The sequence below is a fragment of the Camellia sinensis genome, unplaced genomic scaffold (assembly GCF_055761805.1).
Source record: "Camellia sinensis isolate YWXY unplaced genomic scaffold, ASM5576180v1 Unanchor3, whole genome shotgun sequence".
Taxonomy (NCBI): domain Eukaryota; kingdom Viridiplantae; phylum Streptophyta; class Magnoliopsida; order Ericales; family Theaceae; genus Camellia; species Camellia sinensis.
Window position 1 is genome coordinate 20,373,798 of NW_028129178.1, and position 288,358 is coordinate 20,662,155.

Sequence of the window (288,358 nt, forward strand, 5' to 3'; positions counted from 1 at the left end):
TTAGAGAGCTTCTCTCACTACATTTCACCTTCTCTCTAAGGTTTGATCTAATTTGAGTGATCTTCTACCTTAGTTCCTTTGCAGAAAGTGTAGAGCTTGGCTTGGGCTACCTATCAATCCGAAAATCTTGGAATTTGGAGCACTTTCGATTTTCTTCACCTTCTCCTTTGGGTTCCGAATTTGAGGTAGGGATAACTACTCATATTTATGGTCTTTGACATAAACTTGTGTTCATTTTGATGTAATGTTGTAGTTGGGAAAGTTTGGGAGTTAGGGTTTCAAACCTTAAAATATAAAAAGAGGGTTTTTTGTTCCATTGAACTACATATGTGTATTTGAGCCTTAAAATGGAGTTATTGAGGTCTATTGATGATATTTGGATTTTTGGGTCAATATTGAGAGAAATGGGGGAAAATGCCATATTTGAGTTTTTTTGGGCCATTAGTGTAATTAATGACTTTCATTGTGAAATAGTGGAATTGGGAAGTTATGAGAAAGAATGGTGGAGTTGGATTGATTAATCACTCACTTTTGAAATATTGATAATTTATCTATTGATGCATTTATTATCTGTTTAGAAATAATTGCTTTGGACTATCGGTGGAGGATAGTCGTGATTGTTGTAGACACTGCATGATGATTAGGTGAATTAAAACTAATCTATTGAATATGTCATTGAATATGACGGTTGGAATAATACACCGAATCTGTGTATTGATTGATCGTGTATATGATAATTGTTTATATACATTGTTTTGTGTGGGAGGAGATAGGGGATGTACTCCACGATTTGGGAGGAGATAGGGGATGGACTCCTAAATTGGATATTATTTGGAAGGAGATAGAGGATGGACTCCATTGATACAGCAAATCTGTGAATCTATTGTGAAGTATGGAAGTGTCTTAATATGATATTGATACAACAAATATGTGTATCTATTATGAAGTAAGAAAGTGTTTGTTATGAATTTTAATTCATTTGAGTTGTTGATATTGGTAAGGTTTTTAACATGAGCCACAGTCTCATGGGAATTGTTTGGCCAGGTTATAAGCCTTGTTTATAAATCGAAATTTGTTAAGTAAAATGAACATGGACATATTTGTCATGGGATTGGATGGTGTTGTAAGTTGGTTGACCAGTGTTAAATTTATCGAATGCCCATGTTTTAGTCATTGTTCATATTATGTTTAGCATATCTCTACTGGGCGTTGGCTCACCCTATTTGGGACATCATTTTCAGGTACAGGTGACATGCCACCTCCAAGGACGTAGCTTGGGAGGCTTAGTAGCTGAGAGACCTTTCGATTACTTTTTGTATTACATGTATACCAAGCCAAGGGCTTATTTTGTGTAGAGTTAGTACTCTCCTTTTTGTAACCAAGTGTTGACTTGAAAAGTTGTAAGCCCGTAGGGCATTTATTTTTGTTGTCAACATGCAATACATTCTGTAAGAATACTCTGATTTATAAAATGTGATATCTCTTTCTTGTATCATGGATGTCTGTTTTTGGGTTTATTTTGAGGGCGTTACAGAGCTTGGTGTGGGTTACATTTTGATCCGAAAATCTTTGGGTTTGGAGCACCTTCGAATTTCTTCATCTTCTCCATTGAGGTCCGAAATTTGAGGTAGGGATTACTACTCATATTTATGGTCTTTGACATAAACTTGTAGTCATTTTGGTTAAATGTTGAAATTGGAAAATTTTGGGTGTTAGGGTTTCAAATGTCTAAAGAGGGGTTTTGTTCTTTTAACCCATAAATGTGTATCTTGGGTCTTAAAATGAGGTTATTGATTTTTATTGATGATATTTGGACCTTTGGGTCAATGTTGAGAAAATGGGGGAGAAAAGCCCTAATTTATGTTATGAATTAATTTGTATAATTAATTTGGGAAAGTTATGAAAACATGAAATTGAGTTGGAAATAATGAAATTGGGTAGTTATGAGATTAAATGGTAGAGTTGGATTAATTAATCACTCACCTTTGACATTGTAGATGATTTATCTGTGTTATAATTTATGATCTGTTTAGAAATAATTGTTTTGGGCTATCGGTGGAGGATAGTCTTAACTGTTGTAGACACTGCATGATGATTAGGTGAATTAAAACTAATCATATGAGTATGTCATTGAATATGACGGATGGAATAACACATTGAATATGTGCTTTGCTTGATCATTGTATATGATCAGTGTTTAAATGTATGTGGCGTGAGAGAAGATAGGGGATGTACCCCACGGTTTGGGAGGAGATAGGAGATGGACTCCAGTGATAATTAAGTTGGCCGGAGTGTCCAGGGTGAAAGTCCCGAAATCCTGATTGCGTTTGCATAACGTAGATGAATTGAAGTATTGCTAATATGAGTTGTAGGCTCACTTGAAATTGAATTGAAGTATTGCTAATATGAGTTGTAGGCTGACTTGAAATTGTATTGAAGTATTGTTAATATGAGTTGTAGGCTCGCTTGAAATTGAATTGAAGTATTGTTAATATGAGTTGTAGGCTCATTATGAACTGTCTAGCTGAATAGGGAACCATATCTATGAATTGGTTTGGATAATAAAATGGAAAGAGATGTATGTTTGTTTATAGAGTTAAACATTTATCAAATGCCAATGTTTTAGTTATAGCTCATATTATGTTTAGCATATCTCTACTGGGCGTTGGCTCACCCTATATGGGACATCATTTTCAGGTTCAGGTGTTATGCCACCTCCAAGGACGTAGCTCGGACGGTCTTGGGAGTTGAAGACTCTTTTGTTATTTTGTTATTTTTGGTGATACATGTAAATTCAAGCCAAGGGCTTATTTATGTAGAGAGTTAGAACTCTTTTTTTGTTGTAACCAAGTGTTAACTTGGAAAGTTGTAAGCCTACAGGGCATTTACTTTTGTTGTCAACATGTATTACTTTTGTAAGAATACTCTGATGTATGGAAATATGTTTAATTCGCTTGTTTAAGAATATCATGAATGTTGGGTTTATATGTATTATTTTGAGGGCGTTACAGGCCACGTGTTGGATCAAAATCCCGCCTCAGCTGCCGAAAATGGATAGCAGAAACCAAGAAATTTTGAGTATTTTTTGGATTGTGGTGCTTGTTGAGAAAAAAGAACTTTCTGATCCATTGTAATTCTTGGGAAAAAAGACAGAGATGTAGAGATTGTTACAAAACTTTAGAGAGGGAGTGGCTTTTATCGTGAAAGGTAGGTTCATTTTTTCCATATTCTTGGCGTTTACCCTGAAAGGTAGGTTTATTTTTTTCATATAAAGTTGGGGTATCAATGTGAAAAGTTTAGACATTTCCATTTCAATTTCATTTTACAGTCGTAACAACTCGAAAATTTAAGTTATCCCTTAAATTTTATACTAATATTATGGTTGTATGTGATGACATATTATTAAATAAATAATAATAAATACAGAATCTCATTTTGCATTGGATTATAAAATATAGTATTAATTAGGGATTATTATTTGGAGCCAAATTAATAGAAATATGGAATTATAATATTAGTTGGGCCAAATTAAAATTAAAGATAGTAAATAAATAAATGTAAAAGTATGAGTAAATAAATAATAATATTGATAATAATAATAATAATAATAATAATAATAATAATAATAATAATAATAATAATGGGTGTGGTAGTAAAATAAATAATGAATTTTCTATTGGTATACGATAGAGTATAATTTAATTAGGGATTAATTTATTTATATAGTTATATTAGAAATCTGGGCCAAAGTTTTATTGTCTTAAATATTTATTAAAGATAAGTATAAATCCGTATAAATTATGATCAAATCTGTGGGAGGATTTGCGCTGGCCACGTGTTGGGTCGAAATCCTTCCTCAGCTACCTAAAATGGATTGAAGAAATCGAGAAAATTTTGAAGATTTTTTGGATTGTGGTGGTTGTTGAGAAAAAAGAACTTTATGATCCATTGTAATTCTTGGGAAAAAAGATAGAGATGTAAATATTGTTACACAATTTTAGAGAGGGAGTGGCTTTTATCGTGAAAGGTAGGTTCATTTTTTTCCATATTCATGGCGTTTACCCTAAATCGTAGGTTCATTTTTTCCATATAAAGTTGGAGTATCTGTAACGCCCTCAAAATAAACCCATAAATTATACATTCAAGACATCCATAAACTTAATAGAATAATGCATAATTCTATTTATCAGAGTATTCATTACAAAAGTATTACATGTTGACATCAAAAGTAAATGCCCTACGGGCTTACAACTTTCCAAGCCAACACTTGGTTACAAAAAGAAAGTACTAACTCAAAACACAAAATAAGCCCTTGGCTTGATTTACATTTAATACACAAAATAATCACAAAAAAAGAAGCCTTCAGCTTCTACAACCTCCCAAGCTACATCCTTGGAGGCGGCATATCACCTGTACCGGAAAATGATGTCCCATATAGGGTGAGCCAACGCCCAGTAGAGATATGTTAAACATAATATGAGCAATAACTAAAACATTAGCATTTGATAAATGTTTAACTCATACAAACCAACATACAACACAAACCAATTCCATGACAGATATGTCCATATTTCATCCCACTTTCCTTTACTTATTAAATTTTCAATTTATGAACATGGCTCAGAACCTAGCCAAACAATTTAATGAGACTACGACTCATATCAAAACACTTCCTTTTCAAATGAGTTAACAACTCATATCAACAATGCTTTAATTTCAAATGAGATAACACCTTATAATAAAAATACTTCCATACTTCACAAATGATACACAGATTTGCTGTATCAATGGAGTCCATCCCCTATCTCCTCCCAAACCGTGGAGTACATCCTCTATCTCCTCCCACACAATACAATGTATATAAGCAATTATCATATACATGATCAATCAATACACACATTTGATGTATTATTCCAACCGCCATATTCAATGACATATTCAATTGATTAGTTTTAATTCACCTAATCATCATGCAATGTCTACAACAATCAAGACTATCCTCTACCGATAGCCCAAAGCAACTATTTCTAATAGATAATAAATGCATCAACAGGTGAATTAACAACATTTTCAAAAGTGAGCGATTAATAAATCCAACTCCACCATTTGACCTCATCTTAAGCCAATTTCATCATTTCCATCCTAATTTCATATTTCACAATGAAAGTCATTAATTACACTAATGACCCAATAAAACCCAAATATGGCATTTTTCCCATTTTTTCCAATATTGACCCAATGGTCCAAATATTTTTGATAAACATTCATAACCTCAGTTTAAGACCCATATACACATGTATAGTTCAAAAGGAACAAAACCCCTCTTTTCAATATTTCAAATCTCAAACCCTAACTTCCCAAATCAAACCATTTATACAAAATGCCCAACATCTATGTTAAAGATCATAAGAATGAGTAGTTATCCCTACCTCAAATGGAGAGACAAAATAGAGAAGTTCAAGAAAGCTCGAAGTGCTCCAAACCAAGAGATTTTCAGATCAAAGTGAAGCCCACACCAAGCACAACCTTTTTTACAAAGGGACTAGGCTAGAAACACACTAGAACTAGATCAAACCTTAGAGAGAAGTCGAGATCTAGAGTGAGAAGCTCTCAAGTTTGTGTTTTGAAAAGTTAGAGAGAGAGAGAGAGGAAGCCGAAAAAGTGATCAAAACACTGCTGTTCGGACTGATATAAAAATAGATCCGCTCGAGCGTGGAACTCCCTGCTCGAGCGTTAGACACAGACTCATGCTCGAGCGTCAAAAGCGCCGCTCGAGCGCCGGATGCACACTTCCAGAAGTTTTGCAGTCGATGGTCTCCCCTCGAGCGTGAAAGTGGACGCTCGAGCGTCAAATGACCTGCAGAACAAAATACTCGGAGATGAATAATCACGCCCGAGCGTCAAAATGCCTGCTCGAGCAGAGAAGCAACAACAAAGGGCCCGCTCGAGCGTGAAGGCCAAAATCTGGGCATCAACTTTTGGTTTCTAAACACAACCAACCTGTTCCCAACCTGCCCAACACAACCCAAGACTTAAATATAAAGAGTAAAGGATAGAAATGAAAATAAGACAACGACCAACATCCACGAAACCGAGTCCGGAATACAATAAAGGAAGAAGGGAAAACCGGGATCGCTAAAGTATCAATGTGTAAAGTTTTGACATTTCCATTTCAACTTCATTTCTTTCACTAGTAACTCTCCATAGAAAAGCAAGCAATTCATAGAACCTAATCTTTAGAGTTGTAACAACCCGAAAATTTAAGTCGTCCCTTGAATTTTATACTAGTACTGTGGTTGTATGTGATGACATATTATTAAATAAATAATAATAAATACAGAATCAAATTTGGCATTGGATTATCAAATATGGGATCAATTAGGGATTATTATTTGGGGCCCATTTAATAGAAATATGGAATTATAATACTAGTTGGGTCAAATTAAAGTTAAAAATAGTAAATAAATAAATATAAAAGTATGAGTAAACAAATAATAACATTGATAACAACAACAACAATAATAACAACAACCACAATAATAATAATAATAATAATAATAATAATAATAATAATAATAATGGGTGTGGTAGAAAAATAAATAATTAATTTTCTATTGGTATACGATACAGTGTAATTTAATTAGGGATTAATTTGTTTATATAGTTATATTAGAAAACTAGGCCAAATTTTAATTATCTTAAATATTTATTAAAGATAAGTATAAATCCATATAAATTATGATCAAATCGGTGGGAGGATTCGCGCTGGCCACGTGTTGGATTCAAATCCTGCCTCAGCTGCCGAAAATGGATTGAAGAAACCTAGAAAATTTTGAGGATTTTTTGGATTGTGGTCGTTGTTGAGAAAAAAGAACTTTCTGATCCATTGTCATTCTTGGGAAAAAAGACAGAGATGTAGAGATTGTTACAAAACTTTAGAGAGGGAGTGGCTTTTATCGTGAAAGGTAGGTTCATTTTTTCCATATTCTTGGCGTTTACCCTGAAAGGTAGGTTCATTTTTTCCATATAAAGTTGGGGTATCATGTGGAAAATTTTGACATTTCCATTTCAATTTCATTTCCTTCACTAGTAACTCTCCATAGAAAAGCAAGCAATTCATAAAGCCTAATCTTTACAGTTGTAACAACCCGAAAATTTAAGTTGTCCCTTAAATTTTATACTAGTATTATGGCTGTATGTGATTATATATTATTAAATAAAAAATAATAAATACAGAATCTAATTTTGCATTGGATTATCAAATATAACATTAATTAGGGATTATTATTTGCGGCCAAATTAATAGAAATATGGAATTATAAGATTAGTTTGGCCAAATTAAAGTTAAAGATAGTAAATAAATAAATATGAAAGTATGAGTAAATAAATAATAATAATAATAATAATAATAATAATAATAATAATAATAATAATAATAATAATAATAATAATAGTAATAGTATTAATAGTAGTAATAATAACAATAATGAGTGTGGTAGTAAAATAAATAATTAATTTTCTGTTGGTATACAATAGAGTGTAATTTAGATAAGGATTAATTTATTTATATAGTTATATTAGAAAATTAGGCCAAAGTGTAATTATCTTAAATTTTTATTAAAGATAAGTATAAATCCATATAAATTATGGTCAAATCTGTGGGAGGATTTGCCTGGCCACGTGTTGGATCGAAATCCTGCCTTAGCTACCGAAAATGGATCGAAGAAACCGAGAAAATTTTGAGGATTTTTTGGATTGTGGTGGTTATTGAGAAAAAAGAACTTTCTAATCCATTGTAATTCTTGGAAAAAAAGATAGAGATGTAGAGATTGTTACACAACTTTAGACAGGGAGTGGCTTTTATCGTGAAAGGTAGGTACATTTTTTTCATATTATAGCGATCTCGGGTTTACCCTTGTTGTACAATGATCCGGACATGTGTCCGTGGATGATAGTAGTTGATTATTACCTGGTGTACATCCTTTCTTACTTTGTATTTGAGTTATAGGATGTGTTGGGTAGATTTGTTACAGGTCGGTTGAGATTAGAAACCAAAACTAGCTGCCCAGATTTTGACCTGTCCGCTCGAGCGGGGGTTTTGGCGCTCGAGCGGGAGTTTCACCCATCCAGTGTTTCCTGTGCAGTGTTCGACGCTCGAGCGTGGGATTGGACGCTCGAGCGGGATTGTGTGAGTGCCGCTCGAGCGAGGAGTTGGAAGCTCGAGCGGGAGACCTGTCTGCAAAAGTTCTGGGAGTGTGTATCCCCCGCTCGAGCGGGATTGTTGACGCTTGAGCGGGAGTCTGTGAGTGACGCTCGAGCGGGGAGTTTGACACTCGAGCGGGGCGACTTTTATATAAATCCGAGATCCGACTTTTGGATCACTTTTTCAAGATCTTTTCTCTCTCTTACTTTTCCAAAAAGTCATTTTCAGAGCTTCTCACTCTAAAACCGGCCCTTCTCTCTTAGATTTGATCTAGTAGGAGTTGTTTGCTCACTTTTGGTCTTTACGAAAGTTATGTTGATCGTCGAGGGCTACATTTTAATCTGAAATTTCAGAATTTGAAGCATTTTGGTTTTGGTCTTCATCTCCATTGGAGCTCCAACTTTGAGGTAGGGATATCCTACTCCTTTCTATGAGCTTTGTCTTTAAATTTTAGTAATTTGAGATGTTGGGGTTGGTTTGGTAATTTGGTGGAAATTTGGGGCTTTTGTGTAAATTTACAAAGGTTGGGGTTTTAGCTAAATAAAGCCTAGATGCATGTTTGGCATGGAAAAAGTGAAATTAATGATAGAGCATTAATGAAAATGGAACCTAAGGGTTGTAATGTTAATTATGGAAAATGCCCTAATTACATTGATTGATTAATTTGTATAATTGATTGTTGGAAATGAGGAATTGAATTGAGAATGTGGAAATTGGAAAGGGAAGGGGTTAACGGGTGTAGTTGGATTATGTATCGCTCACCTAGTTGAAATGTTGATTATATATCCATTGTTGCATTTATTTTCTATATAGAAATAACTACTTTGGGCTATCGGTGGAGGATAGTCTTGATTGTTGTAGACAATGCATGATGATTAGGCAAACAGAAACTAATCACTGGAATGAGTCATTGAGTATGATGATTGAAAGAACACGTTAAATTTATGTGTTGTGTGATGATGTGTATAATTATTGTTTATATGCATTGTATGTGTTGGAGGAGATAGGGATGTACTCCACGGTTTAGGGGAAGATAGGGGATGGACCTCTAAACCGGATGTTGTTGGGAGGAGATAGGGGATGGACTCCGTAGATAGAGCTCATATGCTTATCTAGTGATGTATTGACAGAGCTCATATGCTTGTCATTGGAAGTATGATAGTGCTCATATGCATATCTGTGGAAGTGATGATATAGCTTGTATGCTTATCTGTTGTTGTGTGATATAGCTAGTATGCTTATCTATTATGAAATGGGAAGTGTTTGATATGAGTTACTGTCTCATATGAGTTGTTAGCCAGGTTCTGAGCCATGGTTGTAAATTGAGAATTGAAAGGAGTTGGAGAATGGACTGTAACATAGACTTGTATGTCATGAAACTGTAAAGTGTGATAAGAGAAAGTATCACTGTTGACCATCTATCAACTGCTAATCTTTTAGGCATTGTTCATATTTGGTTTAGTATATTTCTACTGGGCTGTGGCTCACCCTATATGGGAATATCATTTTCAGGTACAGGTAGCATGCCACCTCCAAGGACGTAGCTTGGGAGGCTAGAGGCAAGCGGACTTTTGTTGTTTTATTTCTTGATGTATTACATGTATATTCAAGCCAAGGGCTTAATGTGTAAATGAGTTAGCACTCTTTTGTTGTAACCAAGTGTTAACTTGGAAAGCTGTAAGCCCGTAGGGCATTTGCTTTTGTTGATTAACATGTAATACTTTTGTAAAGAACTACTCTAATGTTTATCTTTATTACCAATGTATGTCTATATTGATGGGTTTAATGTATTATTTTGTGGGCGTTACAACTTGGTATCAGAGCGTACCGGGTTCGAATACTTTGGGTACGTGGGAAGTGATTAGGATCACAATGGGTTTGTCTCGCTTGATAGAGACTTAGATGTAGTGTTATATGCTACATGCTTAATTGATAACATGCTTATGTGACTATGTGGGTATGGGATTTAGTTTCTAGGATGTTAATTGGATCCTTGGGTTTTTATGAGTCTTGTTGGAAAGGCACTTGATCAATGCTGTTTCTAACCGGAACTCTAGTAACGCCTCGGGACTATCATTATCCGGAGATGAAATTCGTAAGTGCTTATATGTTTATATGCTTACGTGGAGTGACTTACAGTTGTCCATGCATTAGGACGTGAGTGTTTAGTTTTGGCACATTTGTGAATGTGCTAACGTTCTGTATTACCTTTATTAGGATGTCAGGGCGAGGAAGAGGTGCTAGGCGTGGTAGGCCTGCGAGGCAGGAAGCACCTTTACTGGATGATATTCCGGCAGTGCAGGAGGGTGTTGGTCAGGCCAACGTGGCCGAGCCAGCGGGCCAGCAGGCTATGAGTGCCTTGGCACGAGAGATAGTAGGGGCTTTAGGTATTCTCAGGGCTAGGAATCAGGCAGCTGAGGCAGGGCCTTCTTTCTTGAAGAGGGAGTTTTTCCGGTCTATCCCGGACGAGTTTGTTGGGGATCCAAAGGAACCACTGAAGGCTGACGAGTGGTTAGTACAGATGAGTAAGACGGTCGAGATTCTTGGCATCGAGGACGGAGCTTTGAAAGTGACCTTGGCATCCTTCCAGCTGAAGGGAGATGCGGGTCAATGGTGGAAGTACGAGAAGGCTCGTGTTGGTGGAATATGGGAGGCGTTTGTGAATGCTTTCCAGGAGAGGTTCTTGTCTGCAGTTGCTAGGGAGAAGCTGAGGGATCAGTTTAGCCCGCTTAATCAGCAGGGTATGTCTGTGGCCAAGTTTGAGGCCACTTTCACTAGTTTGTCCAGGTTTGCACCTGAGTTGGTGGCGTCCGAAGAACGCCGTTGCTATGAGTTTGAGCGGAAGTTGAGGTGGGGCCTCAAGTTGAGAGTTGGTGGGTCTTACATCCGAGAGTATAGACATTTAGTGGATGCTGCAGCTCATATGGAGCTTATGATGCAGGAGGAAGACGAGGAAAAAAATAGAGGCTCCAAGCGGGGCCAGGAGGGTCAGGGTGATGGCAGGAGACAGAGGGGTTATAACCCTCAGCAGTCTCAGAGTGGGGTTGCTAGATCGACCTTTCCGGTGCCAAGTGCAGGCTCGGGGAGGGGTAATCAGGGAGGTTTGACTTGCTACACCTGTGGCCAACTGGGCCACAAGTCTTCGGTTTGCCCGCAGAAGGGCAGAGGTCAGAGAGCTGCTTCTTCTTCAGCTAGATCACAGAGTCAGGGTTTGGGAAGAGGGCAGCCCTTATCTTGCTATCAGTGTGGTCAGCCTGGGCACCTGAAGAGGTATTGCCCATAGTTGGGTGCCACATCGGGAGCGTCTGGTTCTAGGCAGACGCAGGGATTTCAGCCAGCTCAGTCTGTACAGGCCTCGAGGGCCAATCTGGGGGCTTCATCGTCCCAGTCAGTACAGCAGCCATATGCTCCGAGAGGTGAGCAGGTGGATCAGGGGCCTACAGGGCGCGTGTATGCTGTTACCGCGCAGGATTTAGTACCGGCTCCATCAGTAGTGAGAGGTACTTTTCTGTTTTGCAACTCGGTTGCTAGTGTGTTGATTGACACGGGTGCATCTCATTCTTTTGTATCTGCTGCATTTGCATCTGTTTTGGAATTGGAGTTGGTACAGTTAGCATCTCCTATTTGTGTAGTGTCACCTCTTGAGGGTGAGTTGATCTTGAAACAAGGTGTTAGAGGTTGTGATATAGAGGTCGCCGACCATAGGCTTCCTTTTCCATTTGTTATCATGCCCATGAAGGGCTTTGATGTTATTTTGGGTATGGACTGGCTATCGTCATACCGGGCTGTTATCGATTGCTACCGCCAAAGGGTCACGTTATGTACCTTGAGCGGGGAGTGGTTCCATTTCTTGGGAGACCGGGTTGGTAGTGTTTTGCCACCGGGGTATGATTCGCGAGGGCGAAGTGAGCTTAGTGGTCTACTTGCTAGCTTTGAGAGTGGTGAGTGTGGTGAGACGCAGCCTGTGTTGCCGAGGGTGGTTTGTGAGTATTCGGATGTCCTTCCCGAGGACCTTGTTAGTTTGCCACCTCATCGAGAGATAGAGTTCTCTATTGATTTAGTGCCCGGCACAGCGCCGATTTCTATGGCACCTTATCGTTTTGCCCCAGCTGAGTTGAGTGAGTTGAAGATTCAGCTCCAGTAATTGCTAGATAAGGGTTTCGTTCGCCCTAGTGTTTCGCCGTGGGGAGCACCGACCCTCTTTGCTAAAAAGAAAGATGGTGCCTTGAGATTGTGTATAGACTACCGGAAGTTGAATCGGGCTACGGTCAAGAATCAGTACCCTATGCCCCGTATAGATGATCTGTTTGACCAGTTGAAGGGTTCCTGTTGTTTCTCTAAGATAGACTTGAGATCGGGTTACCACCAGTTGAGGGTCAGGGAGGAGGATATTTCTAAGACGGCATTCCGTACGCGGTATGGCCATTATGAGTTTCTGGTGATGCCATTTGGGCTTACCAATGCACCGGCAGTCTTTATGGACTTGATGAACCGGATCTTCCAGGAATTCTTGGATCGATTTGTAGTCGTTTTCGTGGACGACATCCTGATTTATTCGCCTTCAGAGGAGGAGCACGAGGAACACTTGAGAGTGGTGCGAAGTTTGGGAAGTGTGAGTTCTGGCTAAGGGAAGTCAAATTCTTAGGCCACATAGTATCCGGGGAAGGGGTGTCTGTTGATGCATCCAAGGTTGAGGCAGTGCAAGATTGGCACAACCTAAGAGTGTGTTTGAGATCCGCAGTTTTCTGGGATTAGCTGGGTATTACCGTCGGTTTGTGAAAGATTTCTCCAGGCTAGCTTCGCTGTTGACTAGATTGACGCGGAAAGGGGTCAAGTTCGTATGGAGTGAGACTTGTGAAAGGTCGTTCCAAGAGTTGAAGGTTAGATTGACTACCGCTCCGGTTTTGATTATTCCGGAGAGAGGGTTGGATTATGCGGTTTATTGTGATGCCTCATGAGAGGGTTTGGGTTGTGTGTTGATGCAAGAGGGGAAAGTGGTAGCTTATGGCTCACGTTAGTTGAAAATTCACGAGAAGAATTACCCTACACACGACCTAGAGTTAGCAGCAGTGATCTTTGCCTTGAAAATTTGGAGGCATTACCTTTATGGTGAGAGGTTTGAGGTGTTCTCGGACTACAAGAGTTTGAAGTATCTTTTCACACAGAGAGACTTGAATTTGAGGCAGAGGAGATGGATGGAGTTCATTGAGGACTACGATTTTGAGTTGCATTATCACCCGGGAAAGGCCAATGTTGTGGCCGATGCCCTTAGTAGGAAATCCATTAGTGATGTAGCTTGCATAGCCATCCAGGAATGGGAGATGTTGGGTGTACTTGGCGAGTTTGATTTGCACCTGAGCGAATCGGTTGAGGCTGCAGCCTTGTTTTCTGTTGTTGCGCAGCCAACACTTGTGACTAGAGTGTTAGAGGCACAGAGAGGTGACCTTGAGGTCGAGTCCTTCTGAGAGAAGATCTCCGGTGGGAAAGTTGAGAAGGGTTTGATGGTGTATCCCGACCAGAGTGTGAGATACCGAGACCGTTTGTTTGTGCCAGAGTCTTGCCGAGAGGAAGTACTCCGAGAGTTTCATCATTCGCGCCTTGCGGTGCATCCGGGAGGCACTAAGATGTATCGGGATTTGGGTCGCCAGTTTTGGTGGCGAGGTATGAAGAGAGATGTGGCTGTTTTCGTATCGAAGTGCCTTACTTGCCAGCAAGTGAAGGCCGAGCATCAGAGGCCAGCGGGTTTGTTGCAACCCTTGCCCATTGCCGAGTGGAAGTGGGAGCATGCCACTATGGACTTCGTTGTAGGTCTTTCGAGGACTCAGCGAGGTAGTGATGCTATTTGGGTAGTTGTAGACCGGTTGACTAAGTCGGCGCATTTCATTCCTATGCGCGTGAGAGATTCGGTAGATCATCTCGCCGACTTGTATATTCGGGACATAGTGAGATTGCACGGGGTCCCAGTGACGATCGTCTCAGATAGAGATCCTCGTTTTACTGCTAGGTTGTGGCAGAGTTTGCAGGGTGCCTTGGGCACTAAGTTGACCTTTAGTACGGCTTATCATCCTCAGACTGACGGGCAGTCCGAGCGTACTATTCAGATCCTTGAGGATATGCTTCAAGGGTGTGTCCTTGACTTCAGTGGGACGTGGGAGAGGCACTTGCCATTGGTGGAGTTTGCCTACAACAACAGTTTTCAGTCTAGTATCGGTATGGCACCGTTTGAGGCCTTGTATGGCCGATCGTGTAGGTCTCCAGTGTGTTGGGCCGAGGTGGGTGATACACCTTTGTTGGGTCCGGAGTTGGTTAGGGAGACGACGGAGAAAGTTCAGCTTATCCGTAGGAGGCTTGTTACAGCCCAGAGTCGCCAAAAGAGTTATGCCGACCGTAGGAGGAGGCCTTTAGCGTTTGAGGTAGGTGATCATGTTTTCTTGAAAATATCACTTAGGCGAGGCTTGATGAGGTTTGGGAAGAGTGGGAAGTTATCCCCTCGATTTATTGGGCCTTTTGAGATCCTTGAGAGGATTGGTGAGGTTGCTTATCGTTTGGCTTTGCCGCCGCAGTTGTCTGGAGTTCATGACGTGTTTCATGTGAGTATGCTTTGGAAGTATGAGCCGGATCCATCGCATGTATTAGATTGGACCGACTTAGAGGTAGATGAGGATGCCTCGTATGAGGAGAGACCGGTTCGGGTCTTGGATAGGCGGGATCAAGTCCTGCATGGCAAGACCATTCCTTTGGTGAAGGTTTTGTGGAAACATCACGGAGTGGAGGAGGCCACTTGGGAACGTGAGTTGGAGGTCCGCGAGAAATATCCAGACTTGTTTATTGATGAGTAATCTTGTATTTAAATTTTGTAAGATTGTTGGACTTAAGAGCTTTATATATGTCTTAAGTTGTAAAACATTAGTAGTGTTTTGGTTTAATGGAAGTATGTTATAGAACTTACCTTGATATGGGAAGTTGATTATGATATTGCATATGTTGGCTATATTGTAGAATTGGAGTTGTATGATGTATGTTGATAATGATATGAACTGTGAACCATGCATGTTGAAAATGGTTGGAAATGGAAGGAAATTGCATGATAATAATGCACTTATAATATACATTGTGAAATACCTCTTAAAAAGGGATGGAATTGACCGGTAATGGTTCGAAATGTTTAAATATCATGTCGTAATATTGTTGGACATGGGGAAAACCTATTTTGAACTTGTGTTTAATTTCGGGGACGAAATTCTTTAAGGGGGGGAGGTTATAGTGATCCCGGGTTTACCCTTGTTGTACAGTGATCCGGACATGTGTCCGTGGATGATAGTAGTTGATTATTACCTGGTGTACATCCTTTCTTACTTTGTATTTGAGTTATAGGAAGTGTTGGGTAGATTTGTTACAGGTCGGTTGAGATTAGAAACCAAAACTAGCTGCCCAGATTTTGACCTGTCCGCTCGAGCAGGGGTTTTGGCGCTCGAGCGGGAGTTTCACCCATCCAGTATTTCCTGTGCAGTGTTCGACGCTCGAGCGTGGGATTGGACGCTCGAGTAGGATTGTGTGAGTGCCGCTCGAGCGGGGAGTTGGAAGCTCGAGCGGGAGACCTGTCTGCAAAAGTTCTGGGAGTGTGTATCCGCCGCTCGAGCGGGATTGTTGACGCTCGAGCGGGAGTCTGTGAGTGACGCTCGAGCGGGGAGTTTGACGCTCGAGCGGGGCGACTTTTATATAAATCCGAGATCCGACTTTTGGATCACTTTTTCAAGATCTTTTCTCTCTCTTACTTTTCCAAAAAGCCATTTTCAGAGCTTCTCACTCTAAAACCGGCCCTTCTCTCTTAGATTTGATCAAGTAGGAGTTGTTTGCTCACTTTTGGTCTTTACGAAAGTTGTGTTGATCATCGAGGGCTACATTTTAATCTGAAAATTTTGGAATTTGAAGCATTTTGGTTTTGGTCTTCATCTCCATTGGAGCTCAAACTTTGAGGTAAGGATATCCTACTCCTTTCTATGAGCTTTGTCTTTAAATTTTAGTATTTTGAGATGTTGGGGTTGGTTTGGTAATTTGGTGAAAATTCGGGGCTTTTGTGTAAATTTACAAAGGTTGGGGTTTTAGCTAAATAAAGCCTAGATGCATGTTTGGCATGGAAAAAGTGAAATTAATGATAGAGCATTAATGAAAATGGAACCTAAGGGTTGTAATGTTAATTATGGAAAATGCCCTAATTACATTGATTGATTAATTTGTATAATTAATTGTTGGAAATGAGGAATTGAATTGAGAATGTGGAAATTGGAAAGGGAAGGGGTTAACGGGTGTAGTTGGATTATTTATCGCTCACCTAGTTGAAATGTTGATTATATATCCATTGTTGCATTTATTTTCTATATAGAAATAACTGCTTTGGGCTATCGGTAGAGGATAGTCTTGATTGTTGTAGACAATGCATGAGGATTAGGCAAACAGAAACTAATCACTGGAATGAGTCATTGAGTATGATGATTGAAAGAACACGTTAAATTTATGTGTTGTGTGATGATGTGTATAATTATTGTTTATATGCATTGTATGTGTTGGAGGAGATAGGGGATGTACTCCACGGTTTAGGGGAAGATAGGGGATGGACCTTTAAACCGGATGTTGTTGGGAGGAGATAGGGGATGGACTCCGTAGATAGAGCTCATATGCTTATCTAGTGATGTATTGACAGAGCTCATATGCTTGTCATTGGAAGTATGATAGTGCTCATATGCATATCTGTGGAAGTGATGATATAGCTTGTATGCTTATCTGTTGTTGTGTGATATAGCTAGTATGCTTATCTATTATGAAATGGGAAGTGTTTGATATGAGTTACTGTCTCATATGAGTTGTTAGCCAGGTTCTGAGCCATGGTTGTAAATTGAGAATTGAAAGGAGTTGGAGAATGGACTGTAATATAGACTTGTATGTCATGAAACTGTAAAGTGTGATAAGAGAAAGTATCACTGTTGACCATCTATCAACTGCTAATCTTTTAGGCATTGTTCATATTTGGTTTAGTATATTTCTACTGGGCTGTGGCTCACCCTATATGGGAATATCATTTTCAGGTACAGGTAGCATGCCACCTCCAAGGACGTAGCTTGGGAGGCTAGAGGCACGCGGACTTTTGTTGTTTTATTTCTTGATGTATTACATTTATATTCAAGCCAAGGGCTTAATGTGTAAATGAGTTAGCACTCTTTTGTTGTAACCAAGTGTTAACTTGGAAAGCTGTAAGCCCGTAGGGCATTTGCTTTTGTTGATTAACATGTAATACTTTTGTAAAGAACTACTCTGATGAATAGAAGAATGTTTATCTTTATTACCAATGTATGTCTATATTGATGGGTTTAATGTATTATTTTGAGGGCGTTACACATATTCTTGGCGTTTACCTTGAATGGTCATTTTTTCCATATAAAGTTGGGGTATCAATGTGGAAAGTTTTGACATTTCCATTTCAACTTCATTTCCTTCACTAGTAACTCTCCGTAGAAAAGCAAGCAATTCATAGAGCCAAATCTTTACAGCTGTAATAACCCGAAAATTTAAGTTGTCCCTTAAATTTTATACTAGTATTATGGTTGTATGTGATGATATATTATGAAATAAATAATAATAAATATAGCATCAAATTTGGCATTGGATTATCAAATATGGGATTAATTAGGGTTTATTATTTGGGGCCCATTTGATAGAAATACGGAATTATAATACTAGTTGGGTCAAATTAAAGTTAAAGATACTAAATAAATAAAAATAAAAGTTTGAGTAAATAAATAATAATATTGATAACAACAACAACAACAACAACAACAACAACAACAACAACAACAACAATAATAATAATAATAATAATAATAATAATAATGGGTGTGGTAGTAAAATAAATAATTAATTTTCTGTTGGTATACGATTGAGTGTAATTTAAATAGGGATTAATTTATTTATATAGTTATGTTAGAAAACTGGGGCAAAGTATAATTATCTTAAATATTTATTAAAGATAAGTATAAATCCATATAAATTATGATCAAATCAGGGGGAGGATTCGCGCTAGCCACATGTTGGATTGAAATCCCGCCTCAGTTGCCGAAAATGAATCGAAGAAACCGAGAAAATTTTGAGGATTTTTTGGATTGTGGTTGTTGTTGTGAAAAAAGAACTTTCTGATTCATTGTAATTCTTGGGAAAGAAGACAGAGATGGAGAGATTGTTACCCAATTTTAGAGAGGGAGTGGCTTTTATCGTGATAGGTAGGTTCAGTTTGTCCATATTCTTGGCATTTACCCTGTAAGGTAGGTTCATTTTTTCCATATAAAGTATGGTTAGCAATGTGGAAAGTTTTGGCATTTCCATTTCAACTTCATTTGCTTTACTAGTAACTCTCCATAGAAAATCAAGCAATTCATTGAGCCTAATCTTTAGAGCTGTAACAAACTGAAAACTTAAGTTGTCCCTTAAATTTTATACTAGTATGATAGTTGTATGTGCTGATATATTATTAAATAAATAATAATAAATATATAATCAAATTTGGCGTTGGATTATGTAACGCCCTCAAAATAATACATAACACCCATCAATCAGACATGCAGTAATATAAGAAAATCAACACCTTTCCATTCATCAGAGTAGTTCTTACAACAGTATTACATGTTAACAACAAAAGGAAATGCCCTACGGGCTTACAACTTTCCAAGTCAACACTTGGTTACACAAAGAAGAGTACTAGCTCTATACAAAATAAGCCCTTGGCTTGACATACATGTAATACAAGCAAAATAATCAAAAAGAGTCTTCAACTCCCATAACCATCCAAGCTATGTCCTTGGAGGCGGCATGCTACCTGTACCTGAAAATAATGTCCCATATAGGGTGAGTCAACGCCCAGTAGAGATATGCTAAACACAATATGAGCAGTAACTAAGACATTAGCAATTGATAAATGTTTAACTCCCATAAATCAATTCATAAACCATTTCCATTATATGACCACTATGTCTATGTTTCATTTCATTTTCTATTTCTTATCCATTTTCCAAATTCATACCTGTGGCTCAGAACCTGGCCACACACTCTAAATGAAATAATAATTCGTATTAAACGTTTCCCAATTTGCAATAGATGAGCATACAAGCTGTATCAACATCTCATCAGATAAGCATATAAGCTACATCATCATCATCTCAACGAATAAGCATACAAGCTATATCCACACTTCAACAGATAAGCATATGAGCTATATCAACACTTCCATAGATAAGCATATGAGCTATATCAACACACTAACTGACAAGCATATGAGCTGTATCAGTGGAGTCCATCCCATATCTCCTCTCAAACAACATCCGGTTTAAATGTCCATCCCCTATCTTCCCCTAAACCGTGGAGTACATCCCCTATCTCTTCCCATACACACAACGTATATACACATAGGTCATATACACAATCAATCAATACATAACGTTAATGTATTCTATCAACCGTCATACTCTATGACACATCCACTTGATTAGTTTTAGTTTGCCTAATCATCATGCATTGTCTACAACAATCAAAACTACCCTCCACCGGTAGCTCGAAACAATTATTTCTAAATAGATAATAAAAGCTCCAACAGATAAAATATCAATGTTTTCAAGAGTGAGTGATTAATAAATCCAACTCTACCATTCTACAATATAATGAGCCAATTTCATTATTTCCAACTCAATTCCAAATAACAACAATTTTTCCAAATTAATTATACTAATTAATTTATACAACAGATTAGGGTTTTCTACCCCATTTCCCAATATAGACCCAAGAGTCCAAATATCAACAACCAACAACAATATCATTATTTTGAAACCCAAAATACACATTTTAGAATCAAAATAACAAACCCCCTTTCATACATTTTGAAACCCTAGATCTAAAAATCAAACCATTTAGCAAAGTGCCCAAAAATCTAGGTCAAAACCCATAAGAGTGAGTAGGAATCCCTATCTCAAAAGATGAAACCCAACGAAGGAGATGACGAAAATGAAGATGCTCCAAATCACAAATTTCTCGGATCAAAAGATAGCCTTCGACGATCAACAACCTTTTTGTAAAGGCCAAAGGTGAGGAAACAACTACTACTAGATCAATAGTTAGAGAGAAGCGGAGGTTTTAGAGAGAGAAGCTCTCAAATGACATTTTTGAAAAGTAAGAGAGAGAGTGAGGATGTAAAAAGTGACTTAAAAATGTCCAACTACCTTCTGATATACGACAGGTCCGCTCGAGCGAAAAACACAATGCTTGAGCGCCAAGAACAAAATACTGAATTCACTCGAGCGTAAGAAGGCCCGCTCGAGCTCCAAGACACAAAGAATAAAGTACATCCGCTTGAGCGTCAAAACAAGCCCGCTCGAGCGTAGATTTTCCCCTCCCAAACTTACACCAAAAACGTATTACCCGCTCGAGCGCCAACAAGCCCGCTCGAGCGCGACCCGCTCGAGCGCAGGAAATCCGCTCCAACATAGAAATCATACCTGCAGAAGTTTTGCAGAGCACGAAAATACTAGGAGTGTGCAATCTCCGCTCGAGCGCTAGACGACCCACTCGAGCAGAACGACCAAAAACCTGGCAACAAGAAATTAGACCAAGGCTCAACCCACCTGCTCGAAACAGGCCCAACACATCCTAAAACTCAATCAAATGGAATTAAAGGACGACAACAAGGTAGACACAACTACCAACTCCACGGAACCGAGTCCGGAATATAACTAAACAGTTAAGGGAATACCGGAAACGCTATAACCTTCCCCCCTTAAAGAATTTCGTCCTCGAAATTAAATACAAGTTTTTCAAAAACAAGTTTTCTCCATTCCCAAAAAAATTACAACATAATGTTAAACAATCCGACCCGTTACCGGTCAATCCCATCTCTTTTCAAGAGGCATATCACATTATACATAACAACCTGCATTATCAACATGCATTCCTTTGAAATTTACCCATTTCAACTCATTTTCCACAATTCCTTAACACATGCAACATTAATATCATGCTTGCATTTTCACAATATACTCAACATGCACAACGTTAACACAGCTTCCATTTACCAAAACATTTATAATGTTTTACAACTTAAGACATATATAATGTTCTTAAAGTTCAATATTATTACAAAATTTCATTACATGATTACATATCAACAAACATGTCCGGATACTTTTCACGGACTTCCAACTCACGTTCCCAAGTGGCTTCCTCCACTCCGTGATGCTTCCGCAAAACTTTTACCAAGGGAATGGTCTTGCCTCGCAAGACTTGATCCCGCCTATCCAAGACCAAAACCGGTCTCTCTTCATACGAGGCATCCTCATCTACCTCTAACTCGGTCCAATCTAACACATGGGACGGATTCAACTCAAACTTCCGAAGCATACTCACATGAAACACGTCATGCACCCCGGACAACTGCAATGGCAAAGCCAAACGATAAGCAACTTCCCCAATCCTCTCAAGGATCTCAAAGGGACCGATAAACCGAGGGGATAACTTCCCACTCTTCCCAAACCTCATCAAACCTCGCTTAGGTGATATTTTCAAGAAAACATGACCACCTACCTCAAACGCCAAAGGCCTCCTCCTACGGTCGGCATAACTCTTTTGGCGACTCTGGGCTGTAACAAGCCTCCTACGGATAAGCTCAACTTTCTCCGTCGTCTCTCTAACCAACTCCGGACCCAACAAAGGTGCATCACCTACCTCGGCCCAACAAACTGGAGACCTACACGACCGGCCATACAAGGCTTCAAACGGTGCCATACCGATGCTAGACTGGAAACTGTTGTTGTAGGCAAACTCCACCAAGGGCAAGTGCCTCTCCCACGTCCCACTAAAGTCAAGGACACAACCTCGAAGCATATTCTCAAGGATCTGAATAGTACGCTCGGACTACTTGTCAGTCTGAGGATGGTAAGCCGTATTAAAAGTCAACCTAGTACCCAAGGCACTCTGCAAACTCTGCCACAACTTAGCAGTAAAACGAGGATCTCTATCTGAGACGATCGTCACTGGGACTCCATGCAATCTCACTATGTCCCGAATATATAAGTCGGCAAGATGATCTACCAAATCTCTCATGCGCATAGGGATAAAATGCGCTGACTTAGTCAACCGGTCTACAACCACCTAAATAGCATCACTACCCCGCTGAGTCCTCGGAAGACCTACAACGAAGTCCATAGTGACATGCTCCCACTTCCACTCGGCACTAGGCAAGGGTTGTAGCAAACCCGTTGGCCTCTGATGCTCGGCCTTCACTTGCTGGCATGTAAGGCACATCGATACGAAAACAACCACATCTCTCTTCATACCCCGCCACCAGAACTGGCGACCCAAATCATGATACATCTTAGTGCCTTCCGGATGCACCGCAAGGTGTGAATGGTGAAACTCTCGGAGTACTTCCTCTCGACAAGACTCCGGCACAAACAAACGGTCTCTGTATCTCACACTCAGGTCGGGATACACCGTCAAACCTTTCTCAACCTTCCCACTGGAGATCTTCTATCGGTGGGATTCCACCTCAAGGTCACCTCTCTGTGCCTCTAACACCCGAGTCACGAGTCCATCCCCTATCTCCTCCCAAACAACATCCGGTTTAGAGGTCCATCCTCTATCTTCCCCTAAACCGAGGAGTACATCCCCTATCTCCTCCCATACACACAACGTATATACACATAAGTCAGATACACAATCAATCAATACATAACGTTAATGTATTCTATCAACCGTCATACTCTATGACACATCCACTTGCTTAGTTTTAGTTTGTCTAATCATCATGCATTGTCTACAACAATCAAAACTACCCTCCACCGGTAGCCTGAAACAATTATTTTTAAACAGATAATAAAAGTTCCAACAGATAAAATATCAATGTTTTCAAGAGTGAGTGATTAATAAATCCAACTCTACCATTCTATAATATAATGAGCCAATTTCATTATTTCCAACTCAATTCCAAATAACAACAATTTTTCCAAATTAATTATACCAATTAATTTATACAACAGATTAGGGTTTTCTACCCCATTTCCCAATATAGACCCAAGAGTCCAAATATCAACAACCAACAACAATATCATTATTTTGAAATCCAAAATACACATTTTAGAATCAAAATAACAAACACCCTTTTATACATTTTGAAACCCTAGATCTAAAAATCAAACCATTTAACAAAGTGCCCAAAAATCTAGGTCAAAACCCATAAGAGTGAGTAGGAATCCCTACCTCAAAAGATGAAACCCAACGAAGGAGATGACGAAAATGAAGATGCTCCAAATCACAAATTTCTCGGATCAAAAGATAGCCCTCGACGATCAACAACCTTTTTGTAAAGGCCAGAGGTGAGGAAACAACTCCTACTAGATCAATAGTTAGAGAGAAGTGGAGGTTTTAGAGAGAGAAGCTCTCAAATGGCGTTTTTGAAAAGTAAGAGAGAGAGTCAGGATGTAAAAAGTGACTTAAAAATGCCCAACTGCCTTCTGATATACGACAGGTCCGCTCGAGCAGAAAACACAACGCTTGAGCGCCAAGAACAAAATACTGAATTCGCTCGAGTGTAAGAAGGCCCGCTCGAGCTCCAAGACACAAAGAATAAAGTACATCCGCTTGAGCGTGAAAACAAGCCCGCTCGAGCGTAGATTTTTCCCTCCCAGAACTTACACCAAAAAAGTACTACCCGCTCGAGCGCCAACAAGCCCGCTCGAGCGTGACCCACTCGAGCGCAAGAAATCCGCTCGAGCATAGAAATCACACCTGCAGAAGTTTTGCAGAGCACGAAAATACTGGGAGTGTGCAATCTTCGCTCGAGCGCTAGACGACCCGCTCGAGCGGAACGACCAAAAACCTGGCAACAAGAAATTAGACCAAGGCTCAACCCACCTGCTCGAAACATGCCCAACGCATCCTAAAACTCAATCAAATGGAATTAAAGGACGACAACAAGGTAGACACAACTACCAACTCCACGGAACCAAGTCCAGAATACAATTGAATAGTTAAGGGAATACCGGAATCGCTATAGATTATCAACTATGGTATTAATTTGGGATTATTATTTGCGGCCAAATTGATAAAAATATGGAATTATAATACTAGTTGGGCCAAATTAAAGTTACAGATACTAAATAAATAAATATAAAAGTATGAGTAAATAAATAATAATATAGCGATCCCGGTTTTCCCTTTCTTTATTTGTTGTATTCTGGACTTAGGTTCTGTGGAGTTGATGGTTGTATGTCTTGTTGTCATCCTTTACTTCCCTATGTTCGAGTTTTAGGATGTATTGGGCGTGTTTCGAACAGGTGGGTTGAGCCTTAGTTCATATTCTTGTTGCCCAGTTTTTGAGTGGTCCACTTGAGCGGGTCCTTGTGCGCTCGAGCGGAGATTCCATACTTCCAGCATCTCATGTCTCTGCAAAAGTACTGCGGGCTTATTTTTCATGCTCGAGTGGGTTTCGCTACGCTCGAGCGGGTCGCGCTCGAGCGGGCCTTTTGGCGCTCGAGCGAGTGTTCACTGTCTCAGAAAATACTAGAAGGGGAGAATCCATACTCGAGCAGACTGGTTTTCGCGCTCAAGCAGATGTGTTTTATTTCTGTGTCTTGGCACTCGAGCGAGCCTTTTTGCGCTCGAGCAGGTCCATTTTTTGTACTTGACGCTTGAGCATCCTATTATCCGCTCGAGCGGGTGTAGACGCCTCTGCGAGGGACCCCGCTACAACAGTTCGGACTCTATTCTGGCCCATCGGTGAAATGTAGTCACTCGGACTATAAGCATTCCCAACATCACTCCCAGACTCCGCAGACTCTGGCTCGACAACCCCCTTCTCCTTTGGAGTCTTCTCTCTCCTGCTCTCGATGGTCACCACCACAGGCTTGGGTTGGGTTATGGAGACATCCATCATGCACAAATCGGTGCAATCAGGAAGGAAAACCTCCGGCTTAGGTAGGTAGGAGGGTGTGATATAGACACTAGGATCGTAGGACACGACCCCAGTATGGATGAAATTGATTCTTTTGGGTGGTGGAGCTTGGTTATGTATGGGGAGAGGATTTGTAGTAACATTGGGTTTCTCAGGTGGTAAAATCACCCCGTTATCAATGAGATCTTGAATCTCATGACGCAATCGAAAGCACAGGTCGGTGTCGTGACCGTGCTGCTGGTGAAACGCACAATACTTGGCTGGATTGTGGGCAGCGGGGAGTCTTTCCGGTAAGGGCCACGGCTCTAGGGGCTTCAGATGCCCTTTTCTGATCAAAACCCCCAAAGCTTTGGACAGGGGCATATAAAGCGGAGCGAAGGTTCTGGTATTTTTGGGAGGGTATTTGGCTGTTTGTGGATTGCTTCCGGACGCACCGGAGAATGGTGTGGCTGCCATAGTTCTCGGGGAAGGATTGGTGGTGACCATACTCACTTCGGAGGTCCTGGTACTTGTAGCGCCACTCGGGCCTGCATTAGTATTACGATTGAAAGTTCTGCGGGGTTGCTCCCGGTCGTTATCAATCAGGCCTTGTTTTAAGGCGTCCTCGATCTGCACCCCCATTTCATGCAGATCAGAAAAGGTAGGGAAGCGGAGTACAATCATCTTTTGCATTAGGTTCGGCTGAAGATTGCGCACAATCATCCGAATCTGGTCTTTGTCCGTTGGTCTTAAGGTCATCATCGAAGCCTTAGCCCGCCATCTGGTTACGAATTCTGAGAAGCTCTCCTTGGGTTCTTGCCTCGTTGTCTCGAGATCCCGGGTCGTGATCTCGATTTGTGTATTATATGAGTACTGCAGGATGAAGGCCTCAGCCATCTCGTCCCAACTTCTCTTGACGTCATCCTCCAAGTTGGCATACCACGCGGCCGCTATACCCGACAGGGTCCGGCCAAATAAAGACAGCTTCTGCAGTCTAGTGAGGCCCATTGGCCTTAGGACATCTGAAAATAGTGGCAGGTGTACCATGGGATCCCCAGATCTGTCAAAACGATCAATCTGTGGCATCTTAAACCGATCTGGCAGCGTCACGGCTGCGTCAGTGTATCCATCTCCAATGTCCGGAATGGACTTCACACCTTGAGATTTCTTGAACAGCTTTTCAAGCTTGCGCATTTTTAATGTCACGGGGTCTACCTTGGACTCGAAGGGAGAATTCGATTGATTGATAGGAGTGGGTGCCTTGGATAGTTGAGGCAGAATCGGGGGTGGAGCTGGCCCCGTTGGGATGTCTGTATCTTCTTGGACATTCCGGGCATTTGGCGTCTCTTCGGGTATCGGAACCCTTAGTGGGGGAGGGACTTGCTGTGAAGCTGACGCCCCAGTTTGCTGCTGCAATCTCACGATTAACTCCGCTTGCTCATTCATAACTGTGGCTTGTTGTTTGGCGAATTCTGCCTGTCGGACAGCGTCCTGCTGCATCACTTTCATGCTTTCTTGGAGTTGGCGCACCATCTCTTCTAAACTAGCCATGCTGCTCTGTTCTGACTGAATTGTCGGTATATGTTCCCTTTCTGTGGGTGAAACATGATCCTAATCCCTACTGTACACAGGTGGGGTAGATAAAGCCCTCTGTACTGACTGTTGAACTGATGCCCTCTGCCTAGTTGCCCTCCGTTTAGTAACCGGGGGTAGAGAGTTGTACACTGGTTGTCCGTCTACCAGATCCTCAGATCGATGGAGCCGACGACCTCTAATCCAGAGTGCTTGGGGAATATCTACCGGGTTGGAAGCAATGATGCTAAACTACCTAGCAAAAAGATAAATAAAACAGTAAATAAACTAACAATCGGACAGCACAACGGCATAAAATAAACACATACAATACACAGTTGGGTATCCATAATACACAGTTGGTAAGCCGAACACACTGTTCCTCGATACTGATCACTGTTCCCCAAAATCTTTGTTCCCAAAACTGAACCCTGATACCCGCAGATAACTGATTCTCATAAACTGATACTGATGCCCTCAGGCCAAATACTCAATCTTCCAAACCGATATGCACGTTCCTGTAGAGCAACACTCTAAAAGCACATAGCAAGGAAAGAGAGCCAAAACACCCCTATGTTGGGGTTGGGTTTCCCTGTCCTATTTTGTCAGGAGCTAGGGTTTCACTATGCACGCAGCAGTTTTCAAACAACCTAACATCGGGTAAGCAGCCTGTCCTAACTGGGAATGGTCACTATGGATCCGAGTATGCACCAGGTCGAATGGTCAAAAGGGTGCCCCGGTAAAAACAGGGGTTTGTGTTCCCATACTGTCAGAGCCCATAACCGGTCAGCCTTATGGTCATGCCTTGACAAGACAAGCCTCTGGCAAACCGTTCAAGAATGGCAGATGGCAAACACTGTGTTCCTAGGCGCACCAATGCAAATGCAATGCAAAGAGACACATAAGTGTAATCAAAACAGGATATCACGAGTTCGAGTTAAGCTTTCTAAATCCCCAGCAGAGTCGCCAGAAACTGTAGACGCGTCCACGAGGGACCCCGCTACTACAGTTCGGACTCAATTTGTGTCACGGTTCTTAATCTTGAACCAAAGAGTCCAAATCCGGCAAATCATTTTGAGAAACAGATTTTTTGAAAAGAAGTGCCAAACATGGACTGCTTTGCCAGATACAGAGTCGCCACCTAAATATTTTTAATGGGGGAATTTAGGAAACCCTGACTCGGTGCCAAAGGCCACATGTCCGTCATCACCAGAGTTGCCTCGGCTCGGGAGCTAGGGTACGATTGGGGAAGGTCAGCTATGAGCACCCCCTCTCGCCCAATCCGAAGATCGGCCTCTACTAACCGTGATATCCGTTTTTAAAAACGTTATATGTTCTTATTCCATTTGTTAGCCTAGAATTACTATGTTATGCGCACAGCAAACAAGTATAGACTAGATTTCCTAATTTGGAAACAAGCATTGCATATCCGTTTGTTTTGACAAGCGCTTTGGAATTTGCTACTCGCAAGTAGGCTAAAACACGGATTTCAACGAGTTTTTCCAACTCAAACAATCCAACCTTCACCCACGGGCATTCAAACAGTTTATCTCATATAAGCACTTAGCCACATGGTAAGCACATTATCATGGCAACATTCACACGCATGCAATATGCTAAAGCGAAAATACTTACATCGTACTCCGTGTCAAAACAACAAACTAGTTAGCAAACATGTATGTCCTAGTTCATGTCAAGTTGACTAATGCAACACATGCAAGATGCAATTAGAGTAGGCTTGGCTAACCTAAACATGGCATGTGAAACGCAACCAATTGATGCACGTATTCAATTTGGAATTGAAATACAAATGCAGTTAGCATGATGTACCGAGCCTGGTGCATGCAAGACAAATACATGAATGCACGCATGCATTGCATAAGGTATGCTAATTTTAAATATGCCCTAGTCTACCATCATAAGCAGGTAAATAAAAGGGAAGAAAGACATGGGATTGGAAGACATACACCCCACTCACACACACTTATTACAGATTTGCCCTCGCTCGGAGGGTACAAATAAATATTGCAGTCTGAATAACAAATAAATTAATTATTACAGAATTTCTACTTAATTAATAGAAAGAATGCAAAATGAAGGAGAAAGATGGCCACAGCCTCCGCCTCGAGATGCGCGAATGATGCATGCTCGAACCCGCCTTGCCCGGAAAACCCGCACCATACCAAGGCTGTCTCTGCTTACACTGCCCTATCTCTCTGAAAAATTCCAAAGTGCTGGGACAGGTTTATTGCATACTGCAGAGTACCACCGGCTGGGGGAACTTCCCACCGGCAGTGCATAATTTCCATCGGCTGCTTCTGGATTTATCGGCCATTCACCAATGGCCAGTCGGCACTGAATTCTGCCGGTCGGCAGAAACTTCCTGCAGGAGACAGTTTTGACAGCAACAGAGAACAGACAGTATATGGCATGGGATTTCAGGCACATGTGAGCATGGTCATGTTTCCCATCATGTGTTGAACTCAGGGGAACATGGCCCTCGATACTCGAGCCATCAATGGTGCATGATAGCCCAAAAGATCGAGCTTGCCATTTGATAAAAAAATGCATGCAACACACAAATGAGGACCAAGACCTTATCATGTCGAAGTCAAAGGCCCCGGTGACCGAGAGTTAAGGCACGTTACATCACTTATAGTATGAACGCCCCTTAACCCTCACACTAGGTTTGACACCCCAAACCAAGTAATGCAATGCATGTTATGCAAACATGGCTCAAAATGCAACATGATATCAAGATGCAAGGCATGTCAAATGCCATGCAAGTACTATGGCAAGTATGCAATGCTAGGCATGTGAGATACAAATGCAATGCAAATATGGACAATTTAAGCAATAGGGTCATCATGCTACAACACCTAATGAAGCAACCATGCAACAAACATGAAACAAGCATGCAATGGGGGCTTAAAATGATAAAGGGGCAGACCTTAATCCAACTCAAAACAGCGGCCAAAAGTATCCAAAAAGGTAGATAAACATTCATGCCAACATGCAAGCTAATGGACCTAAGGCTAAGGCACCAAAAGGGGCATTTTACTTCCACCAATATGACCTATCATGGCATGACTTGGACAAGCCAAAACAGAAATTTAACATGCAAAAATGGACTCCAAAACCCATTAACATGGCAGCTAAAGTGACTCCAAAGAGATGTATGCACCAAAACTCATTCTTAGGCATAAAAGGGGACACCCTCAAAGCATGAAAGAGGTCACACATGCACACATATAAACATGATTTATGGACTGAAATATGGTCCTAAATGATGCCAAATCATGAGGATGGTCATAGCTATGCATGCTAGAGGTCAATATGCTCAAAGCTTACAAGCCAAAACACAAAGAGATGACACCAAACAAGGCAAGCATGACTGAAATAGATGGCCAACAGACCTTAAACATGGTAAAATAATGCCAACACCTTCATGGAACAAAGCCAACACATGCAAGAATCATAGCCTAAACACAAGATGCATTTCTAAGCCAAATGGAGGAATGTAAAGCAAGTATATTAAGCATGCAAATAGGTACAAATCCGGCCAAAAACAGAGATCACATATGACCCAAAACACCCAAAAAACTTCTGAAATGGGGCCAAAAATGATCAAGCATGCATGTTACCCTTTTAAGCCAAAATGCAAGGAAACAAGACAATGAAGGGAGAGGGGTGTCCCTCCCCTATGCAAGACTTCAAACCACCTTCCTCACCACTGAAAACCTACTGGTTTTCAGTGGTGAGAAGACCAAAACACTTAAGCAAACAAGGCCTTACCAAAGAGGCAACAAAAGGGCCAAATAAGGCCTAAGAGGGTGAGTTTGAACTCAAACCATAAAAGACCCTTAATGAAAGTTCTTAAGCATGAAAATATAAGCCTTTTTTATGTTATGCACAAAAACTAAATCAGCAAGTAAGATAGGTAAAAAGCTAGTGCAAGTTTGGGGAAACTAAAGTAAAATGCTCACCCTTGAAGCACACTTCAAGAACAGCCAAGGCAGCCCCCTTCTTTTGATCAAAAACAGCCCAAAAACTCAAGAATCAACCCTCAAAGTCCTCAATCTCGGAGCAAGGTGTAATAGTGTGTGTATTGGTGCAAAAGTAAGGTAAAATCACACTTTTAGGCCAAGAAACACACACAAGGGAGGAGAGAGAGGGAAATATAGAGATAAGGTGTATCTATATGTGTAAGCTCTGGTTTTTGCCTTCAAAGTCTCCAACCTAGAACAAGGAGAAGACCCCTCCTCTTATAGAAGTCCCTCTTGCAAAGCTTATACAACAAGCTTGCTTAGAGGGAAATCCCTCCATACACGTGTATGGAGGGAAGCAGAGTTGGTGCCAGCTATCACAGCTGGCACAAAATATCTACATAAAGTAGATGAACAGTGGTCGGCTGCCCAAAAATGTCATTTTGACAAAATTTAGTGCCGACCGGCAACAAAAAGTGCCGATGGAAGCAAAAACCAGCCAGTGACCTCTAGCCACTGCCGGTGGTGTGTGGGGATGCCTCACAAGGCATTCCCTGCCCCTCCAAGGCAAAACACAAGTGTTTGGTGCAAAACCAGACACAAAACGGTCGAGTTCGGAGATCCTGAGGCAGGGTGCGTAGCCGAGACCTCCAGGAACTCCAAACGAACACAAACAATGGTAATCACCGAGTGTTCTAACAGTGACGTCCAAGTCTTGAGGACGGTCAAAAATGGGGTGTCTGCAGTTGCCCCTCTTTGATAGAACTCGAAAGTCATAACAATGACGGGAGTGAATGTCAAAGCCCAGAGATGACCCATTTTTGACAAGGCCGAAGACTCAGACAAACATACAAGACAAACAAGGTATGCGCCCAAAGGCAGGGGCAAAATGCAAGACAATGCACGAAACCGAGCATAACTTATGATCATGCAAGGAAAGCTGTAACGAAGCACACATGTGACAATTTTAAGCTAGCATACACCGAACTACACTACAATGCAGAAGGGATGTAAGAGAACTATGTAATTCTCAATACGTCTCACTCGGAGGATACAATACCTGTGCGGCTCGTCTGGTTGCATTAGCCTCAAATGAACCGTACATACAATATCGTGCCTGCAAAGAAAACAAACTTAACAGGTACAATATCGTTAACAACATGCATAATAGTGTACTCGAAATGCGTGACAACGCAAAGCAAGTGGGGAGCATAACAACACTGTGAAGGTATAGATGTGTAAGTGGAACATGCGGTCTACGCAGGCAATGAAATTGATCATGAGCATGCGGTCTATGCAGGCAATGAAATTGAACATAAGCATGCGGTCTACGCAAGTCAAAACATGCGGTCTACGCAGGTAGTGAAATTGAACAAATATGCGGCCTACGCAAGTAATGAGATTAACATGCTGTCTACGGAAGCAAAACATGCGGTCTACGCAAGTAATGAATTTGAACAATCATGCGGTCTATGCAAGCAAAACATGCGGTCTACGGAAGTAATGAAATTGAACAAATATGCAAAATGCAAGTAAAACATGCGGTCTACGCAGGTAATGAAATTGAACAATCAAGCGGTCTACGCAAGCAATACATACGGTCTACGTAGGTAATGAAATTGATCATGCGGTCTATGCAGGTAATGAAATTGAACAATCATGCGGTCTATGCAAGCAATACATGCGGTCTACGCAAGTAATGAAATTGAACAATCATGCAGTCTACGCAAGCGAAACATGCGGTCTACGCAGGTAATGCAATTAACAAACATGCGGTCTACGCAAGCAAAACATGCGGTCTACGCAAGTAATGTAATTAACATGCGGTCTACGCAAGTTAAGAAAGTGATTACAAACATGCGGTCTACGCAGGTAATGTAATTAACATGCGGTCTACGCAAGTAAAGAAAGTGATTGCAAACATGCGGTCTACGCAGGTAATGTAATTAACATGCGGTCTACGCAAGTAAAGAAAGTGATTACAAACATGCGGTCTACGCAGGTAATGTAATTAACATGCAGTCTACGCAAGTAAAGAAAGTGATTACAAACATGCGGTCTACGCAAGTAATGTAATTAACATGCGGTCTACGCAAGTAAAGTGTATAAAGAGAGACTTGAACACACGTGAGTGAGAACATATCATCCATAATGCAGGGATGTAAAACACTGTAACACAGCGTAATCGAAGCGATTTGTGGGAATCCTCAAGACATGAAAAGGATACGGGAAGGGACGTTCTTCGTACGTATCGAGCATCATTCGCAGAAGTTGTGGCCTGAGGTCAACTCGAAGGTCCATGTTTCAAAAGTGTGCTTCCCCGTAGGGTCTCAAGTAATGAAGGTGCCAAACCATGTCGTTGACCCGAATCAAAGACATGGAAGGTGCGTTGACCGTAAGGGGAGTTTTGCTGGTATCCATTCCGACACTTGGCTACCCTGTCATTTTATGTTTTACTTTCCTTACTTTCCTTTTTACTAGTAGTTTAAGCACATTGCACTGCCTCGGGTAGGTTTTATTCTTTCTCAAAATTACACATTTTGCACAGCACGTGACGGGAATGAAACAACCATTTTATTCAAAAGATGTTGCATTTGTAAACTTTCTATGCATCGCATCACAAGGCATCACACCACAATGTGAATGAAATTGAACTCATTTTGAACACCGAGTATTCACATCGTAATAATCAGGCTGTGAACTGACTTACAACTCGATAAGCAAATGTACAAAGGCATGATAGGACCAAACAAGCGTGAGTACAACTCGATAAATAAATCAAAAACTCAAAGAGAGTGAAATACAACTCGATAAGCAAATGTTCAAAAACTCGACAAGCAGACTGGCGTGACTTCGCAAGAATCGGTCACCGGGGGAAGGATCGGAGGTGGTGGAGTTCCCCAATCCTTAGCATAAACAGCTCAGGGAAGCAGGAGGAAGCCCATCGGCCAGGGGGAGAGGCCATCGGCCACAAGGAATGGCCATCGGCCAAAAATTTGTTCGGTCGGCAAAATATGATGGCCGGTCGGCAAAATGTTTGGCCGGTCGGCTATGAATGAGGAAATCACCAGAATGTTGACACCTGTCCTCCACCCAACCTTATCTCCTACAAAAGACCCCAACTTCGTAGTTTTTCTCAATTCCACAATGATTTGCTCTAATGGAAGAGTTTCTAGCTCAAAATCTCACAGCTTGGATTGCTAGCTTGGATGGCTCGAAAAAGTTGAATTTCAGGGGTTTCGGCATAAATGCACTATTCACTCTAGGTCGTACCCCGTTGCACCTCCCGTTCCTTCAAGCCGCGGCAAGGTTTTGGAATCCGGTGACGCATGTCTTTAGCTTTGCTGGGCAAGAGATATGTCCTACCTTTGAAGATTTCCGAGCCTTAATGGAGTCCGAGTGCGACGAAGAGCTCCTGCCCCAACTTAATTTTGGCCATGCCCAATCCCTAGGGCGAATGTGTGGACTCAGCATGCGTGATGCTCGGTCTCTGATTTGTGACGGGATGCTGGACATTCCGAGTTTGACCGATCGGTTTTCTGATGCTGGTGATCGCAACAACCATCACTGGCAAGGCTTCCGGCAACATGCCCTCTGTTTGTGCATGCTATCCCATTTTCTGTTCGTCTCAGGCTTTGGAGGGTCTAGTGTCCGGCTTATTGAGGTTGCCCAAGGCTTGAAGGAGGGCAAGAGCTGCATTGCCATGACTTTGGCTGAGACGTTAATGGGCTTAGACGCCTTTTATCATCATGAGACGACCAGATTAGCAGGGAGTCCACTACTACTACAGGTAATGTTTCCCACCCAATCTCGCATATGCATTTGCTCACATCACTCGGCCCTCAAGCTCGGTCTTTTCTCGCAAAGCCCTATTCTCACTTTTCTCTCCTCGTACATCTCTCTATTCTTTGCTCTCTCATTTTTCATCCCTCCCCAGGTATGATTGATGGACAAACTGCAGGTTGTGGACTCTTGCCCAACATATTCAGCTCGTGGCTACTTCTTCCGGCACCGTCTAGTCAATGCCTTGGATGAGGGATGGTGGTTCGCTTGGATGTGCCGCTTGTCCGCAGACCGTATTGCTTGGCGGTGCCCTTGGCTGAGCCTTCCGGCAATGAGTTACAATATGCCCCGGCAGACTGGGATTCAATTGGTTGGTCTCACTCACTGTGTATTCTACTTCCCATTTCGGATTCGACGCCAATTTGGCCATGATCAGACTTGCCCGCCAGAGGGGATAGAGTATCCTGCTGCATTCCCAGCCCGAGGCGCACAGCTTGCTTGGCAGGCCACCGCGTGGAGGATGAGAGAACTCCTGGCCCCTGCCCCTACTTTCAGTTGCACTTTGTCTGACGAGTGCGTGGATTGGCTCAACGAAGAAGCACAGATTGGGCCCAGCTTAGCGTCAGAAGTTTCGACCAGCTCTGGGAGGGGGCGCAGGAGCACCTGACTTGACCATGCCCCAGATTTATTGCTTTATTAGTACTCTCAAGTTTTCTTTATGATTGTAATAAAAAGCAACTTCGATTGTATGCAAGAGCAGGAGAACTCTGTTTTGAAATCAATGAAATTGAAGGTTGTGGTACTGAAAATGTCACGCCTCAAACCCGCCCCTAAAAGTTTGGGCATGACTTCTTTAGAGACTGACATGTAACCTGGTAATTTAACATACGGGGCCTTATCGGAAGCGCAAAAATAAATAGACAAATAATAATGAACAATTAAACTCCATTGAGCTACTCCTACATGCCAGGATCTCATTCATCACATGCATTATACTGGATAAGTAAAGTCTCAACTATATCCCAGAATATGTACATACGCATTTACAGTTCCAGCCCTAAAGTCGGGCGTATACAAAAACAAACATGAAAGGTATATACAACCACTTTAGATGGACACTCATAAGCAAACCAACATCTTGACAACTTGAGAAATTAAATGACTTAAACAGTGCCTGGACATATGGAGGTTGACAAAAAGAAAGCAACGCCTTGGTTAGGACTGACCGCCTGTTTGGTGACCTACAGAAACAGACATAACAGAGGGTGAGCCGGGCTCAGTGAATAGTATGATACATAAATGCACAATTTAAACATAGTACATAACAATGCATAAGTAAATGCGCAGATCATGTAGTTAATCTGTTCCTGTTCTCATTTCATATGGCCTTAGGCCCAATCCTGCAACATAACATAATGGCTATAAAGCCTTTGAAACATGGTGGCACGAGGCCCTTGAAACATGTGGCACGAGGCCCTTGTAACTTGTGGCATAAAGCCCTTGTAACTTGTAATGGCATAAAAGCCTCATAACTTGTAATGGCATAAAGCCCTTGTAACTTGTGATGGCATAAAAGCCTCATAACTTGTAATGGCATAAAGCCCTTGTAACTTGTGATGGCATAAAAGCCTCATAACTTGTAATGGCATAAAGCCCTTGTAACTTGTAATGGCATAAAGCCTCATAACTTGTAATGGCATAAAGCCCTTGTAACTTGTAATGGCATAAAGCCCTTGTAAACATGTTGGCATTAAAGCCCTTGACAATGGCATGAAGCATATTTAAACTTGTAACATATACATGAAACATACCTGAAACATCCTTGAACTTGTAATATACTTGAAACCATACTTGAAACATACTTGAACTTGTAATTTACCTGAAATCACACTTAGACCATACTTGAAATATACTTGAATTTACAACATGCGTGAACTTGTAACAGGCGTATACTTGTAACATATTTGGACTTGTAACATACATAGACTTATAGCATACTTGGACTCATAGCATACATGAACTTATAACATACTTAAATTTATAACATATTAAACTTGTATATACTTGAACTTATAAACTTACTTAAACTTGTGCATACTTGAACTTGTCACATATATTAACTTGTAACATTCTTGACTTATAACATACGTAATCTTGTAACAGACTTGAGCTTAGAACATACGTAAACTTGTGAACATTCATTAAGTCATAACGTAACATATCAAAAAACAGGGCCTTTCTTGTCATATTATGTCATTAGTGTGCACCTAACATAATAGAATAATTCATATTCTTATGTAGTCACATAAGGATGTTAAACCTTTGCATTCATGTGTAACACAACCAAACAACTTCAGATTCATATGGATTCACATAGTTTTTTTCCAATTATTCTGATTCTTCGAATATGAACAACAGTTCCACTTATCCTTTAAGAAATCACAAAGGATGCTTATAAATAACAAAGGGTTAATATTTGTCATTAACAGAATAAAGGATTCCAAAATCATACCGACGTACGCGAATCTTTCAGTGTTCATGTCAGTTCATATTGAATTCCAATTGTCATAGATGTTCGTATAACACTTACAAAGAACAGAGCATTAGTAACAATAATTATCAATAATAGATAAAATATACATTTTTGTACTACTACTCACCGTGTTTAGATGCTAGGTCCGTCCCTGCAGATAACCCTACACAATTCAATTCAACAACATTCAACACAATTCGACATAATCGACATAACCCCACATAATTATTATTATCCAAGATAATCCACACTATTTAACATTATTCAACTCAATACTACCAATTATAATTCCACATAATTCAAATTAATTTGCTAAGACTCAATTCAATATTCCGTAGCCAAGCTTACATCATCCACATCGTCAACAAACCCTTCCTCCCAATCTCCTTTCTCGTTAAGATATGAATTACCATGCTCATAACAAAGTTCATTCGCAATTTTAAACATAATTCCCAAGTATCACCAAATTCCAATTAAATTTGCATATACATGATTCAATACCTCAATTTCATTATTATACTTTCAATTTGGGTTAAATCTTTAGTCATCTTTAATCAACCTAGGGTTTCAAGAAAATATGGAGATTTCAAGAAATAATCAAACTTATTAACCCAACACTTTTTATTTCAACTTTTCCATTGATTATACACCTAGGACTCATAATTCACCATTTTAACCCATCAATTAACTCCCAATATCTTCAAATGAAGAGTATTCAAACCCTTACCTCAATAATCAAGCAAAGAAGTGAGCTTGAGAAGAAGCCTTCACAAATCCAAGTTCTAATCGGGTAAAATCGTCGATCCTCCCTTGTTCTCTATCCTTGATGCCAAAAACCATGGTGGATCGTGAGCAAAGTAAAGGGATTCAAGGATTTGGGGCTAGGGTTTCGGACTTAGGCAAAGAGGAAGGAAGAGGGAAGAAGAAAAATATGAGAAATGATCCAAAATCCCGTTTTTAAAGCTGCTGTCCCGAAAAACCTGCTATTCCCGCTCGAGCGTCCCAATTCCCGCTCGAGCGGACCTGCTCCCAGCACAGATTTCACAACTTCAAACAGGTATAACTCCCCCATCCGGACTCCGTTTTAGGTCGTTCTTGTGCCCAAATTGAAGCCCCGAGAATAAGCTTTCCAATGGTTCTAACCTCACATCCAAATTCAAAGTGTGGAACAAGAAAAGGGCAAAAGAGTGACGGTTGGTCGTAAACGAATTATTCAAATTAAAGTTTTTTGATCCAATCTTACTTTACCATCATATTATCATCTCAATCAATACTCCAACATAAGATAAGGAGGTTCTAAATACACTAATAGAAATGTCCAAAAACGAACCTACGTGCCTCAGAAATTTAAACTTAACCAAGAGACCCGCTCGAGCGCCCAAACTTGCGCTCGAGCGCGCAGACCAACGAGGTAGTCCGCTCGAGCGTCTAATCCCCCGCTCGAGCGGGAAATCACAACTCGCAGAATCTCAGGCCGCCTGCAAAATTTGCTGGGAACCCCAAAATTACGCTCGAGCGCCAACTATTCCGCTCGAGCGGAGGGAAAATTTTCAAGTTGCTTGGTAAAGGTCACCAATCTAGTTTCAAAGGCATAATCCAACGGATAATTCTTCAATTCCAATGGCAAGCACATTAACCCCTAATTAAATAAGGATAACTTTCTATACGCACTTTGGGGGCATTACAGAAAATTTTCCGCTTTGGTCCAAAAATGGTCAAAGTTGTAAAAAGATTATTTGAACAAAGTCGGCTTTTATTAAAACTTCTCAAAAATCATTTTCAATGTGGATCAGAACTGGACACGCCTGAGATCTGTCACTGAGATGCACAACCCCAGATCCCTGCAACTGGAAAGTTGCCCCTAGTCTGAAGAGCGCCGCAGCACTGCACAGCAACGGAAAGTTGCCCCTAGTCTGAAGAGCACTGCACCGGAGATCATAACCGAACCCTTGAATGCTGAATAGACAAAGATGGCCGAGACGATCGAATGGACAAAGTTGATCGGGGAAGTGTTGTGGCTGAACTTCAGGATGAAGCTGTCTACGTATCCCAAAGATGGGAATCAGGCCTTACGTAGTTCAGGCTTAGGTTCACTCGAGTATTTTCACTCTCCTTTTGCGCTTTAACTTTTGCCAAAGCCGCCCTTTGCGGGTTTTCAGCCTTGCGAGCTCAGTTTTTATATTTTCTAATTTTTGTGCTCTAACTTTTGCCTAGGCCACCCTTTCGGGTTTTCGGCCTAGCGAGCCTCTCAAGGGTAATATTTCTTCAACTTGTCCATGTTGATCGGTTGGGAGAACTCCAGGCCATCTAGGTCCATCAGAACCACAGCTCCACCTGACCAGATAGCTTTGATGATGTAGGGACCGGTCCAATTGGGTCTGAACTTGCCCCTTGGGTCGTGGATGGGAGCTCGGTTGTCCTTGAGCACCAAATCCCTTTCCTTTAGATTTCTGGACTTAACCTTCTTGTTGAAAGCCCGGGAATTCTGTGCTGATAACTTTGAACGTGGTACAATGCTTTCAATCTTCTTTCGTCAAGGAGCATGAGTTCCTCAAACCTGCTCTGCTGCCAATCTACTTCGGCTATTTGACACTCAACCAATACTCGTAAGGACGGAACCTCAATTTCGATAGGTAGAACGGCCTCCATTCCATAAACTAATGAATACGGAGTCGCTCCGGTAGAAGTTCTAATTGAAGTCCTGTAACCCCACAGAGCAAACGGCAACTTATCTGGCCAATCCCGGTAGGTTTCGACCATCTTCCGCAGTATATGCTTGATGTTCTTGTTGGCGGCCTCAACTGCTCTGTTGGTTTGCGGCCGGTATGTGGATGACTTATGAAAAGCCACGTTATATTTCTCCAACAAGTCAATCACTTCCTTCTTGAAGTGGGAACCATTATCCGAAATAATCTCGTTTGGCACCCCGTAGCGACAGATGATGTTATTTCTGATGAACTTTACGGCGTACGACGCCTTCAACACCGCGTATGATTGGGCCTCGACCCACTTCATGAAATAATCTATCGCTACCAGGATAAACTCGTGCCCATTCGACCCCTTCGGGGTAACAGCTCCGATCACATCAATTCCCCAAACGGAAAATGGCCATGGGGACGTCATGTTATACAGCTTTGATGGTGGGATGTTCATACGGTTTGCATGAATCTGGCATTTGTGGCATCGCCGAACAAAGCCGATACAATCCTCCTCCATGGTAGACCAGTAGTAGCCCTGTCTGAGGATCTTTCTGGCCAGCATTACTCCATTCATGTGTGCACCGCACTCTCCTCCATGGATGGCCTCCATCAGGCGCTTCGACTCTTCAGCTTCTACACAGAGCTTATGCATTCCCAAATGACCTCTCTTATACAGTTTACCCCCGCAGATGATGAACTGAATAGCCATTCTTCTTATTGCCCTTTTATCCTTGGCATTTGCCCCTGGCGGATACGCCTCCTTTTCCAAGAAGTTCCAAATGTCGTAATACCAGGGGTTGTCGTCCTGAGACTCATCTATGGCGGAAATTGATTCGTACGCTGGCGCAAACTTCTGATCAATAATGACTGGACGCATCCGGACTCCGGACGGGATGTCTATCATGGAAGATAGAGTTGCTAGTGAATTTGCGAACCTGTTGTTCTCTCTTACTAGGTGGGTGAATTTTAGCTTCTCAAACCGAGGAAGTAACAAATCCAAGGTTTGGTGGTAAATTATCATCCTTTCCTCTTTGACTTTCCAGTCTCCTTTCGCTTGAGATACAACAAGGTTCGAGTCCCCAATGACGTCCAACCGTCTTGTCCCTAGTTCTAGGGCTGCTTCTAGGCCGGCAATACATGCCTCATATTCTGCTTCATTGTTCGAGACTTTGAACCGGAGCTTAAATGCTAAAGGGATACGGGAATCGTCTGGCGTTATCAGCAACACTCCTATCCCATACCCGTATTGGTTCAACGCTCCGTCAAAGTACATCGTCCAAGTTTCATCTTCGATGTGCAGAATGGCTTCATCTGGGAACAGGTACTCAATCGCTTCATCCCCTTCAACCGGGTGGTCGGCAAGGAACTCCGCTACTGCTCTTCCTTTCACTGACTTGCGTGTTACATACTTCAGATCAAATTCGGAAAGCAACAGCAGCCAACGAGCTAGCCTACCCGTAAGTGCCGGTTTCTCGAAAAGATATTTGATGGGATCTAAGCGTGAAACCAACATTATAGAGTGAGCTAACAGGTACTGCCGCAGCTTCCTGGTAGCCATACCAAGGCCAAGCAAGCCTTCTCCAGCGGAGTGTAGCGGGTCTCGTAATCCAGCATCTTCTTGCTCAGATAGTAGATGGCCCTTTCCACTTTGTCTTCTGACTCTTGTGCGAGCATGCAGCCCATGGTAGTCTCAGTTACTGAAAGATACAATATCAACGGTCTCCCCGGCTCTGGTGGTGACAACACGGGCGGGTTCTGTAGATATTCTTTGATCTGTTCAAAAGTTGCTTGACATCGGCCGTCCCATTGGAACTTCTTTCCTTTCTTCAGGAGACCAAAAAGTGGTTCACAAGTCAAGGTTAATTTAGAGATAAACCGTCTTATGAATTGCACTTTACCCAGAAATCCTCGCACCTCCTTTTCAGTCATTGGTGGTGGCATTTCCAAGATGGCCTTGATTTTAGAAGGGTCGACCTCGATGCCCCTTTGTGTAATCAGAAACCCTAGCATTTTCCTGGTTGCAACACCGAATGTACACTTCTGGGGATTCAACCGCAGCCGAAACTCTCTTATCCTTTGAAAAAACTTTTGTAAGGCTGTGTAGTGGCCCTCTCTTTCTTTGGACTTGACAATCATGTCGTCCACGTACACCTCGACCTCTTTATGGATCATATCATGCAATATTGTAGTTGCTGCCCGTTGATAAGTAGCTCCAGCGTTCTTCAACCCAAATGGCATCATTCTGTAGCAATATGTACCCCACAGGGTAGTGAATGCAGTCTTCTCCCGATCTTCGGGTGCCATTACTATCTGATTATAGCCTGAGAAGCCATCCATAAACGAAAGCAAGGCGTGTCCTGCTGTGAAATCCACCAATTCATCAATGTGCGGCAAGGGAAAGTCGTCCTTCGGACTAGCCCTGTTCAAATCTCTGAAGTCTACACATACCCGAATTCTGCCATCCTTCTTCGGCACCAGAACAATGTTGGCCAACCAAGTCGGGTATTCGGATACCAGCAGGAAGCCTGCATCGATTTGCTTGGTGACCTCTTCCTTGATCTTAATGGCCCAATCAGGGCAAATCCTTCTGAGTTTCTGCTTGACAGGCCAGGCCTCGGGATCAAGAGGGATCCGGTGCTGTACAATCTCAGGATCGATTCCAGGCATGTCTTCGTAGGACCACGCGAAAACATCTTTGAAATCTTTTAATAAAGCGACTAAGCGCTCGCGTTCCTCCGAAGACAACGTGGACCCGATCTGGACCAGCCGCGGGTCCTTCTTAGTACCAACATTCACGGTAGTGATTTCATCCATTAAGGATTTAACAAATCTTTCCTGCTCTTGATCAATTAACCGTTGCAAAACCGAAGGAATTTCTTCCTCGTCGTTTTCATCAAAATTTTGAAAATCCTGATTTAAGCAATAAATCAAAGGCACAGAAAAATACTCAGAAACCACACCCACATCGTTCTCATTAAATACTTCCAAGCCGTCTGATTCTTCTGTTACAACAGACTCAAAAGAGAAAGAAAATGACAACCTAGACAGGACTATGGCATCCGGGTTATCACCCCCAGGAATACCGGACTTAGACTCAGTCGAGCTGGAACCTGATTCCGACTCACAGGACTCGGTGGAATCAGATTCCGGCTCACTACCTGACCCAGTGCTGCTGGACAAAAATCCTTCTTCATATTGCCAGACGAGAGAGGGTGCGATGGATGCATCCAAAATAGTTGCCGGTAGGCTCGCAGCCGTTTCATTCCCGATCACACACACCGAGGAGCTATCCCCCAAGCACTTCTGTTCGATCAACGGATCTGAAAGCAGACATGCCAGTGCTACCCCCATTTCATTTTCAGCGTCCTCAGACTGCACTTCCTTACTTTGTTCAGCCTCAACCGATAGATCTGTTTGCCCTTCGGCGATGTCACTCTCAGGTAGCTGCAGGTCGAAGAAAATCTCAAAGCCCGGCACGCGCTTCTTCTCCACGTTCAGCCATGGTTCTGGGAAGCCACAAAACGGAAAGTCCTCCACTTCCCGGACGAAGCGTCCATTTAGGGTACCCTGAATGGGCCTATGCATCAACTCGAAAGGCTTCCCAGCCTTCTTTGCTCTGGCTCTTCCGGCCATTTCCTTTCCTTTCCTTATCGAGTCCTCTTTGGTGGGTAGATAACCCAATCCAAAGGTATGAGGGTTGTGTGGCACTTCGGCCAATGTTGCGACGCCTTTTCGGCCGCTCTTGCCCAATTCCATCCCGGGGATGTGTTGGAGCTTGTTCATGAGATAGACTGCCTGAGCACTGACATATACCCCTTCACTAGCAGCCATAATGTCCTGTACAACCCGAGCCTCAGCCAAGGTAAAACCCGATATGAACACCTCTTCCATACCGTGTTCAATTTCTAGAACAGGCGTGGATACTTCTGGCGGAGGATGAATCAATGAATTTCTGAAAACGTTGGCTACTCCCTTCCCATAGGGGTATTTCACCACTTGATGTAGGGTGGAGGAGACTGCCTTTGCCTGATGCAGCCACGGCCGCCCTAAAAGCAGGTTGAAAGTTGCAGGAACCTCCAGGACATGGAAATCTATCTCATGCTGTCCCGGCCCAACCTTTGTTTGAATCTTAACTGTTCCCATTACTTCCCGGCTTGTGTTGTCATACGCCCGAATCACCTGGGCCGTTGGCACAAAATCCGCTACTTTCAAACCGATCGCATAGGCTGTCCTTGCCGGGCAGACGTTGATGGCGGACCCCGTGTCAACAAGCACCACGGGTATCCATTTATCTCTGCACTCCACAGAGATGTAGAGTGGCTTGTTATGGTTCGCACCCTCAGGTGGCAGTTCTTTGTCAGAAAAGGTCAATGCCGGGGAACTTCCTCCCGAAAAAACTAGGCCCACCAGCTGTTCGGGCGTGGTGTCTATAGAAAGCTTGGCTTTATCCATGGCCGAAAGGACAGCCTGTCTATGTACTCGAGAAGCCATAAGCAGCCCCCAGATGGAGATGTCTGCTTGTATCTTCTTCAATTGTCTCAATACGGCCTCATCTTCGAGTTGCTTTTCCTTTTGCTTCTCTGCCTCCTTATCTTTTCCAGACGCCTTCGGTTGATCTAGGTGTGGAGGCTTGAAGTACCGTCCACTCCTAGTCATGTGATCGACTTCGCCGATATACCAGGTATCATCTGGTTGGTTACCTTCCCAATCCTCGTCCGTGTGGACAAGACGTAGATCATCGTCTTCCCACCACATGCCATCTGCAGCTGACAGGCACCTGTCCGGTTCTGGCATGACTGTTCCGATACTTGCAGTACCTTCTATCCCTATGCTCGCAGCATTCTCCATTTCTGTACTTGTGGCAGTCTCAACCCCCACGTGGGCTTTTGCCTTCCTGATCCTCTTAGAATCTTCGAACCTTTCCTGTTCTGACTGTGTCCATGCAGTAGATTGTTCAATTATCCCTATACTCAAAATGCTCCATTCCCGAACGAAACTCTTGACACCGGCGCTCTCTGGCGATGTATTCTGTTCTTCGACCCTCCCGGCTGTTATTGACATTCCTGCCCCTGCCGGGCCTTGTTCTGACTGAAACTCTCCTACCACATCTGGCTGATCGTCCAACCATCCCATGGCCTCGGCCGATTCCTCATAATCGAACCAATTGATGGCTGAGTCTTCTAGATCTTGGTTATCGTAAAACTGGAACTTGGCAAAATCCTCTTCCACAGCTGTCAAATCATCCGTTCCCTGTCCTGGACTGTCCCCTTGGATTGCACATAGCTCTCCTCCTGCTGGAAATTCCACATCTAGTCTATTCTGGCCCATCGGTGAAATGTAGTCACTCGGACTATAAGCATTCCCAACATCACTCCCAGACTCCGCAGACTCTAGCTCGACAACCCCCTTCTCCTTTGGAGTCTTCTCTCTCCTGCTCTCGATGGTCACCACCACAGGCTTGGGTTGGGTTATGGAGACGTCCATCATGCACAAATCAGTGCAATCAGGAAGGAAAACCTCCGGCTTAGGCAGGTAGGAGGGTGTGATATAGACACTAGGATCGTAGGACACGACCCCAGTATGGATGAAATTGATTCTTTTGGGTGGTGGAGCTTGGTTATGTGTGGGAAGAGGATTTGTAGTAACATTGGGTTTCTCAGGTGGTAAAATCACCCCGTTATCAATGAGATCTTGAATCTCATGACGCAATCGAAAGCACAGGTCGGTGTCGTGACAGTGCTGCTGGTGAAACGCACAATACTTGGCTGGATTGTGGGTAGCGGGGAGTCTTTCCGGTACGGGCCACGGCTCTAGGGGCTTCAGATGCCCTTTTCTGATCAAAACCCCCAAAGCTTTGGACAGGGGCCTATAAAGCGGAGCAAAGGTTCTGGTATTTTTGGGAGGGTATTTGGCTGTTTGTGGGTTGCTTCCGGACGCACCGGAGAATGGTGTGGCTGCCATAGTTCTCGGGGAAGGATTGGTGGTGACCATACTCACTTCGGAGGTCCTGGTACTTGTAGCGCCACTCGGGCCTGCATTAGTATTACGATTGAAAGTTCTGCGGGGTTGCTCCCAGTCGTTATCAATCAGGCCTTGTTTTAAGGCGTCCTCGATCTGCACCCCCATTTCATGCAGATCAGAAAAGGTAGGGATGGGGAGTACAATCATCTTTTGCATTAGCTTCGGCTGAAGATTGCGCACAATCATCCGAATCTGGTCTTTGTCCGTGGGTCTTAAGGTCATCATCGAAGCCTTAGCCCGCCATCTGGTTACGAATTCTGAGAAGCTCTCCTTGGGTTCTTGCCTCGTTGTCTCGAGATCCCGGGTCGTGATCTCGATTTGTGTATTATATGAGTACTGCAAGATGAAGGCCTCAGCCATCTCGTCCCAACTTCTCTTGACGTCATCCTCCAATTTGGCATACCACGCGGCCGCTATACCCGACAGGGTCCGGCCAAATAAAGACAACTTCTGCAGTCTAGTGAGGCCCATTGGCCTTAGGACGTCTGAAAATAGTCGCAGGTGTACCATGGGATCCCCAGATCCGTCAAAACGATCAATCTGTGGCATCTTAAACCGATCTGGCAGCGTCACGGCTGCGTCAGTGTATCCATCTCCAATGTCCGGAATGGACTTCACACCTTGAGATTTCTTGAACAGCTTTTCAAGCTTGCGCATTTTTAATGTCACGGGGTCTACCTCGGACTCGAAGGGAGAATCCGATTGATTGATAGGAGTGGGTGCCTTGGATAGTTGAGGCAGAATCGGGGGTGGAGCCGGCCCCGTTGGGATGTCTGTATCTTCTTGGACATTCCGGGCATTTGGCGTCTCTTCGGGTATCGGAACCCTTAGTGGGGGAGGGACTTGCTGTGAAGCTGACGCCCCAGTTTGCTGCTGCAATCTCACGATTAACTCCGCTTGCTCATTCATAACTGTGGCTTGTTGTTTGGCGAATTCTGCCTGTCGGACAGCGTCCTGCTGCATCACTTTCATGCTTTCTTGGAGTTGGCGCACCATCTCTTCTAAACTAGCCATGCTGCTCTGTTCTGACTGAATTGTCGGTATATGTTCCCTTTCTGCGGGTGAAACATGATCCTGATCCCTACTGTACACAGGTGGGGTAGATAAAGCCCTCTGTACTGACTGTTGAACTGATGCCCTCTGCCTAGTTGCCCTCCGTTTAGTAACCGGGGGTAGAGAGTTGTACACTGGTTGTCCGTCTACCAGATCCTCAGATCGATGGAGCCGACGACCTCTAATCCAGAGTGCTTGGGGAATATCTACCGGGTTGGAAGCAATGATGCTAAACTACCTAGCAAAAAGATAAATAAAGCAGTAAATAAACTAACAATCGGACAGCACAACGGCATAAAATAAACACATACAATACACAGTTGGGTATCCATAATACACAGTTGGTAAGCCGAACACACTGTTCCTCGATACTAATCACTGTTCCCCAAAACCTCTGTTCCCAAAACTGAACCCTGATACCCGCAGATAATTGATTCTCATAAACTGATACTGATGCCCTCAGGCCTAATACTCAATCTTGCAAACCGATATGCACGTTCCTGTAGAGCAACACTCTAAAAGCACATAGCAAGTAAAGAGAGCCAAAACACCCCTATGTTGGGGTAGGGTTTCCCTGTCCTATTTTGTCAGGAGCTAGGGTTTCACTATGCACGCAGCAGTTTTCAAACAACCTAACATCGGGTAAGCAGCCTGTCCTAACTTGGAATGGTCACTATGGATCCGAGTATGCACCAGATCGAATGGTCAAAAGGGTGCCCCGGTAAAAACCGGGGTTTGTGTTCCCATATTGTCAGAGCCCATAACCGGTCAGCCTTATGGTCATGCCTTGACAAGACAAGCCTCCGGCAAACCGTTCAGGAATGGCAGATGGCAAACATTATGTTCCTAGGCGCACCAATGCAAATGCAATGCAAAGAGACACATAAGTGTAATCAAAACAGGATATCACAAGTTCGGGTCAAGCTTTCTAAATCCCCAGCAGAGTCGCCAGAAACTGTAGACGCGTCCGCGAGGGACCCCGCTACTACAGTTCGGACTCAATTTGTGTCACGGTTCTTCATCTTGAACCAAAGAGTCCAAATCCGGCAAATCGTTTTGAGAAACAGATTTTTTGAAAAGAAGTGCCAAACATGGACTGCTTTGCCACATACAGAGTCGCCACCTAAATATTTTTAATGGGGGAATTTAGGAAACCCTGACTCGGTGCCAAAGGCCACATGTCCGTCATCACCAGAGTTGCCTTGGCTCGGGAGCTAGGGTACGATTGGGGAAGGTCAGCTATGAGCACCCCCTCTCGCCCAATCCGAAGATCGGCCTCTACTAACCGTGATATCCGTTTTTGAAAACGTTATATGTTCTTATTCCATTTGTTAGACTAGAATTACTATGTTATGCGCACAGCAAACAAGTATAGACTAGATTTCCTAATTTGGAAACAAGCATTGCATATCCGTTTGTTTTGACAAGCGCTTTGGAATTTGCTACTCGCAAGTAGGCTAAAACACGAATTTTAACGAGTTTTTCCAACTCAAAAAATCCAACCTTCACCCACGGGCATTCAAACAGTTTATCTCATATAAGCACTTAGCCACATGGTAAGCACATTATCATGGCAACATTCACACGCATGCAATATGCTAAAGCGAAAATACTTACATCGTACTCCATGCCAAAACAACAAACTAGTTAGCAAACATGCATGTCCTAGTTCATGTCAAGTTGACTAATGCAACACATGCAAGATGCAATTAGAGTAGGCTTGGCTAACCTAAACATGGCATGTGAAACGCAACCAATTGATGCACGTATTCAATTTGGAATTGAAATACAAATGCAGTTAGCATGATGTACCGAGCCTGGTGCATGCAAGACAAATACATGAATGCACGCATGCATTGCATAAGGTATGTTAATTTTAAATATGCCCTAGTCTACCATCATAAGCAGGTAAATAAAAGGGAAGAAAGACGTGGGATTGGAAGACATACACCCCACTCACACACACTTATTACAGATTTGCCCTCGCTCGAAGGGTACAAATGAATATTACAGTCTGAATAACAAATAAATTAATTATTACAGAATTTCTACTTAATTAATAGAAAGAATGCAAAATGAAGGAGAAAGATGGCCACAGCCTCCGCCTCGAGATGCGCGAATGATGCATGCTCGAACCCGCCTTGCCCGGAAAACCCGCACCATACCAAGGCTGTCTCTGCTTACACTGCCCTATCTCTCTGAAAAATTCCAAAGTGCTGGGACAGGTTTATTGCATACTGCAGAGTACCACCGGCTGGGGGAACTTCCCACCGGCAGTGCATAATTTCCATCGGCTGCTTCTGGATTTATCGGCCATTCACCAATGGCCGGTCGGCACTGAATTCTGCCGGTCGGCAGAAACTTCCTGCAGGAGACAGTTTTGACAGCAACAGAGAACAAACAGTATATGGCATGGGATTTCAGGCACATGTGAGCATGGTCATGTTTCCCATCATGTGTTGAACTCAGGGGAACATGGCCCTCGATACTCGAGCCATCAATGGTGCATGATAGCCCAAAAGATCGAGCTTGCCATTTGATAAAAAAATGCATGCAACACACAAATGAGGACCAAGACCTTATCATGTCGAAGTCAAAGGCCCCGGTGACCGAGAGTTAAGGCACGTTACATCACTTATAGTATGAACGCCCCTTAACCCTCACACTAGGTTTGACACCCCAAACCAAGTAATGCAATGCATGTTATGCAAACATGGCTCAAAATGCAACATGATATCAAGATGCAAGGCATGTCAAATGCCATGCAAGTACTATGGCAAGTATGCAATGCTAGGCATGTGAGATACAAATACAATGCAAATATGGACAATTTAAGCAATAGGGTCATCATGCTACAACACCTAATGAAGCAACCATGCAACAAACATGAAACAAGCATGCAATGGGGGCTTAAAATGATAAAGGGACAGACCTTAATCCAACTCAAAACAGCGGCCAAAAGTATCCAAAAAGGTAGATAAACATTCATGCCAACATGCAAGCTAATGGACCTAAGGCTAAGGCACCAAAAGGGGCATTTTACTTCCACCAATATGACCTATCATGGCATGACTTGGACAAGCCAAAACAGAAATTTAACATGCAAAAATGGACTCCAAAACCCATTAACATGGCAGCTAAAGTGACTCCAAAGAGATGTATGCACCAAAACTCATTCTTAGGCATAAAAGGGGACACCCTCAAAGCATGAAAGAGGTCACACATGCACACATATAAACATGATTTATGGACTGAAATATGGTCCTAAATGATGCCAAATCATGAGGATGGTCATAGCTATGCATGCTAGAGGTCAATATGCTCAAAGCTTACAAGCCAAAACACAAAGAGATGACACCAAACAAGGCAAGCATGACTGAAATAGATGGCCAACAGACCTTAAACATGGTAAAATAATGCCAACACCTTCATGGAACTAAGCCAACACATGCAAGAATCATAGCCTAAACACAAGATGCATTTCTAAGCCAAATGGAGGAATGTAAAGCAAGTATATTAAGCATGCAAATAGGTACAAATCCGGCCAAAAATAGAGATCACATATGACCCAAAACACCCAAAAAACTTCTGAAATGGGGCCAAAAATGATCAAGCATGCATGTTACCCTTTTAAGCCAAAATGCAAGGAAACAAGACAATGAAGGGAGAGGGGTGTCCCTCCCCTATGCAAGACTTCAAACCACCTTCCTCACCACTGAAAACCTACTGGTTTTCAGTGGTGAGAAGACCAAAACACTTAAGCAAACAAGGCCTTACCAAAGAGGCAACAAAAGGGCCAAATAAGGCCTAAGAGGGTGAGTTTGAACTCAAACCATAAAAGACCCTTAATGAAAGTTCTTAAACATGAAAATATAAGCCTTTTTTATGTTATGCACAAAAACTAAATCAGCAAGTAAGATAGGTAAAAAGCTAGTGCAAGTTTGGGGAAACTAAAGTAAAATGCTCACCCTTGAAGCACACTTCAAGAACAGCCAAGGCAGCCCCCTTCTTTTGATCAAAAACAGCCCAAAAACTCAAGAATCAACCCTCAAAGTCCTCAATCTCGGAGCAAGGTGTAATAGTGTGTGTATTGGTGCAAAAGTAAGGTAAAATCACACTTTTAGGCCAAGAAACACACACAAGGGAGGAGAGAGAGGGAAATATAGAGATAGGGTGTATCTATATGTGTAAGCTCTGGTTTTTGCCTTCAAAGTCTCCAACCTAGAACAAGGAGAAGACCCCTCCTCTTATAGAAGTCCCTCTTGCAAAGCTTATACAACAAGCTTTCTTAGAGGGAAATCCCTCCATACACGTGTATGGAGGGAAGCAGAGTTGGTGCCAGCTATCACAGCTGGCACAAAATATCTACATAAAGTAGATGAACAGTAGTCGGCTGCCCAAAAATGTCATTTTGACAAAATTTAGTGCCGACCGGCAGCAAATAGTGCCGACCGGCAACAAAAAGTGCCGATGGAAGCAAAAACCAGCCGGTGACCTCTAGCCACTGCCGGTGGTGTGTGGGGATGCCTCACAAGGCATTCCCTGCCCCTCCAAGGCAAAACACAAGTGTTTGGTGCAAAACCAGACACAAAACAGTCGAGTTCGGAGATCCTGAGGCAGGGCGCGTAGCCGAGACCTCCGGGAACTCCAAACGAACACAAACAAGGGTAATCACCGAGTGTTCAAACAGTGACGTCCAAGTCTTGAGGACGGTCAAAAATGGGGTGTCTACAGCGGGTCATGCGTATATCAGTTGGCAGCTGGGCATTTTTGAATCACTTTTCACTTTTCATTCTCTCTCTTACTTTCCCAAAAACCAATTTTGAGAGATCCTCTCTCTAGAAAATACCTTCTCTCTAGGGATTGATCTAGCTAGAGTGACCTACTCTCTTAGTGCCTTTGTAAAAAGTGTGTTGATCGTCGAGGGCTTCGTTTTGATCCGAAAAGTTTGGAGTTTGGAGCATTTTCGATTTCTTCATCTTCTCCGTTTGAGCTCTAACTTCGAGGTAGGGATATCCTACTCCATCTTATGAGCTTGGTCTTTAAATTTTGACATTTGATATGTTGGGGGTTGTTGGGTAATTTTGAGAAGGTTTTGGGGTCTTTGTGTAATTTTAAAAAGATGGGGTTTCAAACGTATAAACCTTTATGTATGTAATACATTGGAAGATGGACTTGGTGTTGGATTATTAATGGAAAATGGAACCTTAGGGTTGGTATAGTAAATATGGGAAAAATCTCTAATTGTTATGATAAATTAATTCGTATAATTAATTTTGGGAAATGGGAAATTGAATAGGAAATATTCAAATTGGAAAGGTATGGGATTAAAGGGTGTAGTTGGATTAATTTATCGCTCACCTAGGTAAAATGTTGATATTTTATCCATTTGGTGCATTTATTTTCTATTTAGAAATAGCTGCTTTGGGCAATCGGTGGAGGATAGTCTTGATTATTGTAGACAAAGCATGATGATTAGGCAAACTAAAACTAATCAATTGAATGTGTCATCGAATATGACTGTGAAATAATACATTAACCTTATGTGTTGATTGATTATGTATATGATCTGTGTTTATATACATTGTGTTGTGTGGGAGGAGATAGGGGATGTACTCCACGGTTTAGGGGAAGATAGGGGATGGACCTCTAAACCGGAAATTGTTTGACATTGATACAACACTAAAATGTGTATCATTTGTGAAGTATGGTAGTGTTTCGTTATATTGATACAGCACTACAATGTGTATCATTTGTGAAGTATGGGAGTGATTTTATGTATTATTGTTACAGCACCAAAATGTGTATCCATCAAGAATTTCGAAAGTATTTTGGTAATGAGCTATAATCTCATAAAATTATTTGGCCAGGTTCTGAGCCTTGTTTTCAAACTTAAAGTTGAATAAGAAATGGAAACTGAAATGTAACATGGACATGATTGTCATGAAACCGTAATATGATATAAGTTGGAATATAGGTGTGGACCATTTATCGAATGCTATTATTTTATTCATTGTTTATGTTTGGTTTAGAATATTTCTACTGGGCTGTGGCTCACCCTATATGGGACATCATTTTCAGGTACAGGTAGCATGCCACCTCCAAGGACGTAGCTTGGAAGGCTTGAGACTGTTGGACTATTTTGTGTTTTTGGTTGTATTACATGTATATCAAGCCAAGGGCTTATTTTTGTGTAGAGTTAGTACTCTCTTGCTGTAACCAAGTGTTGGCTTGGAAAGTTGTAAGCTCATAGGGCATTTACTTTTGATATCAACATGTAATACATTTTGTAAGAATACTCTGGCGTTTGTAACATAATATTTCTTTCCAGTATCTTGAATGTATGATATTATGGGTTTATTTTGAGGGCGTTACATAGGCTCTATGAATTCCTTGCTTTTCTATGGAGAGTTACTAGTGAATGAAGTGAAATTAAAATGGAAATGCCTAAACTTTCCACATTGATACCCCAACTTTATATTAAAAAAATGAACCTACCTTTCAGGGTAATGGCCAATAATATGAAAAAAATGAACCTACCTTTCACGATAAAAGCCACTCCCTCTCTAAAGTTTTGTAACAATCTCTACATCTCTGTCTTTTTTCCCAAAAATTACAATGGATCAGAAAGTTCTTTTTTCTCAACAACCACCAGAATCCAAAAAATACTCAAAATTTTCTCAGTTTCTTCGATCCATTTTCGGCAGCTGAGGCGGGATTTCGATCCAACACGTGGCCATCGCAAATTCTCCCACAGATTTGATCATAATTTATATGGATTTGTACTTATCTTTATAAATATTTATGATAATTACACTTCAGCCCAATTTTCTAATATAACTATATAAATAAATTAATCCCTAATTGAATTACACTCTATCGTATACTAACAGAAAATTAATTATTTATTTTACTACCACACCGATTATTATTATTATTGTTTTATTATTATTGTTGTTGTTGTTGTTGTTGTTGTTGTTATCAATATTATTCTTTATTTACTTATACTTTTATATTTATTTATTTACTGTCATCGACTTTAAGTTCGCCCCACTAGTATTATAATTCCATATTTCTATTAATTTGGCCCCAAATAATAATCCCAAATTAATCCCATATTTGATAATCCAATGCCAATTGTGATTCTGTTTTTATTTTATTTATTTCATAATATATCATCACATACAACCATAATACAAGTACAAAATTTAAGGGACAACTTAAATTTTCGGGTTGTTACACCTGTAAAAATTTGGCTCTATGAATTGCTTGCTTTTCTATGGATCGTTACTAGTGAAGGAAATGAAGTTGAAATGGAAATGTCAAAACTTTCCACATTGATACCCCAATTTTATATGGAAAAAATGAACCTACCTTTCAGGGTAAACGCCAAGAATATGGAAAAAATGAACCTACGTTTCACGATAGAAGCCACTCCCTCTCTAAAGTTGTGTAACAATCTCTACATCTCTGTCTTTTTTCCCAAGAATTACAATGGATCATAAAGTTCTTTTTTCTCAACAACCACCACAATCCAAAAAATCCTCAAAATTTTCTCGGTTTCTTCGATCCATTTTTGGCAGCTAAGGCGGGATTTCGATCCAGTACGTGGCCAGCGCGAATCCTCCTACAAATTTGATCATAATTTATATGGATTTATACTTAACTTTAATAAAAATTTAAGATAATTACACTTTGGCCCATTTTTCTAATATAACTATATAAATAAATTAATCCCTAATTAAATTACACTCTATCGTATACCAACAGAAAATTAATTATTTATTTTTACTACCACACCCATTATTATTATTATTATTATTATTATTATTATTATTATTATTATTATTATTATTATTATTTATTTACTCATACTTTTATATTTATTTATTTACTATTTTTAACTTTAGTTTGGCCCAACTAATATTATAATTCCGTATTTCTATTAATTTGACCCCAAATAATAATCCCAAATTAATCCTATATTTTATAATCCAATGCAAAATTAGATTCTGTATTTATTATTATTTATTTAATAATATATCATCACATACAACCATAATAGTAGTATAAAATTTATGGGACGACTTAAATTTTTGGGTTGTTACAACTGTAAGGATTAGGCTCTATGAATTGCTTGCTTTTCTATGGAGAGTTACTAGTGAAAAAAATGAAATTGAAATGGAAATTTCTAAACTTTCCACATAGATACCCCAACTTTATATTAAAAAAATGAACCTACCTTTCAGGGCAAATGCCAAGAATATGGAAAAAATGAACCAGCCTTTCACGATAAAAACCACTCCCTCTCTAAAGTTTTGTAACAATCTCTACATCTCTGTCTTTTTTCCCAAGAATTACAATGGATCAGAAAGTTCTTTTTTCTCAGCAACCATCATAATCCAAAAAATATTCAAAATTTTCTCGGTTTCTTCGATCCATTTTCGGCAGCTGAGGCGGGATTTCGATCCAACACGTGGCCCTCGCGAATTCTCCCACAGATTTGATCATAATTTATATGGATTTGTACTTATCTTTAATAAATATTTAAGATAATTACACTTTGGCCCAGTTTTCTAATATAACTATATAAATAAATTAATCCCTAATTAAATTACACTATATCTTATGCCAACAGAAAATTATTTATTTATTTTACTACCACAGCCATTATTATTATTATTATTATTATTATTGTTGTTGTTGTTGTTGTTGTTGTTGTTGTTGTTGTTGTTGTTGTTGTTATTATTATTATTATTATTTATTTACTCATACTTTTATATTTATTTATTTACTATCTTTAACTTTAATTTGGCCCAACTAATATTATAATTCCATATTTCTATTAATTCGGCCCCAAATAATAATCCCTAATTAATCCTATATTTTATAATCCAATGCAAAATTAGATTCTGTATTTATTATTATTTATTTAATTATATATCATCTCGTACAACCATAATAGTAGTATAAAATTTAAGGGACGACTTAAATTTTCGGGTTGTTACAACTGTAAGGATTAGGCTCTATGAATTGTTTTCTTTTCTATGGAGAGTTACTAGTGAATGAAATGAAATTGAAATGGAAATGTCTAAACTTTCCACATTGATACCCCAACTTTATATTAAAAAAATGAACCTACCTTTTAGGGTAAACGCCAAGAATATGGAAAAAATGAACCTACCTTTCACGATAAATATAGCGATCCCGGTTTTCCCTTCCTTTGTTTATTGTATTCCGGACCTGGTTCTGTGGTTATGTTGTTGTCTTATTCTCATTTTCATCCTTTACTCTTTGTATTTGAGTCTTGGGTTGTGTTAGGCAGGTTTGGAACAGGTTGGTTGTGTTTAGAAACCCAAGGTTGTTGCCCAGATTTTGGACTTCACGCTCGAGCGGACCCTTTGTTTTTGCTTCTCCGCTCGAGCGGGCGTTTTGACGCTTAAGCGTGAATATTCATCTCCTAGTAATTTTCTCTGCTGGTCGTTGTATGCTCAAGCTGGAGTTTTGACGCTCAAGCGGGCCCTTTTGATTTTGTTCCTCTGCTCAAGCGGGGAGTTTGACGCTCGAGCGGGGACCATGGTCTGCAAAACTTCTAGAAGTGTGCATCCGGCGCTCGAGCGGCGCTTTTGACGCTCAAGCGTGAGTCTGTGTCTGACGCTCGAGCGGGGAGTTCCATGCTCGAGTGGGGCGACTTTTATATCAGTTCAAAAAGTGACATTTTGGATCACTTTTTGATTTTCCTTCTCTCTCCTACTTTTTCAAAACCTCCATTGGAGAGCACCTCACTTTAAAACTCCAACTTCTCTCTAGGGTTTGATCTAGTAGGAGTGATCTTCTATCCTTGAGCCTTTATAAAAAGTGTGGAGATTGTTGAGGGCTACATTTTGATCCGAAAATATTGGGGTTTGGAACACTTTCAAATTTCTTCATCTTCTCCTTTGAGCTCCGAATTTGAGGTAGGGATAACTACTCATTTTTATGGTCTTTGACATAAACTATTGGTCATTTTGATGTAATATTGAAGTTGGGTAATTTTGGGTGTTAGGGTTTCAAAATGAATAAAGAGGGGTTTGGTTATTTTGACTCATAAATGTGTATCTTGGGTCTTAAAATGATGGTATTGATGTTGTTGATGATATATGGGACCTTTGGGTCATTGTAGAAAAAAAAAGGGGGAAAGCCCTAAATTGTTGTATGAGTTAATTTATATAATTAACTTGAGAATGTTATGGAAATATGGAATTGAGTTGGAAATAATGAAATTGGCTCATTATAAGAGGGAATGGTGGAGTTGGATTTATTAATCGCTCACTTATGAAATTGTTGTCAAATTATCTGTGGATGCATTTATTATCTGTTTGGAAATAAATTGCTTTGGACTATCAGTGGAGGATAGTCTTGATTGTTGTAGACAATGCATGTTGATTAGGCGAGTTAAAACTAATAAATTGATTATGTCATTGAATATGACGGTTGGAATAATACATCAAATTTATGTATCGACTGCTCATGTATATGATATGCGTTTATATACATTGTGTTGTGTGAGAGGAGATAGGGGATGCACTCCACGGTTTAGGAGAAGATAGGGGATGGACCCCTAAACCGGATTTTATTTGGGAGGAGATAGGGGATGAACTCCATTGATACAGCAAATCTGTGTATCATTTATGGAGTATGGAAGTGTTTTAATGTGTTATTGATACAGCGAATCTATGTATCATTTATGAAGTATGGAAATGTTTTGATGTGGTATTGATACAGCAAGTGTGTGTATCTATTGTGAATTCAAAAATGCTAGAGACCCCAAAAATTCTACCAAAAGTTTTACCAAATGTCTCACATGGGACATTTGGTAAAACTTTTGGTAGAATTTTTGGGGTCTCTAGCATTACTCTTGTGAATTATAGAAGTGTTTTGATATGAGTTATAGTCTCATTAAATTATTGGCCAGGTTCTGAGCCTTATTCATAAATTGAGAACTGGATGAGTAATGGAAAATGGAATGAAACATGGACATATTTGTCATGGAATTGAAATGTGTTATAAGTTGGTATATATGAGTTAAACATTTATCGAATGCTAAGGTTTTAGTTATTGCTCATATTATGTTTAGCATATCTCTACTGGGCGTTGGCTCACCCTATATGGGACATCATTTTTCAGGTTCAGGTATTATGCCGCCTCCGAGGTCTTAGCTTGGATGGTTGTGGGAGTTGAAGGCTCTTGTTTATTTTGTGTATTACATGTAAATCAAGCCAAGTGCTTATTTCGTGTTTTGAGTTAGTACTCTCTTTTTGTAACCAAGTGTTGACTTGGAAAGTTGCAAGCCCGTAGGGCATTTACTTTTGATATCAACATGTAATACTTTTGTAATGAATACTCTAATAAATAGAATTATGCTTTATTCTCTTAAGTATATGGATGTCTCCAATGTATGATTTATGGGTTTATTTTGAGGGGTTACAATAAAAGCCACTCCCTCTCTAAAGTTTTGTAACAATCTCTACATCTCTATCTTTTTTCCCAAGAATTACAATGGATCAGAAAGTTTTTTTTTCTCAATAACCACCATAATCCAAAAAATACTCAAAATTTTCTCGATTTCTATAGCGATCCCGGTTTTTCCTTCCTTATTTACTGTATTCCAGACTCGGTTCCATTGATAGTTGTGGTTGTCTGTATTTCATTCCTGTCCTTTAATGCTTTGGATTGGAGTTTAGAAATGTCTTAGGCGTGTTTCGAACAGGTTGGTTGAGCTTTAGTCCCATTCCTTGTTGCCCCGATTTTTGGTGGTCCGCTCGAGCGAATCCATTCGCGCTCGAGCGGAGTTTGCACACCTTCAGTAGTTTGTCCGTCTGACAAAATACTGTCGATGTGTTCTTCACGCTCGAGTGGATTTCTTTACACTCGAGCGGGTCGCGCTTGAGCGGACCTTTTTGCGCTCAAGCGGGTGTTCTTTGTCTGTAAAAGTACTGGAAGAGTAATCTACGCTCGAGCGGGTTTCCCTTTGCACTCGAGCGGGTGTGTTTTGCAGTTGTGTCTTGATGCTCGATCGGGTATTCTTGCGCTCAAGTGGGTCCAGTTTTTGTGCTTCACCCTCGAGCGTCCTATTCTCCACTCGAGCAGACTAGTCGTATATCAGATGGCAACTGGGTGATTTTAAATCACTTTTTCAACTCTCACTCTCTCTCTTACTTTTCAAAACCTATTTTGAGAGCTTCTCTTACTACATTTCACCTTCTCTCTAAGGTTTGATCTAGTTCTAGTGTGTTTCTAGCCTAGTCCCTTTGTAAAAAAGGTTGTGCTTGGTGTGAGCTTCACTTTGATCTGAAAATCTCTTGGTTTGGAGCACTTTGAGTTTTCTTCAACTTCTCCATTTGGTCTCATCGTTTGAGGTAGGGATAACTTCTCATTTTTATGAGCTTTAGCCAAAATGTTGAGCTTTTTGTATAAATGGTTTGGTTTGGGAAATTAGGGTTTGAGATGTGTTATATTGGAAAGAGGGGTTTTATTCTTTTGATTCAAACATTTGTGTTTTGGGTCTAAAAAGGAGGTTATTGATGTTGTTGATAATATTTAGACCTTTGGGTCAATGTTGAGAAAAGGGGAAAAATGCCATGTTTGGGTATATGTGGGTCATTAGTGTAATTAATGACATTTATTATGGAAATATGAAATTGAGTAGAGAATAATGAAATTGGCTCGTTATTTAGTAGAATGGTGGAGTTGGACTTAATAATCACTCACCTTTGAGAATTATTGATAATTTATCTATTAGTGCATTTATTATCTGTTTAGAAATAACTGCTTTGGGCTATCGGTGGAGGATAGCCTTGATTGTTGTAGACACTGCATGATGATTAGGTGAATTAAAACTAATCAATTTGAGTATGTCATTGAGTATGACGGTTGGAATAATACAACGAATTTGTGTATTGATTGATCATTATATATGATGAGTATTTGTATACATGGGTGCCGAATCCCGCAGATGAAATTTCCGTAAAATGGCAATTTGAAAATAATTATACATGGGTTCCGTATCCCACGAATGAAATTTCCGTAAAATGGCAATTCGATAATATCTATACATGGGTGCCGGGATAAAATTTCTGTAAAATGGCCATAAGAAAATAATTACACATGGGTGCCGAATCCCGCGGACGCAATTTTCGTAAAATGGCAGTTTGGAGTATTGTTGGCATGAGATGTAGTCTCATCTAAGTTGTTTGGCCGGGTTCTGAGCCGTGTTTATAAGTTAAGAATTGGATAAGTAAAGGATTGTGGAACTGGATTGTACTGTATGTTGGTTTATATGGGTTAAACATTTATCAAGTGCTAATGTTTTAGTTACTGCTCATATTATGTTTAGCATATCTCTACTGGGCGTTTGCTCACCCTATTTGGGACCTCATTTTCAGGTGCAGGTGGCATGCCACCTCCAAGGACGTAGCTTGGGAGGCTTAGTGGCTGAGGGCCCTTTTTGATTACTTTTTGTATTACATGTATATCATGCCATGGGCTTATTATGTGTAGAGTTAGTACTCTCCTTTTTGTAACCAAGTGTTGACTTGGAAAGTTGTAAGTCCGTAGGGCATTTACTTTTGTTGTCAACATGTAATACATTCTGTAAGAATACTCTGATTTATGAAATGTGATATCTCTTTCTTGTATCATCGATGTCTGTTTTTGGGTTTATTTTGAGGGCGTTACAGTTTCTACGAACCATTTCCGGCAGCTGAGGCAGGATTTCGATCCAACACAAGGCCATCGCGAATTCTCCCACGGATTTGATCATAATTTATATGGATTTGTACTTATCTGTAATAAATATTTATGATAATTACACTTTGGCCCAGTTTTCTAATATAACTATATGAATAAATTAATCCCTAATTGAATTACACTCTATCGTATACTAACAGAAAATTAATTATTTATTTTAATTAATTATTTATTGAATTACACTCTATCGTATACTCACAGTACTTATCTTTATTATTGTTGTTGTTGTTGTTGTTATCAATATTATTATTTATTTACTCATACTTTTATATTTATTTATTTACTGTCTGTAACTTTAATTTGGCCCAACTAGTATTATAATTCCATATTTCAATTAATTTGGCCCCAAATAATAATCCCAAATTAATCCCATATTTGATAATCCAATGCCAAATGTGATTCTGTATTTATTTTATTTATTTCATAATATATCATACAATACAACCATAATACAAGTACAAAATTTAAGGGACAACTTAAATTTTCTGGTTGTTACACCTGTAAAAATTTGGCTCTATGAATTGCTTGCTTTTCTATGGAGAGTTACTAGTGAAGGAAATGAAATTTAAATGGAAATGTCAAAACTTTCCACATTGATACCCCAACTTTATATGGAAAAAATGAACCTACCTTTTCAGGTAAACGCCAAGAATATTGAAAAATTGAACTTGTCTTTCACGATAAAAGCCAATCCCTCTCTAAAGCTATCTAACAATCTCCACATCTCTATCTTTTTTCCCAAGAATTATAATGGATCAGAAAGTTCTTTTTTCTCAACAACCACCACAATCCAAAAAATCCTCAAAAATTTCTCAGTTTCTTCAATCCATTTTCGGTAGCTAAGGCAGGATTTCGATCCAACACGTGGCCAGCGCGAATCCTTCCACAGATTTGATCATAATTTATATGGATTTATACTTATCTTAAATAAAGATTTAAGATAATGACACTTTGGCCTAGTCTTCTGATATAACTATATAAATAAATCAATCCCTAATTAAATTACACTCTATTGTATACCAACAAAAAAATAATTATTTATTTTACTACCACACCCATTATTATTGTTAATGTTGTTCGTCCCAGTGAATGGATCAGGCAGGTCCAAGCTCCTCCAGCCCACGTCCAAATGATCAAGCCCACCAGATAACCTGCAGGCAAGTTCAACGGGGAACGGGGTAGTCCCCCACTGAACTCTCTGACGAGCAAGTTAGGAAGAGGAGTAAAGTGTATGGGAGAAGATTAGGGATAGAAAACTTAACCTTTTTCTTGTCTACTACGTTCGCTTATATCCTTTGGCAATCATTTCGTTGTCCCTTCTGACCTGCTCTCCTTGCCGAAAGCCTATGCTGTAGCTTACCTTGCTCAAGGTAAGGGGGTCCTGTTCCGGCGGAGAGGTGTTGTTGTAATAAATGCTGTGATAGGCTGTATTAATGGTGATGTGCAGTGGCAATAACTTTGCAGATCTTTGTCTGCTGATGTGGCTCGTCCTTCACCCGCCACGTGCCTGAATGCTGTTGGTTCTTGATGCCATATTGGATTCCAGCTGTTCTGGGCTCCATCGGCTGGGTTATGCATTGGGCCCCGAATGATGGGCTCGGATTATTTGTAGTGGTTCATGGCCTTTACGGGCCTGTCCATGTCAGTAGTCCCCCATTCCCGAGTGTAGCTTCAGACTAGCGAAGGGAATATGTATGAGGAAGATGAGTTCGACCGAGATGGGCAGCCGAGTTGGTGAGGCGAGCGTAGGATGGTCCGACCGTGAGGAGGGCTGATTGCACGAAGGCCGAGTGGAGGGCCGACCGGGAGGAGATGTGACCGCGTGGGAAGACCGAGCTAAAGGGCTGACCATGAAGTGGGGCGATCGCGTGGAAAGGCTGAGCTAAAGGGCTGACTGTGAAGAGGGGCGACCGCGCGAGAAGGCCGACCGTTGAGGATAGGCCAACCGTGGGGAGGGCTAATCGCGCGAAGGCCGAGCGGAGGGCCGAGCGGAAGGAGATGCGACCGAGCGGGAAGGCCGAGCTAAAGGGCCGACCGTGAAGAGGGGCGACAACGCTAGAAGGCCGACCGTTGAGGACAGGCCGACCGTGGGGAGGGCTGATCGCGCGAAGGCCGAGCAGAGGGCCGACCGAGAGGAGATGCGACCGCGCGGGAAGGCTGAACTAAAGGGCCGACCGTGAAGAGGGGGGGACTGCGCTAGAAGGCCGACCGTTGAGGGTAGACCGACCTAAGGGGCCGACCGTGAGGAGGGGTGACCGCGCAAGAAGGCCGAGCGGATTGGCATGGGGCTCAAGGGGCGGCATGGCAAGTGATGATTTAAAGTAGAAAAGACAGGGTAAGGAGAGTGGACAGTGCATCGTGGTCGTACACGTGGCCACATCTCGTAGCGGGGGAAGATTAGGCGTTGGATCAGAAACGAAATGTTAGGTCATTATGGGTGTTGAAGAGACGGTTTTGGCGGATGATTTTGAAAAGTTTTCAAACTGGCAAAAATTAATTGGGACCCTTGGAATACGGGCAAACCGTGGGCTTTTGGCATTATTCGATTTACCTACTTGTGTACGAAAAATCAAAATATTCCAAGTGTGAATTCCTTTGTTACTCACAATACACCTTTGTAACACTTTTTCAATATCCTTGTTCCTGCAGCCGAAGCGATTTGCAAACATACCACAGAAATGGCCGAAGAAGGGAGTGTGATTGTCAGGGTGGACCCGCTTGGAGATGATGATGCTGTGGAGCTAGCGGCGCAGTATAGGACAGAGAGGGTGGGGGAGTCGGTGGTACGATCCCACAGTTCCACCATGATAGCAGCTCCAAAGCCAATCAGCCAGGCGGAACCAGATCATTGGCACACGAATGCTGACAAATCCATGATTACTGAGGCAGAGTTGGAGGCTATCCACGAAAAATACTAGATCCCTGGGGAAGTGGAGCTGTTGCTGCCGACATCAACGGAAAGGCCATCTGACGCCAGGCCCGGAGAGTTTTCCCTTTATGAGGAAGCCCTGAAGGGTGGACTGAGGTTGCCACTGCCGCAAGTGGTGGTGGATGTGCTTAACCGTCTGGAGGTAGCACCGGGGCAACTAATGCCCAATGCATGGAAGATCCTGCTGGCCTGTGCAAGTGCGTGGCCGAAGGCGAATGGAGGGAAGGCCATGACGGTAGACGAATTCTTTGCGTGTTATAAGGCTTCGGGGCAGCAGGAGACGTGGGTCACTCTGCAGGCAGCAGTGGGGAAGGGGTTGGTGGCGGGTCTGCCGTCGTCGATCAAGGGGTGGTGGCCGCGATGGTTCTACGTGTCTGCCAATGGGGGGCTTGGAGCGTGCACCGTTTATAAAGTACCCATCAGGTCTGTGGAGCTGAAACTGGGGACAGCTGCGAAGGGGAGGGTGAAGAGGGTGAAGGAGTGGAGGGAGAGAGAAAAGGCCAAATGGGACGAGCTCGTTCAGCCGTCGGCATTGTTTGAGGCGGGGTTAGGGCCAAAGCCAAGTAGTGGGGACCTCGACCAAGCGGAGTTAGAGGCGAGGAGAAGGGTTCAGGAGGCGGAGGATCAGGCCATTCTTGCTAAAGCCCAACAATTCAAAGAGTCCCAAGCCAACCGACCACCAAAACCGGTTGTGAGGGAGAGGATTCAACCTCGCCCCAAACCCTTGGGAGAGAAAAACTTGGGCGATTTTGTGCCGCGGCCGCCCCCAACAGACCCTTTGAAGGAGAGGTCCTTGAAGGAGATGGAGGCGTTAGGCGCGGGGAAGAAGAAGAAGAGAGTGAGTCGGAGTGAGGAAGTGTCTGCCCAGAAGAGGAGGGGGAAGATGAGTGTGAAAGAAACCAGTGCGGCCGCGGGGTCTGAAAGGGGAGAAGTGGAGCGGGTCCCAAGAAAGGTAGGTGGCCCAGAAGTGGTGGATGTTGCCTCAGAGGTCATGAAGGTGGTGCCAGTGGTGGCGGCGATCGCCGTCGGGGTCGCAAAGGTCGCCCCCGAAAGGCAAGTGGAGGACGAGGTTGCTGGCCCTGGGCCAAGGAGGGAGCAACAGTCCCAGGGGGGGCTTGCACCTCAAGAAGGAGGAATTGGTGCGACCACGGCGATCTACCATGCTCGTGCGGTGGCGGGGCGACTAGAGGGAGAAGAAGGCCCAACCAGGGCAGGGGCAGACCGTCTTGTAGGGATTGTGAAAGAGGCAGCCCTATGCTCGGCCTCCAGATTTAACGAGGCCGAACTGCTAAGGGGGTTATACTCCGCTCAAATGGAGGTAACCACCTTAGTAGGGGCCCTGCTGAGGAAAGCGGGGGATGCCAAACTCAAGGCAGATGAGGCCAAGGCTCAGCTTGCAAAGTTAAAGAAGAAGAGTGCAAGTTGGGAAAGTGCCCACACTGAGTTGCCAGCGGTTAAAGCGGAGTTGGAGGACACACGCCGCCAGGTTGTGTCGCTCGAGTTCCAACTTGCTGGCGAGCAGAAGAAGTTGCCTGCGCCGTCGCGGTCGAGCGACATGAGGAGGCTATGAGTAGTAATGAAGAGCTGGTGAGGCAAAATATAGCGATCCGGTGGTCCCTTTACTGTTTTGTTGTATTCCGGACTCAGTTCCGTGAAGTTGGTAGTTGTATCTATCTTGTTGTCATCCTTAAATTCCGTTTGTTTGAGTTATAGGATGTGTTGAGCTTGTTTCGAACAGGTGGGTTGAACCTTGGTCAGAAATCTTGTTGCCAAGTTTTTGGTCGTCCCGCTCGAGCGGGTCTTGTTGCGCTCGAGCGGATATTGCACACTCCCAGTTTTTCGTGTCCCTGCAAAACTTCTGTAGGTGTGATTTTTACACTCGAGCGGGTAGTACCTTTAGGTGTAAGTTCTGGGAGGGAGAAATCTACGCTCGAGTAGACTGGTTTTCGCGCTCGAGCGGATTTACTTTATTCTTGTGTCTTGGCGCTCGAGCAGGCCTTTTTGCGCTTGAGCGAACATAGTTTTTGTTCTTGACGCTCGAGCGTTGTGTTTTCTGCTCGAGCGGGAATGTCGTATATCAGTTGGCTGTGGGGCAGTTTTAAATCACTTTTTCTCATTCTTTCTCTCTCTTACTTTTCTGAAAAAGCAATTTGAGAGCTCCTCTCTCTAAAACCATAACTTCTCTCTAAGTATTGATCTAGCTAGGGTGTTTTCCACATATTTGGTCTTCACAAAAGTTGGATTGATCGTCGAGGGCTTTACCTTGATCCGAAAATTTCGAGTTTTGGAGCACGTTGAGTTTTGTCATCTTTTTCTCTCTAGCTCCGAATTTGAGGTAGGGGTTCCTACTCACTCTTATGGTCTTTAACCTAGATTTTTTAGTTGTTTTGATAGAGTGTTGAAGTTGGGAAACTTTGGGACTTAGGGTTTCAAAATGTGTAAAAAGGATTTTGTGATTTTGGGCTCATAATATGTATTTTGGGTTTCAAAATGATGATATAGTTGTTGGTTGGTGATATTGGGACCTTTGAGTTGGTATTGAGAGTTGGGAGGAAAAGCCCTAATTTGTTGTCAAAAATTAATTGGTATAATTAATTTGGAAAAATTATAGCTATATGGAATTGAGTTGAAATAATGAAATTTACTCATTATGTGGTTGAATAGTGGAGTTAGATTTATTAATCGCTCACTTTTGAAAACATTGATATTTTATCTGTTGGAGCTTTTATTACCTGTTTAGAAATAATTGCTTGGGCTACCGGTGGAGGATAGTTTTGATTATTGTAGACAATGCATGATGATTAGGCAAACTAAAACTAATCAATTGGATATGTCATAGAGTATAACGGTTGATAGAATACATTAACGTTATGTATTGATTGATTGTGTATATGACCTTTGTGTATATACGTTGTGTGTGTGGGAGGAGATAGGGGATGTACTCCATGGTTTAGAGGAAGATAAGGGATGGACCTCTAAACCGGATGTTGTTTGGGAGGAGATAGGGGATGGACTCCACTGATACAGCTCATATGCTTGTCAGATATTGTGTTAATATAGCTCATATGCTTATCATTGGAAGTGTTGATATAGCTAATATGCATATCTGTGAAATGTGGATACAGCTTGTATGCCTATCTGTTGAGATGTTGATACAACTACTCTGTTTATCTATTGTAAAATGGGAAGTGTTTAATATGAGTCATTGACTCATATAAGTGGTTGTCCAGGTTCTGAGCCATTGATGAAAATTGTGAAATTTATAAGAAATGGAAGCTGAAATGAAACATGAACATAATGGTCATGAAATGGAAATGGGTTATGAATTGGTTTATGAAAAATGGACATTTATCCATTGCTAATGTCTTAGTCATTGCTCATACTGTGTTTAGCATATCTCTACTGGGCGTTGGCTCACCCTTTATGGGACATTATTTTCAGGTACAGGTAGTATGCCACCTCCAAGGACATAGCTTGGATGATGATGAGAGTTGAAGACTCTTTCTTTTGTTTATTTTGATGTATTACATGTAAATTCAAGCCAAGGGCTTAATATGTATTGAGTTAGTACTCTTCTTTTTGTAACCATGTGTTAACTTGGAAAGCTGTAAGCCCATAGGGCATTTGCTTTTGTTGTTAACATGTAATACAATTGTAAGAATTACTCTGATGAATAGAAATGGTTGATTTCTTTTGTATCAATGCATGTCTAAAATGTTGGTTTAATGTTATTATTTTGAGGGCGTTACAACTTGGTATCAGAGCGTACCGGGTTTGAATACTTTGGGTACGTGGGAAGTGATTAGGATCACAATGGGTTTGTCTCGCTTGATAGAGACTTAGATGTAGTGTCATATGCTATGTGCTTAATTGATAACATGCTTATGTGACTATGTGGGTATGGAATGTAGTTTCTAGGATGTTGATTGGATCCTTGGGTTTCTGGGAGTCTTGTTGGAAAAGCGCTTGATCAATGTTGTTTCTAACCGGAACTCTAGTAACGCCTCGGGACTATCATTATCCGAAAATAAAATTCGTAAATGCTTATGTGTTTATGTGTTTACGTGGAGTAAATTACAGTTGTCCATGCATTAGGACGAGAGTGTTATAGCTTCGACACATTTGTGAATGTGCTAATAGTCTTGGTTACCTTTATTAGGATGTCAGGACGAGGGAGTGGTAGGCGTGGCAGGCATGGTAGGCAGTAGGTACCTTTACCGGATGACGTTCCAGCAATGCAGGAGGGAGTTGGTCAGGCCAACGTGGCCGAGCCAGCGGGTCAGCAGGCTATGGGCGCCTTGGCCCGAGAGATAAAAGGAGCTTTGGGTATTGTCAAAGCTGAGAATCAGGTTGCTGAGGCAAGGCCTTCTTTATTGAAGAGGGAATTCTTCCGGTCTAACCCGGACGAGTTTGTTGGGGATCCGAAGGAGCCACTTAAGGCCGACGAGTGGTTGGAACAAATGGAGAAGACGTTCGAGATACTGAGCACCGAGGACGGGGCTTTGAAGGTGACCCTGGCTTCCTTCCAGCTGAGAGATGCGGGTCAATGGTGGAAGTACGAGAAGGGCAGTGTTGGTGGTGCATGGGAGGCATTTGTGAATGCTTTCCAGGAGAAGTTTTATCTTCAGCTGCAAGGGAGAAGCTGAGGGAACAGTTTTGCCAGCTTAAACAGCAGGGCCTGTCAGTGGCCGAGTTTGAGGCTACTTTTACTAGTCTGTCCAGGTTTGCACCTGAACTGGTAGCGTCCGAGGAACGCCGTTGCTTTGAGTTTGAGCGGAAGTTGAGGCGAGGCCTCAAGTTGAGGGTTGGTGGATCTTTCATCCGGGAGTATAGACGTTTGGTGGATGCGGCAGCTCATATGGAGCTCATGATGTAGGAGGAGGATGAGGGACAGAGAGGCTCCAAGAGGGGCCAAGATGGTCAGGGTGATGGCAGGAGACAGAGGAGTTCTAACCCTCAGCAGTCTCAGGGTGGTGTGGCTAGATCGACCTTTCCCATACTGAGTATGGGCTCTGGGAGAGGTAGTCAGGGAGGCTTGACTTGTTTTGCGTGTGGCCAGCTGGGTCACAAATCTTCGGTTTGCCCGCAGAAGAGAGGGGGTCAGTGAGCTGCTTCTTCTTCAGCTAGACCTCAGGGCCAGAGTCAGGGCAGGGGCCAGCCTTTGTCTTGCTATCAGTGTGGTCAGCCTGGGCACCTGAAGAGGTATTGCCCGCAGTTGAGTGCTACTTCAGGAGCGTCTGGTTCTAAGCAGGCGCGAGTTATCAGCCAGCTCAGTTTGTGCAGGCCTCGAGGGTCAATCCGGGAGCTTCGTCATCCCAATCAATGCAGCAGTCCTTTGCTCCTAGAGGTGAGCAGGTGGATCAGGGGCCTATAGGGCGCGTGTATGCTGTTACCGCACAGGACCTAGTACCGGCTCCATCAGTAGTGAGAGGTACCTTTCTATTTTGTAACTCGGTTGCTAGTGTATTGATTGATATGGGTGCATCTCATTCTTTTGTATCTGCTGCATTTGCATCTGTGTTGGAATTAGAGTTGGCACAGTTAGCATCTCCTATATGTGTAGTATCGCCTATTGGTGGCGAGTTGATCTTGAAACAAGGTGTTAGAGGTTGTGATATAGAGGTCGTCGACCATAGGCTTCCTTTTCCTTTTGTTGTCATGCCCATGAAGGGTTTTGATGTTATTTTGGGTATGGACTGGCTATCGTCATACCGGGCTGTTATTGATTGCTACCGCCAGAGGGTCACGGTTTTTACCTTGAGCAGGGAGTGTTTCCATTTCTTGGGGGATCGGGTTGGTAGTGTGTTGCTACCGATGTATGATCCGCGAGGGCGGAGTGAGCTTAGTGGTCTACTTGCTAGCTTTATGAGTGGTGAGTGTGATGAGACCCAGATTGTATTGTCGAGGGTGGTTTGTGAGTATTCGGACGTTTTCCCGAGGATCTCGTTAGTTTACCACCTCACCGAGAGATAGAGTTCTCTATTGATTTAGTGCCCGGCACAGCGCCGATTTCTATGGCACCTTATCGTTTTGCCCCAGCCGAGTTGAGTGAGTTGAAGATTCAGCTCCAGAAATTGCTAGATAAGGGTTTTGTTCGCCCTAGTGTTTCGCCGTGGGGAGCACCGGCCCTCTTTGCTAAAAAGAAAGATGGTGCCTTGAGATTGTGTATAGACTACAGAAAGTTGAATCGGGCTACGGTCAAAAATAACTACCCTATGCCCCGTATAGATGATCTGTTTGACCAGTTGAAGGGTTCCCGTTGTTTCTCTAAGATAGACTTGAGATCGGGTTACCACCAGTTAAGGGTCAGGGAGGAGGATATTCCGAAGACGGCATTCCGTACGCGGTATGGCCATTATGAGTTTCTGGTGATGCCATTCGGGCTTACCAATGCACCAGCAGTCTTTATGGATTTGATGAACCGGATCTTTCGAGAATTCTTGGATCGATTTGTAGTCGTTTTCGTGGACGACATTCTTATCTATTCGCCTTCTGAGGAGGAGCACGAGGAACACTTGAGAATGGTGCTTGAGTTGCTTAGAGCCCATAGGCTGTATGCCAAGTTTGGGAAGTGTGAGTTCTAGCTAGGAGAGGTGAAATTCTTAGGCCATGTGGTATCCGGGGAAGGGGTGTCTGTTGATACATCCAAGGTAGAGGCAGTGCAAGATTGGGCACAGCCTAAGAGTGTGTTTGAGATCCTTAGTTTTTTGGGATTAGCTGGGTATTACCGTCGGTTTGTGAAAGATTCTCCAAGCTAGCTTCGCCGTTTACTAGATTGACGCGAAAAGGGGTCAAGTTTGTGTGGAGTGAGACTTGCGAAAAGTCGTTCCAAGAGTTGAAGGTTCGATTGACCACCGCTCCGGTTTTGATTATTTCGGAGAGAGGGTTGGGTTATGCGGTTTATTGTGACGCCTCACGAGAGGTTTTGGGTTGTGTGTTGATACAAGAGGGGAAAGTGGTAGCATATGGCTCACGTCAGTTAAAAATACACGAGAAGAACTACCCTACACACGACCTAGAGTTAGCAGCAGTGATCTTTGCCTTGAAGATTTGGAGGCACTACCTTTATGGTGAGAGGTTCGAGGTGTTCTCAGACCACAAGAGTTTGAAGTATCTGTTTATACAAAGAGACTTGAATTTGAGGCAGAGGAGATGGATGGAGTTCATTTAGGACTATGATTTTGAGTTGCACTATCACCCGGAAAAGGCCAATGTTGTGGCCGATGCCCTTAGTAGGAAATCCATTAGTGATGTAGCTTTTATAGCCATCCGGGAATGGAAGATGTTGGGTGCGCTTGGCGAGTTTGACTTGCTTCTGAGTAAATCAGCTGAGGTTGCGACCTTGTTTTCTGTTGTTGCGCAGCCTAAACTTGTGACCCGAGTGTTAGAGGCACAGAGAGGTGACCTTGAGGTAGAATCCCTCCGAGAGAAGATCTCAAATGGGAAAGTTGAGAAGGGTTTGACGGTGTATCCCGATCTGAGTGTGAGATACCGAGACCGTCTGTTTGTGCCGGGGTCATGCCGAGAGGAAGTACTCCAAGAGTTCCATCATTCACGTCTTGCGGTGCATCCGGGAGGCACTAAGATGTATCGGGATTTGGGTCGCCAGTTTTGGTGGCGGGGTATGAAGAGAGATGTGGCTGTTTTCGTGTCTAAGTGCCTTACTTGCCAACAAGTGAAGGCCGAGCATCAGAGGCCAGCGGGTTTGTTGCAACCCTTGCTTATTGCCAAGTGGAAGTGGGAGCATGTCACTATGGACTTCATTGTAGGTGTTCCGAGGACTCAGCGGGGTAGTGATGCCATTTGGGTGGTTGTAGACCGGTTGACTAAGTCGGCGCACTTCATTCCTATGCACATGAGAGATTCGGTAGATCATCTCGCCGACCTGTATATTCGGGACATAGTGAGATTACACGGGGTCCCAGTGACGATCGTCTCAGATAGAGATCCTCGTTTTACTGCTAGGTTGTGGCAGAGTTTGCAGAGTGCCGTGGGCACTAGGTTGACCTTTAGTACGGCTTATTATCCTTAGACTGACGGGCAGTCCACGCGTACTATTCAGATCCTTGACGATATGCTTCGAGGTTGTGTCCTTGACTTTAGTGGGATGTGGGAGAGGCATTTGCCCTTGGCGGAGTTTGCCTACAACAACAGTTTTCAGTCTAGCATCGGTATGGCACCGTTCGAGGCCTTGTATGGCCGACCGTGTAGGTCTCCAGTGTGTTGGGCCGAGGTGGGTGATGCACCTTTGTTGGGTCCGGAGTTGGTTAGGGAGACGACGGAGAAAGTTGAGCTTATCCGTAGGAGGCTTGTTACAGCCGAGAGTCGCCAAAAGAGTTATGCCGACCGTAGGAGGAGGCCTTTGGCGTTTGAGGTAAGTGATCATGTCTTTTTGAAAATATCACCTAGGCGAGGTTTGATGAGGTTTGGGAAGAGTGGGAAGTTATCCCCTCGGTTTATTGGTCCGTTTGAGATCCTTGAAAGGATTGGCGAGGTTGCTTATCGTTTAGCTTTACCGCCGCAATTGTCCGTAGTGCATGACGTATTTCATGTGAGTATGCTTCGGAAGAATGAGCCAGACCCGTCCCACGTGTTAGATTGGACCGACTTGGAGGTAGATGAGGATGCCTCGTATGAGGAGAGACCGGTTCGGGTCTTGGATAAGCGGGATCAACTCTTGCGAGGTAAGACCATTCCGTTGGTAAAGGTTTTGTGGAAACATCACGGAATGGAGGAAGCCACTTGGGAACGTGAGTTGGAAGTCCGTGAGAAGTATCCGGACAGGTTTATTAATGTGTAATTTTGTAATGAAATTCTATAATATTGTTGAACTTTAAGAGCATTGTATATGTCTTAAGTTGTAAAACATTGTGAATGTTTTGGTTAATGGAAGTTTGTTTTAACATTGTGTATGTTAAGTATATTGTGGAAATGCAAGCATACTGATAATGTTGCATGTACTATGGAATTGTGAAAAATGAGTTGAAATTGCTAAATTTCAAAAGAATGCATGTTGATAATGCAGGTTGTTATGAATAATGTGATGTACCTCTCGAAAAGAGATGGGATTGACCGGTAATGGGTCGGGTTGTTTAATGTTATGTTGTGACATTGTTGAAAATGGAGAAAACCTATTTTTGAAATACTGTGTTTAATTTCGGGGACGAAATTCTTTAAGGGAGGGAGGTTATAGCGATCCCGGTGGTCCCTTTACTATTCTGTTGTATTCCGGACTCAGTTCCGTGAAGTTGGTAGTTGTATCTATCTTGTTGTCATCCTTAAATTCCGTTTGTTTGAGTTATAGGATGTGTTGAGCTTGTTTCGAACAGGTGGGTTGAACCTTGGTCTGAAATCTTGTTGCCAAGTTTTTGGTCGTCCTGCTCGAGCGGGTCTTATTGCACTCGAGGGGATATTGCACACTCCCAGTTTTTCGTGTCCCTGCAAAACTTCTGCAGGTGTGATTTTTACGCTCGAGCGGGTTTCTTTACACTCGAGCGGCGGAGCTCGAGCGGGTACTTGAGCGCTCGAGCGGGTAGTACCTTTGGGTGTAAGTTCTGGGAGGGAGAAATCTACGCTCGAGCAGACTGGTTTTCGCGCTCAAGTGGATTTACTTTATTCTTGTGTCTTGGCGCTCGAGCGGGCCTTTTTGCGCTCGAGCGGACCTAGTTTTTGTTCTTGACGCTCGAGCGTTGTGTTTTCCGCTCGAGCGGGAATGTCGTATATCAGTTGGCTGTGGGGCAGTTTTAAATCACTTTTTCTCATTCTTTCTCTCTCTTACTTTTCTGAAAAAGCAATTTGAGAGCTCCTCTCTCTAAAACCATAACTTCTCTCTAAGTATTGATCTAGCTAGGGTGTTTTCCACATCTTTGCTCTTCACAAAAGTTGGGTTGATCGTCGAGGGCTTTACCTTGATCCGAAAATTTCGAGTTTTGGAGCACGTTGGGTTTTGTCATCTTCTTCCCTTTAGCTCCGAATTTGAGGTAGGGGTTCCTACTCACTCTTATGGTCTTTGACCTAGATTTTTTAGTTGTTTTGATAGAGTGTTGAAGTTGGAAAACATTAGCACTTAGGGTTTCAAAATGTGTTAAAAAGGATTTTGTGATTTTGGGCTCATAATATGTATTTTGGGTTTCAAAATGATGATATAGTTGTTGGTTGGTGATATTGGGACCTTTGAGTTGGTATTGAGAGTTGGGGGTAAAAGCCCTAATTTGTTGTCAAAAATTAATTGGTATAATTAATTTCGGAAAATTGTAGCTATATGGAATTGAGTTCGAAATAATGAAATTTACTCATTATATGGTTGAATAGTGGAGTTAGATTTATTAATCGCTCACTTTTGAAAACATTGATATTTTATCTGTTGGAGCTTTTATTACCTGTTTAGAAATAATTGTTTGGGCTACCGGTGGAGGGTAGCTTTGATTGTTGTAGACAATGCATGATGATTAGGCAAACTAAAACTAATCAATTGGATATGTCATAGAGTATGACGGTTGATAGAATGCATTAACGTTATGTATTGATTGATTGTGTATATGACCTTTGTGTATATACGTTGTGTGTGTGGGAGGAGATAGGGGATGTACTCCATGGTTTAGGGGAAGATAGGGGATGGACCTCTAAACCGGATGTTGTTTGGGAGGAGATAGGGGATGGACTCCACTGATACAACTCATATGCTTGTCATATATTGTGTTGATATAGCTCATATGCTTATCATTGGAAGTGTTGATATAGCTAATATGCATATCTGTGAAATGTGGATACAGCTTCTATGCCTATCTGTTGAGATGTTGATACAACTACTATGTTTATCTATTGTAAAATGGGAAGTGTTTAATATGAGCCTTTGTCTCATATAAGTGGTTGGCCAGGTTCTAAGCCATTGATGAAAATTGTGAAATTTATAAGAAATGGAAGCTGAAATGAAACATGAACATAATGGTCACAAAATGGAAATGGGTTATGAATTGGTTTATGAAAATTGGACATTTATCAATTGCTAATGTCTTCGTCATTGCTCATAATGTGTTTAGCATATCTCTACTGGGCGTTGGCTCACCCTTTATGGGACATTATTTTCAGGTACAGGTAGTATGCCACCTCCAAGGACATAGCTTGGATGATGATGAGAGTTGAAGACTCTTTCTTTTCTTTATTTTGATGTATTACATGTAAATTCAGGCCAAGGGCTTAATATGTATTGAGTTAGTACTCTTCTTTTTGTAACCAAGTGTTAACTTGGAAAGTTGTAAGCCCATAGGGCATTTGCTTTTGTTGTTAACATGTAATACAGTTGTAAGAATTACTCTGATGAATAGTAATGGTTGATTTCTTTTGTATCAATGCATGTCTAAAATGTTGGTTTAATGTTATTATTTTGAGGGCGTTACACAAAAAGATGAGGCTGATGGCAAAGTGGGCGATCTCCAGAGGGAACTGGAGGGCGAACGCGCCAAGGTGGTGGAGGAGAAAGGGAGGCTTCAAAGGGAGTTAGAAGCAGAGAGAGTGCAGGCGACGGCGGAGAAGGAGAGCCTGAAGAAGGAACTGGAGGCGGAGAAGGCAAAGGCGATGTCGGAAAGGGCGGCCCTGCAGAAAGAGGTGGATGAAGAGAGGGCAAAGGCTGCCTCTGAAAGGGCGGCTTATCCCGATCTGTGCGTCGCAGCAATGGAGCAATTCAAAGGGTCTGCCGAATTTCAGACGGCGGTTGATGCCGCCGTCGCGAGTAGCCTGGCTGGGCAAGAATCTAGGGGGGCTGGCCCATCGAGGACGACCGCTGGAGACAGAACTGAAGCAGAAGTTATTGAGAGCTTCCAGCAGTCAAACTTTTATAAGCACGAAATGGCTGAGTACTGGGACAGTGGCTGGAAGATGTTCAAACGTAGAGCTGAAGAGCTGTTCCCAGACTTAAACCTTAGTAGTGTAATGATTAGCGGAGACGATGTGGCCCAAACCCCCCTGGATGAGGGCATTGAAAAAGAAAACCTCCACTCCAGTGAGGAGGAGTAACTGGAGAGGAAGGAGAAAAAGTCACATTGTTGTTTTGTTTTTTTTTTTTTTTTGAATTGCTGTAATGAACTTTTGTATAAAGTTGTGAGCGAATAAAATTTCAGTTGTGTTTGTTATTTGATTATTTCTGCTTGTGGATCTTAGATAAATGAGGCGTGGACGAAGTCTGTGTAGAACTCCTTGTTAATAAGAGTGAAATTGAAGCTTGTAATAAGGACTCAATGCAGAGTGAAGTTAAGAATTCCACAATGTAGAGTGAAATTTAAAATGTAATAAAATGATAGGCCTGAGAAAGTTAAATGTAATAAAATGATAGTGAAATTTAAGAACTCCACAATGCAGAGTGAAATTTGAAATGTAATAAAATGATAGGCCTGAGAAAGTTGAACGTAATAAAGTGATAAGAACGTCTTTGGAATTTGACTAAGCAAAGAGTGGTGTGAAGACTTGGACCTGGAATTGTGACTAAGTGTGTTAGTTAATTCCACAAGTATGAAGTTTTGCATGGGTGGTTTTGACCAAGCCCTACATGTTAGGTCTGGACGAGTGCTTCACGCTCAGTCTGGATGGAGCTTTTAGCGCTCGGTCCGGCAGAGGGTGTTAACGGTCGGACTGCCCAAGGCGGCTCATGCTCAGTCTGGATGAGGCTTTAAGTGCTCAGTCTGGCGGAGGCTTTAAGTGCTCTATCTGGCAGAGGCTTTAAGTGCTCTGTCTGGCAGAGGCTTTTAGTGCTCAGTCTGGCTGAGGCTTTAAGTGCTCTGTCTGGCTGAGGCTTTTAGTGCACAGTCTGGCGGAGGCTTTAAGTGCTCTGTCTGGCAGGGGCTTTTAGTGCTCAGTCTGGCTGAGGCTTTTAGTGCTCTGTCTGGCAGAGACTTTTAGTGCTCAGTCTGGCTGAGGCTTTAAGTGCTCAGCCTGGCTGAAGCTTTTAGTGCTCAGTCTAGTTGAGGCTTTTAGTGTTCAGTCTGGCTGAGGCTTTTAGTGCTCTGTCTGGCAGAGGCTTTTAGTGCTGCAAATAAGAATGTTACTGAGACAACATATAGATAACTGAGATATATAATCAAGAAGTTACATTGCGTGGGGGAATATCAAGAATGTGTGAATTTCTCGGAAAAAAATACAATAACTGAGCAATACAAAAATAGGAGCTTATTGAAAGTAACATTTAAGGTGTTCAGCGTTCCATGGGTGGGGGAGGTCTCGACCTTCCATGTCCTGAAGTCGGTAAGTGCCTGGTTGTGGTCGGGCTTTCACAATGTAAGGTCCCTCCCACTTGGCTGCCAATTTACCCTCAGTCGGATTTTTGGTAGCAAGAGTTGCTTCTCTCAAGACAAGATCCCCTGTAGCGAACTCCCTCGGTCAGACCTTGTGGTTGTAGTGTGTTCTCATTTTCTGTTGGTATGAGGCCAATCGGACATCGGTGGTCTCTCTGAGTTCTTCAATTAGGTCGAGGTCAGCCCGACGGAGTTCTTCGATTAGTGCTGGATCCGGATGTGAAACCCTGGGAGTAAGCAAACCGACTTCTACTGGGATAACCGCCTCAGTGCCGTATGTTAAGCGGAAAGGGGTTTCCCCAATGGAAGTCCGAGCTGTAGTTCGATAAGCCCAGAGTACATTCAGTAGCTCCTCAGCCCATAGTCCTTTAGCAGCTTCTAGCTTAGTTTTGATGATCTTCAGGAGAGAGCGGTTGGTGACCTCAACTTGGCCATTGGCCTGGGGATGGCCAGGGGATAAGAAACAAGGTTGAATCTGGAGGTCGGCACAGAACTTCCTATACTTGGCGTTGTCAAATTGTTTACCGTTGTCGGAGATGATGGCCTGAGGAATGCCAAACCTGCAAACGATTGACTGCCAAATGAACTTGGTTGTGTTCCGCTCGGTGATGGTGGCAAGGGGTTCTGCCTCTACCCACTTGGTGAAGTAATCAATGGCGACGATCGCGAACTTGGTTTGGCCTCGGCCAGTAGGGAGTGGACCGACCAAGTCGATCCCCCATTTGGCGAACGGATTAGGGCTACAAAGTGTGATTAACTCTGTAGGGGGTGCATGGGGGATGTTGGCAAAACGTTGACACTTATCACATTTGAGCACGAAATCGGTCGCATCGCGATTAAGAGTGGGCCAGAAATAACCAGTACGGAGTATCTTGTGGGCCAGGGAGTTGCCGCCCGAGTGATTGCCGCAGATCTCCTCATGAATTTCTTGCATCGCATAAGTTGCTTGAGTCGGATTGAGGCACCGCAGATAGGGCCATGAGAAACCACGTTTGTACAAGATGCTGTCGACAAGGATGTAATTGGACGATCGTGCCCTGACTTTGGCGGCTTGCTGGTGGTCATCTGGAAGTTCCCCCTCTGTCAGAAATCGAAAGATATACGACGCCCAAGGAATGGGCCCATTTTGGAGGAATTATAGTTCATGCTAGTCAGGGGAAATGGCGGGTTGGGATAGGTATTCGAGGCGGACGCCACTGCTGAGGGCAAACTGGTCTGCGGAAGCCAACTGATCCATCTCATCTGCCTTAGAGTTCTCTGCCCGAGGAATGTGCTTGATGTGGAAGGTATTGAAGAGGCGAACAAGGGGAAGAGATCCCTGTAAGTCCGCATTGTGCCCTCCTTGGCATCGAATTCGCCAGTGATCTGTCCGACGATGAGCTGAGCGTCGCTGAGCACTCGGATGTGACTGACACCAATGTCCCTAGCTAGGCGAAGGTCGGCTATCAGTGCCTCATACTCGGCCTCGTTGTTACTGGCCTCAAACAAGAAGCGGAACGCACATTTGAAATAACCACCCTCAAGGCTGGTGAGAATGAGGCCAGCCCCACTACCTTGCCGGCAGGATGATTCGTCGACGTTGAGAGTCCAAGAGTGATGGTCTTCTGGCTCAATGGGAGCTGGCAGGGGTGGAGAGGCAGTGGTTGGGGTAGGATTAGTGAATTCCAAGATGAAGTCGGCGATAGCCTGTCCCTTAATTGTTGTTCGAGGCCGGTAAGAGATGTCAAACTGGCTGAGTTCCACTGACCACTGCATAAGTCTGCTGGAAAGTTCTGGTTGCTGCATGACCTTCTTCAAGGGTTGGTCGGTGAGGACCACTATGGAATGGGCTTGGAAGTAAGGACGGAGTCGTCTAGAGGCGGTGACCAAGGCCAAGGATAATTTTTCTAACAGGGGGTAATTCTGCTCTGCTCCCCTGAGAGCCCGACTGATGTAGTAGACCGGTCGCTGGACAGAGTCGTCTTCCCTAATAAGAGCTGCACTAACTGCGGTGCTTGAGACGGCTAAATAGAGGAAAAGGGACTCGCCCGTAATCGCTTGTGAAATGAGGGGTGGATTGGCCATGCACTGCTTTAACTGCTGAAAAGCCTCTTCAGATTCAGTTGTCCATTCAAAAGTTTGCCGAAGAACTTTGAAGAACGGTAGGCACTTATCTGTTGCGCGGAAAATGAAACGGTTGAGGGCTGCAACTCGGCTAGTGAGTCTTTGAACCTCCTTGACCGTCCTGGGAGATTACATCTCAATCAAGGCCTTGATCTTTTCAGGGTTAGCTTCAATGCCCCGCTGACTGACCATAAAACCCAGAAACTTCTAGATCCTACGCCGAAGGCACATTTCTCTGGGTTTAGCTTCATTTGGTACTTGCATAGTGTGGCGAAGGTCTCCCGCAGGTCCATCAGGTGATCAGTGGAGAGTTTGCTCTTGACTAGCATGTCGTCAACGTATACTTCCATATTCTGACCTATTTGGTGATGGAAGACGGCATTGACCAACCATTGGTAGGTGGCCCCAACGTTCTTCAATCCGAATGGCATTACTTGGTAATGATAGGTACCTCGGTCGGTGATGAAGGATGTATGTTCCCGATCGGACGGGTGCATCAGGATTTGGTTGTAGCCAGAGAAAGCATCCATGAAGCTGAGCGTTTGATGACCGGCCGTGGCATCGACTAGTAGATCTATGCGGGGCAGAGGGTAGCTGTCTTTGGGGCAAGCTCGGTTTAGGTCAGAGTAATCGACACAGAGTCGCCATTTGCCATTGTTTTTGCGGACGAGGACCACGTTTAACAACCATTTAGGGTAGTCGACATTTTTGATGAATTTGGCCTCAAGGATTTTGTCGACCTCTGTGGCTATAAGAGTATTGCCCTCTTGATGAAAGACGCGCCGCTTCTGGCGGTAAGGTCGGAAATGAGGTTCAATGCTGAGGCGATGAGTTATGAAAGAAGGGTCGATGCCTGGCATATCTGAATGAGTCCAGGCGAATACATCATTGTGCTCGGTCAGAAGGGCAGTAAGGTCAGCCTTAGCTTGGGGGGATAGCTGGCTGCCGATCTTAGCAATTTTCATTGGGTTGGTGGGATCGATGGGAATGTCAATGAGCTCCTCTACCGGTTCGCCTCTGACCAGCTCGTCCTCATCTCGGGTGTCAAGTCCTTCAAAGATCATGGCCTCCTTCAGCTTGACTTCCTTGAGTGAGGCGACATAACATTCCCTGGCGATGGTCTACTCTCCCCGTACTGTCCCGACCCCCTGGTCGGTGGGAAACTTTATGGCGAGGTGGTAGGTTGAATTGATAGCTTGGAAAGCGTTGAGGGCGGTGCGACCGAGGATGATGTTGTAGGCAGAGGGATAGTCGACCACAAGGAAGGTGAGTAACTTGGTAGTCTGCAGTGGGTATTCGCCAATAATGATGGGGAGGTCGATGGAGCCGATAGAGGTCACCCAGTCGCCAGTGAAACCGACCAAGGGGGTTTGGAGGGGAGACATGCTTTCCTCCCCAATTTTGAGCTGGCGGAAGCAACTGAGGAATATGATGTCTGACGAACTGCCGTTGTCGATGAGAACCCGTCTGACCTTATAGTTGGAGAGAAGGGCAGAAATGTTGAGGGGGTCATCGTGAGGATAACGGATGCCTGTACAATCGGCCTCTGTGAAGGTGATGGGCTCTGTCCACTGCTTGGGTTGCTTGGAAGGTCGGTCTACCATGTCCACTACTTTGTCCGAGCCCTGCCTTATTTTCCTGAGCTCTGCCTTCTGAGCAGAGCGAGATGGTCCGCCACAAGCAAGGCCACCAGAGATGACTCGGATTTCACCAACTTGCGGAGGGGGATTACCTGGGGGCCGAGGCTGTTGTGGGAGGCGGTCATGGCCTTGGTCAGGTTGGGCTAGCTGCCGAGGTGGGGTACGTCAGCGGTTGTTCCTGAGGGGCTCGGTTCTTTGTCTCTGTTGTGGGCGGGTGTCCGTGAATCGGCTGAGACGCCCTTGACGAATGAGGGTCTCGACCTGATCCTTGAGGTTGATGCAGTCATCAGTGTTGTGACCGTGGTCCTGGTGGAAGCGACAATATTTGGACTGGCCTTTCCGGTTGGAAGGGGTCCGTGAAGGCAGGGGCCATTTGAGGGGGTAATCCCGTTGGATTTGGTGGAGGACTTGTTCCATGGGAGAATTGAGGGGCATGTACCGCTCGAAACGACCGGGCGGTCGGGCCGGTGCCGACCGGTCAGTGCGAGGAGGTCGGTCGGGATATTGGGGCGTTTGGCTGTTATACTGGGTGTTTCTGGGTTCTGAGTCTTTTCACTTTTCTCTTTTCTCTGTGGGGTGGGTTTTTGGATATTGGATCTTGGCGACCGGCTAGTGAATCCTCGGCATTCATATATTTTTGGGCTTTGGATAATAGGGCTGCCATGGAGGTCAGGGGGTTTTTGGAAAGGGAGAAGAGGAAATCGGACGATCGCAGCCCGGCCATGAAAGCCGTAAGGATGACCTTATCGTCATTCTCCGCTACTTGTAGGGCTTCGGTGTTGAAGCGGGTAACGAAGCTACGTAGCGACTCCCCCTCGGTCTGACGGATGTTGAGGAGTTGGGTTGCAGGGCGGCGTTGGCGCTGGGCTCCAACGAAATGGCTGAGGAAGGAGTCGCTGAGATGCTGGAAAGTGGAGATAGGGTCCGCTGGTAATTGACTGAACCACAGGCGGGCTGACCCCTTCAGTGTCACGGGGAAAGCCCGACACATGATCTCGTCAGGGAAGGCATGGAGGATCATGAGGGTACAGTAGGTCTCCAGATGGTCGACTGGGTCTGTCGTACCGTCAAAGGAGTCAATGGTGGGCATCTTGAACTTGGCAGGCAAAGGTTTGTCCCGGATGGAGGCAATAAATGGTGAATTTGTCGTGGTAGAGGGTCTATGCTGAATGTTCTGCATGACCCCTTGGAGTTAGAGCTTCATTGCTCGGAGCTCAGCGTCCCAGAGTGGAACGTGGTCCCCAAGGTCAGTCAATAGAGGTTAGACGCTGCTGGCCTCCCCGTCAGGGGCTGGTGCTACGACCGACGAGTGTGGGGGTGGTGGTGGTGGATTTATGTATGGGTGGGGAGTTTGCAAACCTTCCAGGTTGGGTGGATGGAGTTGTGGAGCAGTATGGCTCGGGGTTCTTTCTTGGTTGGGGGGAATATCGGGAGGTGGTGGAGGAGGAATCAGAAGGTTCCTTTGGAGTAAAGCATTTATCAAGGCCTGGTTTTGCTCGGCCATGCGGTTGATGCTGTTGGTAAGCTCGATAAGGTACTGTGGTGGGTTGTTTGGATTGGAGTGGTCGACTTGATGGTCGGCAGCATTATTGTGAGAAGCCATGGATCTAGTCGTGACAATGCACTTTGACGGGTAGGAGAGAAAGGTTGTTGGAACGGGGCCTCCGGCGACAGTTAACACAACTGGCGTGAGGAGCAAAGCGTTCCCACAGACGGCGCCAACTGTTAATGCTGTTCGTCCCAGTGAATGGATCAGGCAGGTCCAAGCTCCTGCCCGCGTCCAAATGATCAAGCCCACCAGATAACCTGCAGGCAAGTTCAACGGGGAATGGGGTAGTCCCCCAGTGAACTCTCCGACGAGCAAGTTAGGAAGAGGAGTAGAGTGTATGGGAGAAGATTAGGGATAGAAAACTTAACCTTTTTCTTGTCTACAACGTTCGCTTATATCCTTTGGCAATCATTTCGCTATCCCTTCCAACCTGCTCTCCTTGCCGAAAGCCTATGCTGTAGCTTACCTTGCTCAATGTAAGGGGATCATGTTCCAGCGGAGAGGTGTTGTCGTAATAAATGCTGTGATGGGCTGCATTAATGGTGATGTGCAGTGGCAATAACTTTTCAGATCTTTGTCTGCTGATGTGGCTCGTCCTTCACCCGCCACGTGCCTGAATGCTGTTGGTTCTTGATGCCATATTGGATTCCAGCTGTTCTGGACTCCATTGGCTGGGTTATGCATTGGGCCCCGAATGATGGGCTCGGGTTACTTGTAGTGGTTCATGGCCTTTGTGGGCCTGTCCATGTCAATTATTATTATTATTATTATTATTATTATTATTATTATTATTATTATTATTATTATTATTATTTCTATTTATTTACTCATACTTTTATATTTATTTATTTACTATCTTTAACTTTCATTTTGGCCCAACTAATATTATAATTTCATATTTCTATTAATTTGGAACCAAATAATAATCCCTAATTAATTTCATATTTGATAATCGAATGCCAAATTAGATTCTGTATTTATTATTATATATTTAATAATATATCATCACATACAACCACAATACTAGTACAAAATTTAAGGGACAACTTAAATTTTCGAGTTGTTAAAACTGTAAGGATTAGGCTCTATGAATTGCTTGCTTTTCTATGGAGAGTTACTAGTCAAGGAAGTGAAATTGAAATAGAAATGTCAAAATTTTCCACATTGATAACCCAACTTTGTATGGAAAAAATGAACCTACCTTTCAGGGTAAACGCCAAGAATATGGAAAAAATGAACCTCCCTTTCACGATAAAAGCCACTCCCTCTCTAATTTTTTTTAACAATCTCAACATCTCTGTCTTTTTTTCCCGAAAATTACAATGGATCAGAAAGTTTTTTTTTCTCAACAACCACCACAATCCAAAAAATCCTAAAAATTTTCTTTGTTTCCTCGATCCATTTTCGGTAGCTAAGGCGGGATTTCGATCCAACACGTGGCCAGCGCGAATCCTCCCATAGATTTGATCATAATTTATATGGATTTATATTTATCTTGAATAAATATTTAAAATAATTACACTTTGGCCCAGTTTTCTAATATAACTATATAAATAAATTAATTCCTAATTAAATTACACTCTATCGTGTGCCAATAGAAAATTAATTATTTATTTTACTACCACACCCATTATTATTATTATTATTATTATTATTATTATTATTATTATTATTATTTAATTACTCATACTTTTATATTTATTTATTTGCTATCTTTAACTTTAATTTGGCCCAACTAGTATTATAATTCCATATTTCTATCAATTTGGCCACAAATAATAATCCCAAATTAATCCCATATTTGATAATCCAATGCCAAATTTGATTCTGTATTTGTTGTTATTTATTTAGTAATATATCATCACATACAATCATAGTACTAGTATAAAATTTAAGGGACAACTTAAATTTTCGGGTTGTTACAGCTCTGAAGATTAGGCTCTATGAATTGTTTGCTTTTCTATGGAGAGTTGCTAGTGAAAGAAATGAAGTTGAAATGGAAATGTCAAAACTTTCCACATTGATACCCCAACTTTATATGGAAAAAATGAACCTACGTTTTAGGGTAAACGCCTAGAATATGGAAAAAATGAATCAACCTTTCACGATAAAAGCCACTCCCTCTCTAAAATTGTGTAACAATCTCTACATCTCTGTCTTCTTTCCCAAGAATTAAAATGGATCAGAAAGTTGTTTTTTGTCAACAACCACCACAATCCAAAAAATACTCAAAATTTTCTCGGTTTCTTCAATCCATTTTAGGTACCTGAGAAAGGATTTCGATCCAACACGTGGCCAGCGCGAATCCTCCCACAGATTTGATCATAATTTACATGGATTTGTACCTATCTTTATTAAATATTTAAGATAATTACACTTTGGCCCTGTTTTCTAATATAACTATATAAATACATTAATCCCTAATTAAATTACACTCAATCATATACCAACAGAAAATTAATTATTTATTTTATTACAACACCCATTATTATTGTTGTTGTTGTTGTTGTTGTTGTTGTTATTTATTTAGTCATACTTTTATATTTATTTATTTACTATCTTTAACTTTAATTTGGCCCAACTAATATTATAATTCCATATTTCTATTAATTTGGCCCCAAGTAATAATCCCTAATTAATCCTATATTTTATAATCCAACGCAAAATTAGATTCTGTATTTATTGTTATTTATTATTTATTTAATAATATATCATCACATACATCCATAATAGTGGTATAAAATTTATGGGACAACTTAAATTTTCGGGTTGTTACAGCTGTAAAGATTAGGCTCTATGAATTTAATGTTTTTCTATGGAGAGTTACTAGTGAAGGAAATGAAATTGAAATGGAATTATCTAAACTTTCCACATTGATACCCCAACTTTATATGAAAAAATTGAACCTACCTTTCAGGGTAAACGCCAAGAATATGGAAAAAATGAACCTACCTTTCCCGATAAAAGCCACTCCCTCTCTAAAGTTGTGTAACAATCTCTACATCTCTGTCTTTTTTCCCAAGAATTACAACGGATCAGAAAGTTTTTTTTTTCTCAACAACCACCACAATCCAAAAAATATTCAAAATTTTCTCAGTTTCTTCAATCCATTTTCGGCAGCAGAGGCAGGATTTCGATCCAACAAGTGGCCACCGCGAATTCTCCCACAGATTTTATCATTTGTACTTATCTTTAATAAATATTTATGATAATTACACTTTGTCCCAGTTTTCAAATATAACTATATAAATAAATTAATCCCTAATTAAATTACACTTTATCGTATACCAACAGAAAATTAATTATTTATTTTACTACCACACCCATTATTATTATTATTATTGTTGTTGTTGTTGTTGTTGTTGTTGTTGTTGTTGTTGTTGTTATCAATATTATTATTTATTTACTCTTAATTTTATATTTATTTGTTTATTATCTTTAACTTTAATTTAGTCCAACTAGTATTATAATTCCATATATCTATTAATTTGTCCCCAAATAATAATCCCTAATTAATCCCATATTTGATAATCCAATGCCAAATTAGATTATATATTTATTACTATCTATTAAATAATATATCATCACATACAACCATAATACTAGTATAAAATTTAAAGGACAACTTAAATTTTCGGGTTGTTACAACTATAAAGATTAGGCTCTATGAATTGCTTGCTTTTTTCTATGGAGAGTTACTAGTGAAGGAAATGAAGTTGAAATGGAAATGTCAAAACTTTCCACATTGATATCCCAACCTTATATGGAAAAAATGAACCTACCTTTCAGGGTAAACGCCAAGAATATGGAAAAATTGAACCGACCTTTCATGATAGAAGTCACTCCCTCTCTAAAGTTGTGTAACAATCTCTACATCTTTGTCTTTTTTCCCAAGAATTATAATGGATCAGAAAGTTCTTTTTTCTCAACAACCACCACAATCCAAAAAATCCTCAAAATTTGCTCGATTTCTTCAATTCATTTTCAGCAGCTAAGGCGGGATTCCGATCCATCACGTGGCCAGTACGAATCCTCTCACAGATTTGATCATAATTTATATGAATTTATACTTATCTTCAATAAATATTTATGATAATTACACTTTGGCCTAGTTTTCTAATATAACTATATAAATAAATTAATCCCTAATTAAATTACATTCTATCATATATTAATATAAAATTATTTATTTATTTTACTACCACACCCGTTTTTATTATTATTATTATTATTATTATTATTATTATTATTATTATTATTATTATTATTATTATTATTATTTATTTACTCGTACTTTTTATTTAATTATTTACTATTTTTAACTTTAATTTGGCCCAACTAATATTATAATTCCATATTTCTATTAATTTGGCCCCAAATAATAATCCATAATTAATCCCATCTTTGATAATCCAATGCCAAATTTGATTTTGTATTTATTTTTATTTATTTAATAATATATCATCACATAAAACCATAATACTACTATCAAATTTAAGGGACAACTAAAATTTCCGGGTTGTTACAGCTCTAAAGATTAGGCTCTATGAATTGCTTTCTTTTCTATGGAGAGTTACTAGTGATGGAAATGATGTTTAAATGGAAATGTCAAAACTTTCTGTAATGCCCTCAAAATAATACATATAAACCAATCATTCAAGACATCCATAGCCGTAAGAGAATAACACATATTTCCACTTATCAGAGTATTTAGTACAAAAGTATTACATGTTGACAACAAAAGCAAATGCCCTACGGGCTTACAACTTTTCAAGTCAACACTTGGGTTCATCAAAAGAGAGTTCTAACTCTAAACATATTAAACCCTTGGCTTGAATTACATGTAATACAAAAGATAATCACAAAAGTAAGCCTTCAGCTTCTACAACCTCCCAAGCTACATCCTTGGTGGCGGCATATCACCTGCACCTGAAAATGATGTCCTATATAGGGTGAGCCAAAGCACAGTAGAGATACGCTTAACCAAATATGAGCAATAACTAAAACATTAGCATTTGATAAATGTTTAACTCATATAAACAAACATATATATCTTTCATAACCAATCCATATTCACAAATATATTTCAATCCTCTTTCTATTTCATTGTCCAAACCAATTCATAGATATGGTTCTCTGTTCATCCAGACCGTTTATAATGAGACTACAACTCATATTAACAATACTTCGATCATGATCACTTAATATGAGACTACAACTCACATTATTAACAACACTTCAATTCATATTCAAACATTTCAAATGAGACTACAACTTATATTATTAACATTTTAATACTTCAATTCAGCTACGTTATGCAAACGCAATTGGGATTTCGAGACTTTCACCCTGGACACTCCGGCCAACTTAGTTATCAATGGAGTCCATCCCCTATCTCCTCCCAAATAGGTTTGAGAGTACATCCCCTATCTCCTCCCAAACAAGATACATATACAATGTACTTAAACACTATATCATATACAATGATTAATTCAGGTACATATTCAATGTGTAGATTCAACCGTCATATTCAATGACATAACTCATTTGATTAGTTTCAGTTTTTCCTAATCAACATATAGTGTCTACAACAATCAAGACTATCCTCCACCGATAGCCCAAAACAATTATTTCTAAATAGATAATAAATTCATCAAATAGATAAATTATCAACAATTTCATAGGTGAGTGATTAACTAATCCAACTACACCATTCAATCTCATAACTTCCCAATTTCATAACTTTCAACCCAATTTCATATTTCCATATTCCCCAAATTAATTATACAAATTAATCTATCACATTAAATTAGGGCCTTTTCCCCCATTTTCTCAAATATTGATCCTAAGACCAAATTCCACCAATTCGACTCACAAACCCTCATTCCCAAGGCCTTATATGCACATGGAGCTTTAAAACACAAAACCCCTCTTTATATAGTTTCAATACAAACCCTAACTTCCCAAATTAGCAAAACTTCCCCATTTATACAAAATGACTAAAATTTAGGTCAAAACTCATAGTAAAGAGTAGATCATCCCTACCTCAAAAGAAGAGACTCAAAGGAGATGAAGGTGAAAACCTAAGATGCTCTAAACCCAATGTTTTTTGGATCAAAGTGAAGCCCACACCAAGCTCTATCTTTTCTTCAAAGAGACTGGCTAAAGACACCCAAGAACCAAGTGTTTTTCTAGAGAGAAGATGTATTATAGAGAGAGAGACAGCCGATCTAAGGTTTGAGAAGAAAAGGAAATCAAAAGTGAGAGAGAAGACTGCTACTGCGATCTGATATATTCGAGCCTCGCTCGAGCGAAGGAGTGGTCACCTGAGTGACCAGACACAAAGAAACCTCGCTCGAGTGCACAAAGCCTCGCTCGAGCAAACAACACGAAGCTTCAGGTCTGTAACCCAGAAGCACGCTCAAGCGAAGAAAAGCTCGCTTGAGCGAAGAAACCCAAAACACAGTCCTCGCTCGCTCAAGCGAAGGAAATCTTGCTCGAGCCAAGAAACACAACCTTCAGTTCCAAACTAGACGCAAACGGACGTTCGAGTGCAAGAATGCTCGCTCGAGCCAACAAACTGGAGACCTACACGGTCGGCCATACAAGGCCTCAAATGGTGCCATACCAATACTGGATTGAAAACTGTTGTTGTAGGTAAACTCCACCAAGGGCAAGTGCCTCTCCCATGACCCACTAAAGTCAAGGACACAACCTCGAAGCATATCCTCAAGGATCTGAATAGTTCACTCGAACTGCGCGTCAGTGTGAGGGTGATAAGCCGTGCTAAAGGTCAATCTAGTGCCCAAGGCACTCTGCGAACTCTGCCATAACCTAGTAGTGAAACGCGGATCTCTATCTAAGACGATTGTCACTGGGACCCCTTGCAAGCTCACTATGTCCCGAATATACAAGTCGGCAAGATGATCTACCGAATCTCTCACGCGAATAGGAATGAAGTGCGCCGACTTAGTCAACCGGTCTACAACCACCCAAATAGCATCACTACCCCGCTGAGTCCTCGGAAGACCTACAACGAAGTCCATAGCGACATGCTCCCACTTCCACTCGGCAATAGGCAAGGGTTGCAACAAACCTGCTGGCCTCTGATGTTTGGCCTTCACTTGTTGACAAGTAAGGCACTTAGACACAAAAACTGCCACATCTCTCTTCATACCCCGCCACTAAAACTGGCGACCCAGATCACGATACATCTTAGTGCCTCCAGGATGCACCGCAAGGCGTGAATGGTGAAACTTTCGGAGTACTTCCTCTTGGCAAGACTCTGGCACGAACAGATGGTCTCGGTATCTCACACTCAGGTTGGGATACACAGTCAAACCCTTCTCAGCCTTCCCATTGGAGATCTTCTCTCGGAGGGATTCTACCTCAAGGTCACCTCCCTGTGCCTCTAACACTCGATTGTTACACAGCTTTAGAGAGGGAGTGCCTTTTATCATAAAAGGTAGGTTCATTTTTTCCATATTCTTGGCGTTGACCCTGATAGGTGGATTCATTTTTTCCATATAAAGTTGGGGTATCAATGTGGTAAGTTTTGACATTTCCATTTCAATTTCATTTCCTTCACTAGTAACTCTCCATAGAAAATCAAGCAATTCAAAGAGCCTAATCATTGCAGCTGTAACAACCCGAAAATTTAAGTTGTCCCTTAAATTTTATACTAGTATTATGGTTGTATGTGATGATATATTATGAAATAAATAATAATAAATACAGAATCAAATTTGGCATTGGATTATCAAATATGGGATTAATTAGGAATTATTATTTGGGGCCAAATTAAAGTTAAAGATAGTAAATAAATAAATATAGAAGTATGAGTAAATAAATAATAATATTGATAACAACAACAACAACCACAATAATAATAATAATAATAATAATAATAATAATAATAATAATAATAATGAGTGTGGTAGTAAAATAAATAATTAATTTTCTGTTGGTATACGATTGAGTGTAATTTAATTAGTATAGCGATCCCAGTTTTCCCTCTCATGTTTACTGTATCCCGGACGCGGTTCCGTGGATAGTTGTTGTTGTCTGTATTTCATTTTCGTCCTTTAACTCTTTGTATTGGAGTTTAGAATTGTCTCGGGCGTGTTTCAAACAGGTTGGTTGAGCTTTTGTCCCAATTCTTGTTGCCTAGATTTTTATTGATCCGCTCGAGCGGGTCTTCTTGCGCTCGAGCGGAGTTTGCACACTTTCAGTAGTTTGTCCGTTTGCAAAAGTACTGCAGATGTGTTTTTCACGCTCAAGCGGATTTCCTTACGCTCGAGCGGGTCGCGCTCGAGCGGACCCTTTTGCGCTCGAGCTGGTGTTCAATGTCTGTAAAAATACTGGGAGAGGGTAATCTACGCTCGAGCGGGTTTCTCTTTGCGCTCGAGCGGGTGTGTTTTGCAGTTGTGTCTTGGCGCTCGAGCGGGTGTGTTTTGCAGTTGTGTCTTGGCGCTCGAGCGGGTCCAGTTTTTGTGTTTGACGCTCGAGCGTCCTAATCTCCGCTCGAGCAGGTCATATGTATATCAGATCGCAGCTGGGTCATTTTAAAACACTTTTTCAACTTTCTCTCTCTCTCTCTCTCTCTCTCTCTCTCTCTCTAACTTTTCAAAACCCTAATTTCGGCAGCCTCTCTCTCTACTCTCTCTCTCTCTCTAAGAATCAATCTAGCTCTAGTGTGTTTCTAGCCTAGTCTCTTTGTAAAAAAGGTTGTGCTTGGCGTGAGCTTCACTTTGATCCGAAAATCTCTTGGTTTGGAGCACTTTGAGTTTTCTTCAACTTCTCCATTTGGTCTCATCATTTGAGGTAGAGATAACTACTCCTTTTTATGAGATTTAACCTAAATGTTGAGCTTTTTGTATAAATGGTTTGATTTGGGAAGTTAGGGTTTGAGATGTGTTATATTGGAAAGAGGGGTTTTGTTCTTTGGGGCCAATACATGTGTACTTGGGTTCTAAAATGGGATTGTAGTTGTTTAAGGTTAATATTTGGACCTTTGGGTCAATATTGAAAAAAATGGGAAAATGCCATGTTTGGGTATATTTGGGTCATTAGTGTAATTAATGACATTTATTATGGAAATATGAAATTGAGCTGGGAATAACGAAATTGGCTCATTATGTAGTACAATAGTGGAGTTGGACTTAATAATCACTCACCTTTGAGAATTATTGATAATTTATCTGTTGATGCATTTATTATCTGTTTAGAAATAACTGCTTTGGGCTATCGGTGGAGGATAGTCTTGATTGTTGTAGACACTGCATGATGATTAGGTGAACTAAAACTAATCAATTTGAGTATGTCATTGAGTATGACGGTTGGAATAATACAACTAATTTGTGTATTGATTGGTCATTGTATATGATGAGTATTTAAATACATGGGTGCCGAATCCCACGGATGAAATTTTCGTAAAATGGCAATTCGAATATAATTATACATGGGTGTCGGGTCCCGCAGATGAAATTTCCGTAAAATGGCAATTCGAAAATATCTATACATGGGTGCCGAGTCCCGCGGATGAAATTTCCGTAAAATGGCCATAAGAAAATAATTACACATGGGTGTCGAATCCCACGGACGCAATTTTCGTAAAATGGCAGTTTGAAGTATTATTGGCATGAGATGTAGTCCCATTTAAGTTGTTTGGCCAGGTTCGAAGCTGTGTTTACAAGTTGAGATTTTGTTAAGTAAAGGATTATGAAACTGGATTGTACTGTATGTTGGTTTATATGAGTTAAATATTTATCAAGGGCTAATGTTTTAGTTATTGCTAATATTATGTTTAGCATATCTCTACTGGCCGTTGGCTCACCCTATTTGGGACATCATTTCCAGGTGCAAGTGTCATGCCACCTCCAAAGACGTAGCTTGGGAGGCTTTGTAACAACCCTCATTTCAACTTAATCATACTTGCATACATCTATGTATGAACTTGCTTTGTTATGTGCGTTTGCAAATCTTGTCTTATTTTGCCCAAATGTTACTTGCATGCTTTGTTCTTGCATGGTGTGTTACCGAGGTTATCTTGAGCCTAAACACCTTGGAATCTTTCCACACTTAGAACTATCTTGGAACCCCTTCGGTTGACCTCCATCTTTAGCCTGGCATATTGGCCGAGATGTCACCATCTATGCCGAGGTGCGCGTCGCCTAGGCCAAGATGTGCATCATCTAGGCCGAGATGTTAATATCTAGGCATTCTAGATCTTTGATCCTTGCACTAGCGATTTTGTTCTTGGAATGGTATGACCTAGACCGAGGTGTGACACATCTAGGCCAAGGTGTGGCACAGCTTAGTCAAGTGTTGTCCTTCCAAGCCGATGTCCTTGCCCCTTGCTTGCCGGAGTCTTGTTGTTGGCCGATGTCGTTACTTGCTAGAGTGCTCTTGCCGTCTAGCTTGTTGAATACACTTTGTCATGGTCTTGTCTTGTCAAGTCAGTCACCTTTTTGAGTAGAGCCAATCAGCCGATGCCACGTGTCCCAGCAGAGGAATTAAGTCAGTGACTATCAAGAGAAACATATCATTTTGTATCAAATCTTGTGTTTTAGAGAGAGAGAGAGGCTCTAGGAAGGAGAACGAGAAGTTTGAGTGAGAGAGAGAGAACTTCCAAGCTTGATTGTAGGAGCTTGAACTGTTAGATTCGAGTTTTAAGGTTAGAATCTTAACCTACTTTTGTTGTTCTTATTGATCATCTAGCTGCATTGCATGATCAAACCTGTTCTGTACGTCATACATTGATTTAAAGTTGGTTTTAGAAAGAGAAAATGGTTTTCATGTGTTCTTGAAGAAAAAGCCTTGTTTGATCCGAAAGTTTGCATTAAGGCTCATGTTTTTGTGTTTTTTTGATAAGATCTTTGAGTATGGGTACCCAGGTCCATGTTTTTGAATTCACAGCATGAAATCTCAGCTTTTGTAATAGCAAGTTTTGATCTTTGCATTCATCTTTCTCATGTTCATGTTCTTCATGCTCATGTTCTTCATGTTTATCAAGAGGGAAACCTAGATTTTTCCCGACTTTGCTTTTGAATGTGGCTGTCAGGACCGCGCCTCGGCGAGAAGGTGTGGGACCTCGGCCAAGACCTGGTGGTTGCCCAGCATGTTTTCTCGAGATAAGAAACTGTATTTTGTTTCGATTTGACTTAGTCTTTGAAGAGTGCCGAGGTCATTTGCATGCATGCAAGACTTGTTTTGAGAAGTGCATTCAATAGACTTTGCCATGTGTTTGTAGGACTTGGACTTGCCTTGACCCCGACGTTTGCAGAACTATGTGAGTGGTATTTTTAATAAAGCTATGTTATAAGTTTTGATAAAGACTTTGCTTTGCTTTGTTTTGAAAGTATTTGTTAAGCATGAATGATTGTCCCTATTTTGTATATCAAGTCTTATCTTGTTTTGATGACCTCCTCGGAAAGTCCCTTGTGCTAGAGGACTCTAAACTTTCGTAGCACATCTTGTTTGAAAGTCCCTTGTGCTGGAGGACTCTAAACTTTTGCAGCACATCTTGTTTTGGAAGTCCCTTATGCTGGAGGACTCTAAACTTTCGCAGTACTCTAGTGTTAAAGGGCTACGGGCCTTTGTAACATAGGTCCCTTGTGCTGGAGGACTCTAAACTTTCGTAGTACTCTAGTGTTAAAGGGCTACGAGCCTTTGTAACATAGGTCCCTTGTGATGGAGGACTCTTGTAGACACGCCCGTGGGCCTCATGCTACAGTTCGGACTCGATTTGTGTCACGGTTCATAATCTGAACCAAAGAGTCCAAATCTGGCAAATCGTTTTGAGAAACAGATTTTTGAAAAAGTGCCAAACATGGACTGCTTTGCCAGATATAGAGTCGCCACCTAAATATTTTTTATGGGAGAATTTAGGAAACCCTGACTCGGTGCCGAAGGCCACATGTCCGTCATCACCGGTGTTGTCTCGGCTCGGGAGCTTGGGTACGATCGGGGAAGGTCAGCTATGAGCACCCCCTTTCGCCCGGTCCGAAGACCGACCTCTACTAACCGTGATATCCGTTTGTGAAAACTTTATGTGTTCTTAAACCAATTGTTAGCCTAGAATTACTATGTTCTGCGCGCAGCAAATAAGTATAGACCAAATCGCCCAAATTGGAATAAAACATTTTTATGTTTGTTTCGAAATTGCTTTGCTACTCGCAAGTAGGCTAAAATGCGGATTTTGCCACCCTCACGTGGGCTTTTTAGAAAAGACGATTTTGCCACTTATCTAGTGGGTTTAAAACTCACAGTTTTAATGCATTATTCCAATTTAGGTAATTTAACCTCCATCCACAGGCATTCAAGCAGTTTATATCACATAAGCAGCTAGCCTCATGGTAATCATGCTATCATGGTAACATTCACACGCATGCGACATGCTAAAGCATAAAAGCTTACCTAGTACTCCGTGCCAAAACAATAAACTAGTTAGCAAAATGTGCGTGTCCTAGTTCATGTTAATTTGCCTAATGCAACGCATACAAGATGCAATTTAGATAGGCTCGGTTAACCTAATCATGGCATATGTAATGCGATCAATTATCACATATTCGATTTGTAGATTGAAATACAAAGGCAGTTAGCGTGATGTACCGAGCCTAATGCATGTAATACTAATGAATGCACGCATGCACAGCATAAGGTATGCTAATTTCAAAAAATGCCCTAATCTACCATCATAAGCAGGTAAATAAAAGGGAAGAAAGAAATGGGGATTGGAAGACATGCACACACTCACCCACACTTATTACATATTTACCCTCACTCAGAGGGTCCAAATGAATATTACAGTCCCAAAATAATAAACAAACGAAATTATTACAAAAAAAAATCTAATTAATTAAGAGAAAAGATGCAAAAGAAAGGAGAGGGTGGCCGCAGCCTCTGCCTCGGGATGTGCAGATGATGCATGCTCGGAACTTGACTCGCCCGAAAAACCCGTACCGTACCCCTGCCACCTCTGTTTGTACTGCCTTGTCTCTCTGAAAATTGCCCAAGTCCTGGAGCAGGTTCCTTACACGCTGCAGAGCACCACCGGCCAGACAGAATTTCCACCGGCACTCTACAATTTTCATCGGCTGTTCTTGGATTCATCGGCACTTAAAAGATTGCCGGTCGGCACTAAATTCTGCCGGTCGGCAGAAACTTCCTGCAGAAGACAGTTTGACAGCAAACAGAGAATAGACAGTGCATGGCATGGGGTTTTCAGGTATATGTAAGCATGGCCATACTTCCTATCATGTTTTGAACTCAAGGAAGCATGTCCTTCGATCTTCGAGCCACCAATGGTGCATGGTGGCTCAAGGAATCAAATTTGCCATTTGATATAAAGATGCATGCAACAAACAAAATGAAAACCGAAGCCTTATCAAGTTGGAATCAAAGGCCCCGGTGACCGGGAATCGAGGCTCATTACATCACTTGAAGTATGAATGTTCCTTGATTCCCACACTTAGTTTGACACCCCAAACCAAGTAAATGCAATGCATGTTATGCAAACACGGCTCAACATGCAACATGATGCCAAGATGCAAGGCACAATAAGTACTATGCAACTAACATGACAAATGTGTAATGCCAAGCATGCAAGATGCAAATGTGATGCGAATATGGACCAATTTGGGAATGGGATTCACATGCTACGAGGCTTGATGGAACAACCATACAACAAACATGAAGCAAGCATGCAATGGGGGGCCTTGAACCATAAAAGGACAGACCTTAGTCCACCCCAAAACAGCATCAAAAAGTGCTCAAAATGTTGGGCAACATCTCATGTTAACAAGCAAACTTATGGTCCTAAGGTTAAGGCACAAAAAGGAGATATCTTACCCCCACCAACATGACTTCTCATGGCATGATTTAGACAAATAAGAACAGAAATTTTACATGCAAGATGGGACTCCGAAACCTCCTAGTATGGCAGCTACAATACCTCTCATGAAATGCTACCACCAAGACTCTTTTCTAGGCATAAGAGAGTACACCCCCAAGGCATGAAAGAGGTCAAGCATGCACACATGCAAACATGATTCTTGGACTAAAATAGCATAGAAAACAACTTCAACTCATTAAAGTGGATCAACTAAGGCATGCTAGTGATTCATGTACTTGAGGGCTCACAAGCCAAAATGCATGGCAACCATATCAAACATGTCAAACATGACCAAATGGATAACCAATAGGTTTTAAGCATAAAAAAATAGTGCTAACATCTTCATGGAACCAACCCAACACACACAAGAATCATGGCCTAATCATGAGATACACTTCTAAGCAAAATGGAGCAATACAAAGCAAGTATTACAAGCATACAAGGAGGCACAAATCCAGCCGAAAACAGAGATCCCACATGACCTAAAAACACCCAAAAAGTTCTGAAATGAAGCAAAAACCAAGCAAGCATGCATGTCACCCTTTTGGACCACAACTCAAGGAAACAAGACCATAAAGGGAGAGGGGTGTCCCTCCCCTATGCAAGACTTCAAACCGACTTTTTCAACACTAAAAATACACTGATTTTCAGTGGTGAAGGGATCAAGATACAAAGATGACCAAAGCTTAACCAAAGAGGCAACAAAAGTGGCCAAACAAGGCCTAATAGAGTGAGTTTGCACTCAAAAGACCAAACCACCTTAATGAAAGTTCTAAAGCATGAAAATATAAACCTTTTTTATGTTATACACAAGAGCTAAAACAGCAAGCAAGATAGGTAGAAAACTATTGCAAGTTTGGGGAATAAAAAGCAAGATGCTCACCCTTGAAGAACCCTTGAAGAACAAATGGTCTAGCCCTCTTCTTTTGATCAAAACCAGTCCAAAAACTCAAGAAACAACCCTCCAAGTCCCTCAATCTCGGAATAAGGTGTAATAGTGTGTGTAATGGTGCAAAAGTAAGGTAAAAACCACCTTTTGAGCTAAGAAACACACACAAAGGAGGAGAGAGAGGGAGATATAGAGATGATATGTATCTATATCTCAAAGCTCTGGTTTTTGGTTGCCAAAGTCTAACCTAGATCCAAGAGGAAAGCCCCTCTCTTAAAGGACTCCCTCTTGCAAAGCTTATACAACAAGCTTGGCTAGAGGGAGATCCCTCCATACACGTGTATGGAGGGGGGAAGAGTTGGTGCCAGCTATCACAGCTGGCACAAAATATCTCCATAAAGTGGATGAACAGTGGTCGGCTGCCCAAAAATGTCACTTCGACAAAAAACAGTGCCGACCGGCAACAAAATATGCCGACCGGTAATAAAATGTGCCGACCGGCAATCAAAAGTGCCGATGGAAGCAAAAACCAGCCGGTGGCCTCTAGCCACTGCCGGTGGTGGGTGGGGATGGTCCACAAACCCTACCCTGCCTCTCAAAGGCAAGACAAGAGTGTTCGGTGCAAAACCAGACACTAAACGGTCAAGTTCGAAGATCCTGAGGCAGGGCGCGCGAGCCGAGACCTCCGGGAACTCCAAACGAACACGAACATGGATGATCACCGAGTGTTCAAACGGTGACGTCCAAGTCTTGAGGACGGTCAAAAATGGGGTGTCTACAACTCTAAGCTTTTGCAGCACCCTTGTTTGAGATATCTCCCTTGCTTTGTCTTGTTTTGCCACCGACGGTTTACCGCGTGGATTTGTTTGCCGGAATGTTATCATTTGTAATACGTTGATGCTAGTAAGCATCCCTTGAAACTTTGAAGATTTGTTAGATGGATGAGGTCCATCCCTTATTATGTAAAGTTTTGACATGTATTGTTTTGAAAGGACTTCGGCTATTATTCATGCAAACTCTTTATTATTTATACCATTCACTAAGTATCCAAGCTCACCCTCTATATATATATATATATATATATATGTAGGTGATGAGCAAGAAGGCGTTGACGCCTAGATGTGATCCGCGAGCTTGTTTTGGATTTTTGTTATGTCGGCTTGACTTGTATTTATGTCGGCTTGGCTTGTAATTATGTCGGCAGTCTTGAAAATTATACTTCTCGATTTGTAATACTTGTATTTTGCACACGTCGGCTTGAGAAGCCTTTTGATCAAGATGTAATTTGTACTTTGCTTCATTGGTAACTAAGTTGTAATCCATGTATAGATGTTTGTCACTTCATTCGACTTACGCACAGCTCTTATGGACTAATCTGGTTTGTACATATAGCGATCCCGGTTGTCCCTTTACTGTTATGTTGTATTCCGGACTCGGTTCCGTGAAGTTGGTGGTGGTATCTATCTTGTTGCCGTCTTTTAGTTCCACTTGATTGAGTTTTAGGATGTTTTGGGCAGGTTTGTTACAGGTTGGTTAGGCCTTGGTTTCAATTCCTTGTTGTTCAGTTTTTAGGCCATCCGCTCGAGCGGGTCTTTTTGCGCTCGAGCGGGGATTGCACACATCCAGTATTTCGTGTTCCTGCAAAACTTTTGCAGATGTGATTTTTACGCTCGAGCGGGTTTGTTTATGCTCGAGTGGGTTTGGTGGCGTTCGAGCGGGTAGTACTTTCTGGGTATAAGTTCTGGGAGGTGGAAATCTACGCTCGAGCGGACTGGTTTTCGCGCTCGAGCGGAAGTGCTTTATTCTTGTGTCTTGGCGCTCGAGCGGGCCTTATTGCGCTTGAGCGTGTTCAGATTTTTGTTCTTGGAGCTCGAGCGTTGTGTTCTCCACTCGAGCGGGTCATACGTATATGAGTTATCCGCTGGGTGATTTTAAATCACTTTTTGCTTTTTTTTCTCTCTTCTACTTTTTCTAAAAACCATTTTTGAGAGCCTCTCTCTCCAGAAACTCCCTTCTCTCTAGGGTTTGATCTAGTTAGAGTGTCCTCCTTCTCTTCAGCCTTTGTAAAAGTTGTGTTGATCGTCGAGGGCGTCATTTTGATCTGAGAATCTTGGTCTTTGGGGCATTTTGGCTTTGGTCTCTTCTCCATCCGAGCTCTAACTTTGAGGTAGGGATATCCTACTCCTCTTTATGAGCTTTGTCTTTAAATTTTTGCATTTTGATATGTTGGGGATTGTTGGGTAATTTTGAGAAAGTTTGGGTCTTTTGTGTAAATTTACAAAAGTTGGGGGTTTTAGCTATATAAAACCTAGATGCATGTTTGGCATGGAAAAGTGAGATTAATGTTGAAACATTAATGAAAATGGAACCTAAGGGTTGTAATGTTAATTATGGAAAATGCCCTAATTACATTGGTTAATTAATTTGCACAATTAATTATGAGAAATAAGGAATTGATTTGGAAAGGTATGGGATTAAAGGGTGTAGTTGGATTATTTATCGCTCACCTAGTTGAAATGTTGATTACATATCCATTGTTGCATTTATTTTCTGTATAGAAATAACTGCTTTGGGCTATCGGTGGAGGATAGTCTTGATTGTTGTAGACAATGCATGATGATTAGGCAAACTAGAACTAATCACTGGAATGTGTCATTGAGTATGACTGTTGAAAGAATACATTAAATTTTTGTGTTGTGTGATGATGTGTATAATTATTGTTTATATGCATTGTGTTGTGTTGGAGGAGATAGGGGATGTACTCCACGGTTTAGGGAAAGATAGGGGATGAACCTCTAAACCGGATGTTGTTGGGAGGAGATAGGGGATGGACTCCATAGATAGAGCTCATATGCTTATCTAGTAATGTGTTGACAGAGCTCATATGCTTGTCATTGGAAGTGTGATAGTGCTCTTATGCATATCTATGGAAGTGATGATATAGCTTGTATGCTTATCTGTTGGTGATGATATAGCTTGTATGCTTATCTGTTGGTGTGTGATATAGCTAGTATGCTTATCTATTATGAAATGGGAAAGTGGTTAACATGAGTTACTGTCTCATGTGAGTTGTTTGGCCAGGTTTTGAGCCATGGTTGTAAATTGAGAATTTAAAGGAATTGGAAAATGAATTGTAATATGGACTTGTATGTCATGAAACCGTAAGGTGTGATAAGGGAAAGTATCAGTGTTGGCCATCTATCAACTGCTAATCTTTTAGTCATTGTTCATATTTGGTTTAGTGTATTTCTACTGGGTTGTGGCTCACCCTATATGGGAATATCATTTTCAGGTACAGGTAGCATGTCACCTCCAAGGACATAGCTTGGGAGGCTAGAGGCGGGCTTACTTTTGTTGTTATTTCTTTGATGTATTACATGTATATTCAAGCCAAGGGCTTAATGTGTAATGAGTTAGCACTCTTTTGTTGTAACCAAGTGTTAACTTGGAAAGCTGTAAGCCTTTAGGGCATTTGCTTTTGTTGTTAACATGTAATACTTTTGGTAATGAAACTCTGATGAATAGAACAAAGTGGAACTTTTATATATCAACGCATGTCTATATTGATGGGTGAATGTTATTATTTTGAGGGCGTTACAGTATATATATTGCTTCCGTACTTGTGAGCCCCATATATTTATACTCTGATGTGTGTGAATTTTGAAAGTTGGCCTTCGGTAATCTCGGATTACTGGCCATCACGGCACCAAACTACTAGGGGCGGTTTGGGGTCGTGACAGGCTTAGTGGCTGAGAGACCTTTTTGATTACTTTTTGTATTACATGTATATCAAGCCAAGGGCTTATTTTGTGTAGAGTTAGTACTCACCTTTTTGTAACCAAGTGTTGACTTGAAAAGTTGTAAGCCCATAGGGCATTTACTTTTATTGTCAACATGTAATACATTCTGTAAGAATACTCTGATTTATGAAATGTGATATCTCTTTCTCGTATCATGGATGTTTGTTTGTGGGTTTATTTTGAGGGCGTTACAATTAGGGATTAATTTATTTATATAGTTATATTAGAAAACTGGGCCAAAGTGTAATTACCTTAAATATTAATTAAAGATAAGTATAAATTCATATAAATTATGATCAAATCTGTGAGAGAATTCACGCTGGCCACGTGTTGGATCGAAATCCCAGCTCAGCAGCCCAAAATGGATCAAAGAAATCGAGAAAATTTTGAGGATTTTTTGGATTGTGGTGGTTGTTGAGAAAAAAGAACTTTCTGATCCATTGTAATTTTTGGGAAAAAAGACAGAGATGTAAAGATTGTTACAAAACTTTAGAGAGGGAGTGGCTTTCATTGTGAAAGGTAGGTTCATTTTTTCCATATTCTTGGCATTTACCCTGAAAGTAGGTTCGTTTTTTTCATATAAAGTTGGGTTATCAATGTGGAAAGTTTAGACATTTCCATTTCAATTCCATTTCTTTCACTAGTAACTCTCCATAGAAAAGCTAGCAATTCATAGAGCCTAATCTTTACAGCTGTAACAACTCGAAAATTTAAGTTGTCCCGTAAATTTTATACTAGTATTATGGTTGTATGTGATGATATATTATTAAATAAATAATAATAAATACAAAATCTAATTTTGCTTTGGATTATAAAATATAGGATTAATTAGGGATTATTATTTGGCGCCAAATTAATAGAAATATGGAACTATAATATTAGTTGGGCCAAATTAATGTTAAAGATAGTCAATAAAAAAATGTAAAAGTATATGTAAATAAATAATAATATTGATAACAACAACAATAACAATAATGGGTGTGGTAGTAAAATAAATAATTAATTTTCTGTTGGTATACGATAGAGTATAATTTAATTAGGGATTAATTTATTTATATAGTTATCATAGAAAACTGGGCCAAATTGTAATTATCTTAAATATTTATTAAAGATAAGTATAAATCCATATAAATTATGATCAAATCTGTAGGAGGATTCGTGCTGGCCACGTGTTGAATCGAAATCCCGCCTCAGCTGGTGAAAATGGATTGAAGAAACCGAGAAAATTTTGATTATTTTTTGGATTGTGGTGGTTGTTAAGAAAAAAGAACTTTTTGATCCATTGTAATTCTTGGGAAAAAAGATAGAGATGTAGAGATTGTTACAAAACTTTAGAGAGGGAGTGGCCTTTATCGTGAAAGGTAAGTTCATTTTTTCCATATTCTTGGTGTTTACCCTGAAAGGAAGGTTCATTTTTTTCATATAAACTTGGGGTATCGATGGGGAAAGTTTGGGCATTTCCATTTCAATTTCATTTCCTTGACTAGTATCTCTACGTAGAAAAGCAAGCAATTCATAGAGCCTAATCATTACAGTTGTAACAATCCAAAAATTTAAGTTGTCCCTTAAAATTTATACTAGCATTATGGTTGTATGTGATGATATATTATTAATTAAATAATAATAAATACAGAATCTCATTTTAAGGAATTAGAATATTAGTTGGGTCCAATTAATGTTAAAGATAGTAAATAAATAAATACAAAAGTATGAGTAAATATGTAATGCCCTCAAAATAATACATAATACCCATCATTCAGACATGCAGTAATATAAGAAAATCAACACCTTTCCATTCATCAGAGTAGTTCTTACAACAGTATTACATGTTAACAACAAAAAGGAAATGCCCTACGAGCTTACAGCTTTCCAAGTCAACACTTGGTTATACAAAAGAAGAGTACTAGCTCTATACAAAATAAACCCTTGGCTTGATATACATGTAATACAGGCAAAATAATCAAAAAGAGTCTTCAACTCCCATAACCATCCAAGCTATGTCCTTGAAGGTGGCATGCTACCTGTACCTGAAAATAATGTCCCATATAGGGTGAGCCAACGCCCAGTAGAGATGTGCTAAACACAATATGAGCAGTAACTAAGACATTAGCAATTGATAAATGTTTAGCTCCCATAAATCAATTCATAAACCATTTCCATTACATGACCACTATGTCTATGTTTCATTTCATTTTCTATTTCTTATCCAATTTCCAAATTCATACTTGTGGCTCAGAACCTGGCCACACACTCTAAATGAAATAATAATTCATATTAAACGTTTCCCAGTTCGCAATAGATAAGCCTACAAGCTGTATCAACATCTCATCAGATAAGCATATAAGCTACATCATCATCTCAACAGATAAGCAGACAAGCTATATCCACTTCAACAGATAAGCATATGAGCTATATCAACACTTCCATAGATAAGCATATGAGCTATATCAACACACTAACTGACAAGTATATGAGCTGTATCAGTGGAGTCCATTCCCTATCTCCTCCCAAACAACATCCAGCTTAGAGGTCCATCCCCTATCTTCCCCTAAATCGTGGAGTACATCCCCTATCTTCTCCCATACACACAACGTATATATACATAGGTCATATACACAATCAATCAATACATAACGTTAATGTATTCTATCAACCGTCATACTCTATGACACATCCACCTAATTAGTTTTAGTTTGCCTAATCATCATGCATTGTCTACAACAATCAAAACTACCCTCCACTGGTAGCCCAAAACAATTATTTCTAAACAGATAATAAAAGCTCCAACAGATAAAATATCAATGTTTTCAAGAGTGAGTGATTAATAAATCCAACTCTACCATTCTACAATATAATGAGCCAATTTCATTATTTCCAACTCAATTCCAAATAACAACAATTTTTCCAAATTAATTATACCAATTAATTTATACAACAGATTAGGGTTTGCTACCCCATTTCCCAATATAGACCCAAGAGTCCAAATATCAACAACCAACAACAATATCATTATTTTGAAACCCAAAATACACATTTTAGAATCAAAATAACAAACCCCCTTTTATACATTTTGAAACCCTAGATCTCAAAATCAAACCATTTAACAAAGTGCCCAAAAATCTAGGTCAAAACCCATAAGAGTGAGTAGGAATCCCTACCTCTAAAGATGAAACCCAACGAAGGAGATGACGAAAATGCAGATGCTCCAAATCACAAATTTCTCGGATCAAAAGATAGCCCTCGACGATCAACAACCTTTTTGTAAAGGCCAAAAGTGAGGAAACAACTCCTACTAGATCAATACTTAGAGAGAAGTGGAGGTTTTAGAGAGAGAAGCTCTCAAATGGCATTTTTGAAAAGTAAGAGAGAGAGTGAGGATGTAAAAAGTGACTTAAAAATGCCCACCTGTCTTCTGATATACGACAGGTCCGCTCGAGTGGAAAACACAATGCTCGAGCGCCAAGAACAAAATACTGAATTCGCTCGAGCGTAAGAAGTCCCGCTCGAGCTCCAAGACACAAGAATAAAGTACATCCGGTCGAGCGTGAAAACCAGTTCGCTCGAGCGTAGATTTTCCCCTCCCAGAACTTACACCAAAAAAGTACTACCCGCTCGAGCGCCAACAAGCCCGCTCGAGCGCGACCCGCTCAAGCGCAGGAAATCCGCTCGAGCGTAGAAATCACACACACAGAAGTTTTGCAGAGCACGAAAATACTGGGAGTGTGCAATCTCCGCTCGAGCGCTATACGACCCGCTCGAGCGGACTGACCAAAAACCTGGCAACAAGAAATTAGACCAAGGCTCAACCCACATGCTCGAAACATGCCCAACACATCCTAAAACTCAATCAAATGGAATTAAACGACGACAACAAGGTAGACACAACTACCAACTCCACGGAACCGAGTCCGAAATACAACTAAACAGTAAAGGGAATACCGGAATCGCTATAAAATAAATAATAATAATAATATTAATAATATTAATAATAATAATAATAATAATGGGTGGGGTAGCAAAATAAATAATTAATTTTCTGTTGGTATACAATAGAGTGTAATTTAATTAGGGATAAGTATAAATCCATATAAATAATGATCAAATCTGTGGGAGGATTCGCGCTGGCCACGTGTTGGATCGAAATCCCGCCTTAGCTACCGAAAATGGATCGAACAAACAGAGAAAATTTTGATGATTTTTTTCGGTTGTGGTGGTTGTTGAGAAAAAAGAACTTTCTGATCCATTGTAATTCTTGGGAAAAAAGACAAAGATGTACAGATTGTTACACAGTTTTAAAGAGGAAGTGGCTTTTATCATGAAAGGTAGGTTCAGTTTTTCCATATTCTTGGCGTTTACCTTGAAAGGTAGGTTCATTTTTTCCATATAAGGTTGGGGTATCAATGTGGAAAGTTTTGACATTTAAATTTCAACTTCATTTCCTCCACTAGAAACTCTCCGTAGAAAAGCAAGCAATTCATAGAACCTAATCTTTAGAGCTGTAACAACCCGAAAATTTAAGTTGTCCCTTAAATTTTATACTAGTATTATGGTTGTATGTGATGATATATTATGAAATAAATAATAATAAATATAGAATCAAATTTGGCATTGTATTATCAAATATGGGATTAATTAGGGATTATTATTTGGGGCCAAATTAATAGAAATTTTTTGTCTCCAAAGAGCTAATTTCGTTACTATAGATATTTGTGAGGAAATATTTTCGTCACCGGTTTCGTCATTGAATGTTTGTCACTAAAAACCAACGTGACGAAAAATAATTTCGTCACCAATGAAATTACTTCAGTGACGAATTTTTTTGTCACTAATAAAACAACATTTTGTCACAAAAAATTCTCATTTTCGTCACCAAATAGTTATTCAGTACCATATTTATGACTTTAGTTGACGAATAAATTTGTCACGCCTGTTGATCATTGATGAGGAAATAATTTCGTCACAATAAGATGTAAAGATGACGAAATTTTTCGTCTTCAAAAGTCATAATTTTTTGTCACCAATAAAACAAAATTTTGTCACCAAAAATTCTCATTTTCGTCACCAAATAGTTGTTCAGTATCATATTTATAATTTTAGTTGACGAATAAATTTGTCACGCATGTTGATCATTGATGAAGAAATAATTGTCACAATAAGATGTAAAGGTGACGAAATTTTTTGTCTTCAAAAGTCATACATGGGTGACGAAATATATTTCGTCATAAATATATATACATGTGACAAAATTTTTAGTCACCAAACAACAAAATAAATAAAAACTTTCATATATAAACTGCAGTAAATTTTGTCACAAAAAAGTTTATTAGTGACGAATAATCACGTTGTCATAATAAGAAGTACAAATGACGAAACAATTCGTCACTAAAGTTGTTCCATATTTTATATTCAATTTAAGTTATTATTTCACAAATATCCCTGCTCAGATCCCAATAGCCTTTTAATTGTACTAAGAAATCCACTAGCTATTATACACCACTCCACACAAAAATTCACTAAACCATTATATTATAAATCAAAATGTATCCATCAAACAACTTTAATAATAATCCATTATGTATAACAAAAAAATCATCAAAGCAAATCCCAAAATGAACTAATGTGGAGTCCACAAAAAAAATCAACACTCAATCTTGATTTGCAACTACAACTAAGTATCAGTTCCGGAAATAAATAAATAATTCAACACTTGATCTTGATTTGCAAATATGCTTCCAAACGTCATCAAAAACCAATCTGCAAAGAAAATAAATAAGGAAGACATTAATATATTATTAATTACATCTAAAATCATATTTAAATAATTTTATTTTATAAACCAATTTAATAGAAATGCATATAACAATCCAAAACGTCAAAGAGTTGAAGTAATCCTTAATGATAAGCAACACAGATAACAGAAGATGACAAAAGATTGCAAGAATACCATGTATCACTAGCACTAATGCCAACAAGAACCAAAGAGAATCACATGACGTGTTCACAAACTAATCAATCCATAGTTTTTATAGGAGTTACCATTTTCATTTAAATCTAAATATGTTCCTATTTTATTTTGAACTTCAACGAGGTAAAAGGTCAAAACACACATGCAAGCAAACATAAAAACAAAAAACAAATACACACGAATATATATTGAAATAAAAACACAATTAGACCTCCAAACATTTTGGTTTAATTATATTTTATATGGTTTTGTCCAAAAACACTTTACCTCCTTCATGTTTAAAAATATACACATAACCCTCTTGAAATTTGGAGTAAAGTGCAAACGTTGCAAATTCTGGTTAAGTTAACCATGTGTTAACACACTAAATTGAGCGTGTGTTAAGAAATATATATAATGATACTTTTGCCCCTTTCTCAATTTGCCTTTTTCTATTATTTTCTTCTTCATTCCCTCTCCCTCCTCCTCCTTTCTATAGCAGCAGACCCACTCGCCATTCCCCTTCTCACTTCCTCCTATATTTCACATGCCACCACCAACCAATAGCCTCATGGGCCACCATGGCTATCAACCACCTCTAAAACAAAACCCAGTATCCACTTCCTCAAACACCTAGGTTGGGTGACTTAGCAAGACACAGTCCACTAGGACACTATAGCGATCCCGGGTTTACCCTTGTTATACCGTGATCCGGACATGTGTCCGTGGATGTTGGTAGTTGTCTATCATCTTGTTTGCATCCTTTTTACTTAGTATTTGAGTTATGGGATGTGTTGGGCAGGTTTGTTTCAGGTTGGTTGAGTTTAGAAACCAAAACTAGTTGCCTAGATTTTTGGCCTGTCCGCTCGAGCGGAGGTGTTGGCGCTCGAGCGGGGAATACATTCATCCAGTATCTTGTTGTGCAGTGTTGTGAGCTCGAGCGTAGGGATTGGGAGCTCGAGCGGAGGCCTGGTTCTGCAAAAGTGCTGAGCGAGTGCATTCTGCGCTCGAGCGGGAGGTTGGCCGCTCGAGCGGGAGTCTGTGAGTGGCCGCTCGAGCGGGGTGTTTTACGCTCGAGCGGAGACCTGGGTTAAAGTCCCGAAATTGTGACTTTTCAAATCACTTTTTCACTTTCTCTTCTCTCTCTTACTTTTCCAAAAACACCATTGTTGAGTCTTTCTCTCTAGATACTACCTTCTCTCTAGGTTTTGATCTAGTAGGAGTGATTTACTCACCTTTGGCCTTTACAAAAAAGTTGTTGATCGTCGAGGGCTTCATTTTAATCTGAAAATCTCGGGTTTTGGAGCACGTTGGGTTTTGTCGTCTTCTCCTTTGGGACTCCGAATTTGAGGTAGGGATAACCTACTCCTCTCTATGGGTTTTGTCTTTAAATTTTGGTATTTTGAGATGTTGGGCTTGGTTTGGTAAATTTGTGAAAGTTTGGGGCTTTTGTGTAATTTTACAAAGGTTGGGGTTTTATTCATAATAAACCTAGATGCATGTTTGGCATGAAAAAATGGAATGATTGTTGAATCATTGATGAAAATGGGACCTAAGGGTTGAAATGGTAATTATGGAAAATGGCCTAATTACATTGTTTAATTAATTGGGATAATTAATTGGTGAGAAATGAGGAAATGAAATGTTGATTGAATATCCATTTGTGCATTTATTTTCTGTTTTAGAAATAACTGCTTTGGGCTATCGGTGGAGGATAGTCGAGATTGTTGTAGACAATGCATGATGATTAGGTAAACGGAAACTAATCAATGGAATGTGTCATGGAACTTGACGGTTGATAGAATACATTAATTGTGTGTATTGTGTGATTGTATATAGAACCAATGTGTTTATATACGTTATGTGTAGAGGAGGAGATAGGGGATGTACTCCGCGGTTTAGGGGAAGATAGGGGATGTACCTCTAAACCGGATAGGTATTGGGAGGAGATAGGGGATGAACTCCGTAGACAGAGCTCATATGCTTGTCTAGAGAAGTGAAGATAGAGCTCATATGCTTATCTTTGTGAAGTGTGGATACAGCTTGTATGCTTATCTGTGGATATTGTTGATATACATATCTGTTGTAGAGTGTAGATACAGCTTGTATGCTTATCTGTGGATATTGTTGATATACATATCTGTTGAGATTGTGGATATAGCTTTTATGCTTATCTGAATGTGAGATATAGTTTTTATACATATCTGTGGAAATGATGATAGAGCTAGCATGCTTATCTGTTGAAAAAGGGAAAATGAAAAGTAATTGGGACTTGTAAGTCGTTGACATAAATATGTAATTTATGTGATTGTATCAGTGTTGACCAACTATCAATTGCTAATGTTTTAGTCATTGTCCATGGTTGGTTTAGTGTATTTCTACTGGGCTGTGGCTCACCCTATATGGGAATATCATTTTCAGGTACAGGAAGCATGCCACCTCCAAGGACATAGCTGGGAGGCTAGTGGCGGGCATAGTTTTGTCGTTTTACTTTTGATGTATTATATGTAATTTCAAGCCAAGGGCTTAATGTGTAACGAGTTAGAACTCTTTGTTGTAACCAAGTGTTAACTTGGAAAGCTGTAAGCCCGTAGGGCATTTTGTTATGAGGTTAACATGTAATACTTATGTCTTGGAATTCTAATGAATGAAACGAATGAGGTTAGTTTATATGTAAATGCGTGTCTTATCTGATGGGTTTAATGTTATTATTTTGAGGGCGTTACAACTTGGTATCAGAGCGTACCGGGTTCGAATACTTTGGGTACGTGGGAAGTGATTAGGATCACAATGGGTTTGTCTCGCTTGATAGAGACGTAGATGTAGTACCATATGCTATGTGTTTATTTGATAACATGCTTATGTGACTATGTGGGTATGGGATTTAATTTCTAGGATGTTGATTGGATCCTTGAGTTTCTGGGAGTCTTGTTGGAAAAGCACTTGATCAATGCTGTTTCTAACCGGAACTCTAGTAACGTCTCGGGACTATCATTATCCGGAAATGAAATTCGTAAGTGCTTATGTGTTTATGTGCTTATGTGGAGTGAATTACAGTTGTCCATGCATTAGGACGTGAGTGTTCAGTTTCGGCACACCTATGAATGTGCTAACGTTCTGTGTTACCTTTATTAGGATGTCAGGACGAGGAAGAGGTGCTAGGCGTGGTAGACCTGCGAGGCAGGAAGTACCGTTACAGGGTGAGATTCCGGCAGTGCAGGAGGGAGTTGGGCAGGCCAATGTGGCCGAGCCAGTGGGTCAGCAGGCTATGGGTGCCTTGGCCAGAGAGATAGCAGGAGCTTTGGGTATTCTTAGAGCTGGGAATCAGGCAGCTGAGACAGGACCTTCCTTCTTGAAGAGGGAGTTCTTCCGGTGTAATCCGGACGAGTTTATCGGGGATCCTAAAGAGCCGCTTAAGGCAGATGAATGGCTCGAACAGACAACGAAGACGTTTGAGATGCTTGGCATCGAGGACGGAGCACTGAAAGTGACCTTGGCATCCTTTCAACTGAAGGGAGATGCGGGTCAATGGTGGAAGTACGAGAAAGCTCGTGTTGGTGGTACTTGGGAGGCGTTTGTGAATGCTTTTCAGGAGAGGTTTTTATCTGCAGCAGCTAGGGAGAAGCTGAGGGATCAGTTTAGCCGGCTTAATCAGCAGGGCTTGTCAGTGGCCGAGTTTGAGGCTACTTTTACCAGTCTGTCCAGGTTTGCACCTGAACTGGTGGCGTCTGAGGAACGCCGTTGCTATGAGTTTGAGCGGAAGTTGAGGCGGGGCCTCAAGTTGAGAATTGGTGGGTCTTATATTCGAGAGTATAGACACCTAGTGGACGCTGCAGCTCATATGGAGATTATGATGCAGGAGGAGGATGAGGGCCAGAGAGGCTCCAAGAGGAGCCAGGATAGTCAGAGTGATGGCAGGAGACAGAAGGGTTATAACCCTCAGCAGTCTCAGGGTGCAGTCTCTAGATCGACCTTTCCAGTGCCGAGTGTAGGCTCGGGGAGAGGCAGTCAGGGGGAATTCACTTGTTACAAGTGTGGCCAGTTGGGTCACAAGGTTTCGGTTTGCCCGCAGAAGGGTGGGGGTCAGAAAGCTGCTTCTTCTTCAGCTAGGCCGCAGAGTCAGAGTTTGGGCAGGGGGCAGCTCTTGACTTGTTATCAGTGTGGACAACCTGGGCACATGAAGAGGTTTTGCCCACAGTTGAGTGCCACTTCGGGAGCGTCTGGTTCTAGGCAGACGCAGGGTTTTCAGCCAGCTCAGTCAGTGCAGGCCTCGAGGGCCAATCCGGGAGCTTCGTCATCCCAGTCTGTGCAGCAGTCTTTTGCTCCGAGAGGTGAGCAGGTAGACCAGGGGCCTACGGGGCGCGTGTATGCTGTTACCGCGCAAGATTTAGTACCGGCTCCATCAGTAGTGAGAGGTACTTTTCTGTTTTGCAACTCAGTTGCTAATGTGTTGATAGACACGGGTGCATCTCATTCTTTTGTATCTACTGCATTTGCATCTGTTTTGGAATTGGAGTTAGCACAGTTAGCATCTCCTATTTGTGTGGTATCGCCTTTGGGTGGTGAGTTGATTCTGAAACAGGGTGTTAGAGGATGTGATATAGAGGTCGCCGACTATAGGCTTCCTTTTCCGTTTGTTGTCATGCCCATGAAGGGTTTTGATGTTATTTTGGGTATGGACTGGTTATCGTCATACCGGGCTGTTATTGATTGCTACCGCCAGAGGGTTACATTGTGTACCTTGAGCGGGGAGTGGTTCCATTTCTTGGGAGACCGGGTTGGTAGTGTTTTGCCACCGGGGTATGATTCGCGAGGGCGAAGTGAGCTTAGTAGTCTACTTGCTAGCTTTGAGAGTGGTAAGAGTGGTGAGACCCAGCATGTATTGCCGAGGGTGGTTTGTGAGTATTCGGATGTTTTTCCCGAAGATCTTGTTAGTTTGCCACCTCACCGAGAGATAGAGTTCTCTATTGATTTAGTGCCTGGTACGGCGCCGATTTCTATGGCACCTTACCGTTTTGCTCCAGCAGAGTTGGTTGAGTTGAAAGTTCAGCTCCAGGAATTGCTAAATAAGGGCTTTGTTCGCCCTAGTGTTTCACCGTGGGGAGCACCGGCCCTCTTTGTTAAAAAGAAAGATGGTGCCTTGAGATTGTGTATAGACTACCGGAAGTTGAATCGGGCTACGGTTAAGAATAAGTATCCTATGCCCCGTATAGATGATTTGTTTGACCAGTTGAAGGGTTCCCGTTGTTTCTCTAAGATAGACTTGAGATCGGGTTACCATCAGTTGAGGGTCAGGGAGGAAGATATTCCTAAGACGGCATTCCGTACGCGGTATGGCCATTACGAGTTTCTGGTGATGCCATTCGGGCTTACCAATGCACCGGCAGTCTTTATGGACTTGATGAACCGGATTTTCCGGGAGTTCTTAGACCGATTTGTGGTTGTCTTCGTGGACGACATCCTTATCTATTCGTCTTCTGAGGAGGAGCACGAGGCACACTTGAGAGTGGTGCTTGAGTTACTTAGAGCCCATAGGCTGTATGCCAAGTTTGGGAAGTGTGAGTTCTGGCTGAGGGAAGTCAAATTCTTAGGCCACGTGGTATCCGGGGAAGGGGTGTCTGTTGATACATCCAAGGTTGAGGCAGTGCAAGATTGGGCACAGCCTAAGAGTGTGTTTGAGATCCGCAGTTTTCTGGGATTAGCTGGGTATTACCGTCGGTTTGTGAAAGATTTCTCCAGGTTAGCGTCACCGTTGACTAGACTGACTCGGAAGGGAGTCAAGTTTGTGTGGAGTGAGACTTGTGAAAAGTCGTTCCAAGAGTTGAAAGTTAGATTGACCACCGCTCCGGTATTGATTATTCCGGAGAGAGGGTTGGGTTATGCGGTTTATTGTGATGCCTCACGAGAGGGTTTGGGTTGTGTGTTGATGCAAGAGGGGAAAGTGGTAGCTTATGGCTCACGTCAGTTGAAAATACACGAGAAGAATTACCCCACACACGACCTAGAGTTAGCAGCAGTGATTTTTGCCTTGAAAATCTGGAGGCACTACCTTTATGGTGAGAGGTTCGAGGTATTCTCGGATCACAAAAGTTTGAAGTATCTGTTTACACAGAGAGACTTGAATCTGAGGCAGAGGAGATGGATGGAGTTCATCGAAGACTATGATTTTGAGTTACATTATCATCCGGGAAAGGCCAATGTTGTGGCCGATGCCCTTAGTAGGAAAACCATTAGTGATGTAGCTTGTATAGCCATCCGGGAATGGGTGATGTTGGGAGCACTTGGCGAGTTTGATTTGCTACTGGGCGAATCTGTTGAGGCTGCGGCCTTGTTTTCTGTTGTTGCGCAGCCTACACTTGTGACTAGAGTGTTAGAGGCACAGAGAGGTGACCTTGAGGTAGAATCCCTCCGAGAGAAGATCTCCAGTGGGAAAGTTGAGAAGGGTTTGACGGTGTATCCCGACCTGAGTGTGAGATACCGAGACCGTTTGTTTGTACCGGAGTCTTGCCGAGAGGAAGTACTCCGAGAATTTCACCATTCGCGCCTTGCGGTGCATCCTGGAGGTACTAAGATGTATCAGGATTTGGGTCGCCAGTTTTGGTGGCGGGGTATGAAAAGAGATGTGGCTGTTTTCGTATCGAAGTGCCTTACTTGCCAGCAAGTGAAGGCCGAGCATCAGAGGCCAGCGGGTTTGTTGCAACCCTTGCCTATTGCCGAGTGGAAGTGGGAGCATGTCACTATGGACTTCGTTGTAGGTCTTCCGAGGACTCAGCGGGGTAGTGATGCTATTTGGGTGGTTGTAGACCGGTTGACTAAGTCGGCGCACTTTATTTCTATGCGCGTGAGAGATTCGGTAGATCATCTTGCCGATTTGTATATTCGGGATGTAGTGAGATTGCACGGGGTCCCAGTGACGATCGTCTCAGATAGAGATCCTCGTTTTACTGCTAGGTTGTGGCAGAGTTTGCAGAGTGCACTGGGCACTGAGCTGACCTTTAGTACGGCTTATCATCCTCAGACTGACGGGCAGTCCGAGCGTACTATTCAGATCCTCGAGGATATGCTTCGGGGTTGTGTCCTGGACTTCAGCGGGACGTGGGAGAGGCACTTGCCATTGGTAGAGTTTGCCTACAACAACAGTTTTCAGTCTAGCATCGGTATGGCACCGTTTGAGGCCTTGTATGGCCGACCGTGTAGGTCTCCAGTTTGTTGGGCCGAGGTGGGTGATGCACCTTTGTTGGGTCCGGAGTTGGTTAGGGAGACGACGGAGAAAGTTGAGCTTATCCGTAGGAGGCTTGTTACAGCCCAGAGTCGACAAAAGAGTTATGCCGACCGTAGGAGGAGGCCTTTGGCGTTTGAGGTAGGTGATCATGTCTTTCTGAAGATATCACCTAGACGAGGCCTGATGAGGTTTGGGAAGAGTGGGAAGTTATCCCCTCGGTTTATAGGTCCTTTTGAGATCCTTGAGAGGATAGGTGAGGTTGCTTATCGGTTAGCCTTACCGCCGCAGTTGTCCGGAGTGCATGACGTGTTTCATGTGAGTATGCTTCGGAAGTATGAGCCAGATCCATCACATGTGCTGGATTGGACCGATTTAGAGGTAGATGAGGATGCCTCGTATGAGGAGAGACCGGTTCGGGTCTTGGATAGGCGGGATCAGGTCCTGCGTGGCAAGACCATTCCTTTGGTGAAAGTCTTGTGGAAACATCACGGAGTGGAGGAAGCCACTTGGGAACGTGAGTTAGAAGTCCGAGAGAAATATCCGGACTTGTTTATTGATATGTAATCTTATGTTTAAATTTTACATTTTGTTGAACTTAAGAGCTTGGATATATGTCTTAAGTTGTGAAACATTGAAAATGTTTTGGTTATTGGAGGTATGTTTTGGAACTTGCCTCATATGGAAGTTGAAAGTGACATTATATGTGTTAAATATATTGTTGAAATTGGAAGGATAGTGCATAATGTTGATGCATGTTGAAAATACATATGTTGTTTACATATTGTGATATGTCTCTTGTTAAAGGGATGGGATGACCGGTAATGGGTCGAATTGTTGAATGTTAAAATGTAACATTGTTTAAAATGGAGGAAAACTTGTTTTTGAAAAACTTGTGTTTAATTTCGGGGGCGAAATTCTTTAAGGGGGGGAGGTTATAGCGATCCCGGGTTTACCCTTGTTATACCGTGATCCGGACATGTGTCCGTGGATGTTGGTAGTTGTCTATCATCTTGTTTGCATCCTTTTTACTTAGTATTTGAGTTATGGGATGTGTTGGGCAGGTTTGTTTCAGGTTGGTTGAGTTTAGAAACCAAAACTAGTTGCCTAGATTTTTGGCCTGTCCGCTCGAGCGGAGGTGTTGGCGCTCGAGCGGGGAATACATTCATCCAGTATCTTGTTGTGCAGTGTTGTGAGCTCGAGCGTAGGGATTGGGAGCTCGAGCGGAGGCCTGGTTCTGCAAAAGTGCTGAGCGAGTGCATTCTGCGCTCGAGCGGGAGGTTGGCCGCTCGAGCGGGAGTCTGTGAGTGGCCGCTCGAGCGGGGTGTTTTACGCTCGAGCGGAGACCTGGGTTAAAGTCCCGAAATTGTGACTTTTCAAATCACTTTTTCACTTTCTCTTCTCTCTCTTACTTTTCCAAAAACACCATTGTTGAGTCTTTCTCTCTAGATACTACCTTCTCTCTAGGTTTTGATCTAGTAGGAGTGATTTACTCACCTTTGGCCTTTACAAAAAAGTTGTTGATCGTCGAGGGCTTCATTTTAATCTGAAAATCTCGGGTTTTGGAGCACGTTGGGTTTTGTCGTCTTCTCCTTTGGGACTCCAAATTTGAGGTAGGGATAACCTACTCCTCTCTATGGGTTTTGTCTTTAAATTTTGGTATTTTGAGATGTTGGGCTTGGTTTGGTAAATTTGTGAAAGTTTGGGGCTTTTGTGTAATTTTACAAAGGTTGGGGTTTTATTCATAATAAACCTAGATGCATGTTTGGCATGAAAAAATGGAATGATTGTTGAATCATTGATGAAAATGGGACCTAAGGGTTGAAATGGTAATTATGGAAAATGGCCTAATTACATTGTTTAATTAATTGGGATAATTAATTGGTGAGAAATGAGGAAATGAAATGTTGATTGAATATCCATTTGTGCATTTATTTTCTGTTTTAGAAATAACTGCTTTGGGCTATCGGTGGAGGATAGTCGAGATTGTTGTAGACAATGCATGATGATTAGGTAAACGGAAACTAATCAATGGAATGTGTCATGGAACTTGACGGTTGATAGAATACATTAATTGTGTGTATTGTGTGATTGTATATAGAACCAATGTGTTTATATACGTTATGTGTAGAGGAGGAGATAGGGGATGTACTCCGCGGTTTAGGGGAAGATAGGGGATGTACCTCTAAACCGGATAGGTATTGGGAGGAGATAGGGGATGAACTCCGTAGACAGAGCTCATATGCTTGTCTAGAGAAGTGAAGATAGAGCTCATATGCTTATCTTTGTGAAGTGTGGATACAGCTTGTATGCTTATCTGTGGATATTGTTGATATACATATCTGTTGTAGAGTGTAGATACAGCTTGTATGCTTATCTGTGGATATTGTTGATATACATATCTGTTGAGATTGTGGATATAGCTTTTATGCTTATCTGAATGTGAGATATAGTTTTTATACATATCTGTGGAAATGATGATAGAGCTAGCATGCTTATCTGTTGAAAAAGGGAAAATGAAAAGTAATTGGGACTTGTAAGTCGTTGACATAAATATGTAATTTATGTGATTGTATCAGTGTTGACCCACTATCAATTGCTAATGTTTTAGTCATTGTCCATGGTTGGTTTAGTGTATTTCTACTGGGCTGTGGCTCACCCTATATGGGAATATCATTTTCAGGTACAGGAAGCATGCCACCTCCAAGGACATAGCTGGGAGGCTAGTGGCGGGCATAGTTTTGTCGTTTTACTTTTGATGTATTATATGTAATTTCAAGCCAAGGGCTTAATGTGTAACGAGTTAGAACTCTTTGTTGTAACCAAGTGTTAACTTGGAAAGCTGTAAGCCCGTAGGGCATTTTGTTATGAGGTTAACATGTAATACTTATGTCTTGGAATTCTAATGAATGAAAGGAATGAGGTTAGTTTATATGTAAATGCGTGTCTTATCTGATGGGTTTAATGTTATTATTTTGAGGGCGTTACAGACACCACCATGCATGGCCAAACCCAACCCTAACACCTAGTGGACAAGCACATTTCATCCCTCTCATCTTTCTCTCCCTCGTAGGGAAGTAAAATTTAAAACTCATCTCCCTCTAACAACCTAAAAACAGAAAGTTCTAAACACAAGTTCTAAAGGCAATGAATCACCTTTTAAGTTTTGAATTGTGCAAACTCCAAGAAAAGAAAAACAATGAAAATGAAAATGGGGTAGAAAATTTAGGGGAAAATGCTATATAGTTGAGTATGAGACTGAGGAGAGACATTGTCATTTTTTAAGGCAGCTAAGCTGAGAACTATTAAGATGTTATTAATGAAATCATTAAACCAATGATGTGTATTGATCAATCACTATAGCCAAACTTTATGTTAGGAACAAAAGCAATTACTAACAATTAACAATAGACTACTTAAATTAGTACTGAGAAAAAAAATCCTTGTAAATAAATTAATCCCTCACGGCAAGAGGAGTTGTGTAGGTGTCATATGAGAGGAGAGAGAGGAATGATATGAGACAGACCATGGGACAAGAAAGGGAAGAATGGGAAGAAAAACAAAAGGAAAGAGTCCTATCTAACACTTTATTGTTGACCTTGAACTATGTTTTTTGAAGAATTAAACAAAAATCAAGTTAGGTTTTCTTTAGTCAGAGTCTACAAGTCAACAGTTAACATTTAACATATGTTGTGATCTAATGTTCCCCATGACAACAAAACAATGTGCAATAAGTATATGCATTTAATAATCCAACACTATTGTCTATTTGGAGGTATTGACATCAACTTAAATAACCAAAATGTCCAGAAGGACCCAATTGACATCAACTTAAAAAACTACAATGTCCAGAAGGACATCAACAGACCAATGTGCAATAAGTATATGCTAAGTGATTTCTATTAATATGAAATAGGACTAGACCATAGTAGGTATACTAAGTGATTTCTATTAATATGATCTATCTACCACATACACAAAAAAACAATGTTCAATGCTCAGATGCCAATGGGAAGATAAGATCCATGACAATCTAGTTTCTTGTATTTTGCATCCTATAATTTTGGTTTTTTATTTTTTAAAAAGAAAAAGACTAACTAGATTCTTGTGCTTGCTTACTTGCTTTGTTTACCTTGTGATTTGCATGATATCTCTAATTTGCATGGGTTGTATAAAGTCTAATAACCACCCAACATTATAGTAAAGCAGTACTAAAAAAATAAGTTTAAATCAAAAAGTAAAACCTGAAGCACTTGAGCAGCATATCTCTGAGCTGCTGCATCTTGCTCAACAAATCTGTGAGCATCTTCTGTTACCCTTTGTTCTTGCTCTACCCTCATCAAAACCTATCAGATAAGTCATAATCAATATATTGTTAGAAATCTTTATCACATAAGAGAAAACAAGAACCAATTTTTTACATATTTAATTGTCAAACATAAAGCAATGCAAAACCTAAAGCATGACATTTTTTTGTTCTTGCTTATCAGCAAGGGCATGTCGAAGCTCAGCAACCTCTCGCTCCAATTGTTCAACCTGAAGCTCATAAGCAAATAGTTAATATGAAAAATATTTTATTTAACATTTTAAACTAGGTAGAAGAATAAATAAGAACTCAACCACTAAACAAGCATCTTGCTTACAAAAATTTTAATAACTACATCAAACAATTTTAGTAGATTTCGAGTAGAAAAAGGTGAAAAACTTAGTAGGAATTCCCCACCTCTCTCTCTTTCCTCTTCGATTCAAAAACCACAAAATATGATCAGGAAAAAGAAATCAAAATACACCACAAAGAAGGTGAGAAATTTTGGTTGAATTCAATGAGCTATGGGAAAATAATTAAACAAATTAAGAAAACTCACAATGGAATGGAAATGCAGGGCCAGGCACAAGCTCACAGAGGAGTCGTGATCAACATGGAATCATTCAGTGGAATGGAAATGTAGGTTTACATTGGAAAACATCCTTATGTAGATGTCTATGGTGGCAAATTGTGGATTAATATCTTACATGAAATTGACACACACAATTCATCAGCTGTTGATCTAGTTCTCAAATTGCGTAATGAGCCTGTTTGGTGCAGTATTTTTTATGTTTAATTATTCCAAGATCCCCTAAACTATTAGTGAGAACTAGATCAACAGATGATGAGGATTAAGATGGTACAATGTCGTCAAAGCCTCTAGGCTTGTATGCCATGGAGGAACAGCTGATGAATTTGCTCATGTCCCTGCATACCATCATCTTATGGTCAAAAAATGCAAATAGATTTCACATGCATTGCTAACAAAATTGAATATCGAAGGAAATTGCAACAACTTACAGAGAGTTGAGAAAGTTCATCCCTGTGAGATTGGGCGAAGGTCCATTCAAATTATTGTTCGACAAGTACCTGAAAAGGCATAACCAAAACACTTTCTTAATGACACAACTTGAATTCTACATGAAGTTGGAAAATTTTCTGTTTGTGTACTTACAGCTCCCTGACACTTGTAAGATTGTTGAGGTTTGAAGGAACAGGCCCATTTAATGAATTCCAATTGAAGCATCTGTTTGCAAGGCAAAATTTTCAATCCAAAACAAGAAACTAAATTTGTTACTATAGGAACATGAAAGCCAATCACAGAATGGTTTCTGTAAGAAGCTTAGTAAGAAGTTTCTAGAGTACATGACATAGATACTCACATGGCCTCCAAAGTCTACACATATCCTAGTGTGTCAGGGATGCTTCCAGTGACTTTGTTGATATAAAAAATCTTGCTCAATATAAAAGCATAATTATTTATTAGAGACTATAACAAGATAATGTCCAAATTGGCATTAGTTGGAACATAGGATCGCCTAGTGTCACAAAAACTGAATCAAATGCTCCACATGAAGTCAAAATATGCTAATTAATGACTAAGTTTTGTCATTCATAACATCAAAGATTACAATTTGGAAACTTATGCATGTATCAGATTCATGTTTGAGTGGAAAAGTTTAGATGGAATGCTGCCGAATAGCTGATTCATTCCTAGATGACTGTGAATAATGGGCAGAAATTTGCTTAAATTTAAATAACAATAATACTAAAACATGTTATCTTCAAAAGAATTTGAAAAAAATAAAATAAAATTTAAGTTTGATATTTCAAAGAGGTGAGACATACAAGTGCCTTGCTTTAACTAGCATATCCAGACCAGTTGTGCTCCCACTAGAGACTGAAATTGTTCCATTAAGCTGGTTCTCAGTTAAATCTAGCCATGAAAGATTAGACAAATTACCAATGGAAGGCGAGATTGGTCCAGTGAAGCTGTTCGCATTCAGAGCTCTGCAGACAATGCTAATAAAAGTTTAATATATTTACTGTACCATAATTAAAAAGACCAAAGACATGAGACTAGACATATACACTGGACTTGAAATTCTTACAAGAAGACCAGTTGCTGTAGAGATCCTATTGAGTCCGGAATTGGACCAAAAAAACTGCAACCAATGAGGATTTTGTATGTAACAAAGAGCAAATGATTCAATGTAAGGAGTGAAATTGCACGAGTTGCTGATACTAAGAAATAGATAGAATTTTGTTACAAGGTTGTAAACTGATTCAAATTCCCGATCAATGATGGAAGAGTTCCAGTCAGACCCTTGTTGTTAGATAGATCCCTGTATGCAAAAGTTAATAATGAGAAATTATCTCTCTTTTTTCTATCAAGAATGAAGAATATAAAAAAATAATGCAGCTAATTAAGCAAGGAACTAAAAATAGTCTTATGGAAGTAATGTTATTTAAGATATCCAAAATAATAATTCAACAATTATGTCTATGATGAATCAAGCTATTGAAAATGCCAAGGATATCCAATTCCAAGCACTATAGTCTACAAAGATGATGGTAACGAAAAGTGAATATGCCATTTATATTACATCTAAATGGATTAAAAGCAAAAGAAAAATTAGAAAACCTACAGATATTGCAATTCAGATAATGATAGGATGCCATTGGAAAGGGAACCCGTCAAATCCATGCCTGCTAGTATCCTGAAATTGAAAGTTAACTAGTTCAAGATCAAAGATTGTCAAGTTTTTTAAAATAGTAGAACATGATTGCATTACATGGAGGTCACTTGTGAATTGGTGCAAGAAATTCCTTAATTAAAAAGTGACAAAAAATAAATACTATCACACTTAATAGAATTTTCTTACAAGGTTGTAAGCTGATTCAAATTCCCGATCAATGATGGAAGAGTTCCAGTCAGACCCTTGTTGTTAGGTAGATCCCTGTATGCAAAAGTTAATAATGAGAAATTATCTCTCTTTTTTCTATCAAGAATGAAGAATATAAAAATAGAAGACAGAAAAGCGAAAGACAAGAATTTTACATGCCTTGTTGTCCGGATTTGCAGCAGATCAATCACCAACATAAAAATACAAAAGTGAATGGAATTACAAATATTAACAGAACATAGAGAAAAGGGGGTACAAAACACACACAGATGGAGAACAAACAAATAAACAATCATGTACTAAATAAAAAAGCAAAAAATCCATAAATTTCATATAAACAATACTTAATCACCTCCTTACCAAAACTATACAAATTGCAATCCCTAATAAGTAATTAAATCAATGCACAATAAATCCAGAAATTGCGACACCAAGACTCGTAGATTCAACTAATTCCAACAAAATTAACTCAAATTCCAATGCTAATACCTATATCTACATTCACATATATAAAAAATGAGTATGGTGGGAATCGATTGAATTACCCGTAGCTCTCTAGGGTTTGGTCGTCCTTCAAGATCTGCCATCGCCGGCACTGAGGTGATGGTTCTGTGGCAGAATGAGGTGTTGCACGACGGGCAACAACGGTGGATCGGTGATGGTAGATCTAACACTGATGGTGATTGTTGTTGTTGGAGAAGGGAGTTTCAACGCTAGGGTTTCTATAGGGGAGAGGAAGATAATAAAACCCTAGCTATTGCTGAGTGGTGAGAGGGAGAGGGGGAGATGGCGAGAGAGATGGTTTGATTTGTTTGTGTTTCACTGTGGATGTAACGCCCTCAAAATAACAACATTAAACCCATCAGATAAGACATGCATTTACATATAAACTAACCACATTCTTTTATTCATTAGAGTTCCATTACATAAGTATTACATGTTAACATCAAAACAAAATGCCCTACAGGCTTACAGCTTTCCAAGTTAACACTTGGTTACAACAAAAGAGTACTAACTCGTTTACACATTAAGCCCTTGGCTTGAAGTTACATGTAATACATCAAAAGTTAAGCGACAAAAGTATGCCCGCCTCTAGCCTCCCAGCTATGTCCTTGGAGGTGGCATGCTACCTGTACCTGAAAATGATATTCCCATATAGGGTGAGCCACAGCCCAGTAGAAATACACTAAACCAACCATGAACAATGACTAAAAGATTAGCAATTGATAGATGGCTAACACAGATACATTCACATAAATTACACATTTATGTCATACAACTTATGAGTCTAAGTTACCTTTCATTTTCTCTTTTTCAACAGATAAGCATGCTAGCTCTATCATCATTTCCACAGATATGTATAAAACTATATCTCACATTCAGATAAGCATAAAAGCTATATCCACATTCTTAACAGATATGTATAACAACAATATCCCACATTCACAGATAAGCATATAAGCTGTATCCACACTTTACTAAGATAAGCATATAAGCTCTATCTTCACTTCTCTAGACAAGCATATAAGCTGTGTCTACGGAGTTCATCCCCTATCTTCTCCCAACACTATCCGGTTTAGAGGTACATCCCCTATCTTCCCCTAAACCGCGGAGTACATCCCCTATCTCCTCCTCTACACATAACGTATATAAACACATTGGTTCTATATACAATCACCCAATACATACAGTTAATGTATTCTATCAACCGTCAAGTTCCATGACACATTTCATTGATTAGTTTCAGTTTGCCTAATCATCATGCATTGTCTATAACAATCACGAGTATCCTCTACCGATAGCCCAAAGCAGTTATTTCTAAACAGAAAATAAATGCACAAATGGATATTCAATCAACATTTCATTTCCTCATTTCTCACCATTAATTATCCCAATTAATCAAACAATGTAATTAGGCCATTTTCCATAATTACCATTTCAACCCTTAGGTCCCATTTTCATCAATGATTTAACATCAATTCCATTTCTCCATGCCAAACATGCATCTAGGTTTATTGTGAATAAAACCCCAACTTTTGTAAAATTACACAAAAGCCCCAAATTTTCACAAAATTACCAAGCCAAACCCAACATCTCAAAATACCAAAATTTAAAGACAAAATCCATAGAGAGGAGTAGGATATCCCTACCTCGAAGTTTAAGCCAAAAAGGAGATGAAGACTTGAAGATCAACGTGCTCCAAATCCAAACTTTTTCAGATTAAATCAAAGCTCTCAACGCCCTCTATCTTTTTAACAAAGGCTCTAGGCTAGATTCACACTCTAGGGAGATCAAATCTTAGAGAGAATGTAAGTTTAGAGAGAGAGGGTCTCGGATTTAGGGTTTGATCAAAAAAAGAAGTGAAAAACTGAAGTTCAAAATCGCTACTGTCCGCTGATATAAAACACGCTCGCTCGAGCGAAGACTTGGTCGCTCGAGCGACCAGACACAGAAAACTCTCGCTCGAGCCAAGAAGTTCTCGATCGAGCGAAGAAAAACCCAGACCGCTCGAGCGAAGGAAGCTCGCTCGAGCCAAGAAAGGCAACTCTCAGGTCCAGAACCAGACGCAACACTCGCTCGAGCGAAGCCACCCTGGCTCGACCCACCAGACACAACTCAACTCTCGCTCGAGCGACAAACTCCTCGCTCGAGCGAAGGACGAAAAATCTGGGCAGCAACACTAGGCTCCCAAACACAACCAACCTGTAACAAACCTGCCCAACACATCCTATAACTCAATATACCAGTAAAGAGGATGCAAACAAGATAATAAACAAATACCAACATCCACGGACACATGTCCGGATCACTGTACAACAAGGGTAAACCCGGGATCGCTATAGTGGATACTATACATATATATATAAATAAATAAATAAATATAATCACACTTAATTAAAAATATATATAATCACACTTAATTAAAAAATGTGATTAAAAATATATATATAACCACACTTACTTAAAAAGTGTGATTAAAAATATATATATATATATATATAATCGCACTTAATTAAAAAGTGACATAAAAAATAAATATTATCACACTCAATCAAATTAAGTATGATTAAAATATCAATCTAATTTTTTTTTATCACACTTCTAATAAAAGTGAGATATTTTCATTTATCAAAGTGTGATCTTTAATTGTTTTTGAAGTAGTGTTTCGTTCCTAGAAGCAAAATACACAATTTTGCCGAAGAAGTTTTTGGCAACATTCTAACAGATACAAGCAATGGAGGTTATAGGGTAATAAACTATCCTGGCCAATTAGATTTATAGGGTAATAAACTATCCTGGCAACATTCTATTAGAAAGAAAAAAAACATTGAACAATTAGATTTATAGGGTAATAAACTATCCTGGCCATAAAATCTAGAAATAATACATGTATATATACATATGTTTTATGTAAGCACATGTTCTTTAGAAAGAATAAAATGAAGGCAACACATCTACACAAAATACCTTCAAGCTTTCAGCTATGCAATCGAGGTTATCTTCTGGATGTAAGTAGATGTAAATAATAATTACAAATCTTTATGCCAACAGTTTAAATATAATTGTCATAGCCCTACAGCTCTCCAAACAAGTTCATCTACTTCCAAAAAGAGAAAATATATATATATATATATATATATAGAGTACAAACCAATAAACCAACTTCAATAAAACATAACAAAATACCCCACACCCTACGAGAAGCAGCAGAGTCCACACCCTGGGGATCATCAATGAATAGTTCCAGAGATTTTCAGCTACAACAAAAATGTATCTCGGAACATTGTTTGTGACAACACAAACACCATAAAACAATAAAAACTACAAAGAATGCTAACAACCGAGGCACTAACTCTCCACTAGGTACAACTGGCAAAATCAATTTCAGTATATAAACAAAAAGATAATTTCTGATCTAAAATTAATCATCTAATTGTCTCAAATCAATTAAGATGTAATAAATAATTTTAGACCCAACCACACTAAATAACTAATTCACTAGGATGTAACAATCATCCTAGGACACAACCACACTGAATAATTAACTAAGTTGTATAAAAAACACACCCACACGGGATAAAATCTGTCTTCTTCTTCAAAGAACAGAATGAAACCAAAGAAAAATTCAATTCTCTCTCTCTCTCACTCTCTCTAGGTTTTCTTCATCAAATCTTCATCATTTTCTTTCATTTTCGTTTCATTGTATTCACAAAATCAATGTCTTTCACTTTCTTAACTCAAAAATAAAGTAAACCCAAATATATTTTAGAAATTTTTATTCAAATAAAATAGCAATTTTGTTTTTCCAGAATTTCTTTTCCCCCCAAATCTTTGTTCAATATGAGGAAACGAAGCACAAATCACCAGAATTGAATCCCTATTTTATAAATCTAATCCCTAAGTAGAGCATTGATGGCTAACAATCAACTACCAAGAAAAATCCAAAAAATACATATAAACTTGAAAACCCAAATGATAAATCAAAGCTTTTAAATCGCTCAATAAAGAAAACAATTCCAAATTTATTACCAAATCAACAATAAAGCCAGATTATAAGCTAAAAAAAATGTGCAGATTGAAACCCATAAAATTTTTGAAACAACTCAATTAAATCGATGCACTACAAGGAAAAAATAGAGAAAAAAGAACCTGGGTTTGATGCAAAAAGTGGAGCCCTATTCATACAGGAAGGGCCGACGGTAGTGTAGGCGTTGAAGGTGGAGTAGCGAGGGAAAGAGCGATGGCGGAGAGGTATTACGTGTGTGTTTTGAGAGAGAGAGAGAGAGAGAGAGAGAGAGATGGTAAACAGAAAAGGATGAAAAAAAAAATTAACTTTTTGGTTCCAGTTTTTAGAGATGAGTTTTCAGAAAATTCTATTTATTTATTTTTGATCATATTTTAATATTTTTAATTAATTTTTTAATATTTTAATTTTTTTTTTAAAAAAAATTTAGATACACCTAATATAAATATACTTAAAAAGTATAATATATGTGAAAAAAAATATTTAAAAAATACACTAAATTCCAAAAAATATAAAAAAATATATGAAAATTCATTACATTTTTCATATTTTTGTGTATTTATTAATTTTTTAAAATATTTTTTCACAAATATTTTACTATTTAGATACGTCTAAATAAGGTGCATCTAAAAAACTAAAAAATTATTTAAAATTTAAAAAATATTAACTAAAAACTGAAAAATACGAAAAACAAAACACACTGTTTTTAGAAAACTGAAATCAAACACACTGATATTTTCTTTTTTTTTTATTGCTGCTCAATACATTAAAATTTTTCTACCAAAATTGGTGACAACATTATTTTCTCACCAAAAGATCTCAAAAATATTTGGTGACGAAACTTATTTTTTTTCTCACCTAAAAGTAAGTATTTATTGACGGAAATAAATTTCGTCACCTATTATTTTTATATTTTTATTATACGTGACAAAATTTATAACTCCTCATGGATTATTCCTATTTAGTGACGAAATTTGTTTTCTTCACTAATTTTCGCCACCATACCAATCCAGAGAATAAGAGAAAGAGACACCCGAAAAAGAGGAAAGAGATATCACGTACCAAATCACCAAGCGAAGAAGATGTGGAGGTTACCGGCAAGGCTACTAGTGGCGGCGACGATAGGCAAGGCTAATAGAGGCGACGATGGCGATCGGCGTAGTGGCGGAGCAAGAGGTAAGACAAATTAATACCCTATTTTGAGAGAGAGAGAGAGAGATAGAGATGATAAACAGAAAAGGGGTAAAAAAAATTAATACCCTATATTTTTTTTAATTGCCACTCAATATATCAAAAATTTCCCACCGAAATTGGTGACAATATTATTTCCTCACCAAAAGATATCAAAAATATTAAAACGTTTTGGTGACGAAAATATATTCCTCACAAATAATTTTATAATTAGTGACAAATTTTTTTCTCACCAAAAGTCCCAAAATTTTGGCGCCACCCAAAAAAAGTAGTGGGAAAATTTTTGGTGATGAAACTTAATTTTTCCTCACTTAAAATAAAGTATTTATTGACGAAAATAAATTTTATCACCTATCATTTTCATTTTTTTATTATATGTGACAAAATTTATAAATTCCTCACGAATTATTTTTATTTAGTGACGAATCTTATTTTCTTCACTAGTTTTCGTCACCATAGGTTACTTTTGTTGTAGTGAATGCAGAGTGAAATTTAAAATGTAATAAAATGATAGGCCTGAGAAAGTTAAATGTAATAAAATGATAGCGAAATTTAAGAACTCCACAATGCAGAGTGAAATTTGAAATGTAATAAAATGATAGGCCTGAGAAAGTTGAACGTAATAAAGTGATAAGAACGTCTTTGGAATTTGACTAAGCAAAGAGTGGTGTGAAGACTTAGACCTGGAATTGTGACTAAGTGTGTTAGTTAATTCCACAAGTATGAAGTTTTGCATGGGTGGTTTTGACCAAGCCCTACATGTTAGGTCTGGACGAGTGCTTCACGCTCAGTCTGGATGGAGCTTTTAGCGCTCGGTCCGGCAGAGGGTGTTAACGGTCGGAATGCCCAAGGCGGCTCATGCTCAGTTTGGCGGAGGCTTTAAGTGCTCTGTCTGGCAGAGGCTTTAAGTACTCTGTCTGGCAGAGGCTTTTAGTGCTCAGTTTAGCTGAGGCTTTAAGTGCTCTGTCTGGCTGAGGCTTTTAGTGCACAGTCTGGCGGAGGCTTTAAGTGCTCTGTCTAGCAGAGGCTTTTAGTGCTCAGTCTGGCTGAGGCTTTTAGTGCTCTGTCTGACAGAGACTTTTAGTGCTCAGTCTAGCTGAGGCTTTAAGTGCTTAGTCTGGCTGAAGCTTTTAGTGCTCAGTCTAGATGAGGCTTTTAGTGTTCAGTCTGGCTGAGGCTTTTAGTGTTCTGTCTGGCAGAGGCTTTTAGTGCTGCAAATAAGAATGTTACTGAGACAACATATAGATAACTGAGATATATAATCAAGAAGTCACATTGCGTGGGGGAATATCAAGAATGTGTGAATTTCTCGAAAAAAAATACAATAACTGAGCAATACAAAAATAGGAGCTTATTGAAAGTAACATTTAAGGTGTTCGACGTTCCATGGGTGGGGGAGGTCTCGACCTTCCATGTCCTGAAGTCGGTAAGTGCCTGGTTGGGGTCAGGCTTTCACAATGTAAGGTCCCTCCCACTTGGCTGCCAATTTACCCTCAGTCGGATTTTTGGTAGCAAGAGTTGCTTCTCTCAAGACAAGATCTCCTGCAGCGAACTCCCTCGGTCGGACCTTGTGGTTGTAGTGTGTTCTCATTTTCTGTTGGCATGAGGCCAATCGGACACCGGTGGTCTCTCTGAGTTCTTCAATTAGGTCGAGGTCAGCCCGACGGAGTTCTTCGGTTAGTGCTGGATCCGGATGTGAAACCCTGGGAGTAAGCAAACTGACTTCTACTGGGATAACCGCCTCAGTGCCGTATGTTAAGCGGAAAGGGGTTTCCCCAGTGGAAGTCTGAGCTGTAGTTCGATAAGCCCAGAGTACATTCGGTAGCTCCTCAGCCCAAAGTCCTTTAGCAGCTTCTAGCTTAGTTTTTATGATCTTTAGGAGAGAGCGGTTAGTGACCTCAACTTGGCCATTGGCCTGGGGATGGCCAGGGGATAAGAAACAAGGTTGAATCTGGAGGTCAGCACAGAACTTCCTGTACTTGGCGTTGTCAAATTGTTTACCGTTGTCGGAGATGATGGCCTGAGGAATGCGAAACCTGCAAATGATCGACTGCCAGATGAACTTGGTTGTGTTCCGCTCGGTGATGGTGGCAAAAGGTTCTGCCTCTATCCACTTGGTGAAGCAATCAATGGCGACGATCGCGAACTTGGTCTGGCCTCGGCCAGTAGGGAGTGGACCGACCAAGTCGATCCCTCATTTGGCGAACGGATAAGGGCTACAAAGTGTGATCAACTCTGTAGGGGGTGCATGGGGGATGTTGGCAAAACGTTGACACTTATCACATTTGAGCACGAAATCGGTCGCATCGCGATTAAGAGTGGGACAGGGCCAGAAATAACCAGTACGGAGTATCTTGTGGGCCAGGGACTTGCCGCCCGAGTGATTGCCGCAGATCTCCTCATGATTTCTTGCATCACATAATTTGCTTGAGTCGGATTGAGGCACCGCAGATAGGGCCATGAGAAACCACGTTTGTACAAGATGCTGTCGACAAGGATGTAGTTGGATGATCGTACCCTGACTTTGGCAGCTTGCTGGTGGTCATCTGGAAGTTCCCCCTCTGTCAGAAATCGAAAGATATACGACGCCCAAGGGATGGGCCCATTTTGGAGGAATTGTAGTTCATGTTGGTCGGGGGAAATGGCGGGTTGGGATAGGTATTCGAGGCGGACACCACTGCTGAGGGCAGACTGGTCTGCGGAAGCCAACTGGGCCATCTCATCTGCCTTAGAGTTCTCCGCCCGAGGAATGTGCTTGATGTGGAAGGTATTGAAGAGGCGATCAAGGGAAAGTGCAAGATCCCTGTAAGTCCGCATTGTGCCCTCCTTGGCATCGAATTCACCAGTGATCTGTCCGACGATGAGCTGAGAGTCGCTGAGCACTCAGATGTGACTAACACCAATGTCCCTGGCTAGGCGAAGGCCGGGTATTAGTGCCTCATACTCGGCCCCGTTGTTACAGTTTCATGACACTAATGCCTAAGACATGTTTTATTTTCCAACATTATCAATATGGCTCAGAACCTGGCCAACCTCACAACAGTGAACCATACATAATATATTCACATTCATCCAGTGTCAACAAACAGATGAGACTCAAGCTCAAATCAAAACACTTCATACTTCCCGTTTGATACACATTTTAGTGTTGTATCAATAAAACACTTCAATATAAATAAGCACACATAAAAGTGATGCTAATGGAGTCCATCCCCTATCTCCTCCCAAACAAAATCCGGTTTAGAGGTCCATCCCCTATCTTCCCCTAAACCGTGGAGTACATCCCCTATCTCCTCCCACACAAAACAATGTATGCAAACACATAGCATATACAATACACATAATGTCTGTATTAATTCAGCAGTCAAAATTGATGACTTAATCAATGATTAGTTTCAGTTATCCCTAATCCACATGCAGTGTCTACAACAAGCACGACTATCCTCCACCGATAGCCCAAAACAGTTATTTCTAGACTTGGAAATAAATATACCAACAATTCAATAGACGAGTGATTTAAATTAACCAACTACGCCATTTAATCAATGAATTCCCCAATTCCATGAATTAATTATACAAATTAATTTTTTAATACAACTAGGGTTTTCCCAAAATTACCAAAGTATCCCCAACATATCAAAATACCAAAACTTAGAACAAAACCTATAGAATGGAGTAGGAAATCCCTACCTCGAAGAAAACAACCCAAAAGGTGAAGACAGAGATGAGTGCCCAAATACCAATGTGCTCCAAATCGCCAAATGTTCAGATTAAATGGAAACCCTCGACCCACTCTATCTTTTTAATAAAGGATCTAAGGTAGAAACTTACTCTAAGTAGATCAATCCTAAGAGAGAAGGTGTGTAGAGGGAGAGAAAACTCGTAACTAGGGTTTTGGAATATGAAAGTGCAAAAAAAACAGATCTGAAACACGCTGCTGCCTATTTAAACCTGACAGGCTCGCTCGAACGAAGACTTGGTCGCTCGAGTGACCAGACACAGAGGAGCTACGCTCGAGCCAAGGAAGCCTTGCTCGAGCTAACAACCCAAAAGCTCGCTCGAGCGAAAGAAAACTCGATCGAGCGAAGAACTCAAACCCTCAGGTCTGTAACCAGACACACGCTCGAGCGAAGGAACTATCGCTCGAGCGAAGAACAAACTAACTCGCTCGAGCGAAGAAAAGCTCGCTCGAGCCAAGAATGCAAAGCTACAGGTCCAAACCAGACGCAAACTCTCGCTCGAGCTACCAAACCCCGGCTCGAACGAAGAACCAAAAACAACAGCTCGCTCCAGCAACAAACTCCTCACTCGAGCGAAGATCTAAAATTCTGGACAGCAACACTAGGTTTCTAAACCCAACCAACCTGAAACAAACCTGCCCAACACCTCCTATAATTCCAAATGAGAAAATAAGGGACAACAACAACAATTATACAATGTCAGAATCTACGGAACCTAAGTCCGGATACAACAATCAAATGGGAAAAGACCGGGGTCGCTATAATACGACCCGCTCGAGTGGAACGACCAAAAACCTGGCAACAAGAAATTAGACCAAGGCTCAACCCACCTGCTCGAAACATGCCCAACACACCCTAAAACTCAATCAAATGGAATTAAACGACGACAACAAGGTAGACACAACTACCAACTCCACGGAACCGAGTCCGAAATACAACTAAACAGTAAAGGGAATATCGGAATCGCTATAAAATAAATAATAATAATAATAATAATAATAATAATAATAATAATAATAATAATAATAATAATAATAATAATAATAATAATAATAATAATAATAATAATGGGTGGGGTAGCAAAATAAATAATTAATTTTCTGTTGGTATACAATATAGTGTAATTTAATTAGGGATAAGTATAAATCCATATAAATAATGATCAAATCTGTGGGAGGATTCGCGCTGGCCACGTGTTGGATCGAAATCCCGCCTTAGCTACCGAAAATGGATCGAACAAACAGAGAAAATTTTGATGATTTTTTTTGGTTGTGGTGGTTGTTGAGAAAAAAGAACTTTCTGATCCATTGTAATTCTTGGGAAAAAAGACAAAGATGTACAGATTGTTACACAGTTTTAAAGAGGAAGTGGCTTTTATCATGAAAGGTAGGTTCAGTTTTTCCATATTCTTGGCGTTTACCCTGAAAGGTAGGTTCATTTTTTCCATAAAAAGTTGGGGTATCAATGTGGATCCAATCAACATCCAAGAAACTACATTCCATACCCAAATAATCACATAAACATGTTATCACAAAAGTACGTAACATTACGTCTAAGTCTCTAACAAGCGAGACAAACCCATTGTGATACTAATCACTTCCCACGTACCCAAAGTATTCGAACCCGGTACGCTCTGATACCAAGTTGTCACACCCTCAAAATAATATCATTAAACCCATCCATATAGGGACATGCATTGATACATAAAGGTCCACATTCATCTATTCATCAGGGTATTTCATTACAACAGTGTTACATATTTACAACACAAAAGCAAATGCCCTACGGGCTTACAACTTTCCAAGTTAACACTTGGTTACAAAAGAGAGTGCTAACTCAATTACACTTTAAGCTCTTGGCTTGAAACTATATGTAATACAATCAAGGAAAATAAGACAGCCAAAGTATGTCCGCCTCTAGCCTCCCAAGCTATGTCCTTAGAGGTGGCATGCTACCTGTACCTGAAAATGATGTTCCCATATAGGGTGAACCACAGCCCAGCAGAGATATACTAAACCAACTATAAACAATGCCTAAAAGATTAGCAACTGGTAGATGGTCGATACTTACACATCCATTTACTTCTTATTACAATTCCATGACGGTCAAGTCTATGTTACAATTCACTTTCCAATCCTTATTCAACTTTGAGTTTGAAATCAAGGCTCAGTACTCTGGCCAAAACATTTGATGAGATTATAGTTCATTTCTAGAACATTTTCGAAATTCAAGGTGGATACACATTTTGGTGTTGTATCAATAACACATAAGCTACTTCCATACTTCACAAACGATGATGATATACATGTTAGTGCTATATCAAATCAAACAAACTTTTCAATAGATAAGCATATGAGCTATATCACTACTACAATAGATAAGCATATGAGCTGCATCAATACTACAACAGATAAGCATATGAGCTATATCAACATTCCAATGACAAGCATATGAGCTATATCAATACTACAACAGATAAGCATATGAGCTATATCAACATTTCAATGACAAGCATATGAGCTATATCAACACTTCAATGACAAGCATATGAGCTGTATCAACACTTCAATGGGAGAGCATATGAGCTGCATCCCTGGGTCCATCCCCTATCTTCCCTTAACCATTAACCATTAACCGGTTTAGAGGTACATCCGCCATCTTCCCCTAAACCGTGGAGTACATCCCCCATCTCCTCCCATACACAAGTAATGCATATAAACACAGAATCACATACGCAATCAATCGATACATAAAGTTAATGTATTCTATCAACTGTCTACACATAATGCATATAAACACATTGGCCATATGCACAATCAACCAACACATAAATTTAATGTGTTCTATCAACCGTCATGCTCTATGACACATCCAACTGATTAGTTTTAGTTTACCTAATCATCATACATTGTCTACAACAATCAATACTACCTTCCACCGGTAGCCCAAAGCAATTATTTCTAAACAGGAAATAAATGCACAAATGGATAATATATCAACATTCCAATTAGGTGAGCAATAAATGATTTAACTACACCCTTTAGTCCCATACATTCCCAATTTCAACTTTTCCAATTCAGTTCCTTATTTCCTTTAATCAATTATATACATTAATTAAATTAAACAATTAGGGCAAATTACCGTAATTACGAAAACAACTCTAAGGTTCCATTTCCATCAATGTCCCAACATTCTATGCCTAACATGCATATAGGTTTATATATTTAAAACCCCAACTTTTGTAAAACTACACAAAGGCCCAAACTCTCTCAAAATAACCCAACAATCCCCAACATATCAATATGCTAAAATTCAAAGACAAAGCTCATAAGATGGAGTAGGTTATCCCTACCTCGAAAGATGGGGCGCAACGAAGGAGATGAAGAAACGGAAATGCTCCAAATCCCAAAATTTTTAGATTAAAAGATAGCCCTCGACGATCAACACAACTTTTGTAAAGGCCCAAGGTGAGAAAACAACTCCTACTAGATCAATCCTAAGAGAGAAGTTAGAGTTTTAGTGAGAGGAACTCTCAAAATAGCTTTTTAGAAAAGGAAGAGAGAGAAAGGATGTTGAAAAAGTGAACAAAAAGTCAGATCTCGGCTTTATATAAAAGTCGTCCCACTCGAGCGTCGAACACCCGCTCGAGCGTCACTCACAGATCCCCGCTCGAGCGTCCAATCCCCTGCTCGAGCGGCAGATGCACACTCCTAGAACTTTTACAGACATGGCTCCCGCTCGAGCGTCAAACTCCCCGCTCGAGCGTCAGACACAAACTCCCTCTCGAGCGGCCAATCCCCCGCTCGAGCGTCTACCACTGCAGACGAAATACTGGATGAGTGATTTCCCCGCTCGAGCGCCAACACCCCCGCTCGAGCGGACAAACAACAACAGAGTCCCGCTCGAGCGTCAAAAGCGCTGCTCGAGCGGAGAGACCAAAAACTGGGCGAAGATTTTACGTTTTAAACACAACCAACTTATTCCCAACTTACCCAACACAACCCAAAGCTCGAATACAAAGCGTAAGGGATAGAAAGAGGATAAGACAACAGCACCCTTACGAAACAGAATCCGGATTATAGTTAAGCACAAAAAGGAAAACCGGGATCGCTATACATTTCATAACAGATAAGCATACTAGCTATATCACACACCAACAGATAAGCATACAAGCTATATCATCACTTCCATAGATATGCATAAGAGCACTATCACACTTCCAAAGACAAGCATATGAGCTCTGTCAACACATTACTAGATAAGCATATGAGCTCTATCTATGGAGTCCATCCCCTATCTTCTCCCAACAACATCCAGTTTAGAGGTCCATCCCCTATCTTCCCCTAAACCGTGGTGTACATCCCCTATCTCCTCCAACACAACACAATGCATATAAACAATAATTATACACATCATCACACAACACATAAATTTAATGTATTCTTTCAACCGTCATACTCATTGACACATTCCAGTGATTAGTTTTAGTTTGCCTAATCATCATGCATTGTCTACAACAATCAAAACTATCCTTCACCGATAGCCCAAAGCAATTATTTCTACACAGAAAATAAATGCAATAATGGATATATAATCAACATTTCAACCAGGTGAGCAATAAATAATCCAACTACACCCTTTAACCCCTTCCCTTTCCAATTTCTACATTCTCAATTCAATCCCTCATTTCCAACAATTAATTATACAAATTAATCAATCAATGTAATTAGGGCATTTTCCATAATTAACATTACAACCCTTAGGTTCCATTTTCATTAATGTTTCAACATTAATTTCACTTTTCCATGCCAAACATGCATTTAGGTTTTATATAAATAGAAACCCCAACTTTCGTAAATTTACACAAAGGCCCAAACTCTCTCAAAATTACCCCACAACCCCCAACATATCAAAATGCAAAAATTTAAAGACAAAGCTCATAAAGAGGAGTAGGATATCCCTACCTCGAAGTTAGAGCTCGGATGGAGAAGAGACCAAAACCAAAGTGCTCCAAAGACCAAGATTTTCGGATCAAAACGACGCCCTCAACGATCAACACAACTTTTACAAAGGCCGAAGAGAAGGAGGACACTCTAACTAGATCAAACCCTAGAGAGAAGGGAGTTTCTAGAGAGAGAGGCTCTCAAAAATGGGTTTTAGAAAAAGTAGGAGAGAGAAAGAAAAGAAAAAAGTGATTTAAAATCACCCATCGGATAACTCATATACGTATGACCCGCTCGAGCGGAGAACACAACGCTTGAGCGCCAAGAACAAAAATCTGGACACGCTCGAGCGCAATAAGGCCCGCTCGAGCGCCAAGACAGAATAAAGCACTTCCGCTCAAGCGCGAAAACTAGTCCGCTCGAGCGTAGATTTCCCCCTCCCAGAACTTATACCCAGAAGGTACCACCCGCTCGAGCGCCAACAAACCCGCTCGAGCGTAAAAATCACATCTGCAGAAGTTTTGCAGGAACACGAAACACTAGAGGTGTGCAATCCCCGCTCGAGCGCAAGAAGACCCGCTCGAGCGGATCGCCTAAAAACTGAACAACAAGGAATTGAAACAAAGGCCTAACCAACCTATAACAACCCTGCTCAAAACATCCTAAAACTCAATCAAGTGGAATTAAAGGACGACAATAAGATAGATTCCACTACCAACTTCACGGAACCGAGTCTGGAATACAACAGAACAGTAAAGGGACAACCGGGATCGTTATATTTTGGATTGTGGTGGTCGTTGAGAAAAAAGAACTTTCTGATCCATTGTAATTCTTGGGATAAAAGACAGAGATGTAGAGATTGTTAGAAACCTTTAGAGAGGAAGTGGCTTTTATCGTGAAAGGTAGGATAATTTTTTCCATATTCTTGGCGTTTACCATGAAAGGTAGGTTCATTTTTTCCATGTAAAGTTAGGGTATCAATGTTGAAAGTTTTGACATTTCCATTTCAACTTCATTTCCTTTACTAGTAACTCTCCCTAGAAAAGCAAACAATTCATGGAGCCTAATCTTTAAAGCTGGAACAACTCGAAAATTTAAGTTGTCCCTTAAATTTTATATTAGTATTACGGTTGTATGTGATGATATATTATTAAATAAATAATAACAAATACATAACCTAATTTGGCATTGGATTATCAAATATGGGATTAATTAGGGAATATTATTTGGGGTCAAATTAATAGAAATATGGAATTATAATACTAGTTGGGTCAAATTAAAGTTAAAGATAGTAAATAAATAAATATAAAAGTATGAGTAAATAAATAATAATAATAATAATAATAATAATAATAATAATAATAATAATAATAATAATAATAATGGGTGTGGTAGTAAAAAAATAATTACTTCACTGTTGGTATACGATAGAGTGTAATTTAATTAGGGATTAATTTATTTATATAGTTATATTAGAAAACTGGGCCAAAGTGTAATTGTCTTAAACATTTATTAAAGATAAGTATAAATCCATATAAATTATGATCAAATCTATGGGAGGATTCGCGCTAGCCATGTGTTGGATCGAAATCCCGCCTCAGCTGCCGAAAATGGATCGAAGAAACAGAGAAAATTTTGAGGATTTTTTGGATTGTGCTGGTCGTTGAGAAAAAAGAACTTTCCGATCCATTGTAATTCTTGCGATAAAAGACCGAGATATAGAGATTGTTACAAAACTTTAGAGACGGAATGGCTTTTATTGTGAAAGGTAGGTTCACTTTTTCTATATTCTTGGCGTTTACCATGAAAGGTAGGTTCATTTTTTCCATGTAAAGTTGGGGTATCAGTGTTGAAAGTTTTGACATTTCCATTTCAACTTCATTTCCTTTACAAGTAAGTCTCCCTAGAAAAGCAAACAATTCATGGAGCTTAATCTTTAAAGTTGTAACAACTCGAAAATTTAAGTTGTCCCTTAAATTTTATACAAGTATTACGGTTGTATGTGATGACATATTCTTAAATAAATAATAATAAACACAAAATCTAATTTGCCAATGGATTATCAAATATGGAATTAATTAGGGATTATTATTTGGGGCCAAATTAATAAAAATATGGAATTATAATACTAGTTGGATCAAATTAAAGTTAAAGATAGTAAATAAATAAATATAAAAGTATGACTAAATAAATAATAATAATAATAATAATAATAATAATAATAATAATAATAATGGGTGTGGTAGTAAAATAAATAATTAATTTTCTGTTGGTATACGATAGAGTGTAATTTACTTAGGGATTAATTTATTTATACAGTTATATTAGAAAACTGGGTCCAAATGTAATTGTCTCAAATATTTATTAAAGATATAAATCCATACAAATTATGATCAAATCTGTGGGATGATACGCGCTGGCCACCTGTTGGATGGAAATCCCGCCTTAGCTGCCGAAAATGGATCGAAGAAACCGAGAGAATTTTGAGGATTTTTTGGATTGTGGTGGTTGTTGAGAAAAAAGAAGTTTCTGATCCATTGTAATTCTTGGGAAAAAAGACAGAGATGTAAAGACTGTTGCAAAACTTTAGAGAGGGAGTGGCTTTTATCGTGACAGGTAAGTTCATTTTTTCCATATTCTTGGCTTTTACCCGGAAAGGTAGGTTCATTTTTTCCATATAAAGTTCATGTATCAATGTTGAAAGGTTTGATATTTCCATTTCAATTTCATTTGCTTCACTACGAACTCTCCATAGAAAAGCAAGCAATTGATAGACCCTAATCTTTATAGCTGTAACAACCCGAAAATTTAAGTTGTCCCTTAAATTTTATACTAGTATTCTGGTTGTATGTAATGATATATTATTAAATAAATAATAATAAATACATAATCTAATTTGGTATTGGATTATCAAATATGGGATTAATTTGGGATTATTATTTGGGGCCAAATTAATAAAAATGTGGAATTATAATATTAGTTGGGCCAAATTAAAATTAAAGATAATAAATAAATAAATATAAAAGTATTAGTAAATAAATAATAATATTTAAAACAACAACAACAACAAAAACAACATAAATAATAATAATAATAATGCATGTGGTAATAAAAGAAATAATTCATTTTATGTTGGTATACGATAGGGTGTAATTTAATTATGTATTAATTTATTTATATAGTTGTATTAGAAAACTGGGCCGAAGTTTAATTATCTTAAATATTTATGAAAGATAAGTACATATCCCTATAAATTATGATCAAATCTGTGGGAGGATTCGCGCGCTGGCCACGTGTTAGATCGAAATCCTACTTCAGCTGCCGAAATGGATTGAAGAAACCGAGAAAATTTTGAGGATATTTTGGATTGTGGTGGTTGTTGAAAAAAAATAACTTTCTGATCCATTGTAATTCTTGGGAAAAAAGACAGAGATGTACAGATTATTACACAACTTTTGAGAGGGAGTGGCTTTTATCGTGAAAGGTAGGATCATTTTTTCCATATTCTTGGTGTTTACCATGAAAGGTAGGTTCATTTTTTCCATGTAAAGTTGGGGTATCAATGTTGAAAGTTTTGACATTTTCATTTCAACTTCATTTCCTTTACCAGTAACTCACCCTTGAAAAGCAAACAATTCATGGAGCCTAATCTTTAAAGCTGGAACAACTCGAAAATTTAAGTTGTCCCTTAAATTTTATACTAGTATAACGGTTGTATGTGATGATATATTATTAAATAAATAATAACAAATACAGAATCTAATTTGGCATTGGATTATCAAAGATGGGATTAATTAGGGAATATTATTTGGGGACAAATTAATAGAAATATGGAATTATAACACTAGTTGGGTCAAATTAAAGTTAAAGATAGTAAATAAATAAATATAAAAGTATGAGTAAATAAATAAATAATAATAATATTATTAATAATAATAATAATATTAATGGGTGTGGTAGTAAAAAAAATAATTAATTTTCTGTTGGTATACGATAGAGTGTAATTTAATTAGGGATTAATTTATTTATATAGTTATATTAGAAAACTGGGTCCAAATTCAATTATCTCAAATATTTATTAAAGATATAAATCCGTATAAATTATGATCAAATCTGTGGAATGATTCGCGCAGGCCACCTGTTGGATGGAAATCCCGCCTTAGCTGCCGAAAATGGATCGAAGAAACCGGGAAAATTTTGAGGATTTTTTGGATTGTGGTGGTTGTTGAGAAAAAAGAACTTTCTGATCCATTGTAATTCTTGGGAAAAAAGGCAGAGATGTAGAGACTGTTGCCAAACTTTAGAGAGGGAGTGGCTTTTATCGTGAAAGGTAAGTTCATTTTTTCCATATTCTTGGATTTTACCCTGAAAGGTACGTTAATTTTTTCCATATAAAGTTCGGGTATCAATGTGGAAAGTTTTGACATTTCCATTTCAATTTCATTTCCTTCACTACGAACTCTCCATAGAAAAGCAAGCAATTGATAGAGCCTAATCTTTAGAGCTGTAACAACCCGAAAATTTCAGTTGTCCCTTAAATTTTATACTAGTATTCGGGTTGTATGTGATGATATATTATTAAATAAATAATAATAAATACATAATCTAATTTGGTATTGGATTATCAAATATGGAATTAATTTGGGATTATTATTTGGGGTCAAATTAATAAAAATATGGAATTATAATATTAGTTGGGCCAAATTAAAGTCAAAGATAGTAAATAAATATATATAAAAGTATTAGTAAATAAATAGTAATATTTATAACAACAACAACAACAACAACAATAATAATAATAATAATAATAATAATAATAATAATAATAATAATAATAATAAGAATGGGTGTGGTAATAAAAGAAATAATTCATTTTCTGTTGGTATACGATAGAGTGTAATTTAATTAGGGATTAATTTATTTATATAGTTATATTAGAAAACTGGGCCGAAGTTTAATTATCTTAAATATTTATGAAAGATAAGTACATGTCCCTATAAATTATGATCAAATCTATGGGAGGATTCGCGTTGGCCACGTGTTGGATCGAAATCCTACCTCAGCTGCCGAAATGGATTGAAGAAACCGAGAAAATTATGAGGATATTTTGGATTGTGGTGATTGTTGAAAAAAAAAGAACTTTCTGATCCATTGTAATTCTTGGGAAAAATGACAGAGATGTAGAGATTGTTACACAACTTTAGAGAGGGAGTGGCTTTTATCGTGAAAGGTAGGATCATTTTTTCCATATTCTTGGCGTTTACCATGAAAGGTAGGTTCATTTTTTCCATGTAAAGTTGGGGTATCAATGTTGAAAGTTTTGACATTTCCATTTCAACTTCATTTCCTTTACTAGTAACTCTCCCCACAAAAGCAAACAATTCATGGACCCTAGTTGGGTCAAATTGAAGTTACAGATAGTAAATGAATAAATATAAAAGTATGAGTAAATAAATAATAATAATAATAATAATAATAATAATAATAATAATAATAATAATAATAATAATAATAATAATAATAATAATAATAATGGGTGTGGTAGTAAAAAAAATAATTAATTCGCTGTTGGTATACGCTAGAGTGTAATTTAATTAGGGATTAATTTATTTATATAGTTATATTAGAAAACTGGGCCAAAGTGTAATTATCTTAAATATTTGTTAAAGATAAGTATAAATCCATATAAATTATGATCAAATCTGTGGGAGGATTCGCACTGGCCATGTGTTGGATCGAAATCCCGCCTCAGCTGCCGAAAATGGATCGAAGAAACAGAGAAAATTTTGAGGATTTTTTGGATTGTGGTGGTCATTGAGAAAAAAGAACTTTCTAATCCATTGTAATTATTGGGATAAAAGACCGAGATGTAGAGATTGTTACAAAACTTTAGAGACGGAATGGCTTTTATCGTGAAAGGTAGGTTTATTTTTTCTAAATTCTTGGCATTTACCATGAAAGGTAGGTTCATTTTTTCCATGTAAAGTTGGGGTATCAATGTTGAATGTTTTGACATTTCCATTTCAACTTCATTTCCTTTACTAGTAACTCACCCTAGAAAAGCAAACAATTCATGGAGCCTAATCTTTAAAGTTATAACAACTCGAAAATTTAAGTTGTCCCTTAAATTTTATACAAGTATTACGGTTGTATGTGATGATATATTCTTAAATAAATTATAATAAATACAAAATCTAATTTTATAGCGTTCCCGATATTCCCTGTTGTTATTGAACCGTAATCCGGACTCGGTTCCATAGATTTGTTGTTGTTGTCTCATTCTATTTTCTGTCCCTTACTCTTTATCTTAGAGAGTTTTGGGTTGTGTTAGACTTGTCGGGTTATGTTGGTTGTGTTTTAAAACTTAGAATCTTTGCCCAGTTTTTGGCCTCTCCGCTCGAGCGGGGGTTTCGGCGCTCGAGCGGGAAAATCACCTTCCCTGTACTTCCTCTGTAGTGTTGGACGCTCGAGCATGAGGTTTGACGCTCGAGCGGGAGTTTGAGTGTGACGCTCGAGCGGGGAGTTGGACGCTCGAGCGGGGACCTGTTCTGCAAAACTTCTAGATGGTTGTATCCGCCGCTCGAGCGGGGGGTTTTGGCGCTCGAGCGGGGAGTTCGACGCTCGAGCGGGTCGACTTGTATAACACACCGAGATTCAGCTTTTTGAATCACTTTTTGATTTCCTTTCTCTCTCTTACTTTTCCGAAAAAGCCATTGGAGAGCACCTCACTCTAAAACCTAACTTCTCTCTTAGGATTGATCTAGCTAGGGTGTTTTCCTCACTTTGGGTCTTTGTAAGAAATGTGTTGATCGTCGAGGGCTTCGTTGTGATCCAAGAAATGTGGGATTTGGAGCACTTTGATTTCGGGTCATCTTCTCCATTTGAGTTCTGTCACGCCCTCAAAATAAACCCATTATATAGATATCATTGACATGCAATATTTAGAGAAAACAATTCATTAATTCATTCATCAGAGTATTACTAAATAAAAGCATTACATGTAACATCAAATTAAATGACCTACGGGCTAACATCTTTCCAAGCCAACACTTGGACACAAAATATGAGTTCTAACTCAAATACAAGTAAAGCCCTAGGCTTGAATGTTTACATGTACTAACAAATAAAAACAATTAACTAAAGATAGTCTTCAAAATCGAAAAGCCAAATCCTCCCAAGCTAAGTCCTTGGAGGTAGCTTATCACCTGAACCTAAAAATGATGTTCCCATAAAAGGGTGAGCCACAGCCCAATAGAAAAATACTAAATCAAATATAAGCATTGGATAAAGCTATAGCATTCAATAGATGGTTAACCAAGATAATCAATTATAACTTAATACAGTCTCGTGACACTAATGTCTATGACATGTTTCAATTCCCATTATTATTAATATGGCTCAAAACCTGGCCAGACTTACAACAGTGAACTATATATCATATTCACATTACTTCCAATATCAACAACACAGATGAGACTCAGGCTCATATCAAAACACTTCATACTTCCCGTTTGATACACATTTTATTGCTGTATCAATAACATGTAAAAACACTTCAATATAATAAGCACACATAATAGTGATGCTAATGGAGTCCATCCCCTATCTCCTCCCAAATAAAATCCGGTTTAGAGGTACATCCCCTATCTTCCCCTAAACCGTGGAGTACATCCCCTATCTCCTCCCAAACAATATGCATATGCAATGCTCAATCAATACATGTATTTTCTGTATTAATTCAATAGTCTAAATTTATGACATAAACAAATTGATTAGTTTCAATTTTCGCTAATCCACATGCAATGTCTACAACAAACACGACTATCCTCTACCGATAGCCCAAAACAGTTATTTCTAGACTGGAAATAAATATATCAACAATTCAATGGGCGAGTGATTTAAATTATTCAACTACACCATTTAATCAATGAATTCCTCAATTTCATGAATTTAACCAAATTCCCCAATTTCCTTAAATTAATTATACAAATTAATTTATTAATACAACTAGGGTTTTTTCCAAAATTACCAAAGTACTCCCAACATATCAAAATACCAAAACTTAGAACAAAACTTATAAGATGGAGTAGGAAATCCCTACCTCAAAGAAAATAACCCGAATGGAGAAGACGAAGATGAAGACCCAAATTCCAAAGTGCTCCAAACCATCAAACGTTCGGATTAAATGGAAGCCCTCGACTCACTCTATCTTTTTAATAAAGCAACTAGGGTAGAAACACCCTAAAAGGTGATGAAACCTAAGAGAGAAGGTGAGTAGAGGGAGAGAGAACTCGGAACTAGGGTTTTAGGAACAAAATGATGTAAAAAAAACGTTTTAAAAACCGCTGCTGCGTATATAAACCCGACAGGCTCGCTCGAGCGAACACTTGGTCGCTCGAGCGACCAGACACACGAAAACCTCGCTCGAGCGAAGAAAATCTCGCTCGAGCCAAGAATGCAATGCTTCAGGTCTGCAACCCAGGAGCACGCTCGAGCGACAGAATTCTCGCTCGAGCGAGGAACTCGAAAAACAAACACCTCGCTCGCTCGAGCGAAGAAAATCTCGCTCGAGCGAAGAAACACTACCCTCAGGTCTATACTAGACGCAATCGCTCGCTCGAGCGAATAAAAGTTGGATCGAGCCACCAGACACAAAATACAACCGTCGCTCGAGCGACCAAGCTCTCGCTCGAGCGACCAACCCAAAAACTGGACAACAACACTTGGTTTACGAACCCAACCAACCTGAAACAAACCTGCCCAACACATCCTATAACTCCAATTGAAAAAATAAAGGACGACAACAACAATTATACCATGACAGAATATACGGAACCCAAGTCCGAATACAATAATCAAATGGGAAAAGACCGGGGTCGCTATAAGTTCTCCATTTGAGGTAGGGATTCTCCTTGTTCTTTTTCAATACTCCATCTATAGATAGACATGTGGTAATTTTTGTATTGCATGAAAATTGTATCATGTTGGATTTGTTTGAAAATCATGAAATAAACCTAGGGTTGGTTGTGTGGAGAATGGTTTTGGCTTCATTGATTGTTGTCTTGGCTAATTAGAATATAGATTAGCATGTTGTAGTTAATAAAAGAAAAGCCCTAAATTATATTTTGATTGGGTAAATTATAATGGGGGTTTGTTGACCATTGTGTGTAAATCTCTTTTGTCAAGATGAGTGTGGTAAGGGTATAGCGATCCCGGGTTTACCCTTGTTGTACAGTGATCCGGACATGTGTCCGTGGATGTTGGTTGTTGTTTATTATCTTGTTTGCATCTTCATTACTTTGTATATTGAGTTATAAGATGTGTTGGGCAGGTTTGTTACAGGTTGGTTGTGTTTGGGAGCCTAGTGTTGCTGCCCAGATTTTTGGTCCTTCGCTCGAGCGAGGAGTTTGTCGCTCGAGCGAGAGTAGTGTTGCGTCTGGTTCTGGACCTGAGAGTTGCCTTTCTTGGCTCGAGCGAGCTTCCTTCGCTCGAGCGGTCTGGATTTTTCTTCGCTCGATCGAGAACTTCTTGGCTCGAGCGAGAGTTTTCTGTGTCTGGTCGCTCGAGCGACCAAGTCTTCGCTCGAGCGAGCGTGTTTTATATCAGCGGACAGTAGCGTCTTAAACATCACTTTTTCAGTTCCTTTCTTTGAGCAAAACCTAAATCCGACACTCTCTCTCTCTAAACTTGCACTCTCTCTAAGGTTTGATCTCCCTAGGGTGTGAATCTAGCCTAGGGCCTTTGTTAAAAAGATAGAGGGCGTTGAGAGCTTCGATTTAATCTGAAAAAGTTTGGATTTGGAGCAAGTTGATCTTCGAGTCTTCATCTCCTTTGTGGCTTAAACTTCGAGGTAGGGATATCCTACTCCTCTCTATGGATTTTGTCTTTAAATTTTGGTATTTTGAGATGTTGGGTTTGGCTTGGTAATTTTGTGAAAGTTTGGGGTTTTGCGTAATTTTACAAAAATTGGGGTTTTATTCATAATAAACCTAGATGCATGTTTGACATAGAAAAATGGAATGATTGTTGAATCATTGATGAAGATGGGACCTAAGGGTTGAAATGTTAATTATGGGAATTGACCTAATTACATTGTTTAATTAATTGGGATAATTAATTGAGAAGAATGAAGAAATGAAATGTTGATTGAATATCCATTGTGCATTTATTTTCTGTATAGAAATAACTGCTTGGGCTATCGGTGGAGGATAGTCGTGATTGTTGTAGACAATGCATGATGATTAGGTAAACTAAAACTAATCAATGAAATGTGTCATGGAATTTGACGGTTGATAGAATACATTAATTGTATGTATTGGGTGATTGTATATAGAACCAATGTGTTTATATATGTTATGTGTAGAGGAGGAGATAGGGGATGTACTCCGCGGTTTAGGGGAAGATAGGGGATGTACCTCTAAACCGGATAGTGTTGGGAGAAGATAGGGGATGAACTTCATAGACATAGCTCATATGCTTGTCTAGAGAAGTGTGGATACAACTTATATGCTTATCTGTGAATGTGGGATATTGTTGTTATACATATCTGTTGAGAATGTGGATATAGCTTTTATGCTTATCTGAATGTGAGATATAGTTTTTATACATATCTGTGGAAATGATGATAGAGCTAGCATGCTTATCTGTTGAAAAAGGGAAAATGAAAGGTAACTTAGACTCATAAGTTGTATGACATAAATATGTGATTTATGTGGATGTATCAGTGTTGACCATCTATCAATTGCTAATATTTTAGTCATTGTCCATGGTTAGTTTAGTGTATTTCTACTGGGCTGTGGCTCACCCTATATGGGAATATCATTTTCAGGTGCAGGAAGCATGCCACCTCCAAAGACATAGCTGGGAGGCTAGTGGCGGACATACTTTTGTCGCTTAACTTTTGATGTATTACATGTAACTTCAAGCCTAGGGCTTAATGTGTAAACGAGTTAGTACTCTTTTGTTGTAACCAAGTGTTAACTTGGAAAGCTGTAAGCCCGTAGGGCATTTTGTTTTTGATGTTAATATGTAATACTTATGTAATGGAACTCTAATGAATAAAAGAATGTGGTTAGTTTATATGTAAATGGATGTCTTATCTGATGGGTTTATTGTTGTTATTTTGAGGGCGTTACAAAGGGTGTTAATGCCTAAGGGATTATTCATGGCTTTGGAGTTGATTTTATGGAAACAAGATTAGTGGAGTTGGTTTTGTGATAACAAAAAGGAAATGGAATCGTTTTTGTGAAAATGAGGGAAGTGTTTTCGAAATAAGTTTGAGAATTGGATTGTTGTGTCTTGAGTGTTGAACACACATGTAGAAGTTGTTTCTTTAACTACCATGTTAATATTGTTGTTGGGTTTGTGATTCATGAAATTTGAGTCTTTTGATAGATGTACTAACTATATGCATCGAGAGGTTTTGTCCTTGGTCATTGTAACGCCCTGAAAATAATAACATTAAACCCATCAAACAAGACATGCATTGACATATGAAATAACCACATTCTTTTATACATCAGGGTTTCATACAAAAGTATTACATGTTAACAACAAAAGCAAAATGCCCTACAGGCTTACAGCTTTCCAAGTTAACACTTGGTTACAACAAAAGAGTACTAACTCGTTTACACATTAAGCCCTTGGCTTGAAATTACATGTAATACATCAAAAAGTAAAACGACAAAAGTATGTCCGCCGCTAGCCTCCCAAGCTATGTCCTTGGAGGTGGCATGCTACCTGTACCTGAAAATGATATTCCCATATAGGGTGAGCCACAGCCCAGTAGAAATACACTAAACCAACCATGAACATTGACTAAAAGATTAGCAATTGATAGATGGCCAACACTGAAACATTCACATAAATCTCATTTTATGTCATCCGACTCATAAGTCCAAGTTACTTTTCATTTTCCCTTTTTCAACAGATAAGCATGTTAGCTTTATCATTATTTCAACAGATATGTATAAAAACTATATCCCACATTCACAGATAAGCATATAAGCTATATCCACATTCTCAACAGATATGTTTAACAACAATATCCCACATTCACAGATAAGCATATAAGCTGTATCCACACTTCACAAAGATAAGCATATAAGCTCTATCTTCACTTCTCTAGACAAGCATATGAGCTGTATCTACGGAGTTCATCCTCTATCTTCTCCCAACACTATCCGGTTTAGAGGTACATCTCCCATCTTCCCCTAAACCGCAGAGTACATCCCCCATCTCCTCCTCTACACATAACGTATACAAACACATTGGTTCTCTATACAATCACTCAATACACACAGTTAATGTATTCTATCAACCGTCAAATTCCATGACACATTCCATTGATTAGTTTCCGTTTGCCTAATCATCATGCATTGTCTACAACAATCACGACTATCCTCCACCGATAGCCCAAAGCAGTTATTTCTAAACAGAAAATAAATGCACAATGGATATTCAATCAACATTTCAATCCGGTGAGTGACAAATAATTCAACTACACCCTTTAACCCCATACATTCCCACTCTCAACAATTCCATTTCATTACCTCATTTCTCACAATTAATTATCCCAATTAATCAAACAATGTAATTAGGTCATTTTCCATAATTACCATTTCAACCCTTAGGTCACATTTTCATCAATGATTCAACATTTATTCCATTTCTCTATGCCAAACATGCATCTAGGTTTATTATGAATAAAACTCCCACTTTTGTAAAATAGCACAAAAGCCCCAAACTTTTACCAAATTACCAAAGCAACCCCAACATCTCAAAATACTAAAATTTAAAGACAAAATCCATAGAGAGGAGTAGGATATCCCTACCTCGAAGTTTGAGCCAAAAAGGAGATGAAGACTCGAAGATCAACGTGCTCCAAATCCAAACTTTTTCAGATTAAAACAAAGCTCTCAACGCCCTCTATCTTTTTAACAAAAGCCCTAGGCTAGATTCACACTCTAGGGAGATCAAATTTTAGAGAGAGTGTAAGTTTAGAGAGAGAGAGTCTCGGATCTAGGGTTTGATCAAAAAAGAAAGTGAAAAAGTGATGTTCAAAAACGCTACTGCCCGCTGATATAAAACACTCTCGCTCGAGCGAAGACTTGGTCGCTCGAGCGACCAGACACAGAAAAATCTCGCTCGAGCCAAGAAGTTCTCGCTCGAGCCGAAAACTCAGAAGTGCGCTCGAGCGAAAGAATGCTTGATCGAGCCAACAACTCAAACCCTCAGGTCTGCAACCAGCACGCTCGAGCGACGGACTTCTCGCTCGAGCGAAGAACAAGCCAGACCGCTCGAGCCAAGAAAAGCTCGCTCGAGCCAAGAAATGCAACTCTCAGGTCCAGAACCAGACGCTATCGCTCGCTCCAGCGAAGCCACTCTAGCTCGATCCACCAGACACGAACTCAACTCTCGCTCGAGCGACCAACTCCTCGCTCGAGCGAAGGTCCAAAAATCTGGGCAGCAGCACTAGGCTCCCAAACACAACCAACCTGTAACAAACCTGCCCAACACATCCTATAACTCAATATACAAAGTAAAAAGGATGCAAACTAGATAATAAACAAATACCAACATCCACGAGTCCGGATCACTGTACAACAAGGGTAAACCCGGGATCGCTATAGTCATCGGTGGAGGATGACACAGTTGTGTAGAATTGTCGGGTTTGCATTTTGCCATTGATTAATCGAACATCGTATGTGATGAAGTGCTAGATACATTATATATATGTATATTTGCTCGGAAGGAGATAATCATGTGTTCATATGCTTTAACACATTGTTGGTGTCTTGATAGTTTATGTATATGCAATATACATGTTGGTTATGCCTTGATATGCTGTGATTGTTGGTGTTATGCCCCGCGCTTAGAATCAAAGGTATCATACCCTTCCAGCTAGCGCCTGGAGAACTGACTGCGCTAATAATCGAAGGTACCATACCCCTCCAGCTAGCGCCTGGTAAAATGGCTTGCTGCGCTAATAATCGAAGGTAGCATACCCCTCCAGCTAGCGCCTGGTAAACTAGCTTGTTGTTAATGTTGTTGAGTGGGGTGTATTGTTGGCTTACTACGCACATAGCTAGTAGAGCGAAACGGGATTGTTGTTGTTTCATTGTAACTGAAAATATCATGGATTTTGATTGGTTACAGTTCGGAGGACCGAGTTACTCCATTGGTTGATTGTATACATGTTGGTGGGTTGTAAATTTATATTTTTACAAAGATATGCATGTATAGTTATGATAGTAATGGAAACGAACCAAAATGTCATTTTTGTCTTTTGGAAAGTGTGGAGGAGAACGAATGTTTTATAGATAAACATGTTTGAAAAGGTACATCTGAGTATGTATAGGAAATGGAAGAGGGTATCGGGCTTAGTGAGATTACTTCCTAAGTATTTGTTAATGTTATGAAAGATTGGGAACGAGAGTTAATGAAAGGAAAAAGGAAAGACAAACCACTTGTAGCGTTGAATGAAACAGTTGTTTTCGAGAAAAGTTCATACATATATATTTTGTATAAACTGTCACATTACTATTCTAGTATGAGAATGAGTGTTCATGATCATAGCTATCTGTAAGTTGTTATTGCTGAGGATCATGTTGAGTTCCCTACTGGACTATATGTTCATCCCACGTTGTTGAATCTTTTTCAGGTGTTAAGCAGGTTGAGCTGCAAGATTTGGTTCTACTTATTTACTGGCCACGGGGCCTCAACTATGTTGGCGGAATGCCATTGTTGTGAAAGGGTTACACCCTTCTTCTTGTACCTTAAGTGATGTAAGCCTAGGGCAATTTATTAAGTATGTTCATGTAATATTTACTTTGCATACGAATGAGAGTATTGTTAATCACTTCTGCGGATTGAATGTATAAGTTTATTTCCGCATGTTATCCTTAAAATTGAATTAAGTTAATGAATTTGGTAATGACTTTGAGTAATAAAAAGTGAGGCGTCACAAATTTGCCAACGGATTATCAAATATGGGATTAATTAGGGATTATTATTTGGGGTCAAATTAATAGAAATATGGAATTATAATACTAGTTGCATCGAATTAAAGTTAAAGATAGGAAATAAATAAATGTAAATGTATGACTAAATAAATAATAATAATAATAATAATAATAATAATAATAATAATAATAATAATAATAATAATAATAATAATAATAATAATAATAATGGTGGTAAAATAAATAATTAATTTTCTGTTGGTATACGATAGAGTGTAATTTAATTAGGGATTAATTTATTTATATAGTTATATTAGAAAACTGGGTCCAAATGTAATTATCTCAAATATTTATTATAGATATAAATCCGTATAAATTATGATCAAATCTGTGGAATGATTCGCGCTGGCCACCTATTGGATGGAAATCCCGCCTTAGCTGCCGAAAATGGATCGAAGAAACCGGGAAAATTTTGAGAATTTTTTGGATTGTGGTGGTTGTTGAGAAAAAAGAACTTCCTGATCCATTGTAATTCTTGGGAAAAAAGGCAGAGATGTAGAGACTGTTGCCAAACTTTAGAGAGGGAGTGGCTTTTATCGTGAAAGGTAAGTTCATTTTTTCCATATTCTTGGCTTTTACCCTGAAAAGTAGGTTAATTTTTTCCATATAAAGTTCGGGTATCAATGTGGAAAGTTTTGACATTTCCATTTCAATTTCATTTCCTTTACTACGAACTCTCCATAGAAAAGCAAGCAATTGATAGAGTCTAATCTTTAGAGCTGTAACAACCCGAAAATTTAAGTTGTCCCTTAAATTTTATACTAGTATTCTGGTTGTATGTGATGATATATTATTAAATAAATAATAATAAATACATAATCTAATTTGGTATTTGAATTATCAAATATGGGATTAATTTGAGATTATTATTTGGGGCCAAATTAATAAAAATATGGAATTATAATATTAGTTGGGCCAAATTAAAGTTAAAGATAGTAAATAAATAAATATAAAAGTATTAGTAAATAAATAATAATATTTATAACAACAACAAAAACAACAACAACCACAACAACAATAATAATAGTAATAATAATGGGTGTGGTAATAAAAGAAATAATTCATTTTCTGTTGGTATACGATAGAGTGTAATTTAATTAGGGATTAATTTATTTATATAGTTATATTAGAAAACTGGGCCGAAGTTTAATTATCTTAAATATTTATGAAAGATAAGTACATATCCCTATAAATTATGATCAAATCTATGGAAGGATTCGCGTTGGCCACGTGTTGGATCGAAATCATACCTCAGCTGCCGAAATGGATTGAAGAAACCGAGAAAAATTTGAGGATATTTTGGATTGTGGTGGTTGTTGAAAAAAAAGAACTTTCTGATCCATTGTAATTCTTGGGAAAAATGACAGAGATGTAGAGATTGTTACACAACTTTAGAGAGGGAGTGGCTTTTATAGTGAAAGGTAGGATCATTTTTTTCATATTCTTGGTGTTTACCATTAAAGGTAGGTTCATTTTTTCCATGTAAAGTTGGGGTATCAATGTTGAAAGTTTTGACATTTCCATTTGAACTTCATTTCCTTTACTAGTAACTGTCCCCACAAAAGCAAAACAATTCAGGGAGCCTAATCTTTAAAGCTGGAACAACACGAAAATTTAAGTTGTCCCTTAAATTTTATACTACTATTATGGTTGTATGTGACGATATATTATTAAATAAATAATAACAAATACAGAATCTAATTTGGCATTGGATTATCAAAGATGGGGTTAATTAGGGAATATTATTTGGGGCCAACTTAATAGAAATATGGAATTATAATACTTGTTGGGTCAAATTAAAGTTAAAGATAGTAAATAAATAAATATAAAAGTATGAGTAAATAAATAAGTAAATAAATAATAATAATAATAATAATAATAATAATAATAATAATAATAATAATAATAATAATAATAATAATAATAATAATAATAATAATGGGTGTGGTAGTAAAAAAAATAATTAATTCGCTATTGGTGTACGATAGAGTGTAATTTAATTAGGGATTAATTTATTTATATAGTTATATTAGAAAACTGGGCCAAAGTCTAATTATCTTAAATATTTGTTAAAGATAAGTATAAATCCATATAAATTATGATCAAATTTGTGGGAGGATTCGCGCTGGCCATGTGTTGGATCAAAATCCCGCCTCAACTGCCGAAAATGGATCGAAGAAACAGAGAAAATTTTGAGGATTTTTTGGATTGCGGTGGTTATTGAGAAAAAAGAACTTTCTGATCCATTGTATTTATTGGGATAAAAGACCGAGATGTAGAGATTGTTACAAAACTTTAGAGACGGAATGGCTTTTATCGTGAAAGGTAGGTTTATTTTTTCTATATTCTTGGCATTTACCGTGAAAGGTAGGTTCATTTTTTCCATGTAAAGTTGGGGTATCAATGTTGCATGTTTTGACATTTCCATTTCAACTTCATTTCCTTTACTAGTAACTCACCCCAGAAAAGCAAACAATTCATGGAGCCTAATCTTTAAAGCTGTAACAACTCAAAAATTTAAGTTGTCCCTTAAATTTTATACAAGTATTACTGTTGTATGTGATGATATATTCTTAAATAAATAATAATAAATAGAAAATCTAATTTGCCAAAGGATTATCAAATATGGGAATAATTAGGGATTATTATTTGGGGTCAAATTAATAGAAATATGGAATTATAATACTAGTTGGATCAAATTAAAGTTACAGATAGTAAATAAATAAAAGTAAAAGTATGACTAAATAAATAAATAATAATAATAATAATAATAATAATAATAATGATGATGATGATGATGATGATGATGATGATGATGATGATGATGATGATGATGATGATGATGATGATGATGATGATAATAATAATAATAAGAATAATAATAATAATAATAATGGGTGTGGTAGTAAAATAAATAATTAATTTTCTGTTGGTATACGATAGAGTGTAATTTAATTAGGGATTAATTTATTTATATAGTTATATTAGAAAACTGAGTCCAAATTTAAGTATCTCAAATATTTATTATAGATATAAATCCGTATAAATTATGATCAAATCTATGGAATGATTCGTGCTGGCCACCTGTTGGATGGAAATCCCGCCTTAGCTGCCGAAAATGGATCGAAGAAACAAGGAAAATTTTGAGGATTTTTTTGGATTGTGGTGGTTGTTGAGAAAAAAGAACTTTATGATCCATTGCAATTCTTGGGAAAAAAGGCAAAGATGTAGAGACTGTTGCCAAACTTTTGAGAGGGAGTGGCTTTTATCGTGAAAGGTAAGTTCATTTTTTCCATATTCTTGGCTTTTACCCTGAAAGGTAGGTTAATTTTTTCCATATAAAGTTCGGGTATCAATGTGGAAAGTTTTGACATTTCCATTTCAATTTCATTTCCTTCACTACGAACTATTCATAGAAAAGCAAGCACTTGATAGAGCCTAATCTTTAGAGCTGTAACAACCCGAAAATTTAAGTTGTCCCTTAAATTTTATACTAGTATTCTGGTTGTATGTGATGATATATTATTAAAAAAATAATAATAAATACATAATCTAATTTCGTATTGGATTATCAAATATGGGATTAATTTGGATTATTATTTGGGGCCAAATAAATAAAAATATGGAATTATAATATTAGTTGGGCCAAATTAAAGTTAAAGATAGTAAATAAATAAATATAAAAGTATTAGTAAATAAATAATAATATTTATAACGACAACAACAACAACAACAACAACAACAACAATAATAATAATAATGGGTGTGGTAATAAAAGAAATAATTCATTTTCTGTTGGTATACGATAGAGTGTAATTTAATTAGGGATTAATTTATTTATATAGTTATATTAGAAAACTGGGCCGAAGTTTAATTATCTTAAATATTTATGAAAGATAAGTACATATCCCTATAAATTATGATCAAATCTATGGGAGGATTCGCGTTGGCCACGTGTTGGATCGAAATCATACCTCAGCTGCCGAAATGGATTGAAGAAACCGAGAAAATTTTGAGGATATTTTGGATTGTGGTGGTTGTTGAAAAAAAAGAACTTTCTAATCCATTGTAATTCTTGGGAAAAATGACAGAGATGTAGAGATTGTTACACAACTTTAGAGAGGGAGTGGCTTTTATAGTGAAAGGTAGGATCATTTTTTCCATATTCTTGGTGTTTACCATTAAAGGTAGGTTCATTTTTTCCATGTAAAGTTGGGGTATCAATGTTGAAAGTTTTGACATTTCCATTTGAACTTCATTTCCTTTACTAGTAACTGTCCCCACAAAAGCAAAACAATTCAGGGAGCCTAATCTTTAAAGCTGGAACAACACGAAAATTTATGTTGTCCCTTAAATTTTATACTACTATTATGGTTGTATGTGACGATATATTATTAAATAAATAATAACAAATACAGAATCTAATTTGGCATTGGATTATCAAAGATGAGGTTAATTAGGGAATATTATTTGGGGCCAACTTAATAGAAATATGGAATTATAATACTTGTTGGGTCAAATTAAAGTTAAAGATAGTAAATAAATAAATATAAAAGTATGAGTAAATAAATAATAATAATAATAATAATAATAATAATAATAATAATAATAATAATAATAATAATAATAATAATAATAATAATGGGTGTGGTAGTACAAAAAAATAATTAATTCGCTATTGGTGTACGGTAGAGTGTAATTTAATTAGGGATTAATTTATTTATATAGTTATATTAGAAAACTGGGCCAAAGTCTAATTATCTTAAATATTTGTTAAAGATAAGTATAAATCCATATAAATTATGATCAAATTTGTGGGAGGATTCGCGCTGGCCATGTGTTGGATCAAAATCCCACCTCAACTGCCGAAAATGGATCGAAGAAACAGAGAAAATTTTGAGGATTTTTTGGATTGCGGTAGTTATTGCGAAAAAAGAACTTTCTGATCCATTGTAATTATTGGGATAAAAGACCGAGATGTAGAGATTGTTACAAAACTTTAGAGACGGAATGGCTTTTATCGTGAAAGGTAGGTTTATTTTTTCTATATTCTTGGCATTTACCGTGAAAGGTAGGTTCATTTTTTCCATGTAAAGTTGGGGTATCAATGTTGAATGTTTTGACATTTCCATTTCAACTTCATTTCCTTTACTAGTAACTCACCCCAGAAAAGCAAACAATTCATGGAGCCTAATCTTTAAAGCTGTTACAACTCGAAAATCTAAGTTGTCCCTTAAATTTTATACAAGTATTACTATTGTATGTGATGATATATTCTTAAATAAATAATAATAAATAGAAAATCTAATTTGCCAAAGGATTATCAAATATGGGAATAATTAGGGATTATTATTTGGGGTCAAATTAATAGAAATATGGAATTATAATACTAGTTGGATCAAATTAAAGTTACAGATAGTAAATAAATAAAAGTAAATGTATGACTAAATAAATAATAATAATAATAATAATAATAATGATGATGATGATGATGATGATGATGATGATGATGATGATGATGATGATGATGATGATGATGATGATTATAATAATAATAATAATAATAATAAGAATAAGAATAATAATAATAATAATAATAATAATGGGTGTGGTAGTAAAATAAATAATTAATTTTCTGTTGGTATACGATAGAGTGTAATTTAATTAGGGATTAATTTATTTATATAGTTATATTAGAAAACTGGGTCCAAATTTAAGTATCTCAAATATTTATTATAGATATAAATCCGTATAAATTATGATCAAATCTATGGAATGATTCGTGTTGGCCACCTGTTGGATGGAAATCCCGCCTTAGCTGCCGAAAATGGATCGAAGAAACAAGGAAAATTTTGAGGATTTTTTTGGATTGTGGTGGTTGTTGAGAAAAAAGAACTTTCTGACCCATTGTAATTCTTGGGAAAAAAGGCAAAGATGTAGAGACTGTTGCCAAACTTTTGAGAGGGAGTGGCTTTTATCGTGAAAGGTAAGTTCATTTTTTCCATATTCTTGGCTTTTACCCAGAAAGGTAAGTTAATTTTTTCCATATAAAGTTCGGGTATCAATGTGGAAAGTTTTGACATTTCCATTTCAATTTCATTTCTTTCACTACGAACTCTCCATAGAAAAGCAAGCAATTGATAGAGCCTAATCTTTAGAGCTGTAACAACCTGAAAATTTAAGTTGTCCCTTAAATTTTATACTAGTATTCTGGTTGTATGTGATGATATATTATTAAATAAATAATAATAAATACATAATCTAATTTGGTATTTGAATTATCAAATATGGGATTAATTTGGGATTATTATTTGGGGCCAAATTAATAAAAATATGGAATTATAATATTAGTTGGGCGAAATTAAAGTTATAGATAGTAAATAAATAAATATAAAAGTATTAGTAAATAAATAATAATATTTATAACAACAACGACAACAACAACAACAACAACAACAACAATAACAATAATAATAATAATAATAATAATAATAATAATAATAATAATAATAATAATAATAATAATAATAATAATAATAATAGTAATAATAATGGGTGTGGTAATAAAAGAAATAATTCATTTTCTGTTGGTATACGATAGAGTGTAATTTAATTAGGGATTAATTTATTTATATAGTTATATTAGAAAACTGGGTCGAAGTTTAATTATCTTAAATATTTATGAAAGATAAGTACATATCCCTATAAATTATGATCAAATCTATGGGAGGATTCGCGTTGGCCACGTGTTAGATCGAAATCCTACCTCAGCTGTCGAAAGGGATTGAAGAAACCGAGAAAATTTTGAGGATATTTTGGATTGTGGTGGTTGTTGAAAAAAAAGAACTTTCTGATCCATTGTAATTCTTGGGAAAAATGATAGAGATGTAGAGATTGTTACACAACTTTAGAGTGGGAGTGGCTTTTATAGTGAAAGGTAGGATCATTTTTTCCATATTCTTGGCGTTTACCATGAAAGGTAGGTTCATTTTTTCCATGTAAAGTTGGGGTATCAATGTTGAAAGTTTTGACATTTCCATTTCGACTTCATTTCCTTTACTAGTAACTCTCCCCACAAAAGCAAACAATTCATGGAGCCTAATCTTTAAAGCTGGAACAACACGAAAATTTAAGTTGTCCCTTAAATTTATACTACTATTATGGTTGTATGTGACGATATATTATTAAATAAATAATAACAAATACAGAATCTAATTTGGCATTCGATTATCAAAGATGGGATTAATTAGGGAATATTATTTGGGGCCAACTTAATAGAAATATGGAATTATAATACTAGTTGGGTCAAATTAAAGTTAAAGATAGTAAATAAATAAATATAAAAGTATGAGTAAATAAATAATAATAATAATAATAATCGGTGTGGTAGTAAAAAAAATAATTAATTCGTTGTTGGAATACGATAGAGTGTAATTTAATTAGAGATTAATTTATTTATATAGTTATATTAGAAAACTGGGCCAAAGTGTAATTATCTTAAATATTTGTTAAAGATAAGTATAAATCCATATAAATTATGATCAAATCTGTGGGAGGATTCGCGCTGGCCATGTGTTGGATCGAAATCCCGCCTCAACTGCCGAAAATGGATCGAAGAAACAGAGAAAATTTTGAGGATTTTTTCGATTGTGGTGGTCATTGAGAAAAAAGAACTTTCTGATCCATTGTAATTATTGGGATAAAAGACCGAGATGTAGCGATTGTTACAAAACTTTTGAGACGGAATGGCTTTTATCGTGAAAGGTAGGTTTATTTTTTCTATATGCTTGGCATTTACCGTGAAAGGTAGGTTCATTTTTTCCATGTAAAGTTGGGGTATCAATGTTGAATGTTTTGACATTTCCATTTCAACTTCATTTCCTTTACTAGTAACTCACCCTAGAAAAGCAAACAATTCATGGAGCCTAATCTTTAAAGCTGTAACAACTCAAAAATTTAAGTTGTCCCTTAAATTTTATACAAGTATTACGGTTGTATGTGATGATATATTCTTAAATAAATAATAATAAATACAAAATCTAATTTGCCAATGGATTATCAAATATGGGATTAGTTAGGGATTATTATTTGGGGTCAAATTAATAGAAATATGGAATTATAATACTAGTTGGATCAAACTAAAGTTAAAGATAGTCAATAAATAAAAGTAAAAGTATGACTAAATAAATAATAATAATAATAATAATAATAATAATAATAATGATGATGATGATGATGATGATGATGATGATGATGATGATGATGATGATAATAATAATAATAATAATAATAATAACGGGTGTGGTGGTAAAATAAATAATTAATTTTCTGTTGGTATACGATAGAGTGTAATTTAATTAGGGATTAATTTATTTATATAGTTATATTAGAAAAGTGGGTCCAAATTTAAGTATCTTAAATATTTATTATAGATATAAATCCGTATAAATTATGATCAAATCTATGGAATGATTCGCGCTGGCCACCTGTTGGATGGAAATCCCGCCTTAGCTGCCGAAAATGGATCGAAGAAACCGGGAAAATTTTTAGGATTTTTTGGATTGTGGTGGTTGTTGAGAAAAAAGAACTTTCTGATCCATTGTAATTCTTGGGAAAAAAGAAAGAGATGTAGAGACTGTTGCCAAACTTTAGAGATGGAGTGGCTTTTATCGTGAAAGGTAAGTTCATTTTTTCCATATTCTTGGCTTTTACCCTGAAAGGTAGGTTAATTTTTTCCATATAAAGTTCGGGTATCGATGTGGAAAGTTTTGACATTTCCATTTCAATTTCATTTCCTTCACTACGAACTATTCATAGAAAAGCAAGCACTTGATAGAGCCTAATCTTTAGAGCTGTAACAACCCGAAAATTTAAGTTGTCCCTTAAATTTTATACTAGTATTCTGGTTGTATGTGATGATATATTATTAAATAAATAATAATAAATACATAATCTAATTTCGTATTGGATTATCAAATATGGGATTAATTTGGATTATTATTTGGGGCCAAATTAATAAAAATATGGAATTATAATATTAGTTGGGCCAAATTAAAGTTAAAGATAGTAAATAAATAAATATAAAAGTATTAGTAAATAAATAATAATATTTATAACAACAACAAAAACAACAACAACAACAACAACAACAACAACAACAACAACAATAATAATAATAATAATAATGGGTGTGGTAATAAAAGAAATAATTCATTTTCTGTTGGTATACGATAGAGTGTAATTTAATTAGGGATTAATTTATTTATATAGTTATTATAGCGATCCCAGTTTCCCCTCTTCTTTAACTGTTGTATCCGGACTTAGGTTTCGTGGAGTTGGTTGTCGTGTATATCTTGTTTACATCCTTTACTCCTTGCATTCGAGTCTTGGGTTGTGTTGGGCGATTTTGAAAGAGGTTGGTTGGACTTAGAAACCAAGATTAGTTGCCTAGTTTTTGGCCTTCACGCTCGAGCGGGCCCTTCGTTGTTGTCTGTCCGCTCGAGCGGGGTTTTCGACGCTCGAGCGTAGTTTTCCATCTTCTAGTATCTCCTCTGCAGTGTTGTGCGCTCGAGCGGGATATTTGACGCTCGAGCGGGATGTTGTGTGTGACGCTCGAGCGATGGGGTTAACGCTCGAGCGGAGACCTGGTTCTGTAAAAGTTCTGGAAGTGTGTATCCGCCGCTCGAGCGGGAGTCTGTGAGTGACGCTCGAGTGGGGGTTTGGACGCTTGAGCGGGGTGACTTTTATATAAAGCCGAGATCCGACCTTTTTGTTCATTTTTCAACATCTTTTCTCTCTCTTACTTTTCCAAAAAGTTATTTTGAGAGTTCCTCTCACTAAAACCCTAACTTCTCTCTTAGGATTGATCTAGTAGGAGTTGTTTTCTCACCTTGGGCCTTTACAAAAGTTGTGTTGATCGTCGAGGGCTATCTTTTAATCTGAAAATTTCGGGATTTGGAGCATTTCTGTTTCTTCATCTTCTTCGTTGAGTCCCATCACTCGAGGTAGGGATAACCTACTCCATCTTATGAGCTTTGTCTTTGAATTTTAGCATTTTGATATGTTGGGGGTTGTTGGGTAGTTTTGAGAAAGTTTGGGCCTTTGTGTAATTTTACAAAAGTTGGGGTTTTAAATATATAAACCTATATGCATGTTAGGCATAGAGAAATGAGATTAATGTTGGGACATTGATGGAAATGGAACCTTAGGGTCGTTTTGTGAATTATGGTAATTTGCCCTAATTGGTTTAATTAATTAATGCATATAATTAATTGAAGAAAGCGAGGAATTAAATTGAGAATCTTGAAATTGGGAATGCATGGGATTAAAGAGTGTAGACAAATCATTTGTTGCTCATCTAGTTGTAATGTTGTTATATTATCCATTTGTGCATTTATTTCCTGCTTAGAAATAATTGCTTTGGACTACCGGTGGAGGGTAGTGTTGATTGTTGTAGACAATGCATGTTGATTAGGCAAACTAAAACTAATCAATTGGTTGTGTCATAGAGTATGACGGTTGATAGAATACATTAACTTTATGTATTGACTGATTGTGTATATGACCAATGTGTTTATATGCATTATGGGTAGACGGTTGATAGAATACATTAACTTTATGTATTGACTGATTGTGTATATGACCAATGTGTTTATATGCATTATGGGTAGACGGTTGATAGAATACATTAACTTTATGTATTGACTGATTGTGTATATGACCAATGTGTTTATATGCATTATGGGTAGACGGTTGATAGAATACATTAACTTTATGTATTGATCGATGTGTATATGATTCTGTGTTTATATGCATTGCTTGTGTAGAGGAGAAGATGGGGGATGTACCTCTAAACCGGATAGGATTGGGAGGAGATGGGGGATGAACTCCGTAGATACAGCTCATATGCTTGTCTAGTGAAGTGTAGATACAGCTCATATGCTTGGCTAGTGAAGTGTAGATACATCTCATATGCTTGTCTAGTGAAGTGTAGATACAGCTCATATGCTTGTCTAGTGAAGTGTAGATACAGCTCATATGCTTGTCTAGTGAAGTGTAGATATAGCTCATATGCTTGTCTAATGAAGTGTGGATACAACTTATATGCTTATCTGTTGATGTGTAATATGCTTATCTGTTGTAGTAGTGATATAGCTCATATGCTTATCTATTGAAAAGTTTGTTTGATTTGATATAGCACTAAAATGTATATCATCATCGTTTGTGAAGTATGGAAGTAGTTTATGTGTTATTGATACAACACCAAAATGTGTATCCACCGTGAATTTTGAAAATGTTCTAGTGATGAACTATAACCTCATCAAAATGTTTTGGCCAGAGTACTGAGCCCTGTTTTCAAACCCAAAGTTGAACAAGAAATGAAAGGTGAATTGTAACATAGAATTGGTTGTCATGGAATTGAAATAAGATGTAAATGGAAGTGTAAGTATTGACCATTTATCAGTTGCTAATCTTTTGATCATTGTTCATAGTTGGTTTAGTATGTGTAGACACCCCATTTTTGACCGTCCTCAAGACTTGGACGTCACCGTTTGAACACTCGGTGATCATCCATGATTGTGTTCGTTTGGAGTTCTCGGAGGTCTCGGCTCGCGCGCCTTGCCTCAGGATCCCCGAACTCGACTGTTTAGTGTCTGGTTTTGCACCAAACACTTGTGTTTTGCCTTGAAAGGGCAGGGAATGCCTTATGAGGCATCCCCACACACCACCGGCAGTGGCTGGAGGCCACCGGCTGGTCATTTTCTGCCATCGGCACTTTTGTTTGCCGGTCGGCACTGTTTTTTGCCGAAATAGCATTTTTGGGCAGCCGACCACTGTTCATCCATTTTATGGAGATATTTTGTGCCAGCTGTGATAGCTGGCACCAACTCTCCCCCCCTCCATACACGTGTATGGAGGGATTTCCCTCTAGCCAAGCTTGTTGAATAAGCTTTGCAAGAGGGAGTTCTATAAGAGAGGGGCTTTCCTCTTGGTTCTAGGTTAGAAAAACAGAAGCAAAAACCAGCCTTTGGAGATAGATACATATTATATCTATACCTCTCTCCCTCTCCCTTCTTGTGTGTGTTTCTTGGCTCAAAAGGTGTGTTTTACCTTACTTTTGCACCATTACACACACCATTACACCTTACTCCGAGATTGAGGGACTTGGAGGAGTTGTTTCTTGAGTTTTGGACTGGTTTTGATCCAAAGAAGGAGGCTAGACCATTTGTTCTTCAAGGGTTCTTCAAGGGTGAGCATCTTCCTTTTTATTCCCCAAACTTGCATTGGTTTTCTACCTACTTTGTTTACTGTTTTAGCTCTTGTGTATAACATAAAAAAGGCTCATATTTCCCTGCTCTAAGACTTTCATTAAGGTCACTTTGTGGTTTGAGTGCAAACTCACCCTCATAGGCCTTGTTTGGTCTATTTTGGTGCCTCTTTGATAAGGTTTTGTTCACTTCAGCATTTTGATCTTTTCATCACTAAAAATCAGTGTATTTTAGTGTCAAAAAGGATGGTTTGAAGTCTTGCATAGGGGAGGGACACCCCTCTCCCTTCATGGTTTGTTTACTTGCTTTTTTGGGCTCAAAAGGGTAGCATGTGTGCTTGATGTCTCTTAGCTTCATTTCAGCATTTTTTTAGGCATCTTAGGTCATATATAACCTCTGTTTTTGGTCGGATTTGGGCCTCTTTGTATGCTTGTAACACTTTCTTTGTATTGCTCAATCTTGCTTAGAAATGCATCTCATGGTTAGGCCATGATCCTTGTGTAAGTTGGCTTAGTTCCATGAAGTTCTTAGTGATGTCTTTCCATGCTTAAGGTTTATTGGTTATCCATTTAGCCATGCTTGACATGTTTGTTAGGGTTGCTTTGTATTTTGGCTTAAAAGCTTTGAGCATGATGGCCTCTAACATGTATGTTTGTGATTACCCTCATGATTTAACATCATCTAAGGATCATTTTTTTAGTCCAAGAATCATGCTTATATGTGTGCATTCATGGCCTCCTTCATGCCTTGAGGGTGTGTCCTCTTATGCCTAAGAATGAGCCTTAGTGCATATGCTTCATGGGTGATACTTTAGCTGCTATATTAGGAGTCTTTGGGGTCCTATTTTGCATGCACAAATTCTGTTTTTGCTTTGCTTTAATCATGCCATGAGTAGTCATGTTAATGAGGGTGAAATGTTTCCTTTTTGTGCCTTAACTTTGGGATCATAAGTTTGCTTGTTCACATGAGTTGATTGTCCATCATTTTGAGCACTTTTGGCCACTGTTTTGAGAAGGGTGAGGGCCTGCCCCTTTGCCATTTTAAGCCCTCTTGCATGCTTGCTCCATGTTTGTTGCATAGTTGTTCCATTAATCTTTGTAGCACATCAATCCCATGGTCAATTTGCCCCATGTTTGCATCATGTTTGTATCTTGTACGCTTGGTATTATACATTTTGTCATGTTGGTTGCATAATGCTTGTTGTGCTTCACATCTTGGTGGCATGATACATTTGAGGCTTGTGAGCATTACATGCATTGCATTTACTTGGTTTGGGGTGTCAAACCAAGTGTGGGAATCAAGGACCATTCATACTTCAAGTGATGTAATGTGCCTTGATTCCCGGTCGTCGGGACCTTTGACTCCAACTTGATAAGGCCCCGGTTTTCATGTTGTTTGTTGCATACATCTTCATATCAAATGGCAAATTCGATCCTTTGACCCGCCATGTACCATTGATGGTTCAAGGATCGAAAGTCACGCTTCTTTGAGTTCAAAATATGATAAGAAGTATGACCATGCTCACATGTGTCTAAAAACTCCATGCCATGCACTGTCTGTTCTCTGTTTGCTGTCAAATTGTCTTCTGCAGGAAGTTTCTGCCGACCGGCAGAATTTAGTGCCGACCGGCACTATCTGGAGTGCCGATGAATCCAATAAAGTGCTGATGGTAATTTTGAAGTGCCGGTGGCAATTCTGTCTGGCCGGTGGTTCTCTGCAGGATGCAAGGAGCTTGCTCCAGTACTTTGGCAATTTTCAGAAAGACGAGGCAGTACAAACAGAGGCGACAGGAGTATAGTACGGGTTTTCCGGGCAGGACGGATTCGAGCATGCATCATCTGCGCGCCCCGAGGCAGAGGCTGTGGCCACCCTCTTCATTCTTTTGCTTCCTTTCTTTTAATTAATTAGGAAATTTTGTAATAATTTTATTTGTTCATTATTTTGGGACTGTAATATTAATTCGAACCCTCTGAGTGAGGGTAAACATGTAATAAGTGTGGGTGAGTGTGTGTATGTCTTCCAATCCCCATTTCTTTCTTCCCTTTTATTTACCAGCTTATGATGGTAGATTAGGGCATTTTTGAAATTAGCATACCTTATGATATGCATGCGTGCATTCATGCATCTGTTAACATGCACCGGGCTCGGTACATCATACTAACCGCATTCGTATTTTCAAATTCCAAAATTGAATACATGAATCAGTTGGTTGCATATCGTATGCCATATCTAGGTTAACTGAGCCTAACTAGAATTGCACCTTGTATGTGTTGCATTAGGCAAAATAACATGAACTAGGACACACACATTTGCTAACTAGTTTATTGTTTTGGCACGGAGTACAATGTAAGTGGTTATGCTTTAGCATCCAACATGCGTGTGAATGTTGCCATAATAGTATGCTTGTCATGCGGCTAAGTGTTTACATGAGATAAATTGCTTGAATGCCTGTGGGTGGAGGTCAAATTGCTTAAACTGGGATAATGCGTTAAAACTATATTTGTTTTAAGCCCACTAGATAGTGACAAAACCGTCTTTTCTAAAAAGCCCACTTGAGGGTGGCAAAATCTGTATTTTAGCCTACTTGCGAGTAGCAAACCATTTTCAGAACGAACATGGAATGTTTTGTTCCAATTTGGGCAATTTGGTCTATACTTGTTTGCTGCGCGCATAACATAGTAATTATAGGCTAATAAATGGGATAAGAACACATAAAGTTTTCAAATACGGATATCACGGTTAGTAGAGGCCGGTCTTCGGACCGGGCGAAAGGGGGTGCTCATAGCTGACCTTCCCTGATCGTACCCAAGCTCCCGAGCCGAGACAACTCCGGTGATGACAGACATGTGGCCTTCGGCACCGAGTCAGGGTTTCCTAAATTCCCCCATTTTAAAATATTTAGGTGGCGACTCTGTATCTGGCAAAGCAGTCCATGTTTGGCACTTCTATTTCAAAAATCTGTTTCTCAAAACGATTTGCCAGATTTGGACTCTTTGGTTCAGATTAAGAACCGTGACACAAGTCGAGTCCGAACTGTAGTAACCCCAAATGAACAGAACGGGACTCATCCTCCCGGGGCGTTCGGGGCTTGTTACAGTTTCTGGCGACTCTGCTGGGGATATTTAGAGAGCTTGACTCAAACTTGTGATATCCTGTTTTGATCTCATTTATGTGTTTCTTTGCATTGCATGTGCATTGGTGCGCCTAGGAACACAGTGTTTGCCATCTGCCATTCCTGAACGGTTTGCCGGAGGCTTGTCTTGTCAAGGCATGTCCGTAAGGTTGACCGGCTATGGGCTCTGACAGCATGGGAACACAAACCCCGGTTTACCGGGGCACCCTTTTTGACCATTCGACCTAGTGCATATTCAGATCCATAGCGACCATTCCAAATTAGGACAGGCTGCTTACCCGATATTAGGTTGTTTGAGAACCGTTGTGTGCATAGTGAAACCCTAGCTCCTGACAAAATAGGACAGGGAAACCCTACCCCAACATAGGGGTGTTTTGGCTCTCTTTACTTGCTATGTGCTGTTAGAATGTATTTCTGCAGGGAAATGAACACACCAGTTTGTAAGTCTGGGCATCAGGCCTGAGGGCATCAGTATCAGTTTTAAGAGAATCAGTTATCTGCGGGTATCAGGGTTCAGTATTGGGAATAGAGATGTTGAGAACAGCGATCAAATGCCGAGGAACAGTGTGTTCGGCTTATCGACCATGTGTTTTGAATATCCAACTGTATATTATTTGTTTATTCTATGCCGTTGTGCTGTCCAGTTGTTGGTTTATTTATTGCTTTATTTATCTTTTTGCTAGGTAGTTTAGCATCATTGCGTCCAACCCGGTAGACATTCCCCAAGCACTCTGGATCAGAGGTCGCAGGCTCCATCGATCTGAGGATCTGATAGAAGGACAACCAGTGTACCATTCTCTACCCCCGGTTACTAAACGGAAAGCAACTAGGCAGAGGATATCGGTTCAACAGTCAGTACAGAGGGTTTCGTCTACCCCACCTGTGCACAGTAGGGATCAGGTTCCCGTTTCACCCACAGAGAGGGAACGCATACCAGCAATTCAACCAGAGCAGAACAGTATGGCTAGCTTAGAGGAGATGGTGCACCAACTTCAGGAAAGTTTGAAAATAATGCAGCAAGATGCTACCCGACAGGCAGAATTTGCCAAGCAACAGGCTACAGTTATGAGCGAGCAAGCGGATTTAATTGGGAGATTGCAACAGCAAACTGGGGCATCGCCTTCGCAGCAAATCCCTCCTCCATTAAGGGTCCCAATACCCGAAGAGACACCAAACGCCCGGAATGTCCAAGAAGATACAGACATCCCAACGGGGCCGGCTCTACCCCCGATTCCGCCTCAACAATCCAAGGCGCCCACTCCCATTAATGTATCGGATTCTCCCTTTGAGTCCGAGGTAGACCCCATGACGTTAAAAATGCACAAGCTTGAAAAGTTGTTCAAGAAATCTCAAGGTGCGAAGTCCATTCCGGACATTGGAGATGGATACATCGACACAGCTGTGACGCTGCCAGATCGGTTTAAGATGCCCCAAATTGATCGTTTTGACGGGTCTGAGGATCCCATGGTACACCTGCGACTATTCTCAGATGTCTTAAGGCCAATGGGCCTCACTAGATTGCAGAAACTATCTTTATTCGGTCGGACCTTGTCGGGTGTGGCGTCCGCATGGTATGCCAAGTTGGAGGATGACGTCAAGAAAATTTGGGACGAGATGGCTGAGGCCTTCATCCTGCAGTACTCGTATAACACACAAATCGAGATCACGACCCGGGATCTCGAGACAACGAGGCAAGAACCCAAGGAAAGCTTCTCAGAGTTTGTAACTAGATGGCGGGCTAAGGCTTCAATGATGACCTTGAGACCCACAGACAAAGACCAGATTCGGATGATTGTGCGCAATCTTCAGCCGAAGCTAATGCAAAAGATGATTGTAGTCCCCTTTCCCACCTTTGCTGATCTGCATGAAATGGGGGTGCAGATCGAGGATGCCTTGAGACAAGGTTGGATCGATAATGATCGGGAGCAACCCCGCAGAAATTTCAATCGTAGTACTAATGCAGGCCTGAGTGGCGCTACGACTGCCAGGACCTCCGAAGTGAGTATGGTCACCACTAACCCTTCCCCAAGAAATACGGCAGCCACACCATTCTCCGGTGCGTCCGGAAGCAACTCACAAACAGCCAAATACCCTCCCAGAAACACCAGAACCTTCGCTCCACTTTATATGCCCCTGTCCAAAGCTTTGGGGGTTTTGATCAGAAAAGGGCATCTGAAGCCCCTAGAGCCGCGGCCCTTACCTGAAAGACTGCCTGCCACCCACAACCTGGCCAAGTATTGTGCGTTCCACCAGCAGCACGGTCATGACACCGACCTATGCTTTCGTTTACGTCATGAAATTCAAGATCTCATTGATAATGGGGTGATTTTACCTCCTGAGAAACCCAATGTTACCACAAATCCTCTCCCCACACATAACCAAGTTCCACCACCCAAAAGAATCAATTTCATCTACACTGGGGTCGCATCCTACGATCCTAGTATCTACATCACACCCTCCTACCTGCCTAAACCTAAAGTTTTCCTCCCTGATTGCACCGATTTGTGCATGATGGACGTCTCCATAACCCAACCCAAGCCAGTGGTGGTGACCATCAGGAACAGGAAAGAGGTTGTCAAACTGAAGTCTGCGGAGTCTGAGAATGATGTTGGGAATGCTTACAGTCCGAGTGACTACATTTCACCAGTGGGCCAGAATAGACCAAATGTCGAATTTCCAGTCGGGGGAGAGCTGTGTGTAATCCGAGGGGACAATTCAGGACAGGGAATGGATGATTTGACGGCCGTGGAAAAGGATGTTGTCAAGTTCCAATTTCATGATGACCAAGACTCAGCCATCAACTGGTTCGATTATGAAGAGTCAGCAGAAGCCACGGGGTGGTTAGACGATCAACCGGATGTAATAGAGGAGTTCCAGTCAGAACAAGGCCCGGCAGGGGCAGGAATGTCAACGACGGCCGGGAGTGTTGAAAAGCAGAATACATCGCCGGAGAGCGCCGGTGTCGAGAGTTTCGCTCGGGAATGGAGCATTTCGAGTACAGGGATCAGTGAGCAATCTACTGCATTGACACAGTCAGAACAAGAGAGATTCGAGGATTCTGAGAGGATCAGGAAAGCAAAAGGCCACGTGGGGGTCGAAACCGTCACGGAAACGAAGGATGCTGCGAGCATAGGGATAAAAGGTACTGCGAGTATCGGGATAGTTGTGCCAGAACCAGACAGATGCTTGTCAGTCGCAGATGGTATGTGGTGGGAAGACGACGATCTATGTCTTGCCCACACGGACGAGGATTGGAAAGGTAACCAACCAGATGATACCTGGTATATCGGCGAAGTCGATCACATGACTAGGAGTGGACGGTATTTCAAGCCTCCACACCTAGATCAACCAGAGGCGTCTGGAAAAGATAATGAAGCAGAGAAACAAAAGGAGAAGCAACTCGAAGACGAGGCCGTATTGAGACAATTGAAAAAGATACAAGCAGACATCTCCATCTGGGGACTGCTTATGGCTTCTCGAGTACATAGGCAGGCTGTCCTGTCAGCCATGGATAAGGCCAAACTTTCCATAGATACCACGCCCGAACAGCTGGTGGGCTTAGTCTTTTCGGGAGGAAGTTCCCCAACATTGAGTTTTTCTGACAAAGAGCTGCCACCCGAGGGTGCGAACCATAACAAACCGCTCTACATCTCTATCGAGTGCAGAGATAAATGGATACCTGTGGTACTTGTCGACACGGGGTCCGCCATCAACGTCTGCCCGGCAAGGACAGCTTATGCGATTGGTTTGAAAGTCGCGGATTTTATGCCAACGGCCCAGGTGATTCGGGCGTATGACAACACAAGCCGGGAAGTAATGGGGACAGTTAAGATTCAAACAAAAGTTGGGCCAGGACAGCACGAGATAGATTTCCATGTCTTGGAGGTTCCTGCAACGTTCAACTTGCTTTTGGGACGGCCGTGGCTGCATCAGGTAAAGGCGGTCTCCTCTACCTTACATCAAGTGGTGAAATACCCCTATGGGAAGGGAGTAGCCATTGTTTTTGGAAACTCATCAATTCATCCACCCCCAGAGGTATCTACGCCTGTTCTAGAAATTGAGCACGGTATAGAAGATGTGTTCATATCAGGTTTTACCTTGGCCGAGGCTCGGGTCGTACAGAACATCATGGCAGCTAACGAAGGGGTGTATGTCAGCGCCCAAGCAGTCTATCTCATGAACAAACTCCAGCACATCCCCGGGATGGGATTAGGCAAGAGCGGTAGGAAAGGTGCCGTAGCATCGACCGAAGTGCCACATAACCCCCATACCTTTGGTTTGGGCTACCTACCTACCAAAGAGGATTGGATAAGGAAAGGAAAGGAAATGGCCGGAAGGGCCAGGGCGAAACAGATGGGAAAGCCCTTTGACTTAATGCACCAGCCCATTCGGGGGACCCTGAACGGACGTTTCGTCCGGGAGGGGGAGGACTTTCCGTTCTGTGGCTTCCCAGAGCCGTGGCTCAATGCGGAGAAGAAACGCGTACCGGGATTTGAGATTTTCTTTGATTTACAGTTACCTGAGGATGACATCGCCGAAGGGCAGGCAGAACTATCGGCTGAGGCTGAGCAAAGTAAGGAAGTGCAGTCTGAGGACGCCGAAAATGAAATAGGGGCAGCGCTGGCGTGTCTGCTATCAGATCCTCCGATCGAACAGAGGTGCTTGGGGGATAGTTCCTCGGTATGTGTGATTGGGAATGAAGCGGCTGCGGGCCTACCATCAGCCATCTTGGATGCATCCATCGCACCTTCTCTCATCTGGCAATATGAAGAAGGATTTTTATCAAGCAGCACCGGGTCAGGGAGTGAGCCGGAATCTGATTCTACCGAATCTTGTACGTCGGAATCAGATTCCAGCTCAACTGAGTCTGGGTCCGGTATTCCCGGGGGTGATAACCCGGATACCACAGTCCTGTCTAGGTCGTCTTTTTCATTTTCTTTTGAGTCTGTTGTAACGGAAGAATCCGACGGCTCGGAAGTATTTAATGAGAACGACGTGGATGTGGTTTCGGAGTATTTTTCTGTGCCTTTTATTTATTGCTTAAATCAGGATTTTCAAAATTTTGATGAAAACGACGAGGAAGAAATTCCTCCGGTTTTGCAACGGTTAATTGATCAAGAGCAGGAAAGATTTGTTAAACCTTTAATGGATGAAATCACTACTGTGAATGTTGGTACTGAGAAGGACCTGCGGCTGGTCCAGATCGGGTCCACGTTGTCTTCTGAGGAATGCGAGCGCTTAGTCGCTTTGTTAAAAGATTTCAAAGATGTTTTCGCGTGGTCCTACGAAGACATGCCTGGAATCGATCCTGAGATTGTACAGCACCGGATCCCTCTTGACCCCGAGGCCTGACCTGTCAAACAGAAGCTCAGGAGGATCCGCCCTGATTGGGCCATTAAGATCAAGGAAGAGGTCACCAAGCAGATTGATGCAGGCTTTCTGTTGGTGTCTGAGTATCCGACTTGGCTGGCCAACATTGTTCCGGTGCCGAAGAAAGATGGCAGAATTCGGGTTTGTGTAGACTTCAGAGATTTGAACAGGGCTAGTTCGAAGGACGACTTTCCATTGCCGCACATTGATGAACTGATAGATTTCACGGCAGGACATGCCTTGCTTTCGTTCATGGATGGTTTCTCAGGCTATAATCAGATAGTAATGGCGCCCGAGGACCGGGAGAAGACTGCATTCACTACCCCGTGGGGTACATATTGTTATCGAGTGATGCCATTTGGGCTGAAAAACGCTGGAGCTACCTATCAACGGGCAGCAACTACAATATTGCATGATATGATCCATAAAGAGGTCGAGGTGTACGTGGACGACATGATTGTCAAGTCCAAAGAAAGAGAGGGCCACTACACCGCCTTACAAAAGTTTTTTCAAAGGATCAGAGAATTTCAGCTGCGGCTAAATCCCCAGAAGTGTACTTTTGGTGTTACAGCAGGAAAGATGCTAGGATTTCTGATAACGCAAAGGGGCATCGAGGTCGACCCTTCCAAAATCAAGGCCATCTTAGAAATGCCACCACCAAGGACTGAAAAGGAGGTGCGAGGCTTTCTAGGTAAAGTGCAATTCATAAGGCGGTTTATCTCTAAATTAACCTTGACTTGTGAACCACTTTTTGGTCTCCTGAAGAAAGGAAAGAAATTCCAATGGGACGGCCGATGTCAAGCAGCTTTTGAGCAGATCAAAGAGTATCTACAGAACCCGCCTGTGTTATCACCGCCAGAACCGGGGAGACCGTTGATATTGTATCTTTCGGTAACTGAGACCACCATGGGCTGCATGCTCGCGCAGGAGTCAGAAGATAAAGTGGAAAGGGCTATCTACTATCTGAGCAAGAAGATGCTGGATTACGAGACCCGCTATACACCACTGGAGAAGGCTTGTTTGGCCTTGGTATGGGCTACCAGGAAGCTGCGGCACTACCTGTTAGCTCACTCTGTAATGTTGGTTTCACGTTTGGATCCCATCAAATATCTTTTCGAGAAACCAGCACTTACGGGTAGGCTAGCTCGTTGGTTGCTATTGCTTTCCGAATTTGACTTGAAGTATGTAACACGCAAGTCGGTGAAAGGGAGAGCGGTAGCGGAGTTCCTTGCCGACCACCCGGTTGAGGGGGATGAAGCGGTTGAGTACCTATTCCCAGATGAAACCATTCTGCATATCGAGGATGAAACTTGGACGATGTACTTTGACGGAGCGTCAAACCAGTATGGGTATGGGATAGGAGTGTTGCTGATAGCGCCTGACGATTCCCGTATCCCTTTAGCATTCAAGCTCCAGTTTAGAGTCTCGAACAATGAGGCAGAGTATGAGGCATGTATTGCTGGTCTGGAAGCAGCCCTAGAGCTAGGGGTAAGACGGTTGGACGTCATTGGGGACTCGAATCTTGTTGTGTCTCAAGCAAAAGGAGACTGGAAGGTCAAGGAGGAAAGGATGATAATTTACCACCAAACCTTGGATTTGTTAATTCCTCGGTTCGAGAAACTAAATTTCACCCACCTCGTAAGAGAGAACAACAGGTTTGCAGATTCGTTAGCGACTCTATCTTCCATGATAAACATCCCGTCGGGAGTCCAGATGCGTCCAGTCATCATTGATCAGAAGTTTGCGCCAGCATACGAGTCAATTTCCGCCATAGATGAGGCCCAAGACGACAACCCCTAGTATTACGATATTTGGAACTTCTTGGAAAAGGAGACGTATCCACTAGGGGCAAGCGCCAAGGATAAAAGGGCCATTAGAAGAATGGCTGTTCAGTTCATCATCTGCGGAGGTAAGCTGTACAAAAGGGGTCATCTGGGAATGCATAAGCTCTGTGTAGAAGCTGAAGAGTCGAAGCGCATGATGGAGGCCATCCGCGGAGGGGAGTGCGGTGCACACACGAATGGAGTAATGTTGGCCAGAAAGATCCTTAGGCAGGGTTACTACTGGTCGACCATGGAAGAGGATTGTATCGGCTTTGTTCGGCGATGCCACAAATGCCAGATCCATGCAAACCGTATGAATATCCCGCCATCCAAGTTGTACAACATGACTTCCCCGTGGCCGTTTTCCGTATGGGGGATCGATGTGATCGGAGCTGTTACCCCGAAGGGGTCGAACGGACATGAGTATATCCTCGTAGCGATAGATTATTTCACAAAGTGGGTCGAGGCCCAATCATACGCGGTATTGAAAGCGTCGCACGTCGCAAAATTCATCAGAAACAACATCATTTATCGCTACGGGGTGCCAAATGAGATCATCTCGGATAATGGATCCCACTTTAAGAAAGAAGTGGTCGACTTGTTGGAAAAGTATAACGTGGCTTTTCATAAGTCATCTACGTATCGGCCGCAAACCAATGGAGCAGTTGAGGCCGCCAACAAGAACATCAAACGTATACTGCGGAAAATGGTGGAGACCTATCGAGATTGGCCAGATAAGTTGCCGTTTGCTCTGTGGGGCTACAGGACTTCAATTAGAACTTCTACCGGAGCAACTCCGTATTCGTTAGTTTATGGAATGGAGGCTGTTCTACCTATTGAAATTGAAGTTCCGTCTTTACGGGTATTGGCCGAGTGTCAGATAGCTGAGGCAGATTGGCAACAGAGCAGGTTCGAGGAACTTATGCTCTTTGACGAAAGGAGACTGAAAGCACTGTACCACGTTCAGAGTTATCAGCGCAGGATTGCTCGGGCTTTTAACAAGAGGGTTAAGTCCAGAAATCTAAAGGAAGGGGATTTGGTGCTCAAAGACAACCGAGCTCCCATCCACGACCCGAGGGGCAAGTTCAGACCCAATTGGACTGGTCCCTACATCATCAAAGCTATCTGGTCAGGCGGAGCTGTGGTTCTGATGGACTTAGATGGCTTAGAATTCTCCCAACCGATCAATATGGACAAGTTGAAGAAATACTATCCTTGAGAGGCTCGTTAGGCCGAAAACCCGAAAGGGCGACCTAGGCAAAAGTTAGAGCACAAAAAATTAGAAAATATAAAAACTGAGCTCGCAAGGCTGAAAACCCGCAAAGGGCGGCTTTGGCAAAAGTTAGAGCGCAAAAGGAGAGTGAAAATACTCGAGCGAACCCAAGCCGGAACTACGTAAGGCTTGATTCCCATGTTTGGGATACGTAGGCAGCTTCATCCTGAAGTTCAGCCATAACACTTCCCCGATCAACTTTGTCCATTTGATCATCTCAGCCATCTTTGTTCATCAGCATTCGTTGGAATCTCCGGTACAGTGCCACTCAGACTAGGGGCAACTTTCCGTTGCTATGAAGTGCTGCGGCGCCCTTCAGACTAGGGGCAACTTTCCAGTTGCAGGAATCTGGGGTTGTGCATCTTGAGTGACAGATCTCAGGCGTGTCCAGTTCTGATCCACATCAAAAATACCTTTGAAAAGTTTTAATATAAGCTGACTTTGTTCAAATAATCTCTTTACAACTTTGACCATTTTTGGACCAAGGTGGAAAATTTTCAGTGCCACAACTTTCAATTTCTTTGATTTCAAAACAGAGTTCTCCTGCTCTTACATACAATTGAAGTTGCTTTTTTTTATTACATTCATAAGAGAAAACTTGAAAGTACTAATAAAGCAATAAATCTAGGGCATGGTCAAGTCAGGTGTCCCTGCGCCCCCTCCCAGAGCTGGTCGAAGCCTCTGATGCCAAGCTGGGCCCGATCTGTGCTTCTTCATTGAGCCAATCTATGCACTCATCAGACAAAGTGCAACTAAAAGTAGGAGCGGGGGCCAGGAGTTCCCTCATCCTCCATGCAGTGGCCTGCCAAGCATGCTGCGCGCCTCGGGCTGGAAATGCAGCAGGATACTCTATCCCCTCTGGCGGGCAGGTCTGATCATGGCCAAATTGGCGTCGAATTCGAAATGGGAAATAGAATACACAATGAGTGAGACCAACCAGTTGAATCCCAGTCTGCCGAGGCATATTGTAACTCATTGCCGGAAGGTTCAACCAAGGGCACCGCCAAGCAATACGGTCTGCGGACAAGTGGCACATCCAAGCGAACCACCATCCCTCATCCAAGGCATTGACTAGACGATGCCGGAAGAAGTAGCCACGAGCTGAATATGCTGGGCAGGAGTCCATAACCTGCAATTTATCCATCAGCCACACCTGGGGAGGGATTGAAAAATGAGAGATTAAAGAATAGAGAGATGTACGAGGAGAGAAGAGTGAGAATGGGTTTTTGTGAGAAAAGACTGAGCTCGAGGGCCGAGTGATGTGAGCAATACAGAAATGCGAGATTGGGTGGGAAACATTACCTGTAATAGTAGTGGACTCCCCGCCAATCTGCACGTCTCATGACGGTAAAAGGCGTCTAAGCCCATTAGCGTCTCGGCCAGAACCATGGCAATACAGCTCTTGCCCTCTCTCAAGCCTTGGGCAACCTCAATCAGCCGGACACTAGCCCCTCCAGAGCCCGAGACAAATAGAAAATGGGATAGCATGCATAAACAGAGGGCATGCCGTCGGAAGCCTTGCCAGTGGTGGTTGCCGCGATCACCAGCATCAGAAAATTGATTGGCCAAACTCGGAATGTCTAACATCCCGTCGCCCATCAGAGACCGAGCATCGCGCATGCTGAGTCCGCACATGCGCCCTAAGTATTGGGCATGACCAAAATTAAGTTGGGGCAGGAGCTCCTCGTCACGCTCAGACTCTATTAGAGCTCGGAAATCTTCGAAGGTAGGACATATCTCTTGCCCGGCGAAGCTGAAGACATGTGTCACCGGATTCCAAAACCTTGCCGCGGCATGAAGAAACGGGAGATGCAACGGGTACAACTCAGAGTGAATAGTGCATTTATGCCGAAACCCCGGAAGTTCACTTTTTCCGAGCCATCCAAGCTAGCAATCCAAGTTGTGAGATTTTGAGCAAGAAACTCTTCCATTGGAGCAAATCAGTGTGAAAATGAGAAAAACTACGAAGCTGGGATCTCTTGTAGGAGATAAGGGTGAGTGGGGGACAGGTGTCAACATTCTGGTGGTCCCCCTCGTTTAGTGCCGACCGGCCAAAACAACCTGCCGACCGGCCATTTTAGTTTGCCGACAAAACAGACATACGGCCGGTAGCCACTCCTTGCAGCCGGTAGTCCCTACACCGTGCCGGTGGGCTTCCTCCTGGTTTCCTGAGCTGTTTATGCTAAGAATTGGGGAACTTCAACACCCCCAACCCCCCCCCCCGGCGATAGACTCTTGCGAAGCCACGCTCGTCTGCTTGTCGAGTTTTGAACATTTGCTTATCAAGTTGTATTTCGCTCTCTTGTGGCTCTTTATTTGTTTATCGAGTTGTATTCATACTTGTTTGGTTGTGTCATGTCCTCGTTTTGCTTATCGAGTTGTAAGTCGGTTCACTACCTGATTATTACGATGGCAACTTTCCAAAATGAGTTCAATTTCGTTCACATTGTGGTGTGATACCCTGCGATGCGATGCATAGAAGATCCCCAAATGCAACATCTTTTGAATATAATGGTTCGTTTCATTTCCATCACATGTTTTGCAAAGTGTGCGAATTTTAAGAAAGAAAATAAAACCTGCCTGAGGCAGTGCAATGTGCTTAAACTACTAGTAAAAAGGAAAATAAAGCGTAGAATGACAAGGTAGCCAAGTATCAGAATTGATACCGGTGAAACTCCCCTTGCGGTTAACGCACCTTCCACATCTTTGTTCGGGTCAGCCACGTCGTTGGACGCCCTCACAATACGGGAAATCACACCTTTGAAACGTGAACCTTTGAGTTGACCTCAGGCCACAACTTCTACGAGCAACGCTCGATGCGTGCGAAGAATGTCCCGCCCCGTATCCTTTTCATGCTTTGTGAGCCCCGCAAATTGTTTCGATTATGCTGTGTAATAGTACGTTCCTTTACCTGCGTAGACCGCATGTTTTGATTGCGTAGACCGCATGTTTAATTTCAATACCTGCGTAGACCGCATGTTTTGATTGCGTAGACCGCATGTTTAATTTCAATACCTGCGTAGACCGCATGTTTTTGATCGCGTAGACCGCACGTTTAATTTCATTACCTGCGTAGACCGCATGTTTTGATTGCGTAGACTGCATGTTTAATTCCAATACCTGCGTAGACCGCATGTTTTTGATCGCGTAGACCGCACGTTTAATTTCATTACCTGCGTAGACCGCATGTTTTGATTGCGTAGACCGCATGTTTAATTCCAATACCTGCGTAGACCGCATGTTTTGATTGCGTAGACCGCATGCTTAATTTCATTACCTGCGTAGACCGCATGTTTAATTTCAATACCTGCATAGACCGCATGTTTTGATTGCGTAGACCGCATGCTTAATTTCATTACCTGCGTAGACCGCATGTCTTGATTGCGTAGACCGCATATTTAATTTCATTACCTGCGTAGACCGCATGTCTTGGATTGCGTAGACCGCATGCTTAATTTCATTACCTGCGTAGACCGCATGTCTTGATTGCGTAGACCGCATGTTCAGTTTCATCACCTGCGTAGACCGCATGTTCATGATCAATTTTGTTGCCTGCTTAGACCGCTTGCTCCACGTACCTATTTGTATCTTCACAGCATTTTCAAGCTCCCCACTTGCTTTGCGCTGTCACGCATTTCGAGTATACCACCATCCTTGCATTGTCATGCATGTCGCTAACAATATTGTACCTGTTAAGTTTGTTTTCTTTGCAGGCACGATATTGTATGTACGGTTCATTTGAAGCTGGTGTAACCAGACGAGCCGCACAGGTATTGTATCTCCCGAGTGAGACGTATTGAGAATTCCATAATTCTCTTACATCCTTTCTGCATTATAGTGTAGTTTGGTATGCTAGCTTAAAACTGTCGCATGTTTGCTTCATTACAGCTTTCTTTGCATGATCATAAGTTATGCTCAGCTTCGTGCATTGTCTTGCATTTTGCCCCAGCCTTCGAGCGCATATCTTATTTGTCTTGTATGCCTGTTTAAGTCTTCGGCCTTGTCAAAAATGGATCGTCTCTGGGCTTTTACATTCACTCCCGTCATTGTTGTGACTTTCGAGTTCTGTCAAAGAGGGGCAACTGTAGACACCCCATTTTTGACTGTCCTCAAGACTTGGACGTCACCGTTTGAACACTCGGTGATCATCCATGATTGTGTTCGTTTGGAGTTCCCGGAGGTCTCGGCTCGCGCGCCTTGCCTCAGGATCCCCGAACTCGACTGTTTAGTGTCTGGTTTTGCACCAAACACTTGTGTTTTGCCTTGAAAGGGCAGGGAATGCCTTATGAGGCATCCCCACACACCACCGGCAGTGGCTGGAGGCCACCGGCTGGTCATTTTCTGCCATCGGCACTTTTGTTTGCCGGTCGGCACACTTTATTGCCGGTCGGCATAATTTGTTGCCGGTCGGCACTGTTTTTTGCCGAAATAGCATTTTTTGGCAGCGGACCACTGTTCATCCACTTTATGGAGATATTTTGTGCCAGCTGTGATAGCTGGCACCAACTCTCCCCCCCCTCCATACACGTGTATGGAGGGATTTCCCTCTAGCCAAGCTTGTTGAATAAGCTTTGCAAGAGGGAGTTCTATAAGAGAGGGGCTTTCCTCTTGGTTCTAGGTTAGAAAAACAGAAGCAAAAACCAGCCTTTGGAGATATGGATACATATTATATCTATACCTCTCTCCCTCTCCCTTCTTGTGTGTGTTTCTTGGCTCAAAAGGTGTGTTTTACCTTACTTTTGCACCATTACACCTTACTCCGAGATTAAGGGACTTGGAGGAGTTGTTTCTTGAGTTTTCGACTGGTTTTGATCCAAAGAAGGAGGCTAGACCATTTGTTCTTCAAGGGTTCTTCAAGGGTGAGCATCTTCCTTTTTATTCCCCAAACTTGCATTGGTTTTCTACCTACTTTGTTTACTATTTTAGCTCTTGTGTATAACATAAAAAAGGCTTATATTTCCCTTCTCTAAGACTTTCATTAACGTCACTTTGTGGTTTGAGTGCAAACTCACCCTCATAGGCCTTGTTTGGTCTATTTTGGTGCCTCTTTGATAAGGTTTTGTTCACTTCAGCATTTTGATCTTTTCATCACTAAAAATCAGTGTATTTTAGTGTCAAAAAGGATGGTTTGAAGTCTTTCATAGGGGAGGGACACCCCTCTCCCTTCATGGTTTGTTTACTTGCTTTTTTGGGCTCAAAAGGGTAGCATGTGTGCTTGATGTCTCTTAGCTTCATTTCAGCATTTTTTTAGGCATCTTAGGTCATATATAACCTCTGTTTTTGGTCGGATTTGGGCCTCTTTGTATGCTTGTAACACTTGCTTTGTATTGCTCCATCTTGCTTAGAAATGCATCTCATGGTTAGGCCATGATCCTTGTGTAAGTTGGCTTAGTTCCATGAAGTTCTTAGTGATGTCTTTCCATGCTTAAGGTTTATTGGTTATCCATTTAGCCATGCTTGACATGTTTGTTAGGGTTGCTTTGTATTTTGGCTTAAAAGCTTTGAGCATGATGACCTCTAACATGTATGTTTGTGATTACCCTCATGATTTAACATCATCTAAGGATCATTTTTTTAGTCCAAGAATCATGCTTATATGTGTGCATGCATGGCCTCCTTCATGCCTTGAGGGTGTGTCCTCTTATGCCTAAGAATGAGCCTTAGTGCATATGCTTCATGGGTGATACTTTAGCTGCTATATTAGGAGTCTTTGGGGTCCTATTTTGCATGCACAAATTCTGTTTTTGCTTTGCTTTAATCATGCCATGAGTAGTCATGTTAATGAGGGTGAAATGTTTCCTTTTTGTGCCTTAACTTTGGGATCATAAGTTTGCTTGTTCACATGAGTTGATTGTCCATCATTTTGAGCACTTTTGGCCACTGTTTTGAGAAGGGTGAGGGCCTGCCCCTTTGCCATTTTAAGCCCTCTTGCATGCTTGCTCCATGTTTGTTGCATAGTTGTTCCATTAATCTTTGTAGCACATCAATCCCATGGTCAATTTGCCCCATGTTTGCATCATGTTTGTATCTTGTACGCTTGGTATTATACATTTTGTCATGTTGCTTGCATAATGCTTGTTGTGCTTCACATCTTGGTGGCATGATACATTTGAGGCTTGTGAGCATTACATGCATTGCATTTACTTGGTTTGGGGTGTCAAACCAAGTGTGGGAATCAAGGACCATTCATACTTCAAGTGATGTAATGTGCCTTGATTCCCGGTCGTCGGGACCTTTGACTCCAACTTGATAAGGCCCCGGTTTTCATGTTGTTTGTTGCATACATCTTCATATCAAATGGCAAATTCGATCCTTTGACCCGCCATGTACCATTGATGGTTCAAGGATCGAAAGTCACGCTTCTTTGAGTTCAAAATATGATAAGAAGTATGACCATGCTCACATGTGTCTAAAAACTCCATGCCATGCACTGTCTATTCTCTGTTTGCTGTCAAATTGTCTTCTGCAGGAAGTTTCTGCCGACCGGCAGAATTTAGTGCCGACCGGCACTATCTGGAGTGCCGATGAATCCAATAAAGTGCCGATGGTAATTTTGAAGTGCCGGTGGTAATTCTGTCTGGCCGGTGGTTCTCTGTAGGATGCAAGGAGCTTGCTCCAGTACTTTGGCAATTTTTAGAAAGACGAGGCAGTACAAACAGAGGTGACAGGAGTCTAGTACGGGTTTTCCGGGCAGGACGGATTCGAGCATGCATCATCTGCGCGCCCCGAGGCAGAGGCTGTGGCCACCCTCTTCATTCTTTTGCTTCCTTTCTTTTAATTAATTAGGAAATTTTGTAATAATTTTATTTGTTCATTATTTTGGGACTGTAATATTAATTCGAACCCTCTGAGTGAGGGTAAACATGTAATAAGTGTGGGTGAGTGTGTGTATGTCTTCCAATCCCCATTTCTTTCTTCCCTTTTATTTACCAGCTTATGATGGTAGATTAGGGCATTTTTGAAATTAGCATACCTTATGATATGCATGCGTGCATTCATGCATCTGTTAACATGCACCGGGCTCGGTACATCATACTAACCGCATTCGTATTTTCAAATTCCAAAATTGAATACATGAATCAGTTGGTTGCATATCGTATGCCATATCTAGGTTAACCGAGCCTAACTAGAATTGCACCTTGTATGTGTTGCATTAGGCAAAATAACATGAACTAGGACACGCACATTTGCTAACTAGTTTATTGTTTTGGCACGGAGTACAATGTAAATGGTTATGCTTTAGCATCCAACATGCGTGTGAATGTTGCCATAATAGTATGCTTGCCATGCGGCTAAGTGTTTACATGAGATAAATTGCTTGAATGCCTGTGGGTGGAGGTCAAATTGCTTAAATTGGGATAATGCGTTAAAACTATATTTGTTTTAAGCCCACTAGATAGTGGCAAAACCGTCTTTTCTAAAAAGCCCACTTGAGGGTGGCAAAATCTGTATTTTAGCCTACTTGCGAGTAGCAAACCATTTTCAGAACGAACATGGAATGTTTTGTTCCAATTTGGGCAATTTGGTCTATACTTGTTTGCTGCGCGCATAACATAGTAATTATAGGCTAATAAATGGGATAAGAACACATAAAGTTTTCAAATACGGATATCACAGTTAGTAGAGGCCAGTCTTCGGACCGGGCGAAAGGGGGTGCTCATAGCTGACCTTCCCTGATCGTACCCAAGCTCCCGAGCCGAGACAACTCCGGTGATGACGGACATGTGGCCTTCGGCACCGAGTCAGGGTTTCCTAAATTCCCCCATTTTAAAATATTTAGGTGGCGACTCTGTATCTGGCAAAGCAGTCCATGTTTGGCACTACTTTTTCAAAAATCTGTTTCTCAAAACGATTTGCCAGATTTGGACTCTTTGGTTCAGATTAAGAACCGTGACACAAGTCGAGTCCGAACTGTAGTAACCCCAAATGAACAGAACGGGACTCATCCTCCCGGGGCGTTCGGGGATTGTTACAGTATGTCTCTGCTGGGCTGTGGCTCACCCTATATGGGAACATCATTTTCAGGTACAGGTAGCATGCCACCTCTGAGGACATAGCTTAGGAGGCTAGGGGCAAACATACTTTTGTTGCCTTATTTACATTTTGATGTATTACATGTAAATGCAAGCCAAGGGCTAATTGTGTAACCGAGTCAATACTCTTTTTTGTAACCAAGTGTTAACTTGGAAAGCTGTAAGCCCGTAGGGCGTTTGCTTTTGTTGTTAATGTGTAATACTGTTGTATTGATGTACTCTAATGAATTGAGGAAAAATGTGGATCTTTTGTTTATAAATGTATGTTTATATTGATGGGTTTAATGTCTTTATTTTGAGGGTGTTACAACTTGGTATCAGAGCGTACCGGGTTCGAATACTTTGGGTACGTGGGAAGTGATTAGGATCACAATGGGTTTGTCTCGCTTGATAGGGACTTAGATGTAGTGTCATATGCTATGTGCTTAATTGTTAACATGCCTATGTGACTATGTGGGTATGGGATTTAATTTCTAGGATGTTGACTGGATCTTTGGGTTTCTTGGAGTCCTGTTGGAAAGGCACTCGATCGATGCTGTTTCTGACCGGAACTCTAGTAACGCCTCGGGACTATCATTATCCGGAAATGAAATTCGTAAGTGCTTATGTGTTTATGTGCTTACGTGGAGTGAATTACAGTTGTCCATGTATTAGGACGTGAGTGTTTAGCTTCGGCACATGTATGAGTGTGCTAACATGTCTCTGTTACTTTTACTAGGATGCCTAGGCGAGGAAGTTGTGATTTCCCTCCTTCTGCTCGGGAAGAGTTGCGGAAACAGTTTGTGGAGTTACGCCAAGGTACTACAGCTTTGGTGCAGTTCGAACGATGGTTTGCTAACCTATCGAGGTTTGCTCCAGAATTGGTGGAGAAGGAGGACTTGCGTTGTTTTGAGTTTGAGAGTAAGCTGCGTGACGACATCCGTGTGAGAATAGCGGGGTCTTGGCATAAAAGGTATGGTGTGCTTGTTGAGGCAGCTGCCCATGTGGAGGTTGCGGTGCTAGCAATGGGGCAGAGTGGGGAGGGAGCCATCTCGGCAACCCCCGTAACTCAGGGTGTTGGTAGGCCTTTTAAGAGGCAGAGGGGTTTAAACCCGCAACAGGGAAGTCGGGCTAGAACTACCCTTCCAATGTCGGATTTGGGTTCGGAAGAACGTAAACAGAGGGGTGTCATTTGTTTCAAATGTGGTCTACTGGGCCATAAGGTTTCGGGTTGCCCACAGAAGAAGGGGGCAAGGTTAGCAGTTCAACCGGTGGTTGTACCACCAGGATCATCTAACCAGCCGGGTTTTGGGCCGGCCAACTGCTCAGTGGGGAGGCAGTTGTTGGGGTCTTCATCAGCCCAGATTCAGAACCAGTCTCGTGCTCAGGCACTTTCTATTTGTTGGATGTGTAATCAGCCGGGTCATATTCGACGTTTCTGTACTCAGCCGGGGGCTTCTTTAGGGGTTTTACAACCTAACCAGGCTCAGTTTCATTCGACTGGGCAGGAACAGTATCGTTTTGGGGGACTAGCAGGTCAGATTGCGAGGGCCTCGGTAGGGTCAAGTTCCCAAGCCCCAGTTGGGGAAGTTTGTAGTTGTTCCAGGTGTGGACAGAGGGGGCACGTCAGTACTTCTTGTCCGTGGTTAGTAAGCTCGTAGGTTATCTTGTGTTTGGAAATGACCAATTTTGGCGGTCCAGCGAGGGACGGCAGTGGTGGTAATACCGAGGGGTTGGTTTCGTTTTGGCTAATCCGTTTTGTAATCGGTGAATTATTGTTTTGTGATCATTGGGTTCCGTTATGTAACCAATGTGTTTTGGGAATGTTGAAACATCTAAACTGTTTGTTTATCTATATGTATACATATGTGCCTGTTTGTTAATTTCCCTGGAATGGGTGAATTGGAGCATGTTGTAGCTCTGAAGTTTTATTAATGTATAAAGTTGCTGTAAAACCACAAATTTTTTTTTTTGTTTCTTTGGTATTAGGCGTGTGACTTGATTTGGGAAAGATGAGGGCTAAGGAGCCATGTTTTCAAAATTTGAAAGAACCACCGAGGGCTGCGTGTCCTAGCCAAGGCAATATTGGAACGAGAACTGTTTTACTTGCCGAGTGTGTGGAATTTCATGGGTATTACCCATTTAAAATTTTGTGCGTAGTATAGATTTCGGTCTACTGTCGGGTGAACTCGAGAGGATGTTATCAGAGGGGTAAATTGGGTATATAGCCCGTGGTTGGAGAGTGACCCGTGGATGGAGTCACAGTGGTATGGTGTTTGCAGATGAAGATGTGGGTTAATGACGAGGGAGGCGAGGACTTTTACTCCTCTGGAAAGTTAGAAGAGTGAATCTTTGAGAGTCTTGTCGGCGGCTTGTAACGGTGTCAGGGTTTGGTTCATGATGGTTGCCTGGCGGTAGTTTTGGCTAGTGGTTTAGCACGGAGGCCGGGCCTCTTGATAGTACTCACGAGATGAGTGACAAGTAAGGTGTAGAGTAACGAGTGGACCCTATGAGTTATTGGGGGACTCGGTGTGGGAGTGAGAGGGCTTGCAAAAGAAGGAGGTTTTGCCCAGTACAGTCGAATGTGTTAGATGTGATGGTTTCAAGAGTTGCGTGGTGTTGGCAAGGTTATGTGAGAATGTTCGAGGAAATGTGAGATTTGTATCACGAGTTAGTGGGAATGGTACCTGTATATTGGTTCGTGTTTTGGGTCTTGCTAGTCAGTGAGTCCGTGGTGACCCCATTGGTTGTATAGAGGTAGCATTCGTGTTGTGATTGGTTATCAATCGTTGGGTTTGGGTTGTGAATGGATGCTGGCAGCATTCTTTGAAGGAAGAACAGTTCGTGTTCTAAAGTAATGAGTATAGCGTTGGTCATAGTGGTCCTTCGTGTTTGGGTTGTTGTGATTGAGGGTGACCATGTCGGTCCTTGGTCAAGGAAGTGAGTAGGCTTGCTAGATAGCCATGACGGGGAATTGTGATTCCCTTAGACGCAGTGTTGATGCGGTTCAGTTTTAGGAGATCCGGAGAGATTCCAAAATTTGTGGTTCGTGTAGAGAACTCCATGGTTGGGGTTAGTGGTTTGAGTGGCACGTCAGTGTGTGGATTACTGAGTGTAGAGTTTATTGATTTGATTACTCAGCTTGTCGGTATCAGGTTTTGGGTTGGCATTGGTCACCTTGAGTTTAGTCTCGTTCGTTGTAGACTTTGTATGTTGATTAGGGAAAACTGAAACTAATCGAACATGTTTTGTCGTTGAATCTGACGGTTGAAATAATACATCAAATATATGTATTGATTGATCATTGTGAATGATTGGCTTTTATACATTATGTATGTATGATGTTTGGTTTGATATTGATACAGCACTATAATGTGTATCATTTGTGTATTTCTGAGCCGTGTTTATGATTATAAATTGGTTAAGTAAAGGGAGGCGGGATGAAAATTGCAAAACCATGATTTTCTTATGCCTTATGTGTTGTTAGTACTGTTGTTATTTCTATTAACCATCATTATAGAAATGTTATATTGTGTGTCGGTTGTGGCATCACTATGTGAGTGATGGTTGTGGACAGTGCTGTTTTGGAAAGAAGTGGAAAACAGAATTTTCCTAGTGTTTGGGGCCATCTAAATGCGTTGTTGAAAAGTTGATTTAATTGAAGGATTTTAAAGAATTCCAGATTAATCTTTCGGGGCAAATAAACTGTGGATGACTCTGCGTTTTGGGTAACACCGTATTTGTGAAAAATGTTTACAAAGCTTTTGAGTTTTCATATGGAAAATGCAAGATTTATTCCATCTTTGAGAAATGCCTCTTGAACAAGAAAATGTTTCCCTATTATCCACTCTAAAGATTTGCTCCGGTCGTGTTGTGGAGTAGTGACTTAGCTTGAAGCACTAGTCGGTTATTGGTGAATTGTTTCGAGGGAGGTTTGATTTGTTGAGGCTTGCGTACCTAAGGTGTTGTCGTTTAGAATGTGTTCCCTTGGTTAGTCTCCTCCTTGGTAAGAGTGAGTCGGAGGTTTGTTTTGAAAGTCATTTCTTTCCTTGGGGGCTCGGTTGTTGAATGCTCTGTGATTAATTGGCCTTGTGTTTTGGCGTATCCTTAATTTCGGGGACGAAATTCTTTAAGGGGGGGGGGAGGTTATAGCGATCCCAGTTTCCCCTTTTCTTTAACTGTTGTATCCGGACTTAGGTTCCGTGGAGTTGGTTGTCATGTATATCTTGTTTACATCCTTTACTCCTTGCATTCGAGTCTTGGGTTGTGTTGGGCGAGTTTGAAACAGGTTAGTTGGACTTAGAAACCAAGAGTAGTTGCCCAGTTTTTGGCCTTCACGCTCGAGCGGGTATTTTGACGCTCGAGCGGGCCCTTCATTGTTGTCTGTCCGCTCGAGCGGGGTTTTCGACGCTCGAGCGTAGTTTTCCATCTTCCAGTATCTCCTCTGCAGTGTTGTGCGCTCGAACGGGATATTTGGCGCTCGAGCGGGATGTTGTGTGTGACGCTCGAGCGATGGGGTTGACGCTCGAGCGGAGACCTGGTTCTGTAAAAGTTCTGGAAGTGTGTATCCGCCGCTCGAGCGAGATTGTTGACGCTCGAGCGGGAGTCTGTGAGTGACACTCGAGCGGGGGTTTGGATGCTCAAGCGGGGCGACTTTTATATAAAGCCGAGATCCGACCTTTTTGTTCACTTTTCAACATCTTTTCTCTCTCTTACTTTTCCAAAAAGTTATTTTGAGAGTTCCTCTCACTAAAACCCTAACTTCTCTCTTAGGATTGATCTAGTAGGAGTTGTTTTCTCACCTTGGGCCTTTACAAAAGTTGTGTTGATCGTCGAGGGCTATCTTTTAATTTGAAAATTTCGAGATTTGGAGCATTTCCGTTTCTTCATCTTCTTCGTTGAGTCCCATCACTCGAGGTAGGGATAACCTACTCCATCTTATCAGCTTTGTCTTTGAATTTTAGCATTTTGATATGTTAGGGGTTGTTGGGTAGTTTTGAGAAAGTTTGGGCCTTTGTGTAATTTTACAAAAGTTGGGGTTTTAAATATATAAACCTATATGCATGTTAGGCATAGAGAAATGAGATTAATGTTGGGACATTGATGGAAATGGAACCTTAGGGTTGTTTTGTGAATTATGGTAATTTGCCCTGATTGGTTTAATTAATTAATGCATATAATTAATTGAAGAAAGCGAGGAATTAAATTGAGAATGTTGAAATTGGGAATGCATGGAATTGAAGAGTGTAGACAAATCATTTGTTGCTCATCTAGTTGTAATGTTGTTATATTATCCATTTGTGCATTTATTTCCTGCTTAGAAATAATTGCTTTGGGCTACCGGTGGAGGGTAGTGTTGATTGTTGTAGACAATGCATGTTGATTAGGCAAACTAAAACTAATCAATTGGTTGTGTCATAGAGTATGACGGTTGATAGAATACATTAACTTTATGTATTGACTGATTGTGTATATGACCAATGTGTTTATATGCATTATGGGTAGACGGTTGATAGAATACATTAACTTTATGTATTGACTGATTGTGTATATGACCAATGTGTTTATATGCATTATGGGTAGGCGGTTGATAGAATACATTAACTTTATGTATTGATCGATGTGTATAGGATTCTGTGTTTATATGCATTGCTTGTGTAGAGGAGAAGATGGGGGATGTACTCCGTGGTTTAGCGGACGATGGGGGATGTACCTCTAAACCGGATAGGATTGGGAGGAGATGGGGGATGAACTCCGTAGATACAGCTCATATGCTTGTCTAGTGAAGTGTAGATACAGCTCATATGCTTGTCTAGTGAAGTGTAGATACAGCTCATATGCTTGTCTAGTGAAGTGTAGATATAGCTCATATGCTTGTCTAGTGAAGTGTGGATACAGCTTATATGCTTATCTGTTGATGTGTAATATGCTTATCTGTTGTAGTAGTGATATAGCTCATATGCTTATCTATTGAAAAGTTTGTTTGATTTGATATAGCCCTAAAATGTATATCATCATCGTTTGTGAAGTATCGAAGTAGTTTATGTGTTGTTGATACAACACCAAAATGTGTATCCACCGTGAATTTTGAAAATGTTCTTGTGATGAACTATAACCTCATCAAAATGTTTTGGCCAGAGTACTGAGCCCTGTTTTCAAACCCAAAGTTGAACAAGAAATGAAAGGTGAATTATAACATAGATTTGGTTGTCATGGAATTGAAATAAGATGTAAATGGAAGTGTAAGTATTGACCATCTATCAGTTGCTAATCTTTTAATCATTGTTCATAGTTGGTTTAGTATGTCTCTGCTGGGCTGTGGCTCACCCTATATGGGAACATCATTTTCAGGTACAGGTAGCATGCCACCTCTGAGGACATAGCTTGGGAGGCTAGGGGCAAACATACTTTTGTTGCCTTATTTATATTTTGATGTATTACATGTAAATTCAAGCCAAGGGCTAATTGTGTAATCGAGTCAATACTCTCTTTTGTAACCAAGTGTTAACTTGGAAAGCTGTAAGCCCGTAGGGCATTTGCTTTTGTTGTTAACGTGTAATACTGTTGTATTGATGTACTCTAATGAATTGAGGAAAAATGTGGATCTTTGTTTATAAATGTATGTTTATATTGATGGGTTTAATGTCTTTATTTTGAGGGTGTTACAGTTATATTAGAAAACTGGGCCAAAGTGTAATTATCTTAAATATTTATGAAAGATAAGTACATATCCCTATAAATTATGATCAAATCTATGGGAGGATTCGCTTTGGCCACGTGTTGGATCGAAATCCTACCTCAAATGCCGAAATGGATTGAAGAAACCAATAAAATTTTGAGGATATTTTGGATTGTGGTGGTTGTTGAAAAAAAAGAACTTTCTGATCCATTGTAATTCTTGGGAAGAATGACAGAGATGTAGAGATTGTTACACAACTTTAGAGAGGGAGTCGCTTTTATCGTGAAAGGTAGGATCATTTTTTCCGTATTCTTGGCGTTTACCATGAAAGGTAAGTTCATTTTTTCCATGTAAAGTTGGGGTATCAATGTTGAAAGTTTTGACATTTCCATTTCAACTTCATTTCCTTTACTAGTAACTCTCCCCACAAAAGCAAACAATTCATGGAGCCTAATCTTTAAAGCTGGAACAACACGAAAATTTAAGTTGTCCCTTAAATTTTATACTACTATTATGGTTGTATGTGACGATATAAAATCAAATAAATAATAACAAATACAGAATCTAATTTGGCATTGGATTATCAAAGATGGGATTAATTAGGGAATATTATTTGGGGCCAACTTAATAGAAATATGGAATTACAATACTAGTTGGGTCAAATTAAAGTTAAAGATAGTAAATAAATAAATATAAAAGTATGAGTAAATAAATAAATAAATAAATAATAATAATAATAATAATAATAATAATAATAATAATGGGTGTGGTAGTAAAAAAAATAATTAATTCGCTGTTGGTATACGATAGAGTGTAATTTAATTAGGGATTAATTTATTTATATAGTTATATTAGAAAACTGGGCCAAAGTGTAATTATCTTAAATATTTGTTAAAGATAAGTATAAATCCATATAAATTATGATCAACTCTGTTGGAGGATTCGTGCTGGCCATGTGTTGGATCGAAATCCCGCCTCAGCTGCCGAAAATGGATCGAAGAAACAGAGAAAATTTTGAGGATTTTTTGGATTGTGGTGGTCATTGAGAAAAAGAACTTTCTGATCCATTGTAATTATTGGGATAAAAGACCGAGATGTAGAGATTGTTACAAAACTTTAGAGACAGAATGGCTTTTATTGTGAAAGGTAGGTATATTTTTTCTATATTCTTGGCATTTACCATGAAAGGTAGGTTCATTTTTTCCATGTAAAGTTGAGGTATCAATGTTGAATGTTTTGACATTTCCATTTCAACTTCATTTCCTTTACTAGTAACTCACCCTAGAAAAGCAAATAATTCATGGAGCCTAATCTTTAAAGCTGCAACAACTCGAAAATTTAAGTTGTCCCTTAAATTTTATATAAGTATTACGGTTGTATGTGATGATATATTCTTAAATAAATAATAATAAATATAAAATCCAATTTGCCAATGGATTATCAAATATGGGATCAATTAGGGATTATTATTTGGGGCCAAATTAACAGAAATATGGAATTATAATACTAGTTGGATCAAATTAAAGTTGAAGATAGTAAATAAATAAATGTAAAGGTATGACTAAATAAATAATAATAATAATAATAATAATAATAATAATAATAATAATAATAATAATGATGATGATGATGATGATGATGATGATGATGATGATGATGATGATGATCACAATAATAATAATAATAATAATAATAATAATAATAATAATAATAATAATAATAATAATAATAATAATGGGTGTAGTGGTAAAATAAATAATTAATTTTCTGTTGGTATACGATAGAGTGTAATTTAATTAGGGATTAATTTATTTATATAGTTATATTAGAAAACTGGGTCCAAATTTAAGTATCTCAAATATTTATTATACATATAAATCCGTATAAATTATGTTCAAATCTATGGAATGATTCGCGCTGGCCACCTGTTGGATGGAAATCCCGCCTTAGCTGCCGGAAATGGATTGTGGTGGTTGTTGAGAAAAAAGAACTTTCTGATCCATTGTAATTCTTGGGAAAAAAGGCAGAGATGTAGAGACTGTTGCCAAACTTTAGAGAGGGAGTGGCTTTTATCGTGAAAGGTAAGTTCATTTTTTCCATATTCTTGGCTTTTACCCTGAAAGGTAAGTTAATTTTTTCCATATAAAGTTCGGGTATCAATGTGGAAAGTTTTGACATTTCCATTTCAATTTCATTTCCTTCACTACGAACTCTCCATAGAAAAGCAAGCAATTGATAGAGCCTAACCTGAAAATTTAAGTTGTCCCTTAAATTTTATACTAGTATTCTGGTTGTATGTGATGATATATTATTAAATAAATAATAATAAATACATAATCTAATTTGGTATTGGATTATCAAATATGGGATTAATTTGGATTATTATTTGGGGCCAAATTAATAAAAATATGGAATTATAATATTAGTTGGGCCAAATTAAAGTTAAAGATAGTAAATAAATAAATATAAAAGTATTAGTAAATAAATAATAATATTTATAACAACAACAACAACAACAATAATAATAATAATAATGGGTGTGGCAATAAATGAAATAATTCATTTTCTGTTGGTATACGATAGATTGTAATTTAATTAGGGATTAATTTATTTATATAGTTATATTAGAAAACTGGGTCGAAGTTTAATTATCTTAAATATTTATGAAAGATAAGTACATATCCCTATAAATTATGATCAAATCTGTGGGTGGATTCACGTTGGCCACGTGTTGGATCGAAATCCTACCTCAGCTGCTGAAATGGATTGAAGAAACCGAGAAAATTTTGAGGATATTTTGGATTGTGGTGGTTGTTGAAAAAAAAGAACTTTCTGATCTATTGTAATTCTTGGGAAAAATGAGAGAGATGTAGAGATTGTTACACAACTTTAGAGAGGGAGTGGCTTTTATCGTGAAAGGTAGGATCATTTTTTCCCTATTCTTGGCGTTTACCATGAAAGGTAGGTTCATTTTTTCCATGTAAAGTTGGGGTATCAATGTTGAAAGTTTTGACATTTCCATTTCAACTTCATTTCCTTCACTAGTAACTCTCCCCACAAAAGCGAACAATTCATGGAGCCTAATCTTTAAAGCTGGAACAACTCGAAAATTTAAATTGTCCCTTAAATTTTATACTACTATTACGGTTGTATGTGATGATGTATTATTAAATAAATAATAACAAATACAGAATCTAATTTGGCATTGGAATATCAAAGATGGGATTAAAAAGATATATTATTTGGGGCCAAATTAATCGAAATATGGAATTATAATACTAGTTGGGTCAAATTAAAGTTAAAGATAGTAAATAAATAAATATAAAGTATGAGTAAATAAATAAATAAATAATAAACATAATAATAATAATAATAATAATAATAACAATAACAATAATAGTAATAATAATAATAATAATAATAATAATAATGGTGTGGTAGTAAAAAAATAATTAATTCGTTGTTGGTATACGATAGAGTGTAATTTAATTAGGGATTAATTTATTTATATAGTTATATTAGAAAACTGGGCCAAAGTGTAATTATCTTAAATTTTTATTAAAGATAAGTATAAATCCATATAAATTTTGATCAAATCTGTGGGAGGATTCGCGCTGACCATGTGTTGGATCGAAATCCCGCCTCAGCTGCCGAAAATGGATCGAAGAAACAGAGAAAATTTTGAGGATTTTTTGGATTGTGGTGGTCGTTGAGAAAAAAGAATTTTCTGATCCACTGTAATTCTTGGGATAAAAGACCGAGATGCAGAGATTGTTACAAAACTTTAGAGACGGAATGGCTTTTGTTGTGAAAGGTAGGTTTATTTTTTCTATATTCTTGGCATTTACCATGAAAGGTAGGTTCATTTTTTCCATGTAAAGTTGGGGTATCAATGTTGAATGTTTTGACATTTCCATTTCAACTTCATTTCCTTTACTAGTAACTCACCCTAGAAAAGCAAACAATTCGTGGAGCCTAATCTTTGAGGCTGTAACAACTCAAAAATTTCAGTTGTCCCTTAAATTTTATACAAGTATTACGGTTGTATGCGATGATATATTCTTAAAATAAATAATAATAAATACAAATTCTAATTTGCCAATGGATTATCAAATATGGGATTAATTAGGGATTATTATTTGGGGCCAAATTAATAGAAATATGGAATTATAATACTAGTTGGATCAAATTAAAGTTAAAGATAGTAAATAAATAAATATAAAAGTTTGACTAAATAAATAAATAAATAATAATAATAATAATAATAATAATAATAATAATAATAATAATAATAATAATAATAATGATGATGATAATAATGGGTGTGGTGGTAAAATAAATAATTAATTTTCTGTAGGTATACGATAGAGTGTAATTTAATTAGGGATTAATTTATTTATATAGTTATATTAGAAAACTGGGTCCAAATTTAATTATCTCAAATATTTATTAAAGATATAAATCCATATAAATTATGATCAAATCTGTGGAATGATTCGCGCTGGCCACCTGTTGGATGGAAATCCCACCTTAGCTGCCGAAAATGGATCGAAGAAACCAGGAGAATTTTTAGGATTTTTTGGATTGTGGTGGTTGTTGAGAAAAAAGAACTTTCTGATCCATTGTAATTCTTGGGAAAAAAGACAAAGATGTAGAGACTGTTGCCAAACTTTAGAGAGGAAGTGGCTTTTATCGTGAAAGGTAAGTTCATTTTTTCCATATTCTTGGCTTTTACCCTGAAAGGTAGGTTAATTTTTTCCATATAAAGTTCGGGTATCAATGTGGAAAGTTTTGACATTTCCATTTCAATTTCATTTCCTTCACTACGAACTCTCCATAGAAAAGCAAGCAATTGATAGAGCCTAATCTTTAGAGCTGTAACAAACCGAAAATTTAAGTTGTTCATTAAATTTTATACTAGTATTCTAGTTGTATGTGATGATACATTATTAAATAAATAATAATAAATACATAATCAAATTTGGTATTGGATTATCAAATATGGGATTAATTTGGGATTATTATTTGGGGCCAAATTAATAAAAATATGGAATTATAATATTAGTTGGGACAAATTAAAGTTAAAGATAGTAAATAAATAAATATAAAAGTGTTAGAAAATAAATAATAATATTTATAACAACAACAACAACAATAATAATAATAATAATAATGGGTGTGGTAATAAAAGAAATAATTCATTTTCTGTTGGTATACGATAGAGTGTAATTTAATTAGGGATTAATTTATTTATATAGTTCTATTAGAAAACTGGGCCGAAGTTTTTTTATCTTACATATTTATGAAAGATAAGTACATATCCCTATAAATTATGATCAAATCTGTGGGAGGATTCGTGCTGGCCACGTGTTGGATCGAAATCCTACCCCAGCTGCCGAAATGGATTGAAGAAACTGAGAAAATTTTGAGGATATTTTGGATTGTGGTGGTTGTTGAAAAAAAAGAACTTTCTGATGCATTGTAATTCTTGGGAAAAAAGACAGAGATGTAGAGATTGTTACACAACTTTAGAGAGGGAGTGGCTTTTATCGTGAAAGGTAGGATCAATTTTCCATATTCTTGGCATTTACCATGAAAGGTAGGTTCATTTTTTTCATGTAAAGTTGGGGTATCAACGTTGAAAGTTTTGACATTTCCATTTCAACTTCATTTCCTTTACTAGTAACTCTCCCTACAAAAGCAAACAATTCATGGAGCCTAATCTTTAAAGCTGGAACAACTCGAAAATTTAAGTTGCCCCTTAAATTTTATACTAGTATTACGGTTGTATGTGATGATATATTATTAAATAAACAATAACAAATACAGAATCTAATTTGGCATTGGATTATCAAACATGGGATTAATTAGGGAATATTATTTGGGGCCAAATTAATAGAAATATGGAATTATAATACTAGTTGGGTCAAATTAAAGTCAAAGATAGTAAATAAATAAACATAAAAGTATAAGTAAATAAATAATAATAATAATAATAATAATAATAATAATAATAATAATAATAATAATAATAATAATAACAATGGGTGTGGTAGTAAAAAAAATAATTAATTCGCTGTTGGTATACGATAGAGTGTAATTTAATTAGGGATTAATTTATTTATATAGTTATATTTGAAAACTGGGCCAAAGTGTAATTATCTTAAATATTTATTAAAGATAAGTATAAATTCATATAAATTATGATCAAATCTGTGGGAGGATTCGCGTTGGCCATGTGTTGGATCGAAATACCGCCTCAGCTGCCGAAAATGGATCGAAGAAACAGAGAAAATTTTGAGGATTTTTTGGATTGTGGTGGTCGTTGAGAAAAAAGAACTTTCTGATCCATTGTAATTCTTGGGATAACAGACCGAGATGTTGAGATTGTTACAAAACTTTAGAGACGGAATGGCTTTTATCGTGAAAGGTAGGTTTATTTTTTCTATATTCTTGGCATTTACCATGAAACGAAGGTTCATTTTGTCCACGTAAAGTTAGGGTATCAATGTTGAATGTTTTGACATTTCCATTTCAACTTCATTTCCTTTACTAGTAACTCACCCTAGAAAGCAAACAATTCATGGAGCCTAATCTTTAATGCTGTAACAACTCGAAAATTTCAGTTGTCCCTTAAATTTTATACAAGTATTACGGTTGTAGGCGATGATATATTCTTAAATAAAAAATAATAAATACAAATTCTAATTTGCCAATGGATTGTCAAATATGGGATTAATTAGGAATTATTATTTGGGGCCAAATTAATAGAAATATGGAATTGTAATACTAGCTAGATCAAATTAAAGTTAGAGATAGTAAATAAATAAATATAAAAGTATGACTAAATAAATAAATAATAATAATAATAATAATAATAATGATAATAATAATAACAATAATAATAATAATAATAATAATAATAATAATAGTAATAATAATAATAATAATAATAATAATAATAATAATGGGTGTGGTGGTAAAATAAATAATTAATTTTCTGTTAATTTAATTAGGGATTAATTTATTTATATAGTTATATTAGAAAACTGGGTCCAAATTTAATTATCTCAAATATTTATTAAAGATATAAATCCATATAAATTATGATCAAATCAGTGGAATGATTCGCGTTGGCCACCTGTTGGATGGAAATCCCGCCTTGGCTGCCGAAAATGGATCGAAGAAACTGGGAGAATTTTGAGGATTTTTTGGATTGTGGTGGTTGGTGAGAAAAAAGAACTTTCTGATCCATTGTAATTCTTGGGAAAAAAGACAGAGATGTAGAGACTATTGCCAAACTTTAGAGAGGGAGTGGCTTTTATCGTGAAAGGTAAGTTCATTTTTTCCATATTCTTGGCTTTTACCCTGAAAGGTATGTTAATTTTTTCCATATAAAGTTCGGGTATCAATGTGGAAAGTTTTCACATTTCCATTTCAATTTCATTTCCTTCACTACGAACTCTCCATAGAAAAGAAAGCAATTGATAGAGCCTAATCGTTAGAGTTGTAACAACCCGAAAATTTAAGTTGTCCCTTAAATTTTATACTAGTATTCTGGTTGTATGTGATGATATATTACTAAATAAATAATAATAAATACATAATCTAATTTCGTATTAGATTATCAAATATGGGATTAATTTGGGATTATTATTTGGGGCCAAATTAATAAAAATATGGAATTATAATATTAGTTGGGCCAAATTAAAGTTAAAGATAGTAAATAAATAAATATAAAAGTATTAGTAAATAAATAATAATATTTATAACAACAACAACAACAACAACAATAATAATAATAAAGGGTGTGGTAATAAATGAAATAATTCATTTTCTGTTGGTATACGATAGAGTATAATTTAATAAGGGATTAATTTATTTATATAGTTATATTAGAAAACTGGACCGAAGTTTAATTATCTTAAATATTTATGAAAGATAAGTACATATCCCTATAAATTATGATCAAATCTGTGGGAGGATTCGCGCTGGCCACGTGTTGGATCGAAATCCTACCTCAGCTGCCGAAATGGATTGAAGAAACCGAGAAAATTTTGAGGATATTTTGGATTGTGGTGGTTGTTGGAAAAAAAGAACTTTCTGATCCATTGTTATTCTTGGGAAAAATGACAGAGATATAGAGATTGTTACACAACTGTAGAGCGGGAGTGGCTTTTATCGTGAAAGGTAGGATCATTTTTTCCCTATTCTTGACGTTTACCATGAAAGGTAGGTTCATTTTTTCCATGTAATGTTGGGGTATCAATGTTGAAAGTTTTGACATTTCCATTTCAACTTCGTTTCCTTTACTAGTAACTCTCCCCACAAAAGCAAACAATTCATGAAGCCTAATCTTTAAAGCTGGAACAACTCGAAAATTTAAGTTGTTCCTTAAATTTTATACTACTATTACGGTTGTATGTGATGATATATTATTAAATAAATAATAACAAATACAGAATCTAATTTGGCATTGGATTATCAAAGATGGGATTAATTAGGGAATATTATTTGGGGCCAAATTAATAGAAATATGGAATTATAATACTAGTTGGGTCAAATTAAAGTTAAAGATAGTAAATAAATAAATATAAAAGTATGAGTAAATAAATAATAACAATAATAATAATAATAATAATAATAATAATAATAATAATGGGTGTGGTAGTAAAAAAAATAATTAATTCGCTGTTGGTATACGATAGAGTGTAATTTAATTAGGAATTAATTTATTTATAAAGTTATATTAGAAAACTGGGCCAAAGTGTAATTATCTAAAATATTTGTTCAAGATAAGTATAAATCCATATAAATTATGATCAAATCTGTGGGAGGATTTGCGCTGGCCATGTGTTGGATCGAAATTTCGCCTCTGCTGCCGAAAATGGATTGAAGAAACAGAGAAAATTTTGAGGATTTTTTGGATTGTGGTGGTCATTGAGAAAAAAGAACTTTCTGATCCATTGTAATTATTGGGATAAAAGACCGAGTTGTAGAGATTGTTACAAAACTTTAGAGATGGAATGGCTTTTATCGTGAAAGGTAGGTTTATTTTTTCTATATTCTTGGCATTTACCATGAATGGTAGGTTCATTTTTTCCATGTAAAGTTGGGGTATCAATGTTGAATGTTTTGACATTTCCATTTCTACTTCATTTCCTTTACTAGTAACTCACCCTAGAAAAGCAAACAATTCATGGAGCCTAATCTTTAAAGCTATAACAACTGGAAAATTTAAGTTGTCCCTTACATTTTATACAAGTATTACGGTTGTATGTGATGATATATTCTTAAATAAATAACAATAAATACAAAATCTAATTTGCCAATGGATTATCAAATATGGGATTAATTAGGGATTATTATTTGGGGCCAAATTAATAGAAATATGGAATTATAATGCTAGTTGGATCAAATTAAAGTTAAAGATAGTAAATAAATAAATATAAAAGTATGACTAAATAAATAATAATAATAATAATAATAATAATAATAATAATAATAATAATAATAATAATAATAATAATAATAATAATGGGTGTGGTGGTAAAATAAATAATTAATTTTCTATTGGTATACGATAGAGTGTAATTTAATTAGGGATTAATTTATTTATAGCGATCCTGGTTGTCCCTTTACTGTTCTGTTGTATTTCGGACTCGGTTCCGTGAAGTTGGTAGTTGTATCTATCTTGTTGTCATCCTTAAATTCTGTTTGTTTGAGTTATAGGATGTGTTGGGCTTGTTTCGAACAGGTGGGTTGAACCTTGGTCTGAAATCTTGTTGCCGGGTTTTTGGTCGTTCCGCTCGAGCGGGTTCTTTTGCGCTCGAGCGGATATTGTACACTCCCAGTTTTTCGTGTCCCTGCAAAACTTCTGCAGGTGTGATTTTTATGCTCGAGCGGGTTTCTTTACGCTCGAGCAGTGGCGCTCGAGCGGGTACTTTGGCGCTCGAGCGGGTGGTACCTTCGGGTGTAAGTTCTGGGAGCAGGAAATCTACGCTCGAGCGGGCTGGTTTTCGCGCTCGAGTGGGTTTACTTTATTCTTGTGTCTTGGAGCTCGAGCAGGTCCTTTTGCGCTCGAGCGGACCTAGTTTTTGTTCTTGACGCTCGAGCGTTGTGTTTTCCGCTCGAGCGGGAATGTCGTATATCAGTTGGCTGTGAGGCGGTTTTAAATCACTTTTTCTCATCATTTCTCTCTCTTACTTTTCCGAAAAGGCCATTTGAGAGCCTCTCTCTCTAAAACCTTGCCTTCTCTCTAGATATTGATCTAGCTAGGGTGTTTTCCTCACCTTTGGCCTTTACAAAAAGGTTGTTGATCGTGGAGGGCTATCTTTTGATCCGAGAAACTCGTGGTTTGGAGCAACTTTGTTTTCACCATCTTCTTCTTTGGGTCTCATCTTTGACGTAGGGATTCCTACTCACTCTTATGGTCTCTAACCTAGATTTTTAGTTGTTTTGATAAAGTGTTGAATTTGGGAAATTTTGGGACTTAGGGTTTCAAAATGTGTTAAAGAGGGTTTTGTGATTTTGGGATCATAATATGTATTTTGGGTTTCAAATGGTGTTATTGATGTTGGTTGTTGATATTTAGACCATTGGGTCAATATTGAGAAATGGGGTAGAAAACCCTAATTTGGTTGAATAAATTAATTGGTATAATTAATTTGGGGAAATTGTGAACTTATGGAATTGAGTTCGAAATAATGAAATTGGCTCATTATGTTGTGAAATAATGGAGTTGGATTTATAAATTGCTCACTTTTGAAAACATTGGTATTTTATCTGTTGGAGCTTTTATTATCTGTTTAGAAATAATTGCTTGGGCTACCGGTGGAGGGTAGTTTTGATTGTTGTAGACAATGCATGATGATTAGGCAAACTAAAACTAATCAATTGGATATGTCATAGAGTATGACGGTGGACAGAATACATTAACGTTATGTATTGATTGATTGCGTATATGACATTTGTGTATATATGCATTGTGTGTATGGGAGGAGATAGGGGATGGACCTCTAAACCGGATGTTGTTTGGTAGGAGATAGGGGATGGACTCCACTGATACAGCTCATATGCTTGTCATTGGAAGTGTTGATATAGCTAATATGCATATCTGTTGAAATGTGGGTACAGCTTGTATGCTTACCTGTTGAGATGTTGATACAACTTGTATGTTTATCTATTGTGATAATGGGAAATATTTAATATGAGTCACTGTCTCATATAAGTAGTTGGCCAGGTTCTGAGCCATTGATGTAAATTGTGAAATTGATAAATGGAAACTGAAATGAAACATGAACGTAGTGGTCATGAGATAGAAATGGGTTATGAATTGGTTTATGAAAATTGAACATTTATCAATTGCTAATGTCTTAGTTATTGCTCATACTGTGTTTAGCATATCTCTACTGGGCGTTGGCTCACCCTTTATGGGACATTATTTTCAAGTACAGGTAGTATGCCACCTCCAAGGACATAGCTTGGATGTTGATGAGAGTTGAAGACTCTTCTTTTATTTATTTTGATGTATTACATGTAAATTCAAGCCAAGGGCTTAATATGTATTGAGTTTGTACTCTTCTTTTTGTAACTAAGTGTTAACTTGGAAAGCTGTAAGCCCTTAGGGCATTTGCTTTTGTTGTTAACATGTAATACAGTTGTAGAATTACTCTGATAAATAGAAATGGTTAGCTTATTTTATATCAATGCATGTTTAATGAGATGGGTTTTATCTATTATTTTGAGGGCGTTACAACTTGGTATCAGAGCGTACGGGTTCGAATACTTTGGGTACGTGGGAAGTGATTAGGATCACAATGGGTTTGTCTCGCTTGATAGAGACTTAGATGTAGTGTCATATGCTATGTGCTTAATTGATAACATGCTTATGTGACTATGTGGGTATGGAATGTAGTTTCTAGGATGCTGATTGGATCCTTGGGTTTCTGGGAGTCTTGTTGGAAAGGCACCTGATCAATGTTGTTTCTAACCGGAACTCTAGTAACGCCTCGGGACTATCATTATCCGGAAATGAAATTCGTAAGTGCTTATGTGTTTATGTGCTTACATGGAGTGAATTACAGTTGTCCATGCATTAGGACGCGAGTGTTATAGCTTCGGCACATTTGTGAATGTGCTAATAGTCTTGGTTACCTTTATTAGGATGTCAGGACGAGGGCATGGTAGGCGTGGCAGGCGTGGTAGGCAGGAGGTACCTCTACCGGATGACGTTCCGGCAGTGCAGGAGGGGGTTGGTCAGGCCAACGTGGCCGAGCCAGTGGGTCAGCAGGCTATGGGCGCCTTGGCCCGAGAGATAGCGGGAGCTTTGGGTATTCTCAGAGCTGAGAATCAGGTTGCTGAGGCAGGGCCTTCTTTCTTGAAGAGGGAATTCTTCCGGTCTAACCCGGACGAGTTTGTTGGGGATCCTAAGGAGCTACTTAAGGCTGACGAGTGGTTGGAACAGATGGAGAAGACGTTCGAGATGCTGGGCATCGAGGACGGGGCTTTGAAGGTGACCCTGGCATCCTTCCAGCTGAAGGGAGATGCGGGTCAATGGTGGAAGTATGAGAAAGGCAGTGTTGGTGGTGCATGGGAGGCGTTTGTGAATGCTTTCCAGGAGAAGTTTTTATCTGCAGCTGCTAGGGAGAAGCTGAAAGAGCAGTTTTGCCAGCTTAGATAGCAGGACTTGTCAGTGGCCGAGTTTGAGGCTACTTTTACTAGTCTGTCCAAGTTTGCACCTAAACTAGTGGCGTCCAAGGAACGCCGTTGCTTTGAGTTTGAGCAGAAGTTGAGGCGAGGCCTCAAGCTGAGGGTTGGTGGATCTTTCATCCGAGAGTACAGACGTTTGGTGGATGCTGCTGCTCATATGGAGATTATGATGTAGGAGGAGGATGAGGGGCAGAGAGGCTCCAAGAGGAGCCATGATGGTCAGGGTGATGGTAGGAGACAGAGGGGTTCTAACCCTCAACAGTCTCAGGGTGGTGTGGCTAGGTCGACCTTTCCAGTGCCGAGTACGGGCTCTGGGAGAGGTAGTCAGGGAGGCTTGACTTGTTTTGCGTGTGGCCAGCTGGGTCACAAGTCTTTGGTTTGCCCGCAGAAGGGAGGGGGTCAGTGAGCTGCTTCTTCTTCAGCTAGACCTCAGGGCCAGAGTCAGGGCAGGGGCCAGACTTTGTCTTGCTATCAGTGTGGTCAGCCTGGGCACCTGAAGACGTATTGCCCACAGTTGAGTGCTACTTCAGGAGCGTCTGTAACGCCCTCAAAATAACAACAATAAACCCATCAGATAAGATGTACATTTACATATAAACTAACCACACTCTTTTATTCATTAGAGTTCCATTACATAAGTATTACATGTTAACATCATAACAAAATGCCCTACGGGCTTACAGCTTTCCAAGTTAACACTTGGTTACAACAAAGAGTACTAACTCGTTTACACATTAAGCCCTAGGCTTGAAGTTACATGTAATACATCAAAAGTTAAGCGACAAAAGTATGTCCGCCACTAGCCTCCCAGCTATGTCCTTGGAGGTGGCATGCTTCCTGCACCTGAAAATGATATTTCCATATAGGGTGAGCCACAGCCCAGTAGAAATACACTAAACCAACCATGGACAATGACTAAAATATTAGCAATTGATAGATGGTCAACACTGATACATTCACATAAATTACACATTTATGTCATACAACTTATGAGTCTAAGTTACCTTTCATTTTTCCCTTTTTCAACAGATAGGCATATAAGCACTACCCACATGCTCAACAGATATGTATAACAACAATATCCACATTCTCAGATAAGCATATAAGCTATATCCACATTCTACAACAGATATGTATAACAACAATATCCCACATTCACAGATAAGCATACAAGCTGTATCCACACTTCACAAAGATAAGCATATGAGCTCTATCTTCACTTCTCTAGACAAGCATATGAGCTGTGTCTACGAAGTTCATCCCCTATCTTCTCCCAATACTTATCCGGTTTAGAGGTACATCCCCTATCTTCCCCTAAACCGCGGAGTACATCCCCTATCTCCTCCTCTACACATAACGTATATAAACACATTGGTTCTATATACAATCACCCAATACATACAATTAATGTATTCTATCAACCGTCAAGTTTCATGACACATTTCATTGATTAGTTTCAGTTTACCTAATCATCATGCATTGTCTACAACAATCACGACTATCCTCCACCGATAGCCCAAAGCAGTTATTTCTAAATAGAAAATAAATGCACAATGGATATTCAATCAACATTTCATTTCTTAATTCTTCCCAATTAATTATCCCAATTAATTAAACAATGTAATTAGGTCAATTCCCATAATTATCATTTCAACCCTTAGGTCCCATTTTCATCAATGATTCAACAATCATTTCCATTTTTCCATGCCAAACATGCATCTAGGTTTATTATGAATAAAACCCCAACTTTTGTAAAATTACACAAAAGCCCCAAACTTTCACAAAATTGCCAAACCAAGCCCAACATCGCAAAATACCAAAATTTAAAGACAAAACCCATAGAGAGGAGTAGGATATCCCTACCTCAAATTCGGAGTCCCAAAGGAGAAGACGACAAAACCCAACGTGCTCCAAAACCCAAGATTTTCAGATTAAAATGAAGCCCTTGACGATCAACAACTTTTTTGTAAAGGCCAAAGGTGAGTAAATCACTCCTACTAGATCAAAACCTAGAGAGAAGGTAGAGTCTAGAGTGAGAGGCTCAACAATGGTGATTTTGGAAAAGTAAGAGAGAGAAGAGAAAGTAAAAAGTGATTTGAAAAGTCACAATTTCGGGACTTAAACCCAGTCGCCCGCTCGAGCGTAAAACACCCCGCTCGAGCGTCACTCACAGACTCCCGCTCGAGCGGCCAACCTCCCGCTCGAGCGCAGAATGCACTCGCCCAGCACTTTTGCAGAACCAGGCCTCCGCTCGAGCTCCCAATTCTACGCTCGAGCGGCCACTCACACAGATCCGCTCGAGCGGCCAACTCCACGCTCGAGCGTACAACACTGCACAACAAATACTGGATGAGTGTATTACCCGCTCGAGCGCCAACACCTCCGCTCGAGCGTACAGGCCAAAAATCTGGGCAACTAGTTTTGGTTTCTAAACTCAACCAACCTGAAACAAAACCGCCCAACACATCCTATAACTCAAATACGTAGTAAAAAGGATGTAAACAAAATAATAAACAACCACCAACATCCACGGACACATGTCCGGATCACTGTACAACAAGGGTAAACCCGGGATCGCTATAGCGTCTGGTTCTAGGCAGACGCAGAGTTATCAGCCAGCTCAGTCTGTGCAGGCCTCGAGGGCCAATCCGGGAGCTTCGTCATCCCAGTCAGTGCAGCAGTCTTTTGCTTCTAGAGGTGAGCAGGTGGATCAGGGGCCTACAGGGCGCATGTATGCTGTTATCGCGTAGGATCTAGTACTGACTCCATCAGTAGTGAGAGATACCTTTCTGTTTTGCAACTCGGTTGCTAGTGTATTGATTGATACGGGTGCATCTCATTCTTTTGTATCTGCTGCATTTGCATCTGTTTTGGAATTGGAGTTAGCACAGTCAACATCTCCTATATGTGTGGTATCGCCTATTGGTGGTGAGTTGATCTTGAAACAAGGTGTTAGGGGTTGTGATATAGAGGTCGCCAACCATAGGCTTCCTTTTCCGTTTGTGGTCATGCCCATGAAGGGTTTTGATGTTATTTTGGGTATGGACTGGCTATCGTCATACCGGACTGTTATTGATTGCTACCGCCAGAGGGTCACGGTTTGTACCTTGAGCGGGGAGTGTTTCCATTTCTTAGGGGATCGGGTTGGTAGTATGTTGCCACCGATGTATGATCCGCGAGGGCAGAATAAGCTTAGTGGTCTACTTGCTAGCTTTATGAGTGGTGAGTGTGACGAGACCCAGATTGTTTTACCGAGGGTGGTTTGTGAGTATTCGGATGTTTTTCCCGAGGATCTCGTTAGTTTGCCACCTCACCGAGAGATAGAGTTCTCTATTGATTTAGTGCACGGCACAACGCCGATTTCTATGGCACCCTATCGTTTTGCTCCAGCAGAGTTGGTTGAGTTGAAAGTTCAGCTCCAGGAATTGCTAGATAAGGGCTTTGTTCGCCCTAGTGCTTCGCCGTAGGGAGCACCGGCCCTCTTTGCTAAAAAGAAAGATGGTGCCTTGAGATTGTGTATAGACTACAGGAAGTTGAATCGGGCTACAGTCAAGAATAAGTACCCTATGCCCCGTATAGATGATCTGTTTGACTAGTTGAAGGGTTCCCGTTGTTTCTCTAAGATAGACTTGAGATCGGGTTACCACCAGTTGAGGGTCAGGGAGGAGGATATTCCTAAGATGGCATTCCGTACGCGGTATGGCCATTATGAGTTTCTGGTGATGCCATTCGGGCTTACCAATGCACCGGCAGTCTTTATGGACTTAATGAACCGGATCTTCCAGGAATTCTTGGATCGATTTGTAGTTGTTTTCGTGGATGACATTCTTATCTATTCACCTTCTGAGGAGGAGCACGAGAAACACTTGAGAGTGGTGCTTGAGTTGCTTAGAGCCCATAGGCTGTATGCCAAGTTCGGGAAGTGTGAATTCTGGCTAGGAGAGGTGAAATTCTTAGGCCATGTGGTATCCGGGGAAGGGGTGTCTGTTGATACATCCAAGGTAGAGGCGGTGCAAGACTGGGTACAACCTAAGAGTGTGTTTGAGATCCGCAGTTTTCTGGGATTAGCTGGGTATTACCGTCGGTTTGTGAAAGATTTCTCCAGGCTAGCTTCGCCGTTGACTAGATTGACGCGGAAAGGGGTCAAGTTTGTATGGAGTGAGACTTGCGAAAAGTCGTTCCAAGAGTTGAAGGTTAGATTGACCACCGCTCCGGTTTTGATTATTCCAGAGAGAGGGTTGGGTTATGCAGTCTATTGTGATGCCTCACGAGAGGGTCTGGGTTGTGTGTTGATGCAAGAGGGGAAGGTGGTAGCTTATGGCTCACGTCAGTTGAAAATACACGAGAAGAACTACCCTACACACGATCTAGAGTTAGCAGCAGTGATCTTTGCCTTGAAGATGTGGAGGCACTACCTTTATGGTGAGAGGTTCGAGGTGTTCTCGGACCACAAGAGTTTGAAGTACCTGTTTACACAGAGGGACTTGAATTTGAGGCAGATGAGATGGATGGAGTTCATTGAGGACTATGATTTTGAGTTGCACTATCACCCGGGAAAGGCCAATGTGGTGGCCAATGCCCTTAGTAGGAAATCCATTAGTGATGCAGCTTGCATCTGGGTGAATCTGTTGAGGCTGCGGCCTTGTTTTCTGTTGTTGCGCAGCCTACACTTGTGACTCGAGTGTTAGAGGCACAGAGAGGTGACCTTGAGGTAGAGTCCTTCCTAGAGAGGATCTCAAACGGGAAGGCTGAGAAGGGTTTGACGGTGTATCCCGACCTGAGTGTGAGATACCGAGACCGTTTGTTTGTGCCGGAGTCTTGCCGAGAGGAAGTACTCCGAGAGTTCCATCATTCCCGTCTTGCGGTGCATCCGAGAGGTACTGAGATGTATCGGGATTTGGGTCGCCAGTTTTGGTGGCGGGTGTAGACGCACCCGCGTGGGGCCCTTCGCTACAGCTCGGACTCGATTTTGTTGTCACGGTTCTTAATCTTGAACCAAAGAGTCCAAATCTGGCAAATCGTTTTGAGAAATAGATTTTTTTGAAAAGAAGTGCCAAACATGGACTGCTTTGCCAGATACAGAGTCGCCACCTAAATATTTTAAAATGGGGAAATTTAGGAAACCCTGACTCGGTGCCGAAGGCCACATGTCCGTCATCACCGGAGTTGTCTCGGCTCGGGAGCTAGGGTACGATTAGGGAAGGTCAGCTATGAGCACCCTCTCTCGCCCGGTCCGAAGACCGGCCTCTACTAATCATGATATCCGCTTTTGAAAACTTTATGTGTTCTTATTCCGGTTATTAGCCAAGAATTACTATGTTAGGCGCACAGCAAACAAGTATAGACTAGATTGCCTAATTTGAAAACAAGCATTGCATATCCGTTTGTTTCTTGAAAAACGTTTTGGAATTTGCTACTCGCGAGTAAGCTAAAACATGGATTTTAATGAGTTTTTCCAACTCAGGCAATCTAACCTTCACCCATAGGCATTCAAGCAGTAATATCACGTAAGCATCTAGCCACATGGTAAACATACTGTCATGGTAGCATTCACACGCATGCGATATGCTAAAGCATTAAAATACTTACATAGTACTCCGTGCCAAAACAAAGAACTTGTTAGCAAACATGCATGATCCAAGTCCATGTTAAGTGCCTAATGCATCGCATACAAAATGTTGCTAGAGTAGGCTCGGCTAGTCTATGAATGACATATGAAAATGCACAACTAACATGTATTCAGTTTGGAATTTGAAATACAGATGCAGTTAGCGTGATGTACCGAGCCCGGTGCATGCAGGACAAATGAATGAATGCACGCATGCATAGCATAAGGTATGCTAATTTGAACATGTCCTATTACTAACCATCAAAGCGGGTAAGTAAAAGGGAAGAAAGAAGTGGGGATTGGAAGACATACACACCACCCACACACGCTTATTACAGATTTGCCCTCACTCGGAGGGACCAAATAAATATTACAAATTAATTAACTACGCAAGCTAATTAAATATTACAAATTGCCTAATCAACTAAGCAAATTAATTAATCTAGGAAAAGCAGTAAACCGCCTCGGGAGGAGAGCTCGATGCAATGCATGCTCGGTCCTGCTCGGAAACGCACCGCCATGCATAGGCTGCCTCTGTTTTCCTTCCTTTACTCCTCTGGAGGCTACCAAAATCTCAGAACTGGTTCCTTGGACACTAAGGAGTGCCACTGGTTGAATGGAACTGTCACCGGCAGTGTCTTATGGCCATCGGCACAAAATGACGCTGTCGGCAGATAAGGGATTGCCGGTCGGCACTTGACACTGCCGGTCGACAAGGTGTTCCTGCAGAATCTACAATTGACAGCAACAGAGGGCAAGGCAAAGCATGGCAGCACAATTCAAAGCATATATGCACCATTCATGCCCCTTATCATGTTTGTGACTCAAAGGGGCATGTGTCTCGATTCTCGGACCACCAATCACGCATTTCCATGCATGATGGCCCAAAGAATCAAGTATGCAACTTTCATGTCAAATGAAATGCAAACCAAACACACAAAATAAGGCCCAATTCCCATCACCAACTCAAGGAACAAGGCATGCATGCAAGATGCAATGCAACCTAGGCATACAAGCTAAGGATGCAACATGACATGGCAACAAACTTATGCAAGCATACAAGCAAACATGAGGCAATGCAAATTGATAAAAAAAAGGGTGGACTTACAGATGATTTAGGTAGCTCTAATTAGGCCCAAAACAAGGGCCAAAGTGCTATAATATGAGGGACCAAATACATACACACATGCACATAATTGAGAGCCAACACTTAAGCACAAATGGGGCAACTCTCAAACACATTTGAAAGAAGGTAATCATGGACATATAGCATGCAACATAAGCAGTAAAAATCATGTTAAAACATGGTGCCAAACCAAGCAATAAATCAAGCCAAACATGCAACAAATGGCCTAAGTGCTCAAAGCAAACCAATGGAGTATTGAAGTACACTTAGCAAGACCAAACATGGCATGAACTAAATGATTAAAAATAGAGTTTTAGCACCTTAAGACAAGGCCTAAGGATCACTTAGATGGCATCTAAGTGGCTCAAAATCAAAGGCATATGCAATGGCCAAAACATGGAGCATGCAAGACAAGCTTTCAAAGCATTAAAGAGACAACTAAAGCAAGCATACAAGCATACTATAAGGTCTGAAATGACATGGTGGATGGTCCCAAATCACCAAATCAATGCAAAAATGTCATGCTATACACTCATACACTTAAGGCCAACAAGCCGGAATGCAAAGGGGCTATATGATGCATGCCAAATCCGACCTAAACAACCATGGACAGACCTAGAACATGGCAAAATATGCACACAAGCTTCACAAAACTAAGCCTAAAACATGCAAGGACTAAGGCTAACAACCTAAGGCATATTATGGCAATATCATGGCATTACATGGTAGGTATGCTAAGCATGCATGGTGTACCAAAACCAACAATAAACAGAGGCATATCATGATATAATAGGCACAAAAAACAGCCAAGGTAAAGTCAATACACACTCTAGCATGGTGCTCCCTCAAGAGGCCGAAAATGGTCCATTTCAAGGACAACAAGGGGAGGGGGTGGCCCTCCCCTTTTGGAGACTTCAAGGCACCATCTTCACCACTGAAATCCCTCAAGATTTCAGTGGTGAAGAGGCCCAAACACCAAAGTCTCGAAGCTCACTCAAAATAGCACAAAATGGGGCCTTTCAAGGCCTAGGAGGGGTCAAACACCTCCAAACCACAAAACACCCTTAATAAATAATCAAGATGGTCTAAAAACAGAACGTTTTTGTATTATACACTAAGCTCAAAAACGATTTTAAGATAGGTAAAAACAAGATGCAAAAATGGGGAATAATGGGACTAGATTCTCACCCTTGAAGACCTCTTCAACAATGATGCTCCAATGGCCCTCCTTGGCTTGAATCCAACACCAAAACACCAAAATCAGCCCCTTAGAACCTCAGGAGCCAAAGAAAGGTGAAACACTAGGTGTTTGTGTGCAATAGTAAGGCACAAAACACCTAGAACACAAAGAGAGAAAAAGAGAGATAGGATATGTATGGATCCTAACCCTAAAAACCAGAGCTTCTCTCTGTGTTTTTTGTCTCTAAAATGTCTACAGTCTCTAACCCTTGCAACAAGAGAGAGCCCCTCTCTTTATAGAACTTCTTGTCTTGTAAAGCTTACAAGACAAGCTTCATAAGAGGGAGATCCCTCCATACACGTGTATGGAGGGGAGCCAAAAGCAAGACAGCTGTCTTAAAATATCTGCAAAAGCAGATGCACAGTAGTCGGCCGGCCAAAAATGCCATTTTGGCAAAAAAGAGTGCCGGCCGGCAACAAAAGGTGCCGACCTGCAACAAAAAGTGCCGACCGGCAACAAATAGTGCCGATGGCAGCAAAAGCCAGCCGGTGACCTCAAACCACTGCCGGGGATGCCTCACAAGGCATTCCCTGCCCTTCCAAGGCAAAATGCAAGTGTTTGGTGCAAAACCAGACACTAAACAGTCGAGTTCGGAGATCCTGAGGCAAGGCACGCGAGCCGAGACCTCTGGGAACTCCAAACGAACACAAACATGGATAATCACCGAGTGTTCAAACGGTGACGTCCAAGTCTTAAGGACGGTCAAAAATGGGGTGTCTACAGTTGCCCCTCTTTGACAGAACTCGAAAGTTGTAAAAATGACGGGAGTGAATGTCAAAGCCCAGAGACGACCCATTTTTGACAAGGCCGAAGACTCAGACAAACATGCAAGACAAACAAGGTATGCGCCCGAAGGCAGGGGCAAAATGCAAGACAATGCACAGAGCGGAGCATAACTTATGATCATGCGAAGAAAACTGTAATGAAGCAAACATGCGACAGTTTTAAGCTAGCGTACACCGAACTACACTACAATGCAGAAAGGATGTAAGAGAATTATGCAATTCTCAATACGTCTCACTCGGAGGATACAATACCTGTGCGGCTCGTCTGGTTGCACCAGCCTCAAATGAACCGTACATACAATATCGTGCCTGAAAAGAAAACAAACTTAACAGGTACAATATTGTTAGCAACATGCATAACAATGCAGAAATGGATGCAAAATGATATGCAATATATATACAAAACAATGTATAAACAATGCAAATGAAGATGCAATGTAATTGAAACAATGCAAACTATATGCAAAGCAATTGAATCACGATCCAATCACGAGTGGTTCGAAACCACACCTATGTCAAATAGATTGATGGAGGTAACAAGTCTGTCTACCATAGAACGGTCATCTGAACTATGAGCATTGTAGACAGACACAAGAACGAGTATTGGGGGGGATTGACATAAGTGGGGAAACAACCCGCTGGAGAAAGGACAATGATCCTAATGCCGGATGCAAAAATTACACTACAATGTAATATATATATGGAAATGCTGGGGAGGTGGCAATGGATATGGCACGCGGGCCAAACCAAATCTTGCCTAGGAAAGGCATGTACGCATACAAGCCACGTCTAACATTGAATAGTCTACTGAACTATGCTTCGATACGAGAAGTATGGGCACATACCAGACCAAGCTCAATCATGGAAAGGCGCAAGCCATAGGTGGAAGGTGATGCAATGAATGCATGCGATCTAAAATGCAGTGGATATGGCACGCGGGCCAAACCAAATCTTGCCTAGGAAAGGCATGTACGCATACGAGCCATGTCTAACACAGAAAAGGTGCCGCAACCCTCAAACCAACATACCAGCGTGGAATAGGCACGTACACATGCAGCACTGTGTTTTAACATGAAAAGTAAGGGCACATACCAGACCAAGCTCAACATGGAAAGGCACGAGCCATAGGTGGAGGTGATGCTATGAATGCATGCGATCTACGATGCAATGGATATGGCTCGAGGGCCAAACCAAATTTTGCCTAGGAAAGGCATGTACTCAAACAAGCCGCGGCTAACATAGAGCGGTCCACTGAACTATGCTTCGACACGAGAAGTATGGGCACATACCAGACCAAGCTCAACATGGAAAAGCGCAAGCCATAGATGGAAGTGATGCAGTGAATGCATGAAAACTACCATGCAATATTTACAAATATGCAATGGAATGGATATTTACAAAATGCATGACAATGCAGTATGATGCGATCTACTGGGAAAAATGCAATGGATGCATGCAAGCTATAATGGAAATGCATGACAATGCACTATGATGCAACGACTATGATTGCAACTTTCCCTATCTTACCAACAGGGCGATATACTAGATTGGTTCAGTATCCAGAACTGAGCGTAAACATGCCACCTCAATCTATGGGGCTTCCATACAAATTTCAAGCCGAGGGTACACCTCCGGGTATTTAAACCAGACTTTAGTCTCGGAACTCCCGAACCTTTGCGTTCTAGGCATAAGCCGTTCGAACTCTAGTTTCCACCGTCCCAGTTGGTCTTCTAGGAACTCATCGCAAACATAGGCAGGTGGCTTTACCAGACCACCAAAAGTCGTTCAGGCACGACAAACACCGAAGGAATTGCACCTTCAGAGGATTTAGGGTCTCCTAGACCGGGATGCAAAATGTATGCATGACAATGCACCGAAGGCTTCGCACCTCCAAAGGATTTAAGGTCTCCTAGACCGTGCGTGTTTAAGGTCTCGCCAGACTAGCGCGCGTGTTTAAGGTCTCGCCAGACCGCCGCGCGTGTTTATGGTCTCGCCAGACCGCCTAAACATGCACAACAATGCAAGAATAAGGCACGCATGCTAATGCTAATGACGACACACATACCAGCAAAAATGTGACACGCATGCCGATGCAAATGAAGCATGGTGCAAGATGATACAAATGAGACACGCGTGCCTCATAAGATGCAAAATGATACAAGTGGGACACGTATGCCACACGGAATGCAAAATGAAACAAATGAGACACGCGTGCCTCATAAGATGCAAAATGATACAAGTGTGACACGTATGCCACACGGAATGCAAAATGAAACAAATGAGACACGCGTGCCTCATATGATGCAAAATGATACGAGTGTGACACGCATGCCACACAGAATGCAAAATGAAACAAAATGAGACACGCGTGCCTCATAAGATGCAAGAATGATACAAGTGTGACACGCATGCCACACGGAATGCAAAATTTTGAAAATTGGACTTATACGCTACGCGAAGCTGGTTTATATTCAAAACAATGCAATGTACTAACAAGTACAAGTAAGGTGCGCAAGATAGTGCGATAGGGTACATGCAAGATGCAAGTAAGGTGCACAAAACAGTGCGATGCAGTGCGCAAAATAACGCGAGTGATTTTGAAATGCACAAAACAGTGCAATTGATTTGCGATGCACAAAACAGTGCGATGCGCAAGAAAGCGCGAGTGATTTTGAAATGCACAAAACAGTGCGGTGCGCTAAACAGCGCGATTGACTTGCAATGCACAAAACAGTACGATGCGCTAAACAGCGCGAGTGATTTTGAAATGCACAAAACAGTGCGGTGTGCTAAACAACGCGATTGACTTGCAATACACAAAACAGTGCGATGCGCTAAACAGCACGAGTGATTTTGAAATGCACAAGACAGTGCGATGCGCTAAACAGCGCAATTGATTTGCAATGCACAAAACAGTGCGATGCGCTAAACAGCGCGAGTGATTTTGAAATGCACAAGACAGTGCGATGCGCTAAACAGCGCGATTGATTTTGAAATGCACAAAACAGTGCGATGCGCTAAACAGCGCGAGTGATTTTTGAAATGCACAAAACAATGCGATGCGCAAAACAGCGCGAGTGATTTTGAAATGCACAAAACAGTGCGATGGAGATACAAACTGTAAATGCACAAGATAGTGCGATTGAGGTGCGCAAAATAGCGCGATGCGTTAGACAACGCGAGTGCACAAGATAGTGCGATTGAGGTGCGCAAAATAGCGCGATGCGTTAGACAACGCGAGTGCACAAGACAGTGCGATTGATTTGAAATGCACAAGACAGTGCGATTGAGATGCAAAGTATAAATGCACAAGATAGTGCGAGTGAATGCATGTTCTATGCAAACGAGGCGCACAAGCCGATGAAAATGACACAAAATCAAACACGCATGCCCCAATAGGATGCCAAATGATATAAATGAGACACGCATGCCTCACAAGATGCAAAATGATGCTCAGTGCGACACGTATGCCACACGGAATGTAAAACGATGCTAAGTGTGACACGCATGCCACACGAAATGTAAAATGATGCCAAGTGTGACACGCGTGCCAGACGGAATGTAAACGGACTTAAATGCGTAACAACGCACGTGTTTCGGAATGCATGACAATGCATGGAATAAAAATGCAATGACAATGCAAGAGAGATGTGCATGACAATGCAAGGGGTGCGTGTTACAACGCATGTAGTATGTGCATAACAATGCAACTGTGAGGCGCATGACGGCGCGATGTAATGCACCGAAATAGTGCAATGAACGCGTGTAACGCACATGGGGCAACTTCTGAATTTAAAAGGATACAAAAAGGATACACCTTGCACGAATTCGAGCGCCACGCACAGAAGACACGACCCGAGGTCACAACAGAGGCCGGTTGAGCGTCGGAGATGCACTTTCTTGCACTTTCTTGAGCTATGAAGACCAGAAACTACTCATATGGCCTAAACAAGGCTGTGGGAACACCATCGGCCGGAAGGGGAGGCCACCGGCTGTCCACCGGCTGCAGAATAACTCTATCGGCACAATATTATGCCGGCCGGCACAAAACATTGCCGACCGGCAAAAGTTGCTGAGTCGGGGCAGTTTCGAGATTTCACTTCGGGTGTTTTAAAATAGGGCTTCCAAACCCTATTTTTCATTTCCTCCACCGCCGAAAACCCAAACCCTCTCTCTCTAGAGTGTTTTTCTCTCCTCTTTCGCCCGTTTCTTCGCGTTCTACGCCCGTTTCGTCATCGGATTCGCGATTTCCTTCGCGTTTCGAACATTTTCAACCGAACAAAACTTTGTTTCGGTGCCTCGTTTGACGTTCCCGCCTTTTTGGGGTTTGTTCCCCTTGTTTTCCTCTTGATTTCCGTGCCTTTTCACATTCCGGCCTTCCCGGCCATTTTCGACCTTCTCGGGAGTTGACTTTTCAGTTGACTCTTCGTATTCTAGCCCGGTTTTTCTTCCTCCGGCTACTTTCTCATCATTCCTGACATGGCGGACGACATTCCACGCGGCGGGACTCCCCCGGATCACGAGATGGATCCCGGGGTCGATCTTCTACCTTTGCGCAAGCGCCCGTTCGACCCGGCGACCTACCGGCCGGCGATCCATGTTCTGTCCCCCGACGGACTCCGCCAGTTTCGGAGCATCGAGAGGCACGTGCCACCCGAGCTATTGCTGTGCGAGCCTACCTCCCATCTGTCCTTCGGCGTTTTCGAGGTAACTCTCTTTCCTCTACTTTACTTTCTGCAATGTAGGATACAAAATTGTCGTAGTTAGTTGTACTCTTTAACTGCTTGAATCTGATATGCTATACCGTAGTTGACTGTAAACATACACATAACTGATATCTGCTTGAGACTGACACATGCACACACACTGCACTGGCCCTGAATCACTCAAACAGACTACACTCACTGTATTTCACTGCATACACACCGATACCCGATAGCTGTTCGAACCTGTCAAACTTGCACTCATGCTATATCTGTTCTGAACCACCCGAACACGCTGATGCATCACACGCTGTAGTTCACTGTAAGCACACTGGCACCCGGTATTTGTTTAAATCTGTTAAACTTGCACGCATGCTACATCTGTACTGAACCACCAAAACACGCTGACACATCACACGCCGTAGTTCACTGTAAGCACACTGGCACCCGGTATTTGTTTAAATCTGTTAAACCTGCACGCATGCTACATCTGTATGCTTCTTAAAACTGCATTTTGAGTGTTGTTTTGCAATTGCTATTTTCTGTTTACAGGAGGATTCCCATACCATCCGCGGGTATGGGAACACTGGCGCTTGGGAGTGGTACGACGAGCTCCCTGACGCGGTCCGTCGCATAGTGGACCAGGCGGGCTTCGGCGCCTTCTGCCGAGGACTCTCCAGGCTTACCACATGCAGGCCTCTCCTCGCCGCTCTGGCGGAGAGGTAGTGAGACACCACCGATTCATTTCACTTCTCCACAGCAGGGGACATGACGATGACCCCTTACGATTTCTCGATGCTCACAGGCATCGGGGTAGGGGGTGATCCGATCCCCTTTGATATTGATATGGACGAGTGGACCGCCGCTCAGGTCCATCTGCTGGGGGAGGCCCCACCTCTTGCTTGTCCAGGCTTTTTCTGGTACTCCTGGTTCGAGGTACAGTTTAGGGTCCAGCCTACTCTCGTTGATGCAGCTCCAATGACCCCGGAGGCCGTGGAGAGGTACGCTCGCGGCTTCCTCATGTTTTTATTCGGGATGACCATCTTCGCCGACCGGGCGAACACCGTGCCTCTCTGCCTTCTCAGCGCACTGGTGGACGTCCGAGACATCCTGCATTATGATTGGGGTGGCGCCGCTCTGGCCACCCTCTATGGTTGCATGAGCTCAGCTTCCCGCAGCAGCGGCCAGTTGCTCGGAGGCTATTGGCGGGCTTGGGAGGTACATTGCTTCTCCACTTTTCATTTCTGCTTTTCTATCTTTTCTGTACTCTGTACACTGCACACACTGTAGTCTGCTTCATACTTGTTGTATACTGTACACACGGCACACACATACATTCTGCTTTACACTGACTGTACACTGCTCACACTGTACACTCTGCACAATACACTACACGACACACGGCTCTGCCATTTCTGCTTTATTCTGTATTCTGTTTTATCTGATAAATGCACTGGTATTTACCTTGCAGTTATGGGTTTACGCCTACTTTCCTAGGCTTGCTCCCGTACCAGTCACAGAGACTCCTCTGGTCGTCCCCTTTTCACGTCGTTTTGACGGGAGATGCACCCGGAGGCCACGAGAGACATTCGGCTTTTTCCGCTGATACTTCGATACCATTACCCCCGCTGAGGTATGTTTTACTTGCAGTTTATTTAATCTTCGCCTTTCCACTACATATTTCAAAAACAGTAGATAACAAACTGTATGTCATTTTCAGATCACTTGGCAGCCGTGGGCTCCATTGCCAGCTGTGACGCGGGATCGGTTCGCCGATGCGGATGAGACCTCACGTTTCCGGATCTTGCTGGAGGGCCCGGTCTGTCGGGCTTGGTACCTGGGGGAGCGTTTCCTACGCCAGACCCTAGGGTTACCTGAGCAGATAGTCCCGGTTCACTCTTTTGCGGATATGAGGGAGATCGAGGGGCTCACCACCGAGCAGATGGACGATTTCACTATTGGCTGGGAGGAGGCCCGCTTTAGAGGCACCGGCGACTACCGAGAGTACGTGCAGACGTACCTGATGCGACCTCTGAGCGGCGGCCGTCGAGCGGAGGGGGCCAGGCCTGTGGCGCTAGCGGCTAGGGCAGGAGTAGGAGCCAGAGTGGGAGCTTCGAGGAGGGCCCAAGTCCGTGGCGGGGTCGGAGCTCAGGGAGGACGGGGGGCTGGTTGGCCCGCCCTGCCTGCTGTACTGACTTTCCAAGGGCAGGGTGAGGCGACCTATCAGATCCCCTTCGCCCCTCCGCCAGCTGATCACGAGTTCGTCGACGTCCCCGACTTGCCTCCGGTATGTATTACTGCATTTTTGTACAGTCATTTCATTTCAGTTTATTTGATATTCCACAGAATATTGATGCATCTGATACTTTTGCAGGTTTCTTCTGCATACAGGCGGTAGTCATTGGAGATGAATGCCTCCATGATGGGGATGCTTCAGCGGACTTTTGATCTCCTGGCCCTCTACAGCATTCCGGTATGTTCTTCTGACACTGGCCTCAAACCATTCATACACTGCTTCACATAATCTGATGCTTGGCACAACACCTGATACACTGATCTCACAGCATCTGATACACTGCATACACTGCATTCTGCACTGTACTCTACACTGATAAACTGCTCACGGCATTCTCATACTGTACTCATATACTGCATTCTGCACTGATAGACTGCTCACGGCATTCTCATACTGTACTCATACACTGCATTCTGCACTGATAGACTGCTCACGGCATTCATACACTGTACTCTGCATTGCATTCTGCACTGATAAACTGCCTACAGTATACTGATGCATTTCCCTTTTATGTACTTTTTCAGCCTCTTTTCCAGATTCCCATGGCAGGAGGTGCTCCAGCTGGACCTTCCGTCCCTGACCGAGGGAGAGATGAAGAGGGCCGAGTATTCCCCCGCTCCAAGGCGGGGCGCACTCATGTCGGGAGTAGCTTGCGAGCTCCAGTCCCGGATGATGATGATGACAAGGAGTCAGAGGCGGAGGTAGAGGCAGAGTCCGAGTCATCGGAGGAGGACACCGGAGGCGGTTCTAGCTCAGGCTCTGACGACGATGCTGATGATGCTCCTGGACCCTCGTCCAGGAAGAGGACCAGGACAGACTGATAGCCTTTGGAGTCGCTTGACATAGATTTTTGTTGTTTTTCTTTTCTTTCTTGTACTTTTGTCTTTTGTTGGTAGTTAGATTACCTTGTACTGTCGCAGACGGATTTTTGTTTCCAAAACTTGTACATTTGAAAAGATGATGAAATGAAACAGGCTTTTTTATCTGAAAAAGTGTTACATTTACATATCTCTACATATTGCATTGTGTTTCATCATGTTACACCTCAATGTAAATGGAATTGATTGGTTGTCTGAAAATTGAACACTTGCACTGTAATAATCCGATAACTAAACAGCCAACAGCAAAATAACCCAAGCAGCCCACTGCCTGATTCTGGACACACAGCCCTTACTCTGTTGGGGATTAATCTGCATACAGCCCATAGCACAGCATTCGGTTCATTCTGCACACAGCAAACTTGAGTGAATGGCCCAATTTGACAAGACGAAGCTCAAAGACGGAACCGGTTGGAGTTGAAGCATGCTCCAATGTAGAGAATGGCACAACATTCTGGGTATAAACAATTCTGAAATTAAACGAGGGTTTTTTAAACTGGGGTATCGAGCCTACAACTGAACACAGAGGGGAGGACTCGAACAAAAAGGTACACAACCTAAACACAACTAGACACGCTCGAAAAAGACCTAAAACAAAGGTTGAGATAAACAAAACAAAAGACACGACATACAGACGCGTTAGCGAAGATGGGGGACCTCGGACCACGAGGAGCCAGTTCGATCTGGGTATTGTTTCCCACCCCTTCTGATTTGCGATTCTCACATCACTCGACTCTCAAGCTCGGATTTTCTCTCAAAACCCTTTTCTCACTTTTTCTCTCGACTTACACCTCTCTATTCTTCATTCTCTCATTTTTCGTCCCTCCCCGGGGTGATTAATGAATGAATAGGGAGTTGCGGGTTCATGCCTGATGCCGTTAGCTCACGGCTATTTCTTCTGGCGGGCAGAGTGCTCTCCTGGCAAGTATGTTGATGACGGGAGAAAGACAGAACGCCTGACTCAACTGTGCCCCTAGTTCATCATTTTAACCATTCTTTTCGTTTTTGCTTTCTACTAAAACAGTTTTGATCAAAATGAGAGTCGGATTAACGTACTTGTTCGATTTTTGATTTGAAAACCATGCAAGCCAGGCAGCAAGCACTGAAAATTTTCCTTTTTTGGGTCCAAGACAATGGTCCAGTTTTGGAAAATGGAATAGTTTTCGAGAAAATAGTCAGCCTTAGTAAAAATTTTCAAAAACTATTTTTGCAAACGGCTGATGCTCAACGAGCATGGAACTTACTCTTTGAGATGCGCAACCTCGGATCGGAGGTAATGGAAAATTGCCCCTGGTTTGAAAGGGGGGGAGAGGCAACGGAAAGTTGCCCCTGGTTTGAACGGCGTCTCGTGGCAACGGAAAGTTGCCCCTTGTTTGGATGGTGCCGCAACAGTCTGCAAACAGTCTTCATTGGCGGTGGTCGAGCTCTTGGACACAGTGATGACGAAGACAGTCACAACAAATATATGGACACAGTCGCCTTGGAAGCGTTGGCGACTAGACTTTGGGATGAAGTCGAAACCATTGCATGGACTGAGACGCTATGACAGCGTTGGGGGTTGGACTTCATGATGAAGTTGCCTACGTATCCCAAACATGGGAATCAAGCCTCACGTAGTTTCAGTTAAGGTACACTCAGGTATTTTAACCTTCACTTTTCAGGCTCTAACTTTTGCCAAGGCGCCCGATGCGGGTTTTCGACCGTGCGAGCTTCTTTTTATTCATTTTCTTTTGTTCTTTTCTTTTTCTTTTTTTTTCCGCATTTTCTTTTCTTTTCTTTTCTTTTCTTTGTCTTTTTTTTTTTTGCATTTTTTTTTTGCTTTCTTTTTGTATTTTTCTCTTGCTCTAACTTTTGCCTGGGTCGCCCTTCCGGGTTTTCGGCCCAGCGAGCCTCTCAAAGGGTAAAAGTGTAACAAGTCCATGCCAAATGGTTTTTTTGTAGTTGAAGCCTCTCTGTGTCTAGGAGAACGGCTATTGCACTGATTTGCAGAAGAATCTTTCATGGTTTCTCCACGAGCTTCTTCTGGTGAGATCTACTCGTTTTGATTCGGCTTTGATGCCTCCTGCTCGAGGGCTGCTTCTGATCCAGCCACACAGACCTTGCATGACGTTTGACCGCTTGAACTTTCTGAACGGGTTCAAGGTTCGAAACGGATGGGTTGAATCCTGAGACTGAGAGCGATCCTAGGCTGCACAATCTCAAGAGCGATTCCACACAAGTCTTCACAGGGCCGCGTAAAGCATTTGTTTTTGAAAGTTTTTAAGAAAGCGACAAATCGCTCGTGCCGAATGTAGTGTGGAACCAATCTGGATCAAGCCAGGATCCTTCTCAGTACTCACGCCGACAAGCATGATTTCATTCATTAAAAGGCTTAGCACGCCTCTCTTTCTCTCAAAATGATCAAAATTTTGCAAAACCCGAGTAATTCCTTCCTCTTCGTTTTCATCACTGCAGTGTTCAAAAGGTTTTTTTTTGAAAAACTTAGGTTAATGCAATGAGTTTGGTGCACAGGAGAGCAGGGGAGATGTACTGTCAGCCCAATCAAATTCTCTGGCACTTATACTGAAAGCAAGCACGAAAGTGAGATAGCAACAACTATTTCATTCAGATTTGTTGGTGTAACTGGCCCCTTGGCAGAAACAGACTCAAAAACAAAACAGGTAATTACAAGACAAAACAGTGTTCGGGACAACAACCCCAGAATCACCTGGTATTCTATACAAAGGGGACTGACTCGATACAACAAGACAGACCCTTAAGCAAAAAGACTGACTCGAGACAAAGAGACAGACTCAAAACAAAAGACTGACTCGATACCCAAGCCAAGATTTACAAAGTTAGCATTCACAGCCACTCAAAAATGCGTGCCAGACGCCACATTCAAAATACACCGGACGCCGCCCGCAGGTGGTTCACCTTCTGATTACATACTTGCAGTATCCTCAAAGTCCAACAGCTCGGTGGTAACAGACTTCGCTGAGGTGGGTGGGAGGATAACCTCATTGTCAATCAAATCTTGCACCTCATGACGGAGGTGGAAGCAATTGTCGGTAGCATGGCCTGTCTGCTGGTGGTACGCGCAGTACTGAGCAGCATCATGCGTTGTAGGGAGATTCTTCGGGAGAGGCCGAGGCTCCAAGGGTTTAAGGTGTCCCCTCTCGGCAAGGATCTGTAGTGCCTTGGACAAAGGCATGTAGAGAGCATGAAAGGTCCTGCGCCCCCGGGGCAGGTACTTTGGAGTCTGAGCGCTCTTACTAGCCGCACAAGCGAAAGGGTCAGCAGGCGCCGCTTTAGCTTTCGGATCTTTCTCGGGTGCAGGGGCGGGAATAGGAGGAACTGCCTTGGCATGACGGGGCCTATCCCGATTTTCTGACTGGCTTGAACTACCCTCAGGTGGAGTGGGGAAAGCATCCTCCACAGTCTTTGCCACAACTGCGGATATCTGTTGCTTGTTCATCCCCCCGGCTTTCAAAGCCTCGACTGCCCACAGCAGTTGTTCAATAGGATCGGCATCTGCCTTCATTTTGTCTTTTCCTCCGGCCTCAGCCTGGTCAAGGGTTTGGGTTGCTACTTCAGAGCGAAGCCCGGTTGTTGCTGACATGTCGTGGCTGTACCTGGAAGCCACCTCTGGCTGGCTGAGCTCTATCACAATTCGCCCCAGCAGCGGGGGCTCCTGTGGTATGAAATTCCCGGCATACGGTGCCGCTGGGGGTGAAGCTGACATTCCGTAGGCGAGATCCACCACAGACCTCTGGAGATCACCTATCATCCCCATCAGTTCGAATGTAGTAGGCTCGCGAGCCTGATATAACTGGGGTGCCCAGACCGGGTGCACAACAGGCGACCTGGGTGGATGTGACACATCAGTGTTGGCCTCACTTTGCAGAGTGATCCCCTGCTCCAATGCAGCCGTCATAACTACGATCTCTTCTGAATTCTGCGTCATCATAAGCCCTGCCTCGGCAAGGGAGAACACTGGCTATTCTGTATCAACTCTCTGACCTTCTGAACTGAAAGGAAAAACATACAGCATTTCAGCCCCAAACGGATCAAACACAGGTGTAGCCGAACAACTGTATTCCACTACTGATCACTGTTCCCCAGAAACCACTGTCCCCAAAACTGAACTGATACCCACAGATAACTGGTTCTCAATAGTACTGATACTGGTGTCCTCAGATCTGATACTCAAACTTGCAAACCGATATATACTTTCCCTGTAGAAATACATTCTAAAAGCACATAGCAAGTAAAGAGAGCCAAAATACCCCAATGTTGGGGTAGGGTTTCCCTGTCCTATTTTGTCAGGAACTAGGGTTCCACTATGCACGCAGCAGTTCTCAAACAACCTAACATCGGGTAAGCAGCCTGTCCTAACTTGGAATGGTCACTATGGATCCGAATATGCACTAGGTCGAATGGTCGAAAAGGGGGCCCCGGTGAAAACCGGGGTTTGTGTTCCCATGCTGTCAGAGCCCATAACCGGTCAGCCTTATGGTCATGCCTTGACAAGACAAGCCTCCGGTAAACCGTTCAGGAATGGCAGATGACAAACACTGTGTTCTTAGGCGCACCAATGCACATGCAATGCAAAGAGACACATAAATGAAATCAAAACAGGATATCACGAGTTCGAGTCAAGCTCTCTAAAATCCCCAGCAGAGTCGCCAGAAACTGTAGACGCGCCCGCGTCGGGCCCTTCGCTACAGCTCGGACTTGATTTTGTTGTCACGGTTCTTAATCTTGAACCAAAGAGTCCAAATCTGGCAAATCGTTTTGAGAAACAGATTTTTTTGAAACGAAGTGCCAAACATGGACTGCTTTTCCAGATACGGAGTCGCCACCTAAATATTTTAAAATGGGGAAATTTAGGAAACCCTGACTCGGTGCCGAAGGCCACATGTCCGTCATCACCAGAGTTGTCTCGGCTCGGGAGCTAGGGTACGATTGGGGAAGGTCAGCTATGAGCACCCCCTCTCGCCCGGTCCGAAGACCGGCCTCTACTAATCATGATATCCGTTTTTGAAAACTTTATGTGTTCTTATTCCGGTTATTAGCCTAGAATTACTATGTTATGCGCACAGCAAACAAGTATAGACTAGATTGCCTAATTTGGAAACAAGCATTGCATATCCGTTTGTTTCTTGAAAAACGTTTTGGAATTTGCTACTCGCGAGTAGGCTAAAACACGGATTTTAATGAGTTTTTCCAACTCAGGCAATCTAACCTTCACCTACAGGCATTCAAACAGTAATATCATGTAAGCATCTAGCCACATGGTAAACATACTGTCATGGTAGCATTCACACGCATGCGATATGCTAAAGCATTAAAATACTTACATAGTACTCCGTGCCAAAACAAAGAACTTGTTAGCAAACATGCATGATCCAAGTCCATGTTAAGTGCCTAATGCATCGCATACAAAATGTTGCTAGAGTAGGCTCGGCTAGTCTGTGAATGACATATGAAAATGCACAACTAACATGTATTCAATTTGGAATTTGAAATACAGATGCAGTTAGCGTGATGTACCGAGCCCGGTGCATGCAGGACAAATGAATGAATGCACGCATGCATAGCATAAGGTATGCTAATTTGAACATGTCCTATTACTAACCATCAAAGCGGGTAAGTAAAAGGGAAGAAAGAAGTGGGGATTGGAAGACATACACACCACCCACACACGCTTATTACAGATTTGTCCTCACTCGGAGGGACCAAATAAATATTACAAATTAATTAACTACGCAAGCTAATTAAATATTACAAATTGCCTAATCAACTAAGCAAATTAATTAATCTAGGAAAAGTAGTAAACCGCCTCGGGAGGAGAGCTCGATGCAATGCATGCTCGGTCCAGCTCGGAAACGTACCGCCATGCATAGGCTGCCTCTGTTTTCCTTCCTTTACTCCTCTGGAGGCTGCCAAAATCTCAGAACTGGTTCCTTGGACACTGAGCGGCTGAATGGAACTGTCACCGGTAGTGTGTTATGGCCATCGGCACAAAATGAAGCTGTCGGCAGATAAGGGATTGCCGGTCGGCACTTGACACTGCCAGTTGGCAAGGTGTTCCTGCAGAATCTACAATTGACAACAACAGAGGGCAAGGCAAAGCATGACAGCACAATTCAAAGCATATATGCACCATTCATGTCCCTTATCATGTTTGTGACTCAAAGGGGCATGTGTCTCGATTCTCGGACCACCAATCACGCATTTCCATGCATGATGGCCCAAAGAATCAAGTATGCAACTTTCATGTCAAATGAAATGCAAACCAAACACACAAAATAAGGCCCAATTCCCATCACCAACTCAAGGAACAAGGCATGCATGCAAGATGCAATGCAACCTAGGCATGCAAGATGCAATGCAACCTAGGCATACAAGCTAAGGATGCAACATGACATGGCAACAAACTTATGCAAGCATACAAGCAAACATGAGGCAATGCAAATTGATAAAAAAAAGGGTGGACTTACAGATGATTTAGGCAGCTCTAATTAGGCCTAAAACAAGGGCCAAAGCGCTATAATATGAGGGACCAAATACATACACACATGCACATAATTGAGAGCCAACACTTAAGCACAAATGGGGCAACTCTCAAACACATTTGAAAGAAGGTAATCATGGACATATAGCATGCAACATAAGCAGTAAAAATCATGTTAAAACATGGTGCCAAACCAAGCAATAAATCAAGCCAAACATGCAACAAATGGCCTAAGTGCTCAAAGCAAACCAATGGAGTATTGAACTACACTTAGCAAGACCAAACATGGCATGAACTAAATGATTAAAAACAGAGTTTTAGCACCTTAAGACAAGGCCTAAGGATCACTTAGATGGCATCTAAGTGGCTCGAAATCAAAGGCATATGCAATGGCCAAAACATGGAGCATGCAAGACAAGCTTTCAAAGCATTAAAGAGACAACTAAAGCAAGCATACAAACATACTATAAGGTCTGAAATGACATGGTGGATGGTCCCAAATCACCAAATCAATGCAAAAATGTCATGCTATACACTAATACACTTAAGGCCAACAAGCCGGAATGCAAAGGGGCTATATGATGCATGCCAAATCCGACCCAAACGACCATGGACAGACCTAGAACATGGCAAAATATGCACACAAGCTTCACAAAACTAAGCCTAAAACATGCTAGGACTAAGGCTAACAACCTAAGGCATATTAAGGCAATATCATGGCATTACATGGTAGGTATGCTAAGCATGCATGGTGTACCAAAATCAACAATAAAAAGAGGCATATCATGATATGATAGGCACAAAAAATAGCCAAGGTAAAATCAATACACACTCTAGCATGGTGCTCCCTCAAGAGGCCGAAAATGGTCCATTTCAAGGACAACAAGGGGAGGGGGTGGCCCTCCCCTTTTGGAGACTTCAAGGCACCATCTTCACCACTGAAATCCCTCAAGATTTCAGTGGTGAAGAGGCCCAAACACCAAAGTCTCGAAGCTCACTCAAAATAGCACAAAATGGGGCCTTTCAAGGCCTAGGAGGGGTCAAACACCTCCAAACCACAAAACACCCTTAATAAACAATCAAGAGGGTCTAAAAACAGAACTTTTTGTATTATACACTAAGCTCAAAAATGATTTTAAGATAGGTAAAAACAAGATGCAAAAATGGGGAATAATGGGACTAGATTCTCACCCTTGAAGACCTCTTCAACAATGATGCTCCAATGGCCCTCCTTGGCTTGAATCCAACACCAAAACACCAAAATCAGCCCCTTAGAACCTTAGGAGCCAAAGAAAGGTGAAACACTAGGTGTTTGTGTGCAATAGTAAGGCACAAAACACCTAGAACACAAAGAGAGAAAAAGAGAGATAGGATATGTATGGATCCTAACCCTAAAAACCAGAGCTTCTCTCTGTGTTTTTTGTCTCTAAAATGTCTAAAGTCTCTAACCCTTGCAACAAGAGAGAGCCCCTCTCTTTATAGAACTTCTTGTCTTGTAAAGCTTACAAGACAAGCTTCATAAGAGGGAGATCTCTCCATACACGTGTATGGAGGGGAGCCAAAAGCAAGACAGTTGTCTTAAAATATTTGCAAAAGCAGATGCACAGTACTCGGCCGACCAAAAATGCCATTTTGGAAAAAAAGAGTGCCGGCCGGCAACAAAAGGTGCCGACCTGCAACAAAAAGTGCCGACCGGCAACAAATAGTGCCGATGGCAGCAAAAGCTAGCCGGTGACCTCTAACCACTGCCGGTGGTGTGTGGGGATGCCTCACAAGGCATTCCCTGCCCTTCCAAGGCAAAATGCAAGTGTTTGGTGCAAAACCAGACACTAAACAGTCGAGTTCGGAGATCCTGAGGCAAGGCGCGCGAGCCGAGACCTCCGGGAACTCCAAATGAACACAAACATGGATAATCACCGAGTGTTCAAACGGTGACGTCCAAGTCTTGAGGACGGTCAAAAATGGGGTGTCTACAGCGGGGTATGAAGAGAGATGTGATTGTTTTCGTATCGAAGTGCCTTACTTGCCAGCAAGTGATGGCCGAGCATCAGAGGCCAGCGGGTTTGTTGTAACCCTTGCCTATTGCCGGGTGGAAGTGGGAGCATGTCACTATGGACTTCGTTATTGGTCTTCCGAGGACTCAGCGGGGTAGTGATGCCATTTGGGTGGTTGTAGACCAGTTGACTAAGTCGGCGCATTTCATTCTTATGCGTGTGAGAGATTCGGTAGATCATCTTGCCGACTTGTATATTCGGGACATAGTGAGATTGCACGGGGTCCTAGTGACGATCGTCTCAGATAGAGATTCTCGTTTTACTGCTAGGTTGTGGCAGAGTTTGCAGAGTGCCTTGGGCACTAGGTTGACCTTTAGTACGGCTTATCACCCTCAGACTGACGGGCAGTCCGAGCGTACTATTCAGATCCTTGAGGATATGCTTCGAGATTGTGTCCTTGACTTTAGTGGGACGTGGGAGAGGCACTTGTCTTTGGTGGAGTTTGCCTACAACAACAGTTTTCAGTCCAGCATCGGTATGGCACCGTTTGAGGCCTTGTATGGCCGGCTGTGTAGGTCTCCAGTGTGTTGGGCCGAGGTAGGTGATGCACCTTTGTTGGGTCCGGAGTTGGTTAGGGAGACTACGGAGAAAGTTGAGCTTATCCGTAAGAGGCTTGTTACAGCCCAGAGTCGCCAGAAGAGTTATGCCGACCGTAGGAGGAGGCCTTTGGTGTTTGAGGTAGGTGATCATGTCTTCTTGAAAATATCACCTAGGCGAGGTTTGAGGAGGTTTGGGAAGAGTGGGAAGTTATCCCCTCGGTTTATTGGTCCCTTTGAAATCCTCGAGAGGATTGGCGAAGTTGCTTATCGTTTGGCTTTGCCACCACAGTTGTCCGGGGTTCATGACGTCTTTCATGTTAGTATGCTTCGGAAGTATGAGCCGGATCCATCCCATGTGTTAGATTGGACCGACTTGGAGGTAGATGAGGATGCCTTGTATGAGGAGAGACCGGTGCGGGTCTTGGATAGGCGGGATCAAGTCTTGCGAGGCAAGACCATTCCCTTGGTAAAGGTTTTATGGAAACATCACGGAGTGGAGGAAGCCACTTGGGAACGTGAGTTGGAAGTCCATGAGAAGTATCCGGACATGTTTATCGATGTATAATTTTGTAATGAAATTCTGTAATATTGTTGAACTTTAAGAGCATTGTGTACGTCTTAAGTTGTAAAACATTGTGAATGTTTTGGTTGATGGGAATTTGTATAACATTGCATATGTTCAATGTATCGTGGGAATGCAAGCATGATGAAAATGTTGCATGTATGATTGAATTGTGGAAAATGAGTTGAAATTGGTAAATTTCAAAGAAATGCATGTTAATAATGCAAGTTGTTTTAAATAATGTGTTTTGCCTCTTGAAAAAAGATGGGATTGACCGGTAAAGGGTCGAGTTGTTTAATATTATGTTGTAATATTGTTGAAAATGGAGAAAACCTGTTTTTGAAAAACTTGTGTTTAATTTCGTGGACGAAATTCTTTAAGGGGGGGAGGTTATAGTGATCCCGGTTGTCCCTTTACTGTTCTGTTGTATTCCGGACTCGGTTCCATGAAATTGGTAGTTGTATCTATCTTGTTGTCATCCTTAAATTCCGTTTGTTTGAGTTATAGGATGTGTTGGGCTTGTTTCGAACAGGTGGGTTGAACCTTGGTCTGAAATCTTGTTGCCGGGTTTTTGGTCATTCCGCTCGAGCGAGTCCTTTTGCACTCGAGCGGATATTGCACACTCCCAGTTTTTCATATCCCTGCAAAACTTCTGCAGGTGTGATTTTTACGCTCGAACGGGTTTCTTTACGCTCGAGCGGTGGCGCTCGAGCGGGTACTTTGGCGCTCGAGCGGGTGGTACCTTTGGGTGTAAGTTCTGGGAGCAGGAAATCTACGCTCGAGCGGGCTGGTTTTCGCGCTCGAGCGGGTTTACTTTATTCTTGTGTCTTGGAGCTCGAGCGGGTCCTTTTGCGCTCAAGCAGACCTAGTTTTTGTTCTTGACGCTCGAGCGTTGTGTTTTCCGCTCGAGCGAGAATGTCGTATATCAGTTGGCTGTGAGGCGGTTTTAAATCACTTTTTCCCATCCTTTCTCTCTCTTACTTTTCCGAAAAGGCCATTTGAGAGCCTCTCTCTCTAAAACCTTGCCTTCTCTCTAGATATTGATCTAGCTAGGGTGTTTTCCTCACCTTTGGCCTTTACAAAAAGGTTGTTGATCGTTGAGGGCTATCTTTTGATCCGAGAAACTCGTGGTTTGGAGCAACTTTGTTTTCACCATCTTCTTCTTTGGGTCTCATCTTTGAGGTAGGGATTCCTACTCACTCTTATGGTCTCTAACCTAGATTTTTAGTTGTTTTGATAAAGTGTTGAATTTGGGAAATTTTGGGACTTAAGGTTTCAAAATGTGTTAAAGAGGGTTTTGTGATTTTGGGCTCATAATATGTATTTTGGGTTTCAAATGGTGTTATTGATGTTGGTTGTTGATATTTAGACCATTGGGTCAATATTGAGAAATGGGGTAAAAAACCCTAATTTGGTTGAATAAATTAATTGGTATAATTAATTTGGGGAAATTGTGAACTTATGGAATTGAGTTGGAAATAATGAAATTGGCTCATTATGTTGTGAAATGATGGAGTTGGATTTATAAATCGCTCACTTTTGAAAATATTGGTATTTTATCTGTTGGAGCTTTTGTTATCTGTTTAGAAATAATTGCTTGGGCTACTGGTGAAGGGTAGTTTTGATTGTTGTAGACAATGCATGATGATTAGGCAAACTAAAACTAATCAATTGGATATGTCATAGAGTATGATGGTGGTCAGAATACATTAATGTTATGTATTGATTGATTGTGTATATGACCTTTGTGTATATATGCATTGTGTGTGTGGGAGGAGATAGGGGATGTACTCCACGGTTTAGGGGAAGATAGTGGATGGACCTCTAAACCGGATGTTGTTTGGGAGGAGATAGGGGATGGACTCCACTGATACAGTTCATATGCTTGTCAGATAATGTGTTGATACAGCTCATATGCTTGTCATTGGAAGTGTTGATACAGCTCATATGCTTGTCATTGGAAGTGTTGATATAGCTAATATGTATATCTGTTGAAATGTGGGTACAGCTTGTATGCTTACCTGTTGAGATGTTGATACAACTTGTATGCTTATCTATTGTGATAATGGGAAATGTTTAATATGAGTCACTGTCTCATATAAGTAGTTGGCCAGGTTCTGAGCCATTGATGTAAATTGTGAAATTGATAAGAAATGGAAACTGAAATGAAACATGAACATAGTGGTCATGAGATGGAAATGGGTTATGAATTGGTTTATGAAAATTGAACATTTATCAATTGCTAATGTCTTAGTTATTGCTCATACTGTGTTTAGCATATCTCTACTGGGCGTTGGCTCACCTTTTATGGAACATTATTTTCAGGTACAGGTAGTATGCCACTTCCAAGGACATAGCTTGGATGTTGATGAGAGTTGAAGACTCTTCTTTTATTTATTTTGATGTATTACATGTAAATTCAAGCCAAGGGCTTAATATGTATTGAGTTAGTACTCTTCTTTTTGTAACCAAGTGTTAACTTGGAAAGCTGTAAGCCCTTAGGGCATTTGCTTTTGTTGTTAACATGTAATACAGTTGTAGAATTACTCTGATAAATAGAAATGGTTAGCTTATTTTATATCAATGCATGTCTAATGAGATGGATTTTATCTATTATTTTGAGGGCGTTACATTATTTATATAGTTATATTAGAAAACTGGGTCCAAATGTAATTATCTCAAATATTTATTAAAGATATAAATCCATATAAATTATGATCAAATCTGTGGAATGATTCGCGCTGGCCACCTGTTGGATGGAAATCCCGCCTTAGTTGCCGAAAATGGATCGAAGAAGCCGGGAGAATTTTGAGGATTTTTTGGATTGTGGTGGTTGTTGAGAAAAAAGAACTTTCTGATCCATTGTAATTCTTGGGAAAAAAGACAGAGATGTAGAGACTGTTGCCAAACTTTAGAGAGGAAGCGGCTTTTATTGTGAAAGGTAAGTTCATTTTTTCCATATTCTTGGCTTTTACCCTGAAAGGTAGGTTAATTTTTTCCATATAAAGTTCGGGTGTCAATGTGGAAAGTTTTGACATTTCCATTTCAATTTCATTTCCTTCACTATGAACTCTCCATAGAAAAGCAAGCAATTGATAGAGCCTAATCTTTAGAGCTGTAACAACCCGAATTAATAAATAAATAATAATAAATACATAATCTAATTTGGTATTGGATTATCAAATATGGGATTAATTTGGGATTATTATTTGGGGCCAAATTAATAAAAATATGGAATTATAATATTAGTTGGGCCAAATTAAAGTTAAAGATAGTAAATAAATAAATATAAAAGTATTAGTGAATAAATAATAATATTTATAGCGATCCCGGGTTTACCCTTGTTGAACAGTGATCTGGACATGTGTCCGTGGATGTTAGTAGTTGATTATTATCTTGTTTACATCCTTTTTACTTCGTATTTGAGTTATAGGATGTGTTGGGCAGGTTTGTTGCAGGTTGGTTGAGTTTAGAAACCAAAACTAGTTGCCCAGGTTTTGACCTGTCCGCTCGAGCGGCCGGGGGGGGGGGGGGGGGTTGGCGCTCGAGCGGGCATTACACCCATCCAGTATTTCCTGTGCAGTGTTGTGCGCTCGAGTGTGGAGTTGGTCGCTCGAGCGGGGTTGTGTGGGTGCCGCTCGAGCGGGGAGTTGAAAGCTCGAGCGATGGCCTGGTTCTGTAAAAGTTCTGGGAGTGTGTATCCGCCGCTCGAGCGGGATTGTTGACGCTCGAGCGGGAGTCTGTGAGTGACGCTCGAGCGGGGTGTTTGACGCTCGAGCGGGTTGACTGGGTTTAAGTTCCGTGTTTTGACTTTTCAAATCACTTTTTCACTTTCTCTTCTCTCTCCTACTTTTCCAAAACACCATTATTGAGCCTCTCACTCTAGAACTCTACCTTCTCTCTAGGTTTTGATCTAGTTGGAGTGATTTGCTCATCTTTGGCCTTTACAAAAAGGTTGTTGATCGTCGAGGGCTACGTTTTAATCTGAAAATTTCGGGTTTTGGAGCACGTTGGGTTTTGTCATCTTCTCCTTTGGGGCTCCGAATTTGAGGTAGGGATATCCTACTCCTCTCTATGGATTTTGTCTTTAAATTTTATTATTTTGAGATGTTGGGGTTGGTTTGGTAATTTTGTGAAAGTTTGGGGCTTTTGTGTAATTTTACAAAAGTTGGGGTTTTATTCATAATAAACCTAGATGCATGTTTGGCATAGATAAATGGAATAAATGTTGAATCATTGATGAAAATGGGACCTAAGGGTTGAAATGTTAATTATGAAAATGACCTAATTACATTGTTGATTAATTGGGATAATTAATTGTGAGAACTGAGGAAATGAAATGAGATTGTTGAGATTGGGAATGCAAAGAGGTAAAGGGTGTAGTTGAATTAATTGTCACTCACCGGAATGAAATGTTGATTGAATATCCATTGTGCATTTATTTTCTGTTTAGAGATAACTGCTTTGGGCTATCGGTGGAGGATAGTCGTGATTGTTGTAGACAATGCCTGATGATTAGGCAAACGAAAACTAATCAATGGAATGTGTCATGGAATTTGACGGTTGATAGAATACATTAACTGTATGTATTGTGTGATTGTATATAGAACCAATGTGTTTGTATATGTTATGTGTAGAGGAGGAGATGGGGGATGTACTCCGCGGTTTAGGGGGAGATAGGGGATGTACCTCTAAACCGGATAGTGTTGGGAGAAGATAGGGGATGAACTCCGTAGATACAGCTCATATGCTTGTCTAGAGAAGTGAAGATAGAGCTCATATGCTTATCTGTCGAGAATGTGGATATAGCTTGTATGCTTATCTGTGAATGTGGATATTGTTGTTATGCTTATCTGTCGAGAATGTGGATATAGCTTGTATGCTTATCTGTGAATGTGGATATTGTTGTTATACATATCTGTCGAGAATGTGGATATGGCTCATATGCTTATCTGTGAATGTGGGATATAGTTTTTATACATATCTGTTGAGAATGTGGGTAGAGCTTATATGCTTATCTGTTGAAAAAGGGAAAATGAAAAGTAAGTTGGACTCATAAGTCGTATGACATAAATATGTGATTTATGTGAATGTATCAGTGTTGGCCATCTATCAATTGCTAATCTTTTAGTCATTGTTCATGGTTGGTTTAGTGTGTTTCTACTGGGCTGTGGCTCACCCTATATGGGAATATCATTTTCAGGTACAGGTAGCATGCCACCTCCAAGGACATAGCTTGGGAGGCTAGAGGCGGACATACTTTTGTCGTTTTGTTTTTGATGTATTACATGTAAATTCAAGCCAAGGGCTTAATGTGTATGAGTTAGTACTCTTTTGTTGTAACCAAGTGTTAACTTGGAGAGCTGTAAGCCCGTAGGGCATTTTGCTTTTGTTGTTAACATGTAATACTTATGTAATGGAATTCTGATAAATGGAAGAATGTGAAACTTTTACATATCGACGAATGTCTTATTTGATGGGTTTAATGTTATTATTTTGAGGGCGTTACAATATTTATAACAACAACAACAACAACAACAACAACAACAATAATAATAGTAATAATGGGTGTGGTAATAAAAGAAATAATTCATTTTCTGTTGGTATACGATAGAGTGTAATTTAATTAGGGATTAATTTATTTATATAGTTATATCAGAAAACTGGGCCGAAGTTTAATTATCTTAAATATTTATGAAAGATAAGTACATATGCCTATAAATTATGATCAAATCTGTGGGAGGATTCGCGCTGGCCACGTGTTGGATCAAAATCCTACCTCAGCTGCTGAAATGGATTGAAGAAACCGAGAAAATTTTGAGGATATTTTGGATTGTGGTGGTTGTTGAAAAAAAAGAACTTTCTGATCCATTGTAAATCTTGGGAAAAAAGACAGAGATGTAGAGATTGTTACGCAACTTTTGAGAGGGAGTGGCTTTTATCGTGAAAGGTAGGATCATTTTTTCCCTATTCTTGGCGTTTACCATGAAAGGTAGGTTCATTTTTTCCATGTAAAGTTGGGGTATCAATGTTGAAAGTTTTGACATTTCCATTTCAACTTCATTTCCTTTACTAGTAACTCTCCCTAGAAAAGCAAACAATTCATGGAGCCTAATCTTTAAAGCTGGAACAACTCGAAAATTTAAGTTGTCCCTTAAATTTTATACTAGTATTACGGTTGTATGTGATGATATATTATTAAATAAATAATAAAAAATACAGAATCTAATTTGGCATTGGATTATCAAACATGGGATTAATAAGGGAATATTATTTTTTTTTTTGGGTGAATAAGAGATAAAATAAAACAAGAAAATTTACACAACTACAAGGGGCATACCCCAGGACCTAACACAGCTATACAGAAAATAGAACAAAAGCCAACAACCTGTTCACCATTCCTATAATCTAGCAATAGGAAGAGTGAACAAGAAATATAAACAAATATAACAACCTAGGCGAAGAGAACAAACTGAAGTATAGATCCAGGAGGCTATGGTTTTAAAGAGAACCACCTGCTACTGTAGCACCAGGCAAGAGAACCTGGACACTGTATCCACAAAAGGCACGAGCCAAAACAAAAACAAAATTCCCTACACATCCCGTAGGGATAGGAATGAGAAACCAAAACAAAACTAAACTGTTAAAATGTGTGCAGTCCGAAACATGGTTACTAGGACAGCTATTAGGAACACAAAGAAGCACAAAGATACTCCTACACAGCCCGTAGGAATAAGCTAAACACACTGCAAAATTATGCAAAAAACACAATGAAAAACAACTGATTTTCTACCTCCTGTAGCACAGCAAGGCGCTAGCAGCAGGCATCACCATGGTACAGACACACCCTACATATTGCCACCCGAATCTGTGTAGCATGTAATCATCACCCTTCCACGCCAAAAAACAAGGATACCAGCAGCAATTCCCTGTAGCTGCACTGTACACAGCACCACGCCTCCTCACCAAGAAGTGAACCTGTCGTAAATCATAAAGGAGAAGAAATAACAGACACACAATATAGGAGCTCTCCTCACTCGACCCACAACACAGTATGTCTCTCCACTCCATATATGATCTCACAACACTAGGCCCACAACTCACATGATACCTCGAAAGAATCAGGAGGACATTATACTTGAAAGCTCCAAGAACCTGCACAAACCATATATAAGATATAATAAAAGTTAGCATAAAATATGTGTACTGTCTCTCATCACTCAACCCACAATGTCTGGAAATATTTAGGTAGCTCACAGCACTCAACCCTCCATACGGACACATCAATGTAGTAGAAGATTTAGGATTCATGATAACCTGCAAAGGAGCACCCAGTTAGTAAACCCCACAGTAGATGCTCACCATCACTCAACCCTCAATGTATGTAACCTCACATCACTCATTCTCCGGCCAGCTGCAATAGGATGGTGCTGCTGCAAGAATTTGAGAGGAAGACTCCATTCCTCCAAAAGCCAATTATCACCTGCAGAAATATTAACATTTTCCATAGAAAGAAGCCTACCCCTAACCATTTGGATAATAGAGTTAGTAACAACCTCTTCAGGCTTTTGGGCCTTATTGAAGATCCTACTATTCCTCTCCATCCAAATGTGGTAGACAGTGCAAAGAAATGATAGCTTAAGAATCACCATTTTCAAGGAGGTACCACTGGTGGATCTAACAGCAAAGTCAACAGTTTCCAACCAAGGCAAAGAAGGCCAGTTAGACTTACTCTTGGCAAGGATACCACCCCAAATCCTAGAAGAAAATATGCATCTAAAAAAAAGATGAGAATGAGTCTCCTCAGGATCTTGACAAAAAGGGCAGCAAGGATTTGTAACAAGACCACAGGTTTTGAGTCTATCACCAGTATTAAGTCTCTCATTGATGGCTAACCAAACAATAAAACTAACCCTAGGGATTGAAGGGGGGCCCCAGATGAGTTTGGACCAAGTGACTTTAGGGCCCTTATCCCTCCAACAATCCCAAGCTGACTGGATAGAGAAGTCACCATCAGCAGCCAAATTCCAAAACGGAGTATCAGAAGAGCCACAGGAAGGTAGAAAAGATAAAGGGGTAGAAGAGATCCACTCCTTTATCTCCCAAGAATTAGAGATAGGCCACTTCCAAGAACCATTAGAGACTATAGAGCTAACCTTGGTGCTGTCAGGAAGATTAGTGTCATAAAGAATTCTAGGACCAAACCTATGCCACAGCGAACCAAGCGGATGCCAATTGTCATGCCACAGGAACACATTTTCCCCATTACCAATTTTGAACTTGATGTGAGGATAGATTAAATGCCTAAGAGACAGGATTTTCCTCCAGACCCATGAGGGATCACTAGGAGTTCTAACAGCCCAAAAGCTCCTCCCTTTAAGCAAGTAAGCCTTGACCCATTGGCACCACATGGAACAATCACCCCCAGAAAACAAGTACCAAACATGTTTGGCTATAGCAGCCTTGTTCCAGGTAGCTAAGTCCTTGAAACCAAGGCCACCCTCATTTTTTTTCCTGCAGATATATCTCCAAGCAATCTTAGCACTATGTTTCTTCAACTCAACCCCAGACCAAAGAAAAGATCTAAGGATGCTCTCAATGTCACCAATGATTTTCTTAGGGAGGATAAAAAGAGAGGACCAGTACACTTGCATAGAAAACAGAATAGACTGGATGAGTTGAGCTCTACCAGCATAAGAAAGCAGTTTATTGGTCCAACTTTTAATCCTCTTAGTAATTCTCTCAACCAGAGTATGACAATCAGACGCTTTAAGCTTGGTAGTGATAAGAGGCACACCAAGGTATTTCACCGGGAGGGAGCCCTCAGTAAAATTGGCAATCTGAAGAATATCCTCTTTAAGCTCACTACTGCACCCCGAGAAAAAAATATTACTCTTACTAGAATTAGGGGTAAGACCAGACAGATTCCTAAATTCATCCAATCCCTGCATGATAAGAGAAACAGTACCAGGGTCACCTTTACTGAAAATCATCAAATCATCAGCAAAACAAAGGTTAACAATTTTAGTTTTCTCACACCTCCAGTGGAACTTGAACAAAGGGCTCCTAGATTTCTCAGCTAGAATTCTGGCCAGAATTTCCATGGCCAACACAAAGAGATACGGGGACATAGGGTCCCCTTGTCTTAATCCCCTCGCCCCTTTAAAATACCCCTGAAGGCTCCCATTAATACAAATCGAGAAAGAAGGACTCGTAATGCAAGCTTTTATCCAGGTAATCATACAAGGAGGGAAAGCCATAGCTTTGAGGATATCAATGATAAAGTCCCATCTCACAGTATCATAAGCTTTCATAATATCAACTTTCATGGCGCACTTAGGAGAGTGGGAACTCCTATGGTAACCTCTCATAATCTCTTGGGACAAGAAAATGTTGTCCGAGATCCTTCTACCTTGAACAAACGCAGACTGCACATGATCAATCAAATCAGGGAGGGCCAATTTAATTCTATTAGCTATGATCTTGGCAATGCATTTATAGATGGTATTACAACAAGAGATGGGTCTATAGTCACCAACATGAGTAGGATTAGGAACCTTAGGAATAAGAGCTATAATGGTACTGTTAACCTCAGAAAGAAGTTTACCAGAGTCAAAGAAAGACTTAATAGCTAGAATGACATCCTTACCAACAATATCCCAAGAGCTCTTAAAAAAACCAGCGGAATACCCATCCGGGCCAGGGGCTTTATTGGACTTTAAAGACCAAAAAACCTCCTTGATTTCATTTTCAGAAACAGGCTTGGACATTGAAACAGATTGAGAGAGAGACTTGCTTTTCCACCAAAGATTGAATCCTCTCAAGGCCCTGGTACTGATCCACAGAAGGGGTACCAAACAAATTGGTATAAAAATTGATAAAAGAGGTGTGAACATCAGTACTGTTAATAGAAATATGGAATTATAATACTAGTTGGGTCAAATTAAAGTTAAAGATAGTAAATAAATAAATATAAAAGTATGAGTAAATAATAATAATAATAATAATAATAATAATAATAATAATAATAATAATAATGGGTGTGGTAGTAAAAAAAATAATTAATTCGTTGTTTGTAACGCCCTCAAAATAATAACATTAAAACCCATCAATTTAGACTTGCATTGGCATAAAAGATAAATATTCTTCCATTCATCAGAGTAGTTCTTTACCATGAGTGTTACATGTTAACAACAAAAGCGAATGCCCTACGGGCTTACAGCTTTCCAAGTTAACACTTGGTTACAAAAAATAGCGTACTAATTCAACTACACATTAAGCCCATTGGCTTGAATTTACATGTAATACATCCAAAAGATCACAAAACGACAAAAGCCTGACTGCCTCTTGCCTCCCAAGCTATGTTCTTGGAGGTGGCATGCTACCTGTACCTGAAAATGATGTCCCATAAAGGGTGAGCCACAACCCAGTAGAAATACACTAAACCAGCTATAAACAATGACTAAAAGATTAGCAGTTGATAGACGGTCAACACAGATACATCCACATATATCACATTTCGGTTTCATGACATTAAGTCCATGTTACATTTCATTTCCCATGTCTTTTCCAACATTGAGTTTGAAAACAAGGCTCAACACCTAGCCAAATAACTTAATGAGATTTAGACTCATCTTTAAAACACTTTCGAAATTCATGAGGGATACACATTTCGGTGCTGTATCAACATAACGTAGAATCACTTCTATACTTCACAATTCATAACGATATACATTTTAGTGCTATATCAAATCAATTCAAACACTTCCGTAATCAACACTTGATACACATTGTAGCGCTGTATCAATGTCACACAAATCCGGTTTAGAGGTCCATCCCCTATCTTCCCCTAAACCGTGGAGTACATCCCCTATCTCCTCCCACACAACACATGTACATAAACATAGATCATATACAATCAATCAATACATAGAATTAATGTATTATTCCAGTTGCTATATTGAATAGCATATTCAATCGATTAGTTTTAGTTTGCCTAATCATCATGCAGTGTCTACAACAATCAAGACTATCCTCCACCGATAGCCCAAAGCAGTTATTTCTATACTGAAAATAAATGCACCAAATGGATATATAATCAACATTTTAACTAGGTGAGCGATGAACGAATCTAACTACACCCTTTAATCCCATACACATCCAATTCTAACATTCTCAATTTAATTCCTCTTTTCTTCAAATTAATTATACCAATTAATTTATCAATGTAATTAGAGCATTGCCCATAATTAACATCACAACCCTAAGGTTCCATTTTCACCAATAATCCAATATTGATCTCATTTCTCTATGCCAAACATGCATATAAGTTTATATAAACAAAACCCCAACTTTTGTAAAATTACACAAAGGCCCAAACTTTCTCAAAATTACCCAACAACCCCCAACTCATCAAAATGCTAAAATTCAAAGACAAAACTCATGAGAAGGAGTAGGATATCCCTACCTCGAAGTTAGAGCTCAAACGGAGAAGAGACCAAAACCAAAGTGCTCCAAACTCCAAACTCTTCGAATCAAAACGACGCCCTTGACAATCAACACAACTTTTACAAAGGCCGGAGGGAAAGGAAGCACTCTATCTAGATCAAACCCTAGAGAGAAGGGAGTTTCTAGAGAGAGAAACTCTCAAAATCAATTTTGGGAAAGTTAGAGAGAGAGAAGAAAAGTGAAAAGTGATTCAAAAATGCCCAACTGCTATCTGATATACGACAAGTCCGCTCGAGCGGAAAACACAATGCTCGAGCGTCAAGAACAAAAAGCATGGTCCGCTCGAGCGCAAGAAGGCCCGCTCAAGCGTCAAGACACAGAGATAAAGCACATCCGCTCGAGCGCGAAAACCAGTCCGCTCGAGCGTAGATTTCCCTCTCTTAGAACTTTCACAGACAAGACACTACCCGCTCGAGTGCCAATAGGTCCGCTCGAGCTCAACCCGCTCAAGCGTGAAAAACACACCTGCAGAAGTTCTGCAACGGCATGAAATATTGGGAGTGTGTAAACTCCGCACGAGCGGTAAACCAAAAGCAAACTCCGCTCGAGCGCAGAATGGCCCGCTCGAGCGTAACACCAAAACTCTAGGCAACAACACTTGAGACCAAGACTCAACCTACCTGCTCGAAACACGCCCAACACATCCTAAAATTCAAACATAGGGAATTAAAGGACAACAACAAGATACACAACTACCAACTCCACGGAACCAAAGTTCCAGAGTACAACAAATACAAAAAGGAAAACCGGGATCGCTATACTGTTGGTATACGATAGAGTGTAATTTAATTAGGGATTAATTTATTTATATAGTTATATTAGAAAACTGGGCCAAAGTGTAATTACCTTAAATATTTATTAAAGATAAGTATAAATCCATATAAATTATGATCAAATCTGTCATGGCCCGAACCCGCCCCTATGGATTAAGGACATAACCGGCCAGTAATCCTGAGATTAATTACGGCCTCAAACCAAAACGGACATAGCTTATCAGAGTAAAGGGGCCAAATGGAAGCAAAAATTTAAAACTTTGTCCATAGAGCCGTGCTTAAATGCACATCAAACAAACTATACACATATATGTTAATAACCCACGTCAAAGTATTGTATCACAAAACTCATTACAGACAGGATCACCCAAGACGAGTCGACCTATAACAGACTATGTACAGACATAAACAAAGCCTTTGCCAACAAGACAAAACATAAATACATGATAAAAGGGCAAGGATGGTCTCATGCGTGAGACACGAGGCTGACTCTCCAAAACTCATCTTGTTCCTGGCAGACTTCACTGGGGCTGGGTTTGTGCCTCTCTTGGCTCACCTACAAACACATAAATGAGCGTGAGCGATAGCCCAGTGAATAATATCAATTACAGAATATACATAACAACGTAGGACAACATATTCCAAACGGCCTTGGGCCCAGTTCATAATTCTATTTAACAGATATGTATATATAACTATACGAAATTCCAACTCAAGTGTCTGTAGTTCCAAACATTCTGGCCTCGGGCCCATCTAAATTTCCATTCATGTCAAAACGGCCTTCGGCCCGTTCATTTGTGTCGAAACGGCCTTCGGCCTATTCATCCTTGTCAAAACGGCCTTCGGCCCATTTATTCATGTCAAAACGGCCTTCGGCCCACTCATTCATGTCAAAACGGCCTTCGGCCCACTCATTCATGTCAAAACGACCTTTGGTCCATTCATTTATGTCAAAACAGCCTTCGGCCCACTCATTCCTGTCAAAACGACCTTTGGTCCATTCATTCATGTCAAAACGGCCTTCAGCCAACTTATTCCTGTCAAAACGACCTTTGGTCCATTCATTCATGTCAAAACGGCCTTCGGCCCACTCATTCATGTCAAAACGACCTTTGGTCCATTCATTCATGTCAAAACGGCCTTTGGCCCACTCATTTCTATCAAAACGACCTTTGGTCCATTCATGTTTATCAAAACGACCTTTGGTCCATTCATGTTTATCAAAACGACCTTTGGTCCGTTCATGTTTATCGAAACGACCTTTGGTCCATTCATGTTTATTCATATCAGACTCTCGTCCACAATCCCGAATAGCAACTCATAAAGCTTATAAGGAAATAAACAATTGGACATTCACAAATATTCGAATATCGGTATTACTCGCAGTGATCGGCTTGTGGATTTGCCCTGGAACTTGACCCTACACATTTCATGAGCACAAAAGGGTCACTAACAGTTCAATCCATTCTTTAATTCACATATCTCTCTTTAGGCTTAATTCACATTTCATTAGCTCATTTACAATGCTTAACATATGCCTAAGAGTGCTTGTAAGTGAAAGAGAACGGGAAAACAGAACACAAAATGCATTTCCAGAATTTGAGAAAACAGGGTCCCCGCTCGACCGTCAACTTCCTCGCTCGAGCGGAACTCCAAGGCCTGCAAAAGTACTGGATGGGTGAAATTTACGCTCGAGCATCAAATATAGCACTCGAGCGGAAAGCCTCTCAACATAGCTCCCCGCTCGAGCGTGAAATTTCCCGCTCGAGCGGACACCAAGCCTGCAAGAACAAAATACTGGGAGCTCGAAATACCCGCTCGAGCGTGAACTTCCCCGCTCGAGCGGACATCAAAATTCTGGGTTTCCCAGATCGTGTTCTTGAGCTCCGATTCAACTTTCCAGCTACAATTCTTGCATACAATGGCTCAAAACTCAAACATGCACATATTAACATGATGCCAATGCAATATTACAACATTAGAAAGCTCAATCTCTTATTTCATTTACATGCATGCCTCAAATTAATCCCAATTCATCACCAACATATCAAATTCTAACATGCAAAGCCTATCCTTTCATAATCTCCCCTTGCATGTAAGAAATACACATTATTCACAACTTATTTGGTGAGGAAATGGTCACACACATGGATTTCCTTCAAACTTCAACATGGATTACACAAATTAAGCTCAAACATGGAAATCTATAACAATTCTTCACATGCATACTTCTATTAGCCTGAAATTCAACATGTACAACTCAATTCCTTTTCATTCAAACTAATTCATGCTCTTGGCCATCTATTGGACTTGAATTCACAATGGAGTGACTAACAATGCATGAATTACTCACCAAGGAGCTTAATCTTCACAATCTATGGCGATTCTTGAGCTTAACCTCCAAAATCTCCAAGCTTTAGGCTAAATAGCACAACCCTCCCCCTTTCTCTCACTATGGCCGGCCCCTCTCTCACTCTCTCAAATGTTTAACTCAGATTTTGAGTTCAAGAGGGACAAAGGAGGGTGTAATGCCAATACACAATGAGCCCCACTAGAAAATATTTTAATATAAAAATGTTTGGGCACTTTATTCATCAATTTAATCAGTTTAAATTGACCAGAATCAATTTTCAATTAAATTTCACCGTAGGCTCTAAAGTTTATGCCAATCACAATGGCGTAATCAATTTCGGGTTCTGTGGCCGATAAGGCCCTCAATTTAATTTCCAAAGCAGATTATTCAAACAGATATTCCTACGGCGAACAGATAGAAATTCAAAATCATATACATTCACATAATGGCACACAAATCACATCAAAACGCATAATCACATACGTATTAGGGACCAATAATAGAGAAAATTTTGAGGACTTTTTGGATTGTGGTGGTCGTTGAGAAAAAAGATATAGCGATCCCGGATTTACCCTCGTTGTACAGTGATCCGGACATGTGTTCGTAAATGTTGGTAGTTGATTATTATCTTGTTTACATTTTTTTTTACTTTGTATTTGAGTTGTAGGATGTGTTGGGCAAGTTTGTTACAGGTTGGTTGAGTTTAGAAACCAAAACTAGTTGCCCAGATTTTGACCTGTCCGCTCGAGCGGGGGTTTTGGCGCTCGAGCGGGAATTGCACCCATCCAGTATTTCCTGTGCAGGGTTGGACGCTCGAGCGTGGAGTTGGCCGCTCGAGCGGGGTTGTGTGAGTGCCGCTCGAGCGGGGAGTTGGAAGCTCGAGCGGAGACCTGGTTCTGTAAAAGTTCTGGGAGTGTGTATCCGCCGCTCGAGCGGGATTGTTGACGTTCGAGTGGGAGTCTGTGAGTGACGCTCGAGCGGGTCGACTGGGTTTAAGTTCCGTGTTTTGACTTTTCAAATCACTTTTTCACTTTCTCTTCTCTCTCCTACTTTTCCAAAAACACCATTGTTGAGCCTCTCACTCTAGAACTCTACCTTCTCTCTAGGTTTTGATCTAGTAGGAGTGATTTGCTCATCTTTGGCCTTTACAAAAAAGTTGTTGATCGTCGAGGGCTACATTTTAACCTAAAAATTTCGGGATTTGGAGCACGTTGGGTTTTGTCATCTTCTCCCTTAGGGCTCCGAATTTGAGGTAGGGATATCCTACTCCTCTCTATGGATCTTGTCTTTAAATTTTGGTATTTTGAGATGTTGGGGTTGGTTTGGTAATTTTGTGAAAGTTTGGGGCTTTCGTGTTATTTTACAAAAGTTGGGGTTTTATTTATAATAAACCTAGATGCATGTTTGGCATAGAGGAATGGAATAAATGTTGAATCATTGATGAAAATGGGACCTAAGGGTTGTAATGTTAATTATGGAAAATGACCTAATTACATTGGTTGATTAATTGGGATAATTAATTGTGAGAAATGAGGAAATGAAATGGAATTGTTGAGATTGGGAGTGCATGGGGTTAAAGGGTGTAGTTGAATTGTTTATCACACACCGAATTGAAATGTTGATTGAATATCCATTTGTGCATTTATTTTCTGTTTAGAAATAATTGCTTTGGGCTATCGGTGGAGGATAGTCGTGATTGTTGTAGACAATGCATGATGATTAGGCAAACGGAAACTAATCAATGGAATGTGTCATGAAATTTGACGGTTGATAGAATACATTAACTGTATGTATTGTGTGATTGTATATAGAACCAATGTGTTTGTATACGTTATGTGTAGAGGAGGAGATGGGGGATGTACTCCGCGGTTTAGGGGAAGATGGGGGATGTACCTCTAAACCGGATAGTATTGGGAGAAGATAGGGGATGAACTCCGTAGATACAGCTCATATGCTTGTCTAGAGAAGTGAAGATAGAGCTCATATGCTTATCTTTTTGAAGTATAGATATAGCTTACATGCTTGTCTGTGAATGTGGGATATTGTTGTTATACATATCTGTTGAGAATGTGGATATAGCTTATATGCTTATCTGTGAATGTGGGATATTGTTGTTATACATATCTGTTGAGATGATGATAGGGCTAATATGCATATCTGTTGAAAAAGGGAAAATGAAAAGTAACTTGGGCTCTTAAGTCGGATGACATAAAATGTGATTTATGTGGATGTATCAGTGTTGGCCATCTATCAATTGCTAATCTTTTAGTCATTGTTCATGGTTGGTTTAGTGTATTTCTATTGGGCTGTGGCTCACCCTATATGGGAATATCATTTTCAGGTACCGGTAGCATGCCACCTCCAAGGTCATAGCTTGGGAGGCTAGAGGCGAGCAGATAGTTGTTGTTTTAGTTCTTTTTGATGTATTACATGTATATTCAAGCCGAGGGCTTAATGTGTAGATGAGTTAGCACTCTTTTGTTGTAACCAAGTGTTAACTTGGAAAGCTGTAAGCCTGTAGGGCATTTTGCTTTTGTTGTTAACATGTAATATTTTTGTAATGAAACTCTGATGAATAGAAGAATGTGGTTATTTCATATGTCAATGAATGTCTTATTTGATGGGTTTAATGTCATTATTTTGAGGGTGTTACAGAACCGCACCGGAACATGCTTGAAATCAACATATCCAAACCAAACAGTAGTTCATTTTACAAAAATAAACCATAAAAAATTAAAAGATTAGGGTTTTGGAAGAGAGAGAGAGAGAGAGAGAGAGAGAGAGAGAGAGAGAGAGAGACATACCCATTTGTGAGAGTTTAAGAAGGCCGTGGATTTGGTAGCTGAAGAAGGAAGGGGCGGATGAGAAACGTATGGGTTCGGCGAGAAACCGATTGGGGATTTTGGTTGAACAGATTGGGGATTTGGGGGGAAGAGGAGGGGGGAGCGGGAATGAAAACAAGAAACAGATTGGGGATTTTGGGTTTTTGGGGAGGGGGGGAGCGGGAATGGAAAGAGGGAGGGGGAGAACCGGGCGGGAATGAAAAGAGGGGGGAGGTTGGAAATTTTTTTGGATTTTTTTTATTTTTATTTTCATTACAAATAAATATTTAAATAATAAAATGATTTTTTTTTTTGCAGCAGAGGATGTCATTGCTTAAAAAAATTATTTTTTATTAAAATAATTTTTTTATAGTTAATGAATTTTTATTTTTATTTTTTCATTTAGTAAGGTTGAAAATTTATTTGTTTCATATTTATTTTAATGAATAAAAAATTATTATTATTTTTTTATTTGGTAGAAGTAGGGATAATATTTTCCATTCAAATAAAGTTAATTTTTTGTGGTCAATGTGGCATTTGCAGTGGTAGTAGTGGTAATAATGGAATGGCATTTGCATTAGTGGTGAATGTGGTAGAGAAGATGGGTGGTGAGAGAGAGATGAGTGAGAGACAAATAGAGAAGAGAGATAGAGAGAGAGAAAGAGAGACATACAGATAGACAGAGACAAAGTGATGAGTGAGAGAGAGACAAAGTGGTCGCTAAAAGTGCATTTTCTTGTAGTGGAGAGCTCAGTAAATAGAGAAGAGATGAGGGAGAGAGTGAGCAAGGTGAACACAATGGGAGGGAGAGACAAGCAGACAAACAGACACATAGAGAGAAAGAGAGAGAAAGAGAAGAGCGAAAGACAGACAAACAGACATAGAGAGAGAAAGAGAGAGAGAGAAGAGAGTGATAAGTGAGAGAAAGACAAAGAGAGAAAGAGATATAGAGAAAGATATAGGGAGACAGAGAGAGACATATAGAAAAATAAGAGAAACAATAGATGAGTGAGGGATAGACAGAGTGAGAGAGAAAGAGAGAAAAAAAAGATCATCGAGAGAAAGACATAGAAAAAGAGAGAGACGAAGAGAGAAGAAAGATGAGCGAGAGAGACGGATAGAGAGATAGAGAGAAGATAAATGAGCAAGAGAGAAGAGAGATAGAGAGATGAGAGATATAGAGAGAAGAGAGATGAGCGAGAGACAAAGAGAGAGAGAAAAAGAAAGAGACAAAGACAAAGACTGACAGACAGAGAAGAGTGATGAGTGAAAGAGAGAAGAGAGGTAATATTTTGTGGTAGAGAAGAGGAACCGACAGTAGTGGTGAAGGTGGTGGATAAGAGATGATGGTGGTGGTGGTGGTGGTGGTGGTGGTGATGACAAAGGAGATTAGTGGTAAATTTGTGGTAGTAGTAGAGTAGATGGAGTAGCAGGGGTGAAAGAGAGGTAAAGGTAGTAGTAGTAGTGGTAGTGGTGGTAGTGAAGTGGTGGCGATGGTAGTAGTAATGGTAGTCGTAGAGGTGAAATGGCGACCGTGGTGGTAGTGGTGGTAGTGAAATGGCGTTTGCAGTAGTGGTGAAGGTGGTAGAGGAGATGAGTGGTGAGAGAGAGAGATGAGTGAGAGGCACACATAGAGAGAGAGAGAGAGAGAGAGAGAGAAGAGATGAGAGAAGAGATAGATGAATGAAAGACACAGAGAAAGAGAGAGAGGAGAGTGATGAATGAGAGAGAGAAAGAAAATAGAGAGAAAAAGATAAAAAAATTGGTGAAAAGATATAGACAAATAGAGATACAGAAAGAGAAAAAAAAAAGAGCGAAAAGAGATAAACGAGAGAGAGACAGAAAGAGATGAGTGAGAGAGAAAAAAAAAGAGAGAGAGACAGAGAGACAGAGAGAGAAGATAGATGAAAGAGATAGAGAGAAGAGAGATGGACGAGAGACACAGAGAAAAAGAGAGACAGACAGACAGACAGACAGAGAAGAGTGATGAGTAAGAGAGAAAAAGAGAAGAAAGACAAAGACACAGAGAGAAAGAGAGAGACGAACAGACAGAGAAGAGTGATGAGTGAGAGAGAGACAGAGAAGAGAGACAGAGACACATAGAGAAAGGGAGAGATAGTAAGAGAGGAAAAGAGAAGAGAGACAGAGACAGAGAGATAGGAAGATGAAAAACTGGGTGAAAAGAGAAATGTTCAAAAGAGTAAGATGACGTCATTTATAGTGGATCGATAAATCGAGAAGGAGCTCGATAAATAGAGAAGATGGGAGTAAGAGAGTGAGCAAGGCAAACATAGTGAGGAGAAATAGACAAATAGACAAGTAGAGAGAGAGAGAGAGAAGAGTGACGAGTGAGAGAGAGACAGGGAGAGAGAGATAGACAGAAAAAGAGAGAGAGAGAGAGAGAGAGATAGAGATAGAGGGAAAGATAGAAAAAGAGAGAGAAACAACAGATGAGCGAGAGATAGACAAAAAGAGAGCGAAATAGAGCAAAAAGAGATGAGCGAGAGAGAGACACAGAAAAAGAGAAAGACAGAGAGAGAAGAGAAATGGACGAGAAAGATAGAAAGATAAGAGAGAGAGAGAGAAAAAAGAAATGAGAGAGATAGAGAGAAGAGAGATGAGCGAGAGAGACAGAGAGAGAAAACAGATGAGAGAGATAGAGCGAAGAGAGATAGGCGAGAGAAACAGAGAGAAAATGAGAGAGAGAAATAGACAGACAGAGAAAAAAGAGTGATGAGTGAAAGAGATAAAGAGAAGAGAGAGAGATAGAGACAGAGAGACATGAAGATGAAAAAATGAATGAAAAGAGAAATGTTATATCAAAAGAGTAAGAAGACATTGTTTTTTTAAATTTTTTTTTGCGACAGAAAAAAGTACTAGAATTTATTCAAACCATTTTGTGACTGTATATATATGAAGCTGTCTCAAAACAGCAATCACTATGCTAGGTTAGAGTTTTCCAAAATCTCTTTTGAGAAAATTATACTTTCTTGTGTTTCCGTGTTATATTGTTTTTACTGAATTTTTTTAATATTTTAAGTATTTTTTTTAATTTTTAGACACACCTAACATAAATACACCTAAAAATTTTAAAAATTGTAAAAAAAATCTTTTAAAAATTCACTAAATACCAAAAATACAATAATTCAATACATTCTTTTTTGTATTTTTATGTATTTATTAATTTTTAAAAATATTTTTTCATAATTTTTTTTTAGATACATCTAAGGTGCATCTAAAAAAAAATTCAAAATTTTAAAAATATTCACTAAAAATTAACAAAAAACACGAAAGTCACTTTTTGCGACGACAGAATTTGCGACGGCAGAATATGCCGTCTCAAAAAAGTAGAGTATTTGCGACGGCACCAAATGCCGTCTCAAAAAAGTAGAGCATTTGCGACGGCAGAAAATACCGTCGCAAATGCTCTTATTTTTTGAGACAGCAAATTGTGCCGTCGCAAATGCTCTGCTTTTTTGAGACGGCAAATGGTGCCGTCGCAAATACTCTGCTTTTTTGAGACGGCATTTTCTGCCGTCGCAAAAAAGTGACTTTTTGAGACGGCAAGTGTGCCATCGCAAATAGTCCCATCTCATATACCCACTTTTCTTGTAGTGAACAACTCGAAAATTAAAGTTGTCCCTTAAATTTTATACTAGTATTACGGTTTTATGTGATGATATATTATTAAATAAATAATAACAAATACAGAATCTAATTTGGCATTGGATTATCAAATATGGGATTAATTAGGGAATATTATTTGGGGCCAAATTAATAGAAATATGGAATTATAATACTAGTTGGGTCAAATTAAAGTTAAAGATAGTAAATAAATAAATATAAAAGTATGTGTAAATAAATAATAATAATAATAATAATAATAATAATAATAATAATAATAATAATAATGGGTGCGGTTGTAAAAAAAATAATTAATTCGCTGTTGGTATACGATAGAGTGTAATTTAATTAGGGATTAATTTATTTATATAGTTATATTAGAAAACTGGGCCAAAGTGTAATTATCTTAAATATTTATTAAAGATAAATATAAAGCCATATAAATTATGATCAAATCTGTGGGAGGATTCGCGCTAGCCATGTGTTGGATCGAAATCCCGCCTCAGCCGCCGAAAATGGATCGAAGAAACAGAGAAAATTTTGAGGATTTTTTGGATTGTGGTGGTCGTTGAGAAAAAAGAACTTTCTGATCCATTGTAATTCTTGGGATAAAAGACCGAGATGTAAAGATTGTTACAAAACTTTAGAGACTGAATGGCTTTTATCGTGAAAGGTAGGTTCATTTTTTCTATATTCTTGGCGTTTGCCATGAAAGGCAGGTTCATTTTTTCCATGTAAAGTTGGGGTATCAATGTTGAACGTTTTGACATTTCCATTTCAACTTCATTTCCTTTACTACTAACTCTCCCTACAAAAGCAAACAATTCATGGAGCCTAATCTTTAAAGCTGGAACAACTCAAAAATTTAAGTTGTCCCTTAAACTTTATACAAGTATTACGGTTGTATGTGATGATATATTCTTAAATAAATAATAATAAATACAAAATCTAATTTGCCAATGGATTATCAAATATGGGATTAATTATGGATTATTATTTGGGGCCAAATTAATAGAAATATGAAATTATAATACTAGTTGGATCAAATTAAAATTAAAGATAGTAAATAAATAAATATAAAAGTATGATTATAATAATAATAATAATAATAATAATAATAATAATGGGTGTGGTAGTAAAATAAATAATCAATTTTCTGTTGGTATACGATAGAGTGCAATTTAATTAGGGATTAATTTATTTATATAGTTATATTAGAAAACTGGGTCCAAATATAATTATCTCAAATATTTATTAAAGATATAATTCCATATAAATTATGATCTAATCTGTGGGATGATTCGCGTTTGCCACCTGTTGGATGGAAATCCCGCCTTAGCTGCCGAAAATGGATCGAAGAAACAGAGAGAATTTTGAGGATTTTTTGGGTTGTGGTGGTTGTTGAGAAAAAAGAACTTTCTGATCCATTGTAATTCTTTGGAAAAAAGACAGAGATGTAGAGACTGTTGCCAAACTTTAGAGAGGGAGTGGCTTTTATCGTGAAAGGTAAGTTCATTTTTTCCATATTCTTGGCTTTTACCCTGGAAGGTAGGTTAATTTTTTTCATATAAAGTTCGGGTATCAATGTGGAAAGTTTTGACATTTCCATTTCAACTCATTTCCTTCCCAACGAACTCTCCATAGAAAAGCAAGCAAATGATAGAGCCTAATTTTTAGAGCTGTAACAACCCGAAAATTTAAGTTGTCCCTTAAAGTTTATACTAGTATTCTGGGTGTATGTGATGATAAATTATTAAATGAATAATAATAAATACATAATCTAATTTGGTATTGGATTATCAAAAATGTGATTAATTTGGGATTATTATTTGAGACCAAATTAATAAAAATATGGAATTATAATATTAGTTGGGCCAAATTAAAGTTAAGGATAGTAAATAAATAAATATAAAAGTATGAGTAAATAAATAATAATATTTATAACAACAACAACAACAACAACAACAACAACAACAACAACAACAACAATAATAATATTAATAATGGGTGTAGTAATAAAAGAAATAATTCATTTTCTGTTGGTATACGATGGAGTGTAATTTAATTAGGGATTAATTTATTTATATATTTATATTAGAAAACTGGGCCGAAGTTTAATTATCTTAAATATTTATGAAAGATAAGTACGTATCCCTATAAATTATGATCAAATTTGTGGGAGGATTCGCGCTGGCCACGTGTTGGATCGAAATCCTACCTCAGCTGCCGAAAATGGATTGAAGAAACCGAGAAAATTTTGAGGATATTTTGGATTGTGGTGGTTGTTGAAAAAAAGAACTTTCTGATGCATTGTAATTCTTGAGAAAAAAGACAGAGATGTAGAGATTGTTACACAACTTTAGAGAGGGAGTGGCTTTTATCGTGAAAGGTATGATCATTTTTTCCATATTCTTGGCATTTACCATGAAAGGTAGGTTCATTTTTTCCATGTAAAGTTGGGGTATCAATGTTGAAAGTTTTGACATTTCCATTTCAACTTCATTTTATTTACTAGTAACTCATCTTACAAAAGCAAACAATTCATGGAGCCTAATCTTTAAAGCTGGAACAACTCGAAAATTTAAGTTGTCCCTTAAATTTTATACTAGTATTACGGTTGTATGTGATGATATATTATTAAATAAATAATAACAAATACAGAATCTGTAACGCCCTCAAAATAACAACAATAAACCCATCAGATAAGACATGCATTTACATATAAACTAACCACATTCTTTTATACATTAGAGTTCCATTACATAAGTATTACATGTTAACATCATAACAAAATGCCCTACGGGCTTACAGCTTTCCAAGTTAACACTTGGTTACAACGAAAGAGTACTAACTCGTTTACACATTAAGCCCTAGGCTTGAAGTTACATGTAATACATCAAAAGTTAAGCGACAAAAGTATGTCCGCCACTAGCCTCCCAGCTATGTCCTTGGAGGTGGCATGCTTCCTGCACCTGAAAATGATATTCCCATATAGGGTGAGCCACAGCCCAGTAGAAATACACTGAACCAACCATGGACAGTGACTAAAATATTAGCAATTGATAGATGGTCAACACTGATACATCCACATAAATCACATATTTATGTCATACAACTTATGAGTCTAAGTTACCTTTCATTTTCCCTTTTTCAACAGATAAGCATGCTAGCTCTATCATCATTTCCATATATATGTATAAAAACTATATCTCACATTCAGATAAGCATAAAAGCTATATCCACATTCTCAACAGATATGTATAACAACAATATCCCACATTCACAGATAAGCATATAAGCTGTATCCACACATCACAAAGATAAGCATATAAGCTCTATCTTCACTTCTCTAGACAAGCATACGAGCTGTATCTACGGAGTTCATCCCCTATCTTCTCCCAACACTAACCGGTTTAGAGGTACATCCCCTATCTTCCCCTAAACCGCGGAGTACATCCCCTATCTCCTCCTCTACACATAACGTATATAAACACATTGGTTCTATATACAATCACCCAATACATACAATTAATGTATTCTATCAACCGTCAAGTTCCATGACACATTTCATTGATTAGTTTCAGTTTACCTAATCATCATGCATTGTCTACAACAATCACGACTATCCTCCACCGATAGCCCAAGCAGTTATTTCTATACAGAAAATAAATGCACAATGGATATTCAATCAACATTTCATTTCTTCATTCTTCTCAATTAATTATCTCAATTAATTAAACAATGTAATTAGGTCAATTCCCATAATTAACATTTCAATCCTTAGGTCCCATTTTCATCAATGATTCAACAATCATTCCATTTTTCTATGCCAAACATGCATCTAGGTTTATTATGAATAAAACCCCAATTTTTGTAAAATTACGCAAAAGCCCCAAACTTTCACAAAATTACCAAGCCAAACCCAACATCTCAAAATACCAAAATTTAAAGACAAAATCCATAGAGAGGAGTAGGATATCCCTACCTTGAAGTTTTAGCCAAAAAGGAGATGAAGACTCGAAGATCAACGTGCTCCAAATCCAAACTTTTTCAGATTAAATCGAAGCTCTCAACGCCCTCTATCTTTTTAACAAAGGCCCTAGGCTAGATTCACACCCTAGGGAGATCAAACCTTAGAGAGAATGTAAGTTTAGAGAGAGAGAGGGGCTCGGATTTAGGGTTTAATCAAAGAAAGGAAGTGAAAAAGTGATGTTTAAGACGCTGCTGTCCGCTGATATAAAACACGCTCGCTCGAGCGAAGACTTGGTCGCTCGAGCGACCAGACACAGAAAACTCTCGCTCGAGCCAAGAAGTTCTCGATCGAGCGAAGAAAAACCCAGACCGCTCGAGCGAAGGAAGCTCGCTCGAGCCAAGAAAGGCAACTCTCAGGTCCAGAACCAGACGCAACACTACTCTCACTCGAGCGACAAACTCCTCGCTCGAGCGAAGGACCAAAAATCTGGACAGCAACACTAGGCTCCCAAACACAACCAACCTGTAACAAACCTGCCCAACACATCCCATAACTCAATATACAAAGTACAAAGGATGCAAACATGATAATAAACAACAACCAACATCCACGGACACATGTCCGGATCATTGTACAACAAGGGTAAACCCGGAATCGCTATAACCTCCCCCCCTTAAAGAATTTCGCCCCCGAAATTAAGCACAAGTTTTCAAAAACAAGTTTTCCTTCATTTTAGACAATGTTACAATTTGAACATTCAACAATTCGACCCCTTACCGGTCATCCCATCCCTTTAACAAGAGACATATCACAATATGTAAACAACATATGTATTTTCAACATGCATCAACATTATGCACTATCTTTCCAATTTCAACAATATATTCAACACTTATAGTGTCACATTCAACTTCCATATGAGGCAAGTTCCAAACATACTTCCAATAATCAAAACATTTTCAATGTTTCACAACTTAAGACATATATAAAAGCTCTTAAGTTCAAAAAAATGGAAAATTTAAATACAAGATCACATATCAACAAACAAGTCCGGATATTTCTCACGGACTCCCAACTCACGTTCCCAAGTGGCTTCCTCCACTCCGTGATGTTTCCACAAGACTTTCACCAAAGGAATGGTTTTGCCACGCAGGACCTGATCCCGCCTACTCACATGAAACACGTCATGCACTCCGGACAACTGCGGCGGTAAGGCAAACCGATAAGCTCACCAATCCTCTCAAGGATCTCAAAAGGACCAATAAACCGAGGGGATAACTTCCCACTCTTCCCAAACCTCATCAAGCCTCGTCTAGGTGATATCTTCAGAAAGACATGATCACCTACCTCAAACGCCAAAGGCCTCCTCCTACGGTCGGCATAACTCTTTTGTTGACTCTGGGCTGTAACAAGCCTCCTACGGATAAGCTCAACTTTCTCCGTTGTCTCCCTAACCAACTCCGGACCCAACAAAGGTGCATCACCCACCTCGGCCCAACACACTGGAGACCTACACGGTCGGCCATACAAGGCCTCAAACGGTGCCATACCGATGCTAGACTGGAAACTGTTGTTGTAGGCAAACTCTACCAAGGGCAAGTGCCTCTCCCACGTCCCACTAAAGTCCAGGACACAACCCCGAAGCATATCCTCAAGGATCTGAATAGTACGCTCGGACTGCCCGTCAGTCTGAGGATGATAAGCCGTACTAAAGGTCAACTTAGTGCCCAAGGCACTCTGCAAACTCTGCCACAACCTAGCAGTAAAACGAGGATCTCTATCTGAGACGATCGTTACTGGGACCCCTTTCAATCTCACTATGTCCCGAATATACAAGTCGACAAGATGATCTACCGAATCTCTCACGCGCATAGGAATAAAGTGCGCCGACTTAGTCAACCGGTCTACAACCACCCAAATAGCATCACTACCCCGTTGAGTCCTCGGAAGACCTACAACGAAGTCCATAGTGACATGCTCCCACTTCCACTCGGCAATAGGCAAGGGTTGCAACAAACCCGCTGGCCTCTGATGCTCGGCCTTCACTTGCTGGCAAGTAAGGCACTTTGATACGAAAACAGCCACATCTCTCTTCATACCCCGCCACCAAAACTGGAGACCCAAATCCTGATACATCTTAGTACCTCCCGGATGCACCGCAAGGCGCGAATGAAGAAACTCTCGGAGTACTTCCTCTCGGCAAGACTCCGGTACAAACAAACGGTCTCGGTATCTCACACTCAGGTCGGGATACACCGTCAAACCCTTCTCAACTTTCCCACTGGAGATCTTTTCTCGGAGGGATCCCACCTCAAGGTCACCTCTCTGTGCCTATAACACTCTAATCACAAGTGTAGGCTGCGCAACAACAGAAAACAAGGCCGCAGCCTCAACAGATTCGCCCAGTAGCAAATCAAACTCGCCAAGTGCTCCCAACATCTCCCATTCCCGGATGGCTATACTAGCAACATCACTAATGGTCTTCCTACTAAGGGCATCGGCCACAACATTGGCCTTTCCCGGATGATAATGCAACTCAAAATCATAATCCTCGATGAACTCCATCCACCTCCTCTGTCTCAAATTCAAGTCCCTCTGTGTAAACAGATACTTCAAACTCTTATGATCCGAGAATACCTCGAACCTCTCACCATAAAGGTAGTGCTTCCAGACTTTCAAGGCAAAGATCACTGCTGCTAACTCTAGGTCGTGTGTGGGGTAATTCTTCTCTTGTATTTTCAACTGACGTGAGCCATAAGCTACCACTTTCCCCTCTTGCATCAACACATAACCCAAACCCTCTCGTAAGGCATCACAATAAACCGCATAACCCAACCCTCTCTCCGGAATAATCAACACCGGAGCGGTGGTCAATCTAACTTTCAATTCTTGGAATGACTTTTCACAAGTCTCACTCCACACAAACTTAACTCCCTTCCGAGTCAGTCTAGTCAACGGTGACGCTAACCTGGAGAAATCTTTCACAAACCGACGGTAATACCCAGCTAATCCCAGAAAACTGCGGATCTCAAACACACTCTTAGGCTGTGCCCAATCTTGCACTGCCTCTACCTTGGATGTATCAACAGACACCCCTTCCCCGGATACCACGTGGCCTAAGAATTTGACTTCCCTCCGCCAGAACTCACACTTCCCAAACTTGGCATACAGCCTATGGGCTCTAAGCAACTCAAGCACCACTCTGAAGTGTGCCTCGTGCTCCTCCTCTGAAGGCGAATAGATAAGAATGTCGTCCACGAAGACGACCACAAATCGGTCTAAGAACTCCCGGAAAACCCGGTTCATCAAGTCCATAAAGACTGCCGGTGCATTGGTAAGCCCAAATGGCATCACCAGAAACTCATAATGGCCATACCGCGTACGGAATGCCGTTTTCGGAATATCCTCTTCCCTGACCCTTAACTGGTGGTAACCCGATCTCAAGTCTATCTTAGAGAAACAACGGGAACCCTTCAACTGGTCAAACAAATCATCTATATGGGGCATAGGATACTTATTCTTAACCGTAGCCCGATTCAACTTCCGATAGTCAATACACAATCTCAAGGCACCATCTTTCTTTTTAACAAAGAGTGCCGGTGCTCCCCACGGTGAAACACTAGGGCGAACAAAACCCTTATCTAGCAATTCCTGGAGCTGAACTTTCAACTCAACCAACTCTGCTGGAGAAAAACGGAAAGGTGCCATAGAAATCGGCGCCGTACCAGGCACTAAATCAATAGAGAACTCTATCTCTCGGTGAGGTGGCAAACTAACAAGGTCTTCGGGAAAGACATCCGAATACTCACAAACCACCCTCGGCAATACATGCTGGGTCTCACCACTCTCACCACCCTCAAAGCTAGCAAGTAGACTACTAAGTTCACTTCGCCCTCGCGAATCATACCCCGGTGGCAAAACACTACCAACCCGGTCTCCCAAGAAATGGAACCACTCCCCGCTCAAGGTACATAACGTGACCCTCTGGCGGTAGCAATCAATAACAGCCCGGTATGACGATAACCAGTCCATACCCAAAATAACATCAAAACCCTTCATGGGCATGACAACAAACGGAAAAGGAAGCCTGTAGTCGGCGACCTCTATATCACATCCTCTAACACCCTGTTTCAGGATCAACTCACCACCCAAAGGCGATACCACACAAATAGGAGATGCTAACTGTGCTAACTCCAATTCCAAAACCGATGCAAATGCAGCAGATACAAAAGAATGAGATGCACCCGTGTCTATCAACACACTAGCAACTGAGTTGCAAAACAGAAAAGTACCTCTCACTACTGATGGAGCCGGTACTAAATCCTGCGCGGTAACAGCATACACGCGCCTTGTAGGCCCCTGGTCTACCTGCTCACCTCTCGGAGCAAAAGACTGCGGCACAGACTGGGATGACGAAACCCCCGGATTGGCCCTCGAGGCCTGCACAGACTGAGCTGGCTGAAAACCCTGCGTCTGCCTAGAACCAGACGCTCCCGAAGTGGCACTCAACTGTGGGAAAAACCTCTTCATGTGCCTAGGTTGTCCACACTGATAACAAGTCAAGGGCTGCCCCCTGCCCAAACTCTGACTCTGTGGTCTAGCTGAAGAAGAAGCAGCTTTCTGACCCCCACCCTTCTGCGGGCAAACTGAAACCTTGTGACCCAGCTGGCCACACTTGTAACAAGTGAATTCCCCCTGACTGCCTCTCCCCGAGCCTACACTCGGCACAGGAAAGGTCGATCTAGAGACTGCACCCTGAGACTGCTGAGGGTTATAACCCTTCTGTCTCCTGCCATCACTCTGACTATCCTGGCTCCTCTTGGAGCCCCTCTGTTCTTCCTCCTCCTCCTGCATCATAATCTCCATATGAGCAGCAGCATCAACTAGGTGTCTATACTCTCGAATGTAAGACCCACCAACTCTCAACTTGAGGCCCCGCCTCAACTTCCGCTCAAACTCATAGCAACGGCGTTCCTCAGACGCCACCAGTTCCGGTGCAAACCTGGACAGACTGGTAAAAGTAGCCTCAAACTCGGCCACTGACAAGCCCTGCTGATTAAGCCGGCTAAACTGATCCCTCAGCTTCTCCCTAGCTGCTGCAGACAAAAACCTCTCCTGAAAAGCATTTATAAACGCCTCCCAAGTACTGCCCACACGAGCCTTCTCGTACTTCCACCATTGACCCGCATCTCCCTTCAGCTGGAAGGATGCCAAGGTCACTTTCAGTGCTCCGTCCTCAATGCCAAGCATCTCGAACGTCTTACTCATCTGTTCTAACCACTCATCCGCCTTCAGTGGCTCCTTCGGATCCCCGACAAACTCATCCGGATTAGACCGGAAGAACTCCCTCTTCAAGAAAGAAGGCCCTGCCTCAGCGGCCTGATTCCCAGCTCTAAGAATACCCAAACCTCCTGCTATCTCTCTAGCCAAGGCACCCATAGCCTGCTGACCCACTGGCTCGGCCACAGTGGCCTGCCCAACTCCCTCCTGCACTGCCGGAATCTCACCCGGTAACGGTACTTCCTGCCTCGCAGGTCTACCACGCCTAGCACCGCTTCCTCGTCCTGACATCCTAATAAAGGCAACACAGAACGTTAGCACATTCATAAATGTGCCGAAACTAAACACTCACATCCTAATGCATGGACAACTGTAATTCAATCCACATAAGCACATAAACACATAAGCAGTTACGAATTTCATTTCCGGATAATGATAGTCCCGAGACGTTACTAGAGTTCCGGTTAGAAACAGCATTGATCAAGTGCTTTTCCAACAAGACTCCCAGAAACTCAAGGATCCAATCAACATCCCAGAAATTAAATCCCATACCCACATAGTCACATAAGCATGTTATCAATTAAGCACATAGCATATGATACTACATCTAAGTCTCTATCAAGCGAGACAAACCCATTGTGATACTAATCACTTCCCACGTACCCAAAGTATTCGAACCCGGTACGCTCTGATACCAAGTTGTAATGCCCTCAAAATAACAACAATAAACCCATCAGATAAGACGTACATTTACATATAAACTAACCACACTCTTTTATTCATTAGAGTTCCATTACATAAGTATTATATGTTAACATCATAACAAAATGCCCTACGGGCTTACAGCTTTCCAAGTTAACACTTGGTTACAACGAAAGAGTACTAACTCGTTTACACATTAAGCCCTAGGCTTGAAGTTACATGTAATACATCAAAAGTTAAGCGACAAAAGTATGTCCGCCACTAGCCTCCCAACTATGTCCTTGGAGGTGGCATGCTTCCTGCACCTGAAAATGATATTCCCATATAGGGGTGAGCCACAGCCCAGTAGAAATACACTGAACCAACCATGGACAATGACTAAAATATTAGCAATTGATAGATGGTCAACACTGATACATCCACATAAATCACATATTTATGTCATACAACTTATGAGTCTAAGTTACCTTTCATTTTCCCTTTTTCAACAGATAAGCATGCTAGCTCTATCATCATTTCCACAGATATGTATAAAAACTATATCTCACATTCAGATAAGCATAAAAGCTATATCCACATTCTCAACAGATATGTATAACAACAATATCCCACATTCACAGATAAGCATATAAGCTGTATCCACACATCACAAAGATAAGCATATAAGCTCTATCTTCACTTCTCTAGACAAGCATATGAGCTGTATCTACGGAGTTCATCCCCTATCTTCTCCCAACACTAACCGGTTTAGAGGTACATCCCCTATCTTCCCCTAAACCGCGGAGTACATCCCCTATCTCCTTCTCTACACATAACGTATATAAACACATTGGTTCTATATACAATCACCCAATACATACAATTAATGTATTCTATCAACCGTCAAGTTCCATGACACATTTCATTGATTAGTTTCAGTTTACCTAATCATCATGCATTGTCTACAACAATCACGACTATCCTCCACCGATAGCCCAAGCAGTTATTTCTATACAGAAAATAAATGCACAATGGATATTCAATCAACATTTCATTTCTTCATTCTTCTCAATCAATTATCTCAATTAATTAAACAATGTAATTAGGTCAATTCCCATAATTAACATTTCAACCCTTAGGTCCCATTTTCATCAATGATTCAACAATCATTCCATTTTTCTATGCCAAACATGCATCTAGGTTTATTATGAATAAAACCCCAATTTTTGTAAAATTACACAAAAGCCCCAAACTTTCACAAAATTACCAAGCCAAACCCAACATCTCAAAATACCAAAATTTAAAGACAAAATCCATAGAGAGGAGTAGGATATCCCTACCTTGAAGTTTTAGCCAAAAAGGAGATGAAGACTCGAAGATCAACGTGCTCCAAATCCAAACTTTTTCAGATTAAATCGAAGCTCTCAACGCCCTCTATCTTTTTAACAAAGGCCCTAGGCTAGATTCACACCCTAGGGAGATCAAACCTTAGAGAGAATGTAAGTTTAGAGAGAGAGGGGCTCGGATTTAGGGTTTAATCAAAGAAAGGAAGTGAAAAAGTGATGTTTAAGACGCTGCTGTCCGCTGATATAAAACACGCTCGCTCGAGCGAAGACTTGGTCGCTCGAGCGACCAGACACAGAAAACTCTCGCTCGAGCCAAGAAGTTCTCGATCGAGCGAAGAAAAACCCAGACCGCTCGAGCGAAGGAAGCTCGCTCGAGCCAAGAAAGGCAACTCTCAGGTCCAGAACCAGACGCAACACTACTCTCGCTCGAGCGACAAACTCCTCGCTCGAGCGAAGGACGAAAAATCTGGGCAGCAACACTAGGCTCCCAAACACAACCAACCTGTAACAAACCTGCCCAACACATCCCATAACTCAATATACAAAGTACAAAGGATGCAAACATGATAATAAACAACAACCAACATCCACGGACACATGTCCGGGTCATTGTACAACAAGGGTAAACCCGGGATCGCTATAGAATCTAATTTGGCATTGGATTATCAAATATGGGATTAATTAGGGAATATTATTTGGGGCCAAATTAATAGAAATATGGAATTATAATACTAGTTGGGTCAAATTAAAGTTAAAGATAGTAAATAAATAAATATAAAAGTATGAGTAAATAAATATTATTAGTTGGGTCAAATTAAAGCTAAAGATAGTAAATAAATAAATATAAAAGTATGAGTAAATAAATAATAATAATAATAATAATAATAATAATAATAATAATAATAATAATGGGTATGGTAGTAAAAAAAATAATTAATTCGCTGTTGGTATACGTTTGTCACGACCCCATTCCGCCCCTAGTAGAATGGTGCCGTGATGGCCAGTAATCCGAGATTACCGAAGGCCAACTTTCAAAATTCACACACAATCAGAGTATTACATATGGGGCTAACATGTGCGGAAGCAATATATTTAAATCTAAGTAGTCCATAAGAGCTGTGCATAGATCAAATGAAATGACATACATCTTAGCATGGTTTTACAACTTGAATACAAATAAAATAAAGTACATGTTACATCTTGACAAAAGGCTTCTCAAGCCGACATATACAAAATACATGAAATATAAAGTCAAGAAGCATAATCTTCAAGATTGCCGACATAACATGGATCAAACATCATCTTGCAAATAACACATCTCGGCGTCACCGCCTTCGTGCTTGTTACCTACATATATATATAAGGAGAGGGTGAGCTTGGATACTCAGTGAATGGTATAAGTAATAAAGGGGTTAAATGAATGATTCCCGAGGTCCTTGCCAAAACAATACATATATCATAGCTTGTTCAAAACACGGGATGGATCAAGTTCATCAATCAAATCTTGGTCTTTCAAATCTTCTTGGGATGTTTAATAACATCTACATAATACATGGGGTGATGACATTCGTGACGAAACAAACCCACCCGTTCATAGACCGTCGGTGACAAATCTACCCATTCACAGACCGTCGGTGGGGCCATCCGTTCATAGACCGTCGATGACAAATCCACCCGTTCACAGACCGTCGGTGGGGCCATCCGTTCATAGACTGTCGATGACAAATATCTCTCAAACATGATGCTACATGGGCTTAAAGTCCCCTAGCATGGGCGGACTTGTGCTACATGTAACGCCCTCAAAATAATAACATTCATTGACGTATGAAATATCCACAATCTTCTATTCATCAGAGTTTCATTACAAGAGTATTACATGTTAACAACAAAAGCAAAATGCCCTACGGGCTTACTGCTTTCCAAGTTAACACTTGGTTACAACAAAAGAGTACTAACTCATCTACACATTAAGCCCTCGGCTTGAATATACATGTAATACATCAAAAAAGGAACTTAAACAACAAAAATCTGTCCGCCTCTAGCCTCCCAAGCTATGACCTTGGAGGTGGCATGCTACCTGTACCTGAAAATGATATTCCCATATAGGCTGAGCCACAGCCCAGTAGAAATACACTAAACCAACAATGAACAATGACTAAAAGATTAGCAGTTGATAGATGGCCAATACAGATATTTTCTCTTATCACATTTTACGGTTTCATGACATACAAGTCCATATTACAGTCCATTTTCCAATTCCTTTCAATTCTCAATTTACAACCATGGCTCAGAACCTGGCCAAACAACTCATGTGAGACAGTAACTCATATCAAACATTCCCCATTTCATAATAGATAAGCATACTAGCTATATCACACAACAACAGATAAGCATACAAGCTATATCATTACTTCCACAGACATGCATATGAACACTATCACACTTCCAATGACAAGCATATGAGCTCTATCAACACAGTACTAGATAAGCATATGAGCTCTATCTACGGAGTCCATCCCCTATCTCCTCCCAATCAACATCCGGTTTAGAGGTCCATCCCCTATTTTCCCCTAAACCGTGGAGTACATCCCCTATCTCCTCCAACACAACACAATGCATATAAACAATAATTATACACATCATCACGCAACACATAAATTTAACGTGTTCTTTCAATCAATCATAACCAATGACTCATTCCAGTGATTAGTTTCCGTTTGCCTAATCATCATGCATTGTCTACAACAATCACGACTATCCTCCACCGATAGCCCAAAGTAGTTATTTCTATACAGTAAATAAATGCAACAAATGGATATAAAATTGACATTTCCAACTAGGCGAGTGACATGAGATCCAACTACACCCTTTAATCCCATGTATTCCGAATCTCAACATTTCTATTTCATAACCTCATTTTTCACGATTAATTAACCCAATTAATCAAGCAATGTAATTAGGGCCTTCTCCATAATTAACATTACAACCCTTAAGGTCCCATTTTCATCAATGATTCAACATCTGTTCCATTTCTCTATGTCAAACATGCATCTAGGTTTATTATAAATAAAACCCCAACCTTTTTGTAAAATCACACAAAAGCCCCAAACTTTCACAAAATTACCAAACCAACCCCAACATCTCAAAATACTAAAATTTAAAGACAAAATCCATAGAGAGGAGTAGGATATCCCTACCTCAAATCCGGAGCCCCAAGGGAGAAGATGCCAAAACCCAACGTGCTCCAAATCCAGAAATTTTCAGATTAAAATGTAGCCCTCGACGATCAACAACTTTTTTGTAAAGGCCAAAGATGAGCAAATCACTCCTACTAGATCAAAACCTAGAGAGAAGGTAGAGTTCTAGAGTGAGAGGCTCAACAATGGTGTTTTTGGAAAAGTAGAAGAGAGAAGAGAAAGTGAAAAAGTGATTTGAAAAGTCAAAACACAGAGCTTTAACCCAGTCGCCCCGCTCGAGCGTCCAACGGCCTGCTCGAGCGTCACTCACAGACTCTCGCTCGAGCGGCCAATCCCCCGCTCGAGCTCCGGATACACACTCCCAGAACTTTTGCAGGCAGGTCTCCCGCTCGAGCTCCCAACTCCCCGCTTGAGCGTTACTCACACAAACCCGCTCGAGCGGCCAATCCCACGCTCGAGCGTCGAACACTGCACAGGAAATACTGGATGGGTGAAACCCCCGCTCGAGCGCCAAAACCCCCGCTCGATCGGACAAGTCAAAAATCTGGGCAATTAGTTTTAGTTTCTAATCTCAACCAACCTGTAACAAACCTGCCCTACACATCCTATAACTCAAATACAAAGTAAGAAAGGATGTACACAAGGTAATGATCAACTACTAGCATCCACGGACACAAGTCCGGATCACTGTACAACAAGGGTAAATCCGGGATCAGTATAACCTTCCCCCCTTAAAGAATTTCGTCCCCGAAATTAAGCACAAGTTTCAAAAACAGGTTTTCCTCCATTTTTAACAATGTTACATTTCAATATTCAAAAACTCGACCCATTACCGGTCATCCCATCCCTTTAACAAGAGACATTTCACAATATGTAAACAACATATGTACTTTCAACATGCTTCAACATTACGTATTTCCTTTCCAATTTCAACAATATATTCAACATATATAATGTTACATTCAACTTCCATATGAGGCAAGTTCCCAAACATACTTCCAATAAACCAAAACATTTTCAATGTTTCACAACTTAAGACATATACAAAAGCTCTTAAGTTCAACAATAGTTCAAAATCTAATTACAAGATTACATATCAACAAACAAGTCCGGGTATTTTTCGCGGACTTCCAACTCACGTTCCCAAGTGGCTTCTTCCACTCCGTGATGTTTCCACAAGAATTTCACCAAAGGAATGGTCTTGCCACGCAGGACCTGATCCCGCTTATCCAAGACCCGAACCGGTCTCTCCTTATACGAGGCATCCTGATCTACCTCTAAATTGGTCCAATCCAACACATGTGATGGATCTGGCTCATATTTCCTAAGCATACTCACATGGAACACGTCATGAACTTCGGACAACTGCGGCGGTAAAGCCAACCGATAAGCAACCTCGCCAATCCTCTCAAGGATCTCGAAAGGACCAATAAACCGAGGGGATAACTTCCCACTCTTCCCAAACCTCATCAAACCTCGCCTAGGTGACATCTTCAGAAAGACATGATCACCTACCTCGAACGCCAAAGGCCTCCTCCTGCGGTCGGCATAACTCTTTTGACGACTCTAGGCTGTAACAAGCCTCCTACGGATAAGCTCGATCTTCTCCATCGTCTCCCTAACCAACTCCGGACCCAACAAAGGTGCTTCACCCACCTCGGCCCAACAAACTGGAAATCTACACGGTCGGCCATACAAGGCCTCAAACGGTGCCATACCGATGCTAGACTGAAAACTGTTATTGTAGGCAAACTCTACCAAGGGTAAGTGCCTCTCCCACGTCCCATTGAAGTCCAGGACACAACCCCGAAGCATATCCTCGAGGATCTGAATAGTACCCTCGGACTGCCCGTCAGTCTGAGGATGATAAGCCGTACTAAAGGTCAACTTAGTGCCCAAGGCACTCTGCAAACTCTGCCACAACCTGGCGGTAAAACGAGGATCTCTATCTGAGACGATCGTCACTGGGACCCCGTGCAATCTCAATATGTCCCGAATATACAAGTCGGCAAGATGATCTACCGAATCTCTCACGCGCATGGGAATGAAATGCGCCGACTTAGTCAACCGGTCTACAACCACCCAAATAGCATCACTACCCCGCTGAGTCCTCGGAAGACCTACAACGAAGTCCATAGTGACATGCTCCCACTTCCACTCGGCAATAGGCAAGGGTTGCAACAAACCCGCTGGCCTCTGATGCTCGGCCTTCACTTGCTGGCAAGTAAGGCACTTCGATACGAAAACAGCCACATCTCTCTTCATACCCCGCCACCAAAACTGGCGACCCAAATCCCGATACTTCTTAGTACCCCCTGGATGCACCGCAAGACATGAATGGTGAAACTCTCGGAGTACTTCCTCTCGGCAAGACTCCGGCACAAACAAACGGTCTCGGTATCTCACACTCAGGTTGGGATACACCGTCAAACCCTTCTCAACTTTCCCACTAGAGATCTTCTCTCGGAGGGATTCTACCCCAAGGTCACCTCTCTGTGCCTCTAACACTCTAGTCACAAGTGTAGGCTGCGCAACAACGGAAAACAAAGCCGCAGCCTCAACTGATTCGCCCAGTAGCAAATCAAACTCGCAAAGTGCTCCCAACATCTCCCATTCTCGGATGGCAATACAAGCTACATCACTAATGGATTTCCTACTAAGGGCATCGGCCACAACATTGGCCTTTCCCGGGTGATAATGCAACTCAAAATCATAGTTCTCGATGAACTCCATCCACCTCCTCTACCTCAAATTCAAGTCTCTCTGTGTAAACAGATACTTTAAACTCTTGTGGTCCGAGAACACCTCAAACCTCTCACCATAAAGGTAGTGTCTCCAAATCTTCAAGGCAAAGATCACAGCCGCTAATTCTAGGTCGTGTGTAGGGTAATTCTTCTCGTGTATTTTCAACTGACGTGAGCCATAAGCTACCACTTTCCCCTCTTGCATCAACACACAACCCAAACCCTCTCGTGAGGCATCACAATAAACTGCGTAACCCAACCCTCTCTCCGGAATAATCAAAACCGGGGCGGTGGTCAATCTAACCTTCAGTTCCTGGAATGACTTTTCACAAGTCTCACTCCACACAAACTTGACTCCCTTCCGAGTCAGCCTAGTCAACGATGACGCTAACCTGGAGAAATCTTTCACAAACCGGCGATAATACCCAGCTAATCCCAGAAAACTATGGATCTCAAACACACCCTTAGGCTGTGCCCAATCTTGCACTGCCTCAATCTTGGATGTATCTACAGACACCCCTTCCCCGAAAACCACATGGCCTAAGAATTTGACTTCTCCTAGCCAGAACTCGCACTTCCCAAACTTGGCATACAGCCCATGGGCTCTAAGCAACTCAAGCACCACTCTCAAGTGTTCCTCATGCTCCTCCTCTGAAGGCGAATAGATAAGGATGTCGTCCATGAAAACGACTACAAATCGATCTAAGAATTCCCGAAAGATCCGGTTCATCAAGTCCATAAAGACTGCCGGTGCGTTGGTGAGCCCAAATGGCATCACCAGGAAGTCATAATGGCCATACCACGTACGGAAAGCCGTCTTAGGAATATCTTCCTCCCTGACCCTCAACTGGTGGTAACCGATCTCAAGTCTATCTTAGAGAAACAACGGGAACCCTTCAACTGGTCAAACAAATCATCTATACGGGGCATAGGGTACTTATTCTTGACCGTAGCCCGATTCAACTTCCGGTAGTCTATACACAATCTCAAGGCAGCATCTTTCTTCTTAGCAAAGAGGGCCGATGCTCCCCACGGCGAAACACTAGGGTGGACAAATCCCTTATCTAGCAATTCTTGGAGCTGAACTTTCAACTCAACCAACTCTACTGGAGCAAAACGGTAAGGTGCCATAGAAATCGGCGCCGTGCCGGGCACTAGATCAATAGAGAACTCTATCTCCCGGTGAGGTGGCAAACTAACAAGGTCTTCGGGAAAGACATCCGAATACTCACAAACCACCCTCGGCAATACAAGCTGGGTCTCACCACTCTCACCACTCTCAAAGCTAGCAAGTAGACCACTAAGCTCACTTCGCCCTCGCGAATCATACCCTGGTGGCAAAACATTACCAACCCGGTCTCCCAAGAAATGGAACCACTCCCCGCTCAAGGTACATAACGTGACCCTCTGGCGGTAGCAATCGATAGCAGCCCGGTATGATGATAGCCAGTCCATACCCAAAATAACATCAAAGCCCTTCATGGGCATGACAACAAACGGAAAAGAAAGCCTGTGGTCGGCGACCTCTATATCACAACCTCTAACACCCTGTTTCAAGATCAACTCACCACCCAAAGGCGATACCACACAAATAGGAGATGCTAACTGTTCCAACTCCAACTCTAAAACATATGCAAATGCAGCAGATACAAAAGAATGAGATGCACCCGTGTCAATCAATACACTAGCAACCGAGTTGCAAAACAGAAAAGTACCTCTCACCACCGATGGAGCCGGTACTAAATCCTGCGCGGTAACAGCATACACGCGCCCTGTAGGCCCCTAATCTACCTGCTCACCTCTAGGAGCATACGATTGCTGCACTGACTGGGACGACGAAGCCCCCGGATTGGCTCTCGAGGCCTGCACAGACTGAGCTGGCTGAAAACTCTGCGTCTGCCTAGAACCAGACGCTCCCGATGTGGCACTCAACTGCGGGCAATACCTCTTCAAGTGCCCAGGCTGACCACACTGATAACAAGACAATGGCTGGCCTTTGCCCTGACTCTGGCCCTGAGGTCTAGCTGATGAAGAAGCCGCTCGCTGACCCCCTCCCTTCTACGGGCAGACTGAAGACTTGTGACCCAGCTGGCCACACGCAAAACAAGTCAGGCCTCCCTGACTACCTCTCCCCAAGCCTGCACTCGGCACCGGAAAGGTCGATTTAACAACTCCTCCCTGAGACTGCTGAGGGTTAGAACCCCTCTGTCTCCTGCCATCACCCTGACCATCTTGGCTCCTCTTGGAGCCTCTCTGCCCCTCATCCTCCTCCTGTATCATGAGCTCCATATGAGCTACAGCATCCACTAAATGTCTATACTCTCGGATGTAAGACCCACCAACTCTCAGCTTGAGGCCCCGCCTCAACTTCCGCTCAACTCATAGCAACGGCGTTCTTCAGACGCCACCAACTCAGGTGCAAACCTGGACAAGCTAGTGAAAGTGGCCTCAAACTCTGCCACAGACATACCCTGCTGATTAAGCCGGCTAAACTGATCCCTCAACTTCGCCCTAGCTGCTGTAGACAAAAACCTTTCCTGAAAAGCATTCACAAACGCCTCCCATGCACCACCAACACGAGCCTTCTCGTACTTCCACCATTGACCCGCATCTCCCTTCAGCTGGAAGGATGCCAAGGTCACTTTCAGTGCTCCGTCCTCGATGCCAAGCATCTCGAACATCTTACTCATTTGCTCTAGCCACTCATCAGCCTCCAGCGGCTCCTTCGGGTCCCCGATAAACTCATCCGGATTAGACCGGAAAAACTCCCTCTTCAAGAAAGAAGGTCCTGCCTCAGCTGCCTGATTCCCAGCCCTAAGAATACCCAAAGCTCCTACTATCTCTCGTGCCAAGGCACTCATAGCCTGTTGACCCGCTGGCTCGGCCACATTGGCCTGGCCAACTCCCTCCTGCACTGCCAGAATGTCATCCGGTAAAGGTACTTCCTGCCTCGCAGGCCTACCACGCCTAGCGCCTCTTCCTCGTCCTGACATCCTAATAAAGGTAATACAGAACATTAGCATATTCACAATGTGCCAAAACTGAACACTCACGTCCTAATGCACGAACAACTGTAATTCACTCCACGTAAGCACATAAACACATAAGCACTTACGAATTTCATTTCCGGATAATGATAGTGCCGAGGCGTTACTAGAGTTCCAGTTAGAAACGACATTGATCAAGTGCCTTTCCAACAAGACTCACAGAAACCCAAGGATCCCATCAACATCCTAGAAACTAAATCCCATACCCACATAGTTACATAAGCATGTTATCAATTAAGCATGTAGCACATAACACTACGTCTAAGTCTCTATCAAGCGAGACGAACCCATTGTGATCCTAATCACTTCCCACGTACCCAAAGTATTCGAACTCGGTACACTTTGATACCAAGTTGTAATGCCCTCAAAATAATAACATTCATTGACATATGAAATATCCACAATCTTCTATTCATCAGAGTTTCATTACAAGAGTATTACATGTTAACAACAAAAGCAAAATGCCCTACGGGCTTACAGCTTTCCAAGTTAACACTTGTTACAACAAAAGAGTACTAACTCATCTACACATTAAGCCCTCGGCTTGAATATACATGTAATACATCAAAAAGGAACTTAAACAACAAAAATCTCTCCGCCTCTAGCCTCCCAAGCTATGACCTTGGAGGTGGCATGCTACCTGTACCTGAAAATGATATTCCCATATAGGGTGAGCCACAGCCCAGTAGAAATACACTAAACCAACTATGAACAATGACTAAAAGATTAGCAGTTGATAGATGGCCAATACAGATATTTTCCCTTATCACATTTTACGGTTTCATGACATACAAGTCCATATTACAGTCCATTTTCCAATTCCTTTCAATTCTCAATTTACAACCATGGCTCAGAACCTGGCCAAACAACTCATGTGAGACAGTAACTCATATCAAACATTCCCCATTTCATAATAGATAAGCATACTAGCTATATCACACAACAACAGATAAGCATACAAGCTATATCATTACTACAACAGACATGCATATGAGCACTATCACACTTCCAATGACAAGCATATGAGCTCTGTCAACACAGTACTAGATAAGCATATGAGCTCTATCTACGGAGTCCATCCCCTATCTCCTCCCAATCAACATCCGGTTTAGAGGTCCATCCCTTATCTTCCCCTAAACCGTGGAGTACATCCCCTATCTCCTCCAACACAACACAATGCATATAAACAATAATTATACACATCATCACGCAACACATAAATTTAACGTGTTCTTTCAATCAATCATAACCAATGACTCATTCCAGTGATTAGTTTCCGTTTGCCTAATCATCATGCATTGTCTACAACAATCACGACTATCCTCCACCGATAGCCCAAAGTAGTTATTTCTATACAGTAAATAAATGCAACAAATGGATATAAAATTGACATTTCCAACTAGGTGAGTGACATGAGATCCAACTACACCCTTTAATCCCATGTATTCCCAATCTCAACATTTCTATTTCATAACCTCATTTCTCGCGATTAATTAACCCAATTAATCAAGCAATGTAATTAGGGCCTTCTCCATAATTAACATTACAACCCTTAAGGTCCCATTTTCATCAATGATTCAACATCTGTTCCATTTCTCTATGTCAAACATGCATCTAGGTTTATTATAAATAAAACCCCAACCTTTTTGTAAAATCACACAAAAGCCCCAAACTTTCACAAAATTACCAAACCAACCCCAACATCTCAAAATACTAAAATTTAAAGACAAAATCCATAGAGAGGAGTAGGATATCCCTACCTCAAATCCAGAGCCCCAAGGAAGAAGATGCCAAAACCCAACGTGCTCCAAATCCCGAAATTTTCAGATTAAAATATAGCCCTCGACGATCAACAACTTTTTTGTAAAGGCCAAAGATGAGCAAATCACTCCTACTAGATCAAAACCTAGAGAGAAGGTAGAGTTCTAGAGTGAGAGGCTCAACAATGGTGCTTTTGGAAAAGTAGGAGAGAGAAGAGAAAGTGAAAAAGTGATTTGAAAAGTCAAAACACGGAGCTTTAACCCAGTCGCCCCGCTCGAGCGTCCAACGCCCCGCTCGAGCGTCACTCACAGACTCCCGCTCGAGCGGCCAATCCCCCGCTCGAGCTCCGGATACACACTCCCAGAACTTTTGCAGGCAGGTCTCCCGCTCGAGCTCCCAACTGGGCTCGAGCGTCACTCACACAAACTCGCTCGAGCGGCCAATCCCACGCTCGAGCGTCGAACACTGCACAGGAAATACTGGATGGGTGAAACCCCCGCTCGAGTGGACAGGTCAAAAATCTGGGCAATTAGTTTTAGCTTCTAATCTCAACCAACCTATAACAAACCTGCCCTACACATCCTATAACTCAAATACAAAGTAAGAAAGGATGTACACAAGGTAATGATCAACTACTAACATCCACGGACACAAGTCCGGATCATTGTACAACAAGGGTAAATCCGGGATCGCTATACTACAAAAGTTTAGAGTCCCTTAGCACGTACGGACTTTCCAAGAATGTCATCCAAAACAAGGCTAATACTCGATATACAAAATAGGGATCATCATTCATGCTTAACAATACTTTTAAAAACAAGCAAAGCGAAGCTTTAACAAAACGTTATAACATAGCTTTATTAGAAATACCACTCACATAGTTCTTGGGACGTCGGGATCAAGGCAAAGGTCCAAGTCCTACAATGTAACGCCCTCAAAAAAACACATTAAACCCATCAATATAGACATGCATTGGTAATAAAGTTAAACATTCTTCTATTCATCAGAGTAGTTCTTTACAAAAGTATTACATGTTAATCAACAAAAGCAAATGCCCTACGGGCTTATAGCTTTCCAAGTTAACACTTGGTTACAACAAAAGAGTGCTAACTCATTTACACATTAAGCCCTTGGCTTGAATATACATGTAATACATCGAGAAATAAAACAACAAAAGTCCGCCTGCCTCTAGCCTCCCAAGCTACGTCCTTGGAGGTGGCATGCTACCTGTACCTGAAAATGATATTCCCATATAGGGTGAGCCACAGCCCAGTAGAAATACACTAAACCAAATATGAACAATGACTAAAAGATTAGCAGTTGATAGATGGCCAACAGTGATACTTTCTCTTATCACACTTTACAGTTTCATGACATACAAGTCCATATTACAGTCCATTTTCCAATTCCTTTCAATTTTCAATTTACAACCATGGCTCAGAACCTGGCCAACAACTCATATGAGACAGTAACTCATATCAAACACTTCCCATTTCATAATAGATAAGCATACTAGCTATATCACACAACAACAGATAAGCATACAAGCTATATCATCACTTCCACAGATATGCATATGAGCACTATCACACTTCCAATGACAAGCATATGAGCTCTGTCAATACATCACTAGATAAGCATATGAGCTCTATCTACGGAGTCCATCCCCTATCTCCTCCCACCAACATCCGGTTTAGAGGTCCATCCCCTATCTTCCCCTAAACCGCGGAGTACATCCCCTATCTCCTCCAACACAACACAATGCATATAAACAATAATTATACACATCATCAGCCAATACATAACATTTAATGTATTCATTCAACCGTCATACTCAATGACACATTCCGGTGATTAGTTTTAGTTTGCCTAATCATCATGCATTGTCTACAACAACCAAGACTATCCTCCACCGATAGCCCAAAACAGTTATTTCTATACAGAAAATAAATGCAACAAATGGATATAAAATCGACATTTCCAACTAGGTGAGTGACATAAAATCCAATTGCACCCTTTAATCCCGTGTATTCCCAATCTCAACATTTCCAATTCAATTCCTCATTTCTCACAATTAATTTTACAAATTAATTAACCAATGTAATTAGGGCATTTTCCATAATTAACATTTCAACCCTTAGGTTCCATTTTCATTAATGTTTTAACATTAATTCCACTTTTCCATGCCAAACATGCATCTAGGCTTTTATATAGTTAAAACCCCACCTTTGTAAATTTGAACAAAAGTCTCAAACTTTCACAAAATTACCAAACCAACTCCAGCATCTCAAACTACTAAAATTTAAAGACAAAACCCATAGTAAGGAGTAGGTTATCCCTACCTCAAAAGATGACTCCCAACCGAGAAGACGAAGAAAACGGAAGTGCTCCAAACCACAAACTTTTCGGATCAAAAGGTGGCCCTCGACGATCAACAACTCTTTTGTAAAGGCCAAAGGTGAGCAAATCACTCCTACTAGATCAATACCTAGAGAGAAGGTAGAGTCCTAGAGTGAGAAGCTCAACAATGGGGTTTTTGGAAAAGTAAGAGAGAGAAGAGAAATGGAAAAAGTGATTTGAAAAGTCAAAACACGGAGCTTTAACCCAGTCGCCCCGCTCGAGCGTCCATCGCCCCGCTCGAGCGTCACTCACAGACTCCCGCTCGAGCGTCAACAATCCCGCTCGAGCGGCGAATACACATTTCTAGAACTTTTACAGAACCAGGTCTCCGCTCGAGCGTCAACCCTCCCGCTCGAGCGTCACACACAACAACCCGCACGAGCGTCAAAACTCCCGCTCAAGCGTACAACTCTGCAGGGGGGATACTGGAAGATGGAAAACTATGCTCGAGCGTCGAAAACTCTGCTCAAGCGGACAGTTAACAACGAAGGGCCCGTTCGAGCGTCAAAATCCACGCTCGAGCGTGAGGGCCAAAATCTGGGCAACTACTCTTGGTTTCTAAGTTCAACCAACCTGTTTCAAACTCGCCCAACACAACTCAAGACTCGAATGCAAGGAGTAAAGGATGTAAACAAGACATATACAACAACCAACTCCACGGAACCTAAGTCCGAGTACAACAGTTAAAGAAAAGGGGAAACCGGGATCGCTATAACCTCCCCCCCTTAAAGAATTTCGTCCCCGAAATTAAACACAGTTTCAAAAATAGGTTTTCTCCATGTCCAACAACATTACGACATAATATTAAACATTCCGACCCTTTTCCGGTCAATTCCATTTCTTTCTAAGAGGCATTTCACAACACATATTACAAGTGCATTATCAACATGCAATTTCCTTCCATTCCCAACCACTTTCAACATATATGGTTCACAGTTCATATCATAATCAATATACATGATACAGCTCCAATTCTACAATATAGCCAACATATGCAATATCATAATCAACTCCCATATCAGGGTAAGTTCTACAACATACTTCCATTAAACCAAAACATTACCAATGTTTTACAACTTAAGACATATACAAAGCTCTTAAGTCTAGCAATATTACAAAATCTAAATACAAGATTACTCATCAATAAACAAGTCCGGATATTTCTCGCGGACTTCCAATTCACGTTCCCAATTGGCTTCCTCCACTCTATGATGTTTCCACAAAACCTTTACCAAAGGGATGGTCTTGCCACGCAGGACTTGATCCCGCCTATCCAAGACCCGAACCGGTCTCTCCTCATACGAGGCATCCTCATCTACCTCTAAGTCGGTCCAATTTAATACATGCGATGGATCCGGCTCATACTTCCGAAGCATACTCACATGAAACACGTCATGAACTTCGGACAATTGCGGCGGCAAAGCCAAACGATAAGCAACCGCGCCAATCCTCTCAAGGATCTCAAAAGGCCCAATAAATCGAGAGGATAACTTCCCACTCTTCCCAAACCTCATCAAACCTCGCCTAGGTGATATTTTCAAGAAAACATGATCACCTACCTCAAACGCCAAAGGCCTCCTCCTACGGTCGGCATAACTCTTTTGGCGACTCTGGGCTGTAACAAGCCTCCTACGGATAAGCTGAACTTTCTCCGTCGTCTCCCTAACCAACTCCGGACCCAACAAAGGTGCATCACCCACCTCGGCCCAACACACTGGAGACCTACACGGTCGGCTATACAAGGCCTCAAACGGTGCCATACCGATACTAGACTGAAAACTGTTGTTGTAGGCAAACTCCACCAATGGCAAGTGCCTCTCTCACGTCCCACTGAAGCCTAGGACACACCCTCGAAGCATATCCTCAAGGATCTGAATAGTACGCTCGGACTACCCGTCAGTCTGAGGGTGATAAGCCGTACTAAAGGTCAACTTAGTGCCCAAGGCACTCTGCAAACTCTGCCACAACCTAGCAGTAAAACGAGGATCTCTATCTGAGACGATCGTCACTGGGACCCCGTGCAATCTCACTATGTCCCGAATATACAAGTCGGCAAGATGATCTACCGAATCTCTCACGCGCATAGGAATGAAATGCGCCGACTTAGTCAACCGGTCTACAACCACCCAAATAGCATCACTACCTCACTGAGTCCTCGGAAGACCTACAACGAAGTCCATAGTGACATGCTCCCACTTCCACTCGGCAATAGGCAAGGGTTGCAACAAACCCGCTGGCCTCTGATGCTCGGCCTTCACTTGCTGGCAAGTAAGGCACTTCGATATGAAAACAGCCACATCTCTCTTCATACCCCGCCACCAAAACTGGCGACCCAAATCCCGATATATCTTAGTGCCTCCCGGATGCACCGCAAGGCGCGAATGATGAAACTCTCGGAGTACTTCCTCTCGGCAAGACTCCGGCACAAACAAACGGTCTCGGTATCTCACACTCTCGTCGGGATACACCGTCAAACCCTTCTCAACTTTTCCACCGGAGATCTTCTCTCGGAAGGACTCTACCTCAAGGTCACCTCTCTGCGCCTCTAACACTCTAGTCACACGTGTAGGCTGCGCAACAACAGAAAACATGGCCGCAGCCTCAACCGATTCGCTCAGGTGCAAATCAAACTCGCCAAGTACACCCAACATCCCCCATTCCCTGGTGGCTATGCAAGCTACATCACTAATGGATTTCCTACTAAGGGCATCGGCCACAACATTGGCCTTTCCCGGGTGATAGTGCAACTCAAAATCGTAGTCCTCAATGAACTCCATCCATCTCATCTGCCTCAAATTCAAGTCTCTCTGTGTGAACAGATACTTCAAACTCTTGTGGTACGAGAACACCTCGAATCTCTCACCACAAAGGTAATGCCTCCAAATTTTCAAGGCAAAGATCACTGCTGCTAACTCTAGGTCGTGTGTAGGGTAATTCTTCTCGTGAATTTTCAACGGACGTGAGCCATAAGCTACCACTTTCCCCTCTTGCATCAACACACAACCTAAACCCTCTCGTGAGGCATCACAATAAACCGCATAACCCAACCCTCTCTCCGGAATAATCAAAACCGGAGCGGTAGTCAATCTAACCTTCAACTCTTGGAACGACTTTTCGTAAGTCTCATTCCACACAAATTTGACTCCCTTCCGAGTCAATCTAGTCAACGGCGAAGCTAGCCTAGAGAAATCTTTCACAAACCGACGGTAATACCCAGCTAATCCCAGAAAACTGCGGATCTCAAACACACTCTTAGGCTGTGCCCAATCTTGCACTGCCTCAACCTTGGATGCATCAACAGACACCCCTTCCCCGGATACCACGTGGCCTAAGAATTTGACTTCCCTCAGCCAGAACTCACATTTCCCAAACTTGGCATATAGCCTATGGGCTCTAAGTAACTCAAGCACTACTCTCAAGTGTGCCTCGTGCTCCTCCTCTGAAGGCGAATAAATCAGGATGTCATCCACAAAAACGACTACAAATCGATCCAAGAATTCCCGGAAGATCCGGTTCATCAAGTCCATAAAGACTACCGGTGCATTGGTAAGCCCGAATGGCATCACCAGAAACTCATAATGGCCATACCGCATACGGAATGTCGTCTTAGGAATATCCTCCTCCCTGACCCTCAACTGGTGGTAACCCGATCTCAAGTCTATCTTAGAGAACAACGGGAACCCTTAAACTAGTCAAACAGATCATCTATACGGGGCATAGGATACTTATTCTTGACCGTAGCCCGATTCAACTTCCGGTAGTCTATACACAATCTCAAGGCACCATCTTTCTTTTTAGCAAAGAGGGCCGGTGCTCCCCACAGCGAAACACTAGGGCGAACGAAACCCTTATCTAGCAATTCGTGGAGCTGAATCTTCAACTCACTCAACTCAGCTGGGGCAAAACGATAAGGTGCCATAGAAATCGGTGCTCTGCCGGGCACTAAATCAATAGAGAACTCTATCTCTCAATGAGGTGGCAAACTAACAAGGTCCTCGGGAAGGACATCCGAATACTCACAAACCACCCTCGGCAACACAGGCTGGGTCTCACCACACTCACCACTCTCAAAGCTAGCAAGTAGACCACTAAGCTCACTTCGCCCTCGCGAATCATACCCCGGTGGCAAAACACTACCAACCCAGTCTCCCAAGAAATGGAACCACTCCCCGCTCAAGGTACATAACGTGACCCTCTGGCGGTAGCAATCGATAACAGCCCGGTATGACGATAGCCAGTCCATACCCAAAATAACATCAAAGCCCTTCATGGGCATGATAACAAACGGAAAAGGAAGCCTATGGTCGGCGACCTCTATATCACAACCTCTAACACCTTGTTTCAAGATCAACTCACCCCCAAGAGGTGACACTACACAAATAGGAGATGGTAACTGTGCCAACTCCAATTCCAAAACAGATGCAAATGCAGCAGATACAAAAGAATGAGATGCACCCGTGTCAATCAACACACTAGCAACCGAGTTGCAAAACAGAAAAGTACCTCTCACTACTGATCGAGCCGGTACTAAATCCTGCGCGGTAACAGCATACACGCGCCCTGTAGGCCCCTAATCCACCTGCTCACCTCTCGGAGCGTACGACTGCTGCACTGACTGGGATGACGAGGCTCCCGGATTGGCCCTCGAGGCCTGCATAGACTGAGCTGGCTGAAAACCCTACGTCTGTCTAGAACCAAACGCTCCTGAAGTGGCACTCAACTGTGGGCAGAACCTCTTCAGGTGCCCAGGCTGTCCACACTGATAGCAAGATAAGGGCTGCCCTCTGCCCAAACCCTGACTCTGCGGTCTAGCTGAAAGAGAAGCAGCTCTCTAACCTCCGCCCTTCTGCGGGCAAACCGAAGACTTGTGACCCAGCTGGCCACAGGTGTAGCAAGTCAAACCTCCCTGATTACCTCTGCCTGGGCCTGCACTTGGCACCGGAAAGGTCGATCTAGCAACCCCACTCTGAGACTGCTGAGGGTTATAACCCCTCTATCTCCTGCCATCACCCTGACCCTCCTGGCCCCGCTTGGAGCCTCTATGTTTTTCCTCGTCTTCCTCCTGCATCATAAGCTCCATATGAGCTGCAGCATCCACTAAGTGTCTATAATCTCGGATGTAAGACCCACCAACTCTCAACTTGAGGCCCTGCCTCAACTTCCGCTCAAACTCATAGCAACGGCGTTCTTCGGATGCCACCAACTCAGGTGCAAACCACAAACTAGTGAAAGTGGCCTCAAACTCTGCCACAAACATACCCTGCTGATTAAGCCGGCTAAACTGATCCCTCAGCTTCTCCCTAGCAGCTGCAGACAAGAACCTCTCCTGGAAAGCATTCACAAACGCCTCCCATGTTCCACCAACACGAGCCTTCTCATACTTCCACCATTGACCCGCATCTCCCTTCAGCTGGAAGGATGCCAAGGTCATTTTCAAAGCTCTGTCCTCGATGCCAAGCATCTCGAACGTCTTACTCATCTGTTCTAACCACTCATCAGCCTTCAGTGGTTCCTTTGGATCCCCAACAAACTCATCCGGGTTAGACTGGAAGAACTCCCTCTTCAAGAAAGAAGGCCCTGCCTCAGCTGCCCGATTCCCAGCCCTGAGAATACCTAAAGCCCCTGCTATCTCTCGTGCAAAGGCACTCAAAGCCTGCTGGCCCGCTGGCTCGGCCACGTTGGCCTGACCAACACCCTCCTGCACTGCCGGAATATCATCCGGTAAAGGTGCTTCCTGCCTCGCAGGCCTACCACGCCTAGCACCTCTTCCTCGCCCTGACATCCTAATAAAGGTAATACAGAACGTTAGCACATTCACAAATGTGCCAAAACTAAACACTCACGTCCTAATGCATGGACAACTGTAATTCACTCCACGTAAGCACATAAACATATAAGCACTTACGAATTTCATCTCCGGATAATGATAGTCCCGAGGCGTTACTAGAGTTCTGGTTAGAAACAGCTATGATCAAGTGCCTTTCCAACAAGACTCATAGAAACCCAAGGATCCAATCAACATCCTAGAAACTAAATCCCATACCCACATAGTCACATAAGCATGTTATCAATTAAGCATGTAGCATATAACACTACTTCTAAGTCTCTATCAAGCGGGACAAACCCATTGTGATCCTAATCACTTCCCACGTACCCAAAGTATTCGGACCCGGTACGCTCTGATACCAAGTTGTAACGCCCTCAAAATAACACATTAAACCCATCAATATAGACATGCATTGGTAATAAAGATAAACATTCTTCTATTCATCAGAGTAGTTCTTTACAAAAGTATTACATGTTAATCAACAAAAGCAAATGCCCTACGGGCTTACAGCTTTCCAAGTTAACACTTGGTTACAACAAAAGAGTGCTAACTCATTTACACATTAAGCCCTTTGCTTGAATATACATGTAATACATCAAGAAATAAAACAACAAAAGTCCGCCTGCCTCTAGCCTCCCAAGCTACGTCCTTGGAGGTGGCATGCTACCTGTACCTGAAAATGATATTCCCATATAGGGTGAGCCACAACCCAGTAGAAATACACTAAACCAAATATGAACAATGACTAAAAGATTAGCAGTTGATAGATGGCCAACAATGATACTTTCTCTTATCACACTTTACAGTTTCATGACATATAAGTCCATATTACAGTCCATTTTCCAATTCCTTTCAATTCTCAATTTACAACCATGGCTCAGAACCTGGCCAACAACTCATATGAGACAGTAACTCATATCAAACACTTCCCATTTCATAATAGATAAGCATACTAGCTATATCACACAACAACAGATAAGCATACAAGCTATATCATCACTTCCACAGATATGCATATGAGCACTATCACACTTCCAATGACAAGCATATGAGCTCTGTCAATACATCACTAGATAAGCATATGAGCTCTATCTACGGAGTCCATCCCCTATCTTCTCCCAACAACATCCGATTTAGAGGTCCATCCCCTATCTTCCCCTAAATCGCGGAGTACATCCCCTATCTCCTCCAACACAACACAATGCATATAAACAATAATTATACACATCATCAACCAATACATAACATTTAATGTATTCATTCAACCGTCATACTCAATGACACATTCCGGTGATTAGTTTTAGTTTGCCTAATCATCATGCATTGTCTACAACAACCAAGACTATCCTCCACCGATAGCCCAAAGCAGTTATTTCTATGCAAAAAATAAATGCAACAAATGGATATAAAATCGACATTTCCAACTAGGTGAGTGACATAAAATCCAATTACAGCCTTTAATCCCGTGTATTCCCAATCTCAACATTTCCAATTCAATTCCTCATTTCTCACAATTAATTTTACAAATTAATTAACCAATGTAATTAGGGCATTTTCCATAATTAACATTTCAACCCTTAGGTTCCATTTTCATTAATGTTTTAACATTAATTCCACTTTTCCATGCCAAACATGCATCTAGGCTTTTATATAGTTAAAACCCCAACTTTGTAAATTTGAACAAAAGTCTCAAACTTTCACAAAATTACCAAACCAACTCCAGCATCTCAAACTACTAAAATTTAAAGAAAAAACCCATAGTAAGGAGTAGGTTATCCCTACCTCAAAAGATGACTCCTAACCGAGAAGACGAAGAAAACGGAAGTGCTCTAAACCACAAACTTTTCGGATCAAAAGGTGGCCCTCGACGATCAACAACTCTTTTGTAAAGGCCAAAGGTGAGCAAATCACTCCTACTAGATCAATACCTAGAGAGAAGGTAGAGTCCTAGAGTGAGAAGCTCAACAATGGGGTTTTTGGAAAAGTAAGAGAGAGAAGAGAAATGGAAAAAGTGATTTGAAAAGTCAAAACACGGAGCTTTAACCGAGTCGCCCCGCTCGAGCGTCCAACGCCCCACTCGAGCGTCACTCACAGACTCCCGCTCGAGCGTCAACAATCCCGCTCGAGCGGCGAATACACACTTCTAGAACTTTTACAGAACCAAGTCTCTGCTCGAGCGTCAACCCTCTTGCTCGAGCGTCACACACAACAACCCGCTCGAGCGTCAAAACTCCCGCTCGTGCATACAACTCTGCAGAGGGGATACTGGAAGATGGAAAACTACGCTCGAGCGTCGAAAACCCCGCTCGAGCGGACAGACAACAACGAAGGGCTCGCTCGAGCGTCAAAATCCACGCTCGAGCGTGAGGGCCAAAATCTGGGCAACTACTCTTGGTTTCTAAGTTCAACCAACCTATTTCAAACTCGCCCAACACAACTCAAGACTCGAATGCAAGGAGTAAAGGATGTAAACAAGACATATACAACAACCAACTCCACGGAACCTAAGTCCGGGTACAACAGTTAAAGAAAAGGGGAAATCGGGATCACTATATACAAACATATGGCAAAGTCTATTGAATGTACTCCTAAAAACAAGCTTTACATGAATGCAAATGATCTAGGGAAAACATGCTGGAAAGCATCTAGGGAAAACATGCTGGAAAACATCTAGGGAAAACATGCTGGGAAACATCTAGGGAAAACATGCTGGAAAACATCTAAGGAAAACATGCTGGAAAACATCTAGGGAAAACATGCTAGAAAACATCTAGGGAAAACATGCTGGGTACCAACCAGGTCCTGGAATGGATGCACATAGATGATCTAGGCTAAAATGACCTAGCTGGGTGAACTCAGGAGGTCTTGGCCGAGGTCCCACACCTCTTGGCCGAGGTGTGGTTACCTAGGCTTCAGTATGCAGCTGTCTGCCGAGATGTTAGAAGGTGCCGGCAAGGGTGTACCATGGTCGGCCTAGGTGTGCAGTGGTTAGCCTAGGTGTGCATGCAAGATAAACTAACGTGCAAGTGATCATGCAAGGTAGGCCAAGGTGAGATACGATGCTTGGCCTAAGTGTGTGATCTAGGCAAGAGTGGTCTCGGTGATCACACCTAGGGAAATAAAGCCTGGAAATCTGGGTTTCCTCCTTGAAGAACATGGGCATGAAGAACATGAAGAACATGAATGCTAAAATCATAACTTGTTATTATAAAATCTGAGGTTTCATGCTATGAGTTCAAAAACATGGACCTTGGTACCCATACTTGAAGATCATATGAAAACAAACACGAAAACATGGATCTTGGTACAAACTTTCGGATCAAAACATGGCTTTTCCTCAAGAACACATGAATATCACTTTCTCTTTCTAAAACCGAACTTCAAAGCAATGCATGGTTCATGAAACATGCTAGATCATGCAATGCGATTAGATCAACATAAAGAATAACAAGAGTAGATCATGAATCTAACCTTAAAACACGGATCTAACGGTTCGATCTCTAGGGACCAAGCTTGGAAATCTATCTCTCTCTAGAATTCCTCTTCCTCTTCCTAGAGCTTCTCTCTTCTGAGACAAGGATATAGCAAATGATAAGTTTTTCTCTCTCTGCCAGCTGATTTAACCTTCTGCAGGGACACGTGGCACTACCGGATTGGTTCTCCTCAAAAGGTGATAGAAAGACAAGACAAGTGTATGACAAAGTGTGTACAACAAGCTAGATGACATGGGCACTCCGACAGGTAATGATCTCGGCTAAGGACATAGGCTTTGGCAAGTAAGGTCTCAATGATCTCGGCTAGGAAGGATAACACTTGGCCAAGCTGTGCCACACCTCGGTCTAGGTCATTCTAGTCTTGGAACAAGATCACTAGGTGCAAGGATCAAGGATCTAGGGCGCCTAGATGATAACATCTTGGCCTAGATGATGCACATCTCGGCCTAGGTGATGCACACCTCGGCCTAGATGATGACATCTCGGCCAATATGCCTAGGTGATGGTGGAGGTCAACCAAAGTGGTTCCAAGATGGTCCTAGGGGTCAGAGGTTCAAAGGTGTGACCTAGGCTTGACCTGACCTAGGCTTGGCATGACCTAGGCTTGGCATAGCAGGGGAGAAACAAAGCATGCAAGCATCACTTAAGTAAAATAAGACAAGATTCCTGAATGTAAACTTAACAAGACAAAGTTATGTAAATGCACATGAACATGACCTAGACATGAATATGGGTTGTTACAACGATAGAGTGTAATTTAATTAGGGATTAATTTATTTATATAGTTATATTAGAAAACTGGGCCAAAGTGTAATTATCTTAAATATTTATTAAAGATAAGTATAAATCCATATAAATTATGATCAAATCTGTGGGAGGATTCGCGCTGGCCATGTGTTGGATCGAAAACCTGTCTGAGCTGCTGAAAATGGATTGAAGAAATAGAGAAAACTTTGAGGATTTTTTGGATTGTGGTGGTCGTTGAGAAAAAAGAACCTTCTGATCCATTGTAATTCTTGTGATAAAAGACCGAGATGTAGAGATTGTTACAAAACTTTAGAGACAGAATGGCTTTTATCGTGAAAGGTAGGTTCATTTTTTCTATATTCTTGGCGTTTACCATGAAAGTTAGGGTCATTTTTTCCATGTAAAGTTGGGGTATCAATGTTGAAAGTTTTGACATTTCCATTTCAATTATATTTCCTTTACTAGTAACTCTCCCTAGAAAAGCAAACAATTCATGGAGCCTAATCTTTAAAGCTGTAACAACTTGAAAATTTAAGTTGTCCCTTAAATTTTATACAAGTATTACGGTTGTATGTGATGATATATTCTTAAATAAATAATAATTATAGCGATCCCGGTTGTCCCTTTACTATTCTGTTATATTCCGGACTCGGTTCCGTGGAGTTGGTAGTTGTATCTATCTTGTTGTCGTCCTTTAATTCCATTTGTTTGAGTTTTAGGATGTGTTGGGCATGTTTCAAACAGGTGGGTTGAACCTTGGTCTAAAATCTTGTTGCCAGGTTTTTGGTCGTTCCGCTCGAGCTGGCCTTGTTGGGCTCGAGCGGAGATTGCACGCTCCCAGTATTTTGGTGCTCTGCAGAACTTCTGCAAGCATGTTTTTTACGCTCGAGCGGGTTTCTTTACGCTCGAGCGGTCACGCTCGAGCGGGTAGTACTTCTTGGTGTAAGTTCTGGGAGGGGGAAATCTACGCTCGAGTGGACTGGTTTTCGCGCTCGAGCAGATGTACTTTATTCTTGTGTCTTGGCGCTTGAGCGAGCCTTCTTGCGCTCGAGCGTACCTAGTTTTTTGTTCTTGATGCTCGAGCGTTGTGTTCTCTGCTCGAGCGGGAATGTCGTATATCAGTTGGCAGCTGGGCATTTTAAAATCACTTTTTACATTCTCTCTCTCTCTCTTACTTTCTAAAAAGACATTTTGAGAGTTCCTCTCTCTAGAAACTCCCTTCTCTCTAGGGTTTGATCTGGTTAGAGTGTTTCATTTTCCTTCGGCCTTTGTAAAAGTTGGGTTGATCGTCGAGGGCTACACTTTGATCCGAGAATATTGAGTTTTGGAGCACGTTGAGTTTCTTCATCTTCTTCCCTTGAGCTCCGATTTTTGAGGTAGGGATTCCTACTCACTACCATGGGCTTTGACCTAGATTTTTGGGCATTTTGTTAAATGGTTGATTTTGGGACTTAGGGTTTCAAAAAGTAAAAATGGGGTTTCTTTTCATTTTGATTCTTAAATATGTATTTTGGGTTTCAAAGTGGTGTTATTGAGGTTGGTTGTTGATATATTGACCATTGGGTCAATATTGGGAAGTGGGGTAGTAAAACCTTAATTGGTTGTATAAATTAATTGGTATGATTAATTTGGGAAAATTGTGGTTATATAGAATTGAGTTGGAAATAATAAAATTGACTCATTATATAGTAGAATAGTGGAGTTGGATTTGTTAATCGCTCACTTTTGAAAACATTGATATTTTATCTGTTTAGAAATAATTGCTTGGACTACCGGTGGAGGGTAGTTTTGATTGTTGTAGACAATGCATGATGATTAGGCAAACTAAAACTAATCAATTGGGCATGTCATAGAGTGTGACGGTTGATAGAATACATTAACGTTATGTATTGATTGATTGTGTATATGACCTATGTGTATATACGTTGTGTGTGTGGGAGGAGATAGGGGATGTACTCCACTGTTTAGGGGAAGATAGGGGATGGACCTCTAAACTGGATGTTGTTTGGGAGGAGATAGGGGATGGACTCCACTGATACAGCTCATATGCTTGTCAGTTAATGTGTTGATATAGCTCATATGCTTATCTTTGGAAGTGTTGATATAGCTATTATGCATATATGTTGGAATGTGGATATAGCTTGTATGCTTATCTGTTGAAATGTTGATACAACTAGTATGTTTGTCTATTGCAAAATGGGAAATGTCTTATATGAGTCACTGTCTCATATAAGTGGTTGGCCAAGTTCTGAGCCGTTGATGTAAATTGTGTAATTGATAAGAAATGGAAACTGAAATGAAACATGAACATAGCGGTCATGAAATGGAAATGGATTATGAATTGATTTATGGAAATTGAACATTTATCAATTGCTAATGTCTTAGTTATTGCTCATACTGTGTTTAGCATATTTCTACAGGGCATTGACTCACCCTATATGGGACATCATTTTCAGGTACAGGTAATATGCCACCTCTAAGGACATAGCTTGGATGATGATGAGAGTTGAAGACTCTTTTTGTTTATTTTGTTGTATTACATGTACATCAAGCCAAGGGCTTATTTTGTATAGAGTTAGTACTCTTTTTTTGTGTAACCAGGTGTTGACTTGGAAAGCTGTAAGCTCATAGGGCATTTGCTCTTATTGTTAACATGTAATACAGTTGTAAGAATTACTCTGATGAATAGAAATGGTTGGTTTCTTTTATGTCAATGCATGTCTTAAGTGATGGGTTTTATGTATTTTTTTTAGGGCGTTACAATAATAAATACAAAATCCAATTTGCCAATGGATTATCAAATATGGGATTAATTAGGGATTATTATTTGGGGCCAAATTAATAGAAATATGGAATTATAATACTAGTTGGATCAAATTAAAGTTAAAGATAGTAAATAAATAAATATAAAAGTATGACTAAATAAATAATAATAATAATAATAATAATAATAATAATAACAATAATAATAATAATAATAATAATAATAATAATAATAATAATAATAATAATAATAATAATGGGTGTGGTAGTAAAATAAATAATTAATTTTCTGTTGGTATACGATAGCGTGTAATTTAATTAGGGATTAATTTATTTATACAGTTATATTAGAAAACTGGGTCCAAATGTAATTATCTCAAATATTTATTAAAGATATAAATTCATATAAACTATGATCAAATCTGTGGGATGATTCGCGTTGGCCACCTATTGGATGGAAATCTCGCCTTAGCTGCCGAAAATGGATCGAAGAAACCAAGAGAATTTTGAGGATTTTTTGGATTGTGGTGGTTGTTGAGAAAAAAGAACTTTCTGATCCATTGTAATTCTTGGGAAAAAAGACAGAGATGTAGAGACTGTTGCCAAACTTTAGAGAGGGAGTGGCTTTTATCTTGAAAGGTAAGTTCATTTTTTCCATGTTTTTGGCTTTTACCCTGAAAGGTAGGTTAATTTTTTCCATATAAAGTTCGGGTATCAATGTGGAAAGTTTTGACATTTCCATTTCAATTTCATTTCCTTCACTACAAACTCTCCATAGAAAAGCAAGCAATTGATAGAGCCTAATCTTTAGACCTTTAACAACCCGAAAATTTAAGTTGTCCCTTAAATTTTATACTAGTATTCTGGTTGTATGTGATGATATATTATTAAATAAATAATAATAAATACAAAATCTAATTTGGTATTGGATTATCAAAAATGGGATTAATTTGGGATTATTATTTGGGGCCAAATTAATAAAAATATGGAATTATAATATTAGTTGGGCCAAATTAAAGCTAAAGATAGTAAATAAATAAATATAAAAGTATTAGTAAATAAATAATAATATTCATAACAACAACAACAACAACAACAACAACAACAACAACAACAATAATAATAATAATAATGGGTGTGGTAATAAAAGAAATAATTCATTTTCTGTTGGTACACGATAGAGTGTAATTTAATTAGGGATTAATTTATTTATATAGTTATATTAGAAAACTGGGCCGAAGTTTAATTATCTTAAATATTTATGAATGATAAGTACATATCCCTATAAATTATGATCAAATCTGTGGGAGGATTCGCGCTGGCCATGTGTTGGATCGAAATCCTACCTCAGCTGCCGAAAATGGATTGAAGAAACCGAGAAAATTTTGAGGATATTTTGGATTGTGGTGGTTGTTGAAAAAAAAGAACTTTCTGATCCATTGTAATTCTTGGGAAAAAAGACAGAGATGTAGAGATTGTTACACAACTTTAGAGAGGGAGTGGCTTTTATCGTGAAAGGTAGGATCATTTTTTCCATATTCTTGGCGTTTACCATGAAAGGTAGGTTCATTTTTTCCATGTAAAGTTGGGGTATCAATGTTGAAAGTTTTGACATTTCCATTACAACTTCATTTCCTTTACTAGTAACTCTCCCTAGAAAAGCAAACAATTCATGGAGCCTAATCTTTAAAGCTGGAACAACTCGAAAATTTAAGTTGTCCCTTAAATTTAATACAAGTATTACGGTTATATGTGATGATATATTCTTAAATAAATAATAATAAATACAAAATCTAATTTGCCAATGGATTATCAAATATGGGATTAATTAGGGATTATTATTTGGGGCCAAATTAATAGAAATATGGAATTATAAGACTAGTTGGATCAAATTAAAGTTAAACATAGTAAATAAATAAATATAAAAGTACGACTAAATAAATAATAATAATAATAATAATAATAATAATAATAAT

At 40.6% G+C, this 288,358-nt stretch overlaps 1 protein-coding gene and 1 long non-coding RNA gene across 3 annotated transcripts; both read right to left on the bottom strand.

Moving 5' to 3' along the window:
* Positions 1-106,194: 106,194 nt before the first annotated feature.
* On the bottom strand, positions 106,195-119,570 carry LOC145816056 (uncharacterized). Of its 2 annotated transcripts, XR_014358548.1 has the most exons (5): positions 119,329-119,570; positions 119,175-119,243; positions 118,304-118,384; positions 118,093-118,194; positions 106,195-106,439 (listed from the first exon to the last, which is right to left on the bottom strand). It is a non-coding gene; the product is annotated as an uncharacterized LOC145816056 (long non-coding RNA). The 2 variants fall into 2 exon arrangements; XR_014358547.1 differs by lacking the exons at positions 119,175-119,243; positions 119,329-119,570 and adding an exon at positions 118,714-119,064.
* Positions 119,571-119,796: 226 nt separating this feature from the next.
* On the bottom strand, positions 119,797-237,812 carry LOC145816125 (uncharacterized). Its single transcript, XM_082912372.1, has 10 exons — positions 235,437-237,812; positions 235,300-235,359; positions 235,147-235,197; positions 234,959-235,020; positions 121,040-121,114; positions 120,803-120,874; positions 120,425-120,499; positions 120,266-120,319; positions 120,003-120,164; positions 119,797-119,875 (listed from the first exon to the last, which is right to left on the bottom strand). The coding sequence occupies exons 1-10, from the start codon at positions 237,810-237,812 to the stop codon at positions 119,797-119,799; spliced, it is 3,066 nt and encodes a 1,021-aa protein (XP_082768498.1).
* Positions 237,813-288,358: the final 50,546 nt, after the last annotated feature.

Coding starts and splice junctions, on each gene's coding strand:
- LOC145816125 (XM_082912372.1), bottom strand. CDS start 237,812: ATGTCCAAGCCTGTTTCTGAAAATGAAATCAAGGAGGTTTTTTGGTCT. Junction 235,360..235,436: donor CTGGCCGGAGAATGAGTGAT/GTGAGGTTACAT, acceptor GCTCCTTTGCAG/GTTATCATGAATCCTAAATC. Junction 120,875..121,039: donor TTGAATCAGCTTACAACCTT/GTAAGAAAATTC, acceptor TTTCAATTTCAG/GATACTAGCAGGCATGGATT.